We start from the raw sequence: 288358 nt of genomic DNA on the forward strand, positions 1-288358 counted from the left end.
TCCCACCTACTTAGTCTTCAACCTGCTGTGTTCTCAGTGGCTCCTCATGGATTACTTGTTTTAGCAACAATCACTTATGTTGCTGCATGTTAATCAACCTTCAGTCAAAAGTCTTCTGGTGCATGTGTGTCTAGGTGCAGTTAAGTCTCTGAATTACTAGACATTAGTCACTAATCAAGCCATAATGAAAGGAAGTGCAGGCAGACATATGGGGTCTGAGAAGCTTGCTGGGAAAGGGAGAGATCCCATGCTGATGGTTTCCCAACTTCTCCGTCAGGCTTTGTGCTGCCAGGTGCCAGCGGCTACCCAAGGGCGCACCCACCTAGCTGTAGCCGAGGGGGATGTCCCAAGAGCTGTGCTAGGTGATCGCCTGGCACGGTCAGCACTGGCTGTAATACTGGGGACAACAGGGAGTGTTTTTTTTTCAGCCAGACGGGCTCACAGTGCCGGGGAGCCAGGCTGGAGCAGGTATAGGAGGCGAACTGCTAAAGCGAGGCCGGGGAGGAAGCTATGCATGTGAGAGAAGACCCTTGGTCCGGGATCAAGCGGCCCTCGGCTGCCCCTGGGGAAGCGCCTGGGGCTGGGGAGTGCTCTGACCCTCCGGCGACCGGCGGAGCCGCTGCCGTAAGGACCGGCGCAGGCGGCGAGCGGGCCGGCCGCGCTGCCGGGGCCGCTAGGGGGAACCGCCCGCCCGGCAAAAAGGGGCCGCCGCCCGCTCGCCATGCGGCGGCGCTCGCCGTGCCGCGGGGGCCGGCGGCCGCGGGCTGGCCCCGGCGGCTGCGGGCTGGCCCCGGCGTGCTCCGCTGCTGGAGCAGGGGCTCTGCTTCCTCACCTAGATCCTACCACTGCGGCATATCTCCTTCGAAAGGAATGGTCCGGGACAGCCAGAACAGCTTAAAAACCGCTTTCTGTTTTTGCTGTTTCTAAAATCCTGCTTGTATACGATGTGATTTCGTGACTTCAGCGTCACTTAATAAATGTAACTGAGCCTGAACTTTGCTGTGGCTCAGACCAGTCAGAGCAAAGTCACCTCTTGAATAGATGGCTACCACTCTCCTCACCCAATTTGGGCTCCGGTTTTGCCTCTCTTGCTCCAGCGTGCGGGAGGGTGACTGCAAGGAGGACATGGCCCAGTGGAGCTGAAGCTCAGGCAGCTGGCTGCACCCTTCAAGAAATGTCTGGTGGCTGAGGCAAGGTGCTCTAGCCCATGAGAGCTTCCCTCTGAACAGAGGCCAAATTCAGCTCTCTGTGAAAGCCTGTTCTGCTTTGGCTTTTCTGCTCATCTCTGACACGTCTTTCATCGGTGCTGTTTGTCTTTGGCCTCGTTAGTGTGTTATTCATTGCTCTTCATTTTTCCTTGCACAGCTAAGGATGAGCGAAGGCAGAACAGGTTATCACTTAAACAGCCTCCCTCATTCCCCTGAAGGATCTTTAAATGAGCTTTTGTCCAGTAATACAATACCTGCTGCTGCAACAACTCTGACATTCAGGGTATGCATTGTGTTATGAGTAAGAACAGTCAAATCGGGGTGGGGTGAGTAGAAGGGGTGTTTCAAAGCATCATTAATTGTTTTCAGCTGAATCTAGAGTGCTTCCTTTGATTATTTTTCTTTTTTTTTCCGTCATGTCTGCAGGGTGTTTCAGTTGCTTTTTGTTATTCTTCTTCAGCCAAAGAAAAAAAGAGAAGTGATAGAGAAAATTGGTTATGAAGTGCTTAACACCGTGTTCAGTGAGCTGGAGACACAAAGGCCAGGCTGGCAGGGGTTGAGGTGGATTGGCATGCACCAGGGCATTTAACAAGGAGAGGCAGGAAAAGTGGCAGTGTAACTTCGTGTAAGTCATATTTGTGGAAGATAAAGCAAGATAAACAAATATCTCTGACCATGTCTAAAGCAGGGGATTGTCTCAGTTCAACACTCCTCCTATGCTCCAGGTGGCTTTTGAGAGAGCAGTGTTGAAATGTAGATTGTTGCAGCCACTGTTCTAAGGGCAGCTGCTGGACCTGTGCAGAGTGCATGATTCCTTAGATGACCAATTGCATGCTGTGTAGAGCAAAACAGTAACATTCCATAGGTGCCAAGAACAACATCCTCACATTGGCACCCTTTGATTGGAACATGCTGCAGGAGCCACCTCCTTGACCAGTTGGCACCTCTTACTGGGAAAAGATCTTAGCTTATGTATGTGGTTGGATTTTACTGGTCAAGGGATTTATAACAAAGAGTATAAAAACCAGCCACTCTGAGCAATAGGCCATTCTACTTCTACCTCTACCTCTACCTCTACCTCTACCTCTACCTCTACCTCTACTTCTACTTCTACCTCCTACTTCTACTTCTATTTCTACTTCTTCTACTTCTGCTTCCACTTCTACTTCTACTTACTTCTACCTCTGCTTCTGCTTCTGCTTCTGCTTATTTCTGCTAGGGACTCCTGCTTCTGTTAGTTTGCTGCTTCATCTGGCTAGAGCTTCGGTGTATGGATACTGTGAGGGATATGCTTGGGACTTCTGTTAGCTGCTTCATCTGTTAAGGACTTCTGGGACTTCTGTAAGTGGGACTCTGAGGCTCTGTAATGCTGGGGATTCTACAACATGGCAATAGAGGACTTCTGGGAGGACTTCTGAGAGGACTTCTGAGGTTCTTTGCCCTCTGCATTTCTGGAATCTCGTTGCTGTACAGCAACAGTGTTTGTGCCTTCATTCATCACCCAGTGAGGCCTGAACTGGGAAAAAGAAAAATAACAGTAGATAAGATTTTAAAAGATGTGATTTGGTACTACTCAATTATTTTTCTCTGCTGTTTTTAGCCTTTAGAATCTCAGTACTGGCAGTTTCTCGGCCCCACTGCCTATGCATGCCTGGTGCTGACCAGTGGTGTCACGCTAGTCTTCCAGAAGGGTCCTACATATTCAGATATATAGTGCTGCATTGACCCTGTGTGGGATTGAGATCGCAAAACAACCTCCTCTCCCTCTCTCAGCTCCTGGAAGGTGCCAGACAGCTTTGATGTGAACTGGCACTTCTGTTAGTTGGACCTGAGCTGTGATGAGTTTGAACACGTTTATTTCAAAGTTGCCTGCTCCTGTGTCTGTGGAGCAACTATCTTCTAGTGACTGCCAGACTAGAAATGACCGGGGTGCAAGCTGGCTGATTCCTTGTTTCATGGTGGTGGGCTACTTTATACAGCTTCATACTGTGAAATATTGGAAAGCAGGCTTAACCAAAGTTGAGTTCCTTAGCAGATGCTTCCTGTCATACAAATTAGCCACAGCTTTTGCATCTTGGAGTGCGGCCAGCAGAGTGTATTAAATGCATTCAATGTCTACTACCAGTCATGATCTGAACGGAAAGTGAGAAGAGTAACTGCTCTTCTTGCATTATCTTGGCAGTTAGCACTTTTTGTGGTGTTAAACATGTTTTTCATCTTTATACCCAAAGTATAAAATACCCTTCAGAGTTTCAAATCAGTGAGTATAGGGGAGGAACAGGAAAAAGTTTAATTTAGTGAGAGAAAGTATCATGCGTGTATAGCAACTATCTTGCCTTAAAGTGCTTAATGCTGCCCACTTGGTGTGTTACCAATGGACACCTTGAAATCTATAGTTTAAATAAATGTACACCTTTAAGAGTGGATACAATGTGGATTAGAGGGGATACAAGAGTGGATGAGAGCTACTAGTGAGTAAAAAGTAACAGCATTAAATAAGCATATTCCTTGACTTTGCCATAACCAAGATTTGTAATAAATAATTATGCTAACATAGTGTGGCTAATGAAACACAGTACCTTTTCCTTGCCTGAAAATACTTCCCTCTGAAATTTTCCTGAGTTGCAAAGGTCTTACTTAAGAAGTAACTCACTTGAAGTAAACACCTAGAATTTAGAAACCCCATGTACTGGTAAGTTCCTGAGGATATAAGTTTGTTTTCAGTCATTGGTATCTGTTGTGACTGAAGGACTGCACACCAGAAAGGCTGTTTTGAATTCACTTGTTAACCTCAACCATTCAAGCCAACGCTGCTGACTTCTGTTTGTTCTGTTCTCTGTAATCTTTCTTCATAGCCAAGCTCATTATCATCAAGGCTTTCATTTCTTGACTAACTCAACGATGACTGGAAATACTGTATCAAAGAAATGCTTCTTTTTCTTTTAGAGATTTAGCCTTCCTGACTGAAAGGTAAGAAATCTGGTCCAGGGTCCCCCCAAGACAAATGAAAAAATCCTGAAAAAAGTAACTAAATTAATGTTAGGATTTTGCAGGTGAGGAGATACAAAGGTGTTGCTGGTCATTTTTAGCAGTTCTTCTGTTCATAGTACTGTTCTTGTAGTGCAGAAGGCCTTTTTGGAGGGGGAAGAGTCTTCACTGCTTGCTTGCTTGGGTGTTGGGAGTGCTTCTGAGTGCCTGCTCTGACCGGTAGGTGACTGCTCTCCAAGGGCTTCCTTTTGCTTTTCTTGCTGCAGGAGGAGATCAGACTGGGTTGTGGTCAGACGGTGGCGTTGCAGTTAAAAAGGCAAGCAGGACCCTTTGCGCTCCTCTGGTAGGACCACTGGATCTTGTGACTACTAGACTGACATGGGTCTGAGGGAGCAGAGCTAGGGTCCAATGCAGGTTATTTAAATGCAATATTTCCAGCAGCAACTCAGTGATAACCATGTGGGGCTATCCAGGGAGACCTTATAGCTACATTTAAATATCTGAAGGGCACCTATAGGAAGGCTGGGCAAGGACTGTTTAGAAGGGCTTGTAGCAATAGGACAAGGGGCAATTGTTTTAGACTGGATTAGGGTAGATTTAGGTTGGACATAAGGAATAAGTTCATTACAATGAGAGAGGTAAAATACTGGAACAGGCTGCCCAGGGATGTGGTTGAAGCCCTGTCCCTGAAGACATCCAAGATCAGACTCAATGTGGCCCTAGGCAGCCTTATCTAGTTGTAGGTATCTGTGCTCACTGCACAGGGGTTGGAGAAGATGACCTTTGAGGGTCCCTTCCAACCCAATGCAATCTGTGAATCTGTGATTTTGTACCAGTGGTGGTGAGTGCTGTGAGCTGAGATCGGGCTGGGTCAGGCTCAGACGATAGCTTTGCAGTTAAAAAGGTGAGCAAGTCCCTGTATGGTCCTCTGGCAGACCCACCAGATCTGGTGAAAATGGGAGACTGACATGGTACACATGAGGCGGGGCTGGGACCCAGTGTGGGCAATCTGAACGTGACATTTCTGGCAACAATTCAGTCAATGTGTGGGGCTGCCTGGTGTGACCTGTGGACCAGCTGCAGTGAGTACTGTGGGCAGAGATCATGCTAGATTGGAGTGAGTCAGCAGTGAGGTTCTGTGCCTGACTGTGAGGTTCTAATGCCTACAGTGGTGATTGTCTCCTGAGGTTCCGTGCCTGACTGTGAGATTCTAATGGCAACATTGGTGATTTTCTGTTTCCCTTCTGTGCTTGACTGTGAAGTTCTGCACCTGACTCTGAGGTTCTAATGGCTACATTGGTGATTTTCTCTTTCCCTTCTGCACCTTACTATGAGGTTCTCATGGCTACAGTGTTGATTTTGTACTTCCCTTCTGTGTCTGCCTGTGAGGTTCTGTGTCTGCCTGTGAGTTTCTGTACCCACCTGTGAGGTTCTAATAGCTACAGTGGTGATTTTCTCTTTCCCTTCTGTGCCTTACTGTGAGGTTCTGATAGCTATAGTGGTGATTTTGTGTTTCCCTTCTGCACCTTACTGTGAGGTTCTCATGGCTACAGAGGTGATTTTGTGTTCCTCTTCTGCGCCTGCCTGTGAGATTGTGTGCCAGGCTGTTTCCTTTCTGCACCTGACTGTGAGGTTCTAATGGCTGCAGAGGTGAGTTTCTGTTTCTGTTTTGCAAGGGAATCTCACATGCAGTGCCTGGACTTGCCAAAGAATAATGTAAAAGGACAAATAAAAAGAAAACGGCGACACACAGTTATTTCCAGGTACCTCCCTAGAACCAGGAGCAATTAGGCACCAACTGAAGACAGTGACTACCAAAATCACATTTGGATGATGTGGGTGTTTCTGGGTGGCACAGTCACACATTCCTGAGGATGATTGTGTCAGCTAAAAAAAAAGTGTATTTGTTTTCCCAAGCCTTTTGTAGGGATGTGCCATCCTCAGGAGGAAAGTACAACCATAAAGCATCTGGCAGGGAGGAAAGGCACAAAAATGAGTACAGGATAATGAGGTGTATTTAACTCTTTGCTGTTAGCAAAACCTATCCACCTGAACTGGATATAGCATTCATGGCTGCTTCAGGAATCATTCTCTGTGAATGCTGAAGTGGGAGCAGTTCAGCTGCTCCAGATCCAGTTCTCTGTGTGTTAGAAGTCATCTAAACTGATGGGTGGATGGGTGGGCAGCAAACGGGAACAGAAAGGGCAGCTGTTGTAGGAATAAGGATCCAGGAAACTTTGTGCAAACCATCAAGGAGATGTAAGCCCTTTCCCTGCAGTATCCACAGAGTCTTCTGACAGAGACAGGAAATCAGACTTGGTGGTGGTTTTTTTTGTTTGTTTGTTTTCCCTGATTACTGAAACTGAACTCTCACAAGGCACAGAGCTACTTGGAAAACAGCTCCAGTGCATAAAATACTGCTCCCTCTTGCTCCTTGAATCCAGTGCTAAGATTCAGTGGATGCATGTGTACTGCATGGGAGGGAAAAGCAGTATCCCTTATAAATCTTAACCTTTATGCATTTTGAAAGAGGAACTCGGTGTTTTTTTCCTAACATACCACATGAGTGGCTAAATGCTAGAGATTAAATTATGCTGCTTGGAGTGGTGTGCTGAAATTCAACACAGTGGATTGTGTTAGAGAACAAGGGACGAGAAATGATGGTCCACAACCTCCAAGTGCTTTTGATAGGATAACTACCCACTCCTTCTCTTAGACTTCTTGTAGCTGTGTCTTCCATCACTGGGGAGTTGAAGGTGAGCAGATGCAGCTCAGTGAAAGTGATACAAATGAAATCATCTTCAAAAAAGTTTAGCAGCTTAATTAGGTTCAGAATATATACTGTTAACAGTGCATAAATGACAGCTATTTTTGTTTATCTACATAGTCTTCCATTCTTTGAACTTTCTCCATTATTATTTAACTCTGAGTGTTTAAAATGTGTTTTCTTCTCTAAAGCAACACCTTTTTTTTTTAAAAATCCTCTTATGTGTGAGAGGATAAACAATGTACTACACACTGTAGCAATCATAAAGCAAGAGCCAGGGAGATTGGAAAACCTGCCCCTGGATATCCAATGTTATGACTCAGGAAACACATGCGAAACAGAGGTCTTCAACCTTAAATATTTCAATGGGGTTTTCTTTGCTGCCTTCTGCTAATCCTTTTGGAAAGCTGAATGCTATGGTCTTTCTGGAGACAGTACAGCACAGCTGATGCTTAAAGCAGTTTTTCCCTTCAGCATCATGCAGCCATTGTCGAGGATGCGGGGTCTGCAGAGGCTGTGCTCTGACTGCAATGGTAGTAAAATGCACTAGCTGGCACTGAGCGTGAGCCAAATTCCATTCTGTCACATCTTAGTAGCTTCAAAATGTAGCTGTGCTTCTGCTGTGTTAGAGCTGCATGGCATGGCAAGTCAGCATTTCATTAGATGCCTGGCTGTGTTGAAATGAACAGTAAAGCAAATGAACTGTTTCTAGTGCTTCTGAATAGCACCCCATTTGGACCTTGGTGTGAAAAAAGAACACAGTAAGTTGCAAATGACAGAGAAAAATTAGTTCAGTGTCTGAAGTTTCAAAGCTTGTCATCTTGCAAGAAATAGCTCTAACAGCTGTTGTGTCTGCTGGTAGCTAGAGGACAAAATACAAAATTACTAAACTCCCAGGTTCATAATACACGGAGGAGGGTACAGGGGAGAGAAACAGCAGCTGAAAACCTTTCTGGGTTTTCTTGTGTAATGTATACAGCTGAAAGTCTCTTGGGAGAATGAGTGCAGAGACTGGGGATACCTTTTCCAAACTAAGAGTGTGCATAGTGGTCTCATGACTGAGATACTGCCTAAGCTGCTGGCCCATGTGCCAAATTTGAGCACCTTTGCAGGAGACTGCTGTTGCTGACAGTGGAGTTTGTAATTCTTGTATGGAGCCTCAAGTCCCTGCTCCTGCTAGACAGCATTGAATGACTGGCAACGAATTCAGAGCCATGGTCTTAGTGAATCTGTTTGTCTCTGAGTTGTGTTGTGATTCTTGGTGACTCATCTGCACTCGGGGTGCAGGTGACTCATCTGCCCACTGCTCTGCTAGTACCCTTAAGCTGTCAGCAAACTTACACTGCCGGTTTTGAGGCAAGGGTTTTCATTGCACTGGTTAGTGCTGTGTGTTGTGTTTTGGGCATTACAGTTTAAGAGAGACACTGAGGTGGTGGAGTGAGTCCAGAGAAGGGCAACAAAGCAGGTTAAGGGTCTTGAGAACAAGTCTTATGAAGAGTGGCTGAGGGGGCTGTGGTTGTTTAGTCTGAAGAAAAGGAGGCTGAGGGGGGACATTATTGCTCTCTATGACTACCTGAAAGAAGATTACAACCTCCTTTGGTTGTTGGGGGTGTCAGTCTCTTCTCACAAGACACAAATGACAGGACAAGAGGAAATGGCATCAAGTTATGGCAGAGGAGATTTAGGTTAGATATTAGGAAAACCTTACATACTGAAAGCATTATTAAAGCCTGGAACAGGTTGCCTAGGGAAGTGGCTGAATCTCCATCCCTGGATGCATTTAAAAGCTATCTAGATATAGTGCTTAATAATATGGTATATTAGTAACCCTGACAGAGCTAGATAATGGTTGATTTTGATGATCTGAGAGGTCTTTTCTAACCATGGTGATTTTGTGAATAAAGGCTGGACAAAGTGCCATCTTTGGCTTAGCAGCCCACAGAGGGTGTTGTTCATTGTGGTTATCTTTGACTGAACCAGCTGGCCAGTGATGGAGGGAGTGCCTACAAGGTCCTTTTACCTCTGCTGGGACTGAGGACATACACTAGATGCTCTGAGGGAAGAGGATTTAGGGGTTCCAGCCAGTGGGTGTCCCACATGCCTTGGCATGACCTGAGATCACTCTCCTTGCCCTTACTGGAGAAGCTGCTACACAGTGGTTTCCAGAGACCCACACTGGCAACATCAAGGTCAGTGTCTGCTTTCTCACATGCTTTGTTGGAGGCTTCACAGCCCTGTTGCTTGAGGTGGTTGAGAAAAGACTTGAAAGCACTTTGCCTGCTGCTGCAGTACTGTGAGGGTGTAATACAGGGAAGTCCTTCATCTGTGGGAAAAGGCAGGGCTGCATCTGCGCTCAGCTAATCAACATAAGATGATGCTAGATATGTTTCAAGCTACTACCTGTTACTGGGAATGGTTTGGCTCTGTGCTGCAGGCCTGTGCCAAAGTCATGAAATCGTATCTTAATTCCAGCGTTTATTTTCTATCTCCTTATTTGTGACGAGGGTTTCAAACCCGTGTGTTGTTTTACTTAAGATTTCATTGATAACTGAAAGTGATTTTTAAAACATTGTCTTTCTTTGTCTACTTCAAATGTGTATTTCCCTCATATTTAAGGTAATACCTTATGCTTCAAGCTAGACAGCTGTGCAAATCCTGACTGGATTAGAGCCACAATATGCTACCTCTTTTTTCCAGAGCAAAACTGATCCCAGATGATCCATCTCTTTGAAACTTGGGCATTTTATGCTCCCACTACTACTGATAACAACAACAACAACAAAGTCATAATGTAAATGCAGAGTCTTGGTGCTTTTCCTTAAATACAACAAATATCATCTCAGGTATATAAATTTATACAAGTTAAAAACCAATTAATATGTTTGTTCTCCTTATATGAAGATAAGCTCTTAAAGATATTGCCTACAGTGCACTAGCTTCTGGAAGGCTTTCTTGAAATCTTCATTAAAGATTGTGTATATTAGAGGGTTAATAAGGGAATTTATATACCCCAGCCACGCTAGGAAATTAGACATGTCTTCTGAGATGTGACATCTTTCACAGGTGTTAACAACTACTTCTTTCACGAAAAAGGGGAGCCAACAGATCACAAACGCCCCCAGGATCAGACCCAGCGTGGTTGCTGCCTTTCGCTCTCTTGTGCTAGAGATTCTCTGTCTTTTCCAGGACTTCTCGTGTTTAGATTCAGACCTGGGGCTTTTTAGGCTGATATTGACTTTATCGCAGTCCACCAGGGCATCTGATGTTTTCTCTGCAGTGCTGGGCATTGAAGCCGATTTGGTGCTTCTTTCACCCGCATCCAAGAGGACTTGTCCATTTACCTCCTCCCTTACAATCCGGCTGATGCTTCTCCTGTGAAATGTCTTTGCTGCCTTGTATATCTTGTAGTAAAGGATCAGAATCAAGGCCAGAGGGATATAGAAGGCGCCAAATGTGGAGTAAATGGTAGAAACGATGTGGTCGTGTTTGATGATGCATTCGTCATCCCTGCTGGTTGTCTGGTGCCGCCAAAACAAAGGCGGCATGGAGATAAAAATGGATATGATCCATACCACTGCAATCATGATGCCAGCATGCTTAGGTGTCCTTTTCCTTGCATATTCCACAGCATCTGTGATTGCTCTGTACCGATCCAGAGCAATGGCAGAGAGATGCAAGATGGAACACGTGCAGCACGTAATGTCCACGCTCAGCCAAATGTCACACACGACTTGCCCCATGATCCATGTCTCCTTTACAATGTAGACAATGCTGAAGGGCATCACTAGGACTGCCACAAGAAAATCAGTCACTGCAAGGGAGCAGATTAGGTAGTTGGCAGGGTGGTGGAGCTTTCGCGTCACAATTATTGCGGTCATCACTAGAGAGTTGATGGCTGTTGTCATTAGTGCAAGCGCAGATAGCGTAATGGAAATGAGAATCTTGGATGTTACCCATTTGAATAGTTCTTCTGATGTACTGTTTTGTTCAGTTGAGTTGATTAAATCCATGTTCTCTTCTAAAGGTGATCTTCACCAGTAGCAATTACCTGTTGGAAAAGTAAAACACATTCAGAAGGTGTATCCTTAGTCTCCAGGAAGTCTTTATTTTTGTCATCTAAAAAGGCTATGGGCCCCAAACTGACAAGAACCTCAGATTTACCATTAGAAATGATTTTGGCTTATGACAGATTTTCCTGGTTAACACTCTGTGAGGTCCTCTGCCTTCAGAATAGAAACCTCCTCTTTCTCCTTAGTTGTGCTGTTGAGAAGGTTGTGCTTGCGTGGCAAGGGAGAAGACTGTGTGGTGCTTGAGATGGCACGGTGTAGGGGGCGCCAGAGGTGGCTGGGCAAGCAGCTAAAAAGTGACTGATGTCTCAAACGGTGTTCGGGAGGTTTCCTGTTTTGTACCAGAGCTCTCCTGATGGTTGAATTGTGGATGAGCAACTGGCTGACAGGTCTTACAGTTTTCAGTATCTACTGAGCAAGTGTAAAGGTGCTAGGTCATTGATTTTGAGGAGGGTCTTGTGTGATGTGGCCCCTGAAATAGCCCTCCTGGCACACTGACCCCACGCCAAACTGGACTGCATCTACCACCACCTACACCATGCCCCCCATCAAGTGTATGCATGAAGTTTCCTGGAACTGGGTGGAGATGTTGGGATTCAGATTGTTTACAAATCATACCACTGGCAGACAGAAAAGAATCCTCTCTCTGGAACTCTCCCTCCACCAAGTCATCAGCAACTCCTTTTTCCAAGTAACAACAGACAAGGACCTCTCCCCATGGACCCATTTGGAACACCAGGCCCTCAAGACACTGTTAGGCACTGGCCTGCATCAGAAATAGTGTGGCCAGCAGGAGCAGGGAGGTCATTCTGCCCCTGTACTCAGCACTGGTAAAGCCACACCTTGAGTACTGTGTTCAGTTCTGGGCCCCTCAATTGAGACACTTGAACGTGGACATAGTCTCAAGCTGCATTGGGGGAAGTTTAGGCTGGAGGTGAGGAGAAAGTTCTTCCCAGAAAGAGCTGTTTGCCATTGGAATATGTTGCACAGGGAGGTGGTGGAGTCCCCATCCCTGGAGGTGTGCAAGACGGGATTGGATGTGGCACTTGGAGCCATGGTTTAGTTAGTCATAAGGTGTTGGGTGACAGGTTGGACTTAATGATCTCTGAGGTCTTTTCAACCTTATTGATTCTATGATTCTATGATCCTCCATGGTGGTGAATTTTCTTGCAATCTATAAAGTCACCTTCACTTATATTTCTATACCTTTTGTACCATTCTTCCTTTCCTATCATGCACCTATCTTTTGATAATAATAAACTGTTGGACATCATTTGACTTGTTTGTGTTTAAATTTGACTTGTTTGTGTTTAGGGCGAGGCTTGACAGGATGCTTGGTTCCATGGTTTAGTTGATTAGGTGGTGTTGGATGATAGGTTGGACACGATGATCTTGAAGGTCTCTTCCAACCTGGTCTATTCTATTCTATTCTGTTCTATTCTATTCTATTCTATATCTCACTGTGGCTGAAACACAACCAACCCTCCATGCAGATCAGCATGGGAGACACAGCCCTGCAGGGTCTTGCACATCACTACATAAGAGAACCAGCCTTGTTCCTCAAGCAGAGCAGCAGCATCTGTGTGTCTCCTGGAGCGCAGAGCCAGCCCTCCTGCTAAATAGTCTTAAAACTGGTCAGATGTGAAAAACCTCATCTAGCCTTTAGGCTAGCACAGTCTACTCCACTGAGCAATGCAATGACTGTTGAAAACTTCAATCCACAGAAAATGGGCATGCTGCTGCTTTTCTTTCTATAAACTCCTTTCCCCCATCACTATGTGAGTCCTTCCCTGTGTGTTGATAAGTATGGGCTTTCTAAACCAGGACATAGTTTGCAGCAGAAAACAGAAAAGGGAAATGCTACAGCAGAAACAAGAGGAGAAACAACTGCATGATGAAGCTTTCATTTTAGAGCTCCCTGTTACACAGCTCTACAATGAAAGTGCTGCATGTATTAAAAAACTTAAAACAATTGACATTGCCTGGTTGAAACATTACACATGGATTAGAGTCCTGAGAACATCATTATCTTTCCTCAAATTTTGCTATTCTGTGGTTGCTGACAAAGAAAATTGCAGAGAACTTGGATGTTACTTGTTCTGCTAATGAATTTCTCTACAGAAACAGTAGAGCTCCTCTGATGGCTTTGCAGGAAGCAAAAAGCAGTGAAATAGTGATGAAAGATTTTCTTTATGTTCTGGGAATGTGCATCTTACTTTCTTATCAAGAAGAGCTTCTGAGTGCTTTACAGACTGCAACTGAAGCAGGACTTCCCACCTCTTTAGACCAGAATTTTAAGTTCACGGTAAGAGGATCAGATTTCATCCTTTAGTGAGTTCTGTCCTGAAGTTTTTTCTTAGGATAGGATAGGATAGGATAGGATAGGATAGGATAGAATAGAATAGAATAGAATAGAATAGAATAGAATAGAATAGAATAGAATAGAATAGAATTAACCAGGTTGGAAAAGACCTTTGAGGTCATCAAGTCCAACCTATCACCTAACATCATCTAATGAACTAAACCATGGCACCAAGCACCCCATCCAGCCTCTTCTTAAACACCTCCAGTGATGGCAACTCCACCACCTCCCCAGGTAGTCCATTCCAATGGCCAATCTCTCTTTCTATGAAGAATTTCTTCCTAACATCCAGCCTAAACTTCCCCTGGTGCAGCTTGAGACTGTGTCCTCTTGTTCTGGTGCTGGTTGCCTGGGAGAAGAGACCAACCCCCACCTGCCCACAACCTCCCTTCAGGTAGTTGTAGACAGCAAGAAAGTCTCCCCTGAGCCTCCTCTTCTCCAGGCTAAGCAACCCCAGCTCCCTCAGCCTCTCCTCACAGGGCTGTGCTCCAAACCCAGCTTTGTTGCCCTTCTCTGGACACATTCCAGCACGTTCCACACGTTCTTGTGTGTTTAAGGTCTGTCTGATGAAATCCCTAAGTGGGTTTTTTCTGTGAAAAACTTTAGAGTGCAGTGAGTGAGTTGCACTTGTGCTGCACATGTAGGGAAATATGTGAATAATTTTCCTGAGGAAAAATGTGCCTTCCATCACTAAAACTTGCTGATATTTTGAGGGAGTGGCTGAAAAGTGGCTCATCATCCACTGTTTATAACCTTGGACCCAGCTCACTAATTTGTTTTGATATTCTAATGTGGGGAATGATTAGTATGCTGTTGACCTACTCCAAAAGGTTTGTTATCATTAATTTACCAACACTTAATTGTATGGAGGAGCAAGGGAAGGAAATGTGTTTTACGTGGTGATATTTGCAAAATGCTAAGCAGGATTTTGTCCTGTACCTGATGTAATTGCAGCACGCAGCTACTCCCTTTCTCTCCATGCCTCTCTCTCTGAACTTGAGGTGTACTTCACAGCCATAAAAATAGGTCTTTCTTTATGCCAGTGTCACCCCAAAAACCTTCTGAATCCACAGTAATTGCTAGTTTAAGAATATTTTTGTCTGTAGCCAGCTGCCTTCCTGAGAAGGAGTAGGCACATATGGTGTTCTCTGGTGAACGTTCAACCTCTGCTAAAGAAATCTTCATTTCTGAACTTGTATAAATATATAGGAAAAAAAAAAAGTTCTTTGGGAAACCTAAGCCTTGTGTTGATATTCAGCAGCTGATTGTATCTGAGAACAGTTACTCATTATGGTTAATTACCTTATACATTTCTCACTCTTCAGATATTAGTCCTTAATTGCAAGCAAGCAAGAATCAATTTAGAGATAATGAAAGCTGATTAATAGCTTTTGAAAGATTATGCAGTTTCAGGCTGAGTAAGGAAAATACTATGGGCAGGTTTGCAAAACTGCTGTGTAGAAATAAGTAAGTTTCCTTAGCACTGCAGTGATCTGGGGACTCTGTATGAGAAGCACGGTAACAGAAAGATGCTTACTTGCCCTGTGCAGTGATTATGCTTCTCTGTGTGGTTTTGAGATTATCATCTGGTATGCTCAGATTTCATTTAGCAGCATTCAAGACTACCACACCAAGGTCATAGTGTACTACTGTTCCCTAGATAGTTGTGCTAAGGTCTCCTGTTTGTGGGACATAACCTTCTCTTTAGTGGTACCCATCTGAACGTATGTCCTTCAGTTTCTACGTGGAGTATTAAGACCTTCTGCTGTTGCCCTCACAACCCCAGCAGCAGGTGTCCAGGATGGTCCCCACAGGCTGCTGTGCAGACAAAAGTGTATAGCTCCAACTGAGGGAGACATCAGTATTGTGACAGTATCACAGTATCACAGTATAACCAAGGTTGGAAGAGACCCCAAGGATCATCAAGTCCAACCTGTCCCAACAGACCTCACAACTAGACCATGGCACCAAGTGCCATGTCCAATGTGACAAGATCTTCCCACCAAGACAGTGGTTACAGAGCCATTTGGAGAGCTGTGCCTAGGACTTCAAGTCACAAAGTTTGGTGGATTTTTTTTTGGTCCAAGTTGGATGGAGACCCTCCACTGACTGATGTGGGAGTATGAAGGATGATCCTGTAAACAATGGATTAGGATGCAGGAGAGCTGGCATCTGTCCCTCTGCTGTAGGCTTGGCTTCTAAATGTTTGAAGCAAATTCATTAGAGTGCTTCAGTTAATAGAATACATAGAATAAACCAGGTTGGAAGAGACCTTCAAGATCATCACATCCAACCCATCAAACAATCCAACCCACCTAAACAACTAACCCATGGCACCAAGCACCCCATCAAGTCTCCTCCTGAACACCTTCAATGATGGCGACTCCACCACCTCCCCGGGCAGCCCATTCCAATGGGCAATCACTCTCTCTGTATAGAACTTCTTCCTAACATCCAGCCTAAACCTCCCCTGGTGCAGCCTGAGACTGTGTCCTCTTGTTCTGGTGCTGGTTGCCTGGGAGAAGAGACCAACCCCCACCTGGCTACAGCCTCCCTTCAGGGAGTTGGAGACAGCAATGAGGTCTCCCCTGAGCCTCCTCTTCTCCAGGCTAAGCAACCCCAGCTCCCTCAGCCTCTCCTCAGATGGCTGCACATAGCTGCAGGAGTACTTCCCTGCTACCCTACATTGCACATTTGTATTGCCTTCTCTTAGCAGCAGGAATGATCTTCTGCATGCATTTAGTGCAGGGAGGATCCACTCTCAGGTGATACACACAGATGCTGTGGGCATACTGATGCAGTGTACTGCAGCTGTGACTGCCATGTGACTCTGCTGAGCTCTCGCCTCACAAAGCAGACACACCACAGGGCAGAAGAGCTTTGTCTCCTTATGACCCTGTACCTGACATAAGACTTTGAAATGAAGCATGGAAAACTTGGAGCTCTGATCTCTGAGCAATTAATTTACTTTGGTGAATCTTTCAGCTATGCAGCTGTCATAGGAAAGCTTTGGGAAGACTTGAAGCTTCTAGTGCATTATACTATTTATTTAGTTATTTATTTACCTTTTAAAGAATAGAATAGAATTAACCAGGCTGGAAAAGACCTTTGAGATCATCAAGTCCAACCTATCACCCAACACCATCTAATCAACTAAACCATGGCTCCAAGTGCCTCATCCAGTCCCCTCTTAAACACCTCCAGGGATGGTGACTCCACCATCTCCCTGGGCAGCACATATCATAGAATCATAGAATCAATAAGGTTGGAAAAGACCTCAGAGATCATCAAGTCCAACGTGTTGCCCAACACCTCAGGACTACTAAGCTACTAAATGTGCTGCCCAGGGAGGTGGTGGAGTCACCATCCCTGGAGGTGTTCAAAAAAGGATTGGACGTGGCACTTGAAGCCATGGTTTAGTTGGTTGGGTTGGTGTTGGGTGTCAGGTTGGACTTGATGATCTCTGAAGTCTTTTCCAACCTTATTGCTTCTATCACTTTTATGGTTCTATGACTTATGGTTTTGAGCTATCCTGTTTCTATCACTTGTTTCTGTATAGATACTTACTGGAAGTGAAACTAAATCACAGAATGATAAATTAGTTCTTAGTGCTACCCTTGCTTGGGTGCTAAAATTACTTCTGAAACAAGTATTTAAGAGCTTGTAAAAAGTCCTTCTTGATGTGGCTGTGTGTTTTTAGATACCAGCCATGTGACGTGCTAATGGCAACTAACTTATTCATGATCCATCACATTAAATATGAGTAGAGAGAAATAGTACTCTTTGGGGTTATACCATTCTGTCAAAGCAGGGTGAGCTCGTGCTTGGATCTGGTAGAGGATTATATACTTTCAGCCTGAACCTTAGTGTCCCAACAGATGAGCAGATGGGCACTTTCACTTGATTCTTATTGCCCTGTCCTTAGTATTTTTTTCTCCCAATGACTCTTTCTAAGGCTCCTAAAGTAACAGAGCCTCCTCTGAGAGAAGGCAGTGGTGACTGACAGGTTTGTAGGAGAAGCTGCTTGACAGCTGAAAGCAGCTGCTGCAAACCTGCCAGTCCTGGAATACAAAGTAAACGTCTATCAGCAGCTTGAAGTGTGAAGCAGAAATTGCAAAGCTGCTAGCTTTCCAGATCCAGTCTTCATTCCTGCAGGGTGAAAACTTTATTTTTTTTTAATTGTTAAATTTTTTTTTTGTTCTTTATCTGATGCTTAAGTAGGAGGTAGAGTTATTTCCAGTTCTTTGTCTATCAGCAAGTGTTTGTATAGGCTGGAGGTGAGGAAGAAGTTCTTCATAGAAAGAATGATTGGCCATTGGAATGGGCTGCCTAGAGAGGTGGTGGAGTCACCATCACTGGAGGTGTTTAGGAAGAGACTGGATGGGGTGCTTGGTGCCATGGTTTAGTTGATTAGATGGTGGTGGGTGATAGGTTGGACTCGATCTGGAAGGTCTTTTCCAACCTGGTTAATTCTATTCTATTCTATTCTACCCTATTCCATTCTATTCTACCCTATTCCATTCTACCCTATTCCATTCTATTCTATTCCACTCTATTCTATTCCACTCTATTCTATTCCACTCCACTCTATTCTATTCTATTCCACTCCACTTCTATTCTATTCTATTCTATTCTATTCTATTCTATTCTATTCTATTCTATTCTATTCTACTCTATTCTATTCCACTCTATTCTATTCTATTCTATTCTATTCTACTCTACTCTACTCTACTCTACTCTAGTCTACTCTACTCTACTCTACTCTATTCTATTCTATTCTATTCTATTCTATAGGCATGCGGAAGCAATGCGTTGGAGTCCCTGTTTTGGGTAATACTATCTCAGTACATGGGAGTGACCACATTATGGATCTGTGTAAGAGACTAAATCTTGTCTCTCTTGATGTGAATCAACAAAGATAAAATCACCTTTGCTCCTTGCCCAGATGATAGCTGATGTGCATTGGGCAGATGCCACTGGAAAATGACTCTCTGGAATGTGCATAGACGAGACCATCTCTACCCATCAGCTACCCTGGAAAGGGAGGGTGGTGCAAAGGACAATGGATTCACCACCTGGACATACCTAAAAAAATGTATAAAAGACCTGAGCAACTACTGTCTCAAAAGAAGGAAAAGACCTGAGCAGTGTTGCTCTGAAGAAAAATATCAGGAGAGAAATGGACAGACACAGGAAAAAAGACATCACCATATAGTCTGGAGGCAGCAGACCAGGAAGAACTCTCTCTCCGTGTCCTAAGAGCTGAAAAGGCTGCTCAGAGAAGGACCTGGACTTTGGGATCTCTCCGTTCCCTCCTCCAGTGGAGGACAGCACAGCCAACAAGGATGACATCTCCTCCACACCAAAGCAGCAGCAGCCTTCCTCCACAGACCCAAACTGTCTTGGGAGGGGTTGTGGGGGGTGTGGTAATATAAATCCTTTCCACTTCTCTGTTCCTCTTCTCTCTCTCTCTATTTTTTCCCCTCTCTCTCCCTATAGTTTCCCCTCTCTCTCCCCCTCTTTCTGTTCCATCCACATTATTCTGTTCATAAACAGCCTTGCTGTTGATATTTTGGCCTTGTTTGTGCCTCTAAATTTGTAACAGGAATATTCAAAAGAACTGAGTCTCTTTCCCTCTCTGGAATGAGACAACCTGAAAGGTATTAGTCAGCTGGAGGAATATCTCAGAAACTGTTTATGTTTCACTGTTTGAGTCTCTATTAATTGGTGTTATTTACAATTTCCACTTGTAGAAGGTCACAACAGACTAATTTTTAGAAACAACACAAACAACTGTAGAATCACAGAAAAATCAATTGAATGGGTATCAGCTAAAGATAATAGGGGGTACTGATTGACAGCTGGCTGAACATGAGCCAGCAGTGTGCCCAGGTGGCCAAGAAGCCAAATGGCATCCTAGCCTGCATCGGGAATTGTGTGGCCAGCAGGAGCAGGGAAGTCATTTTGCCCCTATATTCAGCAGTGGTTAGGTCACACCTTGAGTACTGTGTCCAGCTCTGGGCCCCTCAGTTTAAGAAGGACATTGAGACACTTGAACGTGTCCAGAGAAGGGCAAAAAGGCTGGGGAGAGGTCTTGAGCACAAGCCCTGTGAGGAGAGGCTGAGGGAGCTGGGATTGTTTAGCCTGGAGAAGAGGAGGCTCAGGGGAGACCTTCTTGCTGTCTACAACTACCTGAAGGGAGGTTATAGCCAGGTGGGGGTTGGTCTCTTCTGCCAGGCACCCAGCCCCAGAACAAGAGGACACAGTCTTAAGCTGCACCAGGGGAAGTTTAGGCTGGAGGCAAGGAGAAAGTTCTTCACAGAGAGAGTTGTTAGCCGTTGGAATGTGCTGCCCAGGGAGGTGGTGGAGTCACCTTCCCTGGAGGTGTTCAAGAGGAGATTGGACATGGCACTTGGTGCCATGGTTTAGTCACGAGGTGTTGGGTGACAGGTTGGACTTGATGGTCTTTGAGGCCTTTTCCAACTTTACTGATTCTATGATTCTAATACAGAATTCTGTCTCCCAAGCACCTCTCAGGAGAAGCATGAGTAAACAGATAGGCTTTGGAGAACGCCCTGAATGTCAGCGTAACATACGAAGGAAGCAAATCTGAGGGTCCTGGAGAGTAGGTGCCTCCAGCGTAGTGATGCACAAAGTACATTTATTGCCTGAGGAAAGGCACTCGGATTTCTTACAGATGGCACAAGAAAAGTCCATTTCTGTGCCTTGAATGCAAGACACAGAAGTTGTGTAGTAAGCCTGCATTTGGTACTTTTATTAGTCATGTTCCGTTTAAAGCGTTCTTGCGTTGGCAGCGTTATATGCCGCAGTATGTTTTGTGTTGGGCACAACAAAGATGATGCTTGCTTTAATTTTCTGGATGGCTCTTTAAATTCTTCCAGCAAACAGAAAGAATCCCAAATGGCTAAAATGACAAAGCCTGACAGACTTTCCCCTGAAAGTTATCACACTCTATTCCTGCTGTGTCATGTTATTGCTCCTGGAGCAAAATCAACAGGAGGTAGGTAGTGCTTCCACTGAAGCGGCTGAAATGCAAAGCCTAAGGGCTTGCTCAAGTTGCCAAGGAAGGTGAACTTGACCTCTTCCTCTGGACCCCAGTAAGAAGGATGGAAGAAGCAACTCCATCAGGACCAGAGCAAAAAAAACCAACCAAACAAACCAACAAATAAACCACAAACAAACAAACACAATAAGGACAGAGTGAAGCACTAAAATAGCTTCTGTCCTCATCTCCCTGGTGTAATTATCTCACTTTCATGTTTTCTACTGAGGCTGTATAAATTGCAGCATGCCTGCTGTGACTCCTGTGACATATCTCCCTCCAAGAGGCTTTGGTCCTTGCTTTGTTGCTTCATGAGCCATACCAGCTGCTCTGTTTTTTCCAGTCTGCAAAATGCCAGACTCTTTGAGCCCAAATATGACAATCCCACAGAATGGGGCTTCCCATACATCTATTACAGGGGGGGGAAGCTCCTTGTCTAGTGCATTTCAAAGGTGTTGCTGCAATTCCTGGGGAGCTCTGCAAAACCTGACTGGGAAGCAGGGTTGCTGCAAAGGTGGGGCAAGCCTGTGATGCGCTCCTTGATGCTTTTGCCACATTCTCTACTTGCATCTGTTGAACTGTGGTGTAGTCCTAATGCTGCTTGTCAAGCCTGCCTGGAGAGTAGTCCCCGTGCCATAGGGCCATTGTATCTGCAGCAACTGCTGCATTTGCTTATATGGAAGAATGAGGTTCAGAAAGTAATTATGCATTCTTTACAGCTTCAAGTGTTGAAGCTGATGGTTTCATTTTTGTCTCCTTTTGGAAAATTAGTCACTTGTCTTTGTTTGCACTTTATTGCATGTCCCTCTGCCATCTGTTTTATTCTAGATGAGGGGGATGGGAAGGAGGGCAAACCAGCTTCTCAGCCAGCCCTCTGGGAGGGGGGAAGGAGGAGCAGCAAGAAAGTCATGGTCCACAGGCTGACAGACTTGCTTATATAAAACAACAAGCATGCCTCCCAAATGCAGCTTTGGTTGTTGGGTGACTGGAGAGTGAGCCTGTTATGAACTTGATCACTGGCTGGAGAAAGGGAAAATTTCAGACCCATATTCCTAATTCTCCAAAGGAAATGGCAATGATTTATGTCTATAATTAGATAAGAGAGTTCTGCATGTACATGTTCATGTGTGATTTTTTTTCTAGGTGATCCTGCTCTAGCATGAGGGTTGGACTGGATCTTCAGAAGTCCCCTTTCAACCCCTACCATTCTGTGAACTGTGATTCAGTTTCTTCTGTTTGAAGCTGGTCTGAATCTCTAGTCCAGACTTTCCAGGATAGTTGCCTCTCACATTCTGTATGGTGTGGAAGATTCCCAGAGCACCAGATCATAGATAATACTGCCTGTGGAAGCTGTCTCCAGCTTCTGCTGCTGATACTCTGAGCTGTGAAAATAAATATCTGTGAGAAATGAGGCATTGTCTGGGCACCCCATCCCACTCTGAGTTCTACATTTAGCATAATGACATCTTCATGATGCAAAGAGTCTGTACAGACAAAGTCCCATGTAACTACATAGTCAACATCTTGTCCTTAGAGGTGCATGGCCCCTTGGATGGTTGGGAGCTGAACTTGCACCTTCCATATTAATGTTTATAAATATGTGAAAGGTGAGTGCTGAAAGGATGGAGCCAGGCTCCTCTCGGTGATGCCCAGTGACAGAACAAGGGGCAGTGGGTGGGAAGTTGAGCCATAGGAGGTTCTATGTAAACATGGGGAAGATGTTTTTCACTGTGAGGGTGATGGAGCACTGGAACAGGCTGCTCAGAGCAGGTTTTGGAGTCTCCCTATGCGGAGATATACAAGACCCACCTGGATGTGCTCCTGTGTGACCTGGTATAGGTGATCCTGCTCTGGCCAGGGGCATTGGACTAGATGATCTTTTAGAATAGAATAGAATAGAATAGAATAAACCAGGTTGGAAGAGACCTTCAAGATCATCGTGTCCAACCCATCATCCAACACCACCTAATCAACTAACCCATGGCACCAAGCATCCTGTCAAGCCTCGCCCTGAACACCCCCAGCGATGGCGACCCCACCACCTCCTCGGGCAGCACATTCCAGTGGGCAATCACTCTCTCTGTGTAAAACTTCCTCCTAACCTCCAGCCTAAACCTCCCCTGGTGCAGCCTGAGACTATGTCCTCTTGTTCTGGTACTGGTTGCCTGGGAGAAGAGACCAACCTCTGCCTGACTACAACCTCCCTTCAGGTAGTTGTAGACAGCAAGAAGGTCACCCCTGCGTCTCCTCTTCTCCAGGCTAAGCAACCCCAGCTCCCTCAGCCTCTCCTCATAGGGCTTGTGCTCCAAGCCCCTCACCAACCTTGTTGCCCTTCTCTGGACAAGCTCTAGCAAGTCAACCTCCTTCCTAAACTGAGGGGCCCAGAACTGGACACAGGACTCAAGGTGCGGCCTAACCAGTGCAGTGTACAGGGGCAGAATGACCTCCCTGCTCCTGCTGGCCACACTGTTCCTGATGCAGTCCAGGATGCCATTGGCCCTCCTGGCTGCCTGGGCACACTGCAGGCTCATGGTCAGCTTACCATCTACCAGCACCCCCAGGTCCCTCTCTGCCTGGCTGCTCTCAGCCACTCTGACCCCAGCCTGTAGCACTGCCTGGGGTTGTTGTGGCCAATGTGCAGAACCTGGCACTTGGATGTGTTCAATCTCATGCCGTTGGACTCTGCCCATCTGTCCAGCCTGTCGAGGTCCCTCTGCAGAGCCTCTCTACCCTCCAGCAGATCAACTCCTGCCCCCAGCTTGGTGTTGTCAGCAAATTTACTGCTGATGGACTCGATGCCCTCATCCAGATCATCAATAAAGATGTTAAAGAGCATTTGAGGTCCCTTCCAGTCTTTAACAGTCTTCTGTGACATCATGAGTGGGCCACTCACTTCCTATCCCCACTCTTTGGCACCTATCCTTACTTTAGTTTGTACCTAACAACCTGAAATGTTCTGTTCAACTGGAAGTGTTCCGGAAATCTTCCGCAGTAAGAAAAGATATTTGAAACTCTTGGTTTAGCTCTGGTTTAGAAAAGCAAGGGGGTTGCTTGTTTGTTTTTATTTCAGGTTTTTCTTTGGATTGGCAGTGAATCAAGGTGGCTGTTCACCCATCCCTGTAATTTGTACAGCTAGTTTCATACGTGCAGGACTGGCTTGCTTTCGTGGTTAGCAACTGAATTTGTACAGCACGGTGAAAATGCAAAACGGCTTTGCTTCTGTTTCCCCTTTCAAGTAACAGTTTGTAACCTGTTGGAATCACAAAGCAAGGAGGTTGAGAGGCAGCTTTACTTCCTTTTAAAGGTAATGAAGCACAGCCTTGTTTCTCTCACTTCCCACTCATCCTTATGCTTTGGGGCCACGTGATTTTTGCCACCCCTCTGAAAACACAGTGTGCACAGTCGTCAGCCACAAACTGATACAACCTACCTTTAAAATTCTATTCCAAGGAGGAGTTCAACTTGAAAAAAAAGAGAAAAAAAAGGGAAAAAAAAAGGATTTAGAATAGAATCATAGAATCAATAAGGTTGGAAAAGACCTCAAAGATCATCAAGTCCAACCTGTCACCCAAGACCTCATGACTAATTAAACCATGGCACCAAGTGCCATGTCCAGTCCCCTCTTGAATACCTCCAGGGAGGGTGACTCCACCACCTCCCCGGGCAGCACATCCCAATGGCCAATCTCTCTTTCTGGGAAGAACTTTCTCCTCACCTCCAGCCTAAACCTCCCCTGGCACAGCATGAGACTGTGTCCTCTTGTTCTGGTGCTGGGTGCCTGGGAGAAGAGACCAACCCCCACCTGGCTATAACCTCCCTTCAGGGAGTTGTAGACAGCAAGAAGGTCTCCCCTGAGCCTCCTCTTCTCCAGGCTAAGCAACCCCAGCTCCCTCAGCCTCTCCTCCCAGGGCTGTGCTCCAAATCCCTCCTCAGTTTTGTTGCCCTTCTCTGGACACGTTCAAGTGTCTCAATGTCCTTCTTAAATTGAGGGCCCCAGAACTGGACACAGGACTCAAGGTGTGGCCTAACCAGTGCTGAGTACAGGGGCACAATGACTTCCCTGTGGAAGTCCCCCGTTTTCTAGTTAACAAGCATTTTTGTGGAATAATTCCTGTACTGCCTGACTTCTAGGGTAATGTGGGCACTTTATGTCTTAGTTCCTCATGAATTTTATCAAATGTGGGTTTTTTTATTGTATAACAACTGTGAAAGCTTTTATCCTGCTGGAAGAAGCTGCTCTGTTTACTCCTGGACAGTGACAAAACAATCAATCTTTTCAAATATGTGTCTGGAAAAGACAGAAGAAAACATCATTTTCAAGCTATGACAGGGGCCAACAGCAGGATCTGTGCTTTTTTTTGCTGTGTACTCACCGGGACAGCTTTGAGGGATAACTGGTCTTGGAAGCTTCTGTTGGAAGAGCAAAGTCGATGCATTGATGTGTTCTTCCTCTGCAGAAGGGGTTCTGCACAACACAAAACAGCACAAGCCTGTGGTTAATCACAGTTTGGAGAGATGGCAAAATTCAGACAGTATGCAAGCCCATCTCTCTCTCTCTTTTGGAGACTGATGCTTTTTAACAAAAGCTGCATACTTCCCAATGTCTTTCCCTGTCCTTCTTTTCACCATGTCATTTGTCCTTATTCTAGTCCTCATGTGATCATCTCAAAGACTGAAAGTCTTTCCCTGTGTTTTGTTAGGCAGGTGTGATTCAATAACCCTATCTGATAGTAAACTCTGCATTGGGTTTGCATTAAAGAACTGTTCTCTAATACTTTCTTTATCAGGACTAACAGACAATTTGGCCTTTTCAGAGAATCATAATATCATGGCATCTATAAGGTTGGAAAAGACCTTGGAGATCATCAAGTCCAACCTTTGGAAAAGACCTCAGAGATCATCAAGTCCAACCTATCACCCAACACCTCATGACGAAATAAACCATGGCTTCAAGTGCCACATCCAGTCCCCTCTTGAACACCTCTAGGGATGGGGACTCCACCATCTCCCTGGGCAGCACATTCCAATGGCCAACAATTCTCTCTGTGAAGAATTTTCTCCTCACCTCCAGCCTAAACTTCCCCTGGCATAGCTTGAGACTGAGGGAGCTGGGATTGTTTAGCCTGGAGAAGAGGAGGCTCAGGGATGACCTCATTGCTTTCCACAACTACCTGAAAGGTGGTTGTAGCCAGGAAGGGGTTGGTCTCTTCCCTCTAGCAACCAGCACCAGAACAAGGGGACACAGTAACCTGTCCAAACACAGAAGTAAGAATTTATCTTCCCTAGGAAGCTTTCTGGATCTGTCAGGTCTCCTGCTGCAGATGCTGTGCTTAGTAAATAAGGTCTTACGCTCTCCAGCGCTCTGTACTCATTTTCATTTCTGGTAGGGAAATAACAGGCTGTCACTCACCACTTATTTCCTTTGCATAATTCTGATGTAGCTGTGCCACTTGACATACAGCACAGATGACAGCAAATGGCTTTTTAAAATGTAAGCAGATGATTCAGAATCATTTTTGGGGAAAAAAAAAACCACCCACCAAGCTAACTTATTGTTGTCCCAGGAATTCAGTGCAGACAGCAACTGTCTAACAAGATTACCCACCCAAAAGTGATCCTCAAAGTTTCACATCGATAAAGCTGCTGAACATTCTTAAGTGATAAGCCTAAAAAACTCCTTCTAAACAAAATCCCAGAGGTGTTTTACTGTTGTTGAATATTTCCCACCCTGCTTCAGAATCTATTTATGTTGGCTTTCTAAGGTCTTTTAAAATGCACTGATTGACAGCTGGCTGAACATGAGCCAGCAGTGTGTCAAGAAGGCCAATGGCATCCTGGCCTGCATCAAGAATAGTGTGGCCAGCAGGAGCAGGGAAGTCATTGTGCCCTGTACTCAGCACTGGTTAGGCCACACCTTGAGTCCTGTGTCCAGTTCTGGACCCCTCAGTTTAAGAAGGACATTGAGACTCTTGAACATGTCCAGAGAAGGGCAACAAAGCTGGGGAGAGGCCTTGAGCACAGCCCTGTGAGGAGAGGCTGAGGGAGCTGGGGTTGCTTAGCTTGGAGAAGAGGAGGCTCAGGGGAGACCTTCTTGCTGTCTCCAACTCCCTGAAGGGAGGTTGTAGCCAGGTGGGGGTTGGTCTCTTCTCCCAGGCACCCTGCACCAGAACAAGAGGACACAGTCTCAAGCTGTGCCAGGGGAGGTTTAGGCTGGAGGTGAGGAGAAAGTTCTTCACAGAGAGAGTTGTTAGCTGTTGGAATGTGCTGCCCAGGGAGGTGGTGGAGTCACCATCCCTGGAGGTGTTCAAGAGGGGATTGGATGTGGCACTTGGTCCTTATTGATTCCTTGGCACTTATTAATTCTATGTTTCTATGATTCTATGATGACTTTGTGATTACCAAATCCTTTAGCACTGTAGAGAAGTTTAGATACTACTTTATCCTGGGGATGCTTGTAGATAGCACAATAACTTTTCTTTTCCTGAGTGAGGAAATAGTATGCAGTTTCAGAAGAGGGTTGAGCAAAGTCATCTTTTAGCTTTAGATTGTAATTCTAACACAAAGCAGCAATGATTCCAGCAGCTCTTTTCTCCTTAAGTTGTATGCTGATAAAATGAAGTTTGTCTTTTAATAGAAGGGTATTTCTTTGTAATCTTGCAAGCTGCTTGCTATATATTTCAAAATATTGAAAGAAGTTGTTTGACAGTGCTTCCACATGACACCATGTAATAGTAACGTGGTGGTGAAGGGAAAGAAGCATTAAACTGACTATCTAATTGCCTAAATCCACAGAAGGCACATCAGTACTACCAGCTGCTTTCAGAGAGCTCAAAAACCTTCAGTGGATTCTCAGCAGCTGTAGCCTCTGGCCTCTGTAGTTTCTGTGCTTTAACATAATACCATGGTCAGAAGTGGGAATAAAGGACAGAGGCAAATGGTTCATGTACTGATCTTCAGAGATGGTAAGAGGCCTGGAAAACTCAAAGACATGCCATTGCTTCTGTATGATCTGGCTTGTTAGGTATGGGAGCAGCATTGTGCTCTGTTGGAAATGCTGAATCCTTCTGCCTGGATTGCTTACAGCCCAACTCTCACACTGCAAAATTGGAGGATTTAACTATGGATTATCACATGAGAAACTTTTTCTCCCAGGAGACTGGAAGAAAACCAAATTAAAACCTTGAAGCTCTTTGCTAAAATGCATTTTTATTTTTACCCTGTGAAGCTGCTGAAATTTGTTGAAAAAGGCTTTTAACAATTTAAAAGCAATATACTGTTGCCAAGTAATGAGAAATACAGTGTAGGGTCTCACATTGCACGCCCTCATGTTGATACACATGTATATTTCCTTGTATTTTTGCCCATAATTTCTATGTTTTCTACTTTGAGAAGTCATTATAAAAAGCTATGTTTCCTTAGTGTTCAAAATGAGTCTTTGCTCTTTGTAGTTGAAGACTATTTCCCTGTTAACTCTTCTGGAAATGAGCAATGAACAGATTCAGGCAAGTCTCCACATCTACATAGTCACTTCCCCTCCTCCCCCCAGTTTCAGTTTTCCCCATTCCCATTAAATAATGGCATTCCATGCTAGCATCCTTTTATCTCTTTGTTCCTTGATTCACAATCCTTAGGATGTAGCTAGGTCATATATATCAAACATTCCCCCTCATCCTAAGATTTGGAATGGAATGGAATGGAATGGAATGGAATGGAATGGAATGGAATAGAATAGAATAGAATAGAATAGAATAGAATAGAATAGAATAGAATAGAATAGAATAGAATAGAATAGAATAGAATGGAATAGAATAGACTAAACTAGACTAGACTAGACTAGACTTAATGGAATGGAATGGAATGGAATGGAATGGAATGGAATGGAACGGAACGGAACAGAATAGAATAGAATAGAATAGAATAGAATAGAATAGAATAGAATAGAATAGAATAGAATAGAAATGAATGGAATGGAATGGAATGGAATGGAATGGAATGGAATGGAATAGAATAGAATGGAATAGAATAGAATGGAATAGAATAGAATGGAATAGAATAGACTAAACTAGACTAGACTAGACTAGACTTAATGGAATGGAATGGAATGGAATGGAATGGAACGGAATAGAATAGAATAGAATAGAATAGAATAGAATAGAATAGAATAGAATAGAATAGAATAGAATAGAATAGAAATGAATGGAATGGAATGGAATGGAATGGAATGGAATGGAATGGAATAGAATAGAATAGAATGGAATAGAATAGATTAAACTAGACTAGACTGGAATGGAATGGAATGGAATGGAATAGAATAGAATAGAATAGAATAGAATAGAATAGAATAGAATAGAATAGAATAGAATAGAATAGAATAGAAATTAATGGAATGGAATGGAATGGAATGGAATAGAATAGAATAGAATGGAATAGAATAGAATGGAATAGAATAGACTAAACTAGACTAGACTAGACTAGACTTAATGGAATGGAATGGAATGGAATGGAATGGAATGGAATGGAATGGAACGGAACGGAACAGAATAGAATAGAATAGAATAGAATAGAATAGAATAGAATAGAATAGAATAGAATAGAATAGAATAGAAATGAATGGAATGGAATGGAATGGAATGGAATGGAATAGAATAGAATAGAATAGAATGGAATAGAATAGAATGGAATAGAATAGACTAAACTAGACTAGACTAGACTAGACTTAATGGAATGGAATGGAATGGAATGGAATGGAATGGAATGGAATGGAATGGAATGGAATGGAATGGAACAGAATAGAATAGAATAGAATAGAATAGAATAGAATAGAATAGAATAGAATAGAATAGAATAGAATAGAATAGAAATGAATGGAATGGAATGGAATGGAATGGAATGGAATGGAATGGAATGGAATAGAATAGAATAGAATGGAATAGAATAGATTAAACTAGACTAGACTGGAATGGAATGGAATGGAATAGAATAGAATAGAATAGAATAGAATAGAATAGAATAGAATAGAATAGAAATTAATGGAATGGAATGGAATGGAATGGAATAGAATAGAATAGAATGGAATAGAATAGAATGGAATAGAATAGACTAAACTAGACTAGACTAGACTAGACTTAATGGAATGGAATGGAATGGAATGGAATGGAATGGAACGGAACAGAACAGAATAGAATAGAATAGAATAGAATAGAATAGAATAGAATAGAATAGAATAGAATAGAATAGAATAGAAATTAATGGAATGGAATGGAATAGAATAGAATAGAATAGAATAGAATAGAATAGAATAGAATGGAATAGAATAGACTAAACTAGACTAGACTAGACTGGAATGGAATGGAATGGAATGGAATGGAATAGATGTGGTGGGCTATGCCCATCCTGGGAAAAAAAACAGGGGGGGAAAGCTCATGAGAGTTTTTTGCTCTCCCTGGAAGGAGTTTTTCTCCCCTGGGAAACTGACTTGGTCTGTTTCACTTCCCCCGCCCCCCCCCAGCCTTGTCCAGCAGGGGTATAAGAGGGAGGAGAATTGCAGCCATTGCTCTCTTTCTTGCTGCTTCCACACTTTGCAAAGGACTGGTTCTGTATCTCATATTGTTTTTTCTCTCATCCATCCTTGTTTCTTACCCTTGTGAACCCTGCCTGTCATTGTTACACAAATATATATATATAAATATATATATATATAAATATATATATACTGTTTAAAGAAAAATTATTTGCCTCTCTGCTTCCAAGCCAAACCCAAATTATTTCTTGGGGGATTTGCTCCCCTCCCTTTTCTCTCTCTATTAGGGAAGAGGAGGAAGGAAATGAGGGAAGGATTCTCAGCCTTACCCCCATCTGAGCTTTTAAGTCCCAGTTAAGGCTCAAACCACCACAATGGAATGGAATGGAATGGAATGGAATGGAATAGAATAGAATGGAATGGAATGGAATGGAATGGAATAGAATAGAATGGAATGGAATGGAATGGAATAGAATAGAATGGAATGGAATGCAATGGAATGGAATGGAATGGAATGGAATGGAATGGAATGGAATAGAATAGAATAGAATGGAATGGAATAGAATGGAATGGAATGGAATGGAATGGAATGGAATAGAATAGAATAGAATAGAATAGAATAGAATAGAATAGAATAGAATAGAATAGAATAGAATAGGATTAAGCAGGTTGAAAAAGATCTTTGAGATCATCGAGTCCAACCTATCACCCAACACTATCTAATCAACTAAACCATAGCATCAAGCACCCTAGAGGCTTTCTTAAAGAGACACAGATCTAGCTAGAGGCAGTTGTATACTCTCTCTAACCGGTAGACCTGAGTATCTATGGCTTCAAGTAAAACTGGCAAGGTTGAGGAGAAATAGCCAAATCACTAGCTGATGATACTAATTTTATATGGCTTGTACAGCAATATCATAGCACCTTTGTCATATAATATATAGTATAGCAAATCCTAAGAAGACCTCTGGGCTCTATACACTGCAGAATGTCAGGACTGTGGTATGGGGGTTCCCTTTCCTATGTTTAAAGTCTAGAATAGAATAGAATAGAATAGAATAGAATAGACCAGGTTGAAAAAGACCTCTGAGATCATCAAGACCAATTATCACCTAACACCATCTAATCAACTAAACCATGGCACCAAGTGCCTCATCCAGTCTCCTCCAGTGATGGTGACTCCACCACCTCCCTGGGCAGCACATTCCAATGGCCAATCTCTCTTGCTGGGAAGAACTTCTTCCTAACATGCAGCCTAAACCTCCCCTGGTGCAGCTTGACACTATGTCCTCTTGTTCTGTTGCTGACTGACTGGGAGAAGAGACCAGCCCCCAGCTGGCTACAGCCTCCCTTCAGGGAGTTGCAGACAGCAATAGGTCTTCCCTGAGCCTCCTCTTCTCCAGGCTAAGCAACCCCAGCTCCCTCAGCCTCTCCTCATAGGACTGTGCTCCAAACCCCTCCCCAGCTTTGTTGCCCTTCTCTGGACACCTTCCAGCAATTCCACATCTTTCCTAAACTGAAGATTAAAATAAATCAAACCACTGCAAAAAGAACAAACCAGGAGAGAGAGTCTGGCAACAGCCAGTGGTTTCTTGGGTAAGGGAGCCAGTGGATTCTCTTCCTTGCTGATGTGGCTGGGAGCTCCTGTAACTTTTTTCTCATTTTACAGAACTAGGGTATGCATCCTGCATAAAAGCAGACTTGATTAATCCAAAAGGCCACATGAATAAAGTCTTGCTTGCTGGGCTCTCCAGAGTTGTGACACGATGGTTGAGAACAGGTGGTGGTAAGTGGGCACTTTGCTGTAGCCACACTGCATGTTTATGTATCCTCATGTTAGGCAAGGCTGTAACCCACTCTGAGTGCCCTGTTCCCTCCCATGAGAAAACTGTTTCTCTGCCTTGTCTGGGTTGGTGTCTGGGAAGGGCTGGGCTGTGGCTGACCTCATTGCTGTTATTGGCTTGTTTCACCTTGCTGGGGTGCAGGACAGAGCTGGCTGGGGAGGGAGGCACCACACCACTTTGGTGGCCCCCAGCCTGGCTGGGGCATACTATACCCAGGCACTGTGAGGGATGGGGAGGAATCTGCCTTCTACCAGTGGCATTAGTCCCTGAAGGATGTGGGTGGATATTTGGCACTTCAGTAAGACTTGCAGCCCCTTCGGGGTGGGAGCCCTGTTGAGTCTGCTGTCGGAGCACAGCAAGGACCTGGACGTGTTGCTGTTTGTGCTTGAGTGATTGCCATTCCACCTACAAGGTACAGCTCCTGCTTAGCAGAGGGCTGACTTACCCCTCAGGGTCTGGTTAGTGACTTGCAATGTTAGGAAAAGCTGTTGGAACAGATGAAATGAATGTGGTTGCCAGCAGCTGAAAAAAAAGTCAAATATGTTGTCTTGGAAGCTCTGTCTGTTTGTAGGTGTGTAACTCCATGCTTTGGGACTGAAAAGTTCCAACACTTACTGCTTGACTGCTACTGCAACATAGATTATCCTTTCTGATAATAAAAATGAACTACTTTAGGCCCAGGCATGTATTCACAATGTTTTCCTTCTACAAGAAGGAAACCAGTGAAGGAGTATCTTCAGCAAGTAGCTTTTGATTCAGGTCACCATCTGGAAGGAGACCCTAAAGCTGCTCTTTGTCTTCTGGATTGGAGGCTGGGTGTTGGTATTCAAATTAGAGACAGATGATGACATCGACAGGGCTTTAAACTAGTTTCGAAGGGGGGAGGGGCTGAAACTAGTCCCCTCAGGCAAGAGTCTGGGGGCAGTAAGCTAGGGTCAGAGGCCAAACCAGCAGCCCAGCTGAGGTGCATGTACACTAATGCACGAAGCATGGGAAACAAACAAGAGGAGCTGGAAGCCTTGTTGCAGCAGGAAAGTTATGACGTAGTTGCCATCACGGAGACGTGGTGGGATAGCTCACATGACTGGAGTGCTGCAATTGATGGCTACAGGCTTTTCAGGAGAGATAGACAAGGAAGAAGGGGTGGAGGGGTGGCCATGTACATCAGGGAGGCACTAGATGCCATTGAGCTAGAGATTAGGGACAATCAGGTTGAATGCTTGTGGGCAAGAATTAGAGGGAAGACCGGTAGGGCAGACATCCTGGTTGGAGTCTGTTATAGACCACCCAACCAGGAGGATGATGTCGATGAAGCATTCTATAGACAGCTTAAGGCTGTCTCAAGATCTCCTGACCTTGTCCTTATGGGCGACTTCAACCTGCCTGACATCTGCTGGGATCTCAACACAGCAGAGAGGAGGCAGTCTAGGAGGTTCTTAGACTGCATGGAGGACAGCTTCTTATCCCAGGTGCTGCGTGAGCCTACCAGGGGCAAGGCTATGCTTGACCTCCTCTTCACCAACAGGGAAGGGCTGGTGGGTGATGTGGTGGTCGGAGGCTGTTTAGGGGCCAGTGACCATGAAATAATAGAATTTTCAGTATTCAGTCAAGCTAAGAGGGCCAGCAAGAAGACCTCCACTCTGGACTTCCGGAGGGCGGACTTCAGGTTGCTCAAGGAAACAATTCAGAGGGTTCCTTGGGAGAAAGCCCTTAAAAATAAAGGGGTCCAGGAGGGCTGGACCTGCTTCAAGAAAGAGCTGATGAAGGCTCAGGAGCAGGCTGTGCCAATGTGCCGGAAGAGGAGCCGCCGGGGCAGACGGCCAGCCTGGCTGTGTAATGAACTTTTAATTGAACTAAGGGAAAAAAAGAGGGTGTATCATCTTTGGAAGAAAGGTGAGGCAACCCATGGAATGTTTAAAGAGGTTGCTAGGGCATGTAGGAGGAAAATTAGGGAGGCAAAAGCATATTTGGAACTTAAACTGGCCTCTGATGTGAAGGACAACAAAAAGTCCTTCTATAAATATATTAATAGCAAGAGGAAGGGCAGGGACAACCTCCACTCCTTGGTTGACATGGAAGGAAATGTTGTAACACAGGATGAGGAAAAGGCAGAGGTACTTAACACCTTCTTTACCTCAGTTTTTACTACCTGGAAAGAACGTCTACCAGACAGCTGGCCTGCAGAACTGGCAGAGGGAGCCAGGGAGCTGCATGGTTTCCCTGTGTTCCATGAGCAAGTGATAGGAGCTCTCCTCAGCAGCTTGGACCCCCACAAGTCCATGGGACCAGATGGGATCCATCCTAAGGTGCTGAGAGAGCTGGCAGATGAGCTGGCCAAACCACTCTCCATTATTTTTCATCAGTCCTGGCTCACTGGAGAGATCCCAGCTGACTGGAAGCTGGCCAACGTGGTACCCATCCACAAGAAGGGCCGGTTGGATGAGCCAGGGAATTACAGGCCTGTCAGCCTGACCTCAGTGCCAGGAAAGATTATGGAGCAGGTCATCCTGAGTGCAATCGCACAACACTTAGAGGATGGCCAAGGGATCAGGCCCAGCCAGCATGGGTTTAGGAAGGGCAGGTCCTGCCTGACCAACCTGATCTCCTTCTATGATCAGGTGACCCGCCTGGTGGATGTGGGCAGGCCTGTGGATGTAGTCTACCTGGACCTCAGCAAGGCCTTTGACACCGTTCCCCATAGCAAACTCCTGGCCAAGCTGTCAGCCCATGGCTTGGATGGGAGCACACTGCGATGGGTTAGGAACTGGCTGGAGGGCCGAGCCCAGAGAGTGGTGGTGAATGGTGCCACATCCAGCTGGCAGCCAGTCACCAGTGGTGTGCCCCAGGGATCAGTACTGGGCCCCATGCTCTTTAACATCTTTATTGATGATCTGGACGAGGGCATCGAGTCCATCATCAGTAAATTTGCTGACGACACCAAGCTGGGGGCAGGAGTTGATCTGCTGGAGGTTAGAGAGGCTCTGCAGAGGGACCTCGACAGGCTGGGCAGTTGGGCAGAGTCCAACGGCATGAGATTTAACACATCCAAGTGCTGGGTTCTGCACATTGGCCACAGCAACCCCATGCAGAGCTACAGGCTGGGGTCAGAGTGGCTGGAGAGCAGTCAGGCTGAGAGGGACCTGGGGGTGCTGGTCGACGGTAGACTGAACATGAGCCTGCAGTGTGCCCAGGCAGCTAAGAGGGCCAATGGCATCCTGGCCTGCATCAGGAACAGTGTGGCCAGCAGGAGCAGGGAGGTCATTCTGCCCCTGTACACTGCACTGGTTAGGCCGCACCTCGAGTACTGTGTCCAGTTCTGGGCCCCTCAGTTTAGGAAGGATGTTGACTTGCTGGAACGAGTCCAGAGAAGAGCAACAAAGTTGGTGAGGGGTTTGGAACATAAGCCCTACGAGGAGAGGCTGAGGGAGCTGGGGTTGCTTAGCCTGGAGAAGAGGAGACTCAGGGGTGACCTTATTGCTCTCTACAACTACCTGAAGGGAGGTTGTAGACAGACAGATGTTGGTCTCTTCTCCCAGGCAAGCAGTACCAGAACAAGAGGACACAGTCTCAGGCTGCGCCAGGGGAGGTTCAGGCTGGATGTTAGAAAAAAGTTCTATACAGAAAGAGTGATTGCACATTGGAATGGGCTGCCTGGGGAGGTGGTGGAGTCGCCATCACTGGAGGTTTTTAGGAGAAGACTTGACAGGGTGCTTGGTGCTGTGGGTTAGTTGCTTGGGCGGTGTTGGATTGGTGATGGGTTGGACGCGATGATCTTGAAGGTCTCTTCCAACCTGGTTTATTCTATGTATTCTATTCTATGACTCCTGCATACTACAGGTGGTGAGGAAGAGTGAAGGGAGGGTCAGGGCAGTGGACACATCTCGTCTTTGGTCTTCCTTTCCTGTTTGCTTGGTCCACCATCAAACATCTGGATGTAAGCTTGGTCCAGCTCCACTCTGGGGCTATAGCTGGGGCTCTTTTAAGACCTTGAGACCTGAGGCCAAGCTGATGTCAAACCATGCAGGAAGGAAGAGATGAGTCCCAGAAAGCCTCTGGCTCCCTTTTCACAGGGAAAAGGGTGTACATACTCTACAGGGCCCTTGCTGATGACCTTTGAGAGTCCCTTCTAACCCAATCCTTCCCAGATGCTTTGTTCTCTCTGTTTCTGATAATGATGAGGGGGCAGGTTGTATGTGGTTTGTTTGTTTGCTTGATTTTTATTTAGTTTTGATTTCCCCCCCCTATTAGAAGCTAGTTTAGGCTATGCAGCTAAACTTGTCCTGAAAGTCTTAGAATCTGTTTTGTTGGATATAGCAGTTTATTAAGATTTCATCTATATGGGTATTGTTGAAAAAAGGCTTTGATTACTTTTGTATGACCTGGTTTGACCACAGTGTGGATGGCCAACACTCTCTCAACTGACTGGAAACTATGCAGCACCACTTGGAAGAGAACCTCATCAACATAATTGAGTCATCAATTAATCCAAATCCAAATGATCATTTTCAAAGGCTGTAACAAACAGCCTAGGAGGCTTGAAAGAGAAATGCAATTTGAAATAGTGCTGTAGGAGGGAAAAAAATGCTCAAATGTACTGAAATCCTTGCTTTCCTATTATTTGCAGCTAGCAGTAGGAAAAAATGCTGCAGATCTTTAAATGCCATGAAGATTTCTTATGTGTCTCAGTTGGAGATGTGGAAAAGAAGTGCAGAACACTGAAGAAATAGGCCAAACAAACCCAACTCTGACAAAACCCCCTGAACAATCAAATGACAAAACCCAAGCAAACAAAGCCCATACCACAACAAACCAACCCCTGGAGTAAAATTTGACTACTTCTAATAACCATCAAAGCCCTACGAGGAGAGCCCAGCACAAGTCCTGTGAGGAGAGGCTGAGGGAGCCGGGGTTGCTTAGCCTGGAGAAGCGGAGGCTCAGGGGAGACCTCATTGCCTGAAGGGAGGTTGTAGCCAGGTGGGGGTTGGTCTCTTCTCCCAGGCAACCAGCACCAGAACAAGAGGACACAGTCTCAAGCTGTGCCAGGGGAGGTTTAGGCTGGATGTTAGGAAGAAATTCTTCCCAGAAAGAGAGATTGGGCATTGGAATGTGCTGCCCAGGGAGGTGGTAGAGTCACCATCCCTGGAGGTGTTTAGGAAGAGCCTGGATGAGGCTCTTGGTGCCATGGCGTAGTTGATGAGGTGGTGTTGGGTGATAGGTTGGACTCGATGGTCTCAAAGGTCTTTTCCAACCTGGTTAACTCTATTCTATTCTATTCTAAATATGGCATGAGATCATTAGATTAACCTTCTGTTATGACAAAACCCATTGCTGTAAGATGTGTTTCAGCTGTATTTAATAGGATCAGTAGGTTTGTGCTCCTTATTACCTTGAAATGGATAGATTTTAATTTAGATAAATGGGTACCTGACATGGCCTGCTGTTTTATTTTTTAAATATGTATTTACATCTGCTTTTATGTTTGTTTCTGACTTTTGTGATGATTAACAGATAATTAAGTTTGCTGTAGTGAGAAATGTTGAGCTTGGATGGGAAGAAGGAAGTCTGGTCTGTGTGCAGAACCAGCCAGCAAGAAAAGCCAGCTGTTGTTCACGTGGGTCATGCATGACAAAAGCAGCTTCCTCTGCCAAACAGAGTGAGCTTGGATGCTTTTTTGGCTGTTTGCCTCTGCCCAGTTTAGAGAGCTGTGGCAATGGGTGCCTCTTCAAGCTTAAGATGCAGATGAGTCAATTTTAACATTGGAGGTAATTATTGAGTTAGAAGTTGATATATGTGACAAAACTCTTTTGGGAAGGTCCCTGCTAGATGCTGTCAAGCAAATGTGCCACTACTTTCATGCCACCTTGAACTCATTTCTCTCTTCTGCACCAGGGCATCTCCCTGCTTCCTTGGCACCCACCCTGCATGCCTAGGATCCCAGGTACCCTGTGATGCCCAGCAGCTGGTGCCGAGCAGCATGGGAAGGTTTCTTCTGTTCCTTTGTTTGCAAAGTTACTAAGAGATCTTGGGGGAATTAATGACTGAAGTGTCTCTGTATGGACATTCCAGTACTTGTCCTTCTTTCTATGATAAAGTGACTATGTCAGTGGACAAGGGGTGACCTATGGATGTGGCCTGCCTGAACTTCTGCAGGGCCATTGACACAGTCCCCCACAACATCCTACTTGGAGAGAGATGGATGTGATGAGCAGACTATTAAGGAATTGGGTGGATGGTCACATCCAAAGGGTAGTGCTCAACAGCTTGAAGTCCAGATGCAGAGCAGTGACAAGTGGTGTCCCTGAGGCATCCGTACTGGGACCTATACTGTTTCATATTTTTATCAGTGATACAGACAGCAGGACTGAGTGCACCAGCAGCAGGTTTGCAGATGACACCAAGCTGAGTGGTGCCAGAGGGACAGGATGCCATCCAGAGGGACCTGGACAAGCTGGTGTGGTGATTCTAGGTGAACCTCATGAGGTTCAACAAGAGCAAATGCGGAGTTGTGCAGCTAGGCTGGAACCATCCTCATTATCAATGCAGACAGGGGGATGAGGTGATAGAAAGCAGCCCTGTGGAAAAGCACATGGGGGTGCTGATGGATGAGAAGCTGGACATGAGCAGGCAGTGTGCACTTGCAGCCCAGAAGGTGAAAGATGCATTGCCAGCAGATCCAGAGGTGATTCTGCCACTTTGCTCTGGTAAGACCTCACCTGCAGTACTGCACCCAGATCTGGAGCCCTCAATACAAGAAGGACATGGACCTGATGGAACAGGTCCAGAGGAGCATCACAAAAATGATCAGGGTGTTGGAACACCTCTGCTATGAAGACAGGCTGAGGCAGCTGGGGTGGTTCAACCTGGAGAAAGGCTCCAAGGAAACCTAATTGCCACCTTCCAGTACCTGAAGGGGGCCTACAAGAAGGATGGAGAGAGACTGTTTACAAAGGGCCAATGGCTTCAAACTAGATTGGATGTTAGGAAACAGTTATTTACCATGAGGGTAGTGGAACACTGGAACAGGTTGCCCAGGAGGTAGTTGAGGCCCCATCTCTGGAGGTATTCAAAGTGAGGCTCGACAGGGCTCTGGGCAACCTGATCTAGTTGAGTATGCCCCTCCTGACTGCAGAGGGGTTTGGACTAGGTGACCTTTGGAGGTCCCTTCCAATCTAGATCACTTTATGATTCTATGATTCTATAAATGCACTGAAAACTGTCAGCTGTATGGATAGTCCTAGGAATGAAGGACTGAAGAAAGAAAGAAAACTTGCTTAGGCTAAAAAGTATCTAGTCTGAATAGTATACTAGAGATTGTCATTGTTCTTCCTTTGGTCTGGCTGTGGGCTAGTTTAATCACAGCAATGGCTTCAGAGGCTGATCAGATGCCATGATGTGGAGTGCCACTGATGATCCCCAGAAGGCTGTTCTGCAGAGCAACTCTGAGGCAATGATGCCCAGTATTTGCAGATCTTAGCATGGTCAAATTCCTGCACATTGCTCAAGGTAACCTTCTGAAGACAAGTGTTTATTACAAGTTTGGGCCTCTGAAACAGACCTGTGGTGAATAGGAGGAGCCCTAGGGAACTGCTATTAGCAGCACCGTATTCAGGGAAGCAGCAGGTCCTTCTCTCTTTTGTGTTCTCCAATTCCCTCCTGGTGGGATAACAAAATACAACAAAAAAGGGGCTTTATTCCTCAGATATACCAGGTGTTTTTGAACACAAGGTGGTTATTTCTCAGTTCTTTTTCCCCAGAGATTTCCTTCCAGCTAGAAAAGTAGATGCAATCCAGCTGGGGCTCCTTGCCCTGTACTGCTGACAGTATCATGACTGTTTTTCCCTGTCTGACTGAACACTTGCCAGACCAAGGCTTAAGGTCTATTAGCCTTAATAGGCTTTAAGAAAAGAACTGCTTGATGTTTTCTTAATAATGCAATTTTGCCCCCCACCCTAATATAATTAAAACTCTTTTGCTGCCATGGTGGTTCTAACTAAATAACCAGAAGGAGGATCTGAGGATATTGATTTGTCTTCAAAGCTGGTGTTTTGATGGATCTTTTGCTAACATGTAAAAGTAAAGAAGAGGTGGTTTTGACCCTTAATTTGGCAGTTGTGAGTGTGCTTGAGCATTGTGTGGCTAAGAAGTATGCCTTAGAAGGAAGATTGGCTGAATCATTGAATGGTGTGGCCAGCAGGAGCAGGGAAGTCATTCTGCTCCGGTACTTAGCACTGCTTAGGCCACACCTTGAGTCCTGTGTCCAGTTCTGGGCCCATCAATTTAAGAAGGACATTGAGACACTTGAATGTGTCCAGAGAAGGGCAACAAAGCTGGGGAGAGGCCTTGAGCACAGCTCTGTGAGGAGAGGCTGAGGGAGCTGGGGTTGTTTAGCCTGGACAAAAGGAAGCTCAGGGGAGACCTTCTTGCTGTCTCCGACTCCCTGAAGGGAGGTTGTAGCCAGGAGGAGGTTGGTCTCTTCTCCCAGGCACCCAGCACCAGAACAAGAGGACACAGTCTCAAGCTGTGCCAGGGGAGGTTTAGGCTGGAGGTGAGGAGAAAGTTCTTCACAGAGAGAGTTGTTTGCCATTGGAATGTGCTGCCCAGGGTGGTGGTGTCACCATCCCTGGAGGTGTTCAAGTGGATTGGATTTGGCACTTGAAGCCATGGTTTAGTCAGTCATGAGGTGTTAGGTGACAAGTTGGACTTGATGATCTCTGAGGTCTTTTCCAACCTTATTGATTCTATGATTCTATGATTGATGGTATTGCACTTAACAAAGTTCTGCAGTATAATTGTAGAGAAGAGAGGTCCTTTTAAGAAATAGGTAGAAGGGGCTTTTTGTTGGCTTGATTCCATGGCATGACCATGATATTTTCCAGTCTAAAACTGAAGCTGAAGTATTTGGGGCTGAATGCAGCTATACATCACTCTTTCGTAGTACAATAATAATAATACTAGCAACAGTTGTTTCTTCAGGCTTCTTTAGCCACATGTGTTGGCTTCATTGCACTTTGATAATAAATATAATATTATAAATTGCAATGACTTATGTATGAGAATTGCTCAGAATCACAGAATCACCAAGGTTGGAAGAGACCTCAAAGATCATCAACTCCAACCTGTCACCACAGACCTCGTGACTTAACCATGGTACCAAGTGCCACGTCCAATCCCCTCTTGAACACCTCCAGGGATGGGGACTCCACCACCTCCCTGGGCAGCACATCCCAATGGCCAATTACTCTTTCTGGGAAGAAATTTCTCCTCACCTCGAGCCTAAACTTCCCCTGGTGCAGCTTGAGACTGTGTCCTCTTGTTCTGGTGCTGGTTGCCTGGGAGAAGAGACCAACCCCCACCTGGCTCCAACCTCCCTTCAGGTAGTTGTAGAGAGCAAGAAGGTTTCCCCTGAGCCTCCTCTTCTCCAGGCTGAACAACCCCAGCTCCCTCAGCCTCTCCTCATAGGGCTTATGCTTGAGGCCTCTCACCAGCTCCTATTAATCTTTTCAGTTTCTCACAGATGATGATTCCTGCACTTGCACTTTAACAGGAGCTATGTAAACCCAGTGAAAGGTGTCTCACAAGAAAGACAATTGCCTTTGAAAAGTTTTCATAAGCTGTATTATGAAGTATTTATATGTGTGGTTTCACAGCAGGCAGACTGAAAAGTAACTGCCTTTAAGAGTGTCACATGTGTTGCTTGGGAACCCTGGGAGAAGCAATATTTGGATCATTTATTCATCAAAAAAGAGACTGTTGAATGCAGGAACTTTCTCCCACAGAAATGTCAGTGTGTGCAATTCTTGCTGTTTCAGGCCTTTGATTTTCATGTGTGGAGTCTACTGCCCTGTAAGACTGTTTTAGCAGAACATTAAAGTCATGTTTGAATCCTGTGTCCTGTTCACTCAGAGTGTTTTTATTTCCATATGTGTGCTACAGGTCCCAGGGAATTGATGATTCTCTACCACTGTTGGTAGGGGGTGAGGAATCCAACTGTCTTGTTGTGCTGGCTTGAGCCTTAACTGGAGTTTAAGAGATCAGATGATAATAGGTTGAGAACTCCTCCCCTGCTCCTGCTTTCTTTCCCTAGTAAGGAAAGGGAAGGAAAAGGGAGAAAAGAACAAAACAGGGTGGGGTAGGGGAAAAGGGAAGGAGGTGAATCTACAAAAGAAATAGTTTGGACTTGGTTTGGAAGTAGGAGAGGTAAATTTTTTAACAAAATTATATATATAGCAACAACAGGGAGGGTAAGGGGCAAGGATGGATAGGAAAATATGCAAAACCAAGCCTGGATGGCCTTGTATTTCCCTGGATGTAAGTGGATTCAGTCCTTTAGAAAGCGTGGATGCAGCATGGAGAGAGGGCCAGGCAGGAAAACCAACAGAAGTTGACCTTCTTTTGAGCAGGCAAGGCAGCAGCAGAGGGCACCAACACCAAATGTCCTGCCTTTTATAGGCTTGCTGGACGGGAAGGGGGAATGGAATAGACCACCTTTGACCCAGGGGACCCCTCCACCTGGGAGGGAGAAACCAAGTCCTTCTCTGCCCACCTGGATCAAGTTTCTTTTGTCCTCATGGGCTGGGCTCTTTCAGTTCTTCTCCTGACCCAGGATGGGTGTACCCCAGCTCATCTGTTCTGGACCTAGTTGTATGCTGTTAAAAACTATGTTTTACACCTATAAAGAAGCTTTTCATGCTATTACTATGGTCATATATAGGAGAGTTGTTTGAAAAGACTGCCTATATTTATTCCTTTGAGCCAAAAGGCATGGAATCAACTGATTGCTTTTCCTGAAGCTCTGTTTGTGACCAAAGCTCACAAAGATTTCCTACTCTCTGTAAAACAGGATAAAGAGCCTCATCTAGCAATTACTTGAGAATGCCTTTGACTTCCTGCATATCTTTAAGGATCATTTAGTCTTGGTTAAATATTTAAAGCAACTGAGTATCAACCTTAGGAAATAAGTTATCCTTAAGTATCTAAAATTGTGGTAATTTAAAAGAATTAAGTATAATTTACCAGTATTTCCCTCATCTGCTCCCTCACTCTGTCAGGGACTGTATTTGTTCAATTGTATATCCAGTACCTAGGCTTAATGGTACCTCTGTTCCTCTAGGCAGTTCTCCTACCTGTACATACAGAGTTAATGAAATAAACCTTCTCTATAAATGAGATGTAGCTCTTCTTTCAGTACATAGACTTAGAATAGTAATAGCAATGAATGGAAATGGAACATTCACATACATGTTGACTTGCTGGAGCGTGTCCAGAAAAGGGCAACAAGGTTGGTGAGGGGCTTGGAGCACAAGCCCTATGAGGAGAGATTGAGGGAGCTGGGATTGCTTAGTCTGGAGAGGAGGAGACTCAGGGGTGACCTTATTGCTCTCTACAACTACCTGAAGGGAGGTTGTAGTCAGGCAGAGGTTGGTCTCTTCTCCCAGGCAACCAGTACCAGAACAAGAGGACACAGTCTCAGGCTGCGCCAGGGGAGGTTTAGGCTGGAGGTTAGGAGGAAGTTTTACACAGAGAGAGTGATTGCCCACTGGAATGGGCTGCCTGAGGAGGTGGTGGGGTCGCCGTTGCTGGGGGTGTTCAGGGCGAGGCTTGACAGGATGCTTGGTTGTATGGTTTAGTTGATTGGGTAATGTTGGATGATAGGTTGGACACGATGATCTCGAAGGTCTCTTCCAACCTGGTTGATTCTATTCTATTCTATTCTATTCTATTCTATTCTATTCTATTCTATTCTATATAGCTTTAATTATCCAGATTTTCTATGTTAAGTTAGACTGGAAGCAGGTACAGCATGGGTTCTTGAAGGGCAGGTCCTGCTTGATGAGCTGGATCTCTTTCTACGACAAGATGACCTGCTGAGTGGATGAGGGAAAGGCTGTGGATGTTGTCTAGGTGGACTTTAGTAAAGCATTTGACACTGTCTCCCACAGCATCCTCCTGGAGAAACTGTCTGCTCCTAGCCTGAATGGGTGGACACGTCACTGGGTAAAAAACTATCTGGATGGCCAGGCCCAAAGACTGGTGGTGAATGGAATTAAATGTAGTTGGCAGCTGCTCACAAGTGGTGTTCCCATGGCTCAGTTTTGGAGCCAATCTTGTTTAATGTCTTTATCAATGGTATGAAAGAGGAATTGAGTGTGCCCTCAGTAAGTCTGCAGGTAACACCAAATTGGGTAGGGGTGTTGATCTGCTCAAAGGTAGGAAGACTCTGCAGAGGGATATGGACAGGCTGAGGACAATTGTATGAGGTTTAACGAGGCCGAGTGGCGGGTCCTGCACTTGGGTCACAACCCTGTGCAGTGCTACAGGCTTGGGGCAGACTGGGAAGCTGCCTGGCGGAAAAGGATCTGGTGGGTGCTGGTTGACAGATGTCTGAACATGAGCCAGCATTGCACAGAGGTGGCCAAGAAGGCCAACAACATCCTGGCTTGTATCAGAACAGTGTGGGCAGCAGCAGTAGGGAACTGGTCGTGCCCCTCTACTAAGCAATCATGAGGCCTCACCCAGAGTATGGTGTTCAGTTTTGAGCCCCTCACTACAAAGACACTGAGTTGTTGGAATGTGTGCAGAGAAGGGCAATGAAGCTGGTGAGAGGCCTGGAGAAGAAGTCTTATGAGACAGATGCAGCTGAGGTTACTGGGGTTGTTTAGTCTGAAAAAGAGGAGGCTGATCGAAGACCTCATTGCTCTCTACAACTACCTAAAAGGGGGCTGTAGTGAGGCGAGGGTCCCAAGTATCAAGTGTTAGAATGAGAAGAAATGGCCTCAAACTGCACCAGGAAAGGTTTAGATTGGATATCAGGAAAGTTTTCTTTACTGAAAGAGTGGTCAGACATTGGAATGGGTTGCCCAAGGAGGTGGTGGAATCACCATCCTTGAGGGTGTTAAAATTGTGTAGATATAGCACTTTGGGACATGGCTTAATGCCCATGGTAGCACTGGGTCAGCAGCTGGACTCGATCTTGAAGGTCTTTTACCATTAAAGCAGTTCTCTGATTCTACCTTTGGACCTTTGGATTGCCAACAGTACATGGCACTTTAATTGGCTGGGATTTTTTATTCACCTTCTAGATGTTTGATAATATTAGCAACAGAGTGTCTATGATCAGGTAGAGAAGTTGAGTGTTTCCCAACTATTTCCTTCCTCATGTGCTAGAGACAAACTAGTAAAGTTACATTTTTATGTTTGTTTGTTTTCACTTGAGCTGCAAAACAATGTGAAAAAAAGAATGACTGTGCTCCAGGAGAGGTAGATTCAGTACCTTTCTCTTGCTCTGATGCCAAAAGTGTCTCGAGGACAAGTTTTGCTAAGTCCTCTGTTTCATGCAGCTTGTCAGTTATCTTTCAGGGCAATTTGACCAAATGTTCCCATTTGTCTGTCTTTCCCTATCCATACCAATAGGCAGCAGTGAGGTGGTTAAATTTCCCCTCTCAGCCTCTGTACAGCCTGAAAGCAGACTGAACAGTGAGCACTGTCAATTAGTTCTGCAGCAGAAAACCCAGCAGCAAATCATTCCTGATACATCTCCCTTGTAGGAGATTTGTTTTTTTCAGGTCCAGTGCTTCTGATCTGTAAGGTAGAAACCCAGCTTAAGTGTACTGAAAAGTTACAGATGGCCTTGTTAGCTCTTGCTTGAAATTCTTGAGGACTTCTTTTGGAGGACAAACTACAGTGAGGAACTTAGGAGTGCAAGGGGGAATACTGAAAACACTGGGCAATATATTAAGCCTGGAGAACTGGATGGAAATATGCAAGTTCAGGATGCTCAAAAGCCCTTTGGGACAAGGAGCTAATCATTAAGAATCTCATGCTATTCTTAGTGGTATTTTGCCTTTTTTAAAGATTTATTTTCATTTTAATTTACATTTTAAAATTTTTATTCTATTTTATTTGGTATTGAAGCAATTTTTGATTTCACCCAGGTGTGGAACTGCAGGTGAACTTCTGAAGGTATAAGCCAAGGTTAGGCTGCAAGCATTTTGCTTCTCAGGCAGTTAGAAGATGCTTGCTCTCTTAAAGCACCTGTGCTTAGGAGCCTTGATGGATGTGCATGGTGAAGAGGAATCAAATGCTGAACCTGCTTATCGATCCATTACAATCATTCTGCCAAAAGGTGTCTCCTCTGGGGGAAGACCATCGAAGTTTAAGTGCCTTAAATGCCTACGGAAATGGGTTTAGATGTGGCAGATCAATGTGTTCATCTTGCCTTGTACAGTAATTTCCTTGGTTGCTAGTGAAATGAGAGAATAGATAGCAAATAAAGACAATTTAGCTGCTCAGCAGCTCTAAACCTCTCTCCAAGTAAAGGCAGTGGTAAAATTCCTTGAATAAGCACTCCTTGTTGTGTTTAAGAATAGTAAGACAGAAGGATGTCCTTGGGTTTTCTTGTGTCCAAAGCAGAGGTACAGGTTGAAGGTCTCTTGTGTAAGAAGGTGTGAGTCAGATGCATCCATGAAGAACAATTTTTGCAAGGTTTCTCCCCAAGCCTTATATTCTCTAGTGAGAAAATTAATCTTCCAGAAACAAGAATGTGTCTGAAAATAAGGGCCACATTCTTCTCCTTCTGTCACTGAATGGATTCCTTTAACTTTCACCTGGCTGCTATGTTTGCCCTGGAGAACCAGACTAGATTTAGTTACAGTGCTAGCATATTTTCCAGTTTGGATCCGAAGTTCCGTCTCAGAGTTTGTTTTCTTCACTGTGGTGGTGGAAAATGGGATCAGATACCGCTTGTGGTTTTGAAATCCATTTCTCAACAACCTTCCAACGATCCTGCCTTGGTTGTAAGGAACTCTGAGTGTGTTTCTATGTGAATTATTGAGAAATAATGACAAGACAACACTGACAAGGAAACTGAGTTGTTAAAATAGAGCTAGTATGATGCAAAATTTCAGGATGCACACATTCAATCCAAACAGAAGTTCCCACAGTGGTTTTAAGTTATAGTATTATTAAGTTATAGTATTATTATAGTATTTGTTCAGGGCGAGGCTTGACAGGATGCTTGGTTGCATGGTTTAGTTGATTGGGTAGTGTTGGATAATAGGCTGGACATGATGATCTCTAAGGTCTCTTCCAACCTGGTCTATTCTATTCTATTCTATTCTATTCTATTCTATTCTATTCTATTCTATTCTATTCTATTTATATAGCATGGTTTAGTTGATTAGGTGGTGTTGGATAATAGGTTGGATGCGATGATCTTGAAGGTCTCTTCCAACCTGGTTTATCCTTTATTCTTTATTATTCTTTATTCTTGAAAAGTTAGCTTAACCGGAAAGTTCATCCTTTCTCCGTTTCAGATGGCTGAAGCTAAGCTGTGACACATACTTGACTTCAGTGCTGTTGGCAAGAGGTATTGTTTGGAAGCAGTGGGAGCAGAGAAAGGCTTTCTTTTTTGCCAAGGATGGCAGATGACCCAGCACTAGATGAGGCATCACCAGTGTTGCTCTGGGGCACATTACCCATGCCACATGCTTGCATATGGGCTGCAGAGGGATCTAACATTACTCTTAGTGTACTTGGCACCTGAGCAAGCAAGCTATGTCGCCGTCGCTGGGGGTGTTCAGGGCAAGGCTTGACAGGATGCTTGGTTGTATGGTTTAGTTGATTGGGTAGTGTTGGATGATAGGTTGGACATGATGATCTTGAAGGTCTCTTCCAACCTGGTTAATTCTATTCTATTCTATTCTATTCTATTCTATTCTATTCTATTCTATTCTATTCTATTCTATTCAGATGAAATTCAAGAAAATACAGTTGGAGCAATCTGTGTATTTGGTAGGCTATCACAAAGCACATCTTATGTGGGCACCTTTCTCTCTAAGGCTGAGCTTTATCCCCATTTTTACACTGAGTAAACTTGTCTTTCTTGGTAGAAGGTGGATGAAGGGTTAAAAGTAGCAGAGAACATCTCTCTCTCTTTTTACTTTTCCCTGTCAGAGAAAGCTATCCCTATGCTTGAGCTCCTGATAGTGGAGAAAAGTCCAAAATTAATATTTCCTCTATGACAATGGTACCTTAATTGAGCTGTATCTGTCTTTTTAGATGGTGTTGGGTGATAGGTTGGACTTGATGATCTTGAAGGTCTTTTCCAACCTGGTTAATTCCATTCCATTCCATTCCATTCCATTCCATTCCATTCCATTCCATTCCATTTATGATACTAAATACAATGGACTTGGGGACTGGAAAAGTCAGCTAGCTCTCAAAGCAACCACTCTGAGTTCCCTCTGCCAAATTCTCATTTAAATGCTTGGGAGAAATGGTCTTATCAGCCACCCACCTTATCAATCCCAAAGGGCCAAGCTTCAGCTGGCACCTTGTCTCCTTGTCTCCACTGGTGTAAAGGATTAAACCTAATCACTCAGGAAGTGGATGGGGATGACAGCTGCTTTGTGTGCCTCTGGCATAGCTGGAGGTGGTGTATGTCCCTCCCATTGCTTCTTCATCCATGAACTGTGGCTTGAGAGTCCCATGGGGGGAGCTCAGAGAAACTCTTCTCGCAGGAGAGCTTTCTGTTGTGCTCAAAATTAAAAATGTACCATGCTGGAGCATTAGAGAGCAAGCTGGAAATGAATGTACACAAATCAATTAGCTACAAGGGCTACTCAGTGAGTGCTTTGGAGTGAAATAGACACATAAGAGCACGAAATGTTCTGTCAAATTATTGAACAGAAGGGTGGAAAATGGAAGAAGTCAATTTTCGTACACATGCTTAGGCACATTAATTGGAGCAGACTGATGATTTCCTTCTGTTGGGAAACCCTGAGTCTGTATTCTCAAAACAAGAGCAGTGTTTTAGAAGGCAAACTCTCTAGCATGCTATCATATTTAGGTTCCCTTTATGACTGTATAAGATTTCAGTATCCATGTGTCACACTTTGTGTTGGAAGTGTGAGGGGGAAAATAATCACAGTATCACAGTATCACTAAGGTTGGAAGAGACCTTGAGGATCATTGAGTCCAACCTGTCACCACAGACCTCATGACTAGACCATGGCACCAAGTGCCACATCCAATCTCCTCTTGAACACCTCCAGGGACGGTGACTCCACCACCTCCCTGGGCAGCACATTCCAATGACGAATGACTCTCCTCACTTAGAGTCTAAACCTCCCCTGGCACAGCTTGAGACTGTGTCCCCTTGTTCTGGTGCTGGTTGCCTGGGAGAAGAGGCCAACCCCTTCCTGGCCACAACCACCTTTCAGGTAGTTGTAGAGGGCTTTAAGACACAGCTGGTGGGATTTATTTGACTAAATACAGCCGTCTAATTCTGAACTGTCACCCTACACAGAGAAGCAGACATCCCTAGGGCATGGTTATTCTCACTCTAAAGAGATGCTTTGGTTGAGTTGGATGAGTTATGCCTGCAGGTGCTTATTTCTCACCACTGATTATGAAGGGAGCCTAGGAAGACTAATATTGATAGAGAAATCTGCAGGGTGGACATCTAGAGCTAGAAGAAGTGAGTCCTGCCCAAGTTACCAATGAAAGAAAACTGGCAGATGGATTTCTAAGCACAACTTCTATCATCTTATGCTGGGGTCCAGGAAGGTTGTAGACGGGCTTAAAAGCTGTGGGGATGTTGGGGGGGCAATAGAATAGAATAGAATAGAATAGAATAGAATAGAATAGAATAGAATAAACCAGGTTGGAAGATACCTTCAAGATCATCGCGTCCAACCCCTCAACCAATCCAACTCACCTAAACAACTAACCCATGGCACCAAGCACCCCATCAAGTCTCCTCCTGAACACCTTCAATGATGGTGACTCCACCACCTCCCCAGGCAGCCCATTCCAATGGGCAATCACGCTCTCTGTATAGAACTTCTTCCTCACATCCAACCTAAACCTCCCCTGGCGCAGCCTGAGACTCTGTCCTCTTGTTCTGGTACTGGCTGCCTGGGAGAAGAGACCATCATCCGTCTGTCTACAGCCTCCCTTCAGGTAGTTGTAGAGAGTGATAAGGTCACCCCTGAGTCTCCTCTTCTCCAGGCTAAGCAACCCCAGCTCCCTCAGTCTCTCCTCACAGGGCTGTGTTCCAAACCCCTCACCAACTTCATTGCCCTTCTCTGGACTCGTTCCAGCAAGTCAACCTCCTTCCTAAACTGAGGGGCCCAGAACTGGACACAGGACTCATGGTTCATTAGTGAAGATAACCAGCAGAGAAAGAGCATGCCAGAAATATTTTTCAGCATGTTTGTAGCAGTGTTAATAGCAAGATCACTTCTCTTGGGACATTTATCCCGTAGGGCTTCACCAGTTACCTTTACACCCTTGTAAAAGGAAACTGAGTGAAGAGGCAGTAGGGAACTGAGGCTTCATATTGTTCCACCCTGCCTAAATCCTTGCTTATGAGGCAGGTGCTTTCCTGTGATCCTTTTGCCATTAAAATCCTCCTTTTCCTTCTGTCTTCTAATTGGAAAATAGTAGATGCTGCCGTGTGAATTTTAGCCTATTTGTTCTGATCTCATAAATGGGAATGTGAAAATCTCAGATGTGAGGAAATGGCTCAGTTTATGGAACTTTTAGTGGGTCTACAACAATCTAATTAAAATCTCAAGGAATTTAAAGCATGCCATCTTAAGCAATATAAAAACATGCCATAGACATTGAGATGTGGTGAGGGCCAGAGCAAGGGCTGACTTTCCCCCCCTACATGAAACTGTACAAGCATTTCTAACTTCAAGGATAAAAGATTTGCAAGCTGTTAAATATATACTTCTTTTCTTTTCTTTACCCAATTTGTGTCTCTATAAAGGCAATGAATTGTGACTGCCTTCTCTTCTTGTGCAGTGAACAAGGAATTTTAGAAGGCAGAGGCTTTAAAGATTGGTGGTTTAATTAGAAGGTGCCCTACGTGAAAAGTCTCAGCATTTTAATAACTTTCCTCTGAGATGAAAGAAGTTTCCCTCAGAGGACACTGCAGCAAATGTGTGAGTTTCAGGAATCACTAGGGAGATCTTGGCTTTTGAAGGCAGGGAACACTAATTGTGAAGTCTTTGCTCCTCGTAGTTTTAAAGCCTGTGCCTACAAAGTATGTTTGGGTATAAAATGGAAGAACATAGAATCATAGAATCAACAAGGTTGGAAAAGACCTCAGAGGTCATCAAGTCCAACCTGTCACCCAACACCTCATGACTAACTAAGCCATGTCTCCAAGTGCCACATCCAATCCCCTCTTGAACACCTCCAGGGATGGGGACTCCACCACCTCCCAGGGCAGCACATTCCAATGGCAAATCACTCTTTCTGGGAAGAACTTTCTCCTCACCTCCAGCCTAAACATCCCCTGGCACAGCTTGAGCTTTGTCCTCTTGTTCTGGTGCTGGTTGCCTGGGAGAAGAGACCAACCCCCACCTGGGTACAACCTCCTTTCAGGTAGTTGTAGACAGCAAGAAGGTCTCCCCTGAGCCTCCTCTTCTCCAGGCTAAACAACCCCAGCTCCCTCAGCCTCTCCTCACAGGGCTGTGCTCCAGACCTCTCCCCAGCCTCATTGCCCTTCTCTGGACATGTTCAAGTGTTTCAATATCCTTCTTAAATTGAGGGGCTACAGAACTGGACACAGGACTCTAGGTGTGGCCTAACCAGTGCTGAGTACAGGGCACAATGACTTCCCTGCTCCTGCTGGCCACACTGTACCTGTATACACACACACACACACACACACACGTGAGTATACTGACATACACATGAAAATAGATGCAAGGAATGGGTGTCTTTTTCAGTAGCACTGGGGGCACTATAGGGTGACAGCAGAAGCTCTTGTAGGAGACAATGAGCAAACAGCATAGCCTAGATGGCACCTCTGCTGCCAAGGCTAAAGCAGCCTGCAGGGAAGTCACCCATTTCTACCTCCTACACTGATGGTGGCACTCTTGAGAGTTTGTTGTATGTCAAGTGCCCTCACCAAAACAGACTGCTAGAGATGGAGAGGAGTGGTGAACCTCTCCACACAGCAGACATTCTCTTGTCATTTCAGACACTAGGCCAGGCAAGCACTTGCTTCTTCTGCACTTCTACCCACCACCATCTGCCCACACTCCTCAGGGCAGCATTTCATTTTGGGAAGGTCTGATGAGGCTGCCTCAGAGCCATCCTCACCGTGTGAGCTTTTGGTTATCTTGCTCTTCTCACACTGATGCTCTTGGGAGTTATGTGTGATAACTCACATCCTTCCTCCTAAGTGATACATGAATAACTTGGAGAAGTTCATCTGGGCCTTTATTTTAAAGTGGCCCTTCTGAATGTTGCTGCTACAGGATCTGCTATGGGAAACTGGTACACATCATCTTTCATTCTTTTTCAGAGCCAGGTGATCTGATATGCTGGTATTTAGAATAGAATAGAATAGAATAGAATAGAATAGAATAGAATAGAATAGAATAGAATAGACCAGGTTGGAAGAGATCTTCAAGATCATTGCATCCAACCCATCATCCAACACCACCTAATCAACTAAACCATACAACCAAGCACCCTATCAAGTCTCCTCTTGAACACCTCCAGTGATGGTGACTCCACCACCTCCCTGGGCAGCACATTCCAATGGGCAATCACTCTCTCTGTGTAGAATTTCCTCCTAACATCCAGTCTGAACCTCCCCTGGTGCAGCATGCACAAACATGACTTCAAATAAATAGAAACTGAGCAGCAAAATCCCTTGAAGCATGTTCTGTTTTTCCCCTCAGTTTAGGAAAGATGTTGACTTGCTGGAAGTTGTCCAGAGAGGGCAACAAAGCTGGGGAGGGGTCTGGAGCACAGCCCTGTGAGGAGAGGCTGAGGGAGCTGGGGTTGCTTAGCCTGGAGAAGAGGAGGCTCAGGGGAGACCTCATTGCTCTCTACAATTCCCTGAAGGGAGGTTGCAGCCACGTGGGGGTTGGTCTCTTCTCCCAGGCAACCAGCACCAGAAAAAGAGGACAGAGTCTCAAGCTGTGGAAGGGGAAGTTCAGGCTGGATGTTAGGAAGAAATTCTTCCCAGAAAGAGGGACTGGCCATTGGAATGTGCTGCCAAGGGAGGTGGTGGAGTCAGCATCACTGGAGATGTTTAGGAAGAGCCTGGATGAGGCACTTGGTGCCATGGTTTAGTTGATGAGATGGTGTTGGGTGATAGGTTGGACTTGATGATCTTTGAGGTCTCTTCCAACCTGGCTAATTCTAATTCTAATTCTAATTCTAATTCTAATTCTAATCCAATTGACTAGTTAAAATTTCTTCCCACATTCAAGATTATATTAAGTATTTTACCAGCACAAGGGGGAATAATTGAAGAAAATCTCTGTTTCCCCTCATCATCAGATTAGTGCTGTGTCCTGCATTCCTTTGTACAATCTTGAAGTGCTGTCTGACAATTAACTGTAATTTTCTGCTCCTTCCTTTGACCTAGAGATTGGGATTTAAAGGTTACAACTACTAGGCTAGCAGGAAGCATAATTTTAGTAGGAGAGACATAAATCCTGCATTGCAGCAGTTTTGGCAATTCTGGTAGGCAAAAGACATTTCTTCAAGTAATAGAATGAATGCTGCAGTCTGAATAAAGAGTCCCTAAATTGCTGCTCCATACATCTTCATTCTTCTTTGCAATGATAGAATTATGTATGTTAAAGAGGGATTTTGGGAATTGCTCTGCAGATATTTTTGGGTTTAGAAAGGATGGCTGGCAGGGATTTCTAAGACATGCACACCTAAAGGCATTGGAAGCTTCATATTTTACAGTATCTTTGCCCACCTGCAGTGTCCCCTGCTTGAGCCTTCCTAAAACTGGTTTGCTCCCTTGTAAATGTTCTCAGAGTTGGCTGTCCTCAGGAGCCAGCAGTTAAGTGGGTGTTCTCAAACCACACTGGCTTCCCTTAATAATTATCCTTGGTTTAACTCTCTATAGAGAAAGATCCTCTCTGGAGTTTCTGGGGGTTGGTCTCTTCTCCTGGGCAACCTGTGACAGAAGGAGAGGACACAGTCTCAAGCTGTGCCAGGGGAGGTTTAGGCTGGATGTTAGGAAGAAGTTCTTCCCAGCAAGAGAGATTGGCCATTGGAATGTGCTGCCCAGGGAGGTGGTGGAGTCCCCATCCCTGGAGGTATCACAGTATCACAGTATAACTAAGGTTGGAAGAGACCCCAAGGATCATCGAGTCCAACCTGTCTCCACAGACCTCATGACTACTTGAACACCTCCAGGGATGGTGACTCCACCATCTCCCTGGGCAACACATTCCAATGACGAACGACTTGCTTGGTGAAGAAATTTCTTCTCACTTTGAGTCTAAACCTCCCCTGGTGCAGCTTGAGACTGTGTCCTCTTGTTCTGGTGCTGGTTGCCTGGGAGAAGACACCAACACCTTCCTGGCTACAACCACCTTTCAGGTAGTTGTAGAGGGCAATGAGGTCTCCCCTGAGCCTTCTCTTCTCCAGGCTAAACAACCCCAGCTCCCTCAGCCTCTCCTCACAGGGTTGTGCTTAAGGCCTCTCCCCATCCTTGTGGCCCTTCTCAGGACACGTTCAAGTGTCTCAATGTCCTTCTTAAACTGAGGGGCCCAGAACTGGACACAGGACTCAAGGTATGGCCTAACCAGTGCAGAGTACAGGGGCACAATGATCTCCCTGTTCCTGCCAGCCACACTATTCCTAATACAGGCCAGGATGCCCTTGGCCCTCTTGGCCACCTGGGCACACTGCTGGCTCATGTTTAGGTGGCTGTCAATCATTACCCCCAGGTCCCTCTCTGTTTGGCAGCTCTCCAGCCTGTAGCTCTGCACGGGGTTGCCGTGGCCAAAGTGCAGGTGTTTAAGAGGGTTCTGGATGAGGCACTTGATGCCATGGTTTAGTTCATTAGATAGTGCTGGGTGATAGGTTGGACTTGATGATCTCAAAGGTCTTTTCCAACCTGGTTAATTCTGCATTCTGTATTCTTTTCACTGGACGCCAGTCCAGGGCTCCATAATCCCATCTGGGTCAGAGCAATGGAGTGTAGATGTGCAAGGATTTCTGCACTAATTGTCAGTTCTGCAATAATTATACTGGTTCACTGAGAGAACATAAATTCTTCAATTACCTTATGCTCTTTGTTTTGAACCCTATAAAACTTGTTGGTACAGAAAGCTGATTACCATAATGCTGTGGCCTGGAGTGGTAAGAGCACAGCAGTTAATACTTTTTAATGCATTTTTGTAATAATGCATCTTTGTACTAAATGTACAGCTGGTTTTAGAGCAGCAATGACATCCCATTCATTTTTGTGAAAGTATTAAAGCATAGACAATGAATATAAGCTTGCATGCATCTAATGGTAAATGATGGGGAAAGAGAGATTGTTGAAAAGACTTTGTGTGTGTGTCTATGAAAGAAGTGATCCTTAAGGACAAATCAGGAGAGAAATTTGCTAAGCAAGCATGTTTGAATGACTCAATGAATTTTTTTTCCAGTTTGCTGGGCTATTGTTTTAGGTAATCCATTAGAATCATAGAATCAGACAGGTTGGAAAAGACCTCAGAGATCATCCACTCAGCCTATTACCTGATACCTAACACCTCCTGCCAACTAAACCATGGCTTCAAGTGCTATGTCCAATCCTTTTTTGAACACCTCCAGGGATGGGGACTCCACCACCTCCCTTGGCAGCACATTCCAATGGCAAACTATTCTTTCTGGGAAGAACTTTCTCTTCTCCTCAAGCCTAAACTTCCCCTGGCACAGCTTGAGACTGTGTCCTCTTGTTCTGGTGCTGGCTGCCTGGCAGAAGAGACCAACCCCCACCTGGCTACAACCTCCCTTCAGGGAGTTGCAGACAGCAAGAAGGTCTCCCCTGAGCCTCCTCTTCTGCAGGCTAAGCAACCCCAGCTCCCTCAGCCTCTCCTCATAGGGCTGTGCTCCAGACCCCTCCCCAGCTTTGTTGCCCTTCTCTGGACACCTTCCAGCAACTCAACATCTTTCCTAAACTGAGTGGCCCAGAACTGGACACAGGACTCCAGGTGTGGAACTCATGTACTTGAGGTATCTGTGGTGGGTTAATGCCCATTCTGAAAAGAAACAAAACAGGGGGGGAGGGCTTGCAGGTACTTTGCCTTCCCTGCAGGGTGTTTTCCCCCCCTGGGAAACTGAGTCTGTTCCACTCCCCCCTCCCTGCCCAGGAGGGTATAAAAACAGGACATTGCAGCTATTAGGTCTCCTTTTGGCTCCTGCCTCTCCTGGATGAGAGCTACTGTGGCTGCCTCCCTGCTCCTCTGCCACATGGTCAGGCCTGATCCTTCTCCCTGCTGCCTCTGTGCCTCTTCAGAGAGAGACTGGTTTTGTATTCTTCTTCTTTGTTCCCCTCCCATCCATCCTTGTTCCTTGCCCTTGTGAACCTTACCTATTATTGTGTTATATATATATATGTATATCTTGTTTAAAGAAAACTCTTTACCTCTCTACTTCCAAGCTGACTCCAAATTATTTCTTGGTGGATTTGCTCCTTCCCTTTCTTTCCCCTCTCTGTTGGGAGGGAGGAGGGGGGAGCAGGGGAGAGATTCTCAGCCTTGCCCCCATCTGAGCTCTTAACTCCCAGTTAAGGCTTCAACCACCACAGTATCTAATGGAAATGTCTTAAATAACTCTTTTTAAATGACAGTTTCAGTAACAAGTCAAGTAAGCAAAGTGCAAGTATGGTATGTAAAGCTGATAATGCAATTCATGTAGTGCACAGCAAATTGTCTGTGGGCACATTCTCTATTTCTAGAGTACATTTGTTGAAAACTGAGAGTTTACATCCTGACTGCAGGGAGTTGTACCAGCTAGACAAGGTACACATTAGGCCTACTTGTATTAGACAAGTGCTAATTCTGTGTCTCAAAATCCAATCTACTTATCACAGTATCACAGTATCACTAAGGTTGGAAGAGACCCCAAGGATCACCGAGTCCAACCTGTCTCCACAGACCTCACAACTAGACCATGGCACCAAGTGCCACATCCAATCCCCTCTTGAACACCTCCAGGGACGGTGACTCCACCACCTCCCTGGGCAGCACATCCCAATGACGAACGACTCGCTCAGTGAAGAACTTTCTCCTCACTTGGAGTCATCTCAGTGATAAAGATTGGTTGGGACGGGGAAGCAAGTGCAGGAAAGCAAACCCCACCCCAGTGCAGGCTTACATTTAAAGCAGGTCAGGGCAGTATTTCTAAGTCTGAGCACATTGGCACTACTGAGAACTTGAACAAAAGAAAATTGAAGTAAGACAGAACTTGCTCGTTCTTTGAAGGAATTGCAGAAGTTCCTTAAGAGAAGAAATTTCCTATTTTGTGTTTTGAACAAAGCATAAAGAGCTGTGGGGGCTGTGACTGACAAGTTTCAGTCTTAGAAATAGTAGAAGTTTGAACATTTTTTTTTTTTTTTCATAAAAAGACCTTGAAAGTTAAAATGGTTGAATCATGCTGTTTGCCTGACTCTTTTATATGACATCCAGTTTGAGGTGCAGAATGAGGGGATGCAGCTGTTTACAGGCCTTTTCAAAGGGGAGTGAAGTGTTAACACAAGATACTTCAAGTACTTTTTCTTTGTCTAGGGATATTGAAGTGGCCACTTTGGGGGGAGGAAGAAAATACCCCAGCAGATTTCCAGATCTTTTCTGACTCCACTGACTCCCTTACTTGTTAAGCATTGGTGTTACATTTCTTCCTCAGAAACTGGAAAATTTGAGTGTCTTGGCCCCAACAACCCCATGCAGAGCTGCAGGCTGGGGTCAGAGTGGCTGGAGAGCTGCCAAACAGAAAGGGGCCTGGGGATGCTGATTGACAGCTGGTTCAACATGAGCCAGCAGTGTGCCCAGGTGGCCAAGAAGGCCAATGGCATCCTGGCAGGAGCAGGGAAGTCATTGTGCCCTTGGACTCAGCACTGGTTAGGCCACGCCTTGAGTCCTGTGTCCAGTTCTGGGCTCCTCAGTTTAAGAAGGACATTGAGACACTTGAAGGTGTCCAGAGAAGGGCAATGAGGCTGGGGAGGGGTCTGGAGCACAGCCCTGTGAGGAGAGGCTGAGGGAGCTGGGGTTGCTTAGCCTGGAGAAGAGGAGGCTCAGGGGAGACCTTCTTGCTGTCTACAACTCCCTGAAGGGAGGCTGTAGCCAGGTGGGGGTTGGTCTCTTCTCCCAGGCAACCAGCACCAGAACAAGAGGACACAGTCTCAAGCTGCACCAGGGGAAGTTTAGGCTCACAGTGAGGAGAACGTTCTTCACTGAGAGAGCTGTTAGCTGTTGGAATGTGCAGCCCAGGGAGGTGGTGGAGTCACCATCCCTGGAGGTGTTCAAGGAGGGACTGGGTGTGGCACTTGAAGCCATGGTTTAGTTAGTCATGAGGTGTTGGGTGACAGGTTGGACTTGATGATCTTTGAGGTGTCTTCTAACCTTGGTGACTCTGTGATTCTAAGTGTTTGGATCATTGCAGACTCAGCAAGCACAGATGCAGATAGGGAAGCCTATAGCATGAAGACCAGTCTCCCTGTTGATGCTATTGTTGTGTAGTTCTTCCCCAAACCTGAAATTTTCACTGCTTCATGCTTGTCAGACTCCAGTTCTCATATAGTAATTTCTTCTGTTTTGTAAGGCGTGCTAAAAAGAAGTGTTTAGAAGAACAGGGCAAACATGAGTGATGCCTTCCTCTAGCCCTTTGGGGTAAAGGCATGATTCAGAAATAGGCAAGCTGCTCATGGCACTACTAAGCTGGCTGATATCTCCTGTGAAGCGTGGGAAACTGTGACTAATTCTACCTCTAGGGTAAAGGGAAGGTGTAGGAGGGAGGAACAGAGCTTGGCTGCCAAGTCAGAGGTCTGATGAGCTGCTTCTATCAGGGCAGGGGTGATGGCAGCAGCTATGCTTGGATGAGCCATGGGCTTCCTTCCTCTGTGCAGCTGGAGGTAGCAGCCAGCCCAGGATAGTGGTGGCTGTGTTTGATTGAAAGGCTTCTGGCAGAGATAAACTGGACATCCTTGACTAACTGAGGTCCTGGTCAAATGAGAATGTTTAGCTGTAGCTGGCTGTGCCTTGCTGTGAGTTTGTAGGAGAAGCAGGAATAATAATGCAGATCTCTTGGCAGCATCATTTCAGAGAGCATTAATCACCAAATGGCCAAGTGGACAACTTTATGCTTAACTGAAAAGTGTTCCCTTTACTGGTTGTAGGAAAGGGTGACTGGAAAGACTTGGGTGGATGGAAAGACAAGATACTACTGAGGAAATGGAAAGCATAGAAGGTGATGTTCATCCATGGTAGTGAAATGTGATGGAACAGTTGCCATAGAAATGCTTTTCTCTACTTGATAGAATGTACACCTGTCCCAGGAAGCTGTTGATGCTTGTCACAAACTGCTTTCCATAAATTTGACTATCTGGGAGGAATGTAAGGGGAAATATGTCCTTGTGTTTTCTTGTAGAAGATGAGAGCCTAGTGGTGACCCCCAGGGATCAGTGCTGGGCCCCATACTGTTTATCATATTTATTAATATTCTGGACAAGGGGATTGAGTCCATCATCAGTAAATTTGGAGATGACACCAAGCTGGGGGCAGAATTTGATGTGTTAGAGGGCAGGAGAGCTCTGCAGATAGAACCTTGCCAGGCTGGGCAGATGGGCAGAGTCCAAGGGCAGGAGATTGAACCCATCCAAGTGCCAGGTTCTACACATTGGCCACAGCAACCCCAGGTAGTGCTACAGGCTGGGGTCAGAGTGGCTGAGAGCAGTCAGGCAGAAAGGGACCTGGTGGGACTGCTTGACAGTAGGCTGAACATGAGCCAGCAGTGTGCCCAGGTGGCCAAGAAGGCCAATGGCATCCTGACCTGCATCAGGAATACTGTGGCCAGCAGGATCAGGGAAGTCATTGTGCCCTGTACTCAACACTGGTTAGGCCACACCTGTAGAAGAGGAGGCTCAGGGGAGACCTTCTTGCTCTCTACAGCTACCTGAAGGGAGGTTGTAGCCAGTGGGGGTTGGTCTCTTCTCCCAGGCAACCAGCACTAGAACAAGAGGACACAGTCTCAATCTGCACCAGGGGAGGTTTAGGCTGGATGTTAGGAAGAAGTTCTTCCCAGCAAGAGAGATTGGCCATTGGAATGTGCTGCCCAGGGAGGTGGTGGAGTCACCATCCCTGGAGGTGTTTAAGAAGAGACTGGATGGGACACTTGGTGCCATGGCTTAGTTGATTAGATGGTGTTGGGTGATAATTGGACTCAATGATCTCAAAGGTCTTTTCCAACCTGTTTAGTTCTCTATTCTGTGTTCTGTAAGATCTGCTTTTACTAGTAGGGGAATATGACTGAGTTGGGCATCAGCTGTTCACTTCAAAGTGAATGTAGCTGTAATTGTTCTTTTTTAGTTTTAAGCTAAGGACAGTACATGTTGTTCAGAAAAAAGCCCCACCAAACAACAACACCACCACCAAATTTCCATCTTTGAAGACAGTTTTGATAGACCAGAATTTTGGTAGACCAGAACTGATTTACTACCAGGCTACACAAATTCATTTGGTTCAGAAGACAAACTTTGGCTGTTTGAAACAATGTAGTTGTGCTGGTTTTAGGCCATGCCTTTAAAATTTAGTGACAGATTTTGAGCAGTAAAGTAGAAAAATATAAATCAATCACTCTTGGGTGTAAAAAAGGAAAACAAAAGATTATTCTAAACAAATTCATTGGGTAAATAGCTGGAATAAGAGGAGCTGTACCATAACATTTCTCCCCTTTTCTCTTTTATCTTCTGATCTTGGCTGGTAAGAGAAGAGAAGGGAAGGGAAGGGAGAAGGGAAGGGAAGGGAAGGGAAGGGAAGGGAAGGGAAGGGAAGGGAAGGGAAGGGAAGGGAAGGGAAGGGAAGGGAAGGGAAGGGAAGGGAAGGGAAGGGAAGGGAAGGGAAGGGAAGGGAAGGGAAGGGAAGGGAAGGGAAGGGAAGGGAAGGGAAGGGAAGGGAAGGGAAGGGAAGGGAAGGGAAGGGAAGGGAAGGGAAGGGAAGGGAAGGGAAGGGAAGGGAAGGGAAGGGAAGGGAAGGGAAGGGAAGGGAAGGGAAGGGAAGGGAAGGGAAGAGAAGAGAAGAGAAGAGAAGAGAAGAGAAGAGAAGAGAAGAGAAGAGAAGAGAAGAGAAGAGAAGAGAAGAGAAGAGAAGAGAAGAGAAGAGAAGAGAAGAGAAGAGAAGAGAAGAGAAGAGACCTTCAAGTTTGTTTTGCTTGGTGTGGTGGTTTGAAAGGAAAGGCTCTGCTTTCCCTCCCCCACTGAGAAAGAGACCACGGCTAAACCCAGTCGGAGAAATGAGAGTATATTTTACAAGGAAACAGATTCTATGTAACACAACAAATGCAGGTATTTTACAATATATACAGGAATATACAGCAAATGAACTCAACAAGAAATCAGACACCCCACAGAGGGGGCTTCGCCCTGTGCCCCCTTCACCCCCCTACCTCCCTTCTCCCCCAAAGAGGTAGAAGACGAGAAGAAAGGGGAGTTAGTACAGCAGACGGAGGCCTATGCACAGGGAGTTAGTTCTTATCTTTTGGCAAGAAGCCCAGAAGCAGATCCAGCCGAAATGGACAGCGAAGAAAGGAAGACTGAGAGAAAGTTCCCAGCTCCCCTGGGTCTAACCTCACCTCCCACAATCCTACCAATGAAATTCGTTTAGAATACTAAAATATTTTACAAACATTTAGCCAGTGTGCCCCTTCCTTAAAGGCACAGCGTCAAACGGTCACACTTGGGAGAGATAACCTGCTTTTGGCTGGTCTTGGCTAAGTCTAACTTCTGTGCTCCTTTCTCTTGGTCCTTTTGGACAGGGGGTTAAAGAGGGTGGGGAGAGAAAAGCTGGTAGCTTCCCCTGGTCCTTGGCCAGGGGGGAGGTCCTTGTGCTGTTTATCAATTGTAAATATCTGTATGCTATTGTAACTCCTGTATATTTTGTACATATCCACTGCATTCCACTGTACAGTGTAGATTTTGCTTGTAAATACAGCTCCATTTGCTTCTAACTGAGCTGGTCTGGCAAAGGTAATGTTGGAGGGGAAACTGCAACCCACCACAGTACTCCATAAGAATAAAGAAATGGTTTCCAGCTGTAAACAGTCTGGGATATTCAAACCTTCATAAATACCACTAGTATGTGTATTATGAAAGGTCAGTTAGGAAGAAAGATGCTTCTTGGGTTGTTTTGTGTCTAATTGTTATTTATCCCAGCTGTGTCCTCTGCCATGGCTGGAGGTATGAGCCTCCTGTCTGCTTTTCTGGTTAGCACCCCATTCTGCAGAGCCCAGCTGAGCACAGACTCCTTTGGGCAGGAGCTATTCATTAGAGCAGTGAAAGTTGAGCTAGCAGAGGGGAGGAAGAATGACCTGTACCAAACAGTCTTTTGAAGCAACAAATAAGAAAATGCAGGCTCTGAAAATATTTAGCAGATGAAAGAGTCAGTTGATAGCTGCATTTAGTAGCTCCGGCTATCTAAAAAATATTTGCATTAGACTTATATGAACCTGTTTCTTTTGTTCTCAGATTGCAAAGACAGGATAATTAAATCTATTTTATGGGAGTAAATCCTCTTACAGACCAGACTGTTCTGCAAATGAAGATAGGGCCAGTCAATTTCCTCCCAGAGCTTTCTGGCCTGAAATGGTATCCTTAGCCCAGAAAGATCATGGAGCAGATCCTCCTGGAGGCACTACTGACTCAAAAGAATAGTGAAGAGGTGATTTGGAACAGTCAGCATGGCTTCACCAAGGGCAAATCCTGACCAACCTGGTGGCCTTCTATGACAAGGTCACAACATTAATAGCTGAGGGGTAAGCAACTGATGTCGTTTTCCTGGAGCTGAGCAAAGCCTTCGACATGTCCCGCACCACAGCCTGGTCTCCAGGCTGGTGACACATGGGTTTGATGGGTGACCACTAGATGGATACACAACTGGCTTGATGGCTGCACCCAGAATGGCTGTCCATGGGTCCATGTCCCAGTGGAGGCCAGGGACAAGCAGAGTCCCTCAGGGATCAGTCCTGGGACCAGTCCTGTTCAACATCTTTGTGGGTGCCATGCACAGTGGCATTGAGTGCACCCTCAGCAAGTTTGCTGATGGCACCAAGCTGTGTGGTGCAGCAGACAGCTGGAGGGAAGGGATCCATCCAGAGGGACCTGGACAGGCTGGAGAGGTGGGCACAAGCCAATCTCATGAGGTTCAACAAGACCAAGTGCAGGGTCCTGCATCTGGGTCAAGGCAATCCCAGGCACAAATGCAGGCTGGGCAGGGACTGGCTGGAAAGCAGCCCTGAGGAGAGAGACTTGGGGGTGCTGGTGGAGGAGAAGCTCAACAGGAATTCTCAGTGTGCACTTACAGCCTGGAAAGCAAATCAGATCCTGGGCTGCAGCAAGAGAAGTGTGGCCAGCAGGGCAAGGAAGGGGATTCTCCCCTCTCCTCTCCTCAGCTCTGGTGAGACCCCACCTGGAGTACTGCCTCCAGTTCTGGAGCCCCTATTCCAAGAGGGATCTGGAGGTGCTGGAAGGTGTCCAGAGAAGGGCCACGAGGATGAGCAGAGGGCTGGAGCACCTCTCCTATGAGGACAGACTGAAGGAGTTGGGGCTGATCAGTCTGGAGAAGAGAAGGCTCCGAGGTGACCTCATTGTGGCCTTCCAGTATCTGAAGGGGGCTACAGGAAGGCTGGGGAGGGACTGCTCAGGATCTCAGGTAGTGATAGGACTAGGGGGAATGGAATGAAGCTGGAGGTGGGGAGATTCAGGCTGGACATGAGGAGGAAGTTCTTCCCCATGAGAGTGGTGAAGCCCTGGAATGGGTTGTCCGGGGAGGTGGTTGGGGCCCCGTCCCTGGAGGTGTTTAAGCCCAGGCTGGATGAGGCTGTGGCCAGGCTGATCTAGTGTGGAGTGTCCCTGCCCATGGCAGGGGGGTTGGAACTAGATGATCCTTGTGGTCCCTTCCAACCCTGACTGATTCTATGATATTCTTCAAGAACTGAGACTGACATAAAGAAAAAACAATAAAGTTGAAGGGCTTGCTGCTTTCCTTTTCCCACAGTTCAATTGTGATTTGTATAAAGGACATGCCAGCAGTAATTCATTACAAAATGTATTTGACCAGTTGAATGTGTTGTGTAACATACAGATGGAGGGCTTACTCAAAAGCTGCACTGAGAGGAGTGCTGGTTTACTTCTCTTGGGCTGCTCTTCTGGTCTAAGAGACCCCTCTGGCCTACCAAGACTTATAAAGTGAAAGTAGGTCAGCTGCAGGTTAGTATATTAATTAATGGAAAGGCTAAGTGCATGCCTGAGTCAGAGATTTAGTGTTCCCTTTTCCTATCCATGAAGTTTGCCAGCCAGTGTAAATTAGCAAAACCTCCAGTGCTACTCTGATGGGAAGGATGAGCTGCTACTCTGATGGGAAGCACGCAAGGCAGCACCCAAACCACCCTCAGGGCACAGCAATTTAGCACTTGACTTGCTTCAGGGCTTCTCTGGATCCAGCAGATGAACATCACAGACTTGGTGCCTCCAAGGTGTCCTGCCTGGCAGGGTTTCGATTCAGTCCTGCTCTGCTTGTGGTTAATTATTATTGTGTGACATGAGTGCAAGGAAAGTCAGCTGAAGTTCCAATGGGCAAAGAGAGGAGTTGATTCCTCTCTGCTGGAACTGAGAGTTGATTCCTCTCTGCTGGAACTGACTGAGCAGGTGTCAGTGTCACTCAGTTGGCAGCAGATGCTGTACTGGGAACCCTGGGAACATGGGGGTCCCAAACTGACTGCCATCATCCGCCATGTAGCATTCAAGGGTCATGGTTTTATTCATCACTGTATTGCAAAACCCTCTTTCCCCATCATAAATAACAATCCTGTTCTTAACTTTTATGCTTTTGATTTGTCATTTTATCATTAATCTTGACAGAACTCAACTGCTCAAAACAATTGTCCATCCTGAAATGGCCTGTGGCAAGGCTTTCAAATGCCCAAGTTAAAGTATGTGATGCTGAGAGCACCTTGAAAACACTAATTTCAGTTACATTACTGCCTCTGCCTCTAAGTTATTGGTATTGAAAGCATCTTTACATTTACAAAGTGTTGCAAGATTTCATATTCCCATCCCATTAAATATTGTTTTATTCTCTGGCCACCTACACCTCCAGTAAGAAATTTCTCCCCCAGGAATACCACAGACTCTGCAGGGCAGAGTCTCTGAAGTGGATGTGTCTAGCTCTCATTTTACAAAGCCTGATACCCTACTTGGAGTGGGTGGTGAGTCTTAAAAAACTCAGCTGAGAAGTAGGTGGAGTATCACTGTGATGTCTTGGTGACAGGTTTGAAAGGCTCTGTTAGCAGCCTGGTTACAGCAAGAGCATCACCAGTCTGAACTAAAATACTTGAGCCCAAACTGAAGATTAGTCCAGATTCAGAACATCTGATTAATAATGGGGCTTGATTATTTTATTCTTTCGTTTTCACCTCTCTCCTCAGCTGATCCACGGTTTGCTTTTTATTTTGCCACAGCTCAGGATCAGTTTGTCCTGCCAGGAGATGGACAAAATTCAATTCTCCTCTTAAAGCCTAGCTTCAGAGCCTTACGAATTGGTGATTTGTCTGATGAACGAATCTCTTCTAAGCTCTTGAGATTTGGCAATAAATACACTTCTAGAAAATAATTTAGAGTAGGAAGAAACACCATGTCTTAGTGCTTCTGAGGAATGCAAACCCTGCACATCTCTGATGCCTCCACCTTTCTGGGTTTTTTTCAGAGCCAGACAGGTTCAGTGTGTTCTACCCTAAAACCCACACCTGTGCCTTGATCTCAAGGTCCAGTGTCAGCCTTCCTCCTTCCACTGATTACATCTGCAGAGAATGAGGGCATTCCCTGGCCTAGGTCTTGAAAACAGAGTGGGCTGGCTTCACCAAATTATGCTTGGAGTATGACAGCTAGGCTGTCATGAACATGAGCCAGCAGTGTACCGAGGTGGCCAAGAAGGCCAATGGCATCCTGGCCTGGATCAGGAACAGTGTGGCCAGCAGGAGCAGGGAAGTCATTGTGCCCTGTGCTCAGCACTGGTTAGGCCACACCTTGAGTCCTGTGTCCAGTTCTGGGCCCCTCAGTTTAGGAAAGATGTTGAGCTGCTGGAAGGTGTCCAGAGAAGGGCAACAAAGCTGGGGAGGGGTTTGGAGCACAGCCCTGTGAGGAGAGGCTGAGGGAGCTGGGGTTGCTTAGCCTGGAGAAGAGGAGGCTCAGGGCAGACCTTCTTGCTCTCTCCAACTCCCTGAAGGGAGGTTGTAGCCAGGTGGGGGTTGGTCTCTTCTTCCAGGCACCCAGCACCAGAACAAGAGGACACAGTCTCAAGCTGTGCCAGGGAGGTTTAGGCTGGATGTTAGGAAGAAATTCTTCATAGAGAGATTGATTGCCCATTGGAATGGGCTGTCTGGGGAGGTGGTGGAGTCACCATCCCTGGAGGTATTTAGGAAGATATTTGATAGGGTGCTTGGTTGCATGGTTTAGTAGATTAGATGGTGTTGGATGATGGGTTGGACACAATGATCTCAAAGGTCTCTTCCTAACTGGTCTATTCTGTTCTATTCTATTCTAATCATGATGCTTTAGTTCAGCTTCATTCTTTTCACTGCTGAAAGGCTTTAGTAGAATTACTGCTTCTTCTAAGAAAAAAAACCTCACCAAAACTCTCTTCCCTAGTAAATTGCTTCCTTTTAAGGACAGAACAGCCTTTTCCCTGGATCAATTTATATGACTGTGTAGTTTTCTAGTTGGATGAAATGGTCAGCGCAATCTTATAAGTCTCCTTCTCCACCATGAGCACTTAAAGATGAGTCAATACAACAAAAGGCATTGCTGCAGGTGCCAACAGGCTGTTTTGCAGCCAGCTCAAAAGAACCTCCTGCAATGAAACTTGTGAAACCCTTAGTCAAATGACAGCAAGCAGTGTGATTGCAGCGGGGCATTGAAGTGGCATAAATCAGCCAAAGAACAAAAATAGACAATATGCAGTTTATGTTTTGGGATTGTTTTGTGCTTTTAACTTTGCTGAGCGGCAGGGGTGTTTGTAGGCAGGGTGGGCAAGAACCACCCAACCCCCTGATGTGTGTGTGGATAGCAATAGCAGATTCTCTCAGGGACAACCTGATGAGGCACTCACAGGAGTCATTCGTTCCTTTTGTGTTCGAACAGTGAGACCCCAAAGGGAGGAAAGAAGTAATTTGCAATGAGAGGAAAAACCATGAAACAAATTAGCTGGAAAGAAACTCATCAGTCCCCTGGGGCGGGGTGTTAAGAAAAAAATTTCCTAGGAATTTTGCCAGGTTTTTAATAATTTAGCCTGAAAGCTCCCAGTGAAGAAGAGAACTGAAGTGGTATAAAGCTGTGAACATTGCCAACTATTGTTTTTTTCTGGCAGTCTGGAGTTTTGGGGAAGTTTGAGTATCCTATGAAGGATCTGGATGCTGTCCCACAGGGACTCAAATGAGCAAATCATCACAGAGAACTCCTCTAGGATAACATTATTAGATAGGTCTTGCATCTGAACTCATGCCTGTAAATCCTAAAAAGCCTTGTAAAAGATGGAAATCTTTCCTGCAGGTATTGCCTTTAGCACTGTTATTGATAATATTTATCACTTTTCCAAGTATTGGTATATAAGGATTATGTGAGTGTTGGACAAGTGTTTATGGTCTGGTATATTCAAGGTTGTAAAGGCATCTCTTTGCATATGTGCCTACATTCTTCTGTATGGGGAAAACCCCCCAGTACATGTGGTGTAGTTATGCTATTCAGAATTTCATGGCATGATTGTAGTTCCTTCTAATTGAGCACATTTTATACCTAAAACATGGACATGTAGTATTGACACATAGGTAGGATGAAGGGAAGAGAAGAGAAGAGAAGAGAAGAGAAGAGAAGAGAAGAGAAGAGAAGAGAAGAGAAGAGAAGAGAAGAGAAGAGAAGAGAAGAGAAGAGAAGAGAAGAGAAGAGAAGAGAAGAGAAGAGAAGAGAAGAGAAGAGAAGAGAAGAGAAAACAGAAGAGAAAACAGAAGAGAAAACAGAAGAGAAGAGAAGAGAAGTAACCAGGTTGGAAAAGACCTTTGAGATCATCAGGTCCAACCTATCACTCAACACCATCTAATCAACTAAACCATGGCACCAAGCAGCCTACCAGTCTCATCCTAAACACCTCCAGTGATGGGGACTCCACCACCTCCCTGGGCAGCACATTCCAATGGCCAGTCTCTCTTTCTGGGAAGAACTTCTTCCTAACATCCAGAGTGAACCTCCCCTGGTGCAGCTTGGGACTGTGTCTTCTTGTTCTAGTGCTGGTTGCCTGGGAGAAGAGACCAACCCCCACCTGGCTACAACCTCCCTTCAAGGAGTTGTAGACAGCAAGAAGGTCTCCCCTGAGCCTCCCCTTCTCCAGGCTAAACAACCCCAGCTCCCTCAGCCTCTCCTCACAGGGCTGTGCTCAAGGCCCCTCCCCAGCCTCGTTGCCCTTCTCTGGACACGTTCAAGTGTCTCAATGTCCTTCTTAAACTGAGGGGTCCAGAACTGGACACAGGACTCAAGGTGTTGCCTAAACAGTGCTGAGTACAGGGACACAATGACTTCCCTGCTCCTGCTGGCCACACTGTTCCTGAAACAGACCAGGATGCCATAGCATTTCCGTCATGCTGTGGGGTAAAATGTAACTGATATTACGTGAAGATGAAAGTCAGTTTCTGATTTTAAGTACTCCTTTATTTCATGTTCCATACAAATGAAACAAACTGCTTTCACAAAACAGTTTACCAGTTTTTTTCCTCTCCTTGGTTTCATTGATGAAACCTCCATCTTTTCTGGAACACCTACAGGCTTAAAAAAGATGCTTTTGTCCTGCTTAAAAATGCTTTTCCCCCTACAAGACCTGACAGTCAATTAAGGAAATGATGAGTGGGAGACTCTAACAGAAGTGAACCAGAGAGTCTTTATCCAAAGGGAACAAAACAGGAGATTCCTTGAAATTAATGTTTGTAAATCTGTTAATCAATAGATCACAGAATCATAGAATCAATAAGGTTGGAAAAGACCTCAGAGATCATCAAGTCCAACCTGTCACCCACCACCTCATGACTAACTAAACTATGGCAGCAAGTGCCACATCCAGTCCTTTTTTGAACACTTCCAGGGATGCTGCCTCCACCACCTCCCTGGGCAGCACATTCCAATGGCAAACTACTCTCTCTGTGAAGAACTTTCTTCATGATACTTATGAAATTCATCATGCTTGTGAGCAATTGCATTTTACCATTGAAGGGACAGGTCAACACCTTGCTCCATGGATTTACTATCTGTGTTGCAAAGGAGAAGCCCCAGAGGGACTACATTTCAGTATGTGTGAGAACAAGGGAAAGAATAGGTAAATGTGCAAGCCTTCTGTATGTTTTTGCTTTCAAGTACAGCTCCCTGGATAAAAGAGCCATGCGACCACAGCGGCTGTTGCAATGAGTCAACCATCTCCTTCCTCTGAGTCGGTAGTGATTGCAAGTGTCTGAAGAGGAAGTATGGGATGCAGAGTTTAGCTCCAGAGTATTGCTTTAGGCTTGAAATACTCCTTTTAAAATAGGGACTTTTGACTTTGTATGGCAATTCTTGCAAAACTGAAGAGCATAACAGCAAAGCTGTGACAAAGTCTGAAAGGTAACAGAATTAAACTGATAAGCAGGCATGTGACATAAAATTGTCACCCTCTCCTTTAGTGTCACAACAAGCCTTTCTTCTACTACTAGTAGAGAAGAGATCATGAAAGACGGGCAGATAGGAGACTTCCAGCTTCCAAAATGTATCTAGAACAAGTTGCAGCTTTACCTAGCTTCATCTAGAACAAGAGGACACAGTCTCAAGCTGCACCAGGGGAAGTTTAGGCTCGAGGTGAGGAGAAAGTTCTTCACAGAGTTGTTAGCTGTTGGAATGTGCTGCCCAGGGAGGTGGTGGAGTCACCAGCCCTGGAGGTGTTCAAGAGGGGATTGGATGTGGCATTTGGTGCCATGGTCTAGTAATGAGGTCTGTGGTGACAGGTTGGACTCGATGATCTTTGAGGTCTCTTCCAGCCTTGGTGATTCTGTGATTCTGTGACCTAGCTGCTGCAAAACCTAGAGGGCCAATTATCAATGGTTAATTCTCGTTTCACAGAGAAGGCACAAGAAGGGACAGTGCCGACCTGAGTTTTTTCATGAGTGACATAAGGTGAAGCCTGAATTCTTCAGGTCATGACAAGAAAGAACCTGGCTTTTGCTAACTAAAATTGTCAATTTGGTCTCACGTGGGACAGCTGGACTGATAGCTCAGTGGTTTATCTATCCTGCATTGGCCTGCCTCATGCTGTGTGTCATTTGCTAACCACTTCTGCTCTTGTACAAAGGTCCAGATTTCTGTGTAATTACTGTCACAGAACATCAATCTGCTGCTCAGGGATACTATGCAGTCAGTAAATTAGTAGCTAGATTGTACAAGTTCTGTTAAGACTTGGTCTTAGCAGTGCCCTTGGTAGTTCACCATTGAGCAGATGTAAAGTCAGGTAATTTCAAAGGCCAATTAAACCTATCAGAAATAACATAAGTAGCAGGACCTATAGAATGGAATAGAATTAACCAGGTTGGAAAAGACCTTCGAGATCATCAAGTCCAACCTATCACCCAGCACCATCTAATCAACTAAATCGTGGATGCCATTGGCCTTCTTGGCCACCTGGGCACACTGCTGGCTCATGTTCAGCATATGGAGAGAGTCATTCGTCATTGGAATGGGCTGCCCAGGGAGGTGGTGGAGTCCCTATCCCTGGAGGTGTTCAAGAGGGGATTGGACATGGCACTTGGTGCCATGGTCTAGTCATGAGGTCTGTGGAGACAGGTTGGACTTGATGATCTTTGAGGTCTCTTCCAACCTTGGTGATGCTGTGATCCTATCAACCAGTACCCCCAGGTCCCTTTCTGCCTGGCTGCTGTCCAGCCACTCTGACCCCAGCCTGTAGCACTGCCTGGGGTTATTGTGGCCAACGTATAGAACCCAGCACTTAGATGTGTTCAATCTCTTCCTGCTGGACTGTGCCCGTATGTCCAGCCTGTCAAGGTCCTTCTGTAGAGCTCTTCTACCTTCTAACAGACCAACACCTGCCCCCAGCTTGGTGTCATCTGCAAATTTCTGCTTAGAATGCATCATCATTCATCATGTGGTACAAAAACTGTGTTTGTGTATATACATAACATCCTGTATATATATATATATATATATATATATATATATATATATATATATATACACACATCCTGTATATACATCCTTGTGTATATATATACATAACATCCTGTTATGGGACACTTTACCTCTGTAGTGAAATGTGTTGGTCATAGCTAGAATTTTATTATCTGCATCAGCACATGTTTCCTAAAGCAGACAAATTATTGGCATATAATGCCTATCACCTCTATGTCAGAGAGAGAAGCATAGCTTATTTCCTTCCTTTTTGGAGTACTTGATGGTCACTAGAAATTCATCTTAGCAGCGTTTCCCCCACTACAGTATTTTCCCCACAAATCTTAACCAAGGTCAGGATTTTATGGCAGCTGTAGATGAGCCACACAGGATTATTTAAAGGTACATCATGGGGTTTTATTTATGATAACATGTATATATGTACATATATATATATATATTGTTATTTGGCAGACATTCCTTCACTATTTATAATGCTTTTCTGCATTGGTTGTATAAGAAATGTTGACGCTGGCTCAGCAGTGAGCCCTTCTGGGTTTGCATGCTGCTGCTTCCCCTGCCGTGCAATGCCTCCAGCAGCGTAGTGCTCTTGTTTCCTTCCCACAGCCTTCCCCAGTAAAAATGTGTGACTTCTCTCTCTCATCTCAGAGCTCTTTCCTCTCCAAAGGGTGCACAACCACATACTTCTCGCTAACGTGTTGCAGACACACCTAGTCACTTCTAATTCCACAAGAAACAGTGCTACTAGGTACTTAACAAGAGGACACAGTCTCAAGCTGCACCAGGGGAAGTTTAGACTCAAGGTGAGGAGAAAGTTCTTCACCGAGAGAGTCATTTGCCATTGGAATGTGCTGCCCAGGGAGGTGGTGGAGTCCCTATCCCTGGAGGTGTTCAAGAGGAGATTGGATGTGGCACTTGGTGCCATGATCTAGTCATGAGGTCTGTGGTGACAGGTTGGACTCGATGATCATTGAGGTCTCTTCCAACCTTGGTGATACTGTGATGCTGTGATTCTACTGGAGATTAATCTTTTGTCTCTTACCCATTGAGTTGCTGCCAGCTGACTGTTTTTTTGTAAAGCAAGCTGGTTTGTGATGATGGCAATAATCTCATAAGTTGCTGTAGGAATCCTGTCGGAATCCTGTCTCCAAATCCTGGATGCAAATCACCTTGTGACTGTATCATGAACTGAGATGTGCCACAACAAAGGATAAAGATTGCCCACCTGACTGCAGCTCTCCTGGAAATAATGGGTAGATGCCACTGCTATCCATACTCTCTGGAATATGCATTATCAAGATCATCTCCAATCACCAGGTACACCAGAAAGGGAGGACAATGATTTCACCACCTGGCCCCTGATGTGTATTATGTGTGTGGGCAGGTAAATGGAGATGGAGGAGGCAGAGCCCTCCTCCCCCCCGCCCGACCCCTGTACAAATGCAAGGAATACACAGGAAGATTTCCTGGGGGAAAATACCTGGACACATACCTAAGGACTAAAAAACTGTATAAAAGATCTGAGCAACTACTGGCTCACAGGAAGGAAAATGCTTGGGCAATGCCACTCTGAAGAAAAACGATGAAAATACCATGAGAGAAAAGGACAGAGACATCACCATGTAGCCTGGAGGCAGCAGACCAGGAGGAACCCTCTCTCTGTGTCCTAGCTTCCACCTGCTGCAACTCATGGAGCTGAAGAGGCTGCTCAGAGGAGGACTTGGACTTTGGGATCTCTCTCTCTCCTCCTCCAGTGAAGGACAGTATAGCCAACAAGAATGCCATCTCCTCCACACCAAAGCAGCAGCAGCCTTTCTCCACAGACCCAAATTGTCTTGGGGGGCATGGGGGATAGGGTAATATAATTCCTTTCCACTTCTCTCTCCCTCTTCTCCCTCTTTCTCTCTAATTTTTCCCTCTCTCTCTCCCTTCTTCTGTTCCATCCACTTTATTCTGTTAATAAATTGCCTCAAGGGCTGTTGATGTTTTGGCCTCATTTGTGCCTCTAATTTCCTAACAAGGGAATATTCAGACGAACTGAGTCTCTTACCCTCTCTGGCAGGAGGCAGTTGCTGCTTAGCTTTTGCACTAATTTACTGAGCCTGCTGGTGTAAATTCAAGCATGTGTGGGTATGCATTTTTAACCTGGTTAACTACAGATTAATGCTATTCATGTCTGACTGCCCATATGGGAATATCAGGCAAGAAGCTAATGCAATTTTTGTTTGGCCCCATACAACTCTACAGATGAAAAATGCAGGGCAGGAGTTACTCTGCTCTGGTCTTCAGCAAGGTTATACAGACATGGTGTCTACCCCGCAGTGCTTAAAAGCAGGAATGCTCCTCCTGCAGTCCTCTCCAGGAGAATGTGCTCTTGAAAGAGAAATGGGCTTTGAATTTCAGAAGTGAAGGCTGATCCTTTTGAAGGTGCTAAAGCTGAGCTTAAACAGTGTTTGCCCGGAATGGCCTTTAATGAATCCTTCCTTTCTTCGCTTCTGAAGCTGTTGCAGTCTGTCTGATAAAAACTTCGTAACACACTGCTCTTAAGAGAGATGTGGAAGCAAGGAAAGGCATATATATTATTTCATCTGTGACTTGCACCATGCTTCAGCTAGTCTCTAGATAAGAGATGGATGGTTAGTGTTGTGTTAATCACAAAGCAGTTCTGTTCAGATAAGCCTTGACAATTTTGGATGTTTACCTGATGAACAGAGTGCAAGTCTCCTGCAAAACTTTCTGAAATAACAAGCTGGCTGTGGGCTGTCAGGTATTGCAATTCCTACTTCAGACTTAGTCATATACCTTGGAAAAAAACAACACACTTTTCTTACTATTTTGCAACATTCCTACTCCTGATGTTATTCAAGAAATGCAAAAGACACGAGTGTGGGAGAGGACTGTGCTGTGTGTTAAAAGAAATCTCTCCCAAAAAACCTTCTTTTGAATTCTGGGCACATATTCAGGTTGCTTTACTACTAAGTATGCAGTTTCCCCCTCCCATGGCAGACTTGCAGTGACAGTTGAAATCCTATCTCATTTAAATAAGACACTCTGTGTTATTGAAAATAAGTTTGAAAAGTAGTGCCAGGGACTTGAGGCCTGCAGTTACCAATCAGGTGATGTACAGATCTGTTGTTATCTGTGCCCCATGCTTGAGTTGTTCCCCAGCCTCCAATAACCAACTTGAAATATGCTGCTTTATTTTACTTTCACCATTATCTTGATTATTGTTGACAGTGTAGCTGATGAGTATCTGTATTCCTTGCCACATTATTTTCAAAGGCTTTCTTTTTCCTGTTGAAGATGTACAGCTGATCCTACAGATGTTTGCTTTGAAGCATTGCCTGTAATATTAATAGGTTGGGTGCAACAGGAAAGTGTGCAGTGAGCTTTTCTTCCTAATTTATACAACCTATGAAAGAGGTTAAAGAGATTTGCAGCTTTGCATTCTCCTGCAAGCTCAAGAAGAGAGGTTCACCCAAATAGTTTGATTCTGTGTGTGGATGTTTGACTTCCTAAATGCATTAATAATGAGGTTCCCGTGGGGAATCACAGAGGCCTTGGTTGGGTGGAACAGCTGGAAGTCATTTTGTTCAGCTGCTTCTTTCTAGCTGAGGGTTTGGTAACATTAAAAACCAGGTCACCCATGGCTTTGTCTGGAGGAGTTTTGAAAATCTCCAATATCTGAGATTCTGCAAGCTCTCTGAACGCCAGTACTGCGCTATCCTCACAGTGAGAAAGTATTTCCTAGTCTCCAGCCTGAACTTCTCAGGACACTGGCTGGAGAGCTCCCAAACAGAGAGGGACCTGGGGGGACTGATTGACAGCCACCTAAACATGAGCCAGCAGTGTGCCCAGGTGGCCAAGAGGGTCAATGGCATCCTGGCCTGTATCAGGAACAGTGTGGCCAGCAGGAGCAGGGAGGTCATTGTGCCCCTGGACTCTGCATTGGTGAGGCCACACCTTGAGTCCTGTGTCCAGTTCTGGGCCTCTCAGTTTAGGAAGGACATTGAGACACTTGAACGTGTCCAGAGAAGGGCAACAAGGCTGGGGAGAGGCCTTGAGCACAGCCCTGTGAGGAGAGGCTGAGGGAGCTGGGGTTGCTTAGCCTGGAGAAGAGGAGGCTCAGGGGTGACCTCATTGCCCTCTACAACTACCTGAAAGGTGGTTGTGGCCAGGAAGGGGTTCATCTCATCTCCCAGGCAGCCAGCACCAGAACAAGGGGACACAGTCTCAAGCTGTGCCAGGGGAGGTTTAGACTCAAAGTGAGGAGAAAGTTCTTCACTGAGAGAGTCATTTGTCATTGGAATGTGCTGCCCAGGGAGGTGGTGGAGTCACTGTCCCTGGAGGTGTTCAAGAGGGGATTGGACGTGGCACTTGGTGCCATGGTCTTAGTCATGAGGTCTGTGGAGACAGGTTGGACTTGATGATCCTTGAGGTCTCTTCCAACCTTAGTTATACTGTGATACTCTTTGTGAATGTTGTCCTTTGTCACATTGCCTGTCATTCTCAAGAACAGTTTGGCTCCATTAAGTTCCCTTCAGGCAGTTGTACTGATTTGTCCCTTCTTTGAAGACTGAATGAACCACGCTCCTCAGCCTCTCCTCACAAGCCTTGAGCCCTGACCATCTCAGCAATTGGACTGTCTCCAAATTCTCCATATCCATCTTGAACTCATCCCTCATTCCAAAAGAGGATGAAGTACTGTAAGTGTGGCCATAGCAATGCTGACGAGAAGGTAGGCAATAATAAACTCTCAGTTCACTGGACATATGTCTCTTAACACAGCCTTATTTGTGATAAGAATGAAATGCTGGTTTGTACTCATCTGACAGCCACTGTAGCCTTGTGACCTTTTCAGCAGGGCTGCTAATCAGCCCATTTGGTTTCCAGTACCTCTTCAGATGCCTGGGGTTGTTCTTCCCTCAGTGAACAGCTTTGCACTTTGCTGTGTTGAACCACATGATGTTTGCTTGCCTGGTCCTCCAATTTATGGCCATGTGACTTCGGATTGAAGTCTGCCCTTTGTCATGTCAGACACTTCTCCTAATGTACTGTCCTAGAGGATAATTCAGAAAATTTACAGGCAAGTTTCTGCTCTGATTTATTCTCCTGAGGCACATTTCTCTATCTATTAACTATAAGGGGAACCATGGAAGAGTTATTCCCTAAGCTAAGGCTGGCTTTTGGGAATCTTCCCTGTACAGAGATCGTGTATGTTGGTTTCAGGTTTTGGAAGTGAGGACAGTGGGGAGGTAGAGAGAGATTATTCCCCTTTTCTTTTTACCCTGCTCTGCAATATCCGAATCTGAATGGATCAAGAGCTTTGATGATCTTCTCCATTCCATCCCTTTCTTCCTACCAAATATTGTGGTTTATCTTTTATGGTTATGGCCCCCATTAAGCAGAGGACAGTCTTATGACCGAACCAGCTCTACAGACTGCAACCTTAATTTAATGTTCAGACTGTTGGTACATTAATAATTGTTCAGCACAAAATGTTGGCTCATCTTCGTTCCTTTTTGCCCTCTGTTCAGATTGTATCATCTGCAAATAGAGTAGCTTCTGGCCAGTTAACTTACATTGTTTTTCTTGTTAACATCACATTAGAGTATCACAGAATCACAGAATCACCAAGGTTGGAAGAGGCCTCAAAGATTATCAAGTCCAACCTGTCACCCAACACCTCATGACTAAACTATGGCACCAAGTGCCAGGTCCAATCCCCTCATGAACACCTCCAGGGATGGTGGCACCACCACCTTCCTGGGCAGCACATTCCAATGGCTAACAACTCTCTCAGTGAGGAACTTTCTCCTCACCTCAAACCTAAACTTCCCCTGGTGCAGCTTGAGACTGTGTCCTCTTGTTCTGGTGCTGGGTGCCTGGCAGAAGAGACCAACCCCCTCCTGGCTACAACCACCCTTCAGGGAGTTGTAGACAGCAAGAAGGTCTCCCCTGAGCCTCCTCTTCTGCAGGCTAAGCAACCCCAGCTCCCTCAGCCTCTCCTCACAGGGCTGTGCTCCAGACCCCTCCCCAGCTTTGTTGCCCTTCTCTGGACACGTTCAAGTGTCTCAATGTCCTTCTTAAACTGAATGGCCCAGAACTGGACACATTGCCCACAGGTACTCCCAATTTTTCACAGATTTTCATCAGACCTTTCACTTAAATATTTTAGCCCTTAAAATCCCAATGAATATATTTCTGTGCACATTATTTCCTTTATTAACATAGCCTCTCTCAATGCATGTGTATTCTGTTACTGGCCATGTAGGCATCACTCGAATGCATTGAACTTCTGCAGTGGTTCTGCACTTCCCCCCCTCCCCCAAATCTCCCCTTAATTAGTAGTAATTCAGGTCCTCATGTGATAACTCTGATGCCCTGCACCAGTAAAGTGCTGGGTTTGTTTTTTGCCACCTTAATTATTTTGGGTGGATCTCTTAGAAGTAGTCCATATGAAGGTTTACAGAACCCAAGATGAAAACAGTTGCTTCATGTCACATGAGGGAAAAATGGAAAAGGACTATTATTAGGCTGTGCTCAGAGTATAGAAAGTAATATGTGCTAAATGCTGGTAAGAGTATGTGATATATTCTCACTAGTGCTCCCTACATTTTTTGACTTGCTTTGTTCACTGAGCAGTAAAGATCTGTTAACCTGTTTTTGAGAAACCACAAAAATCCTTTGGTTATAGCTCTTCCACCAAAGTTTACAACATGAAATAAACATGCCTCATTCTATCCATTCTCCTACCAAGTGAATACATCCTGTTTCAAGCTAGGTAAGGACTAGGCTAATGGGAACATATTTTAATGGGGAAACAGGTGTACAGCCACTGAGAAGGATGGCAGCAAAAAAGGCATTAAGCTGATGAGCCACTGGCTTGCTCTCTCTTGGCAGTAGCAATTTCTCTTTTCAGCCCATAACCATCCTGGATGCAGACATATGAAAAACCCACTGCTGAGGGGGAGTGAGTGTGACATTCTCTTCAGTGGGATTCAGAGTTAAATTAGATCAGTCCTTCTCTTCCATTTTTGCCTTCATGCATCGCTGTGCTGTGGCTGTATTAATGAGGCACTGGTCTTGTACGGTATGTCTTCCTAGTGGTAAAGTTCAGCTGGACTTTGGTAAGGCCATCTGCAGATGTTTATTTTTCTATAATTACAGGTTACAATTTGAAAGTAAAAAGATCACTTCATTCATTCTGCAGTGCATTGCCATTGTTTCTTCCCTTCCTTCATGACAAGCATTAAAAAATGACCCAGTGTTAATAAGGAGATGCCTACCCTTTGAATTCTATTGTCTTCCACCCTGTCCCAGCCATAAGTTTACCCAAGTCAAAAGCCATCTCTGGTGGTGTGAGTGGTAACTAGCTGTCATGGATGTGATGGTTTGCTGTATTCACAGAAAGTGGATTTACAGATAATAAGCTTGAAACTTTCTTGCGTTATTTTGCCCTGCGAAATGTGAGGTCTGGGTGAAAGATGACCCAAACCAATAGTTCACAACATGGCCTCTGGGATGGTGGCTGCTGGAGGGCTGGGCAGCATGCTGCTCTTTAGTGTAAACAAGGAATAGAATAGAATAGAATAGAATAGAATAGAATAGAATAGAATAGAATAGAATAGAATAGAATAGAATAGAACAAACCAGGTTGGAAGAGACCTTCAAGATCATGCATCCCACCTATTATCCAACCCACCTAATCAACTAAACCATGCAGCCAAGCACCCTATCAAGACTTCTCCCAAACACCTCCAATGATTGTGACTCCACCACCTCCCCGGGCAGCCTGTTCCAATACGCAATTTCTTCCTAGCCTCCAGCCTAAACCTCCCCTGGCACAGATTGAGACTGTGTCCTCTTGTTCTGGTGCTGGGTGCCTGGCAGAAGAGACCAACCCCCTCCTGTCCACAACCTCCCTTCAGGGAGTTGTAAAGAGCAAAAAGGTCTCCCCTGAGCCTCCTCTTCTCCAGGCTAAGCAACCCCAGCTCCCTCAGCCTCTCCTCACAGGGCTTGTGTTCCAAACCCCTCACCAACTTTGTTGCCCTTCTCTGGACACCTTCCAGAAACTCAACATCCTTCCTAAACTGAGGGGCCCAGAACTGGACACAGGACTCAAGGTGCGACCTAACCAGTGCTGAGCACAGGGGCAGAATGACCTCCCTGCTCCTGCTGGCCACACTGTTCCTGATGCAGGCCAGGATGCCATTGGGCCTCTTGGCCACCTGGGCACACTGCAGGCTCATGTTCAGCCTACCATCGACCAGCACCCCCAGGTCCCTCTCTGCCTGGCTGCTCTCAGCCACTCTGCTTCACACTCCTTGGTTAAGGAAATTACCTTCAGTTTTATCCTTGTTTTCTTTTTCAGCTCCAAGATCCTGATTTTGTTTGTCACTAGAGCTAGACAATAAGGAGCTGAGTACAAGAAATAGGTGCAGAGAAAATTGTGACAAAGCATGTTGACATAAAGTGCTTGTTTCTAACTGCACAAGCTGCAGTTTGGCTGATGGTTGAAGGATGAATAACTTTTCTGTTTTAAAATGACATACTTTAGAAGGGGTGTGGAGAGTCCTTTTTTTAGATGGTTGCATGTCCTGATCCAGCAATATACTTTAGTTCTTTTTCAACTTGGATGTGATTTTTGAAATAAATAAAATTAGCATGTGCTTCAACACTGGTCTCAAACTCAAGTTCTTCCCAGTGTCCAGGCCCCAACGTTAAAAAAAGCAGCTGCTTCTGCAACAATTTTCATCATTTCAGTATTCCTCTGTGCATTCAGCTGACACGTCTCATGATAGACACTCAAAGCACAGAGTGTGTGTGACGTGGGCCAAGCAGCAAATGATAGCTGAATTCTCAGATTTGTCACATCTGACTCCCAGGCCAGTGGCTGAGCTGAAATACCATCTCCCTGCACTGAAAGTGGAGCATGCACAAGGTAGGAAGTAGAAATTCATGCAGGTTAACCATAAAATAGGATAGGATAGGATAGGATAGGATAGGATAGGATAGGGTAGGATAGGGTAGGATAGGGTAGGGTAGGGTAGGATAGGATAGGCTAGAATAGCATAGAATAGAATAGAATAGAATAAACCAGGTTGGAAGAGACCTTCAAGATCATCGTGTCCAACCTATCATCCAACACCACCTAATCAACTAACCCATGGCACCAAGCATCCTGTCAAGCCTCGTCCTGAACACCCCCAGCGACGGCGACCCCACCACCTCCTCGGGCAGCCCATTCCAATGGGCAATCACTCTCTCTGTGTAAAACTTCCTCCTAACCTCCAGCCTAAACCTCCCCTGGCACAGCCTGAGACTGTGTCCTCTTGTTCTGGTACTGGTTGCCTGGGAGAAGAGACCAACCTCTGCCTGACTACAACCCCACTTCAGGTAGTTGTAGAGAGCAATAAGGTCACCCCTGAGTCTCCATGCTGGTGATTTAAGTGATAAAGATAATAGAAGAGCTGAAGTGTAAGGCTAGCTGCTTTCTGGAGTACAGATCAAGCTGGGTGGTTTCTGGAGTTTCAAGTGTTTTCTCCTCTGATAGGATTAAGCAACTGTGGCAGTTTCAGGCTATGCCTTTAAAAGTTAGCTGCAGAGTTCGAGCAGAGGAATGGAGAAGTACAAACAATTCACAGTTGGGTGTAAAAAGGAAAACAAAAGATAATTCTAAGAGAATTTCATTGGCCAGATGTGTGAAGGGGACCCTTAGCACCCTCACACATTCCACTTCATTCCTTTCTTCCTTCTCTGGCTGCTGCTTTCTGCTCTGCTCGGCTGGGAGAATTTTATTGCTGCTGACCTTGAGATAAGACCACGAAGGACTAACAATGCTTTGAGCTAACAGTACTCCTAACTTCTTTTCTCTTTTCCTTCTAATTAAACAGAGAAGCGGGGAGGCAGGTTAGGGGAGAGTGGAGCAGTTCCCCTGCCCCTTTTTGGGATCCCAGAAAGGAGTTCAGGGGGGTTTCCATGCTGTTTTCTGATCACAAATACCTGTATAATATTGTAAATCCTGTATATTTGTACATATTCATTGCATTCCATTGTAGAGTGTAGTTATTGCTTGCAAGTTTGGAGCACAAGCCCTATGAGGAGAGACTGAGGGAGCTGGGGTTGCTTAGCCTGAGAAGAGGAGGTTCAGGGGAGACCTCCTTGCTGTCTACAACTACCTGAAGGGAGGTTGGAGCCAGGTGGGAGTTGGTCTCTTCTCCCAGGCAACCAGCACCAGAACAAGAGGACACAGTCTCCAAACTGTGCCAGGGGAGGTTTAGGCTGGAGGTTAGGAGAAAATTCTTCACAGAGAGAGTTGTTAGCCATTGGGATGTGCTGCACAGGGAGGTGGTGGAGTCACCGTCCCTGGAGGTGCTCAAGAGGGGATTGGACGTGGCACTTGGTGCCGTGTTTTAGTAGTCATGAGGTCTGTGGTGACAGGTTGGACTTGATGATCTTTGAGGTCCTTTCCAACCTTGTTGATTCTATGATTCTATGGTTGCCCACTGGAATGTGCTGCCCAGGGAGGTGGTGGAGTCACCATCCCTGGAAGTGTTCAAGAGGGGATTGGACATGGCACTTGGTGCCATGGTTTAGTAGTCAAGAGGTCTGTGGTGACAGGTTGGACTTGATGATCTTTGAGGTCTTTTCCAACCTTGTTGATTCTATGATTCTGTGATTCTATGGTTGCCCATTGGAATGTGCTGCCCAGGGAGGTGGTGGAGTCACCATCACTGGAGGTGTTAAGGAAGAGCCTGGACGTGGCACTTGGTGCCATGGTTTAGTTGATTAGATGGTGTTGGGTGATAGGTTGGACTTGATGATCTCAAAGGTCTCTTCCAACCTGGTCTGGTCTATTCTATTCTATTCTATTCCATTCCATTCCATTCCATTCCATTCCATTCCATTCCATTCCATTCCATTCCATTCCATTCCATTCCTGACTGAGTGAACCAAGCTTTTGTTAATGTATTGGTAAAATTCCAAACCTTTACAGCAACTTTGCCTACTTGTACCATGGCTGGTTTTATAAGACACCACACAGAACAATAATACACAAGAAGGGCTTGTCTTGCATGGGGAAAAGGGTTCTAGGACAAGAATTAGCAAGGCTCATTCATAGACCTTTAAACTAGGTTTGAAGGGGATGGGTTTGCAGCTGGGCTTGCAACACTGGGCCAATGTTCCGCTATTCATGAAGACCGTCAGGCCTCCCCTCCGACCTGGGGTGGAGTCAATGTGCCCCGCTGCCTCCCTGAATTGCCTGTACACCAATGCATACAGCATGAGGAGTGAAGGTGAGGAACCTTTATTCTGTCAAGGGGTTATGATCTGGTGGCAGTTACAGAGACACGGTGGGACAGTGCACATGACGGGAATGTGGTCATGGATGGCTATGTCCTTTTTAGAAAGGACAGGTCAACAAGGAGCGGTGGTGGATTTGCTCTTTATGTGAGACCACAGTATCACAGTGTCACAGTATCACTAAGGTTGGAAGAGACCTTGAGGATCATCGAGTCCAACCTGTCGCCACAGACCTCATGACTAGACCATGGCACCAAGTGCCACATCCAATCCCCTCTGGAACACCTCCAGGGACGGTGACTCCACCACCTCCCTGGGCAGCACATTCCAACGACGAATGACTCGCTCGGTGAAGAACTTTCTCCTCACCTTGAGCCTAAACTTCCCCTGGTGCAGCTTGAGACTGTGTCCTCTTGTTCTGGTGCTGGTTGTCTGGGTGAAGAGACCAACCCCGCCTGGCTACAACCACCTTTCATGTAGTTGTAGAGGGCAATGAGGTCCTCCCCTGAGCCTCCTCTTCTCCAGGCTAAACAATCCCAGCTCCCTCAGCCTCTCCTTTCCAGCTCCTAACATTCTGTGATTCCTTGAAGTCCCTTCCAGCCATGCTAGTGCTTTCCTTCCTTCCACTACCCAGAGGACGGTAATGACTAAGTTACTGCCTCCCAAGTGCACAATTATGTTCTCTGAAACCAAGTAACAAGCGCTTAGTCTGAGATGTCCCCTGCTTCCTGCATTAGCATTCTTCTGATGGGGAGGTAGCTTGGCATGCTTTGGGAAACTACAGAAGATGTTTTGCTCTCTAGAAAGATTTCCTGACTCTCAAGTCCTAGGGCATCAAAAAGAAGACATGAAGTAGATTTTAAAAGTGTGAACGTATGCTTGGTAAATATTTTTACAATAAAAGCATATATCAAAGTCTGAATGTTTGTTGAGTTTGCCAAAAAAGAGCAGTGATGGACTTCTGAGGACCACAGCTTTGGCTATTTATTTCTTTCATTTTAAACCCCTCTTTAAAAATAATTGTTCTAAATTGAGGGTGTTGGAAGGCAGGAATCAAAAGAGCTTCTGTGCTGGTGACAAAAAGAAAATTCAAATAATTACCAGCCCTTAAAGCCCCTTGCTTAGAGTAGCCAAACACTTGGTTATGTCAGGCTGAATTTCAAGCTTCTGTGAAGGCAAAAAACTCCTTTTGTGAAAACTGTATGTGCAAACCAGTCATATAATCTGCCTGGAAACAAGTTGTGGATAGGAATAGAACAGAATAGCATAGGATAACATAGCATAGCATAACATAGCATAGCATGGCATGGCCTAGAACAGAATAGAATGGAATGAAATGGAATGGAATGGAATGGAATGGAATGGAATAGAATAGAATAGAATAGAATAGAATAGAATAGAATAGAATAGAATAGAATAGAATAGAATAGAATAGGAATAGGAATAGGAATGAGAATAGAATAGAATAGAATAGAATAGAATAGAATAGAATAGAATAGAATAGAATAGAATAGAATAGAATAGAATTAACCAGGTTGGAAAAGACCAAGTCCAACCTATCACCCAACACCATCTAATCAACTAAACCATGGCACCAAGTGCCTCATCCAGTCTCTTCCTAAACACCTCCAGGGCTGGTGACTCCACCACCTCCCCAGACAGCCCATTCCAATGGGCAATCTCTCTTGCCTAAACGTCCAGCCTAAACCTCCCCTGGTGCAGCTTGAGACTGTGTCCTCTTGTTCTGGTGCTGGTTGCCTGGGAGAAGAGACCAACCCCCGCCCAGCTTCAACCTCCCTTCAGGTAGTTGTAGGCAGTTGTAGGTAGTTGCTGATACAATGTTAATAGGGTAGTTTTGGGCACATAGGGCATGCAGGGTCTATTTCATACTCTCTTAATGGACACATACAGATACAAGCCAGGAAGCCACTTGTCTTCCCAATTAAGCCTAAGAATGTTGCCTTTGCTCCTTATTTGGGAGAATCTTACGGCAAGTTTCAGATAAGTTCAGTGAAAGCAATGAGGCTGATTGCACACCAAGGATTAATGGCAATAACTCAAGGAAGAAAACAAAGTTAACTATGCAAAAAAAATATGGTAACTCAGAAACAAACCTCTTTTTTTTTCTGAGTAGATGATCCTAGTAAGTTGTGACATAAAGTGTCAAATGCAATGGCAGAAACTGTACAATACAACCTTCACTACTTTATGCTCCAAAATAACTTTCATAATCACTGCTGCTGTCTGCCAGTATCTGAGCACAGGCTGATGATGTCTAAACTGTGAGATAACTTTATAAGAGCTACCTTGGAAATATGTAGAAATTCTGCAGTGTTCAGTTCTGACTGTGCACATCTCTCAATAGACCAGGGAGCACTACAATATTCATTTATGACTTCAGTCTGGTTATTCTTTAGTTAATTAAAAGCATCTGGTCTGACTGGCATCCCTATTAGTATGCATACAATAGAATACAGTATCTGTATTCTGCATCCTGTTTGTTTTCATGGGGCTTTCCATTTCCTACAAAATATTTCTGTTAGTGTTGATAATACATAGAATACATACATAGAATAAACCAGGTTGGAAGAGACCTTCAAGATCATCGTGTCCAACCCATCAACCAATTCAACACCACCTAAACAACTAACCCACAGCACCAAGCACCCCATCAAGTCTCCTCCTGAAAACCTCCAATGACAGCGACTGCACCACCTCCCCAGGCAGCCCATTCCAATGGGCAATCACTCTCTCTGTGTAGAACTTCTTCCTAACATCCAACCTGAACTTCCCCTGGTGCAGCCTGAGACTGTGTCCTCTTGTTCTGGTGCTGGCTGCCTGGGAGAAGAGACCAACCCCCACCTGGCTACAACCTCCCTTCAGGGAGTTGTAGACAGCAAGAAGGTCTCCCCTGAGCCTCCTCTTCTCCAGGCTAAGCAACCCCAGCTCCCTCAGCCTCTCCTCACAGGGCTGTGTTCCAAACCCCTCGCCAACTTTGTTGCTCTTCTCTGGACTCGTTCCAGCAAGTCAACCTCCTTCCTAAACTGAGGGGCCCAGAACTGGACACAGTACTCGAGGTGCGGCCTAACCAGTGCAGTGTACAGGGACAGAATGACCTCCCTGCTCCTGCTGGCCACACTGTTCCTGATGCAGGCCAGGATGCCATTTAGCTCCATTTAGCTTGAATGCCCCTGGATGGATGAAAAGAGTCTGCATTTCATAGAATCATAGAATCAATCAGGTTGGAAAAGACCTCAAAGACTATCGAGTCCAACCTGTCACCCAACACCTCATGACCAAAAAACCATGGTTGGTGCCACATCCAATCCCTTCACGAACACCTCCAGGGATGGTGACTCCATCACCTACCTGGGCAGCACATTCCAATGGCTAACAACTCCCTCTATGAAGAACTTTCTCCTCACCTCCAGCCCAAACCTCCCCTGGTGCAGTTTGAGACTGTGTCGTCTTGTTCTGGTGCTGGTTGCCTGGGAGAAGAGACCAACATCTGCCTGGCTACAGCCTCCCTTCAGGGAGTTGCAGAGAGCAAGAAGGTCTCCCCTGAGCCTCCTCTTCCCCAGGCTAAGCAACCCCAGCTCCCTCAGCCTCTCCTTGTAGGGCTTTTGTGCGAGGCCCCTCCCCAGCCTCGTTGCCCTTCTTTGTGGAACAGAAGGTGAATATTTTAAACTGTTGTGGAATATGTCTTGAAAAAAACATCCCCACACCTAAAAATGACAAATGCTCATATAGAGCATATCAGCACTCTCCTGTCATAATGCAGCATGGGGGATGACAGTATTGAATCTCCAGGTTTGCTAGTGAAGAATGAAAAGGAAAAGGGACTTGCTGCTCCATACATTAGAGATGGATTAATCATAATGAAATTCCTTCAGGTGACAATACCCAAACCCATCCATATATTTTCCACCATAAGATGTAATATTTTTTTAACTTCTTGCAGCTTTGTGGAGGGGGAAAAAATGGAAAAAGCTGATTTTATGCCTCAGGGGGGAGCTGTAGTGGGATGAACTAAAATGGCTGCGTTCTTTCAGAGAAGGAGGTTGGGGAAAATGTGTAATTCTGTTATTATTAAAATCCTTACAGTAGTTGGACTGTGAAAATCTTGAAAAATTCAGGAGAAAGAAGATGGGAAATGACTGTGAGAGGGAAGACTCATGGTCATCCCACTAGCTGCCTGTGAAAGTTTTCTGAGCAGACCAGTGTGAAGAGAGAAAATGGTGGAGAGGAGACAGGTTGGTAGGGTACGGTGGTTCATGTTCACTCTCCCCAAGTAGGGGAACAATCCCTGTGCCCACCTTCTCTGCATTTTTCTCCTGTTGGCCAACAGCTGCAACACTCACTGGCAAAATGAGCTCCCATCTTCTGCTAGTAGTCAGCCCAGAGACATTAGCAGCTTAAAGCAGTTTCTTCTGCTCTGTTAGCCGGGTGCAAAAAGCTGGTGATAACCACTCAATGGTATTAACCCCGTGTGTCAAGGTAAGGATACATGATGGGTATTTTAGCTCTTTCTGTCCTAATAACACTTGTGAACTTTCTGAAGCCAGTTAAATAAAGCTATTCTCTCTGCAGTCTTCAGTCCTGGCAATGAAATCCTGTCTCTGATTTGAAGAAGTGATAAGCTGCTTTGAAAAGCTGATATCCATGAGGTGTTCTCTCTAAGTAAAAACAAAGTACTGTGCTTTGCTAAAAGCTCTGATGACTCAGGAATGAACTTTTTAAGCAGGCATCCTGTAATTAGAAGATACTGGTGAGTGTCTTCTTTCTGTCTTCAAGGTGACAACAATGCTGTAGGCCCACAGGTTGGGGAAAAGGCTTTCACTGCGCTTTCAGAAGAGGTCTGCAGTGATGAGTGCCACTGTAAAAGACCACGAGGGAGTGAGCAATTCTAACACATAGTGGGGGGAAAAAAGTGTTAATAATAGGATCTATCTGTTCAGTGGGCATGTTTGCCTTGACCAATAATTATAGCAGGGTTCCATGGGGAAAATAAGAAAGCAAGGTCCTGTGAAAGACTATAGGACAAAGCCAGTGTGTGAAGGAGCTGAGTACAAGTTGCATGAAAATTTTATGCTTGTTTTCCAATTTTTGATGGTTTTAAAGTGAACAATATATTGGAATGGAATGGAATGGAATGGAATGGAATGGAATAGAATAGAATAGAATAGAATAGAATAGAATAGAATAGAATAGAATTGAATTGAATTGAATTGAATTGAATTAACTAGGTTGGAAAAGACCTTCAAGATCATCGAGTCCAACCTATCACCCAACACCATCTAACCAATTAAACCATGGCACCAAGCACCCCATCCAGTCTCTTCTTAAACACCTCCAGTGATGGTGACTCCACCACCTCCCTGGGCAGCACATTCCAATGGCCAATCTCTCTGGGAAGAACGTCTTCCTAACATCCAGCCTGAACCTCCCCTGGCACAGCTTGAGACTGTGTCCTCTTGTTCTGGTGCTGGTTGCCCGGGAGAAGAGACCAACCCCCACCTGGCTACAACCTCCCTTCAGGTAGTTGTAGACAGTTGTAGGTAGTTGCAGATACAATGTTAATAGGGTAGTTTTGGGCACATAGGGCATGCAGGGTCTATTTCATACTCTCTTCATGGACACATACAGATACAAGCCAGGAAGCCACTTGTCTTCCCAATTAAGCCAAAAAATGTGGCCTGTTTAACCAGAGCATTTTTATATTGTGATAATTCTTTTCAGGTACAGCAGCAAAACCCAGTTATGCAAAAAGCTGCTGTCCCAAAATTAGGAAGATTATGATTCACAAGAAATTTCTTCAGTTTCAATGTATTTCCTCCGGCATCTGCACTTCGGGTGTTTATAGCTGTTTATTCTACACTCCTAGGCAACAGAACTCTACTCAGTGTCACAGAATAAATTCAGTTGTCCTCAAATGTGTCGCTTTTAATCTGGAGGGCATTCTGAAGGTATTTTTAATGACTTTGCATTCATAAATATCAGTCTGCTAATTTGTCTAAACTCTTGCATACCATTTCTTACAGGCACACTTCTTTAAGAAATTGTATGGCTTAAATTACACAGAATCACAGAATCACCAAGGTTGGAAGAGACCTCAAAGATCATCGAGTCCAACCTGTCACCACAGATCTCATGACTAAACCATGGCACCAAATGCCACATCCAGTCCCCTCTTGAACAGCTCCAGGCATGGGGACTCCACCACCTCCCTGGGCAGCACATTCCAATGGCTAACGACTCTCTCAGTGAAGAACTTTCTCCTCACCTCCAGCCTAAACTTCCCCTGGTGCAGCTTGAGACTGTGTCCTCTTGTTCTGGTGCTGGCTGCCTGAGAGAGGAGACCAACCCCCTCCTGGATACAACCAGGTCATAGACCTCATAGGTCTTGTGCTCAAGGCCTCTCCCCAGCCTCATTGCCCTTCTCTGGACACGTTCAAGTGTCTCAATGTCCTTCTTAAACTGAGGGGCCCAGAACTGGACACAGGACTCAAGGTGTGGCCTAACCAATGCAGAGCACAGGGCACAATGACTTCCCTGCTCCTGCTGGCCACACTGTTCCTGATGCAGGCCAGGATGCCATTGGCCTTCTTGGCCACCTGGGCACATTGCTGGCTCATGTTCAGGCAGCTGTCAACCAGTCCCCCCAGGTCCCTCTCTACCTGGCTGCTCTCCAGCCTCTCTGTCCCCAGCTTGTAGCGCTGCCTGAGGTTGTTGTGGCCTAAGTGCAGCACCTGGCACTTGGACTTGTTGAAGAATATCTACACCAGCTGGTTTGGTGTCCAGAGTTGGGGTTTTTTGCTGGTGTGCAAAAGAGACAAATTCAGTGTAGCTTTGGGTGCCTGATGTACAACCATTAATATTCTATTTTTCTAGATGAAGATTGCATTCTGTGTATCTACTCTGTAGAAAATGGTGTATACCTCTGTAGGAATATCTTAAACTGGAATGGGAATTCCTGCTTTCACTTAAGCTTCCATTTTAATTTGTGCATTGGTCTCTGCTGGCAGTTTTTAACTACACTTCCTATCCCCTTGGCTTTTTGAATGCTCCTGAATGTTTGCTTTCCATGCCTGCTGTTACACTCGTACTGATGCCTTTGGTTTTGTGAAAGCACAGCCACAGGACAAGCAAGGTCAGAACTGTCACTGCTTCAAATGATAAACAGAATTTCAGATCAAGGGGGAGATTATCTTCATGAGACTATCCTTTGAAAAGCAACACAAGCTGCTCTTCAGCAATAAAAAAACCACCTCTGTATCTGTGAGAAGTAAGAAAACAATCATTACAAAGATTTTAACAAGAACACTTCTGAAATGTGCATGGTTTTGGATGGAGATGTTCAAAATATGTTTCCAATGTATCTTAATGATGGCTCCAAACCTGTAAGATGATGAGAAAGAACATGTCTTCAGTAGGAGTGGGTGGTGTTATCTGTTAACATCATATGAAGTCACACAGTAACATTTAAATCTATTTATAAATGAAAGACTAACAAGCCAATGAGTGAATATAGGTCAGAGAGGGGAATTAAAGATAGTGGAAATAATAACACCTCTGGCTGCAGGGGCTGGGAAGATAGCACTGCTACTGGGTAAAAAGGATCAGAAAAAATAATGTGGTGCCTGAATAACTTGTGAATTTTTGCAGCAGAACAATATACCAAACATTCTGCCTGTGCTTTACAGCACTGTGGACCTCCTAGAAGAGTTGTGTTTCATCCCAGAGGCAGATGTAGGCTACTTATTATTCAAATAGCTACCACTTATCCTTGGTAATGCTTGCAAGACATACCTGACTAAGCTGTAAAAACCCCATCTGGTCAAGTGGTGCTTTAATATGCACAGACACTGGCTTTCAAACCACACAGGTTATAGAATGGAATAGAATTCACCAGGTTGGAAAAGATCTTTGAGATCATCACGTCCAACCTATCACCCAACACCATTTCATCAACCAAACCATGGCACCAAGTGGCCCATCCAGTCTTCCTAAACACCTCCAGGGATGGTGACTCCACCACCTCCCTGGGCAGCACATTCCAACGGCCAGTCTCTCTTGCTGGGAAGAACTTCTTCCTCACCTCCAGTCTAAACCTCCCCTGATGCAGCTTGAGACTGTGTCCCCTTGTTCTGGTGCTGGGTGCCTGGCAGAACAGACCAACCTCCCCCTGGCTCCAACCTCCCTTCAGGGAGTTGCAGAGAGCAATGTGGTCTCCCCTGAGCCTCCTCTTCTGCAGGCTCAGCAACCCCAGCTCCCTCAGCCTCTCCTCACAGGGCTGTGCTCCAGACCCCTCCCCAGCTTTGTTGCCCTTCTCTGGACACCTTCCAGCAGCTCAATATCTTTCCTAAACTGAGAGGCCCAGAACTGGACACAGGGTGTGGCTTAACCAGTGCTGAGTACAGGGCACAATGACTTCCCTGCTGGCCACGCTATTCCTGATGCAGGCCAGGATGCCATTGGCCTTGTTTCTGTAAACTACAGTGCAGCTGTCAGTGTTTAATTAAGGAACACATCAGAGCCTTTGGAATAAAGAGGACAGTCAGGGACATTGGACTGATTTGTACACTGATGCCTTTCCACCAGTGAGCAGTAACAGGATTGCTTACGAAGCGCACCTAACCCCTGAGCATTCACCTTACACGTAATGTACACGATAGTTTTACATTGTTCCTGTTACTGGCAGCATCACTGCATAGCTGGCTTTTGATTTTGTCAACCTGTATGCTGTAGTCTCAAAAATCCTGGGGAAAAAATAATAAAAGGACTTCTTCTATGGCACTATAGAATCATCACTTTCCTGTACACTTTAGAATAGAATAGAATAGAATAGAATAAACCAGGTTGGAAGAGACCTTCAAGATCATCGTGTCCAACCTATCATCCAACACTACCCAATCAACTAACCTATGGCACCAAGCATCCTGTCAAGCCTCACCCTAAACACCCCCAGTGACAGTGACCCCACCACCTCCTCAGGCAGCCCATTCCAATGGGCAATCACTCTCTCTGTGTAAAACTTCCTCCTAACCTCCAGCCTAAACCTCCCCTGACACAGCCTGAGACTGTGTTCTCTTGTTCTGGTACTGGTTGCCTGGGAGAAGAGACCAGCCTCCGCCTCACTACAACCCCCCTTCAGGTAGTTGTAGACAGCAATAAGGTCACCCCTGAGTCTCCTCCTCTCCAGACAAAGCAACCCCAGCTCCCTCAATCTCTCCTTTTCTGCTGTTATACGAAGATTATTACGTTCTCTAAAATGCATCAACTGGTTTAAGCTGAAACAGGATGTGTGGGGTTTTTCCTCTACAATCAAGCAGGAAGCAGGATCTAAAGACAGTGTTTATTTGAAAATTGGTGTGATTGAAAGTGATAGTGGTATATATATGTGCATATGTATGTGTGGTGGGTTGAAGTTTCCCCCCAGCATTAACTTTGCCCGACCAGCTCAGTTAGAAGCAAATGGAGCTGTAATTACAAGCAAAATCCACACTCTACAGTGGAATGCAATGAATGTGTACAAAATATACGGCAGCTACAATTGTATACAGATACTTACAATTAATAAACAGCACAAGGATCCCCAGATCACTCAGCCTCTCCTCACAGGGCTGTGCTCCAAACCCCTCCCCAGCCTCATTAAAATAGAATAGAATAGAATAAACCAGGTTGGAAGAGACCTTCAAGATCATCACCTCCAACCCATCAACCAATCCAACACCACCCAAACAACTAACCCATGGCACCAAGCACCCCATCAAGTCTCCTTCTGAACACCTCCAATGATGGCGACTCCACCACCTCCCCAGGCAGCCCATTCCAATGGGCAATCACTCTCTCTGTATAGAACGTCTTCCACACATCCAGCCTAAACCTCCCCTGGCACAGCCTGAGACTGTGTCCTCTTGCTCTGGTACTGGCTGCCTGGGAGAAGAGATCATCATCCGTCTGTCTACAGCCTCCCTTCAGGTAGTTGTAGAGTGTGATAAGGTCACCCCTGAGTCTCCTTCTCTCCAGGCTAACCCCCGCCTCAGTCTCTCCTCACAGGGCTGTGTTCCAAACCCCTCACCAACTTCATTGCCCTTCTCTGGACTCGTTCCAGCAAGTCAACATCTTTCCTAAACTGAAGGGCCCAGGACTGGACACAGGACTCAAGGTGTGGCCTAACCAGTGCTGAGTACAGGGGCAGATAATATGTGAGGATCATATGTGAGGACTACTATACAATTTTGTCCAAAGGCAATTTGCTAATGACTTGAAAAAGAGCTGCCCCCTTCCTATTCATCCCCTGTACCTCTGGGTGGTCTGTTGTTGCAGTTGGAAGAATCATTTGGAACTAGCAGTGTGGAAAGACAAGGGAAAGATGGAAAGACTGGAAAACTGGTATCACTCTGGGAACTGAAGCCTTGGGGGTCAGAGGTCCGAAGTGAGGTTAAAAGGAGAAGCCACTCATACAGGGATAGAGATTTTGCTTCTGCAATTTCAATCATGCTTATCATACCAGCAAACACTGATGGGTTTTGGCACTGCAGTTTAATGCAGATGCAGGCTGAAATCACAGCGTGCTGTCAGCAAAGAGAGCTGTGCTGGCCTGTCTGCTTTTCAGACTAAAGTGAGTCTGTCCATAGTTATGCTGTTTTCAAAGGTTTTGAGGCCACGCTACTCAACCTGCTTCAAGTCATTATGAATGACCCAGGGACAGCTGGGTGCAGAATATATGCATGTTAGGTATAGAATAAAATGGTTACTTGTGGAAGTATTTCTAGGGATGGAAATTTACAACAGGAGATGTGTTTGATGGAAGGCAGATGTAAACTGTTAAATCCCTATGTATGTGGACTTGCATGTTACCTGGCATAACTTCAGTTTCTGAAGGGCTTGGGCAGAACAAGAGGACACAGTCTCAAGCTGCACCAGGGGAGGTTTAGGCTGGATGTTAGGAAGAAATTCTTCATAGAGAGAAATTGCCCATTGGAATGGGCTGCCTGGGGAGGTGGTAGATTCACCATCATTAGAGGTGTTTAGAAGGACACTTGATAGGGTGCTTGGTTGCATGGTTTAGTTGATTAGGTGGTGTTGGATGATAGGAGGTCTCTTCCAACCTCGTCCCTTCCCTTCCCTTCCCTTCCCTTCCCTTCCCTTCCCTTCCCTTCCCTTCCCTTCCCTTCCCTTCCCTTCCCTTCCCTTCCCTTCCCTTCCCTTCCCTTCCCTTCCCTTCCCTTCCCTTCCCTTCCCTTCCCTTCCCTTCCCTTCCCTTCCCTTCCCTTCCCTTCCCTTCCCTTCCCTTCCCTTCCCTTCCCTTCCCTTCCCTTCCCTTCCCTTCCCTTCCCGTACAATTTCTCTAGCTAGGCAGGACCACAACTATTTTCAAACCCTGCTTTTTGCAAGCCTTCATTTTGCCTATTTATAATGAAAAGCTCTTTAACAAATGGAAGATTTACCACTTACTGTAAGTTTGTGCAGTACACAATGGGTTTCTGTGCACTACTGCAAAAACACAATTATGGACAAATAGCCACTCCAGGATATTTCCACACAGACCTTCATATTCATGTTTTTGTACCTCAGATACTGTTCACAGCTGATGCAGCCCAGCAATTAATTAAGCTACTGGTTACAGTCATTGAGTTCCAGGGGCATGCTGCGGGTGATGCTACGCACAGCATATGTCTGTAGCCTCTGTGTCATGCAACTCTGTTATCCTTTTGAAACATAACTTGCAAATGTCAAAGGTTGGTTGTGTGTGTGTGCCTTAAAAGCAGCAAGGGAGTAAGACAAGAAAAAGGTCCAAGAAACAGCAACATCCCTCTGCTTGTAAACAAGAGCAGCAAAACCCTCAAGTCTTGGCCTTTTCCTCTTATGGGTCAGTTCAAAACCATCTTCCTCAGCAGCATCTGGTCATCAGCGTTGTTGCCAGATGGACAGTTTATGTTATTGTAAATATCTGCCTGCATTCAGCCCAGGTTTCTCAGCTGCTTCTTTGTTTTGTGTAACAGGTCAGTAGAAAAATGGCACTCTAAAAGTCATTTTATGGAGAAAATGACCAAGATAACCAAAGACTCAAAGTAAAAATATGGGTTTGTGGTGGGTTAATGCCCATCCTGAAAACAAATGGGGGGAAGGGCTTGTGAATGCTTTGCCCTCCCTGCAGGGCATTTTCCCCCTGGGAAACTGAGTCTGTTCCAATCCCCCCTCCCTGCCCAGCTAGGGTATAAAAGGGAGGACATTGCAGCCATTAGGTCCTTTTTGGCTCCTGCTTCTCCTGGATGAGAGCTACTGCAGCTGCCTTCCTGCTCCTCTGCCACATGGTTGGGTCTGATCCTTCTCCCTGCTGCCTCCGTGCCTCTTCAGAGAGAGAGTCTGGTTTTGTATTCTTTTTTTTTCCCTGCTCCCATCCATCCTTGTTCCTTGCCCTTGTGAACCTTACCTGTTATTGTTTTTTATATCTATATCTATATCTATATAATCTATATCTATATCTATATCTATATCTATATCTATAACTATATCTATATCATCTATATCATCTATATCTATATCTATATCTATATCTAAATCTATATCTATCTATCTATACATATATATTGTTTAAAGAAAAACTCTTTACCTCTCTGCTTCCAAGCTGACTCCAAATCATTGCTTGGTGGATTTGCTCCTTCCCTTTCCTTTTTTTTTCCCCTCTCTGTTGGGAGGGAGGAGGGGGAAACAGGGGAGAGATTCTCAGCCTTGCCCCCATCTGAGCTCTTAACTCCCAGTTAAGGCTCAAAACACCACAGGGTTTAATGTCTCCTCCTGGTCAAACATAGCATTTTGTTAAATTATTGTTTTAGGGTTGCTTTCTTGTAAGTTAGAGTAACAAGCTGTACATTGCTTAATGACACAATTTGTTTTATTTATATTTGAAAGGCAATTCCTGATTTTAGTTGGGTTTTTTTCCTATCCTGCTGCTAGTGTTTTAGCCAATTAAAGGGATACTAGGTGTGTTTGCCCAGCTTGGCAGTACATGCATTTGGAATTTTAAAGCAAATCCTGTTGCAAAGGGAGGGAAATGCTCACAAATGACCTCAGAGAACTGGACATTTGTTTACCTGGACGAGTAAATAACAAGTCCCTTTGTGACCTTAAAGAGTACAGAATTAAATCTGTATTTCCAGCTTGGTGTAGGGATAGGCAGGCATCCAGTTAACACTGCATAAAAGCTCTCATTCCAAAGCCCCACTTTCATGGCTTTTCTCTCTGCTGTTCTCTGCTCCTGAAGCTAACCGTAACCAGCTGGATGACATTTTCCGTCTGCCTTGGGTTCTTTTATTTAAAAGCAGGAATAGAAGGAAGAAGCATTTCCAGCAAATGTATATTACACAACTTTCCAGGAGTCTTGACAGTGTAAAATGCCTGTGAATACTTTTATTGACTTGAGAAATTCTAGCAGGCTTTCATGCCCATGACATTTGGCATGGAATAACCTTGCTGGTGAAACTCAAGGACTTGACATCTTTGTGAGAGCTGTATTAAATATGATATACTGAAAAAAACCCCAAAAAACAAAAATCACAATGCATGCAGGCTTAATACAGGCTTTATAGATTTCTGACAACTAAATTTTGCAGAGAGCACCAGTGCCAAGTTCTTGTTTACTCACAGGAAAAATACCGGGCAGTGTATTTTAATGCCATTTCCAGACCGCCAACAGCCTCTTAGGTCTTCCATCATCTCTAACATGTCAGCTGTGTGGCTCTGAAGTATCTAGCTTTGTCTGGATGCTCTTTATTAGCAGATTAACCTTTGTGAGGCCCTCTGGGTTGCAACTGCATCAAGCAATTCTGTGTTTAGAATAAGTAATATTTTCACTTGTCTGCCTTGCATTTTTCCTCTCTAGAGATACTGATAGAATAGAATAGAATAGAATAGAATAGAATAGAATAGAATAGAATAGAAAAGAAAAGAAAAGAAAAGAAAAGAAAAGAAAAGAAAAGAATAGAATAGACCAGGTTGGAAGAGACCTTCAAGATCATTGCGTCCAACCCATCAACCAATCCAACACCACCTAAACAACTAACCCATGGCACCAAGCACCCCATCAAGTCTCCTCCTGAACACCTCCCTGGGCAGCACATTCCAATGGGCAATCACTCTCTCTGTGTGGAACTTCTTCCTAACGTCCAACCTAAACCTCCCCTGGCGCAGCCTGAGACTGTGTCCTCTTGTTCTGGTACTGGCTGCCTGGGAGAAGAGACCATCATCCGTCTGTCTACAACCTCCCTTCAGGTAGTTGTAGAGAGCAATAAGGTCACCCCTGAGTCTCCTTTTCTACAAGCTAAGCAACCCCAGCTCCCTCAGCCTCTCCTCACAGGGCTGTGTTCCAAACCCCTCCCCAGCTTTGTTGCCCTTCTCTGGACTCGTTCCAGCAAGTCAACCTCCTTCCTAAACTGATCTTTCTTTCCAAGGATCTGAAAGATCTAGGGAAGAAATTTCTAATGACAGACTCAATTAAAAACCAACTTACTCTTTCAGGGCAACACTTAACTGCAAGCTTCAGTTATTATGGGTTATAGCCCTTAGCTGTCACGAAAGACCTATCTAAGAACTCTGCAGCACTGTGTCCAGTTCTGGGCCCCTCAATTTTATAAGGACATTGAGACTCTTGAACATGTCCAGAGAAGGGCAATGAGGCTGGGGAGAGGCCTCAAGCACAGCCCTGTGAGGAGAGGCTGAGGGAGCTGGGATTGTTTAGCCTGGAGAAGAGGAGGCTCAGGGGAGAACTTACTGCGGTCTACAACTACCTGAAGGGGATTGGATGTGGCACTTGAAGCCATGGTTTAGTAGTCTTGAGGTCTTGGGTGACAGGTTGGACTTGGTGATCTTTGAGGTCTTTTCCAACCTTGTTGATTCTATGATTCTACGGACTCTTAAATCATGCAACAACTATCATCTAGAAGAACCCAAGGAAACTGTCACTTAGTAAAGCAAAGTTTATGATTTTTCTTGAACAATTCATGCTACCTGTTCCCCTGCACTGGAGAGACTGTAAGAGGCTGTGAAAAGCTTATGCTGATTTACTCAATGGCTGTGAAAAGCTTATGCTGATTTACTCGATGATTTTTCTTTTCCTTTTTCTTTGCCATGTTTCTGGTAAACTACAGTTTTCCTGGAGTTACCCATTTCTACTAATTGAGCTGGGCAGGGGTTTGGAGCACAGCCCTGTGAGGAGAGGCTGAGGGAGCTGGGGTTGCTTAGCCTGCAGAAGAGGAGGCTCAGGGGAGGCTTTCTTGCTCTCTCCAACTCCCTGAAGGGAGGTTGTAGCTAGGTGGGGGTTGGTCTCTTCTCCCAGGCAACCAGCCCCAGAACACGAGGACACAGTCTCAAGCTATGCCAGGGGAGGTTTAGGCTGGATGTTAGGAAGAAGTTCTTCCCAGCAAGAGAGATTGGTCATTGGAATATGTTGCCCAGGGAGCTGGTGGAGTCACCATCACTGGAGGTGTTAAGGAAGAGCCTGGACGTGGCACTTGGTGCCGTGATTTAGTTGATTAGATGGTGTTGGGTGAGAGGTTGGACTTGATGATCTCAAAGGTCTTTTCCAACCTGTTTTTTTAATTCTATTCTATTCTATTCTATTCTATTCTATTCTATTCTATTCTATTCTATTCTATTCTGTTCTGTTCTGTTCTGTTCTATTCTACTCTACTTGGATCTTATGGTGAAAGCAAGACAGGAGTGACTGCTTTGGGTACAGGTGTTTGTCTTTGGTGAGACGAATCCTGCCCTAAATTCGCTCTTACTGTTTAAGCATTGACTGAGAGCAATAAGGGATCTATGTTCTGCTGGGAAATTTGTGTCATTGAGATACTCAACAAGAATAGATTCTCATAGAGCATCATCCTGATGCTTTGTGTCCTAAGAATTCCATGTTTTGGAAAGGGAAAAAGGTGTTTCTTCTTTGAAGGAGCTTACAACGATGTAACAGAAAAAGTCTTAATTACTGTGGCTTGGGTGGGTCCTGAACAGAATCCCAAATATGAGTGTTTATCTGCTGAGCCTTTCAAAATGGAATCTCCTGAGCTTTTCTGTGTCTTCCCTACCTGCATTAACAGCCTAGTTTAATTCAGTTAATCATGCTTAGGTCACGACAGCACAGTGCTCAAAATGGGCACGTGGAACTTATGAAGCATCTAGTCATTGCCATAGTCTTTAGAAACACATTTTCAAATCCTGAACAATTTTTTCCCCCAGTTAGTTTAAATGCATGTATTTAACTGAACTATCAGAACCTTCCCTTCCTTTAGCTTTAGTGTTAGTGAGCCTATTCACTTGCAGCTAAAATTCTCCTCCTCCGAGTACTCCGACTTCAGCAGAATTATAACTTGCCTGATTTCAGCCGATAGATTCCACTGCAGCTCTAACCCAGAGAAGGAACACATTTCTTGCAATATGTGATAAAGGAAGCACTTGGCAAAGGTCAGCTTTTCAGATGTCTTTCCAAAATGCTATTAAGTACCATCTTCTGATAGGCCCTGTTCTTCAGTCTCGGTGTCTGTACCAACTGTCTGGAATTTCTGATTCAAGTGAAACATCTCAGTGGTTTTGTTAACTTGAAGTAAGAAGGTTCCAGTACAATTAAAATAACCTCAAAGCCAAAGTTAGCAGGTAGGGATTTTGATAACACTCTTTAAATTAACTTTACTGTATGCAAGTAAAACAATTCTTACATGATCAGTCCTTCTCAGTGTGGCTAAAGTTGCTAACATTTGAGTGAATGTGAGAGAAAGTCCAAAATATTGAAACAAGAAGCCTTGAAAAAGATGTTGTTTTATATTAATGGGGACAAGACTATGCCAAAATGAAACTCCCTGAAGGGAGCTTGTAGCCAGGTAGGGGTTGGTCTCTTCTCCCAGGCAACCAGCACCAGAACAAGAGGACACAGTCTCAAGCTGTGCCAGGGGAGGTTTAGACTGGATGTTAGGAAGAAGTTCTTCCCAGCAAGAGAGATTGGTCATTGGAATGTGCTGCCCAGGGAGGTGGTGGAGTCACCATCTCTGGAGGTGTTTAGGAAGAGACTGGATGGGCCACTTAGTGCCATGGTTTAGTTGATGAGATGGTGTTGGGTGATAGATTGGACTTGATGATCTGGAAGGTCTTTTCCAACCTGGCTAATTCTATCCTATCCTATCCTATCCTATCCTATCCTATCCTATCCTATCCTATCCTATCCTATCCTATCCTATCCTATCCTATCCTATCCTATCCTATCCTATTCTAGATTTTACTAGCACCAGAAACTGGGCCTGATAGTGCTATAAGGAATAATATTGTATTCCACTGATATAAGTATTGATATTAGTGATTTTCCTTCTTCCAATGCAAAACCCCATAGAGTTATTTAATAATAACAAGCACCACTGGTTGAAGAAGGCAATTTAATGTAATCTATATATTCTGCTTTTTAATATCTCACCTGGTCTCTGTTTAGGTTGCAGGTAGTATAACTGTTACCTGTATTTATGTCAGAAATAAGTTGCCTTTATAAAGCCTTTTTTAAAAAGAAATATTTGAAAAGGTGCTGTTTTCATCCATAAAATATTTCTACCTCCCTCAGAATATGAGGAGCTTGCAGAGAGCTTGCTAATGAGACACTTGCCTTTCAACTGCATTCCCTTTTCCTCCTTTGCTTATGTTATTTCTTCTCTTCAGCAAGTCAAGGCAGTATTAAACAAAAAGTGGCAGTAATACCTGTCTGATACTCCCCTGCATCCCTGCCTGTCTGTTGAGCTGTGCTGCTGCTCTTGACAAGCTGTGGGAAGGCAGGAATGCAGGAATACAGGGGAAGCTGACACTCTACAATACAACCACCCAAAGACAAGTTTTATACTTCTGAATACCTATCTGCACTGACTCCTGTGACTATGCAAAGACAAAAGGTCCTGCCTGGGACATGTGGCATCTGGGCAGCCCTTTGCTGCTGGAGCACAGATGGCAAGAAAATGCTTTGTATGACACAAAGAGTTACAAAACTTCAGGTGTACTGAAGAGTGCTGTCAAGACTTGTTTTCTTTAAGCTGCCAGTCTGTCACTGTCTAGCATGCAGTCAGCAAGCCATTTCCAAGAGGATAGAAACAAAGAACAACAGAAAAAGAAGCCCTGTTTACACTTCCCTTCCATTTTCTCCTACCAGGTAAGTTCTTTCTATGTCACCTCAGGTATTGTAATAGAATTAATGAATAGCCCCAATTTCTACTGTACTAGATAAAAACCAATAAATAATAAGCAAGAAAGTAGTTGTTTAGGTTTGTTTAATGGTAAGAGAAAAACAAAGAGAAGCTTTCAAACCAAACAATCCCCACACCTGAATCTGCTGAGCTTCCCAGGTACAGTATAAAATTCATCTTTTTGTCTATTATGGGCACAACTGTGCTGAGAGGCATTATCCCCTGCATGCAGTTGTCTCAGACACTGCCAGTTTCCACAGCTGAACACAGTATGGACTAGAGCATGCATTTCATGCAGTCTAGCACAAAACTCACAGGCTAAAACTCTTGGAAACAAAGCACATCATCCACCTTGCTGGTTTTGTGAAGCTTTGACAGTTATTCTGCCTTACTACTTGGGGCTCATTACAGATACACAATGAATTTCTCCTGATTTACAATCCATTCTTTAATCCTCTCCTTAAAAGCTACATCACTGATCGGAATAGCTCCCATTCAGCACATACCTCCAGGATCAGGTTCATTCATCCTCTAATAGAATAGAATAGAACAGAATTAACCAGGTTGGAAAAGACCTCTGAGATCATTGAGTCCAACCTATCACCCAACACCAACCCAACCATGGCACCAAGGGCCTCATCCAGGCTCTTCCTAAACACCTCCAGTGATGGGGACTCCACCACCTCCCTGGGCAGCACATTCCCATGGCCAATGGAATTCTTCTTGCTGGGAAGAATTTCTTCCTAACATCCAGCCTAAACCTCTCCCTGGTGCAACTTGAGACTGTGTCCTCTTGTTCTGGTGCTGGTTGCCTGGAGAAGAGACCAACCCCTACCTGGCTACAACCTCCCTTCAGGGAGTTGTAGACAGCAAGAAGGTCTCCCCTGAGCCTCCTCTTCTCCAGGCTAAGCAACCCCAGCTCCCTCAGCCTCTCCTCACAGGGCTGTGCTCCAAACCCCTCCCCAGCTTTGTTGCCCTTCTCTGGACACCTTCCAGCAACTCAACATCTTTCCTAACCTTAGGAGCCCAGAACTGGACACAGGTCTCAAGGTGTGGCCTAACCAGTGCTGAGTACAGGGCAGAATAACTCTCCTGCTCCTGCTGGCCACACTCTTCCTGATGCAGGCCAGGATGTCATTGAATTTCTTGGCCCCCAGGGCACACTGCTGGCTCACGTTCAGCTTACTATCAACCAGTACCCCAAGGTCCCTTTCTACCTGGCCACTCCCTAGCCACTCAGATCCCAGCCTGTATCACTGCATGGGGTTGCTGTGGCCAATGTGAAAAGGTCTTGCATTGAGCTGGGCACAGAGAAATTTGGTCAAGACAATCCTGCTTCCAGGATGGGTGTAACCCATCACAGTTTCATAGATTGTCTAGACACTCTTCATTTATAGAGTTGTCCTTCCATCAGCCACTGCCCTCCTTTTCTCAGACTGATTGTCCTTTTTGACATCTCTTCCCTGGCAGGTCTGTAGCTTCCCACTGCACTATGTGTGCTCAGATGGCTTGGATATACCTGCAATAATGCTGTAGGTCACCCTTCAACTGGCTATGTAAGTTTACCTCCTCTGTTACTATAGGCTTCACACAGGGAAGAATTTTCTCTCATCATGTACCACTTGAAGGAAAGGTCAGTGGTGCAAAGCTCAGCAAAACTCTCTACTCAATGTCCTTTGCAGACCAAATTAAATGAATTTGACCATCTTTAATGAGGCATATCCCTCACAAACACACATGTGAAGTCGTTGTGTATGAAGGTAGAAAGCAACTCACCATCTGCCACATTTGGAATAGCCTTGGAAAATCTGACTCTGTGCCAGGAATCCTGGGGATTGGACTGGAAGTATGAATTGAATCACCCCTGGCAACACAGGATACTGCCAAAAACCTATGAGCAAGCAAAAAAACCATCAATATACACTCTGAAAGTGACCGTGGAAACATCTCTACTTCAGGGTAAGGAAAAGTTCTTTCAGAAGGCCTAAACTGTAATTTGCAGGATCTCTTCAGCTAACAGGGGATGGTTCTTTCAAAGCTTAGAGGCCAGTGTTAGATAAAGCCCACAGAGGTCACATAAGAGCACAGCTGTTAATGTCTGAAATTCCTTATAAAGGGCTAATGACCAGGAAAAGCCTTTCAGGATTTGACACTACAGGCATTTGCTCTACTTGAGGAACTCAGGAAACTGGGAAAACTAAACTGGATTTTTCTGAAGATGAATGGTCAGTGAAAGAAAAAGTAGGAGGAAGTTTTGTTCTGTTTAGTGAACCCAGTAGTCTTAATGTAGCTCAGGTATTTAGCACTCAAGTGCATCTGCAGGCAATTCCTACTGACTGCGGTGGGAGCCCAAGGCACTTGGTGTTTTGCAGAGCTACCTCAAAAGGACATGAGCTAAGGACATAAATGTCCCAGACTGTGCTCTCTTTGAACTGCAAGTCCTTGTTTCATGTTTTATCAAAATAGTAGAAATTTTCCCCCCCAGTTAGCACTGTCTCACAGACTTACAGAATGATAGGGGTTGGAAGGGACCTCAGGAAATGCAGAATAGAGTAGAGTAGAGTAGAGTAGAGTAGAGTAGAGTAGAGTAGAGTAGAGTAGAGTAGAGTAGAATAGAATAGAATAGAATAGAATTGAATAGAATAGAATAGAATAAGCCAGGTTGAAAAAGACCTTTGAGATTATCAAGTCCAACCTATCACCCAACACCATCTAATCAACTAAACCATGGCACCAAGCCCACCATCCAGTCTCTTCCTAAACACCTCCAGGGACAGTGACTCCACCACCTCCCTGGGCAGCACATTCCAATGACGAATGACTCTCTCTGGGAAGAACTTTCTCCTCACCTCGAGTCTAAACCTCCCCTGGCACAGCTTGAGACTGTGTCCCCTTGTTCTGGTGCTGGTTGCCTGGGAGAAGACACCAACCCCCTTCTGGCCACAACCACCTTTCAGGGAGTTGTAGAGGGCAATGAGGTCACTCCTGAGCCTCCTCTTGTCCAGGCTAAACAACCCCAGCTCCCTCAGCCTCTCCTCATAGGGCTTGTGCTCGAGGCCTCTCCCCAGCCTTGTTGCCCTTCTCTGGACACATTCAAGTGTCTTGATGTCCTTCTTAAACTGAGGGGCCCAGAACTGGACACAGGACTCAAGGTGTGGCCTTACCAATGCAGAGTACAGGGCACAATGATTTCCCTGCTCCTGCTGGCCACACTCTTCCTGATGCAGGCCAGGATGTCATTGGCCTTCTTGGCCACCTGGGCACACTGCTGGCTCATGTTCGGCCTACTCTCAACCAGTACCCCCAGGTCCCTTTCTGCCTGACTGCTCTCCAGCCACAATGACCCCAGCCTGTGGCACTGCCTGGGGTTGTTGTGGCCAATGTGTAGAACCTGGCACTTGGATGTCCTGCCTTTGGCCTCTGCCCATCTGTCCAGCCTGGCAAGGTCCCTCTGCAGATCTCTCCTGCCCTCTAACAGATCAACTCCTGCCCCCAGCTTGGTGTCATCTGCAAATTTACTGATGATGGACTTAATCCCCTCATCCAGATCATCAAGAAAGATATTGAACAGGATGGGACCCAGCACTGATCCCTGGGGGACGCCACTGGTGCCTGGCTGCCAGCTGGCTGTGGCACCATTCACCACCACTCTCTGGGCTCAGCCTCCAGCCAGTTCCGAACCCAGCTCAGAGTGCTGCTGTCCAAGCCAGGGGCTGACAGCTTGGCCAGGAGTTTGCTGTGGGGGACTGTGTCAAAGGCCTTGCTGAAGTCCAGACAGACTACATCCACAGCCTGCCCCACATCCACCAGGCAGTCACCTGATCATAGAAGGAGATCAGGTTGGTCAGGCAGGACCTGCCCTTCCTAAATCCATGCTGGCTGGGTCTGATCCCTTGGCTATCCTCTAAGTGCTGTGTGATTGCACTCAAGATGACCTGTTCCATAATCTTGCCTGGCACTGAGGTCAGGCTGACAGGCCTATAATTCCCTGGCTCATCCAACCGGCCCTTCTTGTGGATGGGCAGGATGTTGGCCAGCTTCCAGTCCTCTGGGAGTCCAGCCATCTATTCCAGCCCTCCTGCCGCAGTGAGTTCACCTTCAGCAGGCTGCACAGGTTCTGAATAACTCCCCCCGCTCTCTGGGCAGCCTGTTTCAGTGCTGGCACCTCAAACTAAAGAAGTTCCTCCTCATGTTTAGATGGAGCTTCCTATGCTCAAGTTTGTGCCTGTCTCACTGTAAACAACTGCCTAAAAATACTCCCGAAGCAAACACTTTAAAAAAGATTCAGCACTGTGAAAAGCAGAACTACAGCATCCTACCAAGAACAGGCTGACTTAATTTTAAATACATATGTTTTTAAATAGCTGACATCAATAAAATGTAGAAAATCAGGTATCAAAGGCAATTCTCGTTTCGAAGCAGAAGGGCACTCAGTAGGAAAAATGAACAAAACCAAGACAGAACAAAAGAAATTAGGAAAAGTCATTGATTTCCTGGACAAAAGGTTAAAAACAATGTCTTTACACATTATCAAACAACACCATTGCTTAGCCAGAGTAAGTCTACTAACATCTGACTGTGACATGATACCAAATGAGTTCATACAGCTCAAAGCTGTCTGGGGCAGGTTTTGAGGATGGTTACAGATGTATGTGTTGTACCATGATGATAAGTTGGACTCAATGATGTTGAAGGTCTTTTCCAACCTGGTTAATTCTATTCTATTCTATTCTATTCTATTCTATTCTATTCTATTCTATTCTATTCTATTCTATTCTATTCTATTCTATTCTATTCCATTCCATTCCATTCCATTCTATTCCATTCCATTCCACTCCATTCCATTCCATTCCATTCTATTCCACTCCATTCCATTCCATTCTATTCTACTCTATTCTGTTCTATTCCATTCCATTCCATTCCATTCCATTCCATTCCATTCCATTCCATTCCATTCCATTCCATTCCATTCTATGTCCTGGGCTAGTCAGTCAGTGATGTACAAGGAGTGTCCATACTTTCCCTTTCCTGCCTTCCTTTGCAATTCAGATTTCTCTTAACCCTAAGCAAGGTCAGGAAGAGCAAAAGTGACAAGAGTGACCTGCATGACCCACTATGGAAATATGCAGCAATCAAGACATGATTAATGATGTACTTAGCTGTATCTCCTTAAGCATCCAACAGTGTGATCAGTAACAATTGATCAAGGTGGAGGCAGAGTAGCCCTCTTGACTGATTGTGTTTGGAAGTTAACATAACCATTGTCTGTATTCTCTTCCCTCAACGCACTCCATTAGATGTGACAAGACTGCATGAGAGCTGGGATAATTTTAGGGTGATCTTACAATGCTCATTTTCCATCTTAAGGAGTGGAGGGAGGGGAATATGACTTTGGTTCCCATTTGAGTTCTTGTATGCTGTGTTTCATTCCAAGGTTAGAAATTACAAGTATCAGAATGTCTAGGTAGCACCTACATACCTTAGAGCTTTTGTCTGGCTTTTCTAGAAGGATAAAAATGTTCTATTTCTTGTCAGATTCAATTCCCTTTTTTGTACATGCCTTTCCCCTACAGTCTATGCTTTTCCGTTCCCCTTTTGTTCCATCTTCTCCATCTTTCATCCTCTTATCTCACCTGTGCTTTGCAGGCAGATGACTGTTTGTGCTTGGGGCCTTCCTTGTTGCACTCTCTTTTCTTTCCTGGTGCTCTAATGCAAAAAAAAGAGACTATATCTAAAATGTATGCTCTTCCGTAGTCAAGAATTTTCCAGCTGACATGCCATTTAATGACTTCATTCATGTTCAAATAGGGAGAGAGTGTCTTCTGAAGGACACCAAGATGCTGCTTTTTGCGTCTTGTTAACTGGCTTGGGGTGTTGCCAGCCATTCATGCACAGGGAGATTTTCAAAGCTGCCTCCAAGCTCTTGTGAAGACCTTGAGGACACAGAGGACAAGAGGACACTATGTCAAGCTGTGCCAGGGGAGGTTTAGTATGGATATTAGGAAGAAGTTCTTCACAGAAAGAGAGACTGGCCATTAGAATGGGCTGCCCAGGGAGGTGGTGGGAGTCTGTCATTGGAGGTGTTTAAGAGGAGATTGGATGAGGCACTTGGTGCTGTAGTTTAGTTGATAAGATGGTGTTGGGTGAAAGGTTGGACTTGATGATCTCAAAGGTCTCTTCCAACCTGGTTCATTCTATTCTATTCTATTCTATTCTATTCTATTCTATTCTATTCTATTCTATTCTATTCTATTCCATTCCATTCCATTCCATTCCATTCCATTCCATTCCATTCCATTCCACTCTATTCTATTCCATTCCATTCCATTCCATTCCATTCCATTCCATTCCATTCCATTCCATTCCATTCCATTCCATTCCATTCCATTCCATTCCATTCCATTCCATTCCATTCTACTCTATTCTATTCCATTCCATTCTATTCTACTCTATTCTATTCCATTCCATTCCATTCCATTCCATTCCATTCCATTCCATTCCATTCCATTCCATTCCATTCTTGTCTAGATAGGGAGGGAGGACTGATGTGGGAGTCCTCACTGATGACGCAGTAGTACGGATGTAGCTGTTTAGCCTCCCATCGTTGTCAGCTAAAATAAAACCTAGACCTAGAGATTCAGCACAGAAACTGAACAGACATCTCCAAGAAGAATCCAGCATAGCCTGCAGTTCATAGAGAATTGTGCTTTCTTTTAGCTTTCTGAGAGCATCTGGGGAAAATTGTAATGCTAATAATTAGCCAAGGGTGTTTCTAGAGTAGTGTTTCCTTTAAACTGAGAGCAGAATGGAAGACATTACAGAGCCACAAAAATAAGGACTTTTCTAATCATAGATGAATAATTTACAACCAAGGTAGTTTTTGTTTTGGCAGAACATCCCCAGGTTAAGGAAATGCCCCAAATGCCATGAACTCACTATTTTGTTTAATAAACAGAAACCAAGCTTTTAACAGATGAACATGGTTGTCTTGTACATGTCAGGACTTAGGAGAGGCTGAGGGAGCTGGGGTTGTTTAGCCTGGAGAAGAGGAGGCTCAGGGGAGACCTTCTTGCTCTCTCCAACTCCCTGAAGGGAGGTTGTAGCCAGGTGGGGGTTGGTGTCTTCTCCCAGGCAACCAGCACCAGAACAAGAGGACACAGTCTCAAGCTGTGCCAGGGGAGGTTTAGGCTGGCGGTGAGGAGAAAGTTCTACCCAGAAAGAGAGATTGGCCATGGGAATGTGCTGCCCAGGGAGGTGGTGGACTCCCCATCCCTGGAGGTGTTCAAGAGGGGATTGGATGTGACACTTGAAGCCATGGTTTAGTTAGTCATGAGGTGTTGGGTGACAGGTTGGACTTGATGATCTTTGAGGTCTCTTCCAACTTCAGTGATACTGTGATACTACTGTGATACTTAAACCTCCCTTTTCCAACCTTATTGATTCTATGATTTCTAATCATAAGCTACTCTTTTTTATTCAACATTAGATAATTTAATATCTGCTCAAAATTCCAATAATCTCAGTTTATGCATCGTAGCAACTACCTTTAGGAAGGCAGCCCAGCAGAAGTAATTCTCAACCTGCTTCCATCCCTGAAGCATATTCATTGCTTCCTTTGCTTCTCAAACCTCAGAGTTCTCCTGCTTCGAGTCTGAGTATTTATTGTGTCAGGGAAAATTCTGCCAGTAACCAAGAAGCAGAAATAGCACTTCCAGCCCTCCTTTCCTAGGAAGGGCATTGGTATTATGAGGGCTTCAGTCTTGTGAAAAAACAATGGGAAAAAAGTCTTGTGAAATGTGTGGAATAAGAAGCCAAGGGGTTTGGGTGGTTTAAAATAGTATCTGCAATAACTCTGTTACAAGACTAAAAGTGACTTTCTTAGTGTGTGGAGGATGCTAAATAAGACTTTTTAAGTGGTATCTTGTACTAAGATAATTATGGGAACAAAACAGCTCTACATGAATCTGACAGCTGTTTTAAAAGCTCAACAGGCAGCACCATTTGCTGTAATGCAGAAGACCTAGGTTCATAATCACACACAAATTTTTGTCTTCTCAAAAGCCAGCAGGAACTGGAGGTGGCATGAAGAATATGACAGCTTTACTGTGAAGGCAAATAGAAATCAATCTGTGCTCTTGAGCTGAGTTTGTGTTTCCTGTATAAAAGCAGCAAGGACATAGAAGCAGATAAAACTTCCTGCAATGGCTCGATGTCCATAGCTGGACCAGAATCCTCTTTTTGGTTCAAATGACAGTGGCTGCATCAAATGTACTAGAAAATGATGAATCAGTACAGCCCTATGAATCCTGAACAGACCTATAGTATAGCTTTTCAAAAATAGCTTTCAAAACAGCCTTCCAGGAGAAGAAAAATTCCACAGTAATGACAGCACACTGACAGTGCAATAAGGAGGAATTTGTTAGTCTGACTGCAGGGGCTGACAACTACCAGAGGGCAAATACATTACATAGGAAGGAAGAGCCCATGCTCAAATGTCAAAAACTTCCTGCTGCAAAGGAAAGAATACATAGAATAGAATACATAGAATAAACCAGGTTGGAAGAGACCTTCAAGATCATCGCGTCCAACCCATCAACCAATCCAACACCACCTAAACAACTAACCCACGGCACCAAGCACCCCATCAAGTCTCCTCCTGAAAACCTCCAGTGATGGCGACTCCACCACCTCCCCAGGCAGCCCATTCCAATGGGCAATCACTCTTTCTGTATAGAACTTTTTCCTAACATCTAGCCTGAACCTCCCCTGGCGCAGCCTGAGACTGTGTCCTCTTGTTCTGGTACTGGCTGCCTGGGAGAAGAGACCAACATCCGTCTGTCTACAACCTCCCTTCAGGTAGTTGTATAGAGTAATAAGGTCACCCCTGAGTCTCCTCTTCTCCAGGCTAAGCAACCCCAGCTCCCTCAGCCTCTCCTCGTAGGGCTTGTGTTCCAAACCCCTCACCAACTTTGTTGCTCTTCTCTGGACTCGTTCCAGCAAGTCAACATCCTTCCTAAAAGGAAAAAGGAGCATGTTCAAAATGTGTTTACTCTGAATGGGCATAGCAGAAAAAAAAAATCATTTATCTGACCATAATAAATATTTCTGGGATTTAAACTGAGGATGTGGAATTACACTACATGTGTCCAGTTCTGGGCCCCTCAGTTTAGGAAAGATGCTGAGTTGCTGGAAGGCGTCCAGAGAAGGGCAACAAAGCTGGGGAGGGGTCTGGAGCACAGCCCTGGGAGGAGAGGCTGAGGGAGCTGGGGTTGCTTAGCCTGGAGAAGAGGAGGCTCAGGGGAGACCTCATTGCTGTCTCCAACTCTCTGAAGGGAGGTTGTAGCCAGGTGGGGGTTGGTCTCTTCTGCCAGGCAACCAGCACCAGAACAAGAGGACACAGTCTCAAGCTGTGCCAGGGGAGGTTTAGGCAGGATGTTAGGAAGAAGTTCTTCCCAGCAAGAGAGATTGGCCATTGGAATGTGCTGCCCAGGGAGAAGGTGGAGTCACCATCACTGGAGGTGTTTAGGAAGGGCCTGGAAGAGGCACTTGGTGCCATGGTTTAGTTGATGAGATGGTGCTAGATGATAGGTTGGACACGATGATCTCTGAGGTCTCTTCCAACCTGGTCTATTCTATTCTATTCTATTCTATTCTATTCTATTCTATTCTATTCTATTCTATTCTATTCTATTCTATTCTATAATCTGTGTATAAATAAAGGAATCCTTTAAAATGTTCTTTGCCATGAAATTAAAGGAAATCTTTGCTATGTAATTGTGAAGAAGATGGCAGCAAAAATAGAACTGAGAAGTGAAGGGTTAAATATGTGTGATGGTCTTCTTTGTGAGTAGTTTTTCTTTACAATTTTAAAGCTCCTGTTTTTAAATTTTCACAATTTTAAAGCTCCTGTTCAATTCTGGAAAGCAATCTGATTATTAGGATGATTTCTTTTATTACTTTAAGAGGATAATATCTGCTCACAACTGCAACTACTCTGTGAAACAAAGATTGCAGGCATCAATTCCACCCGCAAACAAGATCTCAACCCCACAAAGGAAGAGCAATAAAGTGAAAGCCCAGTCGCTTTCCTGAGGTTATTCTGTTCTAAACAAACCTTCCTATGCTATCTGTATGCTTTTTATTTTTAGTTCTTTCTTCTTTGCTGTTGAATGCTTTGGAAAGAAAGAAGTTTTTTTTGTTCTGAGTTTTATTTCCACTGATATTTCCCATACAAAGTTGCAATCCTCTGATAGCTTGTATGAAGAGGATTAGAACATGTCATCACTAATGGCAGATGAGGATTCAAAGAAGGGATGTGCAGGAGGAGCAGAAAGATGAGGTTCACTGACCTGTGTTGATTCAAACTATGTATTGTTCTGGCAGGTTAGCCTGGCTTCCACATCTGATCTTACCTTGTGGCAAGGGAAAATGGTCACAGAATCACAGAATCACCAAGGTTGGAAGAGACCTCAAGGATCATTGAATCCAACCTGTCACCACAGACCTCATGACTAAACCATGGCACCAAGTGCCACATCCAATCTCCTCTTGAACACCTCCAGGGATGGGGACTCCACCACCTCCCTGGGCAGAACATTCCAATGGCGAATGACTCTCTCTGGGAAGAACTTTCTCCTCACCTCGAGTCTAAACCTCCCCTGGTGCAGTTTGAGACTGTGTCCCCTTGTTCTGGTGCTGGGTGCCTGGGAGAAGAGACCAACCCCCACCTGGCTACAACCTCCCTTCAGGGAGTTGTAGAGAGCAAGAAGGTCTCCCCTGAGCCTCCTCTTCTCCAGGCTAAACAACCCCAGCTCCCCCAGCCTCTCCCCATAGGGCTGTACTCCAGACCCCTCCCCAGCCTCGTTGCACTTCTCTGGACACATTCAAGTGTCTCAATGTCCTTCTTGAGTTGAGGGACACAGAACTGGACACAGGACTCAAGGTGTAGCCTAACCAGTGCTGAGTACAGGGACAGAATGACTTCCCTGCTCCTGCTGGCCGCACTATTCTTGATGCAGGCCAGATGCCCTTGACCTTCTTAGCCACCTGGGCACACTGCTGCCTCATGTTCAGCTGGCCTTCAATCAGCACCCCCAGGTCCCTTCCTGTTTGGCAGCTCTCCAGCCACTCTGTCCTCAGCCTTATTATGGAACAGGATGAAAGACTAACCCTGCTGCTGAAACACTGATTTCTTTGTTGTGCATTCCCAAAGATTCATAGAAGAACCACAGCAAGGGAAGCTGCAAACAGAAATCACTTCTAAACTAAAAAAAACCTCACAGCCTTCCTTTGTGGGATCATATCTTCCTCCTTCATGTTTTTTTTTTCCCCTTTCTGTCTGTCTCTAAACTTCTGTGTACTGTTGCTGTTGTATCTTCATATATACCATAAACATTCTTCGTGCAGCTTTGGAAGTTGTGATGGTAACATATGGAAGCCCTAACCATCTGCAAACGTTACTCTTGCTTAATGTCAACAATGGGTTGCAATTTGACTAATAAGATTAAGGAATTACACAATTCAAGTAGCAATTGAACAAAATCATGTCAGCATGCATTTCCCCCTCTTTTGGCTCGGGATGACTCAATTATGAAACACAAATCACAGTCATGGATGCATATTTATAACAATTTGGGGTCCCAGGCATTGATTAACCACAGCAGAAAGAGCTCTTTGTCATGAAAATAAATGTTACACATTTTACCTGTAAGCACCCATGTGAGGCCATGGGAAGGACACTTCATATTTGCCCTAACATTGTTTGAGACCTTCTTGCTCTCTACAACTCCCTGAAGGGAGGTTGTAGCCGGGTGGGGGTTGATCTCTTCTCCCAGGCAACCAGCACCAGAACAAGAGGACACAGTCTCAAGCTGTGCCAGGGGAGGTTTAGACTGGATGTGAGGAGAAAGTTCTTCCCAGAGAGAGTTGTTAGCTATTGGGATGTGCTGCCCAGGGAGGTGGTGGAGTCACCGTCCCTGGAGGTGTTCAAGAGGGGATTGGACGTGGCACTTGGTGCCATCGGTTAGTCATGAGGTCTGTGGTGACAGGTTGGTCTTGATGATCCTTGAGGTCTCTTCCAACCTTGGTGGAATCATCTTCTATGATTCTGTGATGGGTTGAAGTCTAAAGAGGTAAGTCAAAATAATAAGACTACATTGCACTGCTCTGCTCCATAAGGGTAAGTCCTCAATAAATTATGTAAGTAAAGGAAAGAAGTTAATATCAATGCCCCTTCCATCTGCTTTAAAAAAGATTCTTTTCTTTCAAAGCCAACCTTCTTCTTCAGGCCTTGTAACAAGTCAAAAAACTGGGCTTACCACTTCCAAATTATGATAAAACTGAGAGAGGGAATTTAATTATCTTCAGACATCTAAGGAAAACCACACACCTTTGTCTCAATGTTCAGGACTTATCTGTCAAACCAAGACAGATCAGGAAAGTGAAAAGGACAGCTTCCTGATTAAACCTGAAAACCAGCTTGAACTTCATTTTCAAGGAGAAAAGATATTTTTTAATCAATTCAGAAATATGCAGTGAAACTACTTTGTTTAACCCATCAACAAAGTCGTAACCAGAGTTCCACATTCTGTCTCTCCTATGTGAAATGTTGGGGGGGATGAAAAAATGGTTTTCTGTCATTTGGAAAACAACCTGTGATTTAGTTAAGGAAAGAATGAAATGTCTCAGTTGCTTCAGAATTAAAAGAAAATGATAAGGGGATTGAGATCATCAGTAAGTTTGCAGATGACAACAAGCTGGGAGCAGTTGTTGATCTGTTAGAAGATAGGAGAGCTCTGCAGAGGGATCTTGACAGGCTGGATAGATGGGTAGAGTCTAATGGAATGAGATCTAACACACTTAAGTGCCAGGTTCTACACATTGACCACAACAGCCCCAGGCAGTGCTACAGGCTGGGGTCAGAGTGGCTGGAGAGCAGCCAGGCAGAAAGGGACCTGGGGATACTGTTTGATAGCTGGCTGAACATGAGCCAGCAGTGTGCCCAGGTGGCCAAGAAGGCCAAGGGCATCCTGGCCTGGATCAGGAATAGTGTGGCCAGCAAGAGCAGGGAAGTCCTTGTGCCCTGTGCTCAGCACTGGTTAGGCCACACCTTGAGTCCTGTGTCCAGTTCTGGGCCCCTCAACTCACGAAGGACATTGAGACACTTGAATGTGTCCAGAGAAGGGCAAGAAAGATGGGGAGGGGTTTGGAGCACAGCCCTGTGAGGAGAGGCTGAGGGAGCTGGGGTTGCTTAGCCTGGAGAAGAGGAGGCTCAGGGGAGACCTTCTTGCTGTCTACAACTCCCTGAAGGGAGGTTGTAGCCAGGAAGGGGTTGGTCTCTTCTCCCAGGCACCCAGCACCAGAACAAGAGGACACAGTCTCAAGCTGCGCCAGGGGAAGTTTAGGCTGGAGGTGAGGAGAAAGTTCTTCACAGAGAGAGTCGTTGGCCATTGGAATGTGCTGCCCAGGGAGATGGTGGAGTCCCCATCCCTGGAGGTGTTCAAGAGGGGATTGGATGTGGCACTTGGTGCCATGGTCTAGTCGGTTGGACTTGCTGATCTTTGAGGTCTCTTCCAACCTTGGTGATACTGTGATTCTGTGATATAGCCCTGGCTGATGCAAGACTTAATAGAGACAAAGTTCTGGGAAAAAGGAACCAAATCTTGCTGCCAACTTAATCAGTAGCATGGCAACTGGGTGACAAACTACTTTTCTTCTGGTTCATCATTACTGTCAGAGTCTGGGATACTGGAAACCACTGCAGTTTACAGGCTCTCACTCAGATTATTGAACTCCTTCCTTGCTGATGGAGATACTGCTGTCCAAATAGCTTCTGGGGGAAAAAAAAATCTTTGTGGGGCATAGAATTGGTATTGATATAGCTGGGGCCTGTCAAGGGTACTGATTATGTCTATTTTCCAGGGAAAGCAAATAAACAGCATATAGACCTAGCACAAGATGGTCTGTAGAAGCATTTCTATTCTTTCACTGGATTGGATTGCTTTAAAATATTGTTTGAAGACAAATGGCTTCAGCCAGCCTGGGAGTGGAATTGGTTTTTGATCTGTTTTATTCAGAAATGGCTGGGTTGGTATTAGAACAGATGTCAAAAGCTGCTGTCAGGGAGGCACAGGGAGGAGTACATGAGCAGGATGTCACCAGGATGAAAGCTCCTCCTTGTTGAAAGCCATTTCTCACCTGAGTTTCCTCAAAGTTACAAGGATGTACCTCTGCGCTCATACAGATTGACATAAAATGAGTCAGTAAGTGCAAGTGCCATTGTAAAAGGAAGATAAGGTAAGATTTGGGCAACCTAAGAACATCAACATATACCCAGTATTCTACAAACTGACTGGTGTTTGTGGGGTCCTGATGAATACAGCTCCAAAGATGCCATTTTCAAAGCTACCTTTTGAAACAGATTTCTCTCAGGGTGATCTCCACTCTGCTAATCTATATTACATTCCAGGTCTCCAGCCTAAAGCCATACCCAAGACCTGCATCAGTTTGAGTATTAGACAGCAGCCTGGCAGAGCTTACCTCTCAAGAATATGGTTCTTATATGCAGTGATAAACTACTTTTAAAATGTCTACACAAAGGGTGTTTCCTTGTTGACCTATTTGAGAACATTGTATCAAAGAATCATAGAATCAATGAGGTTGGAAAAGACCTCAGAGATTATCAAGTCCAACCAATCACCCAACAACTCACGACTAACTAAACCATGGCTCCAAGTGCCACGTCCAAACCCTTCTTGAACACCTCCAGGGAGGATGGCTCCACCACCTCCCTGGGCAGCCAATCTCTCTTTCTGTGAAGAACTTTCTCCTCACATCCAGCCTAAACCTCCCCTGGCACAGCTTGAGACTGTGTCCTCTTGTTCTGGTGTTGGTTGCTTGAGAGAAGAGACCAACCTCCACCTGGCTACAACCTCCCTTCAGGGAGCTGTAGACAGCAAGAAGGTCTCCCCTGAGCCTCCTCTTCTGCAGGCTAAGCAACCCCAGCTCCCTCAGCCTCTCCTCACAGGGCTGTGCTCCAGACCTCTCCCCAGCCTCTTTGCCCTTTTCTGGACATGTTTAAGTGTCTCAATGTCCTTCTTAAACTGAGGGGCCCAAAACTGGACACAGGACTCAAGGTGTGGCCTAACCAGTGCAGAGTACAGGGCACAATGACTTCCCTGCTCCTGCTGGACACACTGTTCCTGATGCAGGCCAGGATGCCATTGGCCTTCTTGGCCACCTGGGCACACTGCTGGCTCCTGTTCATCTGGCTGTCAGCCAGTACCCCCAGGTCCCTTTCTGCCTGTAAAGAGTTTTCTTATTAAATAAGGAAAAAAGTAGAACTTCTTTTATGAGGAAATTAGGTTTTAATGCTATTGAAATCAGGGAATATTGAAAATGCTGCACACGGATTACTTTTCCTTTGTTCCTGAAAGCTGCCCAAAAGTAATTGCATTTCTCTCTAGAAGATGGTGAAGTGAGAAACAGTCAGCTTTCTTTTACAGTGAGGACAGAAAGTTTATCAAATAACCCTACAGATTTAGGTAAAGATATCTGGATTTTGCCTGAATTAGAACGTTAAAGGTCGAGCTTTCCAAGGTCTTTCATGTAATCACGTACTAAACACATCTTACTACCCATTTAAAGCCTCTATGCTTCACAGTATGGTTTAGTTTAAAATATCACATGCCATGCAGTTCAGTGTCTAGTGCCAAATATATAAAATGACCTCCTCTTCCTTATCATTCTCCAACCCAGCGTGGCTAACTTAGCATTCTGCCTCTTTTTGATTAAACATGAGGTACAAATCTGATCCAGCATGGCAATTATTATATTCCAGTGTAAATCACAAAGCACTGCTGCCATTATTTATTCTCAGGCAAATCATTCATCCCACCAACCGCCAACTATAGCCTGCAAATTTGTAATGGCTAGGCTTTTCATATAAGTGAAAAGGAGAGGCTGAGGGAGCTGGGATTGTTTAGCCTGGAGAAGAGAAGGATCAGGGGGGACCTCATTGCCCTCTACAACTACCTGAAAGGGGGTTGTAGCCAGGAAGGGGTTGGTCTCTTCTCCCAGGCAACCAGCACCAGATCAAGGGGACACAGTCTCAAGCTGTGCCAGGGGAGGTTTAGACTCGAGGTGAGGAGAAAGTTCTTCACTGAGCGAGTCGTTCGTCATTGGAATGTGCTGCCCAGGGAGGTGGTGGAGTCGCCGTCCCTGGAGGTGTTCAAGGGGAGATTGGACGTGGCACTTGGTGCCATGGTCTAGTCGTGAGGTCTGTGGAGACAGGTTGGACTTCATGATCCTTGGGGTCTCTTCCAACCTTAGTTATACTGTGATACTGTGAAAACCAGCATTCTTTCTCATTCTCTCTAGCTGCTGTGGACCAGCTCACCTGTGACAGCAGAGATATCTCTGCTATCTCTGTGGAAAGATTTGCAGTTTTCCAATGTTCTCTTTCACTGTGGAACAGAAACCAGATAACTTTTCCATATTAAAGGTGGTCACTTGCTCCTCATTCAGTTTCTCTCTGCTTAAATAAATGCACTTACTCACACACTGTTCAGGACAGAGAAATCTTTTTTGCTTGTCAGAATAGCTGCAGGTATCTGCACACATTGGAGCCTCTCTTGGCAAATTCCAAGAGAAAATGGATGGTAGGCCAATGAGTTTATGAAGTGTCTTTTCTGAAGACAGATAGGTCTGCTTCATTTTATACAAACCCAGAGGCTAATGTGGAATGGAAGCCCATACATAAGCATACAGCCCCTAGCCCTCCAACTTTTTCTCCCAGCACTGTTTAATACAGGAAGAAGCTGCCTGTACGAAGCTACTCCATCGTGAGCCAGTGAGTCACTGCTTCCAATCTGCAGTTCTTCATTTCAGGCTGACACATTTGCAGCTGAACTTTTTAGGCTTGCCAGTTCTCTGGACCAGATGTGTATTACAGAAAAGTTGGGATTTTGAGGACATACCTCACCAATTTGCCATATGTAACACCCCTTGAGAAATGAAGCACCTAATAATAAGGTAAGGAGAGGGAGGGAGATACTGATGGGGCTACAAGACCTGCAGAAGTGGTTTCACCATGTTAGAAACTCTAGGGCACAAAACTTAATAACATTTCATTATCTGCCTTGAATAAGCTGCATGCCCTAAGTGGTAACAATGGGTTAAAGTATTTTTTTAAGGAGTAAATCTATTGATTTGTTAATGGAAGAATCCACATAATCTATCACAAAGTGGTAGGTGTTTTTCAAAGCAGACTAATACAACATTAATGGTATGACTTTTCCTGCCATAGCTTACTAATGAATAAACCATGAGGAAAGCAAGGACAGGTCAAAGAAGGGCAAGAGGCTTGGATGAGGGATACGTTTTCTGTGGAGGGGATAGAAGTAGCAAAACTACCATAATTACCCATAACTGAAACAGGATTTTTTTTCCCCCCACTCCTTTCCAGTACATAGAAAACAAATTTTTCACTCCCATCAACATCCCTTGCTATTACACAGGGCAGGAATTTAAAGGCAGCAGGATAATAAATCTTCAAAATCTGAGCATTTCAAAATGGGAAAGATGCAATTGATTTTAAGTACACAGCATTCATGCAGAAGATTAGCTAAAGCAATATTTATACTGAGAAGATGTATGTGCCCACAGAGCATTTTGCTGGGGAGTGAGACAATTGTCTAATGAAAATTATATTAGGCTCACTCCACCATAACTTTTCTACTGTGTTTTACAGACAGCTCAAGAATCCGAAGCCAAGACTTGATACAGCAAAATTTTGGATGAAACTTGTGAGGCATGAAGGCAATATGCAGGATATTGTGAGCCTGTGACTGTGTCCAGTTCTGGAGCCTCTATTACAGGAAGGATCTGGACATGCTGGAGTGTGTCCAGAGTAGGGCCACAAGGATGAGCAGAGGGCTGGAGCACCTCTCCTATGAGGACAGACTAAGGGAGCTGGAGCTGTTCAGTCTGGAGAGGAAAAGGCTCTGAGGAGACCTAATTGTGGCCTTCCAGTACCTGAAGGGGCTACAAGAAAGCTGGAGAGGGACTTTGGAGGGTGTCAGGGAGTGATAGGACTGGGGGGAATGGAACAAAACTAGAAGTGGGTAGATACAGATTGGATGTTAGGAAGAAGTTCTTCCCCATGAGGGTGATGAGACACTGGAACAGATTGCCCAGAGAGGTGGTAGAAGCCTCATGCCTGGAGGTTTTTAATGTCAGGCTGGATGTGGCCATGAGCAAGCTGATCCAGTGTGAGGGGTCCCTGACCATGGCAGGGGGATTGGAACTAGATGAGCCTTGAGGTGCCTTCCACCCCTAACAATTCTATAATTCTATGATTTCAGACTTTCATACTCAGATTCCCACAGAGAAAAAACATCTTGAAGAAAACTGGATCTATAATGAAAAGTCAAAAATATGTTTCATCTCATCATCTGCCTCAGATCTCAGGCTCATACCAATCCCTTTGTCTTCTGAAGGCACAACTGCTTACTTGTCAAGCATGAGCAATACTTCCCTTTCTCAAACACCTTTCCCCCACCTCATAAAACAGTTTCCAGTGTTGGAGCATGGGGCTGCTTAAGCCAGAACAGTAAGGCTTAACCAAGTATTGTGCTATCCTAAGTGGAAAGTTGAGGAAGAAATGTATGCCTGGTTAGTCAGAAGGAAAATGGAAGTCTTACAATAGCACTTTCCCTAAGCAAGGAAATTTAAACAGGAATGATCCTAGGGTTTTAAGACAGGCCCTGTTGTTTGAAGCCTCTTTTAGCCAGCATGGCATCTGTCAAGACTTGGACACCTGGCTGTGTGCTTTCAGCAATGTGCAACCTGATAGTTGCTGTCACTGTATCTCACCTCATGCAATGCAAAGGAGATCTGACACTGGCCTCAGGGTGGTTCCCATGAAGACTGTGACTGCTCTGGGTCTGCTCCTAGCAAATGCTTCCATCTTCATCTCTGACAGCAGAGTGCCAGGACTGTAACACAAAGCAGACTAGTCAAAATGTGCTGGTAGCAGTCTTTATTTGTCTAGGAAAGATTGAGGTGAGCCAGTATCCTCCACCTGCCTTGCTTGGCTTGCTATTCTTGAGCTACTTCACCAGAGCAAGAGGTACAGGGAAGAGAGCAGAGCAATGAAGCAGTGGAAGAGTACTGGACAGAAGGATCCTGCTAGCCCTCAGCTTAACCATAATCTTGAAGCTACAGAGGGTTCTTCAGGACAAAGAGTTTGGATGAGGAACAGTAAAGACGAGAGAGATGGCCATAGACTGTTACATGTGTTTCTGAGGACGTGATTAATGCTGGTATTGGGTTTATGACCTGTGCCTAAGGAGATTGTGGAAGTAGCTTAATTCCAAAATACCAAAGAACCCACATGGATAGATGAAAGTTAGTGCCAGGAAGGCCTCTGCAGTGGTTAGTACTGGAGAAAACAACACCTGAGAGAGAATATGCTCAAGATTTGGCAGTGGTGGAGACAAAGTTGAAATATTTGACAAAGTTGAAAACTTTTTCCCAAGAATGAGGGTCAGGTCTAGCTGAGATATGGGAGAGGGAGACAGAGGGCAAGACTGTGGTAGGGAGAGTCACATTTATTGCTCTGGCTATTGCTGTGTGAAATAGGAGGGAGGATGGTAATTCCCTGCACACTGTGACTCTGCACTGCTGCGGCAGCCAAACAGGGTTTATGGGGCCCCAGCACTGGCAAACTGGGAAGCTGAGCATATAACTTACAATGGCAACTGATTGAATGCCTATAGTTGGCTCTGGTCTGAAGATTTAGGTTTATTACTAGTTGCTGCAGGACCTTTAGTGCTTCTATTGACAAACCCCATTGGCACATGGATACTTTTGCAGACAAGATATCACGGCACTCTGATTTAGGCTGTGCTACAGGCAAAGATCATGGTTGGCAAAAGGGTTCAATAGCTGTGTTTCCTTTTGACTCCAAACAGGCGTCCATGGCAAGCTAAGGAAAGAACTGAAGAGAGAGCAACTGGCTCCAGCAATGCATTAGGGATTGGAAAGAGGATAGGTGCAAGGAGGGGTGAATGCTGGATGCTGCGTGTAAGGAGTGGGGAGAGAAAAAATGAGCGGAAGCAGGAACGGTGCAGGAGTGAAGCATAAGGGAAGAGACAAAAGCCAGATGCAGTTTTCTAGGGCTCCTCATATAATCTCTGTCCTTCCTGTGTTCAGAGAATATGCTGAATTAAAATAGAATAGAATAGAATAGAATAGAATAGAATAGAATAGAATAGAATAGAATAGAATAGAATAGAATAGAATAGAATAGGATTAACCAGGTAGGAAAAGACCTTTGAGATCAAGTCCAACCCATCACCCAGCACCATCTAATCAACTCAACCATGGCACCAAGTGCCTCAGCCAGGCTCTTCCTAAACACCTCCAGTGATGGCGACTCCACCACCTCCCTGGGCAGCACATTCCAATGGCAAATCACTCTTTCTGTGAAGAACTTCTTCCAGCCTAAACCTCCCCTGGTGCAGCTTGAGACTGTCCTCTTGTTCTGGTGCTGGTTGCCTGGGAGAAGAGACCAATCCCCACCTGGCTATAACCTGCCTTCAGGGAGTTGTAGACAGCAATAAGGTCTCCCCTGAGCCACCTCTTCTCCAGGCTAAGCAACCCCAGCTCCCTCATTAAATTAAAGCACATCCTCTCAAAAACTGAGCACACCAAAAGCTACATCTTTCCACTATGTTTAAAGTACATCTGATACCTGCTTAAGTGAGTGCAGCCTTTTGCTCCTGCATTTTTTTAGCAGAAGACATGACACGTGGGGTTTTTGGAGGGAGCTTCCCTTCTGAGTGTTTTAAGTAACTCCTCCTATAGTGTGAGTCCTCAAATCTCTGGATGTAGATCCCAATTGTTCACAAGAACAGGAATAATGTGTTACAGCTACTACAGATCATGAATAAAAAGTTTGAAGGGCTCTTATGTATCTGTATCTTTATACCTCTATCTATGCATATGCTTGTGTGCAAGTGAGGAACAGAAGCACCAAGGATAGCCAGCTCTCAATAAAAGCAGAGTTATTTTTGGCTTGAACAAAAGAAGAAAGCATGTTACTGACTGTGTAGGTGACATGATACAGCAACTTGAAAACTAATTAAGGAAAGAACAGAATGCTAATAACTTTTAGATGGAACAGCAGGAAACACAGGGATCAGATGTTTAACAAGATTTCTTTTCACTGTTTAACCTCTTCATTAATGCCCAGACCCAAACTCTGTCAGACTTTGGCTTTATCTTGCTTCTTTAGATGTGCTTTTGGCTGTTCCAAGCCTCAGAGGATTTCTTCTGCTGCTCATTTGTCTCTAGGGATTGCTGCCTCTGCCTGTAGGAATCTTTAATTGCCAGTGCATGTGTCTCTCTCTCTTCAGAAGTCAATAGGATTATATGGCTGGGAATAAGGCCCAGCATTTGTTACTTGGCTCTGCAGGTTCACTAGTGCCTCTGAAGGAGAGATCCCCTAACAAAACTGAATGAAATTTGTTGCCTAAGACCTATAAACCAGGGAAAGCTTTTCTTTGTGACTGTTGCAAAACATGAACAATAAATCAGTGTTTTTCAATGTTTCAGCTATTGGCATAGTCTGGAAGGATACCTGTTAAGTGCCCTTTTAGCAATGAGCTCTTTCTCTCTAGCATTTTATATTCTGGTTCAATTCTTGAACTTAGCAAGTGGAAAGAAACTAAAGTGGCATCCATTTTACAGTCACCTTTTAACAATTCAAGTGTTTACTCCCATGATGATTTAAAAAAGCTTCTTCCTGGATTTCACTGAAGGGTTCAGGGTTTGAAGAGGAGGAATTATTATAAAACCACGTAAGAACATGCTTTGTTTACAATGGGCTTTTAGGAACTCTGGACAATAGACAGAATCAGTATTTACAACAACCCCAGGCAGTGCTACAGGCTGGGGTCAGAGTGGTTGGAGAGCAGCCAGGCAGAAAGGGACCTGGGGGGACTGACATAGAATAGAATAGAATAGAATAGAATAGAATAGAATAGAATAGAATAGAATAGAATAGAATAGAATAGAATAGATCATCGTGTCCAACCTATCATCCAGCACCACCTAATCAGCTAAACCATGCAACCAAGCACCCTATCAAGTCTCCTCCTAAACACCTCCAATGATGGTGACTCCACCACCTCCCCGGGCAGCACATTCCAATGGGTAATACTGGTTGATAGTAGGCTGAACAGGAGCCAGAAGTGTGCCCAGGTGGCCAAGAAGGCCAAGGGCATCCTGGCCTGCATCAGGAATAGCTGTAGAGAGCAATGAGGTCTCACTTGAGCCTCCTCTTCTCCAGGCTAAACAACTCCAGCTGCCTCAGCCTCTCCTCATAGGGCTGTGCTCAAGGCCTCTCCCCAGCCTTGTTTCCCTTCTCTGGACACATTCAAGTGTCTCGATGTCCTTCTTAAACTGAGGGGCCCAGAACTGGACACAGGACTCAAGGTGTGGCCTAACCAGTGCAGAGTACAGAGGCAGAATAACTTCCTGCTCCTGCTGGCCATACTATTCCTGATGCAGGCCAGGATGCCATTAGGCTTCTTGGCCACCTGGGCACACTGCTGGCTCATGTTCAGCCAGCTGTCAATCAGCACCCCCAGGTGTGGTGGTTTTTGTTTTGTTTTGTTTTGCTTTGTTTTCCTGCACATGCTGTTCCAATGTCCTTAATCATAGTGTCATAGGTTTGGAACCAACCCCTGGTAATTTAACACTCTCCAAATAAATTAATTCATCTTCTACTCCATTCCAACACATGTGCATATGAGAACTGACTATCTCCTGTACCTTGCTGTCTCCTCCCTGACTTGCATTTCTATCCAAAGGAAGGCTAGGCTCACTTTCAGGGCACTGAGTGCATCAGCATGCTCTGCAAAGCCTCACTTTGAGGTATTCATCTGGCTGAACTCAGGGCTGTGACAGTCTCCGTCAGGTCTTTTTCACTTGATGGATGTTAATTACAGGGCTGCTGGTGGCTCAAATTCCTCTAGCAGTTCTGCTTAATTTTCTTCTCTATTGTTACTATTGACTATGATTTCTAGATATTTCATTCTCATTTTCCAAATCCCTCATTTGTTTGGGGTTTTTTTCCCGATGAGAACAAACCAAGAACACACTTGCAGTGTGCAGGAACCATGCCAAGCTCCAGGATATTGAAAGGCTAAAGCACAATTCTGAGCTGAAAGACCCATCACTCGATCCACTCCCAGGTATGCCTAGCACTCTTCCCTCAGAGTATCTATCCTGAACACATTTTGTGATCTCAAGTCAAAAGTGATCCGTGACAGATGGAAACAGGAGATCCCTCAGGTGATATGGTCCAAATCTTTGCATCAGATTTGTTTAAAACCAGTGTTTGGACACCATTGGTAAACCATTGCTAAACTCCTAGGAAGTCTGAAAAACAAGCTGAGTGTATGTGCAGGATACAAAAGACTACCTGTGGATCCTGATGCCTTCCTGCTTGGCAGGATGGCTTTGAGGTGGTTAGATATGGCAGTGATTCAATCCATTAAGCAGACAGATGCTTTATAGACCTGTTGTTACACCATTTCTCCCCCTGGAGAGCTGCTTCCTGTACAACACTTCATCTTTTATCATCTTAATTAATACTAACTGGTCTGTGATTGCCTCCAAAAATACTGTTCTATAGGGAGAACTAATCTCTGATGTTACAGGGATTGGTATCTAAGAGAAATCAGAATGCACCACAGCCCTTTGTAAATTATTGAATCGATCATCCTCTGTTTTGATTTGTGTGCATCTGTCTATAGATTGGTTTCCTGGACAGCTTATATTGTAACTCCTATACCTGGAACTTTCACAACACATTTTAAACTGTTTAAGAAGTAATGCATGGCTAGAGGATAGCACAAGTTTGAAAACTGTAATGAAAAACTATTCAATAATAAGAGAAACAGAGGTTTTTTTCCCTCCCCCTCTCTCTTTTCTTATATATATCTATATATATATATATCTATATATATATCTATATACACACACTATATATATATACATATACATAGATAGATAGATAGATAGAGATATTAGTTTGACATCCACCATCATATCATTCTGCTTTTCACTCCTGTATTTCTATGGCAGGGTGGTTTCATTTTTGGGCTGTTCCTGTTTTGAGAAGGGAACCTCCTTGCATACATCCCCAGATTTGCCTTCTGTCATGGCCTTGAGTTGAATTTATTGAGGAATATATTCAATACCATGCTTCTGCCATGCCAGCTTCAATATGAAAGTGCTGGCTGGAGCAAACTATCATGGGGTTTGAAGTTCAGATTGTAGCACGAGAGGATTCCTGATCTGGTTGCTGCTTTTGGTTTCCAGCAGGTTTGGGTTTTGCTGCTTCTCTGCTGGAGGGCTGTGGGTGTGGGGGCCAGGGCATTGCTGGCTTCTGCTGCTGCTTCTGCATTTTGCTGCATTTCTCTGCAAACAGGCTAAGGCAGTTGTGCATTGTATTATCATCCAGTAAATTCCTTATCTCAACACAGAGGTTTTTGTGTGTGTTACTCTCCCTCCCATCTGTGGGGGAGGAGAGGGGCTTGTGAGAGCAGACTGTGTTGACCCGGGGCACCTTATTTTGTAACAAGTGTTGTGATTGCATAGATCTAAAAGCAGAGATCCTACATCTAAGCTAAGAGAACAAGAGGAATAAATTTATCTTTTAAGTTGGCTATGAAAGTGAACTCCCAATTCATAGCTGGAGCACCTCCAGTGAGCTGGATAGACATGGTGCCTAAGCTTTTCCTAATGTCTAACCTAAATCTCCCGTGGCGTAACGATGTTATTTCATCTTGTCCTGTCACTTGTTACTTGTGAGAGGAGAGCAACACCCACCTCTCTATAGCCTCCTTTCAGATAGTTGTGGAGAGCAATAAGGTCCCCTCTCAGCAGAACAAGGACCCAAATGTACAAATGGCACAATACCAAAAAAAAATGCAGCGAATTGCAGCCATAGGGAAGTATTCAATTGTAAAAATTGGCTATTTCTAACAAAATAAATACCCACAGAAACAAACAAACCAACCAAACAAACAAACAAAAGAAAAAAGGCACCACCATTCTCTGCCCCCAAAGTGACAAATTACAAAGAAATTACAGCCCTTACCTCCCACAAGGAAAATAAACTTGCAGAGCCCAAACACAAATCTCTGCTTTCTCAAGGAATCAAATTGCAAGGGATGCTGAAAAGGTTGTGGGATGGGGGAGAGAGAGCTCAAATAGCATAAAGACCCAACTTCAAAATAGACTTTCAAGACCAAGTACCTGAACAAAGCTATTTGCCAAATTAAGTGCAATTTTAATCTTAAAGTTAACACCTCTCAGTATGCTGAAGAACCCATCTGGATAAATGCTAAGCATATATGACTATGTTACTCAACTTGAACTGCAAGGGATGCTGAAAAGGTTGTGGGATGGGGGAGACAGGGAAGGATGGAGGAAGCACAGATTATATTCTCTCCTTGGTGAGATGCACAAAAGGGAAGTATCCCATTTTACACCAAAACCTACAGAATTTGAAACCACTTCAGAAAAGGATTGTTGTTGCATCTGACTTACAACAGCAAAGCAGAGCTTGCCAAGAAAAGAAGAGGCTCAAACAGAATCTGAATGCAGAGAAATGTGAATTCTAATCATAACCTTGTGCTTCTTCAGAAGCTTTAGGCCATCTACTTCCCTCAGTACTGATGTAGTGAAAGGCACACTCCAGAATCTTACCCAAGCAGTTTCTAAAGAGAGTGCTTGCAGAGTGTTGTGATGATTAAAATGAGAACCAACTAAAGAACCACATTGCTGCTCCTGGGACACATACATGCAGATGCACTGATGACAGGAGGAGGTGGGCAGGTAAGCATAGTAGGAAAACAGAGCCTTGTGCAGAAAAGTTTGTTTGAAAATGTAAGAATTTTGCCAGGGTGTTACAAATTCAGATTCACAGAAAGGCAGAGAATAAACTGCTGCATACAAAATGAATCTCTAAAGTGCTGAAATGAAGTCCTAGCACTGAAAAGAAATGCTGCACAGGGATTGTTAGGTGTCTCAAGACATTCTTGTAGGATTTTTGAAGGGGTAATGCAGCTAAGGACCATATGCTCAAAAACAAGGAAGGGGAGCAATTGAGAGATTAAGTTACTGTAATCTACCCTTTTAAAAGAAGAGATGCAGTTGATATCAAATTCATCACTGTGGTCTAGACTGAGAGACTCATGTAAGTTGCAAAAAGACTCTTAAGATCATCAAGTCCACCTCTTAACTGTCGAGTCCACCACTGAGGCATGTCCCTCAGCATCACATCAACACATCTGTGGTGGTTTGAGCCTTAACTGGGAGTTAAGAGCTCAGATGGGGGCAAGGCTGAGAATCTCTTCCCCCACTCCCCCCTCCTCCCTCCCAACAGAGAAGGAAAAAAGAAAGGAAGGAGCAAATCCACTAAACAATAATTTGGAGTCAGCTTGGAAGTAGAGAGAGGTAAAGAGTTTTCTTTAAACAATATATATATATGACAATAACAGGTAAGCTTTAGAAGGGCAAGGAACAAGGATGGATGGGAGTGGGACAGAAAAAAAGAATAATACAAAACCAGTCTCTCTCTGAAGAGGCACAGAAGCAGCAGGGAGAAGGATCAGGTCTGACTACGTGGCAGAGGAGCAGGAGGGCAGCTGCAGTAGCTCTCATCCAGGAGAGGCAGGAGCCAAAAAGGAGCTAACAGCTGCAATGCCCTGCTTTTTATACTGTAGCTGGGCAGGGAGGGGGCAATGGAACAGACTCAGCTTCCTGGGGTGGGGAAATGCCCTGCAGGGAATGCAAAGCAGAATAGGCGTTAACCCACCACAGCATCTTTTAGATGCCTTCGGGGAAGATGACCCAACCCACCTGGGCAGAATGATACAACATCATAAAAGAAATAGACTTACAGAAAAGATATGGTTGATGAATTAGTAGCTTTAGTATGAATATCTGACTGGCTGAGAATTGGCTGTGATAAATTCAGTGTGCTTTGAACTGGATCACCAATACCACTCAGCATATCTCACCCACTGAGCTAGGGTTTTTTCTACTGAGAATGTGGAGCTTCCATTACAGGAAAGGCAATTCCTTTAGAATGCACTTCAGCATATAGTCCAGAACCCAGCTGGCATTGGAGGTGCTAGCTAACTCGTGGTATTTGCACTTCTCTGGGATACCTGCCTAGTTTAGCATGGGCTGGGAAGGCAGGTTGATCTAGTATCTTCAGGACCAAGGCCATTTACACAGGGGTGGGTCTGGTGAGCAGCTGGGAAGCAAAGAGAGGCCAAGGCTACTCTGGTGCCGACCCCCACAGTCACACAATGACACCCTGGAAATCCGGTTATAGAGTGTTAATGTGACTCAGGTGGAGCTGCCATAAACGAGTGCAAAAAACTCCTGAGTTGTGCCTGCTCAGGGAAGGAAAAACACCAGGGACCACCCTACATGGTGGGACTCATCAAGAATGTCTCTCCCCTCCTCCTGGCTGAAGACATCACAAGCCAAAAAGGACTCGGATCCTCAGACCTCTCCCCTCCTCCTGGCCGAAGACAGAAAAGTGCCCTGGGGTGGTAATATCTCTCCTGCTCTCTCTCTTTCTCCATATTTTCCTCCCCCTCTCTCTCCCTTTTCTTCCTTTCTCTGTTTCACTTACCCTATTCTTTAATAAATAGCCTTGCTTTGATATTTGGCCTCGTTTGTGCCTTCATTTCACACACGGGAATGATTTAAAAGACCGTCATCCCTTTCCTGACTTCTGGACAGAGACACCTAGTGAGAACACACCTGGAATATTATGTCCAGTTTTGGGCTTCCCAATTCAAGAGAGACAGGGATCTGCTGGAGAGAGCCATGAGGATGATTAGGGGATTCGAACACCTCCTCTGTGAAGAAAGACAGAGGAGAGCTGGGGCTGTTTAGTCTTGAGAAGACTGAGAGGGGATCTGATCATTGCCTATAAATATCTGAGGGCTGGGTGTCAAGTGGAGGGGGGCAAGCTGGCTTTGGTGGTGCTCAGTAATAAGTCAAGGAACAATTGATACAAACTTGAACTCAGAAGGTTTCACCTCAACATGAGGAAAAACTTCTTTACAGTGAGGGTGGCTGTTGTCAGTTTAAGACTGGATGTCTTAAGAAAAGGTCCTCCAGAAGCAGCAGAGAAGTACAAGAAGGTGGTCACAGGAAAGTGTAATCTTTGCTATTTCATTCCCATCATCCCACACCCCCCTATGTAAATGAATACTACTGTCTGCTCTTTCCCTTTTCTCTCTCTCTGTTCCCAGCCTCGGATCATTATCTCTTGTGGGGGAGATTTGCAGCCTTCTGTGGCCTTGGCAAAGCTAATTTTTAGCTATGCCATTTTGGCCTAGGTTGGGGGTGCTGGGGTGGGGTGAGTGGGCAGGGAGGAATGGGGGGTGAGGGAGTGCACTGAGGCTGCTTTTTATGGCCTGCTTGGTGGGAAGGCTTTGGAAGGTTTAGACCACATATTGTGGCCTTCCAGTATCTGAAGGGGGCTACAAGAAGGCTGGGGAGGGACTTCTCAGGATCTCAGGTAGTGATAGCACTAGGGGGAATGGAATGAAGCTGGAGGTGGGGAGATTCAGGCTGGAGGTGAGGAGGAAGTTCTTCCCCATGAGAGTGGTGAAGCCCTGGAATGGGTTGTCCAGGGAGGTGGTTGAGGCCCCAGCCCTGGAGGTGTTTAAGCCCAGGCTGGATGAGGCTCTGGCCAGCCTGATGTAGTGTGGGGTGTCCCTGCCCATGGCAGGGGGGTTGGAACTACCTGATTCTTGTGGTCCCTTCCAACCCTGGCTGATGCTATGATACTATGACCTAATGAGCTTTTGGAAAAACCCAGGCAGAGAGCTGGGTCAAGGCTGAATGTGAATTTGTGCATTTTGTATTTTTGTATATTTATGAATAGTATTTCCATTCAAATTTCTGATTCTGTGAGAGCATTTTTTATTTTACTCCTTTGGGGGGATAAAACAGCTCAAACCAAGACAGTGGGAGAGCACTGGAATGTGCTGCCCAGAGAGGTGGTGGAGTCTCCTTCTCTGGAGACTTGCCTGGATGCATTGCTGTGTGGACTAGGTGATCCTGCTTTTGGCAGGGAAGTTGGGCTTGATGATCTCTGGAGGTCCCATCCAACTTCTAACACTCAGTGATTCTGTTTCTGTGATTCTGGATGTGAGTGGGTACAACACAGATGACTTGTAGACAAACTTATAGCAAACTCCTGGCCAAGCTGTCACCCTGTGGCTTGGACAGCAGCACTGTGTGCTGGGTTAGGAGCTGGCTGGAGGCCTGAGCCCAGAGAGTGGTGGTGAATGGTGCCACAGCCAGCTGGCAACCAGGCACAAGTGGTGTCCCCCAGGGATCAGTGCTGGGCCCCAGCCTGGTCAATATCTTTCTTGATGATCTGGAGGAGGGGATGGAGTCCATCAGCAGTAAGTTTGCAGATGACAGCAAGCTGGGGGCAGGAGTTGATCTGTTAGAGGGCAGGAGAGCTCTGCAGAAGGACCTTGCCAGGCTGGGCAGATGGGCAGAGTCCAAGGGCAGGAGATTGAACACATCCAAGTGCCAGGTTCTACACATTGGCCACAACAGCCCCTGGCAGTGCTGCAGGCTGGGGACAGAGTGGCTGAGAGCAGCCAGGCAGAAAGGAACCCGGGGTTACTGGTTGAGAGTAGGCTGAACATGAGCCAGCAGTGTGACCAGGTGGCCAAGAAGGCCAATGGCATCCTGGCCTGCATCAGGAAGAGTGTGGCCAGCAGGAGCAGGGAAGTCCTTGTGCCCTGTGCTCTGCACTGCTTAAGCCACACCTTGAGTCCTGTGGCCAGTTCTGGGCCCCTCAAGTTAGGAAAGATGTTGAGCTGCTGGAAGGTGTCCAGAGAAGGGCAACAAAGCTGGGGAGGGGTCTGGAGCACAGCCCTGGGAGGAGAGGCTGAGGGAGCTGGGGTTGCTTAGCCTGCAGAAGAGGAGGCTCAGGGGAGACCTTCTTGCTCTCTGCAACTCCCTGAAGGGAGGTTGTAGCCAGGTGGGGGTTGGTCTCTTCTCCCAGGCACCCAGCACCAGAACAAGAGGACACAGTCTCAAGCTGTGCCAGGGGAGGTTTAGGCTGGATGTTAGGAAGAAGTTCTTCCCAGCAAGAGAGATTGGCCATGGGAATGTGCTGCCCAGGGAGGTGGTGGAGTCACCATCCCTGGAAGTGTTTAAAAAGAGACTGGATGTGGCACTTGGTGCCATGGTTTAGGTGATGAGATGGTGTTGGGTGATAGGTTGGACTCAATGATTTGGAAGTTCTTTTCCAGCCTGGTTAATTCTGTAGCCTGTATACTGTATATTGGATGTAGCATAGTGGTCTTTCATTAAAGCAGAATTTATGGATTTTTCCTCACTACTAGACCTATTGTGTGTAATATGATTCCATTAATTATTATGAACAACAGCTATCACCACAATAAGAAGAAATAGTGGTTGAAAGTATCATTGGATGTCACTGTGTATGACTAAAGCAAAGTGAGATCAGCTCACTCCTGTTGTCTACTCAAATACTGACATAAGACAGGCAAGGGTTCCCAACCTGTGTTCCACATGAAAATCAACTTCTACTTGGCTCACAAGTTTGGATGAAAGGCAAATGTCATATGGTAGAGTGTGGTTTATAAAATAAAATATTCATGATTTAAGTAGCAGTTATCAGTTTGTTGCATTCCTTTTGAAATAACTCCTTGTTGTATCAGAGAGAGAATGCTCTACCTGTGCTCAGGTGTGGGCACAGTGCATATAAAGCTTTCCAGCTTTCTAAGGCCAAAATAAAGTTAACATAAAATGTACACTATTTCTCAAAGAAAAAGCCCCAAAATAATTGTCTAGTTATCTTTTTCCAAGCCCTGAAATCTTATTTGTCCTGGATTATTTCTTTTTTTCCATGGGATTTGATGATGTGAAGTTTCCACAGATTTATGACACAGGGCAGAATGAAATTATCCCCAAAAAACAGCAGCACTCATAGAATCATAGAATCAATAAGGTTGGAAAAGACCTCAAAGATCATCAAGTCCAACCTGTCACCCAACACCTCATGACTAACTAAACCATGGCACCAAGTGCCACGTCCAATCCCCTCTTGAACACCTCCAGGGATGGTGACTCCACCACCTCCCTGGGCAGCACATTCCAATGGCCAACAACTCTCTCTGTGGAGAACTTTCTCCTCACCTCCAACCTAAACTTCCCCTGGCACAGCTTGAGACTGTGTCCTCTTGTTCTGGTGCTGGTTGCCTGGGAGAAGAGACCAAGATACTCAGTCCCAGATACTTTAAAAGCTGCATTGAGAAGAGGCTTTATCTAACATCTCCTACTGCAATCTAAAATTGCTGCCTACTCGGTATGTTATTTATGTGTATTCAAAGTCATAGCTGCTAGCATGTCTTTAAAGCTTTAAAGTTTTAAATGATGGGTTTGGGTTTTTTGGTGTTTTGTTCTTTTTTTGGAGTGCAAGCCCAGCAGAGAGGTGCTGACTTTTTAGGCCACACCTTGAATCCTGTGTCCAGTTCTTGGCCCCTCAATTTAAGAAGGACATTGAAACACTTGAATGTGTCCAGAGAAGGGCAACAAGGCTGGGGAAAGCCCTCAAGCACAAGGAGAGGCTGAGGGAGCTGGGATTGCTTAGCCTGGAGAAGAGGAGGCTCAGAGGAGACCTTATTGCTGTCTACCTGAAGGGAGGTCATAGCCAGGAGGGGGTTGGTCTCTTCCCCCAGGCAACCAGCAGCAGAGCAAGAGGACACAGCTTCCAGCTTCACCAGGGGAAGTTTAGGGTGGAGGTAGAGAGAAGGTTCTTCACAGAGAGAGTTGTTAGCCATTGGGATGTGCTGCCCAGGGAGGTGGTGGAGTCACCATCCCTGAAGGTGTTCAAGAGGGGATTGGACACTTGGAGCCATGGTTTAGTAGTCACGAGGTGTTGGGTGACAGGTTGGACTTGATGATCCTTGAGGTCGTTTCCAACCTTATTGATTCTATGATTCTATGACAGTAAACCAGGCTAAACAAGTTCTTGTATATCAGTGTTGTTTGTTAAGTTCTGGTCTGCACTGGCTGTGTACAAAATGTTGGCAGGAAACAAAATACACAAGTGTCAGCGAATAAATTTGGCCAGGAAATTCTTCTTTGGAGGTAATTTTGTATGAGAAGAACTTCACTTGATTGTCAGCTTGAGTTTGTAGAACTAGCATTGGGGAAAACAAAACAAATTTAACTTGCAAATAATGTATACTTTACAGGGAAATAACTGACAGACAACTTACAAAGTTCCTGCCTGCTGCATTTATGGTCGCTTTGCAGGCAGAGCTATAACTTATGTGGAGGAAGAAAGCACTGCCACCCTTACCTGAAGATTTCATTGTGATCAAGCTAAACTTCCTTAGAATAGGATAGCTGAGTACAGAATTCCTTTAAAGGCAACATGTGGAAACCTGTTGATAAATAGCCTGACCCTTATGTGAAACAAACATTCAGAATAAACATCTTTAATAGAAGTGTCTGTGAAGTTTAGTGGTTGTGAAGTAGCCACATTGAAGATAGACCATGGCTGGGGTTTTTTGTTTATTTGTTCATTTGTTCATTTGTTTTGGTGTGATCTTTAATTTGTTTGTTTGATGGTTTGGTTAGTTAAAGTAGATACATAGAATAGAATAGAATAGAATAGAATAGAATAGAATAGAATAGAATAGAATAGAATAGAATAGAATAGAATAGAATTAGCCAGGATGGAAAAGACCTCCAAGATCATCAAGTCCAACTCATCACCCAACATCATCTAATCAACTAAACCATGGCACCAAGTGCTTCATCCAGTCTCCTCTTAAACACCTCCAGGGATGGGGACTCCACCACCTCCCTGGGCAGCACATTCCCATGGCCAATCTCTCTTGCTGGGAAGAACTTCTTCCTAACATCCAGCCTAAACCTTCCCTGGCATGGCTAAGCAACCCCAGCTCCCTCAGCCTCTCCTCATAGGGCTTGTTTTCCAAACCCCTTCCCAGCTTTGTTGCCCTTCTCTGGACACCTTCCAGCAACTTCACATCTTTCCTAAACTGAGGAGCCCAGAACAGGACTCAAGGTGTGGCCTAACCAGTGCTGTGTACAGGGCAGAATGACTTCCCAGCTCCTGCTGGCCACAGTATTTCTGATGCAGGCCAGGATACCCTTGGCCTTCTTGGCCACCTGGGCACACTGCTGGCTCATGTTCAGCCTACTCTCAACCTGCACCCCCAGGTCCCTCTCTGCCTGGCTGCTCTCAGCCACTCTGACCCCAGCCTGCAGCACTGCATGGGGTAGTTGTGGCCAATGTGCAGCACCTGGCACTTGGATGTGTTCAATCCCCTGCCGTTGGACTCTGCCCATCTGTCCAGCCTGGCAAGGTCCCTCTGCAGAGCTCTCCTATAGTTTTCATTTTAAAGTTGAACCTTTTTTTTTCCTTTTTTTTTTCTTCCTTTTTTTTTTTTTTTTCAATAAAGGAAAAAAATATTTTGCTTAAGCAGGAAGAACTTCACACAGAGACTGCAAAAGCAAACAAACAAGTACCTCTCTTACTTAAAACCCAGTCTCCAACCCTTCCTGAATGTGGGTTATAAGGGTAATGATGTTCTGGCATCTCTCCAGGCTCCTTCTGTGCTTCTGTGGGGGAAAAGGGGAGTGAATTCTCTGAGCCTTCCCACAATCCCCAGTCCTTGCTCAGCTCTGGTTTGTGGAAGTGCCTCAAATACATCAAACTGATGTTTCCAAGATGAGCAATAAGTTGCCAGCAAATTTCATTTTGAGCTTTGGAAAAAAGTCTGTAATCAAATTGAAAAGCACAACTGGGTGTCAATTGTTATAAAGGCAAAATACATTAAGAAGATTCAACAGAACAAAAACATTGGGTTTAGGAATAAATAAATAAACACAGGTTAGATATGAGATTTCTTTGTTGGGTGTCTAGGACATGGGGTACAACTGAAATGCATATTTGTTGTAGGTTTTTTTTGTGCTTGCAAAAATAACAATTTAGAGTTGACTGGAGGGAGAAATTGTAGAATTTAGATTTTATATATATATATATATATTTGCAATTGCTACTTAATGAGATACATTCAGAAGTAGAGAAGATATAATAGGCACTGAATAGAGTGGACATGGAAGAAAACTGCATCCAAAAAAAATTATTGAAATTGGATTTCAAGCCATTCATTACCCAGTGGAAATGAACTCAGAAGAAGATATGGCTTGTCATGCAAAGTAATTAGTTTGAATGGGTGTATGTATTAAAAGGTTGTGTCAGCGTGCGTGGACAGCTTCAGTGACCTTGTCTGAAGGAGATGGGGAAACTTGCCTTCAGCTTGCTGGAGGCTAATTGCCTCTGCACTCCTATTTTCCATAAATAGAATAGTGAACATTATTCTTCTTTTGCAGACCCTTTTTCTCTTAGGCAATTACAGGGATGTTTAATAAGAAGCCTTAGAGTATAAGTATAATAAGAAGCCTTAGAGTATGTAAGCTGGAGGTGGGGAGGTTCAGGCTGGATGTGAGGAGGAAGTTCTTCACCGTGAGAGTGGCGAAGCCCTGGAATGGGTTGTCCAGGGAGGTGTTTGAGGCCCCATCCCTGGAGGTGTTTAGGAGCAGGCTGGATGAGGCTCTGGCCAGCCTGATGTAGTGTGGGGTGTCCCTGCCCATGGCAGGGGGGTTGGAACTAGATGATCCTTGTGGTCCCTTCCAACCCTGACTGATACTATGATATTTGTGAAATAAGTCAGATATTTTAACTGAGTGTTTTGAAGCAAACATGAAAAAGGTATTTACCAAGGCGATGGGTCACTGGCAAAAAGCTGCATGGAGAGTTCACAAACAAAACACATACTTAAGTTTGACAACATCCATGGAGGGAATATCCCATGCGCTCCAAGCCTGAAAAGCATAAGGGGTTAGGAGCGTATGCTCCTCTCCATTCTTGTATTTTAACTCTGTCAATACTTTGGTTTAGCTTTGACAAACTTTACACAAATTCTGTTAAAGTTTCAAGGTAACAGATTGAGAGGAAATACTTGGTTGCTTTTGCTTAAATGTGTCTCTCATCTGGGCAGCATGGATGTAGTCACTTACATGAAGGCTGGGCGAGCCATCTAGGGATTCCAACAGCTGTTACAGCAGGCAGGGCTTGACTTTTCCATTTCCTTTCTCAGCTCAGGGAACAACTGGCAGAACTAGAAAGCTCTGTGCCATGTCAGTACATCCAACGGAAAACTTTGCCCTGTGAGGGATGCAAGTACCCTGTTTGTTGCTGGAGTGAGAGGTATGCAAGATTGTTTAGCCTGGAGAAGAGGAGGCTCAGCGGAGACCTTCTTGCTGTCTACAACTCCCTGTTGTAGACAGCAAGAAGTCTCTTCTCCCAGGCAACCAGCAACAGAACAAGAGGACACAGTCTCAAGCTGCACCAGGGGAAGTTTAGGCTGGATGTTAGGAAGAAGTTCTATACAGAGAGAGTGATTGGCCATTGGAATGTGCTGCCCAGGAAGGTGGTGGAGTCACCATCCCTGGAGGTGTTTAGGAAGAGACTGGATGGGGTGCTTGGTGCCATGGTTTAGTTGACTAGATGGTGTTGGCTGATAGTTTGGAATCGGTGATCTCAAAGGTCTTTTCAAACCTGGCTTATTCTATTCTATTCTATTCTATTCTATTCTATTCTATTCTATTCTATTCTATTCTATTCTATTCTATTCTATTCTATTCTACCCTGTTTGTTGCTGGAGTGAGAGGTATGCAAGATGAATGATACTTAAGCTGGTTGTAAGAGGTAACAAGGGAAATGATTATTACCGAAGGCTGGAATGTCCTCTAGTCAAATTCTGGGGAACCATGGAGGGTTTACAGAGATTTGAAAACAAAGAAGCTTATGGAAGAAAGAAAATAACTAGGACCAGAAATGGTCTCCTACTTGCCTCAGATGAATAGATCACTAAATCCATTTCCCAGACGGATCAATATCCATTTCTACCTAGTTTTGTGCCAGTTATTCTCACTGAAGATTGTTCCTAAACTTCATTGCATTGGAGGTTAGATGTGTTTTTCTGCTTTTACGATGTGTTTGTTCTCATGTTGACATCACCCTTTAGCTGAAATACTATATTCCCCTTCCTGGCTTTTCCTTCAGTGATATTTTTGTGGACAACCCCCCCCTATCCTCATGCCAGCTGTTATTTTGTCAAGCTCAACCTTTTTCAATCATATAGTCGTTTAAGAATTAACTGACCTGGCAGAATTAGTGGCAATACTACTTTAACAGCTATGTTGCATCTTGCTCTTTCAGGATTATGCTGTAATGGTTATTTGTTCTCAAAAGCCCAAATGAGCTCCTTAGCAATTTCCCTAACCTGAATTCCCTTTAGCCATTCTGCAGTTTTCCCCCCCCATACTGAACATTGTCTCCCCTGACTGAAATGAGGCCGAGTATTTACTTTGATTTTGGACTCTACCTGGATTATCTTTAATCTCTGTTCCATTCCTGCACAGCAACTCCACCTCTCCCCCTTTGTAAAGTCTGATTTTCAAATGGATGTTGCAATTTCTTCATCTCTAATGCTCAGCTTGCTTTGCTGCTCAGTAGTTCCTTGTTGTTCAGCGTGTTATGCGGAACCAGCATCTGTGTTTGTTGCCAATGTACATCCTACTGGGCAAGCCTATTTACACATTTAAAACAGCAATTAAGGATTTCAATGAGAAAAGCACATTTCCTCAATGTGATACTGCACTATGCTTCACAAATTCCATGTCAAGTTACTTACTTTAGCAGCTTGGGTGAGGGTTTTTTTTTTGTGGTTGTTGTTTGTTTGGGGTTTTTTGTGTGTGTGTGTGCGTGCTAAAGGAAACTTTCATTAGACAGATGCAGCCTCCCCTTTGCTTACTTAACATAGTGTGATGGGTTAATGCCCATCCTGAAAACAGGGGCTGGAGGGCTTGCAGGTGCTTTGCCCTCCCTGCAGGGTGTTTTCCCCCTGGGAAACTGAGTCTGTTCCAATCCCCCCTCCCTGCCCAGCTAGGGTATAAGAGGGAGGACATTGCAGCCATTAGCTCTCCTTTGGCTCCTGCCCCTGTACACTGCACTGGTTAGGCCGCACCTCGAGTCCTGTGTCCAGTTCTGGGCTCCTCAGTTTAGGAAGGAGGTTGACTTGCTGGAGCGTGTCCAGAGAAGGATGACAAGGTTGGTGAGGGGCTTGGAGCACAAGCCCTATGAGGAGAGGCTGAGGGAGCTGGGGTTGCTTAGCCTGGAGAGGAGGAGACTCAGGGGTGACCTTATTGCTCTCTACAACTACCTGAGGGGAGGTTGTAGTCAGGCAGAGGTTGGTCTCTTCTCCCAGGCAACCAGTACCAGAACAAGAGGACACAGTCTCAGGCTGCACCAGGGGAGGTTTAGGCTGGAGGTTAGGAGGAGGTTTTACACAGAGAGAGTGATTGCCCATTGGAATGGGCTGCCTGAGGAGGTGGTGGGGTCACTGTTGCTGGGGGTGTTCAGGGCGAGGCTTGACAGGATGCTTGGTTCCGTGGTTTAGTTGATTAGGTGGTGTTGGATGATAGGTTGGACATGATGATCTCTTCCAACCTGGTTTATTCTATTCTATTCTATTCTAAAAGCTACTGCAGCTGCCTTCCTGCTCCTCTGCCACATGGTCGGGCCTGATCCTTCTCCCTGCTGCCTCCATGCCTCTTCAGAGAGACTGGTTCTATATTCTTGGTTTTTTTTGTTGTTGTTCCCTCCCATCCATCCTTGTTCCTTGCCCTTGTGAACCTTATCTGTTATTGTTATATATATAGATATAGATAGTTATATATATATTGTTTTATATATATATATGTGTATATATATTGTTTAAAGAAAACTCTTTATCTCTCTACTTCCAAGCCGACTCCAAATTATTTCTTGGTGGATTTGCTCCTTCCACAGTATCACTAAGGTTGGAAGAGACGTCAAGGATCACCGAGACCAACCTGTCACCACAGACCTCATGACTAACCCATGGCACCAAGTGCCACATCCAATCCCCTCTTGAACACCTCCAGGGACGGGGACTCCACCACCTCCCTGGGCAGCACATTCCAATGGCGAATGACTCTTTCGATGAAGAACTTTCTCCACACCTTGAGCTTAAACTTCCCCTGGTGCAGCTTGAGACTGTGTCCTCTTGTTCTGGTGCTGGTTGCCTGGGAGAAGAGACCAACCCCTTCCTGGCTACAACCACCTTTCAGGTAGTTGTAGAGAGCAATGAGGTCACCCCTGAGCCTCCTCTTTTCTCTTTCTTTTTCCTCTCTGTTGGGAAGGAGGAAGGGGGAGCGGGGGAGTGATTCTCAGCCTTGACCCCATCTGAGCTCTTAAGTCCCAGTTAAGGCTCAAACCACCACACATTGCTAGTATGTACCATTTTGCCTTTACATGTTGGCTTTGAAGTCTGGTTGAAATACTGTTTTGTGGAGCTTTCTGTAGAGTCTTCATTCTCTGATCAAATGAAACTTTTCTATTTACTCCCTGCATTACCTTTATGGACAGAGCAGGAACGGTGTAATGTACTCTCCTTTGTAATTCATAAGGAAAACATGATGGGTATATTGATTTCCTTGTGGCAGACATAATTTTTGATATGGTGCTGTGAAATGAACACTAAACACAATTTTACAGCAAACTTTCCTAAGAATGACAGTAAACAAAGCTTACATCCCTATCTCTAATATCACACAAGTTTTCAGCTCTGCCTTGCACCTGTGCTTTGCTAATTTCATTCTTCACATTCTCTACCTGCTCCCACACTTTTAATAACAACTCCTTATTTAGTGTTGCCTTTTGCTGCCTCCCATCGCTTTTCTCTTTCATTGGCTTGATTTGCCTCTTTTTCATATTGCTGCTTTCAAAGTCATCTCCTGTTTCATCTGACTGCCTTCAGCTGGTTTTGTCCTGAATATTTTGTAATGGACAACTTTTAGCAGTCTAAGTGCCTTCTCAGTGCTAGGGGAGGGGAAGCTGTTCTTTGCAGCATCTGTTGCCTAGCAATCTGTTTCTCAGGTGCCTTTAGCACCAGAGCATTGTGATCGCAACTTAAAAGGCAAGCACAAGGGAAAGTGAAAATGGACTTGAAAAACATTGCAATCAAAGCAGAGCCCTTGCTGCACACTGATGATTTTTACGTGGTGGTGAAGAGTGCCCAGCCACACTCTGTGCTCTATGTGTCATTATGTACACGAGGCAGAAGTCCTTTTGCTCAGTGCACTCTACTTCTTTAAAGAAAGAAAGTGGTTGTCACCTTCCAGCAGCTCTCCACTGCTCAAGATTCAAACTACTATTGATCAGACAATTTCTTTTTTTACATCACCTTGTACATTTTCTCTCACCATCAGGTAGCAGTCATACTGGAAGTCAAGGAATTCAGGTATTGTTCAAAACCCTAGGCATGCCTTTGCAGGTACACAAATCATCACTGTGGTAAGCTTGAGCTGTTTCATGAATAGAATAGAATAGAATAGAATAGAATAGAATAGAATAGAATAGAATAGAATAGAATAGAATAGAATAGAATAGAATAGAATTAACCAGGTTGAAAGAGACCTTTCATAGTATCATAGTATCAGTGAGGGTTGAAAGGGACCACAAGGATCACCTAGTTCCAACCCCCCTGCCATGGGCAGGGACACCCCACACTAGATCAGGCTGGCCAGAGCCTCATCCAGCCTGGGCTTAAACACCTTCAGGGATGGGGCCCCTGCCACCTCCCTGGACAACCCATTCCAGGGCTTCACCACTCTCATGGGGAAGAACTTCCTCCTCACCTCCAGCCTGAATCTCCTCGCCTCCAGCTTCATTCCATTCCCCCTAGTCCTATCACTACCTGAGATCCTGAGCAGTCCCTCCCCAGCCTTCTTGTAGCCTCCTTCAGATACTGGAAGGCCACAATGAGGTCACCTCGGAGCCTTCTCTTCTCCAGACTGAACAGCCCCAACTCCTTCAGTCTGTCCTCATAGGAGAGGTGCTCCAGCCCTCTGCTCATCCTCGTGGCCCTTCTCTGGACACCTTCCAGCACCTCCAGATCCCTCTTGGAATAGGGGCTCCAGAACTGGAGGCAGTACTCCAGGTGGGGTCTCACCAGAGCTGAGCAGAGGGGGAGAATCACCTCCCTTGCCCTGCTGGCCACACTTCTCTTGCTGCAGCCCAGGATCTGATTGGCTTTCCGGGCTGCAAGTGCACACTGAGAGCTCCTGGGGAGCTTCTCCTCCCCCAGCACCCCCAAGTCTCTCTCCTCAGGGCTGCTTTCCAGCTAGTCCCTGCCCAGCCTGGATTTGTGCCTGGGATTGCCTCGACCCATATGTAGGACCTTGCACTTTTGAGATCATCGAGTCCAACCTATCATCCAATACCATTTAATCAATTAAACAGCCAGCAACAATAAAGTCATAAACACCTCCAGCGATGGTGACTCCACCACCTCCCTGGGCAGCACATCCCAATGGCCAGTCTCTCTTTCTGGGAAGAACTTCTTCCTAACATCCAGCCTAAACCTCCCCTGGTGCAGCTTGAGACTGTATCCTCTTGTTCTGGTGCTGGTTGCCTAGAGAAGAGACCAACCTCCTCCTAGCTACAACCACCCCTCAGGTAGTGAGCAATAAGGTCTCTCCTGAGCCTCCTCTTCTCCAGGCTAAGCTGGGGAGGGGTCTAGAGCACAGCCCTGTGAGGAGAGGCTGAGGGAGCTGGGGTTGCTTAGTTTAAACTGATTATTTGTTACTATGATAACCTTTTAATTACAAGCATATAAGAAGAAGTGTTTCTGATGTGGGATACCCGCCTAGCTTGCTGTGGGCCAGGAAGGCAAGTTGATTTAGCACATTTCATGACCAAGGTCATTTGCAATGAGCAGGGGCTTGTGCTAAATGAAGACCCTTGGAGCTGGCCTCCCAACAGCCGAAGGACAGAGTCTTATAAAGACAAGAGCCCTGCTTTGGCTAAAACTAATGAAACAGAGCTCAAATAGCATAAAGACCCAACTTCAAAATAGGCTTTCAAGAGCAAGTACCTGAACAAAGCTATTTGCCAAATTAAGTGCAATTTTAATCTTAAAGTTAACACCTCTCAGTATGCTGAAGAACCCATCTGGATAAATGCTAAGCATATATGACTATGTTACTCAACTTGAACTGCAAGGGATGCTGAAAAGGTTGTGGGATGGGGGAGACAGGGAAGGATGGAGGAAGCACAGATTATATTCTCTCCTTGGTGAGATGCACAAAAGGGAAGTATCCCATTTTACACCAAAACCTACAGAATTTGAAACCACTTCAGAAAAGGATTGTTGTTGCATCTGACTTACAACAGCAAAGCAGAGCTTGCCAAGAAAAGAAGAGGCTCAAACAGAATCTGAATGCAGAGAAATGTGAATTCTAATCATAACCTTGTGCTTCTTCAGAAGCTTTAGGCCATCTACTTTCCTCAGTACGGCTGTAGTGAAAGGCACACTCCAGAATCTTACCCAAGCAGTTTCTAAAGAGAGTGCTTGCAGAGTGTTGTGATGATTAAAATGAGAACCAACTAAAGAACCACATTGCTGCTACTGGGACACATACATGCAGATGCACTGATGACAGGAGGAGGTGGGCAGGTAAGCATAGTAGAAAAACAGAGCCTTGTGCAGAAAAGTTTGAAAGTGCAAGAATTTTGCCAGGGTGTTACAAATTCAGATTCACAGAAAGGCAGAGAATAAATTGCTGCATACAAAATGAATCTCTAAAGTGCTGAAATGAAGTCCTAGCACTAAAAGAAATGCTGCACAGGGATTGTTAGGTGTCTCAAGACATTCTTGTAGGATTTTTGAAGGGGTAGTGCAGCTAAGGACCATATGCTCAAAAACAAGGAAGGGGAGCAATTGAGAGATTAAGTTACTGTAATCTACCCTTTTAAAAGAAGAGATGCAGTTGATATCAAATTCATCACTGTGGTCTAGACTGAGAGACTCATGTAAGTTGCAAAAAGACTCTTAAGATCATCAAGTCCACCTCTTAAGCTAGCACTGCCAAGTCCACCACTGAGGCATGTCCCTCAGCACCACATCTACACATCTTTTAAATACCCATTGGGATGGTGACACAACCATCTTCCTGGGCAGAATGTTCCAGTGCTTTACAACCCTTTCAGTGAAGAACTTCTTCCTGATGCTCAGTTGAAACCTTTCCTGGTGCAGCTTCAGGCCATTTCCTCTTATCCTGTCGCTTCTTTCTTGGGAGAAGAGACCAACACCCACCTCACTACAACCTCTTTTCATGTAGTTGTAAAGAGCAATGAGGTCTGCCCTTGGCCTCCTTTTCTCCAGACTAAACAACTCCAGTTCCCTCATCTACTCCTCATAAGACTTCTACTGTAGACCCTTGAACAACTTCATTGTTCTATTCAGTAGCCCTTAAAGGTGCAGTGCTATACCTCTGAAATTAAACCATCTGAGACAGATGAGGGAACTTGCATTCTTTTTCTCTTTGTTGGCTACAAATTATTATAGAATGCTCAGGCACAAGTTTCTAAGCTACACATGGAAATCCTGTCTCAAGCAGTGGCATTAATTGTTAGAGCATCCTAAATTAAATAGATTTATAGAAAATATGTAGTTGATGAATTAGTAGGTTTTGTATGAATATCTGACTGGCTGAGAATTGGCTATAATATATTCAGTGTGCTTTGAAGTGGATCAGCAATACCACTCAGCATATCTCACCCACTGAGCTAGGGTTTTAGTGTTGGGTTTTTTTTCTACTGAGAATGTGGAGCTTCCTTTACAGGAAAGGCAATTCCTTTAGAATGCACTTCAGCACATAGGCCAGAGCCCAGCTGGCATTGGAGGTGCTAGATAATTCATATTAGAATCATAGAATAGAAGCATAGAATCAAAAAGGTTGGAAAAGACCTCAAGATCATCAAGTCCAACCTGTCACCCAGCACCTCATGACTACTAAACCATGGCACCAAGTGCCACATCCAAACCCCTCTTGAACACCTCCAGGGATGGTGACTCTACCACCTCACTGGGCAGCACATTCCAATGGCTAACAACTCTCTCTGTGAAGAACTTTCTTCTCACCTCCAGCCTAAACTTCCCCTGGTGCAGCTTGAGACTGTGTCCTCTTGTTCTGGTGCTGGTTGCCTGGGAGAAGAGACCGAACCCCTCCTGGCTACAGCCTCCCTTCAGGCAGTTGTAGACAGCAATGAGGTCTCCTCTGAGTCTCCTCTTCTCTATGCTAAGCAACCCCAGCTCCCTCAGCCGTTCCTCATTACTTGTACTTCACTGGGATACCTGCCTAGTTTACCAGGAGAAAGGAAGGCAAATGGATCTAGTAGTTTCAGGACCCAAGTCATTTGCAATAAGCAGGTGTTTGTGTTACATGAAGATCTGTGAAGCTGGCCTGCCAACAGCCAAAGGGCAGAGTCTTGTAAAGATAAGATAGCCTTTCTTTGGCTAATACTGATGAAGCAGGGCTGAAATGACATAAAGACCCAACTTCAAAAGACATTTGCCTAATCAACAGCAATTTTAATATTGAAGTTAACACACCTTGGTGTGCTAAAAGCCAAACTGAGTACATGCCAAATACATATAAATAAGTTACTCAACTCTCCTTCCGAATCATACTAAATATCTCCTAGAAGGCAGGGACAAACAGGGCTAGGGTGTAAAAGCCACAAGAGGAACACCTCTTGGTGTGCAGAGGCACCAGTACCAGTGAGGGTGCAGCAAGGGCCAACAGCAGCAGCAGCATTTGGGAGGGAAAGGCAGAGACAAAGATGCTTGATAGGCTGTGCTCTTTTTCCTCCACCCCATACAGGAACATATTTCAGGGTAAGAATTTCACCTTCAATAAATGGCTTCACTTTTGCTGCATTTCTATTATATCAGACTTGGTGCAAAGATTTACATCTCTGCATATTACCCAGGATTTATTAACTTGAGATCATCTCAGAGTTAGTGCATTTATCACTGGCAGTCCCAAATCTCTACCTGTCACTTAAATGAATTAAACCATTTGATTGTTTTAACTTTCTGAACTTGTGTCAGTGCAAGCCCTCATTGCAGCACTGGGAAAAGAGAGGCAAGCATTAATGTTGACAAATAGTCCCAGTACTCAGCACTGGTTAGGCCACACCTGTAGTCCTGTGTCCAGTTCTGGGCCCCTCAGTTTAGGAAGGAGGTTGAGCTGCTGGAAGGTGTCCAGAGAAGGGCAACAAAGCTGGGGAGTGGTCTGGAGCACAGCCCTGTGAGGAGAGGCTGAGGGAGCTGGGGTTGCTTAGCCTGCAGAAGAGGAGGCTCAGGGGAGACCTTCTTGCTGTCTACAACTCTCTGAAGGGAGGTTGCACCCAGGTGGGGATTAGTCTCTTCTGCCAGGCAACCAGCACCAGAACAAGAGGACACAGTCTCAAGCTGTGCCAGGGGAGTTTTAGACTGGATATTAGGAAGAAGTTCTTCCCAGCAAGAGAGATTGGCCATTGGAATGTGCTGCCCAGGGAGGTGGTGGAGTCACCATCTCTGGAGGTGTTTAGGAAGAGACTGGATGGGCCACTTAGTGCCATGGTTTAGTTGATGAGATGGTGTTGGGTGATAGATTGGACTTGATGATCTCTGAGGTCTTTTCCAACCTGGTCTATTCTATTCTATTCTATTCTATTCTATTCTATTCTATTCTATTCTATTCTATTCTATTCTATTCTATTCTATTCTATTCTATTCTATTCTATCCAGTAAGAGTCCTGGGCCTCTGATGCAGGCAGACATTGGGCTCTCACCTGTAATTGTAACAGTTTCATATCTGGTTATAAGTTTTGTCAAAAAGGTATTTCCTTACCTGATGGAATTAATCTTCCAATTTAACAAACCTAGGACTTTCAAAGGACTGAAAGTGTTTTCCTTTGCAAAAATGGAAGGGGAGAAGTGGAATGAAGATGAGGTGAGATTGGACTGAGTGCTCCAATGAACCTTCTTCCTCTTTTAGAGTTTCTTGAGCTGCTAAGGATTATGCTTTCTAGATCAATAAATGAGTCGAAGACTCTTCCTCATTTTCCAGTGCTTGAAGGGAACACATTTATTTCTCTACTTTTGAAGGCTTGACTACAAGTTATGAGAAATTAGTTTTAATTTGAAACCTTTGCACAGGAATTAATAGCCAAAATTGGTCACTTCTGACCACTCTTAAATCTGTGTAGCAGTGCATCTTTGACACCACAGCACCATTCCAAATGTTCGTCTTGTGATGCTCTCTCCAAAGCTTGGCTAGAAATCATACAATTTCTGTGCTAGGTCTGGAGGTGTAGGAATCATCCCCTGAATGTAAATCACCTTGTGATGGTGGTGGTTACATTAAGAACCGAGAAGTGTCTCAACAAAGATAAGATGTGTCATCTCTGCCCACTGAGACAGCAGCTGCTCAGGGGGGGTGGTAGAAAGACTCCCTGGAATGTGCAACAAAGATAAGTACATCCTGGCCTGAAAGGCCTGGGGTGTGTGGTGTACAGGTGGGGGGCAAAGGGGATGGAGGCCATGCAAGCACACAGAAAGATCCCCTGGAATTGACACCTGGAAAGCACATATGCATTGAGAAGAGCAACAAAGTTGGTGAGGGGTTTGGAACATAAGCCCTACGAGGAGAGGCTGAGGGAGCTGGGGTTGCTTAGCCTGGAGAAGAGGAGACTCAGGGGTGACCTTATTACTCTCTACAACTACCTGAAGGGAGGTTGTAGACAGACGGATGTTGGTCTCTTCTCCCAGGCAAGCAGTACCAGAACAAGAGGACACAGTCTCAGGCTGCGCCAGGGGAGGTTCAGGCTGGATGTTAGGAAAAAGTTCTATACAGAGAGAGTGATTGCCCATTGGAATGGGCTGCCTGGGGAGGTGGTGGAGTCGCCATCACTGGAGGTTTTCAGGAGAAGACTTGATGGGGTGCTTGGTGCCGTGGGTTAGTTGTTTGGGCAGTGTTGGATTGGTTGATGGGTTGGACGCGATGATCTTGAAGGTCTCTTCCAACCTGGTTTATTCTATGTATTCTATGTATTCTATGTATGTATTCATTGTAATGTGACTAGGGTGTGGGCCCAGGTGGAGCTGCATAAATGAACTGTATATAAGTCCCTTGATATGCCTGCTTTGAGAGGGAACTTCTTCACTGAAAACACTACACACTGGAGCCTGCTCAGAAGAGGAAAAACATCATGGACCACACTGAACTCACCAGGACTCTTGGACCTCTCCTCTGGCTGAAGACATCGCAGGATGAAGGGGACTCAGATGAAGACAGAAAAGTACCTTGAGGTGGTAATATCTCTCCTGCTCTCTCTCTTTTTCTCCATTTTCCCCTGCCCCTCTCTCTCCCTTTCCTTCCTTTCTCTGTTTCGTTTAACAGAAAGCTTGGTTTTGACATTTGGCCTCATTTGTGCCTTCATTTCACACATGGAAATGTTTTAAAAGAACTGTGTCTCTTTCCTAACTTCTGGACTGAGACAGGAGGCCAACAAAGACTCAAGAGTAAGCTGTCTCTTTCACATACCTTTTGCAAGCTAGGCCCATTTTCATCAACCAGCAAGGAAGGAAGGAAAGTGGTGCAGGCAAGTTCCCCAAGTCAGCCCAGCAAAGCTGCTGTTGCCTGCATGTGCCACTGCACAGTCAGGTTGCTATGTCATGTTGGACACAGGAGAATACAATCTAAGGGGTAGTTTTGGTGACCTCTGCCTGCACCAAATGAACTTCCAGTTGCTCAGTTTCTGGGCTCAGAAAATCGATACTCATTTTTAGGAAAGAGTGTGATGTAGGATGAGGATATATAACAATGGCATGAGTGGGGATGCCCCTGACCACATTGTAGGTGCTTCTTGCAGCCCACTTTCCCTGCAGCTGGAGGCCAACATTCTGATGGGGAGCAGCCAGGCAGAGGCAGACATTCTTCTGCTTTTCTAGCAGGAACAATTTATGCTCTGCTTAGAGAATCGAAACAAATCAATAGAATAGAATAGGACAGAACAGAATAGGACAGAACAGAATAGGACAGGACAGAACAGACTAGACTAGGATAGAATAGACTAGACTAGGCTAGGCTACACTAGACTAGGCTAGGCTACACTAGACTAGACTAGACTAGACTAGACTAGACTAGACTAGACTAGAATAGAATAGAATAGAATAGAATCAACCAGGTTGGAAAAGAACTTGGAGGTCATTGAGTCCAACATATCACCCAACACCATCTAATCAACTAAACCATGGCACCAAGTGCCTCATCCAGGCTCTTCCTAAACACCTCCAGGGATGGTGACTCCACCACCTCCCTGGGCAGCACATTCCAATGGCCAATCTCTCTTTCTGGGAAGAACTTCTTTCTAACATCCTGCCTAAACCTCCCCTGGCACAGCTTCAGACTGTGTCCTCTTGTTCTGGTGCTGGTTGCCTGGGAGAAGAGACCAACCCCCACCTGGCTGCAACCTCCCTTCCGGGAGTTGTAGACAGCAATAAGATCTTGCCTGACCCTCCTCTTCTCCAGGCTAAGCAAACCCAACTCCCTCAGCCTCTCCTCATAAGGCTGTGAGACCTTTGAGATCACCAAGTCCAACCTATCACCCAGCACCATCTATTCAACTAAACCATGGCACCAAGTGCCTCATCCAGACTCTTCTTAAACACCTCAGCTCCCTCAGCCTCTCCTCATAGGGTTTGTGCTCCAGACCCATTCCCAGCTGTGTTGCCCTTCTCTGGACACCTTCCAGCAACTCAACATCTTTCCTAAACTGAGGGTGTCTTTACCTAGCTGGGCAAATAGTTTCAGTGACTGCAGAGGAATATGGTTTTTGAAGATTGAAAGAACAGAGGTGGTGCTTGTTGCAGGTTTACAGATAGCAGAGGAAGGCTCATTCACTGAGTTTTCACAATGACTGGGGCAGCATAAAATGTTATCAGCGTGTGAGAGATGTGTTTGGAGACACTTTACACGGCGGTTGACGCTGCCTCTAACACCTGCAGTTAATTGTGAAGCCTAGCAGACAGGAAAAGCTTGGTCCTCCTAGTTTTCATCTACAAGCTCACCTGAATCTCTGTTGCAAGTTTTTAATGCTTTTGCAGTGTCTCTGCCAAAGAGCAGAACATGATGTTTACAGTATAGATGATTTTATGGGAAGATACCAAACCCACCTCAACAGCAACTTGTGTACAAGCAGCAGAAGCATTAGGGCACTGAAGCATAAATCCCACCAGAAATGACCCAACTATCTAATTGAATGCAACAATGTGGATGTGGAAAAAAACAGTTTTAAAATAGAGAATTTGTCCCAACTTTTTGCTCTCAGGTGATGTTGTAGTTTCTTCCTAGAAACTTTGCTTTTCCTCTTGGTGCTGAAGAAAAAGGGGAGGCTGTTGCATACAGGATGGCCTCAAGTATTCACTGCTGATCGGTCTACAGCCTGTGCACTGCTCTCCATGAGGGGCAGAGCTTCATTAAGGAAGGGTAGAAAGTAACCATATGGTACCAAAATACTTTCCATTTCTGTCTGGTTCTGAACCACCTCCAAAAGCTGTTTTACCATGTCCCTGCCTCTTACAACCCTTTTCCCTCCCCCCTGTTTTTTCTTTTCTCTCTCTTCCTTCCACAAGACTTTCCCTCAGGTTGTTCATTTTCTCTCCCTTTTCCAGTCCCTAATTCAATGTTCTTATATGCTCTACCATCCTCTTTTCACTTCATTACCCAGGAATCTCTCAGGTGTGCTGGGATGTTGCTGAGACAGAACTGAAGTGGTGCTGGAGTCAGGGAAGGAGTTAAAGCTGAAGGCTGGGAAGCTTTGAAACAGAACACAATAGTTATTGTGCTAATTTTCATTTCCATAGCAACACTAATTCAATGTTTTTCCCTCACTCCTGGGATTCCTATGATCTCCTCCTGGGCTGAGCTGAGCCTTGGGCTGAGCCTGGAGACCAGCATTAGTGCAGGGAGTTTAGAGGGCAACTGTATGTGTTTGTATAGATAGAAGGGCTGCTAGGGATCTCGTGAGAGGCAGAGGAAAAGGTCCTAACCTCCTTTTGCAATGCTGATGGCTATCCTAATGGCAGGGGCAGATGAGATCAGGTTTGCCACAGAGCAACAAGAAAGGTCTTGTTAAAATGGCAATGTCAAGTGGTGCAATAGGCAGCAGTGTTTCTCTTGCAAGGATTCTCACAGCAGTTCTGTGAGGACAAGAGGCCAATACTGTTTGTACAGGTGACCCCTCAGAAAGACACTTGACTTTGAATATATTGCCATTACTTTCAGTTTAGTTTTAAATGCCTGAAGACCTGCACCAAATTGTTTAGCAAAACCAGACTTTTCCCAATAACTTTTCTGAAATCACAGTATCACAGTATCACAGTATCACTAAGCTTGGAAGAGACCTTGAGGATCATCGAGTCCAACCTGTCACCACAGACCTCATGACTAGACCATGGCACCAAGTGCCACATCCAGTCTCCTCTTGAACACCTCCAGGGACGGTGACTCCACCACCTCCCTGGGCAGCACATCCCAATGACGAACGACTCGCTCAGTGAAGAACTTTCTCCTCACCTCAAGCCTAAACCTCCCCTGGTGCAGCTTGAGACTGTGTCCTCTTGTTCTGGTGCTGGTTGCCTGGGAGAAGAGACCAACCCCTTCCTGGCTACAGCCACCTTTCAGGTAGTTGTAGAGGGTAATAAGGTCCCCCCTGAGCCTCCTCTTCTGCAGGCTAAACAACCCCAGCTCCCTCAGCCTCTCCTCACAGGGCTGTGCTCAAGGCCTCTCCCCAGCCTTGTTGCCCTTCTCTGGACACCTTCAAGTGTCTCGATGTCCTTCTTAAACTGAGGGGCCCAGAACTGGACACAGGACTCAAGGTGTGGCCTAACCAATGCAGAGTACAGGGGCACAATGACTTCCCTGCTCCTGCTGGCCACACTCTTCCTGATGCAGGCCAGGATGCCATTGGCCTTCTTGGCCACCTGGGCACACTGCTGGCTCATGTTTAGGCGGGTGTCAATCAGCACCCCCAGGTCCCTCTCTGTTTGGCAGCTCTCCAGCCACTCTGACCCCAGCCTGTAACCCTGCATGGGGTTGCTGTGGCCAAAGTGCAGCACCCAGCACTTGGACTTGTTAAATGCCATGCCATTGGACTCTTTATCAGTGCTGAGAGTGTGATAAGTGCAAAATGAGTCTCTTAAAACCTGTATACATCTTTAAATATCTTACCCTGCATAATATATCTTGTAAAAGGTGAAGGTAGCTGAAAGCTCAGAGCATCAATCGTACTGTAAAGCAAACTACTCTCTCAACTGCATTTTCTCCTATAGCTGCTAATTTGATAACCCTGCTTGCCTTATAATAACCTTATATTCTTTTTTAACCCTTATGATGCCATCATACTGAGAAAGAGAAGGTGGTTAGCTGGAATGAAGGACACCTTTGGATATTCCATAAATGCAAGTACCCCAAGTGTCACTGCTTAACACTGCTGTGCCATTTGGAGAATGCCAGGGGGCAAACTTTGAAAAAGCATAAGAAGCATCAAGAAGGAGAAGAAAATGTTAGAAAATGCTGTTGTGACAGATGGTGAGATGGTAGGCTGTTCTCAGATGGAGACATGTTGAAGAGCTTTACTTATCCTGTCTGGACAGCTTCTTGAGAACAGGCTGTGGGCAAAAACTACATGAAAGACTGGGAAGGCTCTCATCTGCAAACTTCAACTACTGGCAGGAAAAAATCAGCTAGCAGCTCTCTAGGTATCTCTGTTAGAGTTGAACAGCTTCCGCCAGCAGCTTTGGCTGTCCATGAAGATCTGTTGGGAGCTGTGGCTGGAAATTGTCGTTTCTTGGCTGAGAAACATTAGTGCTGGCCACAAAACTTGGGAGCATAACATTGGTCTTCCTAACAAACCACCAGTGAGATTTGAAGCCAAACCAGCATCTGCTGGAGAGTTGGGGTTTTTTTTGTCAACAGACCTTGTCTTAGCTTGCAATAGTAGAGTACCCAGATGCTCCATTCTCAGCTAGTGACTCTTCTGGATTTGTCCCATCCAGTCTGGCACTGTTTAGAAAGCTAGAACTGAGCACAGAAATGGAATCATAGAGTAGAAACATAGAATCAATAAGGTTGGAAAAGACCTGAAAGATCATCAAGTCCAACCTATCACCCAACAGCTCATGACTAAATAAACCATGGCACCAAGTGCCACATCCAATCACCTCTTGAACACCTCCAGGGACAGTGACTCCACCACCTCCCTGGACAGCACATTCCAGTGGTCAATTACTCTTCCTGGGAAGAACTTTCTCCTCATCTTGAGCCTAAACTTCCCCTGGCACAGCTTGAGACTGTGTTCTCTTGTTCTGGTGCTGGTTGCCTGGGAGAAGAGACCAACCCCCACCTGGCTAAAACCTCTCTTCAGGTAGCTGTACAGAGCAAGAAGGTCTCCCCTGAGCCTCCTCCCGACTGAACAACCCCAGCTCCCTCAGCCTCTCCTCACAGGGCTGTGCTCATGGCCTCTCCCCAGCCTCATTGCCCTTCTCTGGACACATTCAAGTGTCTCAATGTCCTTTTTAAACTGAGGAGCCCAGAACTGGACACAGGACTCAAGGTGTAGCCTAACCAGTGCTGAGTACAGGGGCACAATGACTTCCCTGCTCCTGCTGGCCATATAATTTTGGATGCAGGCCAGGATGCCATTGGCCTTCTTGGCCACCTGGGCACACTGCTGGCTCATGTTCAGCTGGCTGTCAATCAGTACCTCTAGGTCCCTTTCTGCCTGGCTGCTCTCCAGCCACTCTGACCCCAGCCTGTAGCACTGCATGGGGTTGTTGTGGCCAAAGTGCAGCACCTGGCACTCACTAAATGTTTCTTTTGTGTAAATCTCTGTTGAGTGCTTGCTCAGGTTTTGTCTAAGATGACTTGAGAAAGGTATGTAGTTCTGCAACTGGAACACCCTCAGCTATGTGGCAGCATTTAAAATGGAAATGGCACCCAGGCACCATGAGCTTCCAGGTAAACTGAGAGTACAATGAGGAAAGCTGCAGGAAAGTCAAACCATAGGACTGCTGACCTTATCACCTGATTCTGAAGATAAATTGATTTCAAACAACTGTTCCATTCCATGAAAAGTGTACAGTAATTGTATAGATGTTCTCCTGCAGACATGAGGCACCTCAATTAAGAGGAAAAAAAGAACTAAACCTAAGCATCTTTCACTTCCTGCACTCACTTCTGTCCATCCCTTCTCCGATCTTTCAGTTACATACCCTTATTACTCAAATTAGAGACATTCCTTTCCCCACATAGCCAAAGCCTATTGCGTACATGTAGATTCCAGAGTGCTGAGTGGGCTTGACATACCATCAGGCTGGAACGTGTTAGGAGCTAATTCTGGGATGTGTGAGTACAGGAATTGTCATGGGAACACAGCTGATAATCAAGAAGGATAAAAATTTCAGAAGGAAAATAGGCTCTGGGAGGCTTCCTTCGTGTTGCTCAAAACAACTCGAAAGAGATAATGATTTTGCAATTATTCCAAAGGAGACACCATGCAGTGAAAATCCCCAACAAATCCCCAGTAATTAATAAAAAGGGGCATTTAGAAAAATAACATAAAGGATATAGAGCTGTCCTTCTTCTAGACCCTATTAATGGAAAAGAAATAATTGAGGAGTTAGTTTCCTTCTTCCTGAAACTCTACCAATAAACATTGTTAAAACAAATAAATAATAATTCTCACATTTGGGGTGGGGGTTTACTGACATAAATGAAAGATTTGATTTAGCCTACCACACAGCCAGATGCTAGTCTCTTAATCCAGTTTCCATGGGAAGTGATGCTTACAAAATTGTGCTGCCCGTTAGTCCCTGTCAGTTACTTTTGAACTCGTTGCCCGGTTTTAACTATACTTGCAAAACAATTAAGAGTCATAGAATCAAAGAATCAATTAGGTTGGAAAAGACCTCAAAGATCACCAAGTCCAACCTGTCACGCAACACCTCATGACTACAAGTGCCACATCCAATACCTTTTTGAACACCTCCAGGGATGGGGACTCCACCACCTCCCTGGGCAGCACATCCCATGGCCAATCTCTCTTGCTGGGAAGAACTTTCTCCTCACCTCCAGCCTAAACCTCCCCTGGCACAGCTTGAGACTGTGTCCTCTTGTTCTGGTGCTGGGTGCCTGGGAGAAGAGCCCAACCCCCACCTGGATACAACCTCCCTTCAGGGAGTTGGAGACAGCAATAAGGTCTCCCCTGAGCCTCCTTTTCTCCAGGCTAAACAACCCCAGCTCCCTCAGCCTCTCCTCACAGGGCTGTGCTCCAGGCCTCTCCCCAGCATTGTTGCCCTTCTCTGGACACGTTCAGGAGTCTCACTGTCCTTCTGTAATTGAGGGTCCCAGAACAGGACACAGGACTCAAGGTGTAGTCTAACCAGTGCTGAGTACCAGGCACAATGACTTCCTTGCTCATGCTGGCCACACCATTTATGGCTGATGAAATCACATTGCCAAATAGACACATGGCAAGCCCTTGTTAATAAAAAGGCTGCAGCATGTGATCAACTTATTACTAGATGTTAGAGAATCTGTGTGATGGGTCAGAAAGAATGAAAACTTTTGTAAGAAAAAGAACTGCAGAAAAGGTAGCTTCAAAAGTTTTGCTGCTCAGATAACTTGTTGGGAATTGCAGTACTCAGCTCCATGATGTTAACACTCTTTAATTGTTTAATTCCACCCTGTGAATGGACTAATTCCATTCCTGGTAAGTGAAGTGTCTAATCTCAGTGATGAAAAGCCCTACTGAAAATAAATGATCAGCTGATATTGCTGCATACAGGGAGGATGGGAAGATCTGGTGCAGGTCTTCAGAAGCAGCTGTGAATGCTTCCTGTCACCTCGCTGGGAGGGAAGCATTCTAAGATTGAGTCACTATTTGCTAATTCTCCTTTTAACCTCTGGCTGGCTATTGATAAAATCAGAGGCACATCTCTTATTTGGAGGCCTCTAGAGGTGCATGCCCTGCTTAAAATGCATTTGCAGGTATTTCTCACATTCCATACCAAGACAGCAGACTGAGTAACCCTGAGCTTGAAACCACAGGGAAGCTCATCACAGGAGATCTGTCAGTCTGAGCAATATATGCATAGTTCATCCCTGCAGAGTTCAAGTATCTCTTGCTCTTCAATGTATTTTTCTTCCTAGTTCTTTGTTAAAAAAGGCAATGATCCCCACATTGCCTTATGACATAGGGAGATTAAATGGTGAGGCCAGGGTCACACGCTTTGGCAGAGGACGAAGTTAGACCCATCTCTTTGAACCAAGGGCCAGCAGCCACTCCAAGAGCCATGCTGTAGGAAAAAGCAGCCTTGGGCTGCCCACAGGATGGTAATCTCTTTCATAGAATCACAGCATCATAGCATCAATAAGGTTGGAAGAGGCCTCTGAGATCACCAAGTCCAACCTGTCACCCAACACCTCATGACTACTAAACCATGGCACCAAGTGCCACGTCCAATCCCCTCTTGAACACCTTCAGGCACGGTGATTCCACCACCTCCCTGGGCAGCCCATTCCGTGATGTGATGTCTGCTCTTCCCTCTTCAAACCAGCTCTGTGATTCCTGTTTGCACAGTTTCTTGCTGTATTTTTCGCATATCAGATGTCTTGGAACTGAGAGTTATGCCATTACTTTTGAAGTGATTTTCATCCCAGTGCAAGAGTCAGTATCATGAACTTGCTTACAAAAAGGGCTTGCTACCCTTCCTGTCAGAATTCATAAACTATATCCAGAAATACTCCAAAGGAGTTGCTAACAACTTAGATGGTGATTCTGACTGCATAAAATGCAAGTAATTTCAAATTATGAAAATGAACTACTTACATACTTTGATTATTTTTGCCTCTGTGAGAGCCTTACCCATAGCTAGTGCCCTGTTACAGCTGAACTGACAATATAGTGTGTGATTCAGAATGGTCTAGTGAGAGCAATAGGTGGCATGAGGGCAAAACATCTAGATGATATATGAGAAGTTCTATTTCAGTCTATTGCTTGTAATTATCCAATCTCTTTCTTGTGGTCCATGTTTTAATCGGTTGCATTTTGAATCAGAAGCCTTTTTGAAACCATGTTTAATAGGTGCATTTACAATTTGGATATTGTTCTTGCTGGTATCCCCAGTTCAGACTTGCTGAAATTTTGAAGTCCATTAATGAATTTTCTGTTTCCATGCTTCAGACAAGCAGGCACTATGCAGGGTCGGGCATTAGGATAGGATAGGATAGGATAGGATAGGATAGGATAGGATAGGATAGGATAGGAGAGAATGGAATGGAATGGAATGGAATGGAATGGAATGGAATGGAATGGAATGGAATAGAATAGAATAGAATAGAATAGATTAGAATAGGATAGAATGGAATGGACTGGAATGGAATGGAATAGAATAGAATAGAATAGAATAGAATAGAATAGAATAGAGTAGAATAGAATAGAATAGAATAGAATAGAATAGAATAGAATAGAATAGAATAGAATAGAATAGGATAGGATAGAATAGGATAGGATAGGATAGGATAGGATAGGATGCAATGGAATGGAATGGAATGGAATGGAATGGAATGGAATGGAATAGAATAGAATAGAATAGAATAGAATAGAATAGAATAGAATAGAATAGAATAGAATAGAATAGAATAGAATAGACCAGGTTGGAAGAGACCTCAGAGATCATCGTGTCCAACCTATCGTCCAACACCATCTAATCAACTAAACCATGGCACCAAGCACCTCATCAAGTCTCCTCCTGAACACCTCTAATGATGGCAACTCCACCACCTCCCTGGACAGCACATTGCAATGGCCAATCACTCGCTCTATAAAGAATTTCTTCCTAACTTCCAGTCTGAACCTCCCCTGGTGCAGCTTGAGGCTGTGTCCTCTTGTTTTGGTGCTGGGTGCCTGGGACAAGAGACCAACCCCCACCTGGCTAGAGCCTCCCTTCAGGGAGTTGGAGAGAGCAAGAAGGTCTCCCCTCAGCCTCCTCTTCTGCAGGTTAAGCAACCCCAGCTCCCTCAGCCTCTCCTCACAGGGCTGTGCTCCAGACCCCTCCCCAGCTTTGTTGTCCTTCTCTGGACACCTTCCAGCATCTCAACATCTTTCCTAACCTGAGGGGCCCAGAAGAGCATGGTGCCCTGCACTGATCCCTGGGGGACACCACTAGTGCCTGGCTGCCAGCTGGCTGTGGCACCATTCACCACCACTCTCTGGGCTCAGCCTCCAGCCAGTTCCGAACTCAGCTCAGAGTGCTGCTGTCCAAGCCAGGGGCTGACAGCTTGGCCAGGAGTTTGCTGTGGGGGACGATGTCAGAGGCCATGCTGAAGTCCAGGCAGACTACATCCACAGCCTGCCTCACATCCACCAGGCAGTCACCTGATCATGGAAGGAGATCAGGTTGGTCAGGCAGGACCTGCCCTTCCTAAACCCATGCTGGCTGTGCCAGATCCCCTGGCCAGCCTGTAAGTGCTGTGTGATTGCACTCAGGATAAGCTGTTCCATAATCTTGCCTGGCACTGAGGTCAGGCTGACAGGCCTGGAATTCCCTGGCTCGTCCAACCGGCCCTTCTTGTGGATGGGCACCACGCTGGCCAGCTTCCAGTCCTCTGGGACCTCTCCAGTGTGCCAGGAGTGTTGAAAAGTGATGGAGAGCAGCTTGGCCAGCTTACCTGCCAGTTCTCTCAGCACCCTAGGGTGGATCCCATCTGGTCCCATGGACTTGTGGGGATCCAAGCAGCTAAGGGTTCAGCCCAGCCCCTGTGTTCTTGCTATGGAAGAACTCAGCAGCTCACTCACAAACGCTGGCATGGACCGTTTCCTCCTGGACAAGGAGACTGCCCATCTTTTACAGGAACCAGTGTGGTGGTTTCTGCCACAACCAGGAAGGGGATGAATCTCCAGAACCAACAGAAACCACACAGCCCACAGTAAGGCTGGAGGTAGCAGCAGCTTTTGTATTTCTGCTAGCCTGATTTCCAGGCCAGCTGTGGTACAAGGGAGAGCACCAGTTTCTCAGACACCGTGGTTCAAACCTTGTTCTCCAAGGCAAGCCTCCTGCCTTCAAAACTCCCTCACAAGCACTGTTGTAGTCAGTGCTGAGCATAATGTAGTGGTGGTGGCTTGTGTGTCTACCTGAGAGGAGGCAAGTTAACAGCAGGGCAGCCTATCCAAATAAGGTTTTGCTTCCATAGTCACTCATGTAGCTCAGTGACACAAGCTGTGGTACAGCCTCTTTCTTACCACAGTGGAGCATCTGAAAAGCAGGAACTACACTAGGAATGTTTTTTAACTTTTAAATGCATTTATTAATGTATTTCCTTAGTTCTGATCAGTTCCCTTTTTCTACATCTCATTGGACTTGCAAACAGAAAAACCTGGGTCTGGGCACTGAGTGCTTGGAAGTAAATGGGAATCTAAACTGCAAAGAAACAAAACCCATAAAGTAGCTAGCTGGATAACCTTTCAGAAACATATCCTGAATTACCTCTTTAGTTCTTCCCTTTAACACATTATCATCACTTTGATCTAAATTGAATTGACTCTAAGCCAGTTGATTGCAATGTATGAGCTGCTCCCCTGTAGATTCTGGAGATGAGGCTCTTGCCTGAAAGCTAGGCATGACACTGCTGAGTCTCAAAGGCACCAAATGAGAGAGGCAAGAACAAATTCTTGTAGTTCCCTGCACTACAGAGACAGAATAAAAATTATTCAGATTTTTAGGATAGGTTTTAGAAGGAGGTGAAGATAAAAAGAAAGGAAGAAATGTGCTTTTTACCCAGACTTTGCCCTCACTCAGCTTCACCCTCTCTTCCCTGGCTGGGAGGTGGCTAGGCATCGAGATCAGTTCTGCTCATAGGGTCTCTCCACACTTCCAGGATATTCTTTGCTGCAGCTTAGCTATCTTGGAGCTAGCAGCTGTTGTAGGCAGCAAGAGCAGAGTCTGAAGAATAGAGATAGGGTGCCAAAGTCTTTCTTAGTGAAAACAAGAGCAATAAATCTTGATCCCTGTTCTTATTGATTTCTATAACTGTTTAAAGGGCAATATGTCCAACAACAGCACTTGTTTGGCAGGTGTTGGTCTAGACGATTTGTAACAGGGAATATGAGAGCTGTGGTCTCCTCTCATCATCACAGAAAGAAGCTTTCTGTTTCAGTCAGGACAAACAACTCTTTTTATTTCCTTTATTCTTTCTTTCTTTAATTACTTCACCAAATATATTAAAATATCTGCTTTTATGTTCTTAATATCCCTGCCATACTTTGTGATCTTAAGCCAATGACTCATACCTACAGCTGTACCAGAGCAAGCCTCTTAGATAAATGGTTTATTTCTCAGATTGACTAGTAAGGTTATCATTCTTCACATGATCTATGCTTCTCCACATCACATGAAAGAGTTTCCAGAAAGTAAATGTGCTTGGGCTCAACAGACAAAGCTTTATGCCAGGTTATTGCCAAAGAAGTCTACCTGATATTGTCTCAATGAAAAATGAGAAAGTAAAAGTCCTTTAGTTACAGTTCCATTGCCTCACATCAGTCATGCAGAAAAGGCATCACCAAATTATGACATTGCAAAAGTAATTCTCTCAGGAATGGTTAAGGGAACAAGCAAGTTGGTCACACCTAGAATAAGCAACAACCTAGAATAAGTAACAACTTTAAGGCTGGAGGTGAGGAGAAAGTTGTTCACAGAGAGAGTTGTTGGCCATTGGAATGGGCTGCCCAGGGAGGTGGTGGAGTCATTGTCCCTGGAGGTGTTCAAGAGGGGACTGGAGGTGGCACTAGGTGCCATGGTTTAGTTAGTCCTGAGGTGTTGGGTGACAGGTTGAACTTGATGTTCTTTGAGGTCTTTTCCAACCTTACTGATTCTATGATTCTAAGTATTGCTTTTATGGTAAGAACTGGCAGTAAAAATGTCAGAATCACATTTCTAAGTGAAGCAAGCTCTGATGAACTCAAGCAGCTCCTGACACAGTGCTCCTTCCTATGTAAATCATGTTTTGGCCTACATGTATTTTCAACACACCTCTCTGTCAATTTGCATTCAGCTTAGGTTATATGCTGCTGCAATGGATTTCAATCTAGATTCCTGTGCCACTTCCACCAAGGTGCCTCAAAAGTTTATGAAACAAATGAAAATGTATGTGCTGCCCCATCTTTTTCTTGACTACATACTTCTTTAATACATGCTGGAAGTCAGATTGCATTAGACAGACCATAGAATCATACAATCATAGACTCAATAAGGTTAGAAGAGACTTCAAAGATGATAAAGTCCAACCTGTCACCCAACATCTCATGAGTACTAAACCACGGCTTCAAGTGTCACGTCCAGCCCCCTCTTGAACACCTCCAGTGATGGTGACTCCACCACTTCCCTGGGCAGCACATTCCAATGGCTAACAACTCTCTGTGAAGAACTTTCTCCTCACCTCCTAGCTTTCACAAATAGGTCTTGAGAAAGAATAATTTAATGGCATTTTCTCTAAACAGGCATTGAAAAGAAAAGAGGAATGTGTCAAAATGAAGTTCTTCTTCACTTGGTCCCTTGATTTTCTTTTTATACGCTTTCATTCCAGCAGAGGTCAGCTCTGCCTGTTCTGGGGAAGGGTGAAGCAGTTAGAACTGTGGGCACCTGTGCAACTAGCAACACAAAGTGCCTGTTTCTTCCTGCTCTCCCCTTACAGTTACTAACCAAAGCCTGTTTCAGACCCTTATCTTAACTAGAGAAAAAGGGGGCTTTGGACCAGGTCGCCTATGCCCTCAAGAGCGCTGTAAAAAGCTGCTCATAGAGCCATTCTTGCTTCTGTTGCGTGGCTCCAAGCCTGATTGTCAACAGCTTGTAAAATGCAGGAGGAGCAGGAGAGCCAGAGAACGTGGTCCTTCATGAGGTTGTAGCTGCTGCAAGATGTGAAACTCCCAAAGAGCAAGAATTCATGTCTAGAATGTGCTTTCTAATTACCGAAGTACTAGGGCAACAGAAACACTGCTGTCTGTGGCAACTATCTCCTTTGCCTGCTTTATCAGAACTGTTAAAGGAGTGAAGGTTGCTATGCTCAATATTTCTCAAAGTTTGTTCTGGAAAAAACCTGTTTGAATGTATCTGTGGCAATGCCAGCGACAAGCGGTGTGAGCAATCTGGCAGTGCAGGCCTAGAGCCTGACATGGTGCTAGGCCATGCTCAGCATCAGTGCAGAGCCAGCTAGCAGTGTACCAAACAGTGCTGTGCCTGCAGCATGTAACTAAAACAAGGCACTGGTAGCTATAAACACAGCAAGTTATCTTGGGACAGCAGGACATGCACCTGCATCAACAAACCTTGCATGTCATCAGTAGTTGGACCAATAATCTATACTAGTGTGATGTGTGGTCACTCATAGGGAACCAATGAGTCCATGCCAACAAGGCACTCTGAGTTTATAGAAGTTGTAGAAGTTCCCTTGCTACGCACTTCTGCCTTTCCTGTCCCTTCTCTTTCTATGCTTTGCTTTACTGTGCTATACTCACACTATAGGCCTGCACCACAGGCCTGCAATACTGGAACAATAAAGGATCAATACTCGATCATATTGGTCAGATGCATTGAGTCCAATCTCCGTTGTCGATAGGGAAGGAATAACAGCAGTCACCAGTACAAGTTAGGGGCTGCCCTGCTGGAAAGCAGCTCTGTGGAGAAAGACCTTAGAGCCCTGGGGGACAGGAAGTTCACCATGAAATAGCAATGTGCCCTTGTGGTCAAGAGGGCCAATGGTATCCTGGGTTGCATCAAGAAAAATGCTTCCAGCAGGTCTAGAGAGGTTCTTGTCCCCCTCTATTCTGCTGTGGTGAGACCACACCTGGTATATTGTGTCCAGATTTGGGCTCCCCAATTAAAGAGAGACAGGGACCTGATAGTGAGAGCCCAATGGAGAGTCACGAGGATGATTAGAGGAATTGGATACCTCCCTTATGAAGAGAGACTGACAGACCTGGGGCTATTTAGTCTGGAGAAGAGAAGACTGAGAGGGGATCTAGAATAGAATAGAATTAACCAGGTTGGAAAAGACCTTTGAGATCAACAAACCTTGCATGTCATTAGTAGTTGGACCAATAATCTATAATAGTGTGATGTGTGGTCACTCACAGGGAACCAGTGAGGCCATGCCAACAAGGCACTCTGAGTTTATATAAGTTGTAGAAGTTCCCTTGCTAGGCACTTCTGCCTTTCCTGTCCCTTCTCTTTCTATGCTTTACTCTACTGTGCTATACCCACACCATGGGCCTGCACCATAGGCCTGCCATACTGGAACAATAAAGGAACAATACTCGATCATATTGGTCAGCTGTATTGACTCCAATCACCGTCGTCAATGTGTATCCACAAACAAATTTACTGGTTAAAATGGCATCCTTTTCTTGACTATATGGTTACAGATGATCTTCAACATCAGCTATTCAGAGTGCAAGACAAGAAACAGTTTTATGCTGAAAGCAGAACACCTTTTCAAAACTATGTAGTAGTAAACTCTTTGGTTTAGTGTCCCTCAGTTAGCATATTTTATTTTGCATGTTTTTCAGTGTCAACATGCATTTCACATTTTGCACCTAAAAAAATTTCTCTTACTTAGTCACTGTTGTTTGAGGGCTGCTCCTGTGAGTGACAGCTCCTCCCACTCCCCTTTCTTCCCCTGCTCTTTGGTTTCACAACCTCGTCTTTTCCTTGGGCCTTCTCCTCTTTTTCCCACTAGCACCCAAGAAGGAAATGGTTTAAATACTTAGAAGTACTGTTCATGGCAGGGTTCTGGATTATATTGCCCTGAAAATGTGCAAGACACATTTATCTTCTTTTCTTTTTAAAGATTAAGTTATTGCTACGTTCAGAGCTTGTGCTCATTGTCACTGATGATAGACAAGCTTTACAGACTCCTGAAGTCAGAAATAAATGGCTGCTTTTAGAGAGACTTAGTAGTTTGAAATGACTGAAATGACTAAAAATTATCTGCTTATTTCATGCATGTAGCTATATATGATAAGAAATGAGTGATATTAGTCTAGCAAACTACCCAAAGAGACAGTATGTATCATAGCATCACAGAATCATAGAATCCATAACGTTGGAAAAGACCTCAGAGATCATCAAGTCCAACCTATCACCCAACACCTCATGACTAACTAAACCATGGCTCCAAGTGCCACATCCAATCCCCTCTTGAACACCTCCAGGGATGGTGACTCCACCTCCTCCCTGGACAGCACATTCCAATGACCAATCTCTGTGAAGAACTTTCTCCTCACATCCAGCCTAAACTTCTCCTGGTGCAGCTTGAGACTGTGTCCTCCTGTTCTGGTGCTGGTTTCCTGGGAGAAGAGACCAGCCCCCACCTGGCTACAACCTCCCTTCAGGGAGTTGGAGAGAGCAAGAAGGTCTCCCCTGAGCCTCCTCTTCTCCAGGCTAAGCAACCCCAGCTCCCTCAGCCTCTCCTCACAGGGCTTGTGCTCAAGTTTGAGTACAGGATCAGTGATGGGGATAATGAACAGCAGACTTGACTTATTACTTGAGAAATGATAGAAGAAACATAAATGCATTAGGAAGAGGTAATTAAGGCATGCCATCATGGATGAACTTGCACTCTATGTGTGGTTGTGTTGGCCCAGCTACAGCACAGCGCTTTGGAGTGCCAGGTGAATGTTAATGAAAGCAAAGAAAGCTATTTCCCATTTTAGCACTTGTTTCTCCTGATGGCGTTATCTGTTATAGGTCAAGCAGCTACAGATCACAGCCTAGCAGGTCATGTTAAAACCAAGATACACACTCTGAGCTGTTGCCACTGATTAAAGATCACTTGCCTAAGTGCAGGTGACACACTTGGCTGACATACGTGGCCACAGCGGATTGAGAATTCCAGAGTGAATATCGAATCGTGTCATGGTATCATATGTACAGGGCTCAATCTGTTGTCCACTAGAAACCAATCAACTGCTTCACTAAAGGGCAAGTCATCCTCTAGAAAACTGACAGCATCTGGAAAGCTCTCATTCTTTATTGTTACTTGGGGTTCTGGATAGCTCACCTCTTAGAGGTACTTGCTACCAGCGCAGTCATATGCAGGCTCCACGCTTAAGCCCTCTTTACTCATCCTTTACTCTTTACATTTACTCATCCTTCCTTAGTAGCTGTACCCAAATAAAGATCTTTTTCTTTAGGTCAAATTTGTCTGTACAGAGAGCTCAAAGCACCACCGACTTTTGTGCCAAAACCTGATGGAGTCATTCTAGGCTGCTCATCTTGCTGTTTCATTTTGTCATCTGTCTGGCGGTAAATGGATTGCCCTGGACTGGAGAGAACCTTTTCTGCTTTCATGGAACCACAGAATGGACCTCTGGAAATCATCTAGTCAAATCACTCTGCTGAAGTAGGTTTGCCTGGAGTGTGTTGCACAGGATTGCATCCAGTCAGGCTCTGAATTATCTCCAGAGAAGGAAACTCCATAGCCTCTCTAGGCAACCTGTTTCATTGTTCAGTCACCCTCAAGTAAAGAAGTTTTTCCTCATGTTCAGATGGAACCTCTTCTGTTTGTGCCCATTGCCCTTTGTCCTGTTGCAGGGCACAAATGGAAAGGGTCTGGCTCCATCCTCTTAACACCTTCCCTTTAGAAAAGCATTGATAAGATCCACTCACATTTTTTTTCTTCTTCAGGCTAAATAGCCCCAAGCATCTCCTTGTAAGAAAGATGCTTCAGTCACCTACTTATCTTTGTACCCTTCTGCTAGATTCTCTCTTGTAGTTCCCAGTCTCTCTTGAGCTGGGGAGCCCAGAATTTGATACAATACTTCAGATGTGGCCTCACTAGGGCAGAATAGAGGGAGAAGAGAACGTCCTTTGACCTGCTGGCCATACCTTTTTAATGTGCCACAGGACACTGTGTGCATTCTTGGCCATGAGGGCACATAGCTCATGGTTAACTTGTTATCTGCCTCATCTCCAACAGAGCTGCTTTGCAGCAGGTCAGCTGCAACCTGTATTGATGCATAGTGTTATTCCTCCCCAGGTGCAGGACTCTACACTTGCCCTTTTTGAACTTCATGAGGTGTGCATCTGTCCAACTCTCCAGCCTGTCCATGTCTCATTGAATGACATCACAGCCTTCTGGTGTGTCAGCCACTCCTCTTAGTTTTGAATCGTCAGCTGCGAGTACTCTCCGTCCCTCCATTCAGGTCATTGATGAATATGCAATACAAGACTGGTCCCAGTACTGACCCCTGGGGAACACCACTAGCTACAGGCTTCCAACTAGACTCTGATCATAACACTCTGAGGTCTGTTATTCATCCAGATCTCATTTCACCTCACTGTCCACACATTTAACTGACACTTCCTAAGCTGACCTATGAGGTTGCTGTTGAAGACAGTGTCAAAACTCTTGCTGAAGTTGAAGCAGGCAACATCCACTGCACTGCTCTCCCCTCACCTACCCAGCTTGTCACTCCATCATAGAAAGCTATCAGACTGGTCAAGTGTGATTTCCCCTTGGTGAATCCATCTTGACCATGCCTGATCACCTTCTTTTCCTCCATGTTCTTAGAGATCACATCCAGAATGAGCTGTTCCATCACCTTTCTGGGGATGGAGGTGAGGCTAACTGGCTTGCAGTTTCCTGGGTCATCAAGGAGAAAACTTAGACAAAATCTGAAATGCAAACAAATCACATAAGCCTGAACCAGGGGTATCTAAAACAAACAGAAAAGATGTATTTACTCCTGAGAGATCCCTGCTCCCTAGCCTGAGTGTGACTGGTGCCAAGAATAGAATGGAATGGAATGGAATGGAATGGAATGGAATGGAATGGAATGGAATGGAATGGAATAGAATAGAATAGAATAGAATAGAATAGAATAGAATAGAATAGAATAGAATAGACCAGTGTAAACAGCAGAACCCACACTGTATGATGTCTAACACAGGTCCCTGTGGCTTAAAGACATTACTGGGTTTTAGAGGGTTTATGGTTCAAGACAGTTGAACTAGTGGAATGTAGTTTGACAGCATAATACCCAGGAGAAGGTAGGTTTCTATGCCATTAACATGGCATGAGGGCTTGTGAGCTCTTAAGGGCAAAAGATCTGCTGGAACAGCACTGAAAAATACTAGATAGGACAGAAAGATTCCAGTCTGGGTATGGTCTCAATTATTGTGCCTATTTGAAAGTATTTCCTCAGCAAATCACCTCCCAATCCATGCCTGGCTTTTGTCTGGGAGGAAATGTTTACTCTGTAACAGGGCCCAAGCAAACTGATACTGATATAGTCTGGATGATCAGAAGACAGGGATTTAACAGCAAATCAGGGAAGTAACAGTGTAGATATACCCACAACTCCTTACTACTATTACAAAATTTAGATAATTATTTATACTAGGAATAAATATCTAAACATTTTAATGAAAATAATTCAAAACCACCATAACCCAAACCCAAACCCAACAATCACCCATGACTTTTGGTCTAGGCGAAAAGAAATGCACACCTCATCATTTCCAAAACAGCAGGGGCCCTTTTTAGAATAGAATAGAATTAACCAGGTTGGAAAAGGCTTTTGAGATCATTAAGTCCAACCTATCAACCAGCACCATCTAATCAACTGAACCATGGCACCAAGTGCCTCATCCAGTGATGGTGACTCCACCACCTCCCTGGGCAGCACATTCCAATGGCCAATCTCTCTTGCTGGGAAGAATTTCTTCCTAACATCCAGCCTAAACCTCCCCTGGCACAGCTTGAGACTGTGTCCTCTTGTTCTCGTGCTGGGTGCCTGGAAGAAGAGACCAACCCCCACCTGGCTACAACAGTATCACAGTGTCACAGTATAACTAAGGTTGGAAGAGACCCCAAGGATCATCAAGTCCAACCTGTCCCAACAGACCTCACAACTAGACCATGGCACCAAGTGCCATGTCCAATCTCCCCTTGAACACCTCCCTTCAGCAGGTCTCCCCTGAGCCTCCTCTTCTCCAGGCTAAGCAACCCCAGCTCCCTCAGCCTCTCCTCACAGGGCTGTGCTCCAGACCCCTCCCCAGCCTTGTTGCCCTTCTCTGGACACCTTCCAGCAGCTCAACATCTTTCCTAACCTGAGGGGCCCAGAACTGGAGTCAGGACTCAAGGTGTGGCCTGACCAGTGCTGAGCACAGGGCACAAGGACTTCCCTGCTCCTGCTGGCCACACTCTTCCTGATGCAGGCCAGGATGCCATTGGCCTTCTTGGCCACCTGGGCACACTGCTGGCTCATGTTCAGCCTACTCTCAACCAGTACCCCCAGGTCCTTCTCTGCCTGGCTGCTCTCAGCCACTCTGTCCCCAGCCTGTTGCACTGCCTGGGGTTGTTGTGACCAATGTGTATAACCTGGCACTTGGATGTGTTCAATCTGATGCCCTTGGACTCTGCCCATCTGTCCAGCCTGGCAAGGTCCCTCTGCAGAGCTCTCCTGCTCTCTAACAGATCAACTCCTGCCCCCAGCTTGGTGTCATCTGCAAATTTACTGACCATGGACTCAATGCCCTCATCCAATGTCAAGGACACATTTTGTTTTCTGCCTGTAGCCTTGGGTTGCCCCTGGTCCTGGTTCATCTCCTCACTCTGCTGGGACTGTTGATGTGTCCCATTACCAGCACTTTGCTCTTCCTGCCTGCACTCATCTGTGTCCCCATTGAGGTTACCTTGGCTCCCACCATGTCACCCATTGCAGAGTGGCCCTGCTCTGTTCCCCACATGCCCAGACACGAGATGTGGATGGCTTGTAGCAGGTTTTCAAAAAGAATCTGCTGGTTATATCATCTGAAGCATATAGGAGTCCAGGAAGGCTGGGCATACTTCAGAAGGGAAGTCTAGTCTTAAAGACACAGGAACAGGCTGTCCCTGTGTGCCAAAAATCAAATCTGAGAGGAAGGAGTCTGGTCTGGCTGGATCTCAAGAACAGAAGAAGGATCTATGGGCTTTGAAAGAAGAGACAGGGTCTCTCATGAGTCCTGTAAAGATGTAGTGAAGTTATGCAGGGAGAAAATTAGAACATCCAGAGCTCAAACTAGCTGGAGCTGTTAAGGATAATGAAAAATGTTTCTATAAATTTATGAACAAGAAAAGGAGGACTAGGGAAAATCTCCATCCTTTATTGGAGGCAGAGTTTAACACTGGCTAAGGATGAGGAAAAGGCAGAGGTGATCAATGCCTACTTTGCCTCAGTCTTTAGGACTGGAACTAGGTGTTCCCTGGGTAGCCAGAATCATGAGCTATGGGACAGGGAGGGGATGCTGAATGAGGTCATCACAATATAGGAGGAAGTGGTCAGTGACCTGGCATGTAACATAGCTGCACACTGTTCTATGGGGCCAGATGGGTTACACCCATCAACAAGCGGCTGAATATGAGACAGCAGTGTGCCCAGGTGGCCAAGAGAACCAATGGCATCCTGGCTTGTATTAGAAATGCTGTGTCCAGCAGAAGTAAGGAGGTGATTGTCCCCCTGTACTCAGCACCAGTGAGGCCACACCTCGAGTGTTGTGTCCAGTTTTGGGCACCTCAATACGGGAGATATATCAAGGTGCTGGAGTGGGTGCAGGGGAGGGCAATGAAGCTGGTGAAGGGCCTAGAGAATGAAATCTTATGAAGAATTACTGAAGGAGTTGTTTAGTTTCAAGAGAAGGTTAAGGGGAGACCTCATCCTTCTCTACAACTACCTGAAAGGATGTTGTAGAGAGCTTGGTGCTGGTCTCTTCTCACAGGTAATTAGCGATAGAACAAGAGAGAATGGCCTCAAACTGCAGTAGGGTAGGTTTTGAGTGGACATTAGGAAACTTTTTTTTTTTCACAGAAATAGTGGCCAGACATTGAAATAGGCTGCCCAGGGAGATGCTTGAGTCACCATCCCTGGATGTGTCTAAAGGTTGCTTAGATGTGGTGCTTGGGGATATGGTTTAAGGGTGAACTTTGTAGAGTAGGGTCAATGGTTGGACTTGACAGTCCCAGGAGTCTTTTCCACCTGAATTATTCTATCTAAACATGAATCCCAGGAGTCTTTTCCACCTGAATTATTCTATCTAAACATGAATCAGCTCTTTGATATTGCTGACATACATTGGGATATACCTCTCTGCTCTTATATTTGCACTCTTGGCTGTTCCTGTCCAAGAGTATCCTTCCTCTTTGTTCTATTGAACTACTTTTCTAGAAACAACTTAAATTATAACTCAGCTGTTCAACTCACTTGCACTCTCCCTCAACCTTGTATCACTTGGGAAGTGTACAAGTTACTCACTCACCTAAACTGTTAATGAATAATTAAATACTAGACTATGCATCAAAACATTACATGATACCCAGGAGAGTCTCCTGGACAACCACAAGTGGTGTAAGCCTCACAACCTGACAGGAGTTGTTACAGTGATTTATTAAGACCTATTTCTGAGTAAAATTTCCCTCCTGGTATTTTCACCCAAGCTACATTTATTGCTTTTGTCTGTGGCAATGTTAGAATCCTGTTCTAGGATTTATTATAACAGGAGTTGGAGGGAAATACTATGACAACTGACTGGGCTGCACCTGCAAACAACACAGATGTGATCCAAATTTGTCTACAGCCTCTGGCAGTTGAGATACCAGTAAACCACAGCCCCCAAACTGTCTTTTGATAATAGACCTCTGCATTCCAGTTGTCTCTTGGTTTCAGAGCACCTCCCTCTCATCAGTGACTCAGTGAACTACAGTCATTACAGTGAGTTAGGAAACTTGTTCTCTGTGGGCTCCATCATCGCCTACTAAAGTGGTTTGTCCAAGCCATGTTGATCTTTCATAATCCAGCACAAATCTAAGGCTAAGAGAACAAGTACTGACAGCTACTTCTTTTTTTCCATATTGAATTTCACAGACAACCTCATACTTAGTACAAATAAACTTGAATAGCTTTAATGTTGTCAAGTCAGAAGCATTTTTCCTAGGTGGAAAGACAGGGCTATGTTCCTTTTCTCCCAGGGATCACTCTTCTTCAGCAAAAGATCCAGTTATGGCCCAGCACTATGCATTGAGAAACTAACACATTTGGGTATGATACAAAGAAACCACCCACACTTACAACTAGAAAATGCTTGGGTTTCACGTATTTCAGCAGTCCTTCAGTTAGTATTATGCACACTGGCTTCTGGACTCAGGGGAAAATAACAGCCTGCTGCCCACACAGGAAGTTTCTCAGACAGGGCACTGTCAGTACATGCATATGAGTGCAATCAGGAACAATCCAGGAAGTCAAAAGACCAGGAATCTCAGACAGATGAGGATGAGAGAGCGTGATTTGCCTGAAGCCTAGCTGTTGTGAGGTGAGATAGATGGTGAGACTGGGAGAAAGAAGGAGGAGAGAGATGCAATGTGATGCTGAAGTCACTGTGCTGCTGACCTTAAGAATGATTCACTAAGCATTGTGTCCTCTGTCAGAAGTAGGAAGCAATAAGCTGAGAACATTTTGCATTCCCATCCATGAAAGGACCCAAGCCAACTGTTCTGCTCTCATCATTCAGCTGCTGTAAGGGACCAACTACAGACAGCTTTAGGAAGAAAGTGTTACTATGGGAAAAAAGAATGAAACTTGATTGAAATGAACTTTTATTCTCACTACAGCAGAAAAGGAGGAAAAAGAATCTGTTGTCTATTTGTTCTCAACTGTTATTGCAGCCTTGACTCTGCAGTAACACTCATAGACATTAAATGCTCATAAATTCTATTTTGAAGGGCAAAAGTTCCTAAAATTGTCATATTTTGGACTGTGACTCACAGTATCACATATCACAGTATAACTAAGGTTGGAAGAGACCCCAAGGATCATCAAGTCCAACCTGTCCCAACAGACCTCACGACTAGACCATGGCACCAAGTGCCACGTCCAATCTCCTCAGAGTAGCAGAGTTCAGAAGTTCTCCTCAAGTCAGGAGAAGCTGCCAAATGCAACCATACCTCAACAGGTACAGAGTGGCCTTTGGAGGAATTCCTGGGTTTAGGTTATCATAAAACATCCATCAGATTCTAACCATCTTTCAGTACTGCACAAAGTTGTAGCTTTTCTTGGTTAGGTAAGCCAGTTACAGTCCTTCTTGCCTAGTCTGTCCATAACTTACATAATGGATCAGACTCTTCTCTGACTCTCAGTTTTCATTTCTGTTGTCCTTTCCTCTCTTGCCAGCAGGTCATCTTCCCAATGATCTGTCATAATTCATTGTAACTTTTTGTTCATTCGTATTTGGGTTATATTGGGCCCACACTGAATCCTGTGCATTTGTATACAAACTCATTTAAGCATGCACAAGTATTTATGTCACAAGAAGGCAACCAGATCACAGAATTATATAATAACAGCATATATTTGCTTGGAAGATCATCCAGTCCAATTCTCAACCCAGCACTGCAAGGTCAACACTAACCATATCCCTAAGCACCAGATCCACACACCACTGAAACACCTCCAGGGATGGTGACAGGGATGGTAGCGAGGCTGGGGAGAGGTCTTGAGCACAAGCCCTATGAGGAGAGGCTGAGGGAGCTGGGGTTGTTTAGCCTGGAGAAGAGGAGGCTCAGGGGAGACCTTCTTGTTCTTTACAATTACCTTAAGGGAGGTTGCGGACAGACGGATGTTGGTCTCTTCTCCCAGGCAGCCAGCACCAGAACAAGAGGACACAGTCTCAGGCTGCACCAGGGGAGGTTTAGGCTGGATGTTAGGAAGAAGTTCTGTACAGAGAGAGTGATTTGCCATTGGAATGGGCTGCCTGAGAAGGTGGTGGAGTCACCATCATTGGAGGTTTTCAGGAGGAGACTTGATGGGGTGCTTGGTGCTATGGTTTAGTTGATTAGGTGGTGTTGGATTAATTGATAGGTTGGATGCAATGATCTTGAAGGTCTCTTCCAACCTGGTCTATTCCATTCCATTCCATTCCATTCCATTCCATTCCATTCCATTCCATTCCATTCCATTCCATTCCATTCTATTCTATTCTATTCTATTCTATTCTATTCTATCCTTGCTCCCCTTTGTACCTCATTGTGACAGTCCTGCTAATAACTTATCTATGCAATCCTGTATTTTTCCTGTGGCAGAGAATGACTTTTTAACCATTTGGCACCTAAGGCATAACTTGCTGTGTTTGCACGTACACCACCTGACTTGCTGATTTCGAGTTATTTCTTTATTTTAAGATGCTTTTGCTGTCAAATCTTTTTTGGTTTTCACCATCAACAAAACCCCATTTCCAGTTAAAGCTTGAAATGCTGACACCATCATTTAACACAGTGGAGTCATGGTTTAGTACAAAACGTAATGACAGCATCACAGTATCACTAAGGCTGGAAGAGACCTCGAGGATCATCAAGTCCAACCTGTCACCACAGACCTCATGACTAGACCATGGCACCAAGTGCCACATCCAATCCCCTCTTGAACACCTCCAGGGATGATGATTCCACCACCTCCCTGGGCAGCACATTCCAATGACGAACGACTCGCTCAGTGAAGAACTTTCTTCTCACCTCGAGCCTTAACTTCCCCTGGCGCAGCTTGAGACTGTGTCCTCTTGTTCTGGTGCTGGTTGCCTGGGAGAAGAGACCAACCCCTTCCTGGCTACAACCACCTTTCAGGTAGTTGTAGAGGGCAATGAGGTCACCCCTCAGCCTCCTCTTCTCCAGGCTAAGCAACCCCAGCTCCCTCAGCCTCTCCTCACAGGGCTGTGCTCAAGGCCTCTCCCCAGCCTTGTTGCCCTTCTCTGGACACATTCAAGTGTCTCGATGTCCTTCTTAAACTGAGGGGCCCAGAACTGGACACAGTACTCAAGGTGTGGCCTAACCAATGCAGAGTACAGGGGCACAATGACCTCCCTGCTCCTGCTGGCCACACTATTCCTAATGCAGGCCAGGATGCCATTGGCCTTCTTGGCCACCAGGGCACACTGCTGGCTCATGTTTAGGCAGGTGTCAATCAGCACCCCCAGGTCCCTCTCTGTTTGGCAGCTCTCCAGCCACACTGACCCCAGCCTGTAGCTCTGCATGGGGTTGCCGTGGCCAAAGTGCAGTACCTGGCACTTGGACTTGTTAAATGCCATCCCGTTGGACTCTGCCCATCTGCCCAGTCGGTCGAGGTCCCTCCGCCGAGCCCTTCAACCTTCTAACTGACCAACATCTGCTCCTAACTTGGTGTCATTTGCAAATTTGCTGATGACTGACTCAATCCTCTCATCCAGATCATCAATGAAGATGTTAAAGAGGATGGGGCCCAGCACTGCTCCCTGGGGCACACCACTGGTGCCTGGCCGCCAGCTGGCTGTGGCACCATTCACCACCACTCTCTGGGCTCAGCCTCCAGCCAGTTCCTAACCCAATGAACTAGACCCAAGATGTTTTCAGGGGGAAAAAAAAAATAACCATTTAAATGGCCTTTTTTTTTCCCCATTTGGATAAGCTTTATTTTCAATTTGGGGCTGCTTTCCACTCAAACCAAAAATGTCAAAATTCAGCTTGCATGTTGAGAAGGAAACACAATGTTCAGGCATATTTAACAAGCCTACTTGCATGTGCCCTGATGTAGTTTTCCAACTAGTGCTTTATAGAGATTCACTCTAGTGAAGCCAGTGATGTGGAAGTCCTTAGATCAGGCTTTTTGTCATGCTGAGCTGCTGATGCCTCATGACAGAGCAAGCCATGTTTGCTATTTAAAACTATTTATCCAGCCTTTAGTCTTGGGCTCTCTGCCTCTCTTCTGCAGAAAATCTGCACATGCACACACAGAGATGTACAGCTCTATGATTCAAATCCAGTTTCATAACTCTTCCAATTCCAAGTAAGCCTCCCAAATTGCAATGTGATATGCTTCTACTGTAGGCAAGAGAAACATCTAAGTGTTTAGTCAGTTCTTAGGGCTAGGGCTGCACAGTTTACTGCACTTGCATGCTCTCTTCTTCCTCCAGGAACTTCCTCTGTGATTCTGTGAGCTGCAGGAAAACTGAGGACAGGAAGAAATGATCACCAACTACCTTCTCTTAGTTTGCACTAATTTGCAAGATGAAACCCCATGAAATTAACACTTGGTGCTCAACATGTATAATACAGATTCCCAACATTCTCTGAGATGTGCCCTGCTTTTAATTTAAATGTGAAGTGTATACACTGAAGAGCTTGCTCCTCTGCCAGGAGCAACTGCCTGGTGCAACTTTCTCACCATGGGCATCAAACATCAAGTGAACAAAAATACTTTGTGTGTTCTTGCATTGAGACTCCTCCAACTTATGTAGTAGTAGAGGGTCACATTGTTTCTGACATACATAATTAGCTTGGGAGAATAATGTAACCAGGGGACATGTTTTTGATAGAGTCACTTCTCCACAGAGTAGTTGAGGAATAATGGATCGCATTGACTGATCCTTCTTGCCAAATGCTTTGACAAAGTAAATCAGCCTTTGTATTAAAATGTCATAACAGTTGAAGCTTGAATTACAGAGTCTGTAACCTTTGTTTGTGATCATAAATTACAGAGAAACCCTGCAGGCAAGAACAAATTAAAGAAAGCCAAGAGATACAACTCATCATATACATAAATGCATCATATTGGGTACTTAATGCTAATTACTTAAGATCCTATAGTACAAATTGCCTCCAGCGGTTTCTAAAGTTATCTCGCAGGTTGTATGGACACCCACAGGTGGAGATTAGTCATTTAAAAAGACAAAGGTATAAAGACTGATTTTTGAGTACTAAAGCTCTCTTCAAGTCAGTTTCTCTTTTATTTTGAAGCTGTGAGTTTTTCTCCCATTTCTGGGTGAGGAACTAATACTAGAGGCAAGCCACTGAATCTGGCAGTCTCTAAGGCTTTTTCAAATGGCAGAATGTAAGGCTTCTACCCAATGAAATTGGGGTTAAAAGGTGTTGCTCTCTCACAACCCATACCTTCAGCTGTAACTTCTAACAGCTGTGCATCAGTAAGTTTTTTAAAAAGGCCTGGATTTTAATCACTTGTGCCCTCTTAAACATTAAAATAGTGGTTTGTCATCCTCAGATGTGGAATTAGCACAAAATGCCAGGAGCACCTGAGAGATGTCATGTGCAGCATGAGCCCTTTTTGCCTGTAACCCCAGCTCAAGAGGAATCTTAGTATTGAAAATCATATTCTACAAGTGCTGAGTGCTTCTTGCCTGTAATGACACTATATTCTGTTAGCCCTTCCATTTGCTGCCTGGATGAAAAAAAACCCGGGTAATTTGGAGCTCACAGCAGGGAAGGATGGAAGGAGAAGGAATTCTTCAAGGAAATATACAAGGAAAGGTTTCATTTTCAGGTTTCACTGCAGACCTGAAGAGTCCAAAATTTCTGGGAAAATATAATAATAATAATAAACCCCCAAAACAACAACAACAAAACCCCACACGCACCAAATCAAACAAACAACAACAGCAAAACCCCAACCCAAACAAAGGCTTTATTACTCTCTCCTGAAGAAAGCAGAATTTCTGACTTAACTAGGAATCAGTTTGAGTTATGATATTAACATTGCACAATGGCTTGGAGTTGATTACTTTGGCAATCTCAAGCGCTGCAGTCTCCACGATCAAAATGAAGACATTTTCAGCTATTTATGCCAAGCTTTGCAGAAACCTGGACTTGGCAGGAATCACACCAAAGAAAGACAGCACCGTCACGCTTTCTGCTGATGAAGGGCAATTTTAAAGAGGCAGCAGCACCAAGATTAGTCTTCTTTTACAGTACCTTAACAGCCTGATGCAAAGGTCACTGCTGTACCACTTGCAGCGTTCAGACAGTACTGTTCCCCAGACTTGCTAATGGTTTGAGCAATGCTGCTGACCAGTCATTTAACACTCCTGTCCTTGGTGCAGAAGAAAGACTGCCCCCTACTTCCACGTTCTCGTTCAGTGCAACACTGAAGAAAGTTTGTGTGCAGTGTCAGCACACACTAGTTATTATTTTCATGAGCAAAGATGATTTTCAGCCCCTAAGCAAAATACTTGGCTCTTGGGCCAACAGACCTCAATACTTTGCAGACTAGCAATAACCAACAAATGCATATTCTATCCCATTTGCAACATTAGCAGGATAAATAGTGGATGAACATAAGTTTTTGGAAGATGAATTCAAATAGGTAATCGCAACTAGGAGCAGTTTAGGGCAGAAGCAGGTGCTGGGCGCTATGAAAGGCATGTGGAGTCCCATCTCTTCTCCAGCTACAAAGACCAGTTTCCAAACTAAGGTCTTTAATATATGTGCCCAAAAGTAAATGTAAATCTCTCATTTTTCTTTTCCCCACCATTGCTTGCTATCCTCTGTGGCTCACAAGCCAGAATCACAAGTCCTGTGCTTGAGCACTACCAGGTTGCTCTGTGTGCCTGTGCTGGTGCATATGCACACATATGTATAGGCAGGTAAGACCAATACATGTACAATTTCTTAGAGAGGAAAGACACAAAGTCAATGAAGAACAACAAAAGAACAACAGAGTCTTTTACTGAGCCAAGTTTTCCCTGGAAAATTTGGAAGTTCAGCTTATATTTTGCAGCAAAGTTCAGGTCAGTCATTTTTGCCAACTATGCAACTGAGACTTTCATTTCCTCTTGTTTTAAAAGGATAAACTTTATTATTATTATTATTATTATTATTTTCAACTGACTTCTAATTTTTCTTCTCAGGTTAACATCTGCTGGGTTAACACTGCCAAGAGGAAGGGCTAAGAGCAGGAAGCATAAATGTCCATGAAATTATACTATCTAATAAAGCAAAGACACATCATCTCCTGAAGTTGTTTTTCACAATGTGCAGAAAGCCAGAGCTTCCCCAGCCTTCTAAAGCATCCAACTAATACAGTGACTACATAAAATGCATGACCTCTCAAACAAAAGCCTACTGGATTGAGAAGCTACACAAATTGTGTAAACTGAAACATGTTTCCATCAGACAAATGGAAACCAAATAATTACAGGGCTGAGAAATACTACTTCATTGGGTTTGGGTGACTTTGCCTGGGCAGGATCCTCAAGTTGAATTAGGTTGAAAACAGAAGGCAAGTTCGCTTGTTAACATCATAAACTAAAGAGATTCAAAGCCTGCTTGGATTCTCAGATGTGAATGCCAGCATGCAAAACCAGTCAGTGTACAAGACTGTAGGTGTGCAGCATAAACACTTCTATGCTACATTAGATAGCACTGGCAAAAATTAAACTAAGGCAAAGCAAACTCCAGGGGATGCTGCCACCTGAAATCTCAGCCACATTCAGATTAATAAGACAAGTAAACATATCTGCATGCTGGTACGAACTAGGAATGTTTTCATTCCTCAGTCCAACTTTAGGATGAAGCAGAGAGTCCTGCTAGGTGCAAACCCCAAATATTTCAACTTCTCCAGCAGCACAAGAGAAGCTCATCAATCAAAACCCGAAAGATGAAGGAACGAAGCCAGATAAGCCATAAATATCTACAGATATAAGCGCACAGCAAGCAAGAGAATGAAAAGTTAGCTAGATTTACCGTTTTAATTATCCAAGTGGGTGGGTTGTTTGGGTTTGGGTTTTTTGGGGGGAAACGTCGGGAGCTGTTTTCGCGAGGACTCTTCCACACACATCCGCACCGCGGTAGGCGCCGGTCCCGGGGCGCGGAGAGCAAAGCGCTTCCCTCCGCAGCCACCGCTCCCTCCACCAAGAATGAAAAATAAGAAGAAAACGCGATGAGGGCAAGGAAGGAAGGAAGGAAGGATGGAGGAAAGGAGGGAGACACCAGCCAGCCGGGAAAACTCCGGCGCCGCCCCGACCGGTCCTCCGCCCTCAGGGCTGCGGTCGAGGCGGCCCGCGTCTCCGCGCTTCGCCGCCGCCGCCGCCTCGCAATTTGCGCGCGTCGCGGGAGCCGCCGGGGCGGAGCTGTAGAGGGCGGCGGGATGTGGCGCGGCGGTGGCTGGCGCAGAGATGCTCCTCCCGCGCTGCCCACGGTTCCCGGGCTGCCGCGGGGATGCGCCGACCAGGCTGATGTGCCTCCCAGCCCCGGCGCGATGTGCCATGGAGGGGGATGCCCGCCCCGCCCGGCCGCGCAGGGAGCAGCAGGGGTCCCTTGCCGGGGTGACCTGCGGTGGTACCACCTTCCCGGCTCCCCCAGCCGGACGCGGACTGGGAGGAGCCGTGCGAGTCCTCGGTGGAGGGGAGGGACGACATAGGGTGTATCCTAAATTGTGCGGAAAGCTTTCTACTGAGGCGTCCTACTGACAGTCTCTGCCTTGGTGGAGGAAGAAGGGGAAAGCGTGTTTCCAGCACCCGACTTCTGTAGGATTTTGGATCCTCAGAAGTGCCAGTTTCAGGGATGAGATTGTTACTCTCCTCCAAAACGTTATGACTGGGCTGTGAAGAAGAGGTGCCAGGCTGCACATAATATGGTGCAAATGTAGACAACATGTACTCAGTTCTTCTGCAAAGGTAAAAGAGCAGCTGATGTGTCATATATTTGGACCAGGAGATTTTGAAGTGATACCTGAATGATATGCTTAGACATGCCTGGGCCGGTCATCTCTGGGTTGAGCCCCAGGCTCTTCAGCCCCTACCAACAGTAGCCTTCTCTCTCCCTCTTCTTGCACTCAGCACCGGGCTTCAACACATCTTGGTGGCTGTTTCTAGCCCATCGACCAAGGAGACTGAATACCAGACAGAGGACCCATTTGCAAGCAGTGTTTTGAGCTCCTTTTTACATGTTGTGTGCAATTCACTTACCTGCTGCACATTCTGCCTTGGTACTAGGTAATCCTGAGTGCTAGTTCATAAATCATATATACCTTTTCCTTCAGCTCATGACATCTGCTGTTTGTTTGGACCTCTATTTACACAAGTCTTTGTTTTGGAGGCAACCCAAAATATGTTTCAGGGAAACCAGCCCCTACATACTGTTGTAAACTCTTATTCCACAAAAGCTTTTTTCAAATGAAAGTGCTTAATTTTTTACCTCTGGTTGTTCAAAAAGGCAGGGAAAACCTTTACAGAGAGCAGCTGTAGCAGCTGCTTACATAAGAAAGCCACATTGTAGATTCATCAGTATAATTAGAGGCAGTGTCCCTGGATCATCTGGTGTCCGTCAAGTTTTCAGGTGGTTGCTTCAGACTGGTCTTCTGCAGGCTTTTTGTATGAGCTAAACACAGGTTTTCCTTTGCAGGCTTTGGCACTAGGTGAACACAATCTTCTCCCCCAGCTAACAGTCATGTGTATGGCCTGCTACTGTTCAAATTAATGAATGAAGTTTTAATTACACCACAAGTGACCTTAGAAATAGCAGAGGTTAAGTAAAACAGTCCTGGTCTGACCACTGTTCCTGATGAGTAAGAGCTGGCTGTTTATGACTAACCTATGCTCACTTTATGATCTGCAGCTGGCTTTGGATTGATGCTGCTGCACTCAGCCTAATAGGAGTGTGAAAGTGCCTCTCTAGAGCTGACAGTTTAGTATATATTTTCCTGTAGTGCCAATAAAACTTTAAAAAAGGTTTTTCTCCTAGGGAACTCTGCTCTTGTGACATTGATGGTGTCAGAAACTTCCTAGTAATTCTCCAAAGAGCATGTAAGGGCATTGCCTGTCACATCCTCAACTACATCAGGTAGCCCAGAGCACTGTTGAGCCTCATCTTGAATATTCCCAGGGACGGGGCTTCAAACACCTCTCTGGGCAACCTGCTCAACCACTCTCATTGTAAAGAACTTTTTCCTAACATCCAATCTAAATCTCCTCTTCTCTAATTTAAAGCCATTGCCCCTTGTCCTAGCACTGCAGTCCTTCATAAACAGTCCCTCTCCAGCCTTCTTGCGGGTCCCCTTTAGATACTGGAAGGTAGTTATTATGTCTCCTTGGAGCCTTCTCTTCTCCAGGCTGAACACCCCCAACTCCCTCAGCCTGTACTCATAGCAGAGGTGCTCCAGCCTCCTGATCGCTTTTGTGGCACTCACCAACTCTATCAGGTCCATGTCCTTGTACTGAGGGCTCCAGAGCTGGATGCAGTACTCCAGGTGCAGTGTTACTAGAGTAAAGTGGCAAAATCACCCTCTCTTTATCTGGTGGCCACGCTTCTTTTGATGTAGCCCAGGATGTGATTGGCCTTTGGGGGTGCAAGTGCACTCTGCCTGCTCATGTCCAGCTTCTGTCCAGCCTGTAGTGACAGAGAGGGTTATTCCAACCCAGGTCCATTATCTTCTTTCTGAAGAGAGCTGGCACTGTGTACTTAAGAAACCAGTATACAACTGAGTCAAATAGAAAGAAAACCTTGTCCTGTCACACTCTTTTATCTTGCTGAAACATATACAAGTCTGAAATGCTAGCTATGCAGTGCTACTGGCTGGGGTCAGAGTGGCTGGAGAGCAACCAGGCAGAAAGGGACCTAGGAGTACTGGTTGATAGTAGGCTGAACATGAGCCAGCAGTGTGAGCGGTTTGGAGCACAAGCCCTGTGAGGAGAGACTGAGGGAGCTGGGGTTGCTTAGCCTAGAGAAGAGGAGGCTCAGGGGAGACCTTCTACAACTACCTGAAGGGAGGTTGCAGCCACGTGGGGGTTGGTCTCTTCTCCCAGGCAACCAGCAACAGAACAAGAGGTCACAGTCTCAAGCTGTGCCAGGGGAGGTTTAGGCTGGATTTTAGGAAGAAATTCTTCCCAGCAAGAGAGATTGGCCATTGGAATGTGCTGCCCAGGGAGGTGGTGGAGTCACCATCACTGGAGGTGTTTAGGAAGAGCCTGGCTGAGGCACTTGGTTCCATGGTTTAGTTGATGAAATAGTACTGGATGATAGGTTTGACTTGATGATCTCAAAGGTCTTTTCCAACCTGGTTAATTCTATTCCATTCCATTCCATTCCATGCCATTCCATGCCATTCTATAAATTGCATGGAGGAAGAAGGCCCACACTTCATATGCACTTAAATCTCAAGTGTTTTGAGACAGTCTTTTTGCTCAGAGTTTCCACCCCACCTACTGCATTACAGTCTTGATCCTGGACTCAGTCAAGACACTCTGACAGTACAAATAATAATAATGGATTTTTTTACATGGTAAATAAAAAGCAAATAAAGAATTGGTGCAGTGGTTGGGCTGTGGCCAGGAGAGCTCCAGGAGGGATTTCTGTCCATTGTACTATAAACTCTCCACAAATTAAATGAGGAAAAATCTAGATCTGAAGACATTAGCAAGGTTATGGAAGGTTGGCATGAATCACAGTCATTCTCCACTTCAAAAGACAGCCTTTCTCAGCTCTTTGCATTTATATCACCTTAGGTGGATTGGGGGCAATATAAAAAGAAGCTCTGTTCTACAGTGTGTTCAGAGCCTCAGAAAGAGATTGGAGTTATGGAGTTACTTATTCCTTGTGTTTTACCAACTAGTGGGTGGTGTCTAAGCTCTCCCTCTCCAGGGCTGGTGTGATAGTTGATAATGAGCTGGTGTGTAAAGCTGGTGTGGGAGAAGAGCTGGGCAGGGAATCATCAGGGAATCATCTGTTTACCAAGATGTTTGAAATCCAGTATCCAGCTATGAAGTCCAGGATGCTTTCCTCTTTCTCTGCCTGCAAACTCTGCCTCACATCAGTGTGGACAAAGGAGGACTTGGAGCTGGTTTATTAGCCACCATCCGTTGAAAATTCTTCTCCCTTCTCAAGACTACAGATTCAATACCCTTGGAAGTCTGGAGGCTTTTTTATTACATATAAATGCCACAATAAATCAAGTGGATAATTTGTATTTCCCATATGGTATTCCTTTGTTTGCAGGCTTTGTTGCTTTCTGGCTTGTTTCTTTCCAGGGCTATTAAGAAGCTTTAATTGTTCCCTGATGCTCCATCTTTTCCCATTCACTAATGTAAATCTGGTGGCTGACGGCCACCTTTCCTCTCTACCTGGATTGTATGGACAGGCTTGGAGGTTAATTAGCTTAGTTTTTCACTTCATATACTTCTTCTTTAACAGGAGAGGACTTGAGAGAAAAAAGGGCTTTTGTTCTGTAAGAGCATAATAGCATGCTGTTCAAGACTCTGGTAAAGCTGCCACTTTTGTGCTGCAGGTAGATCAGGAGGTTAATGGGTAGCTACTATTCCCTTCTTCTCTGTCAGCTCAGGATATGCTTATGCAGACTTACAGAGCCACATCTTTCCTGTAAACAAAGCAGGATCAGAACAAATACTGGAGTGCGAGCATGCCATTGCCTATGCTGTTTAGTCTGAATCACACTCACGGGTGTGCATGGAAGCCTGTGCTGATTAGCACTCTGGGATGATGCCCAAGCATAGTCCAGAAGAGAGCACAGGGCAAGGGATGTTTCTCTTAGAATCACAGAATTGTAGAATCAATAAGGTTGGAAAAGACCTCAGAGATCATCAGTCCAACCTGTCACCCAAGACCACATCACCACTAAACCACGGCTTCAAGTGCCCCATCCAATCCCCTCTTCAACACCTCCAGAGATGGTGACTCCACTACCTCCCTGGGCAGCACATTCCAAAGGACATCAACTCTCTCTGTGAAGAACTTTCTCCTCACCTCAAGCCTAAACATCCCCTGGTTCAGCTTGAGACTGTGTCCTCTTGTTCTGGTGCTGGGTGCCTGGGAGAAGAGACCAACCCCCACCTGGCTACAACCTCCCTTCAGGGAGTTGGAGACAGCAAGGTGGTCTCCCCTGAGCCTCCTCTTCTCCAGGCTAAACAACCCCAGCTCCCTCAGCCTCTCCTCACAGGGCTGTGCTTGAGACCTCTCCCTAGTCTCGTTGCCCTTCTCTGGACATGTCCAAGAGTCTCAATGTCCTTCTTAAACTGAGGGGCCCAGAACTGGACACAGCACTCAAGGCACTGTAGTTATGAGAAACTCTGGTGGGATGGATTCAAGTCAGCTATGTATAGGCATAGTCAGTTGTTTCTTAATTGTATTTTAGCTGTGAGGATCTCAGCTGAGTATTTTGTAGCAGGGAGTAGTAGTATGTGTCAATAATACTCTGGGACCATGTGAAGAGTATTGTACCAGGTAAGAATAATATGGGTTATAACGTTAAGGAGACAAGAGTGTTTTTATCTTTGCAGCAGAAAACACCACCACACAAAAAAAGGCATTCATTTGTAAAAGACTTCTGTGGCTTTCTCCTACATGCTGTCTCCATCTGCTTTTCTGGGGAAGGGATGGTTCTTTTATGGATCCCTGGAATGAAACCAAGAAGGAACCGAGTAGTTGGTTTGGGAAAAACACTTGAATTCGTTTTGCTTACATATGCAGGAGAAAATGTTAGAAATATAGAAAAGGAGGAAGAAAAAAGCAAGGGGTAGCGAAGCAAAAAGGTAATCACCACCGTGGACCTAGCTGACGTTTTGCTGATCCCTGGAGGTCTTGGTCCATGGTAGGGAAGCTTACAGCAGCAAAGTCTGAGATGTTGGAGCTTGGTGAGGCCTTGCTGCTGGATCAGTGTGGAAGCTTCAAACTTTTTCTGTTGCCTCTTGGGTTTTATACCTTTTCCAGTCCCATATGTAGTCACACTGTCCCATTCAGCTGAAGACATTTGACTGGTGTCAGCACCGGCCCTGTGGGTGGGTTACCCGTGCCAGCTCTGGTCTCACAGCAACATTCCTGAGAGAGGAACTTGTGGCCTTGTCCTGGTTACCAGTTGCTATTGTCTCAGAGCTTGTGTAATAGTGTGAAAACACCTTGTGAAACCGCTGTGTCAGTCACCTTTTGAGAGTCCTGTCCATGAGAAGGTCCATGAAGACTTGTCTCAGCATCTGCTGGCTATCAGCACAGAGTTTGTAGTCTTGCAGATGAGAAAATAATCTTCTTGAGAAAATAGTGTGAAGGCAAATGTCAGGATGTGAGTCCTGTTTACAGTGGGATCCAGTGTCAGCACAGTGCTTGTGGTCCTCTGGAACAATGCTGTGAAACATTTTGGGAAGGTAAACAATGCTGAGGTAATTAAAGGGAGACTTAACTCCCTTTGGTGTGGCCAGCAGGAGCAGGGAAGTTATTCTGCCCTGTACTCAGCACTGGTCAGGCTGCACCTTGAGTCCTGTGTCCAGTTCTGGGCTCCTCAGTTTAGGAAAGATGTTGAGCTGCTGGAAGGTGTCCAGAGAAAGGCAACAAAGCTGGGGAGGGTTTGAAACACAAGCCCTATGAAGAGAGGTTGAGGGAGATGGGGTGTTTAAGAAGAGACTGGATGAGGCACTTGATTGCATGGTTTAGTTTATTAGATGGTGTTGGATGATAGGTTGGACTCTATAATCTCTAAGGGCATTTCCAACCTGGTTAATTCTATTCTATTCTATTCTATTCTATTCTATTCTATTCTATTCTAGTCTAGTCTAGTCTAGTCTAGTCTAGTCTAGTCTAGTCTAGTCTAGTCTCCTTACACATGCACTTTGTAGTACTCAGCCTGAGTTGCCAGATTGCCATTCTCAGTGACCTAAGAGTGAAATCTCCAGTGAGGGCTAAGGAAGGTGCTGGTCTCTGAAAGTATGAGAGCTCTGGGAACTGTTTTGCACTGCTGACCATCCTTGCCCCTCTCCAAGCAAACCCTCCTGTGGAAGTTGGTTACATGTGGTAGCAGCCTACTAATGGTTTAGTTGATTAGGTGGTGTTGGATGATAGGTTGGATGCAATGATCTTGAAGGTCTCTTCCAACCTGGTCTATTCTATTCTATTCTATTCTATTCTATTCTATTCTATTCTATTCTATTCTATTCTATTCTATTCTATTCTATTCTATTCTATTCTATTCTATTCTATTCTATTCTATCCAATGGCATCCTGGCCTGCATCAGGAACAGTGTGGCCAGCAGGAACAGGGAGGTCATTCTGCCCCTGTACACTGCACTGGTTAGGTTGCACCTTGAGTACTGTGTTCAGTTCTGGGCCCCTCAGTTTAGGAAGGAGGTTGACTTGCTAGAACGAGTCCAGAGAAGGGCAACAAAGTTGGTGAGGGGCTTGGAGCACAAGCCCTGTGAGGAGAGGCTGAGGGAGCTGGGGTTCCTTAGCCTGGAGAGTGGTGACCTTATTACTCTCTACAACTACCTGAAGGGGGGTTGTAGACAGGCAGAGGTTGGTCTCTTCTCCCAGGCAACCAGTACCAGAACTAGAGGACACAGTCTCAGGCTGCGCCAGGGGAGGTTTAGGCTGGAGGTTAGGAGGAAGTTTTACAGAGAGAGAGTGATTGCCCATTGGAATGGGCTGCCCGAGGAGGTGGTGGGGTCGCCGTCGCTGGGGGTGTTCAGGGTGAGGCTTGACAGGATGCTTGGTGCCATGGTTTAGTTGATTAGGTGGTGTTGGATGATAGGTTGGACACGATGATCTTGAAGGTCTCTTCCAACCTGGTCTAGTCTATTCTATTCTATTCTATTCTATTCTATTCTATTCTAATGTGCTGTAACTTGGTATTTGTTGCTTCGTTTGTTACCTCCACTGTGCTGTCCCACCGCTGCATGCCAGCACTAAGACAGAAGGAAAATCTTTAGTGAGGTTATTATAGTTGTGATGGGGGATGAGCTTCAGCATGCCCTCAGTCAAAGCCACCCCTGGACACAACATGTTGCTTCCTGAGGGTTGGATAAGAGGCTCTGACTGTGTTTGTGCCTGCATAATACATATACATAGAATACATATACATAGAATAAACCAGGTTGGAAGAGACCTTGAAGATCATCGTGTCCAACCCATCAACCAATCCAACACAGCCCAAACAACTAACCCACGGCAAGCACAAGGCAAAACAGCGTAAGCTGATACAAGAAATTAATGTGGCAGATAAAATGTGTTGCCAATAAAAATGTGTTGCCAAAAGAGATTTCTTCCCATTGGGTGTATGCAAGGTGACTATAATAGCTGCTCTTTAGTCTCTTGAGATACACTGACATGAAGAAGGTCTTCCTTGGTGGAGGTATTTATCAGGGCAACAATTCATCATCAGAGAGGATGTGCATGCCTTTTTGATTTTTGCCTCCCTGCTCTTCTTAGAAGAGGTCTAGTTGATCATCTTCCTCCCTTTTAAAATCCCTCTACTTGTTTGCTCTCCTCTCTGAGCTTACTTGCCAGTTGTATGTACCCTGACTAGCTTATATGGTGTCACACAGAGATTTGGAGCGGGCTTAGCTCAAGGACAAAACTCCAGAGCAGCTTGAAAGGACGCAGTGAGTGACTTTGTGGACAGGAGAGTTAAGAAGGAGCTCACTGAACCTGCAGTGCAGCTGGCAGTGCTTGGCATCTGCGCTATCCTAGGAGCTGTTGCTGAGTTCCAAGCTGACGTAGGGACTGATGCCTCACAGTTTTGCCTTTCCTACTTTACTATAAATAATTACACTTTTGGGATAAAATGTGATATGCAGATGCCAAGCTAAGTTCAGTTAGATGACAAGGGTTATGATGTTACTATTTAAATTGTGGTGCCTAGAGAGTAGGGAGTGTAACCTCACTGACTCTGCCTTGCATAGCCGTCATACCAATGTGCCTGACGTGCCCTATACGAGGGTCAAGGCAGCAGTTCAGCAGGGGCAGTGACAGATCATCTGTGGTTGCAACACCAGGTGCTCAGCATCTCTCAAAATCAGACTTATTTGTTTGCATTCTTCAATTAAAGCACTCTCAGTTGTCTTAAAGCCTGGCTATTAAGTGAGAGTGTAGACTGTTGCTTAGGAAAAGAGACGACCAACCGTGCCTCATGAAATGAGTGTGTCGCAGCCCTGCGTATCTAGACAGGGGGAAATGTGAAAATGTTTGTTCCGTAAAGAATGTTTAATCTCCACATATTCAAAGCTGCTCTCATCACTGAGGTCATTGCTTTAAACTGAGGCAGGCTTCACAGCAGATTTAGCTTGGTATAGATGGGGCAGGGCACGATGTGTTACGCTTCTCCAAAATAAAATGGAGATTTCCTCCTGAAAAGAGGAAATGCCACAATCTCATAGAGTCATAGAATCAAGGTCAGAAAAGACCTCAGAGATCATCAAGTCCAACCTATCACCCGTGACCTCATGACTACTAAACCATGGCTTAAAGTGCCACATCCAGTCCCCTCCTGAACACCTCCAGGGACAGTGACTCCACCACCTCCCTGGGCAGCACATTCCAATGGCTAACAGCTTTCTTTGGGAAGAACTTTCTCCTCACCTCAAGCCTAAACTTCCCCTGGTGCAGCTTGAGACTGTGTCCTCTTGTTCTGGTGCTGGTTGCCTCGGAGAAGAGACCAACCCCCACCTGGCTACAACCTCCCTTCAGGTAGTTGTAGAGAGCAGTAAGGTCTCCTCTGAGCCTCATGTTCTCCAGGCTAAGCAACCCCAGCTCCGTCAGCCTCTCCTCATAGGGCTTATGCTCAAGGCCTCTCACCATCCTTTATTTCTATAGACAGAAGGTGGGAAAGGAAAGGTACAGCATTGGGTGACCCAAGAATAAGAAAGAGAGTGGAACTTTAAAAAGCATGGATGTTGCCTCATCACGGACAGAAAAATAAGAATGCAATGCAAACACTCTCAGAACAAAACCACAAAGCTTGCTATTACCAGAAAAACTCATTACAGAGTTTCCAGAACATGAAAACTGAGTATGACAGAAAGATGAGAGAGGACAAGAATGTTTATATCCTTATTTTCAACTAAATTATTTCAGCAAGAACTTTCATATCACTTTCTTCGATTTAATAACTTCCATTTCACTTCTTCACTGGGGTTTTAGTGGCTTTCTTCAAGCCAACATGTATCAATGTGTATATCCATGGAATGAAAAGGACTGTGGAAGCCAGCAAGACCTCTATGCTTCCCTCCTTCCTTCAGAAGAGAAGATGTCCTTCACATTTTATAATTTACTAAAGTTTAGACACTGTGCAATACAATTGTTCACCCAATGTGATAACTTGTTAAGAGATGAGGTAGATATGTCAGCCCTTATTACGTATCAAATCCAATACACAATTTACATATCTACGTGCCGGGTTCTACGCATTGGTCACAACAACCCCAGGCAGTGCTGCAGGCTGGGGTCAGAGTGGCTGAGAGCAGCCAGGCAGAAAAGGACCTGGGGGTACTGGTTGAGAGTAGGCTGAACATGAGCCAGCAGTGTGCCCAGGTGGCCAAGAAGGCAAATGGCATCCTGGCCTGCATCAGGAAGAGTGTGGCCAGCAGGAGCAGGGAAGTCCTTGTGCCCTGTGCTCAGCACTGGTTAGGCCACACCTTGAGTCTTGTGTCCAGTTCTGGGCTCCTCAGGTTAGGAAAGAGGTTGAGTTGCTGGAAGGTGTCCAGAGAAGGGCAACAAAGCTGGGAAGGGGTCTGGAGCACAGCCCTGGGAGGAGAGGCTGAGGGAGCTGGGGTTGCTTAGCCTGGAGAAGAGGAGGCTCAGGGGAGACCTCATTGTTCTCTCCAACTCCCTGAAGGGAGGTTGTATCCAGGTGGGGGTTGGTCTCTTCTCCCAGGCACCCAGCACCAGAAGAAGAGGACACAGTCTCAAGCTGTGCCAAGGGAGGTTTAGGCTGGATGTTAGGAAGAAATTCTTCCCAGCAAGAGAGATTGGCCATTGGAATGTGCTGCCCAGGGAGGTGGTGGAGTCACCATCCCTGGAGGTGTTTAAGAGGGGATTGGATGGGGCACTTGGTGCCATAGTTTAGTTGATTAGATGGTGTTGGATGATAGGTTGGATTTGATGATCTCTGAGGTCTTTTCCAACCTGGTTAATTCTATTTAATTCTATTCTACTTCTTTATTAGAGCAACATAGGTATCTAAGAGAACCTTAAATGAGAGACAGTAGAGAAATCTTGATAATTTTCACTACTAAGTTACTGGATAAATACACTTAAGAGATTACTTCTTTAGGCAGACTCTTGTCTCTGGAAATCCATGGTTTTCTTTTCTGGGAATTGTATTTTCCACTTGGCTGGGTGCTGCTGTTCTGTCAGCTGCTGTGATCATGCTTGCACACAGACATGCAGAGGCAGCATGCAACTGGAATAGGAGGAGTGTGATTAACAGAAAGAAGAAATACTAATTACAGTGCAAATTGTTGTACAGTATGCTGATAGCTACAGGTAATAATGTCCTTCCTCAGCACGACATTAAAATACATCTGATACATCCAGGACTATGTATTTTTTTTCCTAAAGAGAAATGCTTTGCATAAATACTGATCATGAGAGCTATTGATGTCAGCAGTGCTTGTAGAGATGTGCTAATGCTAATAAGAACAGCAGTGTGCCCTGGTGGCCAAGAAGGCCAGTGGTATCCTGGCCTGGATCAGGAACAGTGTGGCCAGCAGGAGCAGGGAAGTCATTGTGCCCTGTGCTCAGCACTGGTTAAGCCACACCTTGACTCCTGCATAGAAAACCTGGAGCTTCATTCCCTTCTAATAGGCTACCCAAATAACAAGTGACTTTTCTCTCTGCCCTAGGCTGTTGTCTCAGTAAGAAGGCTGATATTTTCTGATTCATATTTGTTTCAGAGAGGCTGAGGGAGCTGGGGTTGCTTAGCCTGGAGAAGAGGAGGCTCAGAGGAGACCTTCTTGCTCTCTAAAGCTACCTGAAGAGAAGTTGTAGCCAGGTGGGGGTTGGTCTCTTCTCCCAGACAACCTGTGACAGAATGAGAGGACACAGTCTCAAGCTGTGCCAGGGGAGGTTTTGGCTGGATGTTAGGAAGAAGTTCTTCACGGAAAGAGTAATTGGCCATTGGAATATGGTGCCCAGGGAGGTGGTGGAATCACCATCCCTGGAGGTGTTTAAGAGGAGACTAGATGAGGCACTTGATGCCATGGTTTAGTTGATTACATGGTGTTGGGTGATAGGTTGGACTTGATGATCTCCAAGGTATTTTCCAACCTGGTTTATTCTATTCTATTCTATTCTATTCTATTCTATTCTATTCTATTCTATTCTATTCTATTCTATTCTATCTAGTCTAGTCTAGTCTAGTCTGGTCTGGTCTGGTCTGGTCTGGTCTACTCTCTGTGGCACTCAGTTGTTTCCATTCAGAAAGATAGTCTTTGCCATCTTCAAGCTATTTTCAAAACTAATGACAGCTTTCTTAAGTGAGTAGCTGCCTCTCCCCTGATGCCAAAAAAACCCCACCAAAACCACCAGGTCTAACAATCTAAATCTTATGAGTAGTTAGACTTATTTCCTACAGGAAAGAAAAAGTCATAGAATCATAGAATCAATAAGGTTGGAAAAGACCTCAAAGATCATCAAGTCCAACCTGTCACCCAAGTCACGAGATGAGTGATCAGTAAAGACAGAGGACATATCCACATAATCTTATTCAAAATGCACTTAGGATTCATGTTGCAGAAGCAACAGAAAAAGGGAGCCAAACAGCAGAGGAGCAATAGCTAAAGGAGCTAGCCACCAGCCAAGGTGTTCAAATGCTGTGTAGACATTTGTCTCACTGCTGTCTTGCTCTAATGTTTTTCATGGACATTTGTGCTGTTTCTGACTGAATGAGCCCAACATGAATTTTTCCACAGTTAGATGTGTATTTATGACTGCTTACTTGCACCAAGTTCTGACTTCCACTAAGACTGTAGGGCTCAGAAAAAAAGAATACATTCTCCTCTCCTCCCCTTACCCTTCTTAGTTCATAAAGATATCAATAACTTTCCAAGCCATCATGGCAATAAATAGCTGCTGTTAGTTCTCTTACAGAAATGTTTGTGTGTGGTTCTGACTGACTAAAAAGTAACTAGACTGCTCAAGACTGATAGTGCCTCATTTAAGTTGAATTTATTAGGGTTTACTCAGACACCTCTGAGCCTTTTTCATTTTCTGCTGCTTAGATTAATATTTAGAAAATTCTGCTGGAAAATTAAAGGCTCAGGGACATATTTATTGCAAAGGGTTTGAATCTTCCGTTATTAAACAGCTTGACTGATTGCATTGTTCTCAAGCAGGCTCAGCTCAGGTGAGGCTGTGGAAGAATAGATGAGATAAGTATTCTAAATAGATACATCTCTCCATGACAGCTCTGGCTTTTAGGGATTCCACTCTCTGAAATAGCTGCTTATATCAAGTCCCCCACAGCAAACTCCTGGACAAGCTGTCAGCCCATGGCTTGGACAGGAGTACACTGAGTTGAGTTAGGAAATGACTGGAGGGCCGAGCCCAGACAGTGATAGTGAATGGTGCCACAGCCAGCTGGCAGCCAGTCACCTGTGGTGTGCCCCAGGGATCAGTGCTGGGCCCCATGCTCTTTAATATCTTCATTGATGATCTGGATGAGGGCATTAAGTCCATCATCAGTAAATTTGCAGATGACACCAACCTGGGGGCAGGTGTTGGTCTGCTAGAGGATCAGGAGAGCTCTGCAGAGGGACCTTGCCAGGATGGACAGATGGGCAGAGTCTTGGATGAACACATCCAAGTGCCAGGTTCTGCACATTGGCCACAGCAACCCCATGCAGTGCACCAGGCTGGGGTCTGAGTGACTGGAGAGCAGCCAGGCAGAGAGGGACCTGGGGATACTGGTTGACAGCAGCTGAACATGAGCCAACAGTGTGCCCAGGGGGCCAAGAAGGCCAATGACATCCTGGCCTGTATCAGGAACAGTGTGGCCAGCAGGAGCAGGGAAGTCATTCTGCCCTGGTACACTGCACTGGTTAGGCCACACCTTGAGCCCTGTGTCCAGTTCTGGGCCCCTCAGGTTAGGAAAGATGTTGAGCTGCTGGAAGGTGTCCAGAGAAGGGCAACAAATTTGATGAGGGGTTTGGAACACAAGCCCTATGAAGAGAGGCTGAGGGAGCTGGGGTTGCTTAGCCTGGAGAAGAGGAGGCTCAGGGGAGACCTTCTTGCTCTCTGCAACTCCCTGAAGGGAGGTTGTAGCCGGGGGGGGGGGGTTGGTCTCTTCTCCCAGGCACCCAGCACCAGAAGAAGAGGACACAGTCTCAAGCTGTGCCAGGGGAGGTTTAGGCTGGATGTTAGGAAGAAATTCTTCCCAGAAAGAGAGATTTGCCATTGGAATGTGCTGCCCAGGGAGGTGGTGGAGTCCCCACCCCTGGAGGTGTTTAGGAAGAGCCTGGCTGAGGCACTTGGTGCCATGGTTGAGTTGATTAGATGGTGCTGGGTGATAGGTTGGACTCGATGATCTGGAAGGTCTTTCCCAACCTGGTCTATTCTTTTCTATTCTATTCTATTACAGGGGTGCTCTGTTTAAACTAGATTAAAATGAGTCAGCTAGTTAATGCCTTTACCTCAATAGTATAACTGCCTGAGAACTGTTGGCAATTAATTTGTTTTCTTTCTTAACTCATTAAGGGCAAAAAGAATGATGGCTTCAATACTAATGTTCAGGAGCAGCTTAATTTCAAACTAGCTACACGTAAATGGAATGCTGCACACAATTAATGTACTTATAATTCAATATCTATTTCTGATGCACTAGAGAATATTTTTTTCCCCCAAAAGCATTCTCTGAAGCCTAGAAATAGAAAAGTGACTTCATTTTTTTTTCCCCAGCACAATGGAAGGCTGAACATACTAACTCTACCTCTATAAAACTTTGGCAATCATTTGTTTTTATAACCCAATAAAATAGAATGCAGTTCCCCAGTTGGTTCTGCTTGCACTGTTGCAAAGGGTTTCCCGATTTTTCTCACTCAAGACTGAAAACCAATTCTTTGTCTGTGTTTCTCAGTGAATAAATGGTTAGATATCTTACAACGCTTGCTTTATGCACTTGTCCAAGAATATGCACTGCTAATAGCCTTCACCTAACAAAATCTGAATCAATAAACATTAACTGGGGAATTGGAGACTTCAAGTTATTTGTTTTATTGTGTGTCACTAAACAATTCTTTCAAGTTTGAACAGCCTACCTTCTGAATTTCAAATTGTGTGTAGCTGGATCTATTTTTAACCCATTTCTCAAAATCGCTGGTGTAAATATCGGTGTATCTTTAACTGGCTGGAGGCTGAGCCCAGAGAGTGGTGGTGAATGGTGCCACAGCCAGCTGGCAGCCAGGCACCAGTGGTGTCCCCCAAGGATCAGTGCTGGGCCCCAGCCTGTTCAATATCTTTGATATGGATCAGGGCATTGAGTCAATCAGCAGTAAATTTGCAGATGACAGCAAGCTGGGGGCAGGAGTTGATCTGTTAGAGGGTCAGGAGAGCTCTGCAGAGGGACCTTCACAGGCTGGACAGATGGGCAGAGTCCAAGGGCAGGAGATTGAACACATCCAAGTGTGAGGTTCTACACATTGGCCACAGCAACCCCAGGCAGTGCTACAGGCTGGGGTCAGAGCGGCTGAGAGCAGCCAGGCAGAAAGGGACCTGGGGGGACTGGTTGAGAGGAGGCTGAACATGAGCCAGCAGTGTGCCCAGGTGGCATCCTGGCCTGCATCAGTAAGAGTGTGGCCAGCAGGAGCAGGGAAGTCGTTATGCCCTGGACTTAGCCCTGTTTAGGCCACACCTTGAGTCCTGTGTCCAATTCTGGGCCCCTCAGGTTAGGAAAGATGTTGAGGTGCTGGAAGGTGTCCAGAGAAGGGCAACAAAGCTGGGGAGGGGTCTGGAGCACAGCCCTGTGAGGAGAGGCTGAGGGAGCTGGGGTTGCTTAGCCTGGAGAAGAGGAGGCTCAGGGGAGACCTTCTTGCTGTCTACAACTCCTTGAAGGGAGGTTGCAGCCAGGTGGGGGTTGGTCTCTTCTCCCAGGCACCCAGAAACAGAACAAGAGGACACAGTCTCAAGCTGTGCCAGGGGAGGTTTAGGTTGGATATTAGGATGAATTTCTTCCCAGACCTGCTTTCTTGACACCAGCTTCTGTGGTATTGCCCATTGGAATGTGCTGCCCAGGGAGGTGGTGGAGTCACCATCCCTGGAGGTGTTTAGGAAGAGCCTGGCTGAGGCACTTGGTGCCATGATTTAGTTGATTAGATGGTGCTGGGTGATAGGTTGGACTTGGTGATCTTGAAGGTCCTTTCCAACCTGGTTAATTCTGTATTCTGCAGGATACACTTTTGTTTCCCTCTTGAACATCTGAGATAATATTTTGGAAGCCAATCCTTGCTTTCTGATTTGGAGATTTGAAGGAGTTTTGAGGAAACAGTGAACAACCCCTTTAGACCATGTCAACAGCTGCTTTGTATTTCCGTTTTCTAATACAATACTCTAAATGGACATTATTGATTGCTTTTCCTTTTCCAGTAAGAGCAAGACATTAACAAACAGGGAATGTTCTGGTTTTGCAGATAGCATATGTAATGTAGCTATAAACCAGCAGAATAGGGGGGAACCATTATCCTGGCTCACAGGTATCTTTTCCATGACGTAGTGGCAATGCCTCAGAGGTGAGGGAGGCCACTTTCTTTGGGAGATCACATCTGTTTACAGCTTGGAGCGTGCAGAGGCCTGTCTAGAGCATGAGGTGATCCTGCTGTGCTATCAGTAAAAAGGCAAGAATGGCAATTTTTGGTGCTGCTGTTAGATGAGATGGTCACAGCTTTAGAGCAGATGTCCTGCCTGGAGAGAAACGCTGCAGGATCCAGAGAGGTGATTCTGCTGCTTTACTCTGCTCTGGTGAGACCTCACCTGCAGTACTGCATCCAGCTCTGGAGCCCTCAGTCTAGGAGGGACATGGACCTGATGGAAAGGGTCCAGAGGAGAGCCATGGAAATGATCAGGGGGTTGGAGCACCTCTGCTATGAGAACAGGCTGAGGGATCTGGGGGTGTTCAGCCTGGAGAAGAGGAAGCTCCAGGGGGACCTAATAGAAGCCTTCCCGTACCTGAAGGAGGCCTACAAGAAGGATGGAGAGAGACTGTTTACAAAGGCCTGCAGTAACAGAACCAGGGCCAAAGGCTTCAAACTAGAGAGGAGCAGATTTAGATTGGATGTTAGGAGCAGGTTCTTTAGTATGAGGGTAGTGGAACACTGGAACAGGTTGCCCAGGGAGGAGGTTGAGGCACCATCCCTGGAGATATTTAAAGTGAGGCTCAACAGGGCTCTGGGCAGCCTGATCTACTTGAGGATGCCTCTGCAGAGAGAGTTGGACTGGATGACCTTCAGAGGTCCTTTCCAACCCAGACCATTCTATGATTCTATGATTCTATGATTCTATGACATTGTAATGTGGGAAAAAAATCCTCTGTTTCATGAGAAGATAACAAGCTAAAGGTAAAATTCCTTCAGGAAAAACTAGGTAAAACCCCTGGTTAGTTTGGAAGCAATCAGAACTTTAAGATACCTGTTAATAATTCAAACCTTCAATGCTTTGCTGAGTGAAGGTGCAACCTTGTGTCAGGAAAACAGCTTTGCTGGAACTGCAGTGCCAAGACTGGTCTAAGGGTCTGGGCAGAAGCAGGGAAATGGTTTATCAACCTGGCACTGCATTTTTCTGCTTAGGTAAGTTAATACTCAGAGCATGAGGGATTTTTCACTTGGTTTTTTCCTTCTCTTGGTTTGTTGATTTTTTTTTGTCCTAGATTGGAAAGATTGGCTTAGGTGGAATTATTCTTTGCATGGTATGCCTGTTGTATGAAGGAGAAGAGGGAAGTGAAGCGCATAATGTGGTTGCATGGAAGCAGGTGAAATGCCAGGGTGTGGTGCTGTGAGGCAAGAGCAGTTAAAAGAGTTATTTTTTTAAGAGGTAAGACCACTTTTGTTTTGGTGGTTATGTGGTTTCAGATCTTGCAGATGAAACAAAAGGCAGTTAGCAGATAGCATGCTATTTTTGTTTCAATGATTACTGAGCCGTGGTTTCTAGGACAGAAACCTCAGTGAATCTCAAGCTGTTGTCTGGCACTTTGTCTGCTGCTGTAGCACAGTCCTGAGGAGAGGCATCAAAGGATGCCAGCATCCTGGCCTGTATCAGGAATAGAGTAGCCAGCAGGAGTAGGGAAGTGATCATAGAATCATAGCTTCAATAAGGTTGGAAAAGACCTCAGAGATCATCAAGTCCAACCTGTCACCCAACATCTCATGACTAACTGAACCATGGCACCAAGTGCCACATCCAATCCCCTCTTGAATACCTCCAGTGATGGTGACTCCACCACCTCCCTGGGCAGCACATTCGACCCCATAGTTGGCAGTGGTGAGGCCACATTTCAAGTACTGTGCTCAGTTCTGGGCCACTCATTACAGAAAAAACACTGAGGTGCAGGAGCATGTGCAGAGAAGGGCAACAAAGCTGGTGAAGGGTCTAGACCACAAGCCTTATGAGGAGCATCTGAGGGAGCTGGGATTCTTTAGTCTGCAGAAGAAGAGGCTGACGGGTGACCTTATTGCTCTCTACAGCTACCTGAAAGGAGGTTGTAGTGAGGTGGAGTCCAGACTCTTCTCCCAGTTTACAAGTGATAGGATGAGACAAAATGGACTCAAGTTTCACCAGGGGAGGTTTAGATTGGATATTAGGATATTCTTCACCAGAAGGGTCACTGGGCACTGGAACAGGCTGCCTAGGAAAGTGGTGGTGTCACCATCCGTGGAGGTGTTTAAAAGACACTTGGATGAGGAACTTAGGGACACGATCTAAGAGTTGTGTACAGGGAGATGTTAGTTTATGGTTGGACTGAATGATCTTAAGGTCTTTTCACAGTATCACAGAATCACCAAGGTTGGAAGAGACCTCAAAGATCATCAAGTCCAACCTGTCACCACAGACCTCATGACTAGACCATGGCACCAAGTGCCACGTCCAATCCCCTCTTGAACACCTCCAGGGATGGTGACTCCACCACCTCCCTGGGCAGCACATCCCAATGGCTAACAACTCTCTCAGTGAAGAGCATTTCCAAGCAGGCAATTCTGTGATTCTGTAATTAATTACCACTGTCCTGCTTCAGACAGGGTGGGGCAAGGGGTCTTGGGGAAGTGTATTGGCAAGGAAGATTCCAAAAGAAGGTGTCCTTTTTTAATAGGCTTGTAACTTTCACTGGAGAGGTTTGCATCTGACAGCTCATAGCACTTGAGCGATAAAAGTCTGGTTCAATCTTTGCTCATTCACTGTGTGTTATCCTTCTAGAGCCATGCAGAAGCCTGTAATATCAAGAGTGGTGTTTACAGAAGTAGCAGAATGCTAAAATTCAGTCAACATCTACTGTGAGCAGAATTCTCACTTACAAATGCATGCTATCCCTTTAACTTGTGAACTATCCTGCTTGCTGAATAAGCACTTCTACTGTGTCAACTTTTCAGTCTCTCTGCGAATTACAGCTGGCTGCAATTTGATCATCTGGGGGAAACCTTGGGGAAAGAAATACGTACTGGGATGTTTTTTCCTCTCCTATCATACTCACAAAATATGGCTTGAAGCACATTACATATCTAACTGCTGCAGAAGGAGGGAAAACTTCTTCCCTCAGGGGGATGGATGTCACTTGGTGTAAAGATGTTTGTGATAAAGCAAAGAAGTATTGCACTCTGGGGGAATTTGACCTCTTTTTTTCTCTCCCCCTCCCCCCTCTATTTTAGAATAAGGATATTTCTAGCAAAACCAGCCCTGCCTACCATATGGGAAGGGAAATGACAGCAAGAATTTAACTGCTTCCTCCTTTTGACTTTCAGAAGCTTCTTGAGACAACACAGGCAAGAAAGGTGAAATAAATGCTTGTAGAATGGAGACTTAGATCCTCAAAAGGAAAGAATTTGAACTATAAACAGTGGTTTTGTAGGAATGGAATGGAACGGAATGGAACGGAATGGAACGGAATGGAACGGAATGGAATGGAATGGAATGGAATGGAATAGAATAGAATAGAATAGAATAGAATAGAATAGAATAGAATAGAATAGAATAGAATAGAATGGAGCAGAATGGAGCGGAGCGGAGCGGAGTGGAGCGGAGTGGAGTGGAGCGGAGTGGAGTGGAGTGGAGTGGAGTGGAGTGGAGTGGAGTGGAGTGGAGTGGAATGGAATGGAATAGAATAGAATAGAATAGAATAGAATAGAATAGAATGGAATGGAATGGAATGGAATAGAATGGAGTGGAGTGGAGTGGAATGGAGTGCAGTGGAGTGGAGTGGAATGGAATGGAATGGAATGGAATGGAATAGAACAGAATAGAATGGAATGGAGTGGAGTGGAGTGGAGTGGAGTGGAGTGGAGTGGAGTGGAGTGGAATAGAATAGAATAGAATAGAATAGAATAGAATAGAATAGAATAGAATAGAATAGAATTAACCAGGTTGAAAATGACCTTTGAGATCATCAAGTCCAACCTATCACCCAGCACCATCTAATCAACTAAACCATGGCACCAAGGGCCTCATCCAGGCTCTTCCTAAACACTTCCAGGGATGGGGACTCCACCACCTCCCTGGGCAGCACATCCCAACGGCCATTACCACAGGTGTTCAAGAGGAGACTGGACGTGGCACTTGGTGCCATGGTCTGGTTGTGAGGTCTGTGGAGACAGGTTGGACTTGATGATCCTTGGGGTCTCTTCCAGCCTTAGCTATACTGTGATACTGTGATAGAAGCTGGTGTCAAGAAAGCAGGTTTTCTGCCATGGATGGGAACAGTTTGTAGTTATCTATATATCCATATTTAATTAGTCCCAACAAAATGTGTTTTGGCTTCAGCTGATGCCTAGAGCGTCTATTTACAACAAGTTGTTGTCACTTCTATTCTTTGTCCAGCATCATTCATTTTTCAGTGAATCAGTATCGGTTCTCATTGTCCCAGTAGCACAGGTGAGGATACCACAGAGGTGTCTCAGCATCTTCACTTCCAATCTAACTGTTTTATTATTAAAACTATATCTTATTTGGATTAGCAGTGGAATGAGAACCACAGCTGAAAATGTGTGAAAGAGTGTGAGAGGATAGGGGAAGCTCATGGTGGCTGAAAACAGATTTATCACTGTAATGACATTTTATGGTGTGCTCCTGAATACAAATCAACAGGTTGTAAATAATCCAAAGAGGATTTGCACAAGCTTTGAAAGGCTTTCTGTGTCCCAGCCCAATTTCAAGCTGTGACAAATAAGCATAAATACTGCAGGCAGCATTTTGCTCTTCTCTTTAGCATTCGACCACTTGTAAAATAGACTTGAAAACAGCAATGATGTGAAATCTGGCTTAACACAATAGAATTAACCAGCTTGGAAAAGAACTTTGAAACCATTGAGTCCAACCTATCACCCAAAACCACCTAATGAATTAAACCATGGCACCAAGTGCCTCATTCAGGCTCTTCCTAAACACTTTCAGGGATGGTGACTCTACCACCTCCCTGGGCAGCACATCCCAGTGGCCAATCTCTCTTGCTGGAAAGAACTTCTTCCTGACATCCAGCCTAAACCTCCCCTGGCACAGCTTGAGCCTGTGTCCTCTTGTTCTGCTGCTGGGTGCCTGGCAGAAGAGACCAACCCCCACCTGGCTACAACCTCCCTTCAGGGAGTTGGAGACAGCAAGAAGGTCTCCCCTGAGCCTCCTGTTCTCCAGGCTAAGCAAAACTGACCACTGAGGAGAGTCACAAAAAGGAGTGTTTTATGGAGAACACTTTTTTGTTGTAACAATGAATTATTGCCTGATTCCTAGTGCATGGAAAATATCAGTTATGGAAATGACAGCCCAGTTTTCTGCCCACTGCAGAAACTTGATAAGCAGTGGTAGTATCATAGTTACCCTTTCCTTTTACTGAGGTCTGCTGGCTATGTGAGAATGCTTCAAATTAGTGATAACAGTGAATTTCACAATGGAAATTAGAATAGAATAGAATAGAATAGAATAGAATAGAATAGAATAGAATAGAATAGAATAGAATAAACCAGGTTGGAAGAGACCTTTGAGATCATCATGTCCAACCTATCATCCAACACTACCCAATCAACTAACCCATGGCACCAAGCATCCTGTCAAGCCTTGCCCTGAACACCCCCAGTGACGGCGACCCCACCACCCCCTCAGGCAGCCCATTCCAGTGGGCAATCACTCTCTCTGTGTAAAACTTCCTCCTAACCTCCAGCCTAAACCTCCCCTGACGCAGCCTGAGACTGTGTCCTCTTGTTCTGGTACTGGTTAGAAATTTGCCATTTCAGATGGGACTAAGGGGAAAAAACCCACTCGTGCATCCTGGGTAAAATTTCTAGTCATGGATAGAAAGGTAGAACTACCTGTGATAGGAAATAGTTGGTGCCTGTTGTGGTAAGGCTTTGTTAGGGGTCAGTTAAGCTTGTTGCATGTCCTGCCCTACTACTATGTGTTGGCTAATTCTGCTCAAGTAACGATTGCAGCAGCAGCACTGAGACAGTTGTGTAGACTCCTTCCTCTTCTTTGTTCAACTTAGACCAGTATCTACTCCTGTTTAGAGTATCAGATACAAATATTAGGAACAGAATAGACTGTCCCTGGAGGTGTTCAGGAGGGGACTGGATGTGGCACTTGGTGCCATGGTCTAATCATGAGGTCTGTGGCGACAGGTTGGACTCAATGATCTTTGAGGTCTCTTCCAACCTTGGTGATACTGTGATACTGTGAAGGTTGGAAAAGACCTCAGAGATCATCAAGTCCAACCTGTCACCCAACACCTCATGACTAACTAAACCATGGCACCAAGTGCCACATCCAATCCCTTTTGAACATCCCCAGGGACGGTGACCCCACCACCTCCCTGGGCAGCACATTCCAATGGCTAACAACTCTCTCTAGGAAGAACTTCCTCCTCACCTCAAGCCCAAACCTCCCCTGGTGCAGCTTGAGATGTGTCCTCTTGTTCTGGTGCTGTGTGCATGGGAGAAGAGACCAACACCCACTCGGCTACAAGCTCCCTTAAGGTAGTTGTAGAGAACAAGGTCTCCCCTGAGCCTCCTCTTCTCCAGGTGTGATGGGTTAACGCCCATCCTGAAGACAAATGGAGGAAGGGCTTGTGCATGCTTTGCCCTCCCTGCAGGGTGTTTTCCCCCTGGGAAACTGAGTCTGTTCCACTCCTGCCTCCCTGCCCAGCAGCCATTAGCTCTCCTTTGGCTCCTGCCTTCCAGGATAAGAGCTACTGCAGCTGCCTTCCTGCTCCTCTGCCACGTGGTCAGGCCTGATGCTTCTCCCTGCTGCCTTGGCACCTCTTCGGAGAGACTGGGTTTGTATTCTTGGTTTTTTTTCCCTTCCCATCCATCCTTGTTCCTTGTCCTTGTGAACCTTTCCTGTTATTGTCATATATATATATAGTTTAAAGAAAAACTCTTTACTTCTCTACTTCCAAGCCAACTCCAAATTATTTCCTGGTGAATTTGCTCCTTCCCTTTGTTTTTCCTCTCTGTTGGGAGGAAGGAGGGGAGAGCGGGGGAGGGATACTTAGCCTTGCCCCACCTGAGCTTTTAAGTCCCAGTTAAGGCTCAAACCAATACACCAGGCTAAGCAACCCCAGCTCCCTCAGCCTCTCCTCACAGGGCTGTGCTCCAGACCCCTCCCCAGCCTCGCTGCCCTTCTCTGGATATGTTCAAGTGTCTCAATGTCCTTCTTAAACTGAGGGGCCCAGAAATGGACACAGGACTCAAGGTGTGGCCTAACCAGTGCTGAGCACAGGGCACAATGACCTCCCTGCTCCTGCTGGCCACACTGTTCCTGATGCAGGCCAGGATGCCCTTGGCCTTCTTGTCCACCTGGGCACACTGCTGGCTCATGTTCAGCCTCCTCTCAACCAGTACCCCCAGGTCCCTTTCTGCCTGGCTGTTCTCCAGCCCCTCTGACCCCAGCCTGTAGCACTGCCTGGGGTTGTTGTGGCCAATGTGTAGAACCTGGCACTTGGATGTGTTCAATCTCCTGCCCTTATCCTCTGCCCATCTGTCCATCCTGGCAAGGTCCCTCTGCAGAGCTCTCCTGACCCTCTAACAGATCAACTCCTGCCCCCAGCTTGCTGTCAGCTGCAAACTTACTGCTGATGGATTTATATCCCCCCCAAATTTACTGCTTTTAAGTGTATAGATGGTTAGGTTCACTCAACATTTTTGCTGATTTTTACATGATAGAGTGATTTGAGTGGATTTTTAGGGTGAATTGCAATGGCTGATGCATTCTATATTTGGAAATGCAATGAGATGCTTGCAGAACACTAATGCTATTCTGTGGATAGGGTGAATGCTGAAATGTCACTTATATGAATAAATTAAACCAGACCTTTAAAACAATATGGTTCTTTTCTTGATACTGCCAGATTCTACTCATGGAAAATTTAATGCCTCAGGTCTTTTTTTGAGATCCATTACTGACTTCTATCATGATGTAACCCCAGCTGGCAATTAAGCACCACATAGCTGCTTGCTCACCCGCAACCCCCACAGTGGTCTGGAGGAGACAAGTGGATTAAAAAGGACCCCACAAAACAAACCCAGAAAAAGGGAAAAAAACCCCAAACAAAATCATAGCAGCCCAAATCCTACCAAAATAATTAAAAAAACCCAAAGCCAACAAAGCAAATAAGCCAAGATCAAGGGAAAAAAACCCACAACACTCCATATCATCACAAATGAAAACTGAAACAAAAACTCATGGGTTGAGACAGAGAGTGTTTAATAGGTTAGAAAAGGAAAATGAAATAAGAATAGGAATTTCAGCCCCCCTGCCAGAGCAGGAGCATAGAATCTAGTGCAGGTCACACAGGAATGCATCCAGACAGGGCTGGAAAGTCTCCAGAGAAGGAGACTCCACAACCTCTCTGGGGAGACTGTTTCAGTGCTCAGTGACCCTCACAGTGAAGAAGTTCCTCCTCATGTTGAGGTGGAACCTCCTGTGCGGGAGTTTATATCCATTGCCTATCACAGGGTGCAGCTGAGCAGAGCCTGTCCCCTCGTTCTTGACCCCCAGCCCTCAGATATTTATAAACACTTATTAAATCCCCTCTCAGTCTTCTCTTCTCCAGACTAAAAAGCCCCAGATGTCTCAGCCTCTCCTCACAGGGCACATGCTTCAGTCCCTTAATCAACCTAGCAGCTCTCCATTGGACTCTCTCCAGCAGATCTCTGTCCCTCTTGAACTGAGGAGCCAAAAACTGGATGCAATATTCCAGGTGAGATTTCACTAGGGCAGTCACACTAGGGCCAGGAGAACATCACTTGATCTGCTGGACCCACTCCTCCCTAGTGAGAACATAGTAATCACTGTTTGATGTTGGTAGAGTTTTGTGACTACTGTCTAATTTGGATAAACAATTTTCTGTTTTTTTCAGCTACACATACAAGTGTAGTGAGCTGCAGTCTTGGCCATTTAGCCTGGAGAAAAGGAGGCTCAGGGGAGACCATACTGCTCTCTACAACTCCCTGAAGGGAGGTTGTAGCCAGGATGGGTTTGGTCTCTTCTCCCAGGCAACCACAACCAGAACAAGAGGACACAGTCTCAAGTTGCACCAGGTAAAGTTTAGGCTGGAGGTGAGGAGAAAGTTCTTCCCAGCAAGAGAGATTTGCCATTGGGATGTGCTGCCCAGGGAGGTGGGGGAGTCACCATCCCTGGGGGTGTTCAAGAGGGGACTGGATAAGGCACTTGGTGCCATGGTTTAGTAGGCATGAGGTCTGTGGTGACAGGTTGGACTTGGTGATCTTTGAGGTTTTTTCCAACCTTGTTGATTCTATAAGCAAAAAATGTAATTGAGATACTCTGGAAATCTAGATGCCTAATTCATCTGTACTGTGTTTTTCCTTCTTGTTTCTTATCTGTTGTTATAATTTGTATAACATAATTATATTAATAATATATATTTATATTATGGGGAAGCCCCTGTGGTCAGCAGTGATTAGGCTACACCTTGAGTCCTGTGTCCAGTTCTGGGCCCCTCAGGTTAGGAAAGATGTTGAGCTGCTGGAAGGTGTCCAGAGAAGGGCAACAAAGCTGGGGAGGGGTCTGGAGCACAGCCCTGGGAGGAGAGGCTGAGGGAGCTGGGGTTGCTTAGCCTGCAGAAGAGGAGGCTCAGGGGAGACCTTCTTGCTCTCTGCAACTCCCTGAAGGGAGGTTGTAGCCAGCTGGGGGTTGGTCTCTTCTCCCAGGCAACCAGCCCCAGAACAAGAGGACACAGTCTCAAGCTATGCCAGGGGAAGTTTAGGCTGGATGTTAGGAAGAAGTTCTTCCCAGCAAGAGTGATTGGCCATTGGAATGTGCTGCCCAGAGAGGTGGTGGAGTCCCCATCCCTGGAGGTGTTTAGGAAGGGCCTGGATGAGGCACTTGGTGCCATGGTTGAATTGATCAGATGGTGTTGGGTGATAGGTTGGACTTGATGACCTCCAAGGTATTTTCCAAGCTGGTTAATTCAATTCAATTCAATCCTATCCTATCCTATCCTATCCTATCCTATCCTATCCTATCCTATCCTATCCTATCCTATCCTATCCTATCCTATCCTATTCCCACTGGTGTTCTTTTAAGTGAAACTTCCATTAAGCTGTTATCAAGGACATTACTAAGTCATATCTTATCTTGTTATTATTAGCTCTTGTCATAAACTGCTGCCTCTTCATGAGAGGGACCAAATGTTAAAGCTGTGGCTATCCATTTCCACTTGGCATTTGTTACAAAATAGTTTGGTTCCAGAGCTGGCTTAGATAGAAACCAACAGGAACAAAGTTATGTGGTGAGGGAGTGTTAGCAATGCTATAAAACAAGGGAAAGTAATGCCAGAGCTTGGCTCTTGATAAATTTACACCTTCCTCAAGGGCTCTGGAAGCACTGCATTCACACCTTTCCAATTTTTCATATTTGGCACAGAATGCACTGAGCAAGGCTGCAATAGGATTGGTATAAAACACTTCTGCCTCTCTAAGAAGCACAAGATGTGCTTCTACTCCAGTCTATTACTACAGCACTCCAGTTATAAATTATCTGAATTCTTCACTTTGGGGGAATTTGACTCCTTTTATGCAGAGATGAATAATTTTCCTTTCAATGAGATCTTGCCAAGACCCTGTGCTCTTTCAATTATTTCCAAGTGTTTTAAGTCTCACAGCCTGTAAGCAACTGGTGAGCCATTATTACCTTCCTGATTTTCAGCTGTTGCTTGAGCTCCAGGCATTCCTTTCTCCTTTTTGAGCTTTCACAGCATCCACTGACCCTGATATGTTTAGTTTGCTTTGTGAATTACTTATAACAAGGAACATCTTGCTCACTGCACAGGGAGTAGCCTTTGCTGTGAACTGTGGTGCTCGTCTGCTGCTTGTGGTATTAAGCTTAGCCATGGATACTCCTAGAAGTCTGTGCAGAACAAAAAACCCAGACAACCAAAACCAAACCAAACCAACACAACAACATAAACCAAAAAGAAACCACAAAAACCCACAACCCAAACCCCACCAAACCACCACCAAAACCAAACCCAACCCAACAACAAACCAACCCAACAACCCCCCTCCAAACAAAACCAAACCAGCAAAACCTGGGGAGTAGAATATACCTGAATAATGAAGTGGAATTGAATTGTTCAGAAGTTCAGCAATATGGCAGGTTATTTTGTTTTCTCCTATTCAGTCTTTGGGTTTCACACCTAGAAGTCCCTGGCCCTGGCCTGGCCTGGCCTCTATTGTCTGTGAGACATCAATAAATTACAAACAAGCTTCCTGTTGATTACAGATGCAGTGAAGAATCTTAAGTAGCATTGTCATTAGAATAGAATAGAATAGAATAGAATAGAATAGAATAGAATAGAATAGAATAGAATTAACCAGGTTGGAAAAGACCTTGGAGATCATCAAGTCCAACCTATCACCCAACACCACTCTTGCTGGGAAGAGCTTCTTCCTGACATCCAGCCTAAATCTCCCCTGGCACAGCTTGAGACTGTGTCCTCTTGTTCTGGGGCTGGTTGCCTGGGAGAAGAGACCAACCCCCACCTGGCTACAACCTCCCTGCAGGGAGTTGTAGACAGCAAGAAGGTCTCCCCTGAGCCTCCTCTTCTCCAGGCTAAGCAACCCCAGCTCTCTCAGCCTCTCCTCACAGGGCTGTGCTCCAAACCCCTCACCAATGTCACATATCACAGTGCAGTTATTGCAAAGGTGTCTGCTTCCTCATTAAAAATCTTCATGTTGCTCCTTAATTCTGCACAATTAGCTCTATTATTGATCTTACCCTGCTTCCTTAGATATCTATCCATTAGGGTTTCATCTGTTGGGTTTTGGAGAAATAGAACAGGATTTTTATTAACTGTATTTGGGATTGAAACCTAACACATGTTCATTAGTCCTAATCTTTAGTTTCCCCCTTCATTGCAGTTTGTTTTCATGCAGGGAGCCATCCCATTCGCCTGGGATTCGAAATCAGAGAAGTAATTTGAGTGGTGAGGTGCTTAAGTTATGGTCTATCACAGCTAGGCTGAAGAAAACAGCAACCACAAAAACCAGGGGCTGAATAGGGGTGTTCTAGGAATGATTTAAACATTGCCTTTAAATTTGTGCTTCAGACACCTTTTATGGGCTTTTTCAAACCATGCAAGGTATGCTTTTTCTGTCTCCAGAACAGGTGAGAGCTTCTGTCTTGCTGCCCCTGACCATAGCCATACTACAACGCCCAACAGCTTTGCATTTTTTTAAGTGTGTGTGTGAAAATGCCACTTTGGGAGCTGCTAATGTGAGTGGAGAGATGATAAAATGGTCTCATATCAAGCTGAAATCTGGTTGATAATTAAAATTCCCTCTCTGGAACAGTGACACCAGGTGGGGTTTGGTCTCTTCTCCCAGTCACCCAGCCCCAGAGCAAGAGGACACAGTCTCAAGCTGCACCAGGGGAGGTTTAGGCTGGATGTTAGGAAGAAGTCCTTCCCAGAACAAGAGATTGGCCATTGGAATGTGCTGCCCAGGGAGGTGGTGGAGTCCCCATCCCTGGAGGTGTTTAGGAAGAGCCTGGATGAGGCCCTTGGTGCTATGGTTTAGTTGATGAGATGATGTTGGGTGATAGGTTGGACTTGATGATCTCAAAGGTTGTTTCCAGTCTGGTTAATTCTATTTCTATTTCTATTTCTATTTCTATTTCTATTTCTATTTCTATTTCTATTTCTATTTCTATTTCTATTTCTATTTCTATTTCTATTTCTATTTCTATTTCTATTTCTATGCTATTCTATTCTATTCTATTCTATTCTGTTCTATTCTATTCTATTCTATTCTATTCTATTCTATCTACTGCTATAGCTCTCAACCTGAGGGCTTTTGGATGGAAGCTATTTATCTTTTCAAGGTGTTTTTATTGCGTGTTGCCTTACTTCAGCATCACTCTCCGGTTATGCATCTTTATCCTCTCCTCCCTGCAACTGATGGTCAACAAAACTTCATCTGACTTGAGTGTGGGTCTAAATCCTCACTAATATGATTTCACTGATTGTCTTTTCCACATAACTGTGGATCCTTTTCCTTGTAAAAAGATGTACAGATGGCTGTTCAACATTTTCAGTGTAATAAGATAAATGCCAATAAGGTTTTCCTGGGAAATAAAATAAACTCAGGGCTGCTTTGGTGTTTTTCACGTGGTAAGGAGGAAATAACAGTAAATAACATTCTGAGGATGGAAAGCATATCTAAATAGCATTCTGAGGATAGAAAGCATATCTAAATAACATTCTGAGGATAGAAAGCATACCTAAATAGCATTCTAAGGAGAAAAAGGGTTTCTTGAAGGGTTTCTTGAAATGTGTTTATGCAGATTGAATAACAACATGAATTGTAAGTCTGAAAATCAATTTATATCTCTACATTATGTGATTTGATTTATAATGGGGTTACTGGAAGATCTGAAGGACTTAAGGAAGAACATGGAGGGAGCATGAAGCTGAGGAGTGAGGTAAACGTGTATGAAATGGTCCAGCATGGAGAGCCAGAACCTTCTCTCCATTTGAAGTGGATGGTTTGAAGTCTTTCCCTTTTAATGAGGTCGGCTGTGTCACTGAAATGAAGCAGATGTATTTGCAATGTTTGGATACAAGCCGCAAAGACAATTTGGACTTGGTCATTTCTCCATGCCTCAAACCCCCAAAATGTCTTTTTTCTCCTCTCCTCTCCTCTCCTCTCCTCTCCTCTCCTCTCCTCTCCTCTCCTCTCCTCTCCTCTCCTCTCCTCTCCTCTCCTCTCCTCTCCTCTCCTCTCCTCTCCTCTCCTCTCCTCTCCTCTCCTCTCCTCCTCTCCTCTCCTCTCCTCTCCTCTCCTCTCCTCTCCTCTCCTCTCCTCTCCTCTCCTCTCCTCTCCTCTCCTCTCCTCTCCTCTCCTCTCCTCTCCTCTCCTCTCCTCTCCTCTCCTCTCCTCTCCTCTCCTCTCCTCTCCTCTCCTCTCCTCTCCTCTCCTCTCCTCTCCTCTCCTCTCCTCTCCTCTCCTCTCCTCTCCTCTCCTCTCCTCTCCTCTCCTCTCCTCTCCTCTCCTCTCCTCTCCTCTCCCCTCCCCTCCCCTCCCCTCCTCTCCCCTCCTCTCCTCACCTCTCCAAACCTCTCCTCTCCTCTCCGAACCTCTCCTCTCCTCTCCGAACCTCTCCTCTCCGAACCTCTCCTCTCCTCTCCTCTCCTCTCCGAACCTCTCCTCTCCGAACCTCTCCTCTCCGAACCTCTCCTCTCCGAACCTCTCCTCTCCTCTCCGAACCTCTCTTCTCCTCTCCGAACCTCTCCTCTCCTCTCCTCTCCTGCTATGTTATGTTATGTTACCACAGAATCACCGAATCACCAAGGTTGGAAGAGACCTCAAAGAACATCAAGTCCAACCTGGCACCACAGACCTCATGACTAAACCATGGCACCAAGTGCCACATCCAATCCCCTCTTGAACACCTCCAGTGATGGTGACTCCACCACCTTCCTGGGCAGCACATTCCAATGGCCAGTTTCTCTTTCTGTGAAGAATTTCTTCCTAACATCCAGCCTAAACCTCCCCTGGTGCAGCTTGTGACTGTGTCCTCTTGTTCTGGTGCTGGCTGCTTGAGAGAAGAGACCAACTCCCTCCTGGCTACAACCACCCTTCAGATAGTTGTTGACAGCAAGGTCTCCCCTGAGGAGAGGAGGCTCTTCTCCAGGCTAAACACCCCCAGCTCCCTCAGCCTCTCCTCACAGGGCTGTGCTCAAGGCCTCTCCCCAGCCTCGTTGCCCGTCTCTGGACACGTTCAAGTGTCTCGATGTCCTTCTTAAACTGAGGGGCCCAGAACTGGACACAGTACTCGAGGTTATGTTATGTTATGTTATGTTATGTTATGTTATGTTATGTTATGTTATGTTATGGCATGGCATGGCATGGCATGGCATGGCATGGCATGGCATGGCATGGCATGGCATGGCATGTCACGTTACGTTACGTCACGTCGTGTTGCGTTGTGTTATGTCATGTTGTGTTAGGTTGTGTTATGCTATTTCATGTTATTTCATTTTGTGTTATTTTATTATCTTTTGTTTTATCTTATCTTATTTTATTATTTGTTATGTTATTGTCTTTTATTTTTTAAGGGTTACATTTTCCTTTGACAAGTAATTGGTGCTTGCAAATCTGCTCAGGGAGCTAATCCAGTTGGCATTCCTACCCCTCAAGCTTTTAAGAAAATCGATAGTGCTGCATGACAAGTACACGTGCTCCTCCTGTGGTAGACACGCTCAAAAGGCTCTGGAAGATGATATTTGGATCCAAAATCGCTTTCCAATTTTCATTTAGTTAGTAATAAATGACTAAGCAAAATGTTCATCTCGGTGAATTTTTACGCTAAGCCAACCGAGCTGTCTGATGTGGAGGACATTGGAGAGGTTTGGTGATGTGCCAAAGTGAGTTACATCATGTCTGGGACAACAAATGCTTTACTTACCATCAGTGTATTGTTTCTCCTCATGTTGAGGTGAAACCTTCTATCTTCTAGTTTGTCTCCCTTGTTCCTCGTCTTATCACCATCATTTTCCTCCAGTCCTGGCTCACTGGAGAGCTCCCAGATGACTGAAACTGGCCAGTGTGGTCCCCATCCACAAGAAGGGTCGGATGGAGGAACCTGGAAACTCCAGGCCTGGCAGCCTGACCTCAGTGCCAGGGAAAGTGATGGAGCAGATTATCCTGGGGGCAATAACTGCACCTGAAGGATGGCCAAGGGCTCAGGCCCAGCCAGCATGGATTTAGGAAGGGCAGGTCCTGCCTCTCCAACCTGATCTCCTTCTATGATCAGGTGACTGCCTGGTGGATGTGGGGAGGCTGTGGATGTGGTCTACCTGGACTTCAGCAAGGCCTTTGACACTGTCCCCCACAGCAAACTGGTGGCTAAGCTGTTGGCTCGTGGCTTGGACAGCAGCACTCTGAGCTGGGTTAGGAACTGGCTGGAGGCTGAGCCCAGAGAGTGGTGGTGAATGGTGCCACAGCCAGCTGGCAGCCAGGCACCAGTGGCATCCTCCAGCACCAGTGCCAAGTGTTTAGGAAGAGCCTGGATGAGGCATTTGGAGCCATGGTTTAGTTGATTAGATGGTGTTGGGTGATAGGTTGGACTTGATGATCTTGGAGGTCTTTTCCAACCTGGTTAATTCTATTCTAGTCTATTCTACTCCTATTCTATTCTATTCTATTCTATTCTATTCTATTCTATTCTATTCTATTCTATTCTATTCTATTCTATTCTATTCTATTCTATTCCTGATGATGTTCACTTTGCACAGACTTACCATGCTTTCAGGAAAGGAGAAAATAAACCCCAAAGACAATACTGGGCAGAAATTTCGTGTGATCAACAGAAATGTGGCATGGGTTGTTGCAAGCTGTGGCTCTGATGCAAGTGCTAGAAGAGATGGTATCATCTTCTCTCTTACTTAAGCAACCACAGGAACTGTTTTACAGAAGAGAAGCCTAAATTAAGAGAAGAGGAAATAAAAAGTAATCACTTTGAACCACCCACCAAAGCTCTTCAAAGCATGGACAATTAAAATTGATATTTATTTTCTTGCCTTTTACTTGCTCTCTAGGAAATTATCTGGTCACTTAGTGGCCTGTGTTTGATGATTAAAGTGGTGATATAACCTGATAGTAACTTAGCTTTAACTGGAGAGATACTTTGTTTTTTCTGGTTTTGCTATGCCAAATGCAGCTGTCTCTTTTAGGGGGAAGAATTGAGGAGCTGATGTGTTGATTTCTGCTTACACATCCGGGATACTGCTGTGTTAGAAGACCAAGCAAAGTGAGAAGCAATGCATGTGAATGTTTTAGAGCACTGTGGAAATTCCACCAGAATTATTGGTGTCTTTCTCATGCAGGTCTGCACTTCTTTTCCACATAAAACCCATGACTGAAGCTGGGATTTCACCAATACTATGAATGTACTGTGTGCCTCTCTGATACTGGATGCAGGAATAGTGTGGTGGCTCATTGTGAGCGACTAAAAGCTTGTCTCTCCTGGTGTGACTCAACAAAGATAAAATCACTTGCTGCTTGCCCAGACAATAGCTGATATGTGTTGGGCAGAGCCACTGGAACAGCTCTTGGAAGGTGCAAAGATAACATCAATCACTGGACCACAGCTGGCCTCACAACAATGGACTGAGGCCACCTTCGGGAATATGCATAAAACGAGATAATCTCCACTCATCAAGTACCCTGGATAGGGAGGATGGTGAGACAATGGATTCACCACCTGTTTCCTGATGTGTAATGAGTGTGTGGGCAGGTAGATGGAGAAGGAGGAGATGGAGGCCTCCCCACTCCATCCAGACCCCTGCCCTAACACACAGGAATACACAGAAAGATTTCCTGGGGAACGATACCTGGATACTTACCTAAGGAGGATTTCCTGGCCCCTGAATTCCTGAGAGACAATACTTGGACACATACCTAAGGACTAAAAAACTGTATAAAAGACTTGAGCAACTACTAGCTCAGAAGAAGAAAAACGGAGAACTGAAAACACAGATGAAGAAAAACACAGGAGAAGGACAATGCCGCTGAGAAAGAAAACAGGAGAGAAGGAAAAGCCTAGGACAATGCTGCTCCAAAGAAAAGAGGCCATGGAGCCTGGAAGAAGCAGACTGAACCTTCTCTCCGTGTCCTAAGATCCGCCTGCTGCAACTCATGGAGCTGAAGAGGCTGCCCAGAGGACCACATCTCTTCTCCAGCCAAAGCCTCAGCACCCTTTCGCTACAGACACAACATCTCCTGCAGCACCTTTCCTTCACAGACTCAAACTGTCTTGCGGGAGTGAGGGGTGTGGTAATATAATTCCTCTTCTCTCTCTCTCTCTCCTCTCTCTCTATTTTCTCTCTCTCTCCTTCTGATACATTCACTTCATTTATGTAATCAATAGCCTAGCTGTTGATATTTTGGCTTCGTTTGTGCCTCTCATTTCACAACATGGGAATATTCAAAGAACCTGAGTCTCTTTTCCTCTCCAGACCGAGACACTCATTCACCTTAACAGTTGAAGTTTTGAAAGCTCTTGTGGTGGAGGGGTAAAATACTGCAATTTTGCAACAGTACATGGGGCAGCTTCACCCCATGTACAACCCTCTGATGTGTGATGGTATATTTCTGGGCATAATAGATATCATAACATGACCTGCTGCTCCTCCTAGGTAAGTCTAGCAGCATGGACAGTATAGTCTAGTACTGCTTATTCTCCTAGTATGGACAGTATGATCTGACAGTGGTTTGTTGCCTCAGTCCAGAGAGGGAAAGAATCACAGAATCACAGAGTCACAGAATCAACAAGGTTGGAAGAGACCTCAAAGATCATCAAGAGCCTCAGTTCTGCTGAATATTCCCATGTCATGAAGTTAGAGGCACAAATGAGGCCAAAATATCAACAGCCAGGCTATTTATTACACAAATAAAGTGGATGGATCAGAAAGAGAGAGAGAATAGAAAGTGAGTGAGAGAAGAGGGAGAGATAAGAGGAAAGGAATTATATTACTACACCCCTCACCCCCCAAGACAGTTTGGGTCTGTGAAGGAAGGCTGCTGCAGCTTTGGATGGGTGCTGCAGCTTTGGCGTGGAGGAGATGTTGGGTCTGTAGAGGAAGGGTGCTGCAGCTTTGGCGTGGAGGAGATGTTGGGTATGTAGAGGAAGGGTGCTGCAGCTTTGGCGTGGAGGAGATGTTGGGTCTGTAGAGGAAGGGTGCTGCCGCTTTGGCGTGGAGGAGATGTCATCCTTGTTGGCTGTGCTGTCCTCTGAGCAGCCTCTTCAGCTCCATGAGTTGCAAGAGGTGGAACTTAGGACACGGACAGAGGGTTCCTGTTGGTCTGCTTCTTCCAGGCTCCATAGTGATGTCTCTGTCATTTTTCTCTCTTGGTATCCTCTTTGCTTTTCTTCAGAGCAGCATTGCCCTTCTCTCATGTTTTCCTTCTCAGAGGCATTGTCCAGGTCTTTTTATTCTCCTGCTCAGATCTTTTATATAGCTTTTAGGTATGTGTCTGGGTGGTGACTGTGCATATTCCAGAGAGTATCCATAGCAGTGGCCTCTGCCCATTATTTCAGGGCAGATGCAGTCTGGTGAGCAATCCTTATCTATGCACCTTCCAGAGAGTCCTTCCAGTGGCATCTGCCCAATACCCATCAGCTATTGTCTGGGCAAGCAGCAAAGGTGATTTTATCTTTGTTGAGTCACATCAAGAGAGACAAGATTTAGTCTCTCACATTTGTGCTCTGATCATTCACCAGCTTCTACAAGGGTTAGCTGGAGACCTCTGTGTGAAGAATCACTGAGAACAGTGCAGAGCCAGCAGCTGTTTCTCTTTTATGCTCTCTTGTCACTACCAGGACTCTGTCTTCGTCAGCTTCATCCTGAGACTGTAGAGCAGGCTCTTGATGAAGATAAATGGCTCTCACTTTCCAGTGCAGCCATTCTGCTGTACAGAATTGTGTTCTCTTCTCAGAGAAGCTGATTCTGAGATCTGTGTACTCTGTCAGCGTTCATGCATCCTGACACAGCACCCAGAGCTGCCTAGCTCTACGCTCTTTGTCCCAGAATTTATTACTGATACCAAACCTCCTGAAAACATTGGTTTGCCTCAATTAGTCTGAACTTTTCTTAGTGCATCTTAAAGAGCACACGGCTGGTCATCTTCTAAATGATCATTTGTGCTGCCCTGAGAGAAGCAACATAGGAAATTCCTGAGGGAAAAAGACCTGCCTTCCCCTAGTGAAGGGGGGGGAACCCTCTAGCCAGGTCCCATCTTATGAAACTAACTTAGGGATTCTGTTGAGACTCTACCTGGGTACTGCCTTGCCTTGCCAGGTGGTTAATTTATGTGTGACTTCTAAGTTAATGTAATGATTCTTAGCTTGCGTCTGCATCTGTTGGGCGAGAGGCTTATGTGACACAGCTCAGGCTCATCTCCTCTTTAGCACAGGACATACAGTATATTGTGTGTGTAACATCCAGTATGTGGGAGGGGGGTTACTACTGAATTGGAAGGCTTTGATACATTACAAAATACATCTTGCTTCCTAGAAAAGTGAGATGACAGTTTTCAAGTCTTAACACCATGCCTTTAACCCAAACCTACAACTTGGGGATTTACTGATCCTGTCAAGAAAGCTATGATTAATATATTCAAGCTGTAAAACAAGCTGTCCTCCTTGCCCAGAACTCCCCTTTGTTGCAGGAACTACTTTGCAGGAAGCTGTTGTGCTCTGGAAAATAACTCACTGAGGAGAGGCAAAACCTCAGCACTATTTGTGGAGAATTTACATTCAGAGAACAAGAGCAGAAACGGAGATCATTGATCCACATCATAATGACAGAGCACAGGCAAAGTATGCTGCCTTGGAAAGAAAGGGCTAAAACTCCCAACTGTAGTCCATGCAGAGCTTACCAGAGTGTCTGTATGACTGTTGGAAGGACTGTTATGTTTCTCCCCATGTGCAGTGAATCTACCTTCCTAAATCTTGTTTGCCTCCAAAAGTGAGATCATTCCTCATTCTCCTGAGACCTGGGGGGATGTGGTTTTCTGACAGAATGTTTTGGTACCATCAGCGTTTAACTGGAAAATCAAGTTCCAAACTAAATGGTCTCACCAAAAACTAACACCATGATATCCCAGGGGAGCTGTATATGCTCTGTATTCTCATTTTTTAAAGACTGGATTGTGGCGTATTCACACCTGTAATGCTCAGTTAGGGAGAGAAATGGGGCTCTGGTAACCTCAAAGCTACAAGGTGTTAAACAAGATGGGTTCTATGAGAAGCCTGAGTAAGGAAAAGAATGAAAGAGACTGACATCAACTATAGTTCTTAGGACACTATGGTCAGTCATCTGTATGGAAGGAAATACTCTCAACTCAGGCTAGAAATGCTTTTCATAGAATCATAGAATCAACAAGGGAGGAAAAGACCTCAGAGATCGTCAAGTCCAACCTGTCACCCAAAACCATCTAATCAATTAAACCATGGCTTCAAGCGCCACATCCAATCCTCTCTTGAGCACCTCCAGGGACAGTGACTCCACCACCTCCCTGGGCAGCACATTCAAATGGCTCGTTCTGGGAAGAACTTCTTCCTAACATCCAGCCTAAACCTCAGCTGGCACAGCTTGAGACTGTGTCCTCTTGTTCAACTGGTGCTGGTTGCCTAGGAAAAGAGACTGACTCCCACCTGGCTACAACCTCCCTTCAGGGAGTTGTAGACAGCAAGAAGGTCTCCCCTGAGCCTTCTCTTCTCCAGGCTAAGCAACCCCAGCTCCCTCAGCCTCTCCTCACAGGGCTGTGCTCAAGGCCTCTCCCCAGCCTCATTGCCCTTCTCTGGACACATTCAAGTGTCTCAATGTCCTTCTTAAACTGAGGGGCCCAGAACTGGACACAGGACTCAAGGTGTGGCCTAACTAGTCCTGAGTCCAGGGGCACAAGGACTTCCCTGCTCCTGCTGGCCACACTCTTTCTGATGCAGGCCAGGATGCCCTTGGTCTGCTTGGCCACCTGGGCACACTGCTCTCTGATATTCAACCAGCTGTCAATCAGTACCCCTAGGTCCCTTTGTGCCTGGCTGCTCTCTTTTTTCCCCCTTTAATTATTCTTCTTGTTGGTGGCCTATGATTATTCTTTTTCTAGACTTGCTCCTCCTGAAATCCCAGAATTTTTGCCGTTAGAGAGTTCTGGAAATAGCACAGTTGGAAAGATTTGATCATGCAGGCTAAGTGCTGAAACAGAGCGATTTTGATTTCTAACAGCTTTATTAACACCAACTACTGCACTTTTAAAGAAAATATTAAACTTTTCTCTTTGAAGTTGAAATATGACCTCCACAATTTAGCCTATCTGCATAAGGAAAAATATTATCTGTGACTTTCTCTTCTACTTTTAGCAATGACAGTTTTAGTAACTGCCCTTGTCTGTGTTGCCATGGACAGATAATGTACTGTCACTTGTGTGATCTTATTTTGGGTTCCTTGGTGTAGCAGTGTATTGCTAGGTCTGTGTGTAATCTCATGCTATAACTGCCATTATAGAAAGGCACAAATCAAATAAGGCTTTCTGGATTTTTTCCCACCCCCACCTATACTACAATGCTGGGGAGGGGTCTGGAGGACAGCCCTGTGAGGAGAGGCTGAGGGAGCTGGGGTTGCTTAGCCTGGAGAAGAGGAGGCTCAGGGGAGACCTTCTTGCTCTCTCCAACTGCCTGAAGGGAGGTTGTAGCCAGGTGGGGGTTGGTCTCTTCTGCCAGGCACCCAGCACCAGAACAAGAGGACACAGTCTCAAGCTGTGCCAGGGGAGGTTTAGGCTGGATGTTAGGAAGAAATTCTTCCCAGAAAGAGTAATTTTTCAGACAAATTCTTCCCAGCAAGAGAGATTGGCCATTGGGATGTGCTGCCCAGGGAGGTGGTTGAGTCACCATCCCTGGAGGGGTTTGAGAGGGGATTGGATATGGTGCTTGTCCAACACCATCTAATCAACTAAACCATGGCACCAAGTGCCTCATCCAGTGTCCTCTTAAACTCCTCCAGTGATGGTGACTCCACCACCTCCCTGGGCAGCACATCCCAATGGCCAATCTCTCTTGCTGTGTGTGGTTTGGTTTGGTTTGGTTTGGTTTGGTTTGGTTTGGTTTGGTTTGGTTTGGTGTGGTTTGGTTTGGTGAGGTTTGGTTTGATTTGGTTTGGATTGCTTTGGTTTGGTTTGGTTTGGTTTGGTTTTTGTTCCCCACAGCATCTGGACAGCAGTGCAGCTGTTTTGTTCCTGGTGTTTTTTCAGTTTCCATGGGTTGAGTGCTGCTGGTTTCCCCTGCTGCTGCATACTCCAGTGTTCCTTTCCTGTTTTCTTTCCTGTAATCTCATACCCCTGCAATAGAGTAGTAAATTGTCCTTATTTCAACTAACATCTCTGCCTCCAGGGGCCTTCCCAGCTCCCAAGCCTGTGGGGGGAGAGGGAGGAGGGAATTTGTGAGAGCAGGCTGTGTTAACCCAGGACATGGTTAAACAATGACTTGCTATTTTCCTGTTAACTCATATTGAATTAAAATAAATAATCCTGAAAATATAAGAATTTATTCATAATTTTAATTAGACAGGAACCAGTTTATAGAAGGCAGTTTTCTCTCCTTTCCTCACCTACATTTATTTTATGCCCATACTATGTAAAAGCTGTTTCTCTTTTAGCTGTCCTATTTTGATCCCAACAGGGTGATAGTCAGGAATTTCTGCTTTGTGTGTATTTTCTTTCTTCATCATTAGCTATTACAGCCAAGCTTCTTTTTCTCTCTTTTATTAAAAACTTTATTTATTATTAGCAGTGGGGGAGAAGGGAGAGGAAAAGACAAAGGAAGCTATCTAACCCCTTCCTTCGGGAGATGACAATATGCCCAACCTTCTGAGCAGAATAATTGGGGGATACAAAGAGGCTAAAAATGAACTTGACTCAATGATATCATAGTACAGAGAGTGTTGCTAGGATTAAGTACTTTTATAACAACACTTCTCTATATAAAGAGACAAAATTTATGTAAATTTCACAAAGGTAGGTAGGTCTTTAGCAAATGCAAGAAATAGTAACAGTTCAGAGAACATGGGCCAGCAGTGTGCCCAGGGGGCCAAGAAGGCCAAGGGCATCCTGGCCTGCATCAGGAAGAGTGTGGCCAGCAGGAGCAGGGAAGTCATTGTGCCCTGTACTCAGCACTGGTTAGGCCACACCTGGAGTTCTTTGTCCAGTTCTGGGCCCCTCAGGTTAGGAAAGATGTTGAGCTGCTGGAAGGTGTCCAGAGAAGGGCAACAAAGCTGGGGAGGGGTCTGGAGCACAGCCCTGTGAGGAGAGGCTGAGGGAGCTGGGGTTGCTTAGCCTGCAGAAGAGGAGGCTCAGGGGAGACCTTCTTGCTCTCTGCAACTCCCTGAAGGGAGGCTGTAGCCAGGAGGGGGTTGGTCTCTTTTCCCAGGCAACCAGCACCAGTTGAACAAGAGGACACAGTCTCAAGCTGTGCCAGGGGAGGTTTAGGCTTGAGGTTAGGAGAAAGTTCTTCCCAGAGGGAGCTGTTGGCCATTGGAACGTGCTGCCCAGGGAGCTGGTGGATTCACTGTCCATGGAGATGTTCAAGAGGGGATTGGACATGGCACTTGGTGCCATGGTTTAGTTAGTCATGAGGTCTGTGGTGACAGGTTGGACTTGATGATCTCTGATTCTATAATTCTATGATTCTATGATATTGTAAGTGCTGCAAAAGAAGCCAGCCTCTTGCTGTTCACCAGTCTCTTCTGCACATATCATACAGGTATCAAAACAAAGACTACTTTTACATTAACTGAGAAAGCACTGCAAAACACAGCAATAAAAGAATGATTGATATTTAGCCTTTTATGCTATTAAAAAACACACTAAATAAACCTGGAGATGTTACAATGATAATTCAGCCTTTCAAAACATCCCAACATCATTGAAATATCATTATTTATAAGTTCAGCTTTATTAATCCTTAAGATCTTTTCAAATGCACTGTTTAAAAACAAGTCTATACCATGAAGTTTGCAATACCTCCAATGATTACAAAGATTCGCTTCAGGAGTAATCTTTATATAATGGCCTTGTGACCTGTTTGTTATACAGAATGGAATGGAATGGAGTGGAATGGAATGGAATGGAATGGAATGGAATGGAATGGAATGGAATGGAATGGAATGGAATGGAATGGAATGGAATAGGATAGGATAGGATAGGATAGGATAGGATAGGATAGGATAGAATAGAATAGAATAGAATAGAATAGAATAGAATTAACCAGGTTGGAAAAGACCTTCGAGATCATCAAGTCCAATCTATCACCCAACACCACCTAATCATCTAAACCATGGCACCAAGCGTCTCATCCAGTCTCCTCTTAAACACCTCCAGGGATGGTGATTCCACCTCTTGCTGGGAAGAACTTCTTCCTAACATCCAGCCTAAACCTCCCCTGGCAAAGCTTGAGACTGTGTCCTCTTGTTCACCTGGTGCTGGTTGCCTAGGAAAAGAGCCCAACTCCCACCTGGCTACAACCTCCCTTCAGGGAGTTGTAGACAGCAAGAAGGTCTCCCCCAAGCCTCTTCTTCTCCAGGCTAAGCAACCCCAGCTCCCTCAGCCTCTCCTCCCAGGGCTGTGCTCCAAACCTCTCCCCAGCCTCGTTGCCCTTTTCTGGACACATTCAAGTGTCTCAATGTCCTTCTTAAACTGAGGGGCCCAGAACTGGACACAGGACTCAAGGTGTGGCCTAACCAGTTCTGAGCACAGGGCACAAGGACTTCCCTGCTCCTGCTGGCCATAATCTTTCTGATGCAGGCCAGGATGCCCTTGGCCTTCTTGGCCCCCTGGACACAGTGCAGGCTCCTGTTCAGCCTACTCTCAACCAGTCCCCCCAGGTCCCTCTCTGCCTGGCTGCTCTCAGCCACTCTGACCCCAGCCTGTAGCTCTGCATGGGGTTGTTGCAAGGGGTACTCACGCAATGCTTTTGTTTTGTGCTTCATAAACAATCTTGCAGCATGTAGGTCTTCAGGAAGGTTTTGCAATCTCCTGCCTTCTTCCCTAATCTTAGAAGCTTTTGCTGTTTGCAGAAGAGCAGCTGTCACACAGCTACTTTTCTCCAATCAAGTGGTTGGTACACTGTGTATTGTGGCTGTGACTTTTCTACCAGCTCCAGAGAAACATACATTTCCCAAGCTAGTTCTGGCAAACTCCTAAAGGGGGCATGAAAAAATTTGCTATGAGATTGGGATTTCTCAAGGTCAAGCAGTGTCATAATTGTAGAGATAAGCAAGTAGTAACGGCTTGGGCTTGAAAACACCGCCACATTTTCTCTATTGTTTCAGAAAGTCTTATTTGTAACAGATATAGAATCTAAAACAGTCTCAGCTAAAGGCTCAGTGGAGACCTGTGTTTCTGCAGGCAGATGCTAGCTGCCCTAACATAGAAAATCATTTGAGAATCAACTTCCTAGTATTTTACCAGCTAATGCATGTTGGATGCTCCCAGGCAGTTTGTTTGCTTTCCAGAAGCCTGGCTTGCTGTGCCTCCTTTGCTTTCTGTTGGAGGGTTTATTTTTAATGTGTGGCCAAGGTGCTCACAATGGAACTTGCTCCAGACCTTGGACCTGTGTGTGCTGGTGAGGATGCTTCTTTTACTCCAGCAGTTTTGAGTGTTGCTTATGTCTCTGTATACAGCACTTCTCATGACAGCATTCTGATCGTTCCTTGCAGCTGCGTAATATTTCAGCTAATTGTGTGGCTTTATGGTTTGTTTTCCTTTGTACTTTCTGAATTGCCTTCCAAACTGAAGCTTTTTTGGAGAGAGTGGCTAGTGCTTTAGGTGTCCCTGGTGTATTGCCAGTAATGCTTTTGGAAGGCTTCTGTCATGCTGAAAGAAGAATGAATGGGTTTGCAGTGAACCAGTTAGCCTGTAAAAGGGCAAGCCTCAGATATGCCTCTTCCTGAGGGAGTTACTAAGCTACTTGTTGCCTTTGGGGAAAAAAAGACTCAGAAATAATAGCATGAGCAAACACTTAGAATTGATAGCCAGTATGTCTTTGTGCACCTTGATACAGGGGTTGTACAGCAGGCATCTCTCAGTCTCTGTTATGTTATATATTCAGCAGAACAAGAGGACACAGTCTCAAGCTGCACCAGGGGAGGTTTAGGCTGGAGGTTAGGAAGAAGTTCTACACAGAGGGAGTGATTGCCCATTGGAATGGGCTGCCTGGGGAGGTGGTGGGGTCACCATCATTGGAGGTGCTCAGGAGGAGAGTTGATGGGGTGCTTGGTTGCATGGTTTACTTGATTAGGTGGTGTTGGATGATAGGTTGGACACAATGATCTTGAAGGTCTCTTCCAGCCTGATCTATTCTATTCTATTCTATTCTATTCTATTCTATTCTATTCTATTCTATTCTATTCTATTCTATTCTATTCTCTTTGCTACTTCATACAAATAAAAATTCCTTGGGCCAACTCCCTGGCAGATTTGTCTGTATATGCTGGCAAAAGTGTCCAAGGCTCCAGTTTAACATGGCATCCACACACACACACAATCTGGTTTTCAGCTTCTCCTCTAGAATAAGAGACCTGCAGGAGAAACAACTGGACCCATCCTGTTTCCTTCCTTTTACCAAGCAACTGAATTTCACAGAAGCTGCAAGGAGATGCTTCCCAGCTGTAGAACAGATGCTCTGTGGGTTTATACTCTGGATTTTTTCTTCCTTAGAAATTTGATCTGACTGCTTCTCCTAAAGTGTTTGCTCGTTGCTTCTGCTTTAGGGGAAAAGAGAACTTCATTCTTCCTTGAACTGAGACAAAACCTCCTTCAGCGCTGGTCACAAACAGCGATTTGAGATATTGTGAATGCAGAAAACTTGGAGGAAGTGTCAGTGCAGATGCTAAACTGGATTAAGTAATGTCTGAAGTTATACAAAATTCTGCTCTTCAGATGAGTGAACAATCATTGCAACAAACACATCTCTTGATGTAGTTCAGTGAAATGAAGTAACAAAGAACTGTGTTTCCAGAGTATTTTTCCTTTTGTTCCAATATCTTCTAGCCAGGAGAGGGTTGGTCTGTTCTCCCAGGCAACCAGAACCAGAACAAGAGGACACAGTCTCAAGTTGCACCAGGGGAGATTTAGGCTGGAGGCGAGGAGAAAGTTCTTCACTGAGAGAGTTGTTAGCCATTGGAATGTGCTGCCCAGGGAGGTGGTGGAGTCACCATCACTGGAGGTGTTCAAAAAAGCATTGGATGTGGCACTTGGAGCCATGGTTTAGTTAGTCATGAGGTATTGGGTGACAGGTTGGACTTGATGATCTCTGAGGTCTTTTCCAACTTTGTTGATTCTATGATTCTATGATTCTATGATTGTAGGAAAGCAGAAAGTATCTATGGAAGGTTTCAGGTTCCCTATTTCCAGGTTCCCATACAGAGGTTCACATAATTACTTTGAATGGGCCTGTAAGTATCGTTGATTGTTTCAGGTTCTCTCAAAGCCAAGTTAAACACAAACAAAAACACAAACAAAAGCTTTTTCCCGAGCCACGTACAATTTTCATTTGGTGATCTTCTGACTCATGCTTCACCCCCCACTCACCACTGAGAAGTGAAGCCCTTAGTTGCCCTGGGGGGCATACCCCTCCCCTCACCAAATGGTCTCACAAAGAGAGGAGCAGTGGCCTCAGCCCTCTTTTTAGGCTCAGGCCAGCATTTCACAATGATTTCTAATTGCCTCGTGGGTACCCCATCAACCTAGGGAACCTGAAACCTTCCATAGATACTTTCTGCTTTCCTACATATGATCATAAAGGGATGGGAGGTAAAAAAGGAGACAACTCTTTCCTAGCAGACTATAACTCTCTGCAGCACAGATGAACCCTGGCTTGTATTCTCTTTCTGAAATATAGTCGTCATTGGGGCTTTTATTTGAAGACTGGAAAACTGTTGGAAAAGAGAATCAATGCTGTGTTTGATTGTCCCTACCATAAATCTTTATGCTAGTAGTCATCTGATGTTGTCTGCAATGCTGTGGGGTGAAAAGTAGAACATGTTGCTGTTCATTTGTCTCTCTCTGTCCCTTTCTAGTCTCTACCTCTCTCCGTCTCTCTCTGTCCCTTTCTGTCTCTACCTCTCTCTGTCTCTCTCTAGCCTTTCTCACAGACCTAAGGGTTTGTTGAATGAATTTACAATGGACAGATTGATGGCAATCTTCTTGCAAGGTAACTCAAACCTTACACCCACAGTGCTTTTAATAGCCCAGCTGCAGAAGCCAACCCTCTCTGCTGTACCTGTGGTGTTCAAGTAGGCTTCCGCTTTGGCGTAAGATCTTCCAATTGCAGTAAAGCTTTCCTCTTCTTCCTGTAACACCTGGTTCTAAATTACCTGAACACCTAGTTCTAAATTACCTGCACTACTCTGAATCCTAGACCTCCATCTCATGATAGTCATGTCCAAAGGATGTTTTGTCTTTTCTGATGCTCAGGTGTTGAAAAAAAAATGTTCAAAAGTTTTATGGTCATTTCTTTTTCTGAGGCACTTCAAACTTCAGCTGTTTTAAGGAATGGTCCCAGACTACTTCATTGTCTTTGGGGATTTATTTGTTTGGGTTTTTTTCTTTAAGAATTTTACTCCCTGCCTTCCTCCTGTTTTCAAAGGACCTTCAGTAGAGCTGGAAATATACTTGGCTTCTGCAGCCTGCTAGTTGTGCAACTGAGGCACACGCAAAATTCCTCTGAGTTAAAATTGATTTCTCCCTCTGCCTGTTTCCTGCTGGCTGTTACTTCTGCTTGTTTCTCTTTTAGTAATTACAGTATTTTGCAGCTCTCCCACCTTTGCCTTTTTGTATTCCTTTTCAAGCATTTTCATGCACATTTTTACATTCCTGAGTCATCCTATGGATGTTTTGCCTTAGTTCTTGTTTTCTTTCTTGCAACACCCTCACTGTGCTGCTCTTTTACCTAAATTTGGCACTATGTGTTCTCACACTATTATTGCTAGATAGATGGAACATGCTAGTCTGAGAAATTGGTTTTCTTGGAGACATCTATCTTGGGGCTGGCCAGGCAGATTTCTTACTGCTATTTCTGATCATACTTCCAAGTGATAAAACCTGGAGATTACTACAAAGAGCGGCCAACATCCAACTGTGGGACACCTTGACTCACCTCAATGGTCACCTATTTTACAGAGAGTTTCATTGCTTTCAGCAGTGTAGTCATCTACTGGCTACCTATGCTTGCAGTTGGATGCCATTTGGAGATGAGCTAGTGAATATGATGAAAGCTGTTGATCGAGGACTGATAGAATAGCATAGCATAGCATAGCATAGCATAGCATAGCATAGCATAGCATAGCATAGCATAGCATAGCATAGCATAGAATAGAATAGAATTAACCAGTTTGGAAATGACCTTTGAGATCAAATCCAGCCTATCACCCAACACCATCTAATCAACTAAACCATGGCACCAAGTGCCTCAGCCAGGCTCTTCCTAAACACCTCCAGGGATGGGTACTCCACCACCTCCCTGGCCAATCTCTCTTTCTGGAAAGAACTTTCTCCTCACCTCGAGCCTAAACCTCCCCTGGCTCAGCTTGAGACTGTGTGCTCTTGTTCTGGTGCTGGTTGTCTGGGAGAAGAGACCAATCCCCACCTGGCTACAGCTTCCTTTCAGGTAGTTGCAGAGAGTTGCAGAGCTCCTCTGAGCCTCCTCTTCTCCAGGCTAAGCAACCCCAGCTCCCTCCAAAGGAACTAGATTCAGAGTATGAGTTTGTAGGAGTAAGTATCAGGACTTTGAGCATTGTGAAAGAGGTAGATATCCTTAGAGCTGAATTCTTTCTGCATTCAAACTGAGCTCATAAACTTCACAATGCTTTAGGCTGAAAGATGCCTCCTAGTTTTGCTGGGAGGGAAGCTGTACACACAAATGGGGTGAATTAGCAGACTTGAGCCCTACTGTTCAATTTTACTTTGTGTCTGCCTTCTGGTCACCATCCTCTGAAAAGTGCCAATGAAATATGCCAATGAAACAGGGGGGCCAGGTTCTGAAGGAGTGTAGCAAGCTGTGACAGCAAGAGGACTCCATCATAGGCACAGCAAAGAAACTACTGTGTCCAGTTTCAGACAGTGCATATTTAAGTTAGATTCTTGAGCTATGAGGCATCTTATTTGCTTATTAACAATACAAACACATGCTATACTAAGGAGCCTTGCAGGGATCTGACAAAATAAGGCAAGAGTGTAACACATGGTAGGTCAAATTGAGTGCTGTGTGGAAGTTAATGTATGACAGTAGGAATACTGCATGCTGTTTACATTCTGCTTTGCTAGCCTCAGAATTTACTGCTGTTCCACAAAGAAAGAAATGGTTTGGTGTCATTAAGAAATGAAATTGCAAGCAGGCTGTGGATAGAACAGGGGAAATAATACTTTGTGTCAGTCACCCTGACTGTGGTGTGCAGCCATCTGGAAAGCAGTGTATGCTCTTGGCCTGCTTTTGACAAAACAGCAGAGATGGAGGTGGAAGAAGCAAAAATAATTAGAGGTATGGAAAAAGTCTTGCTAAGAGGAGGCGTGCAAAGACTAGGAGACAAAATGAATAGTAAGAACCACTGAAGAAAGCTTCAAAATGGATTAAGTTGTATGTGAGTGGAACTGCTGGGCAAGAGAAGCATTAATATTCTTCTCTGCTTTCTCATGACTAGAGAACAGCCATCACAGTGACATGGTCAGTTGCCATACATTTATTGAGGAAGTGCTACAGGCAGACATGAGAATCCTGAGCAACAGATGAAGACAGTTGGAGGGGGAGCATGCTCACGGCATGCAGCGTGGAGTTTGAGGCAGCAGTGTGAAAATACATCTACTTATGTTAATGCAATCAAAAAACACAGCATTGAAGCAGCAGTGTTGTCTGTTGGAGCATTGGAGGTTGGAACAATTCTAGTGATTCTATGAAGCATCTGAGATGCTTTCCTAGTGTCTGCAGTTTTGCTGTTTAAACCCTATAATCTTTTTGCAACTTCCAGGTACCAACTGGCTGAATGCCACTCCTCTGGCACTTCACTCTCCTGACCTGGTAGGGACTCAGGGAGCTGCTTAAACCAGGTTGAAAGCTGCAGGTGATTTCTGCCTTTCTTTTTACATTTTTATTTTAACATGTAAACTAAATGTGACAGTTGAGGCTGTGCCTTTAAGCTAGGAGCTCCAGTTGGTGTAAAAAGGAAAACAAGAAAGAGAATTCTAAAGGAATTTCATTGGAGTGGGATGTGGTTTTGCGATCTTACATTCTTCTCTCACTCCGTCCTTTTCTGCTGGCATGCGTGTTGCTCCTGGACAGAGAGACCTCTTATCTTCTAATGACCTCGAGATAAGCAATACTAACTTCTTAATGACACTTTAAGCTAACTAAAAATCCCTCTAACATTTCTTCTTTTCTTCTAATTAACTAGAGGGAAAAGGGAGGGAGAGGCTGGGGGGAGAGGTGAGGTGGAATCCTCCCGCCCAAGGAGGATCTCTGTGCTGTTTGCTTTTTGTAACTACCTGTATAATAATGTAATTACTGTGTAATTTTGTACATGTCGATTGCATTCCATTATTGCTTGTAAAGTACAGCACCTTCATTTGCTTCTCTGACTTCAGCCAAGCTGTTGTTTGATGCGGGTGGATTAAACCATCGCACCAAAGTTCCTTATCTGGCTAAGAGTGTTCTCTACAGCTGAGACTTTTTTCCACATAAAAATATGAAATGTTACATTCTTTTTTTTTTCATAAAGCAGTTGCAAATTTAGTTGTGACAGTAAGTGGCATCAAAAGTGCTCTCTGTGGGAGTTCCTCATCAGCATTTTCAGTCATTACGAGATGATGAAAGATATTCCTACAGGTATGTAAGTAGTCATAGGACAGGTTAGCCTAGGAGTACTTAAGGAATTGCTGACTTTCAACTGGGTTTTAAACCAGAGGAGGCATACATCTTATTTTTTGAATCATTTTTTAATTGTTTTTAATGATAGGAGTGATTTTAGGCACATTTAAATGAAAGATTCACTGTTTTATTCCAAAGACCATAAGGCCTCATGAAAACCTCTGAATGTTGAAACTGCAATTACAGGGTCTCTTGTTCTGCATTTGTTTCCTAGGTATGCAAGAAGGATGTCCATTTACACAACTCTGTTTGTAATGGGTTGGGGCAGATCCCCTCCCCACCACGCACAGAAATAACGACTCAGACAAACTGATTGCAAAAGTAGTGGAGAGTTTAAATAGAGAACAGTGAGTGTGCACAAAAGGAAACATAGTGACAAGAAAGGAACCAAAGTAAACCCAGAAAAGACCCCAAACCCCACCTGAGGGTGCATCCAAAACCCCCAGGGCTCCTCCTTCCCCCCCCTTACTATTAGGCTGGTCTCAGCTGGCCAGATCCGAGCCTGCCCATCCCCCTGTGGCCTTGGGCCCAATCAGTCCCATGGCCGGGAGATCTCTCCCCCAGTTACCAAATCTCGGAGAGGGAAGGAAAGAGGAAGTGCCAGACCCCACCGCAAAATTTATAGTGGTGCAAGGTAGAAATACCTAATTTCCTGTGTCCACCCACTGGGATGGACTTCTGGACACAGGAAACACCCCTGTAGCAAAGGGCACCCAGCCCAAACTACGACACTGTTGCATAACAAAGATAGTTTCCCTTGTTTCAGATACTTATGAGCAATATTCTGGCAGCCTTGGTTTTTGGGGTCTATCAGCCTTGTTTTCAGTGTACCAAAGAGTTAATCAATCGAATTATTTAACAGCATATTAACATTTCTGTCTCATGTTGGCGAATGGTGCCACATCCAGCTGGCAACCTCTCACTAGTGGTGTCCCCCAGGGGTCAGTGCTGGGCCCCAGCCTGTTCAATACTTTTATTGATGATCAGGATGAGGGGGTTGAGTCCATCATCAGTAAATTTGCAGATGACACCAAGTTGGGAGCAGGTGTTGATCTGTTAGAGGGTCAGGGGCCCTGCAGAGGGACCTTGATAGGCTGGACAGATGGGCAGAGTCCAACATGATGGCACTCAACAAGTCCAAGTGCCAGGTGCTGCACTTTGGCCACAGCAACCCCAGACAGTGCTACAGGCTGGGGTCAGAGTGGCTGAGAGCAGCCAGGCAGAAAGGGACCTGGGGGTACTGGTTGCGAGTAGGCTGAACATGAGCCAGCAGTGTGCCCAGGTGGCCAAGAAGGCCAAGGGCATCCTGGCCTGCATCAGGAACAGTGTGGTCAGCAGGAGCAGGGAAGTCATTGTGCCCTGTGCTCAGCACTGGTTAGGCCACACCTTGAGTCCTGTGTCCAGTTCTGGGCCCCTCAATTTAAGAAGGACACCGAGACTCTTGAATATGTCCAGAGAAGGGCAACAAAGCTGGGGAGGGGTCTGGAGCACAGCCCTGTGAGGAGAGGCTGAGGGAGCTGGGATTGTTTAGCCTGGAGAAGAGGAGGCTCAGGGGAGAACATCCCTGGAAGTGTTCAAAAAAGGATTGGACGGGGCACTTGAAACCATGGTTTAGTTAATCATGAGGTGTTGGGTGACAGGTTGGACTTGATGATCTCTGAGGTCTTTTCCAACCTTATTGATTCTATGATTCTATGATTTTGTGGAGGTGATAAAGTTAACTGCCTCTACATGAATAACAACAACATTGTCAGAGCTGCTGCATTAATTCATTTGATCTAGTTTTACCTCTAAAACTACAATAACAACGTTTAATGCTACCACATGAACACTCTGACTTTCTGTATTGAGCTAGTGCTAGCAATTCACTGAAGACATTTCTTCAGCACAAGCTGACAGTATATACTGCAAGACCAAATATCTACTTACAATCACTTGCATTTTATTATTGCTTAATGAAGAGCAGTGTAAAGAAAATCTCAGCATGTGTATGGCTTGGACTGCCTACACAAGGTGTGTTTTTCTAGGCTAAGTATAAGGACAGGGAGCTGCTTGAAAGAGTCCAATGCAGAGCCACAAAGATGATTAAGGGAGTGGAATATCTTCCTTACGAGAAAAGGCTGAGGGAGTTGGGTCCCCTTAGTTTGGAGATGAGCACACAGAGGGGTGACCTCATGAATGTTCATAAATATGTGAAGGGTGAGTGCTGGGAGGACGGAGCCAGGCTCTTCTCAGTGATGCTAAATGACAGGACAAGGGGTATTGGGTGCAAGGTGGAGCGTAGGAGGTTCCACGTGAACATAAGGAAAATCTTTTTCACTGTGATGGTGACAGAACAGAATCACAGAATCACACAGAATCACCAAGGTTGGAAGAGACCTCTAAGATCATCAAGTCCAACCTGTCACCACAGACCTCATGACTAAAGCATGGCTCCAAGTGCCACATCCAATCCCCTCTTGAACACCTCCAGGGATGGGGACTCCACCACCTCCCAGGGCAGCACATTCCAATGACGAACGACTCGCTCTGGGAAGAACTTTCTCCTCACCTCCAGCCTAAACCTCCCCTGGCACAGCTTGAGACTGTGTCCTCTTGTTCTGGTGCACCAGAATGCATGTGCCTTTAGGAACTGTGAAACAGATACTCTTACTGCATAAATTCAGAATGGTAATATAGAGCAAGTTTAGTTGATTAGGTGGTGTTGGCTGATAGGTTGGACTCGATGATCTGGAAGGTATTTTCCAACCTGATTAATTCTATTCTATTCTATTCTATTCTATTCTATTCTATTCTATTCTATTCTGTTCTGTTCTGTTCTAAGGCACAGCTGAGGGAAATGGGACGCTCTGGTCTGGAGAAAAGGAAGTTGAGAGGGGAGACATTGCTGCTTTCTACAACTACCTGAAAGGAGGTCGTAATGAGGAGGGTGTGGGTCTTTTCTCCCAAAGTACAAGCAATAGGACAAATGGCCCCAAGTTGTGCCAGGGAAAGCTTAGATTAGATATTAGTTAAAAATTCTTTACTGGAAGAGTGGTTAGACAACACAAAGAGCTGCCCAAGGAGGTGGTGAAGTCACCATCCCTGGTATTGTACAGTAAATGTGTAGGCATGGCATGGCACTTTTGGACATGGTTTATTGGGCATGGTGGAGTTGATAGTTGGACTTGATGATCTTAGACATCTTTTCCAACCTTAATGAGTCTATCAATATCTGATAAAGAGAGCTATAGAAAGAACTTTTCATCTGAAGGGATAATCTGATTTCTGAGAAGCTTTGAAAACCCTCATCTTTCCCACATTAATGCAGGCAGAGGAGGTGCTTGAGTGGTACTGTGGATGGCTGCCCACTAAGCCGTGTGATTCCTTGCCATGGAAACCTACAGAAACTAAAAGCTGAAGGCATTAATGATAGTGAGGGAGAGAGACTGTCGAGGATTATATGATGAAAAAAATGCCATCAGTTCTTCAGAAGATCTTTGCAGCCAACACCAGAGGTGGGCACAGGCACAGCACTCCTCCCTAAGCAATTGCTCATGGCTGGTAATGCTGACAGGCTATGAGTTCAGGCTCTCAGAATCACAGTATCACCAAGGTTGGAAGAGACCTCAAAGATCATAAATTCCAAACTGTCACCACAGACCTCATGATTAAACCATGGCACCAAGTGCCACGTCCAATCCCCTCTTGAACACCTCCAGGGATGGTGACTCCACCACCTCCCTGGGCAGCACATTCCAACACCTAACAACTCTCTCTGGGAAGAACTTTCTCCTCACCTCGAGTCTAAACTTCCCCTGGCACAGCTTGAGACTGTGTCCTCTTGTTCTGGTGCTGGTTGCCTGGGAGACGAGACCAATCCCCTCCTGGCTACAACCTTCCTTCAGGGAGTTGTAAACAGCAAGAAGGTCTCCCCTGAGCCTCCTCTTCTCCAGGCTAAGCAACCCCAGCTCCCTCAGCCTCTCCTCATAGGGCTTGTGCTTGAGGTCTCTCCCCAGCCTTGTTGCCCTTCTCTGGACATGGTCAAGAGTCTCAATGTCCTTCTTAAACTGAGGGGCCCAGAACTGGACCCAGTACTCAAGTCTCCTTACACTTGATCTGATTTGGTGTGTGTATCTCCCCCAGGTAAGCAAAAACAAGGCATAACAATTCCATATTTCACAATATGTTGTTTAGCTGACCACTTGATAGCAGTTAGTTCTGCAGGTCTTTGAGTGGCTCTGTCATGATAAAAAAGGTGATCATTGCAGTGGTCTATTGAGAGATGAAGTGTGTTATTTAACCTCTGCTCACTGTCTAGATTGACTCTTTTGACTTTGCATTACAAGAACTGAGTTTCATAAGCTGAGGGTATGAAGTGTGAAAGTAGTTCTTGTTAGTTCTTCAGTTCCTTGGCATGCACTGGCAGAATTGATTATTCACAAGGCCCTGTTGCTGTTTTTTCCTGACTCTGGTGGCTGTGGTGTTGCTTTTTCTCACGTGGCAGCAATAAATGATTCTTTTAATTTGACAAACCCCAAATGTTTAATGTCCCATTGTACCAAAAATATCTGCTTTGTGGTCCCTTTGAAGAGTTGCAGTCCTGACTGACAATTGAGTTTGAATTAGGGCAGCTGTCTGAAGATTATGATGCACTGTGTAATGTGTCAATACATATGATCAGGGTTGCCTGCAGCAGCTGTGCTGGATATTGAAATGAGCACTAGGTCTGTGAGAGCTTGGGAAATCTCTTGGTACAAAGGGAACAATGTGGGGTGTTACTTTTTTCTTTGTTTTGGTTTTTTTTTTCTTTTCTCATCTCCCAGTTTTCAAGACAGACAGTGCTAAACAGATGTATTTCCACACTGCTGTATTTCCACTCCTCAAACATTAGGGATGGCTGTCATGTTTATTGGGACAACTAAAACAAGGTTCAATTAAGGGAGCTGTCAAGGGTTAGGCTGGGCTGGCCTCTAAATGACTGACAGGTGTTCTCTATTAAGCCTTCTCCCTTCTTGAAGAGAAAAAGAGAGGGATTAAGGGGGAGAGAGTTATGAATTGGAAAATAAAACTAAAACTACTTTAGTGGAAATAAGAATATGATATTGTCATGGGTTGAACTGAAAATCTGCTGCTGTTATTCAAAATCATCCTGGCATCATGCCTGCTTCAAAATGAAAGTGCTGGCTGGACTAACATATTATGGGGCTTGAAGTTCAGATTATAATGTATGAGATTTCCTACTCCAGTTGCTGCTTTTTGTTTCTGGGTTTAGGGGGTGTTGGTCTCTTAGAATCATAGAATCAACAAGGTTGGGAAAGACCTCAAAGATCATCAAGTCCAACCTGTCACCCAACACCTCATGACTACTAGACCATGGCACCAAGTGCCACATCCAAACCCTTCTTGAACACCTCCAGGGACGGTGACTCCACCACCTCCCCAGACAGCACATTCCAATGATGAACGACTCTCTCAGTGAAGAACTTTCTCCTCACCTTCAGCCTAAACCTCCCCTGGCACAGCTTGAGACTGTGTCCTCTTGTTCTAGGGCTGGGTGCCTGGCAGAAGAGACCAACCCCCACCTGGCTACAACCTCCCTTCAGGGAGTTGGAGAGAGCAAGAAGGTCTCCCCTGAGCCTCCTCTTCTCCAGGCTAAGCAACCCCAGCTCCCTCAGCCTCTCCTCACAGGGCTGTGTTCCAGACCCCTCCCCAGCTTTGTTGCCCTTCTCTGGACACCTTCCAGCAGCTCAACCTCTTTCCTAACCTGAGGGGCCCAGAACTGGAGAGAATGGGCAGTTAAAAAACCAAAACCAAGCAACCCCCAAATTAGAAAAGCGCAGTGAGTGCTTTCTAAATGTTTTTCTATATTATGAATTGTCCCATGCGTGCACACAGAACCAGGGCATCATCAAGTGAAATGGGAAAGACTTCTGAGTCCGATTCTGAAGAATGATTCCATCTATCAACTGGTCTCTAGGGCCTGGATTTATGCTTGACAATTTCCTAATTAACAAAATGATTATTTATTACTTTAGAATGGCAATATCACAATCAGGGTAAGCATTTCTATGCATTTATCTAATCTCTACAACTAAAATTTTGTTTAAACCTGACATCCTGAACTTTGTAACTACTAAAACTGGTCTTGGAGTGCTGGAGTCAAAGGACTGGCTTGGATAATCAACTTGTATTCTGTGCTATCAAAAATCAGCTCAGCTGTTATGACACTGTCTCAGGCTGTGCCAGGAGAGGTTTCGGCTGGATGTTAGGAAGAAGTTCTTCCCAGCAAGAGAGATTGGCCATTGGAATGTGCTGCCCAGGGAGGTGGTGGAGTCACCATCCCTGGAGGTGTGTGAGACTGGAGAAGGGAGCTGGGTGTACTGGTTGAGAGTAGGCTGAACATGAGACAGCAGTGTGCCCAGGGGGCCAAGAAGGCCAAGGGCATCCTGGCCTGCATCAGGAAGAGTGTGGCCAGCAGGAGCAGGGAAGTCCTTGTGCCCTGTGCTCAGCACTGCTCAGGCCACCCCTTGAGTCCTGTGTCCAGTTCTAGGCCCCTCAGGTTAGGAAAGAGGTTGACTTGCTGGAAGGTGTCCAGAGAAGGGCAACAAAGCTGGGGAGGGGTCTGGAGCACAGCCCTGTGAGGAGAGACTGAGGGAGCTGGGGTTGTTTAGCCTGGAGAAGAGGAGGCTCAGGGGAGACCATCAATATTTTGGGGAACACCAGTTCATAGGCTGGGGAGAGAAGGAAGTGTCACTGATGTGGTACAAGCACCTTTTCTCATCAGTTATCATTTCACACTTCTAATGCCAGGGAAATGCTCTTTTGATCCATAGATCAAAGAAATATCAGAAGTCAGGTTTCACGGTGTGTGTGGATGGTACAAAGCAATGTTTTTCAGGACCATTCTTGCTCCTTTAGAAGGAGGTCTCTGGATTTTATTTTTTGAAGTTTTATTTCTTACCCAGGTTAAAGATAGGCCCTTTATCAAGATTCTTCCAGCTCTATCATAAAGATGTTTGGGGCAGTTTGACTCTAGGAGCTTCAGTGGTGATCTGATGGCTGATACAGGAGGACTGGAGGGAAATGCTTTAGTTCTGTGAAACCACTGTTTCCCTTCTCATGGAGGCCTTTTTGCATTTCACCTTTAATTTTGCAGGTGTTTTCATGCAGTAATTTGTTCATCTTCCATTCTTCCTGAGCTATGTTTCTTGCTGTGTGCATAGTGTTATTGCATCACACAGAAGCAGCATACACCTGCTGGGAATGTCACTCCTCAGGGATTTTGGTGTGGCTGTTTGGTACAGAATATTTAGTAGGGCAATTATTATCTTCCTCCTAGATTAAAATTGACAACTGACTGCTGCTGTGAAGGTGGCTTTGAGATATTTTAGCTTAGGATTCATATAGGACTGATCTAAGGATGAGGTTGTCCCAGTGGGTGTCCATGAAAGTCTCATTGTAGATAAAATGTCCTGCAAGAGATACGTGGTACGTCTTTGAACAAGGCACTTCAAGAATTTCTCTCTTAACACCTCCTAATTATTTAGAGGGGAGGGCAGGGGTGAGGGGAAGGGTGGTGTGACAGTTTAGGCTGTGCCTTTAAGAAAAGGATAGCTGCAGAATTCTCTAGCTGACTGTTTGGGTGTAAAAAGGAAAACAAAGATTAATTCTAAACAAATTTCATTGGTCAGATGAGAGATGTACCATAGCAAATCTCTCTCACATTCCTTTCTCTCAGGCACTCTGGCTTCTGTCTTTCTCTTGGCATTCATGCTGCCCTTGGACAAAGAGGGAGGCCTCTCATCTAGTGAAACTTCAGATGAGCAAAATTAACTTCTTAACAAAGCTTTGAACTAACTGAAATTCTCCTAACATCCTTTCTCTACTCTGCTCTTCTCTTCTAATTAACTAGAGGGAAAGGGGAGGGGGAGAGAGGCTGAGGGCAACCTGAGGTGGAATCCTCCTCCCAAGGAAGATTTCTGTGTTGTTTCCTTCTTGTAAATTCTTGTGTAATATTGTCAATACTGCATATTTTGTATGTTCATTGCATTTCATTATTGCTTGTAAAATACACCTTTTAGTTCGCTTCTCCGGCTGAGTTCAGCTGTGCTTTATGTTGGTGGGTGGATTAAACCATCTAAGCCACTAGAGGTGGGAAGCAAGGGAAAACTATTACAGAGGGATTTTCCTTTCATCTTCACAAGAAAATGTTTGAAGGCACTACTCATTGTTAAGAAAACAAGCTTAGGGATAGTTACCTTCATCCAAATGAAAACTGTGAAGGATGTGATTAGGAGAGTCATACTCTGTTTATGTTTTTTGAATAGAATAGAATAGAATAGAATAGACCAGGTTGGAAGAGACCTTCAAGATCATCGTGTCCAACCCATCATCCAACACCACCTAATCAACTAACCCATGGCACCAAGCATCCTGTCAAGCCTCACCCTGAACACCCCCAGCGACGGCGACCCCACCACCTCCCCGGGCAGCCCATTCCAATGGGCAATCACTCTCTCTGTGTAAAACTTCCTCCTTACCTCCAGCCTAAACCTCCCCTGGCGCAGCCTGAGATTGTGTCCTCTTGTTCTGGTACTGGTTGCCTGGGAGAAGAGACCAACCTCTGCCTTACTACAACCCCCTTTCAGGTAGTTGTAGAGAGCAATAAGGTCACCCCTGAGTCTCCTCTTCTCCAGGCTAAGCAACCCCAGCTCCCTCAGCCTCTCCTCACAGGGCTGTGCTCCAAGCCCCTCACCAACTTTGTTGCCCTTCTCTGGACACGCTCCAGCAAGTCAACCTCCTTCCTAAACTGAGGGGCCCAGAACTGGACACAGGACTCGAGGTGCAGCCTAACCAGTGCAGTGTACAGGGGCAGAATGACCTCCCTGCTCCTGCTGGCCACACTGTTCCTGATGCAGGCCAGGATGCCATTGGCCCTCCTGGCTGCCTGGGCACACTGCAGGCTCATGTTCAGCTTACCATCAACCAGCACCCCCAGGTAATTCCTGATTCACTGTCACTTAACAGACACAGTGGTTGCCTCCGGTATGAAATTTCCTTAAGTCCATATGTCACCAAAAAGGTGAACACTGAATATAGAATAGAATAGAATAGAATAGAATAGAATAGAATAGAATAGAATAGAATAGAATAGAGTAGAATAGAATAGAGTAGAATAGCATAGAATAGACCAGACCAGGTTGGAAGAGACCCTCAAGATCATTGTGTCCAACCTATCATCCAACACCACCCAACCAACTAAACCATGCAACCAAGCACCCTGTCAAGTCTCCTGCTGAACACCCCCAGTGATGGTGACTCCAGTTGGACTCAGTGGGAGGCTTTAAATATAGGTATGTTTAAGGAAAATACATTCTGCATACTCATTTCCCCCCTTCCTCTTCTCTTACTTAAAAATCTCGTTAATTCAAATTGTCTTGAAGTGCAACATCAAGTCTGTTTCACTGCCGGGGCATCCTGGGACTGTGAACCAGGAGCAGAGGAAGATTTTATGGCACTGAAATACAGATATTGCAGGATGTCATCTTGTATGGACTTAAAAGCCTGAACTAAACTCACTTTTAAGGCTGGTGAGAGGTCTGGAGCACAAACCCTATGAGGAGAGGCTAAGGGACCTGGGATTGTTTAGCCTGGAGAAGAGGAGGCTCAGGGCAGACCTTATTGCTCTCTGCAACTACCTGAAGGGAGGTGGTAGCTGGGTGGGGGTTGGTCTCTTCTGCCAGGCACCCAGCACCAGAACAAGAGGACACAGTTTCATACTGCACCAGGGGATGTTCAGGCTTGAGGTGAGGAGAAAGTTCTTCCCAGCAAGAGAGATTGGCCATTGGAATGTGCTGCCCAGAGAGGTGGTGGAGTCACCATCCCTAGAGGTGTTCAAAACGGGATTGGACGTGGCACTTGAAGCCATGATTTAGTTAGTCAGGAGGTGTTGGGTGACAGGTTGGACTTGATGATCTCTGAGGTCTTTTCCAACCTTATTGATTCTGATTCTATGATTGTTCTGAATCATACTCAACAGCAGAGGAAGTTTGCCTTGTTACATTGCTTGGTTGTGTCCCTTTACTTCAGTCGAGAGATGGTGTGTGGTTTGGACATCTCTGAACTTGCAAGATTTGCTGCTGGGTTCTGCACTGGAGTCTGTGGGAGGCAAAAATCTTTGCTCATCTTCCTTAAGTATTTCAGATGTTCACATTTTATGTATCTTGCAGTACAGCATGGTGAAGGTGGGAATTTTCCCCACAGTAACTGAACTGGATGATTACAATCTCTGATCTCATATCCGAGATGAAAATTGAACTCAAAGATGTTTGCAGTCCCCAAATAGCTGCTGAGGGATAGATAAAAAATCATTTAAAATCTAACTCAATTTTTGTATCTTTGTTGCTGCAACACTAAATCAGGAGATTAATAAACCCCTGTGTCCACGTGGCACTGCTTTCTCCTTCCTACCACACTCAGCTACTCCTGTGAAGGAGTATAACTACAACTGCTTCAGAATACATGCTGTAGAAGCCTGAATTTCTAGCTAGCAAGCATTACTAGACCAGAAGGAAAATGATACTATTCTTGACATCTGGGTAGAATGCTAGTTTTGTCAGGAGAAATAACCTTATGGCTCTGCACTTTTCTGCAATATCTCCAGTGGGTGTTTTGTCATCACTTGGAAATAAAAATGAATGCTCAGGTCTGCAACTGACTCTGGAGAGGCTGAGCAAATAGATATGAATGATAGATATGGATCAAACAGTTTGTGCTTTTGAAACTACACTGGCCACAGCAACCCCAGGCAGTGCTACAGGCTGGGGTCAGAGTAGCTGGAGAGCAGCCAGGCAGAAAGGGACCTGGGGGTACTGGTTGAGAGTAGGCTGAACATGAGACAGCAGTGTGCCCAGGGGGCCAAAAAGGCCAAGGGCATCCTGGCCTGCATCAGGAAGAGTGTGGCCAGCAGGAGCACGGAGGTCATTCTGCCCTGTACTCAGCACTGGTTAGGCCGCACCTTGAGTCCTGTGTCCAGTTCTGGGCCCCTCAGGTCAGGAAAGATGTTGAGCTGCTGGAAGGTGTCCAGAGAAGGGCAACAAGGCTTGGGAGGGGTCTGGAGCACAGCCCTGTGAGGAGAGGCTGAGGGAGCTGGGGTTGCTTAACCTGCAGAAGAGGAGGCTCAGGGGAGACCTTCTTGCTCTCTACAACTATCTGAAGGGAGGTTGTAGCCAGGTGGGGGTTGGTCTCTTCTGCCAGGCACCCAGCCCCAGAACAAGAGGACACAGTCTCAAGCTGTGCCAGGGGAGGTTCAGGCTGGATGTTAGGAAGAAATTATTCCCAGATAGAGAGACTGCCCATTGGAATGTGCTGCCCAGGGAGGTGATGGAGCCACCATCACTGGTGGTGTTTAAGAAGAGCCTGAATGAGGCACTTGGTGCCATGGTTTAATTGATTATATGGTGTTGGGTGATAGGTTGGACTCGATGATCTCAAAGGTCTTTTTGAACCTGGTTAATTCCATTTCATTCTATTCTATTCTATTCTATTCTATTCTATTCTATTCTATTCTATTCTATTCTAAATGTAGACTTTTTAAGGGACCTTGGTAGTGAGATATACTTTTAGTGCCATTGCATTGAGGGAAGACCACCAGTAAGTAAAACAAGGTACAGATATGTACATTTCTCTGGTAAGGTGCTTCAGAGTGAGACATGCAAACTCTTACATCAACAAATGAAGCATCCCTTGAACTTGGAACTTACAAGAATGCTTAATGGTGTGTGACTTACTCTAGGTGATCTTTTCCCTGGCAGGAAGGTTAGACAAGATGACCTTCTGAGTTCCCTTCCAAACCCTAACACTCTGTGACCCTCTGTGATTGTGGGTGTTTTAATGACTGTGGTGATGTGGGGTGTATGCTTAATTCACTGTAACTACCTTATTTAACAAAACTAGGCTAATCCTACTGGTACAGCTCAGCAGCTTGTGGTGCCTGCAGTCAAGTGTATACTCTGTGGAATGATAGCTGTGCTTTGTTCTTTGTCAGGGTCCTGCAGTAACTGTGTGTGTGGCTGTGTCATGTTTTAGCTTTGTAGCTTAAAGAATTGCTGATCGTGTACATCCCTAAAACTAAATCTGGCTTTGAAGTCTGAGGGTTGTTTACAATCCCTGGTACTTGAATGCCTGGTTTCCTGTCTGTTCTGCCAAGGAGGGAGGTGGGAGGAAGGGGGAGAGTGGTAGGGAGGGTTGTTTTGATTTTCCCTTGATGTATTAATGCAGATTGCTGTCGAATCGACTTCTTGAACCTTTTAGGCAAAATGCGATGGGCTTGCTTCGTATTCAGCTTGAGTCAGAAACAACTTCTGCAAGATGGAGATTATTCCGTAACGCTGGGTGGCTGTGTTTCTCCTGCAAGTCTTGGGGAATGCTTGTGCTTGAGGCAGATGCTAAATCAAGCCACACTTGCTCAACATCATGTACTTATGGACTTTAAATCTGCCAGGTGTCTGTCCTCCAGAGACTGCATGCTTTTGTGAGCTGGGCAGAGAGCCAGCAGCTCTCAAGCGGTATTCCCGCCTGTATTCGGTTTAGTATTGTTTTGCCCTTTTGCAAGACTTTATTTTTGCTGTCATCTTACACTTTTCTTTCACTTTCCCCTCCCTCACAACTAGGATAGAAAATAGAAATAGAAATAAAATAGAAATAGAATAAACCAGGTTGGAAGAGACCTTCAAGATCATCACGTCCAACCTATAATCCAACACCTCCTAATCAACTAAACCATGCAACCAAGCACCCCATCAAGTCTCCTCCTGAACACCTCCAGTGATGGTGACTCCACCACCTCCCCAGGCAGCCCATTCCAATGGCCAGTCACTCCCTCTGTGTAGAACTTCTTTCTAACCTCCAGCCTAAACCTCCCCTGATGCAGCTTGATACTGTGTCCTCTTGTTCTGGTGATGGTTGCCTGGGAGAAGAGACCAACCCCCACCTGGCTACAACCTCCCTTCAAGGAGTTGTAGAGAGCAGTAAGGTCTCCACTGAGCCTCATCTTCTCCAGGCTAAGCAACCCCAGCTCCCTCAGCCTCTCCTCACAGGGCTGTGTTCCAAACCCCTCACCAACTTTGTCGCCCTTCTCTGGACACGTTCCAGCAACTCAACATCCTTCCTAAACTGAGGGATATCACCTAATCTTGCCAGTAGGGAGGTGGTGGAGTCACCATCCCTGGAGGTGCTCAAAAAAGATTTGGATGTGGCACTTGAAACCATGGGTTAGTTGTCATGAGGTGTTAGGTCTTAGGTAATAGGTTGGACTTGATGATCTCTGAGGTCTTTTCCATCCTGGTAGATTCTGTGTGTGATTCTGATGTAAGCATATTATTGCCCTGTTGATATTTCGTGGTTGGTTCAAATCCACAACATTGTCAGTGCTACCATGCTGCTAAGTACAGCCACCTTCCTCCAGTGCTTTCATTCTCTTCCTAGAGTGGGACATTATCTATCTTGTGCTCTGGTGCTAATGCTTGGACTTCATATGGAAATCGCTGGGCAAGTCAGGTGGTTTCTCCTTAATCAGCTTCTTTTTATAAAATGCAAGCTGATTTTAGCAGTGAGCTTGCAGTCAAATAGAAAGGAAAAACAACCCACAGATATTCATTAACTCATTTGAAAAGAGCTACTAGGAAGGGAAAGAAACAGTTAATTGGGAGAATGCCACAGCTCACAAAACCAAACCTGGCAAATGCATCTGACAGCCTTATTATGGAAGTCCCTTAGACATGGGTATAGGTGCTCTGAATGGCACTGACTATTTGGATAGTGATTTCTATTGGCACACCAAAATTTCACTGCTGAGTCATCTGAGATTTGTGACAATTACAGAATGTTCTTATGGAGTAGAGTGTACATGTTCCTTTAGCAGGCTATGGGGTAATTTGGCATAGCCTTGACCTTGATGAAAGAGAGCTATGCTTCCAGTAAGACCTCAGAGGTGAGGATCCAGGCATTACTTGCAAAGTTGTTGTGCTCTAAAATGCTAGATTATTTTCCATGATAAGCTGATGGTGGTGTGTTTAAACAGCAAACATGAGAAAAAGTAGCTGTAGTCTTGCCCCAGTTTGGAGGCCAGGCAGATCCTCTCTTGCCTCTCACCAGGGCAGAAAAAATGAGACTCATCAGACAAATGGATTGCAGAAGTGATGGAAAGCTTAAATGGAAAACCAGAGAGTGTTTTACAAAAGCTACAAGCACAGAGACAAAAGAGATCCCAAAGCATACAAAGTCCCTTATGGCATCCTCAGAAGCCTCCCAACACTCCCCTTCTCCCTATCTGAGGGTATACCCAAAACCCCCAGGGCTCTTTCTTCCCCCACTGTTGGGCTAATCTCAGCTGGCCAGATCTGATATTGCCCTTCCCCCTTCTCCTCCTGGCATTAGGCCTAGTGTGACAGGTTAGGCTGTGCCTTTAAGAAAAGGATAGCTGCAGAATTCTCTTGCTGAATGTTTGGGTGTGAAAAGGAAAACAAAGATTAATTCTAAATGAATTTCACTGGTTAGATGTGAGATGTACCACAGCAAATATCACTAACATTCTCTCACTCACTCCAGCTTCAGTCTGTTCTGACTTTCATTCTTGGCCAGCCTGCCTGCATGTTGACCCTGAACTGTAAACTGAGAAGATAAAAATAACTAACTTTCTTAACAACAGCTTTGAGCTAACAAATTTCCCTTAATATCCTTTTCTCTCTCTTTCTCCTTTTTCACCTAATTAATTTCTAGGGGAAAGGGAAGGAGGGGGAGAGAGGTTTGGAGGGAACCCAAGGGGGAATTCTCCTCAGGAGGCTCTGTGTTTGTGTTCTTTCCTGCAAGTTTTTGTATGTTATTGTAAATGCTGGATATTTTGTACATACTCTTTGCTTTATTGCTTGTAAAATACAGCTTTCCATTCGCTTCTCCAGCTGAGTTTAGCTGTGCTTTGTTTGTCAGTGCATGTGGGCTAAAGCATCACACCTCTACACCTAGCCAAGCCTAAGAGGCCTTGAGATAGCTCCCCTTCCATTACCAGATAGGGAGCATCTCCCGCAGGAGCAGAGAGGGAAGAAAGAGGAAGAGAAAGACTTTGCAGCTGGATTTATAGGGTGCAGGATGTTATGGGTATGAAATACACAGCTTCCTGTGTCCACCTACTGGGCTGCACCCTTGGGACACCGGAGGTGTAGCTTGTGTGGCAGGAACAGGAGGCACCCAGCTTAAACTTCCACAAGTCTTTAAGAGGGATGTTTTGGGGGAAGCTTCAGCAATGTCCACTTTGGGTGCTGGAACTTCAGACAGTAGTCTTTAGGTGTTTGGAAAAAAATAATGAAGTGAATCTCATCTTTGAACAACAGAAAGAGTATTGCTTTGTTGAGCAGCCCCAAGAACAGCTGATGATGTCATATGGGGGAGAAAACTCTTTGCTTAGTTTTAGTTAAAGGGGAACATTGAAGATAGAAACACCTGGGTTGTTTTCATGATAAAATCTTCATAGGTTTCTTCATAGGCTTTTGGGGTTTGGGTGGTTTGGGTGGTGGTTGTTTTGTTTGATTTTGTTTTCTTTGTTTGTTTGGAAGGGGGTTGGTGGTTTTATTTGTTTTCTTTTGGTTTTTCTTCCATTTACTGTAGATACTTAAACAATATGGTTGGTTTTCTGCCTTCAATAAGCTGTAGACACTTCTCAGGCAATTCCTGCAATAGGCTCACCTTCTAGAGGGTGTCTAATGTTGGCTTACAATTGTTACACAGTGAAAACTCTGTCCCTAAACCAGATGTCTTGTTAATTACCTTCACTTTTTAAGGGAAGCACCTTCACTGTAATATTAACTGGTTGGCCTTGGTTTCTAGCCTTTGGAAAGTAGATTAATGAATCCTTTTTTGAAGAGAATTCTTTCCCTTAGGTGGACAGGCCAAGCAATAAAACCTACTGCTTTCCTCCATCATTTGGTTAAACTGCAATAAAACCTACTGCTTTCCTCCATCATTTGGTTACACTGTACCTATTATTTTGCTAATGACTCACCTCCTCTCTATTTTGAATCCCAAGGTATAGGCAAAAGAATTCGGTTTCCTTCTTAATTATAGAGGGTTTCTGTCCAGTTTCTTTTCCATTTGCTTGCTCATACACACTTCAACGAGGGTAAAACACCAGGATGAAAAGCTGTAATTGCTGTAAGAATTCAAAAAAGGGCAATATAATCCAAATTATCTCAAATTATCTTCCTCCCCCCCCCAGTGCCTTGATGTTGAGACGCACCTTGAAGCCTGGAAGAGGTAATGTTAGTGTCACGAAAGCTGATAGGTGAGGTATAGTTCCAAGGCTTTAGGTAGAAGTTGCTGCTCCTGTTGATCATGCCAACAAGTCTGGCATTCCCAGAGTACAGCTTGTACAAAAACTTCCCCAAGCATAAAGATGAAAGGCATGATAGTTGTAAACTTTCAATAGTCCCCTTTCCACAAGCCTGGAAAAGGCAAAGGAAGTGGACAGCTTGAGAATATGGAGCGTGGCAAAAGCATTTAACTAGAAGACAAGGGGGCTTTCTGAGCTTAACAGTATGATGTTCTCACGCTCATGGAATGGAAGGCAGGCGTGTGGTAAGCTAGTGAATGTCTTACTGACCACAATTAACATCCATTCTGTTTGTACCAGGCCTGAATTTAGTTCTTCAAGCCTGCTAGGTGAATGCTAGATGCATACTATGTGAATAGCAGGCAACTGTAAATGACCTCATTTTGTCACTTGGAATGGCATGAATACACATTAAATGCTTTTGCCACGCTCCATATTCTCAAGCTGTCCATTTCCTTTGCCTTTTCCAGGCTTGTGGAAAGGTTTCAGCCTGAGTCCTCCCACCTTTTTTCTTGGGAAAGTTTAGAGAGACTTAATTCATGAGATGTTCTGCCTTTTTGCTCCTTGCCTGATAAGTTTGGGGTTTTTTTTACCTGATATGTATCAGCTTGTGACTTTAAAATATCATCTGTGGTGGTCCACATTTCTGGTTAAATATAGAATCATAGAATCATAGAATCAATTATGTTGGAAAAGACCTCAAGGATCATCAAGTCCAACGTGTCACCCAACACCTCATGGCTACTAGACCATGGCACCAAGTGCCACGTCCAATCCCCTCTTGAACACCTCCAGGAACAGCGACTCCATCACCTCCCTGGGCAGCACATTCCAATGGCCAACAACTTTCTCTGTGAAGAACTTTCTCCTCACCTTCAGCCTAAACTTCCCCTGGCAGAGCTTGAGACTGTGTCCTCTTGTTCTGGTGCTGGCTGCCTGGGAGAAGAGACCAACCCCCACCTGGCTACAACCTCCCTTCAGGGAGTTGGAGAGAGCAAGAAGGTCTCCCCTGAGCCTCCTCTTCTGCAGGCTAAGCAACCCCAGCTCCCTCAGCCTCTCCTCATAGAGCTTGTGCCTATACACTATGATATGAAAAGACCATCTTTGACAATAATTAAGAGTTAATGCAAATGCAAAGAAGGACTTGAATCAACCCTTAATCTGCTTCTGTCTGGGTAAAACCTCTAGCTGAAATACCAAGTGTTTCAAAGTATTGCTGAAGAGTGCTCACAGACCTCTTAGCCTAAGGTCTGCTGTAGGTCTCCTTCAGATGTGGAGGGCCACAGCTCTAGGCTGCTTCTACACCCTGCTTACACACCAGCTGGAAGGATGCCTTAGGTGCCAGGTGTGTTGTGGTGTGTCTTGATTTTTGCACAGCACCGGTGTCTGTCTGCAAAGGACTGGCGTCTGTTATCTCTGCAGGGATTTTCAGAGATGGAAATGTTTAACATGGAAACTAGTTCAGTTTTGATTTTTGGAAAAAGTTGGAAAAAAATATGACCATGAGCCAAACCTCAGTAATATTTATGATATCAATGGTAGTACAAAGTGTGTGAAGAGTTCTAAAACCCCTGGCCAAGCTGTCAGCCCCTGGCTTGGGCAGCAGCACTCTGAGCTGGGCTAGGAACTGGCTGGAGGCTGAGCCCAGAGTGGAGGTGAATGGTGCCACAGCCAGCTGGCAGCCAGGCACCAGTGGTGTGCCCCAGGGATCAGTGCTGGGCCCCAGCCTGGTCAATATCTTGATTGATGATCTGGAGGAGGGGATGGAGTCCATCATGAGTAAATTTGCAGATGACACCAAGCTGGGGGCAGGAGTTCCTCTGTTAGAGGGTTGGAGGGCTCTGCTTGGTGCCATGGATTAGTTGATTAGATAGTGTTGGGTGACAGATTGGACTCAAAGATCTGGAAGATTTTTCCAACCTGGTTAATTCCATTCCATTCTATTCTATTCCATTCCATTCCATTCCATTCCATTCCATTCTATTCTATTCCATTCCATTCTATTGTATTGTATTGTATTCTATTCTATTCTATTCTATTCTATTCTATTCTATTCTATTCTAAAAGGTCATACAAAACAGAAACCATTTGAAGGGTATTATCTAGTATGCATGCTAATAGAGAGTAACAGTTCTTTTTGTTGTTTGGGGTTTTTCAAGCATATATATATATGCAATGGATAAGCAGTAAACAAAGACACAAGATTGTTTATCTCCCTCTGTGGAAAACTGCATTCAGAATACCTTTAAAGACCTTGGCATTCTGCTTAATGAATAAAAGGAGTATTCAACCATATCTGGTAATGAAAATTAGGCATGCTTAATTGACTTAGCACCCAACTAATCAGCAGTTAATGCAGTCCTGAAAATTGCTAAGTTAATTCATCTTGGGTTAGTACACACGTGTAGAGAAGGAACAATCAGGCTTTACATCTTAAGCATGAAGCCATTATAAGTGGCAACCAGTAAATGATGTGACCCAGAAGTTTCAGTCAGAAGCATGGCCTTGATCCATGCACCCCTCAGACATCTGCACAATGTTTAAAACTCTAGTATGAAACTTTGTTAGAATAGAATAGAATAGAATAGAATAGAATAGAATAGAATAGAATAGAATAGAATAGAATAGAATAGAATAGAATTAACCAGGTTGGAAAAGACCTCAAAGATCATCAAGTCCAGCCTATCACCCAACACCATCTAATCAACTAAACCAAGGCACCAAGAGCCTCATCCAGGCTCTTCCTAAACACCTCCAGGGATGGTGACTCCACCTCCTCCCTGGGCAGCACATTCCAATGGCCAATTTCTCTTGCTGGGAAGTATTTCTTCATGACATCCAGCCTGAACCTCCCCTGGCACAGCTTGAGACTGTGTCCTCTTGTTCAGGGGCTGGTTGCCTGGGATTAGAGACCAATCCCCTCCTGGCTACAATCTTCCTTCAGGGAGTTGTAGACAGCAAGAAGGTCTCCCCTGAGCCTCCTCTTCTCCAGGCTAAGCAACCCCAGCTCCCTCAGCCTCTCCTCACAGGGCTGTGCTCATGGCCTCTCCCCAGCCTCATTGCCCTTCTCTGGACACATTCAAGTGTCTCAATGTCCATCTTAAATTGAGGAGCCCAGAACTGGACACAGGACTCAAGTTGTGGCCTAACCAGTGCTGAGTACAGGGGCACAATGACTTCCCTGCTCCTGCTGGCCATATAATTTCGGATGCAGGCCAGGATGCCACTGGCCTTCTTGGCTCCCTGGGCACACTGATGCTCATATTCAGCAGGCTGTCAACCAGCACCCCCAGGTCCCTCTCTGCCTGGCTGCTCTCAGCCACTCTGACCCCAGCCTGCAGCACTGCATGGGGTTGTTGTGGCCAATGTGCAGAACCTGGCACTTGGATGTGTTCAATCTCCTGCTCTTGGCCTCTGCCCATCTGTCCAGCCTGGCAAGGTCCCTCTGCAGAGCTCTCCTGCCCTCTAACAGATCAACTCCTACCCCCAGCTTGGTGTTATCTGCAAATTTACTGTTAGTTGATATCCCACAGACAATTGCACTAGAGGATCTCTTAGATTGTGAGCAAACCAGCACTGCCATAGTTGAACTAGCAAGTTGGACTAGGGAAAGTTTCATATTTTTTTAAGGAAAGAAAAAACAAAAGGAAAGACCAAAAAAAAAATCTTGCTTTTTTAGTCACCACTGTGTGAAGAATATCCCAGAATAACCTACTGGGATTTTACTCAAAGTACATATTGAGTTACAGTGCCTGACTTGACACCTGCAAATATCTCGGCCCCGATTTTGCTTGGCTGCAGACATTGATTCAAAACTGCATGAGATCATTTCCCTGTCAGCAGGGAGCTTGCTATTGCTCACAGGAATGACTTAGTATTCAGACTCAAAAGAGTGACACCTGAGGAAGAGGCCATCAATTTTGTCCCCTGCAGAAGGCATAATCACTGCTGTGATTCACTATTGTTTTCATGGTTTGTGTTCCAAATTCCCAGGTAAACCAAGGGCTTAACACAGCAGGGATGCTCTTGCTCTTCTTTTTGTGGGTTTTCTTTGCATGTTCTTTGAACTGGCCTTTTCTTAATTGAAAAGACAGTAAATGGTTTCCATAAAACATCTTCACCAGGAAGAAGTGACTATGAAGAATTCTTTTTTCTTCATTTACTCAGAAGAGATGGTTGAAAACTGTGTAAGCATTCCAATAAAGTAAAGTGGTTTAGTTGATCAGATGGTGTGGGGAGAGAGGTTGGACTCGATGATCTCGAAGGTCTTTTCCAACCTGATTAATTCTATATTCTGAAGAGCAGGGCTTTAATGGTGGTAAATGAAAAAGGTATATGCCCTGAGTTAACAGAAATGCCAGGAGCATCTGGATGTTCATCCCGCACTCTTTGTGGTGCTGCTTCTCCCTGATTTTAGCATCAGGTGTCTTTAGAGGCTGCAGGATTTACCATACTTCCAAGCAGCCCTTGGTCATTGCAGAGCTGAATCATAGAACCATAGAATCAATAAGGTTGGAAAAGACCTCAAGGATCCTCAAGTCTAACCTGTCAACTTTGCAGAGGACACCAAACTGGGGACAGGAGTTGATGTGTTAGAGGTTAGGAGAGCTCTGCAGAGGGACCTTTGCAGGCTGGACAGATGGTCAGAGTCCAGGGGCATGAGACTGAACAGATCTAAGCACCAGATTCTACACATTGGCCACAGCAGCCCCAGGCAGTGCTGCAGGCTGGGGTCAGAGTAGCTGGAGAGCAACCAGGCAGAGAGGGACCTAGGGGTACTGATTGACAGCCAGCTTAACAGGAGTCAGCAGTGTGCCCAGATGGCCAAGAAGGCCAAGGGCTTCCTGGTCTGCATCAGGAAGAGTGTGGCCAGCAGGAGCAGGGAAGTCATTGTGCCCTGTACTCAGCACTGGTTAGGCCACAACCTGAGTCCTGTGTCCACTTCTGGGCTCCTCAATTTAAGAAGGACATTGAGACACTTGAATGTGTCCAGAGAAGGGCAACAAAGCTGGGGAGGGGTCTGGAGCACAGCCCTGTGAGGAGAGGCTGAGGGAGCTGGGGTTGCTTAGCCTGGAGAAGAGGAGGCTCAGGGGACACCTTGCTCTCTCCAACTCCTCGAAGTGAGATTGTAGCCAGGAGGGGATTGGTCTCTAACCCCAGGGAAGCAGCACCAAAACAAGAGGACACAGTCTCAAGCTCTGTCAGGTGAAGCTTAGACTCAAGGTGAGGAGAAAGTTCTTCCCTGAGAGAGTTGTTAGCCATTGGAATGTGCTGCCCAGGGAGGTGGTAGAGTCACCATCCCTGGAGGTGTTTAGGAAGAGCCTGGATGAGGCTCTTAGTGCCTTGGTTTAGTTGATTAGATGGTGTTGGGTGATAGGTTGGACTTGATGATCTCCAAAGTCTTTTCCAACCTGGTCTATTCTATTCTATTCTATTCTATTCTATTCTATTCTATTCTATTCTATTCTATTCTATTCTATTCTAACAAAGTTTCATACTAGAGTTTTAAACATTGTGCAGATGTCTGAGGGGTGCATGGATCAAGGCCATGCTTCTGACTGAAACTTCTGGGTCACATCATTTACTGGTTGCCAGTTATAATGGCTTGATGCTTAAGATGTAAAGCCTGATTGTTCCTTCTCTACACGTGTGTACTAACCCAAGATGAATTAACTTAGCAATTTTCAGGACTGCATCCTGGCCTGCATCAGGAAGAGTGTGGCCAGCAGGAGCAGGGAAGTCGTTCTGCCCCTGGACTCAGCACTGGTTAGGCCACACCTTGAGTCCTGTGTCCAGTTCTGGGCCCCTCAGGTTAGGAAAGATGTTGAGCTGCTGGAAGGTGTCCAGAGAAGGGTAACAAATTTGATGAGGGGTCTGGAGCACAGCCCTGTGAGGAGAGGCTGAAGGAGCTGGGGTTGCTTAGCCTGGAGAAGAGGAGGCTCAGGGGAGACCTTCTTGCTCTCTCCAACTCCTTGAAGTGAGATTGTAGCCAGGAGGGGATTGGTCTCTAACCCCAGGGAAGCAGCACCAGAACAAGAGGACACAGTCTCAAGCTCTGCCAGGTGAAGCTTAGACTCAAGGTGAGGAGAAAGTTCTTCCCTGAGAGAGTTGTTAGCCATTGGAATGTGCTGCCCAGGGAGGTGGTGGAGTCACCATCACTGGCGGTCTTCAGGAGGGGACTGGATGTGCCACTTGGTGCCACGGTCTGGTAGGCATGAGGTGTTGGGTGACAGGTTGGACTTGATGATCTCTGAGGTCTTGTCCAACCTTATTGATTCTATGATTCTATTTTTTTTTTAATGGATGTTCCAGAATACTGCCTTCGGCTTTTGACTTATTTGAGTGTCAATTTTCAGACGCTAAATGATTTGTGAGCTGGGGCTTTGCAAACCTACCCTCAATGTATTCTGAGCAGATTGTTCAGAATCCAAACCCTCAATCTGGTGTCAGCAGACTTCATTCAAACTGATTTTTAAACCTGATCTCTGTGTTTAATCCCATGCATCAGCTGTTAGGTGTCAGCGTGTCAGTTGTGGTGAATCTTTGCAAACTTCAGGAGTTTTGGAACTTGTTTGTGGAACAAAGGGAAAGCCTTGCCAAACTACCACTGCAGAGGGTTTCATAGCCTCTGAAATAACACATTTTACTTGGCAGTGTCAGATTTCAGTGCAATCAAGAATGTACCCCAAAGGTACTTCTTGTCCACTAAGACATATGGTTTTTATAATGGTGCCAAAGGATATTTCAGCTCTTTCTTGGTCAGACCAAGTGTACACAGACACTAAATGAACTGTTAGCAGGGCTTGCAAAGAATGCTAATAGGGGTACTATAATGGTGGTGATCTAAGAATAAAAGTGAGGTGAAGTTCACATGCAGGCCAGTTGTGGGCTCCTCGGTTTAGGAAAGATGTTGAGCTGCTGGAAGGTGTTCAGAGAAGGGCAACAAAGCTGGGGAGGGGTCTGGAGCACAGCCCTGGGAGGAGAGGCTGAGGGAGCTGGGGTTGCTTAGCCTGGAGAACAGGAGGCTCAGGGGAGACCTTCTTGCTCTCTGCAACTCCCTGAAGGGAGGCTGTAGCCAGGTGGGGGTTGGTCTCTTCTCCCAGAAAACCTGTGACAGAACAAGAGGACACAGTCTCAAGCTGTGCCAGGGGAGGTTTAGGCTGGATGTCAGGAAGAAGTTCTTCCCATCAAGAGAGATTGGCCATTTGAATGTGCTGCCTGGGGAGGCGGTGGAGTCACCATCACTGGAGGTGTTTAGGAAGAGCCTGGCTGTGGCACTTGGTGCCATGGTTTAGTTGATTAGATGGTGTTGGGTGATAGGTTGGACTGGATGATCTCAAAGGTCTTTTCCAACCTGGTTAATTCTGTGTTCCGTAAATAATGTTCTTCAACTTGCTGATAACTGGCTATGTCCTGTAAGGCATTTTGGTAATTGCAATAATTTGGAGCCAGGGCTGCAAGCATCTGCAAATATGAAACTAGCTTTTTGACACATTTGGGAAGGAATCCAAATGTGGCTTTTATGTTTCAGTTCGTATTCTGTACCTACTCCACATTGCCAGCCATGGTCTTAAGTGACTCAGTTTATTTGTGGGAAGTAAGTGCTGGACATTTAATCCTCTGCATGGTGTTGTACTGGGTTAAACAACCTGCTTTGTGAAGGCAAGCACAGAGGAAGACGTGGATTTTATGGTTTTCTTAGATATCTCTAAGTGTTCCTTTTGTCTTAGATATTTCTAAGTGTTCCATTTATTTTAGTGTTCTGCAGTGAATACTGGGTATATGCACAGCCTGGTTGAGATGATGACCTCTTATACAGCTGTGATGCTTCACCAGAACAAGAGGAAACAGTCTCAGCTGTGCCAGGGGAGGTTTAGGCTCGATGTTAGAATAGAATAGAATCTAGATCATGGCGTCCAACCTATCATCCAACACCAACTAATCAACTAAACCATGCAACCAAGCACCCCATCAAGTTTCTTCTTAAACACCTCCAATGATGGTGACTCCACCTCCCCAGGCAGCCCATTCCAATGGGTAATCACTCTCTCTATGAATAATTTCTTCCTGACATCCAGCCTAAACCTTCCTTGGCACAGCTTGAGACTGTGTCTTCTTGTTCAGGTCCTGGTTGCCTGGGAGAAGAGACTAACCTCTGCCTGTCTACAACCTCCCTTCAGGTGGTTGTAGAGAGCAATAAGGTCTCCCCTGAGCCTCTACTTCTTCAGGAAGAAGTTCTTCACAGAAAGAGAGATTGGCCATTGGAATGTGCTGCCCAGGGAGGTGGTGGAGTCACCATCCCTGGAGGTGTTTAGGAAGAGACTGGATGAAACACTTGTTGCCATGGTTTAGTTGATTAGATGGTGTTGGGTGATAGGTTGGACTCAATGATCTTGAAGGTTAATTCCATTCCAGTCTAGTCTAGTCTAGTCTATTCTTTCTAGTCCTTGTTGTCCTTATTGATGTCATTAAGTGTTTTGCCACTCTCTCATGACCCCCTCTCAGTGGGCAGTAATTTTGGTCCTTATGATTGAAACAGATGATAAAGGAGGCATACTTCACCTGAATGTTACTTATTGGGTATTTATCGCTGCGCACAGCCTGGAAATGATGTTAACTTGGTACAATATTTCACAGTCAGAATGTAGGTTTAAAGAAAACAGAAGGGCTGTTGCTGGAAACAATCAGGAAGGAGGATGGCTTCCCTCAGCTGCATCCTTCTGAAACTATCAGGAGGCAGCAGTGCACTGGGCTGGGATGGAATTGGGTGTGAAACTGCTGTTGGGCACTGTGATGGGTTACGCCCATCCTGAAAGCAGGGGAGGGAGGGCTTGTGAGAGCCTTGCTGTCCCCCAGAGGGGGTTTTCCCCCTGGGAAACTTAGCTAGTCTGTTCCACTCCCCCTCCCTGTCCAGCAAGCCTACAAAAAAGAAGGCACTGCAGCCATTTGCTCTCTCTTTTACTTCTGCCTTGCAGGGACTAAGAGAGTTGCTGCTGGCTTCCTGGTTCTACGTGGTCAGGCCTGGTCCTCCTCCTCCCTGCTACATCCACACCCCTTCAAAGGACTTCAGAGGACTGGTCTTGTATATTTTCCCCATCCATCCTTGTTCCTTACCCTTGTGAACCCTTCCTGTTACTGATGTATACACACACACACACACATATATATATATTGTTTAAAGAAAATTTTTACCTCTCTAGTTCCAAACCAACTCCAAATTATTTCTGGGTGGATTTGCTCCTTCCCTTTTTTTTTCTCTCAATCAGGAAAGGGGAGGAGAGGAGTAGGGAGTGGGGGGGGTGGGGATTCTCAGCCTTGCCCCCCCATCTGAGCTCTTAAATCCCAGTTAAGGCTCAAACCACCACAGGCACACTTGGGATTACTATGCTATGCTTCAGGTTTTTTGGCTCCCTGTGTGGCTTTAATTGAAACTCCATGCTGGAGAAGAGCAAAGGAGGATGTCAAGAGAACTGTGCTTCCTCTAGGGAGCAAGAATTTAGAGAGTAAAATCTTTTCCATGCCTTCAGCATGCTGTGGTCTTCTGTAGCAGTGGTTGATTTGAGATCACAAGTCAGCTCTTTAACAGGAAAAATCACAATATGAGAATAGTTGTTCTTGTCTCTATGAGGACTTCCTCCTATGCAGCTGAGGGGAAAACCCCAAATAGGCAGCAGCTACAAAATAGGAAGGAGGGGTGGGTGGCTCTTTGCATTAGCATGTCAGCAAACCTTAGGTGAGCACCTACTCCTGAAATGAGACAGCTCAGTGGCCACAGAGGTCTGATAAGAACTGAGTTATAATATAAGTCTGAATGTTTTGTGTGTGATTTGAGAGCACATATTCTGCCCTGATGTCCTGTATGTTTTGCTTCTGGTATGTGGTATGCTCCTGGTATGCTTTGCATGTTTACTTCACACAGCTAAATGAGCAAGTCATAGCCTTGCAGCACAAACCATCTGAACTCTTCAGAGGCAGCACAATTGCAGAGAGAAAACTGTTATTCTCTGTAGATCAGGGATGGAATCTCACTTGGAACAACTCTCCTACACTCAGTATAGATATATATAGCACATATATATATATACCCTCTTGTTCTCATAATACCATTTCCATAATAAAGGGGTGATTCCCCTGTGTCTGCTCCTTTCTGAGCTAATTCAAACTGAACATCAGTGACTAAGGAGTGTAATTTCAAAGAGATCTCTTCAGTGCTTAGTACCACAGAGAGCAGTCTTTCTGATTGCCTGATGTGGTTTTGAGACATGCCTTTCCTAGGTCTGATCACAACAATTCCACGACTGCACTCTTATTCTGATCCTATTCAGTCACTTTTGGCTGATGAGGATTGCAACCTGAAGACCTGATTCTGGTTTGTAAATGCTGCAGTTAGGATTTTGTGGGGGGTGTGAGTGGTATTTAGTTGATTGGAAGGGTGAGGCAGAGAAGAAATTCTTTTCTGCTTAATATTTCTCATTAGCTTGTTGCCTCAAAGATAAATTTTTGGCATAACACACAGGAATTTGCCTACAGAATGTGTCCTGGTAATGCAGAGGAACTAAATATGCAAGAGACTCCCACTTCCATTGTCTCTTCTATTCTGAAGCTGAACTTCTAATGAATTATTTCCTCCAGCTGTCAAGAAAGTTTATACTATGGCCCTAACTTTTTGTTTCCTAGAAACTCTGCATCCTCCATGTTTAGCCTGGAGAAGAAGAGGCTCAGGGGAGACCTTCTTGCTGTCTACAACTCCCTGAAGGGAGGTTGTAGCCAGGTGGGGGCTGGTCTTTTCTCCCAGGCACCCAGCCCCAGAACCAGAGGACACAGTCTCAAGCTCTGCCAGGGGAGGTTTAGGCTGGAAGTGAGAAATAAGTTCTTCATAGAAAGAGTTATTTGCCATTGGAATGTGCTGCCCAGGGAGGTGGTGGAGTCACCATCACTGGAGGTGCTTAGGAAGAGCCTGGCTGAGGCACTTGGTGCCATCATTTAGTTGATCAGATGGTGTTGGGTGTTGGTGTTGGACTTGATGATCTCAAAGTTCTATGATCTCAAAGTTCTTTTCCAACCTGGTTTCTATCCTATCCTATCCTATCCTATCCTATCCTATCCTATCCTATCCTATCCTATCCTATCCTATCCTATCCCATTCTGTTCTATTCTATTCTATTCTACTCTACTCTACTCTACTCTACTCTACTCTATTCTACTCTACAAGGTTTACCATCACTAATGAATCCATTTTCAAGGCACTCTGTGATGAAAAGTGATATCTTCCTATTTTACTTAAGGAAAATGAAGAGGCAGAACTGTTAGGGTGAAAAAAAACACTCATTTGAAGTGCTTAAAGCACTAAAGGCTTGATCTTTCTGTATCTACAACACAGAGCACTGCAGAAATCTAAAGCACATACTGAGTTCAGAGCTTGATTCCCTTTAGCTGCAGCTGCTGCAGAGCTTCTACTTGAAAGATGACTTCTGTTATATGATTCTGCTCCATCCCTGAGCAGCCCCATCCTGTGCATTGCCTCATCCCTCACAAAAATTCAGAGGATTAACAGAAACTGCTGATCCCTCTCTCAAGTCTTCTTCAGTGGAAGTGAATAAAGCTAACCTGCAGTAGCATTAATTAGGGTGGACACACACCTTGCCAGGGTGTTTCACCAGGGATGGTACACTGTAGAAGCTGGGGGCTGCAGTTAATGCCATGGGGAGAAACATAGGCTTGCTACAGCACAGCTGCCTTGGTAATAGCAGAGTCTAAACCACTCACAACTAACACATTTGTCTATGCAAAACCTGGATAAAGAAAGGCTGTTATTTCAGCTGTGCAGGTAGGGATGTCAGCTGGAGAAATGCAGCAGTTGTTTACAGCTGTGTAACAAATCTGCCACGGGACAGAGAAGTGGTATGAGCTCCAGAATAGTATCTTAATTGCAATTGCTAGAGTGTCCCTTTGTTTCTGGTAGCCATGGCTTTTCCAACCTGGTCGCTTCTCTTTTCTCTTCTCTTCTCTTCTCTTCTCTTCTCTTCTCTTCTCTTCTCTTCTCTTCTCTTCTCTTCTCTTCTCTTCTCTTCTCTTCTCTTCTCTTCTCTTCTCTTCTCTTCTCTTCTCTTCTCTTCTCTTCTCTTCTCTTCTCTTCTCTTCTCTTCCCTTCTCTTCCCTTCTCTTCCCTTCTCTTCCCTTCTCTTCCCTTCTCTTCTCCTTTCCACCCTTCTCTTCTTCCTCCCTCTGCCCCAACTCTGTCCTTCAATTCCCTTCATCATTGCCCTTTCTCCTGTCCTAGCTCAGTCTCCCCAGGCTGTGTGCTGGCTCCCTCTCGCTTCTGGCTCCAAATTGGCATGAGTTCAACCTTCCCCATGTGCTGCAGTTCCCTGCCTTTAACTGGTTGCTGTGGTGCACACCATAGTTCCAATGTTTAGCTTTCTTCAGCGTGTTTCTGATGTAAAGTAGCACTTTCACTCACCATTCAAATGTTTTTACCTTAATGTTTCATCTCCTGAAGACACAGGAAGACTTGGTCTTGTGCCTACTATCATTCTGCCCTTTGTGTTACTGGTATTTTATAGGCAGGATAGGGCCATAAAGGGAAGCTCACTTCTGTGCAGCACTTAATCATATGCACAGCCATGAGAGGTAGGCTTGTTGAAACTCCATGTGTTAAACTATAATGTTTGAAGACAAGAGGATTACAATTTCTCTCCAAAGTATGGAAGTCTTCATGTTTCTGGCTATATTTTGCTGCAATATCTTCCCCACCTCCTTTGGCTGAATGAAGTTTTAAAACATGACTGCTCATCGAAATGTTAACAAGATAATATTGTAGGGAAATAAAAAGGGATAATATCACTGCAACTGCTGTTCTTAAGATGATGAAAGACAAGCTTTTAGAAACTCCTTAAATAGGTTATGTAGGCATTTCTCCTGTCACTTTCATTCTGCTGTGTGGAAAGTTGGATGCAAATATCCCCATAACCCCCGTGCCTCTCTTATAACCTTACACATTATTGCTCTAACACAGAGCTAAAGACATTGAACCATCCCACAGTTCCTGAAGCTTTTGAAAGTGGACAATTTATAGGGTAATATCAGCTTTACTACTGTCTCAGTGCTTGAGACTTCCCAATTACATGAACTTTCACAATCCCTTACAACAGATCTGCCTGTTTATATTTGCTTTCTGCCTCAAATGCCTTGCAAGACTTCTGAGCTAATGAGAAATAAGATGGCATGTTCCAAAAAGGGCTTTGAAAGCTCCTTCAAAATGTTCTCAGGAACTGGAATAGAATAGAGTGGACTAGACTAGACTACACTAGGATAGGATAGAAGAGAATGGAAGAGAAGGGAAGAGAAGGGAAGAGAAGGGAAGAGAAGGGAAGAGAAGGGAAGAGAAGGGAAGAGAAGAGAAGAGAAGAGAAGAGAAGAGAAGAGAAGAGAAGAGAAGAGAAGAGAAGAGAAGAGAAGAGAAGAGAAGAGAAGAGAATTAACCAGGTTGGAAAAGACCTCAGAGATCATCAAGTCCAACCTATGACCCAACACCATCTCATCAACTAAACCATGAAAACAAGGGTGGATGGCTTGCAAATGCTTTGCCCTCCCTGCAGGGTATTCCCCCTGAGAAGCTGAGTCTGTTCCACACCCCGCTCCCTGCCCAGCTAGGGTATACAAAGGAGGACATTGCAGCCATTAGCTCTCTTGTTGGCTCCTGCCTCTCCTGGACAAGAGCTACTGCAGCTGCCTTCCTGCTCCTCTGCCACATGGTCAGTGCTAATCCTGCTCCCTGCTGCCTCTGTGCCTCTTCAGAGAGAGACTCCGGTTTTGTATTCTTGGGGTTTCCTTTTCCTCCCATCCATCCTTGTTCCTTGCCCTTGTGAACCTTACCTGTTATTGTTATATATATATATATTGATTAAAGAAAACTCTTTACCTCTCTACTTCCAAGCCAACTCCAAATTATTGCTTGGTGGATATGCTCCTTCCTTTTTTTTCCCCTCTCTGTTGGGAGGAAGGAGGGGGGAGCGAGGGAGGGATTCTCATCCTTAACCCCATCTGAGCCCTTAAGTCACAGTTAAGGCTCAAACCACCACACCACAGAATCATAGTATCATAGAATCAGTCAGGGTTGGAAGGGACCACAAGGATCATCTAGTTCCAATGCCCCTGCCACGGGCAGGGACACCTCACACTAGATCAGCCTGGCCACAGCCTCATCCAGCCTGGGCTTAAACACCTCCAGGGATGGGGCCTCAACCACCTCCCTGGACAACCCATTCCAGGGCTTCACCACTCTCATGGGGAAGAACTTCCTCCTCACATTGTTGAGGGGGTCTATAAAAGGATATTTTATGTTCAATAAGTGGGGCGATTAATTAAAATATTAATAATTTATTAATCATAAAAATCCCACCAAAAAAAAAAAAAGAAACAACTAATTAAAACCTATTTACAGTTTCGAGGTGTTGCATCCAATTTCCTTGCAGCCAGTACCTTCTGTTGTTGTACTCTTCCTTCTCCTGCTGTATTGCTTTTGCTGTGTCCCGCACCCGGGATTTAATCAGCCACGTTGACCATCTCTTCACCTCGTCTTCAGGAAAACCAAGAAAAACGACACGGCGCATCCAGTTCTCGCGCCATGAAATCCCGGTGTTCCGGGTGCCGCATGGCTTCCGTTCCGGGTTGGAACTCTGGTCTGAAGTAGCTGTGCTAGTCGGGGAGGCCTTTGTGTGGTGAGCTTCCTGCACCTTGCTGCGTGGTGCTGCCATGAGGTCCCGTCGCTGGGACCGGTAATGGCGGCATTCACTGGAATTACAGTCAGCGTGGCCACGGTCGGCAGGATGTCTCTCCGAGCTGAAATTCGCGGCTTTTTCCTGAGCTCTGTCGCTCGGGTTGCTCTTTCGCGGTTTATTTGCTCTGTTGCTGTACGCTCCTGGGCTCAACCCGCGGCGGGCCGGGGTCTGTCTCGTTGCTGGCTGCCCCGCCGACGGCGCGCACAGTGAAGCTGACTCATAGCTTGCTCATCACATTGAAGCCGTAAGTTTGAAAGGATTCTCGGTGATCTGTTTGTACCGGGCTGCGGGACTTTGCGAGCGATTCCGAGCACGGTCGTGTAAGAGTCTAAACTCCTGGTGTGACTCAACAAAGATAAAATCACTTGCTGCTTGCCCAGACAGTACCAATCCTGGATGCAAATCACCTTGCGATTGCATTGTGATAACACTGGACTGCAGCTGGCCTACAACAATGGCCCAAGGACCCAGCCATCACGCCTTCAGGACAAGATCATTTCCAGGAAGGGAGGACGGCGAGACAATGGGTGTAATGGGTGTGTGGGCAGGTTAGATGGAGAAGGGGAAGGTGGAGGCCCTCCCCCACCTCCGTCTAGACCCCTGCCTAAACACACAGGATTACACAGAAAGATTTCCTGGGGAACGATACCTGGATATTTACCTAAGGAGGACTTTCCTGGCTCCTGAATTCCTGAGGGACAATGCTCGGACACATACCTAAGGACTAAAAACTGTATAAAAGGCTTGACCGCTACTGGCTTAGAAGGAAGAAAAACACAGAAGAAAGACCATGCCTCTGAGGAGGAAGGAAAAGCCCGGGACAATGCTGCTCTGGAGAAAAGAGGCTGTGGAGCCTGGGAGAAGGAGACTGAACCCTCTCTCCGTGTCCTAAGTCCTGCTTGCTGCCACTCATGGAGCTGAAGAAGCTGCCCAGAGGGACCTCATCTATTCTCCAGCCAAAGCCTCAGCACTCTTTCTCTACAGACCCAGGCTGCCCAGAGGGATCACATCGCATCTCCAGCCAAAGCCTCAGCACCCTTTCTCTACAAACCCAGCACCTCCTGCAGCACCTTTCCTCCACAGACTCTAACTGCCTTGGGGAGGGGTGAGGGGTGTGGTAATATAACTCCTTTCATAGAATACATAGAATACATAGAATAAACCAGGTTGGAAGAGACCTTCAAGATCATCGCGTCCAACCCATCAACCAATCCAACACCGCCCAAGCAACTAACCCACAGCACCAAGTACCTCTTCTCTCTCTCTCTTCTCTCTCTCCCTCTCTATCTTCTCCCTCTCCCCTTCTTATTTCCATTTTATTTATGTAATAAATCGTCTAGCTGTTGATATTTTGGCCTCGTTTGTGCCTATTAATTTCACAACACGGAAATAATAAAAAGAACTTAGTCTCCTTCCCTCTCCGGACCGAGACAGGTCAGTAGCCTCTTCTTCCTGCGGCTCAGACGGGTCCCATGCTGTGATGGGAGAAGTGGCACCTTTCTCCACAGCTACCGGCAATTCACAGTCTTTTGTCCCGGTAAAGCTTTTGCGCAAACGTGATTCAGAAATAAGCCGCGGTGGGGATGTGGTCCCTGTCAATCGGGATTCTCTGGGAACCCCCCCCCAGGACTGCATGGTCTGGGGCTTTTTTTGCAAACTGGGGGCAGAGAACTTTTCTGCTTGCACAAATGCTCTTAAAGAGACATTTCACTCCATATGCAGTATGAATAAATTGTAAAGCATCAGGTTCTGTGCCTTTGAACTTTCTAGTTCTTTTTCCAAATACAAAATCTTTTCTTTCAAGAACTGAATATTTTCTGATTTACTTTTCAGCTCTTCCAGTGCCTGCACAATGCAGAACCCCATAATCACTGCGGGTTCGCTGTTAGGTTTTGCAGCACTCTCTGCCAGTTTCTCAATAAAATGATCTGGATTTTTGCAGTTTTCTTTTGCCCATTGCAAACCTGCTTGGTACAAGTTCCACTGTCAAACCCTGCTCGCTGCGCCAAATGTTGAGGGGGGGTCTATAAAAGGATATTTTAATGTTCAATAAGCGGGGCGATTAATTAAAATATCACTAATTTATTAATCATTAAAATCCCACCAAAAAAAAAAAAACAAACAACTAATTAAAACCTATTTACAGGTTCGAGGTGTTTGGTTGTGGAACAGATCCCTCACCAGCAGGAACAAGTAACAATTAAAACAATATGTACAAAAATCCAGAAACAACAAACAGCACTTTAAACTATAAAGAAAAGGAACCTCGGCAATGCAGCCGGCGATTGCCCACAATGGGTGGGGGGGAACTCCAGAATTCCCTAGGGCAACAGACCTTCAATAGATGCTTATAAAAATCAGATATTGTAATTCCTCACTGATCCTGATACCTCGTGGTGCACGTTAAGATCTAGACAAACCAAAACGGCGTCGACCACATGGAAGCTACAGGAGCACCGTTTCACTTTCTGTTGGTGTCTGCAGCTTATTGCTGAGGCAGGCTTTATTCCCAAAAGATTTGTAGCGGAGAGCTTTGTAGAGAGGAGGTTTCTCGGCTGTAATCCTTTTGTAGCAGCGCTCGCTCCTTGCTCCAGTCAAACGAAACTGTCCCGGGGACTCGGCTCCACTGGGGTTTCGCCTCTCAGCCTGGCAAGACGCGTGTTTGTCCTCTGGGCTTTACAACGCTAAAGCAGCGAGGGGTCTTTGTTTTCTTGTCTGGGTAAACTGAAACACAGTTCAGCTTCCAAGCGTAGTCTGTGCCTCCTTCCAGAGGGTGGACAACTGCAAGACAACCCTCTGGCTCTTTGGGCTGGGACTTATAGATTTCCCAAGGCAATAATGGCCAGTAGCAACACAGATCTAGGGGTGAAACCCTGGTATTGCAACCTATAGAAACCCACCTTTTCAAAGATGGCCAAAGGCACGCCCACCTGGCTCATTGTCTGACTCAGAGCCATCTTGAGGCTTTTTTGTCCATTCAGGACATACATCCAGCCTGAATCTCCCCACCTCCAGCTTCATTCCATTCCTCCTAGTCCTATCACTACCTGAGATCCTGAGAAGTCCCTCCCCAGCCTTCAGATACTGGAAGGCCACAATGAGGCCACCTCAGAGCCTTCTCTTCTCCAGACTGAACAGCCCCAACTCCTTCAGTCTGTCCTCATAGCAGAGCAGCTCCAGCCCTCTGCTCATCCTCCTGGCCCTTCTCTGGACACCTTCCAGCACCTCCATATCCCTCTTGGAATAGGGGCTCCAGAACTGGAGGCAGTACTCCAGGTGGGTTCTCACCAGAGCTGAGTAGAGGGGGAGAATCACCTCCCTTGACCTGCTGGCCACACTTCTCTTGCTGCAGCCCAGGATCTGATTGGCTTTCCGGGCTGCAAGTGCACACTGAGAGATTCTGTTGAGCTTCTCGTCCACCAGCACCCCCAAGCCTCTCTCCTCAGGGCTGCTTACCAGCCAGCCACTGCCCAGCAGGCTCTTCCTAAACACCTCCAGTGATGAAGAATCCAGCACCTCCCTAGGCAGTACATTCTAATGGCCTATCTCTCTTGCTGGGAAGTTCTTCCTAAAATCCAGCCTAAACCTCCCCTGGCACAGCTTGAAACTGTATCCTCTTGTTCTGGTGCTGGTTGCCTGGGAGAAGACAAAAATCCCCACCTGGCTATAACCTCCCTTCAGGGAGTTGGAGAGAGCAAGAAGGTCTCCCCTGAGCCTCCTCTTCTCCAGGCTAAGCAACCTCTGCTCCCTCAGCCTCTCCTCCCAGGGCTGTGCTCCAGACCCCTCCCCAGCTTTCTTGCCCTTCTCTGGACACCTTTCAGCAACTCAACATCTTTCCTAAACTGAGGGGCCCAGAACTGGAGTCAGGACTCAAGGTGTGGCCTAACCAGTGCTGAGCACAGGGCAGAAGGACTTCCCTGCTACTGTTGGCCACACTGTTCCTGATGCAGGCCAGGATGCCCTTGGCCTTCTTGGCTTTCTTGAGTATACTGCTGGCTCATGTTCAGCCTACAATCAACCAGTCCCCCCAGGTTCCTTTCTGCCTGGCTGCTCTCCAGCCACTCTGACCCCAGCCTGTAGCACTGCCTGGGGTTGTTGTGGCCAATGTGCAGAACCTGGCACTTGGATGTGTTCAGTCTTCTGCCCTTGGCCTCTGCCCATCTGTCCAGCCTGGCAAGGTCCCTCTGCAGAGCTCTCCTACCCTCTAACAGATCAACACCTGCCCCCAAACACCTGCCTTCTTCCTTCACTGCTCATCCTTTGGGTGACATATCTGAGTCTAAATGATTGCACACTCTGTCTCTTTGGACATCAAACTGAGAAGCTGTAAATAAATAAATAAATAAGATTATTACAACAAGTGCTGTACACTTTCTGGGAAAAGAAGAAAAAAAAAAGCAGGCCCAGAAATATTTGCTAGATTTAGTAGTCACAAAATCAGAAGCACCGGAAAGTGTATAATGTTTTTAAACCTCTGGCTACAAAGATGAACAAATACAGCACAAATGTAACAAAAGTACTTGGAATGTTCTGGCACTGAAAAAAAACAACATAAAAGGCAGAAAGGACATTTATCCATCTGTCTGCCTACTTCAAATTGAGATGGTGATGGGGATATAGCATTTAGGCAGAATATTTCATCTTTGATTAAATGCTGTCTGCCTTGAGTTGCTGGAAGGTGTCCAGAGAAGGGCAAGAAAGCTGGGGAGGGGTCTGGAGCACAGCCCTGTGAGGAGAGGCTGAGGGAGCTGGGGTTGCTTAGCCTGGAGAAGAGGAGGCTCACGGGAGACCTTCTTGCTCTCTCCAACTCCCTGAAGGGAGGTTATAGCCAGGTGGGGGTTGGTCTCTTCTCCCAGGCACCAGCACCAGAACAAGAGGACACAGTCTCAAGCTGAGCCAGGGGAGGTTCAGGCTGGATGTTAGGAAGAAATTCTTCCCAGCAAGAGAGATTGGCCATTGGAATGTGCTGCCCAGGGAGGTGGTGGAGTCACCATCCCTGGAGGTGTTTAGGAAGAGCCTGGATGAGGCACTTGGTGCCATGGTTTAATTGATTAGATGGTGTTGGGTGATAGGCTGGACTTGATGATCTTTGAGGTCTTTTCCAACCTGGTTAATTCTATTCTATTCTATTCTTTTCTATTCTATTCTATTCTATTCTATTCTATTCTATTCTATTCTATTCTATGAGGTCTGTGTGAATAACACCAGGGTAATAGTCCTACCTGTAGCTGTGCTTCAGTCACAAAGGGCAGGATCCATACCACTGTGTGGATAGCTAGGGGTCAGCGACCGGAAGATCACGTGCTGTACGGAAAGATAAGGTTTTTCTAATAGCCTATGGTACCCAGGCCATGATATAAGCAGCCGGATGTGACATTGTAACCCCGGGTTTCGGCACCACTTGTTGCCTTTTACAACCTAATTGCTTATGGTAGGCATGACGACCTGGTCCGAGGGGGGTATGGCAGCCAGACCCAGGCTGCTCGGACCATCAGCACGCTAACACCAATGTGATGGATGGCAAATGGCATTTATTACTGGTTGTTATCACCTTTTATAACCCTGGGGTTACAATGTCACATCCGTCTGCTTACATCATGGCCTGGGTACCATAGGCTATTAGAAAAACCTTATCTTTCCCTACAGCGCGTGATCTTCCGGTCGCTGGCCCCTAGGAACAGTATCACAGTATCACTAAGGTTGGAAGAGACCTCAAAGATCATCAAGTCCAACCTGTCACCCAACACCTCATGACTAGACCGTGGCACCAAGTGCCACGTCCAATCCCCTCTTGAACACCTCCAGGGACGGTGACTCCACCACCTCCCTGGGCAGCACATTCCAATGATGAATAACTCTCTCCGTGAAGAATTTTCTCCTCACCTCAAGCCTAAACTTCCCCTGGTGCAGCTTGAGACTGTGTGTCCTTGTTCTGGTGCTGGTTGCTAGAGAGAAGAGACCAACCCCTTCCTGGCTACAACCTCCCTTCATTCTCCTCTGTTGAGGGACAGAGGCCAAGGTTAAGCTGAATCACATTGTGCTTAATTACATTTGTGGAGCCCCATTGTCTTTGTGGCAAGTATGGAGTAGTGGGAGGAAGGTACAGTCACCCCTAAGGACAGAGTTCATCTTTTGATGTTGGTGACTGGGCAGGCAGCTATTTAGCAGAGGCTTTGTGTGCCTTTTCTTACAGTCACTAGCTATCCACATTCAACACCATTGACCATTATATTTCCACTTCACTGATATCTTTATCTGAGCTCTAGCCAATGGAGAGACTGAACAGTTGGGGAAGAGGCACAGGTGTTTTTAGGTCATGATTTTTTTTTTCTGGCTTATTTTAGCTGTTGTAGATGCCAGGAGGAGATGACTCATGCCTTGTGAATGCCCTTTTTCCTCCACTGACTGGAAAGGGAACCTGAGGTCGCTGCTGTACCTGGAGCCATTAGAATTTGTTCTGATTCTTCCCAAATCCCTGTAAGATAGTCCTTGTTAATTCAGCAGCATTTTTCTTCTGAAAAAAAAAAACCAAAAAGCAACATCCTCCATCACTGCATGTTGTGACACATTTCTTCCTCTCCACAAAAGCATGGGCAGAAAAAGTTTGTGATTTGTGGCATTCACAGGAAAACGAAAAAGGGAACTAAAACATTGTGATGAACTAAGCAAACGTGGAACAATTTTCCTCTCTTCAGTTCCTGCCTAACTGAGACATCCTTCCAGTGTGCCATGCATACTCCTACTGCTGTGGGTTGTTTTTTTTTCTTCACTGGAGGTGATTGAATGTGTTTGCTTCACCCAAAAGTAATTTGAGAGATCCAGCAAGTTCTTTCACACTTCTTGTTTAGAAATTAAATTCAGGAGATCAAGTAAAACAGAGAGGCATGGGAGGAAGTGAGGGGTATTACAGGTTGCTGCAGAAACAGATCTTTGTTTCCTGCTGTATTTTCTTGTCTGTTTACTGGGTGTTGAGAAAAATACTTATAGTCTGGTGAGAAATCTGTTTCTGTAGGTGGAATGGGAACCATAGGTGGCTGAAAAGGGGATTTTGTTTTTCATCCTCTTAAGAATGTAGGAGAATATCAGAGGGAGAGGGTTTAAAAAATCCTGAGTAAAAATGGGTATGAGAAGATTAAAGAAGGCAAAGGAGTTGATTCTTAATGTATTTCAGCCAAGAGACAATGCTCTGCAGTAACAAAAACTGTTAATGAATATGAAAGGGGAACAAAAGAAGACTGAGTGGAATGGAATAATTTGTGGAGATAATGTTTGACACTGGCAAAGTTTCACACAAAACAAGCAAACAAATAAACCCACAAATGAACAAGCAAATAAAAAACCCCCAAAGAACACTCCCACAAAAAATAAAAGTGAATAAAAAATCCAAACCTCAAACCACCACAAAAAAAAAAAAACAGCAAAATCCAAACAACACAAAAAACCTCCCAAAAAAACCCCTGACCTGCTGCTTAGCCACTTTAAGAAGATTAGTTATAGAGTCACCCATCACTAAGGCAGCTGCTTCCCTTTCTTTCACTTGAGGCATCAAGTGGAGCACAGGTTTTAAAGTGAATTACTTCATGTAGCTTCAGCTGTGGTTTTTAGGGGTTCCATTGAGGTTTCTCCCTCAAGAGGTAAGAAACAGAATTTCTGTTCCTTTGTTCTGAAAGCCCTCGTTCCTTTTTGTGTCTCTGAAACTCAAGGACCGTTGCCAAGAATGCTGAGCAGTTCTGCCAGCGCTTCTGTAATGCAAGGTAGAAGTTCAAAAGGTGTGGGATAAATGCCCAGCTTCCTGTGTGATAGGAATGCAGGCTAACTTAATGTGCTTCAGGTCAAAGTTTAAAATGCTTGCAGTCAAGTGACACAGGCCATCTCTTAGTGGTGGGATTCTACTGAGCTGGCCTGTCAAAAAGGTGAAGGAGGGACTCTTTTGAAGATAAGATCCTGTTCAATATGTTTATTGATTATCTGGATGAGGGGGTTGAGTCCATCATCAGTAAATTTGCAGATGACACCAAGCTGGGGGCAGGAGTTGATCTGTTAGAGGATAGGAGAGCTCTGCAGAGGGACCTTGCCAGGCTAGGCAGATGGGCAGAGGCCAAGGGCAGGAGATTGAACACATCCAATTGCCAGGGGCTGCACTTTGGCCACAACAACCCCAGGCAGTGCTACAGGCTGGGGTCAGAGTGGCTGAGAGCAGCCAGGCAGAAAGGGACCTGGGAGAACTGCTTGAGAGTAGGCTGAACATGAGCCAGCAGTATACCCAAGAAAGCCAAGAAGGCCAAGGGCACCCTGGCCTGCATCAGGAACAGTGTGGCCAGCAGGAGCAGGGAAGTCCTTCTGCCCTGTGCTCAGCACTGGTTAGGTCACACCTTGAGTCCTGTGTCCAGTTCTGGGCCCCTCAGTTTAGGAAAGATGTTGAGCTGCTGGAAGGTGTCCAGAGAAGGGAAACAAAGCTGGGGAGGGGTCTGGAGCACAGCCCTGGGAGGAGAGGCTGAGGGAGCTGGGGTTGCTTAGCCTGGAGAAGTTGAGGCTCAGGGGAGACCTTCTTGCTCTCTCTGTGAATTAAAGTAGAGTTTTTCATGACTATGACAATAACATGGAGTGGTAGAGTGCATTGCTGGTTGTATGCTAATGTTTCTGAGCAGACAAATTTGTATGGCTTGCCATTCATGTGTCCTTGTTTTTAGCAATGTTGAGGAAACCTACCTTTTCCAGACCCCTTAAATTCACCGAAATATTGCCCAGAGCACGGACTTGTAAGATAACCTTTTCAAACTCTAAACTGATTATTCATTTGTATTCATTTTGCATTTATAGGTACAAATTGTTTCCAAAGAATCCAAAACTGAGGGGACTAATATAAATAAATGCTCTATGAAGAGTCTCAATTTTATTATGAATGGTTTTTTATATATACAATCCCATCCAACTCCATCTAATGCACAGCTATTGAGGTCTCAAATGTTCTGACCTGTCTGCTGTAGCCCACAGTATTGTAGTAATGATGAAACAACAGCAACAAAAAAAACTCAACAAACAAACAAAACCCATAGTGTGGCAGTTTCAGGCTATGCCTTTAGAAGCTAACTGCAGATTTCGAGCAGAAAAGTGGGAAAATAAAAACAATTCACAATTGGGAGTAAAAAGGAAAAAGAAGAGAGTATTCTGAATGAATTTCCTTGGCCAGAATGTGTGAGAGGTATTCTAACAATCTTACATGTCTAGATGTGTGAGGTGGGAGTTCATGGCTCAACAGGTGTTTCAAATAATAGCTTGGAGGGGTTTATGTGACACAGTTTTGGAGCAGTGGAAATGCAGGAAACACCTGGTGAAACATCACACCCCCCTGACCAGGTTTTGTTGTTTCTCTGTTTGGTTTTGGTCACAGGGGTTAAGGGAAGAGTGAGCATCGTGGCGGTCTCTAGGAGCTTTTGTGAAAGCATACTCCCTCCTGTTCACAGCCTGAGGACTGGTTTGCATGACTAAACTTGACTCTTATTTACTCTTGCCAATATTTTTGGGGACAGATCTGGCTGTGTGCTGGGTTGTGAAAACCACCCAGACACTGAGGCCACCTGCTGAGAGAATAATGGGACAGATGTCCCTGTCACTTTGGAATGCCCAGGCCACCACAGGTTCTGATCTGTGCTCACCAAGAGACAGAAGGCCTTTCACAGACAATTACTCTCAGCTTTTATTTTAGCCAGCAAACTGGACATGGATGGTAGGCTTGATCTCACTCTCAGTTTTAGCCTCTTCTTTTTTGGACTGACTCAGGGGTCCGGCTGTGGGTGAAAGCATACATTCTGAGGTAAGCTTAAGCAGGGATGAACAGAATAGAATTAACCAGGTTGAAAAAGACCTTTGAGATCGAGTCCAACACCATCTAATCAACTAAACTATGGCACCAAGTGCCTCATCCAGTCTCCTCTTAAACTCCTCCAGTGATGGTGGCTCCACCACCTCCCTGGGCAGCACATTCCAATGGCCAATCACTCTTTCTATGAAGAACTTCTTCCTGACATCCAGCTTAAACCTCCCCTGTGATCTGCCTCTTTTACTCTGATGAGCCATGCAGACAGTTAAAACTTGTCACATACTTCTATGCATTTCATGATCAGAAAACCTGGCAGGTTGGTCACATAGCTAAGGGGGCACCCCTGGGTGGATACCACCAGTCCAACTTCTTTTAACTTTGTCTTTGAAGATGGCAGTGCAATATCTAGGTAAGAAGTGATTGAAGTCTGAGGCTAACCTCAGCTTTGATTTTGAAAAACTGCAATTAGAGTCTTCTGTGGGTTGCTGTTCAAAGTTTTTTAGGTGGAAAAGTGAACTCTTTTATAAGACACATCTTACAAATGATGTAGCAATGTTAGAATCATAGAAGCAATAAGGTTGGAAAAGACTTCAAAGATCAACAAGTCCAACCTGTCACCCAACACCTCATGACTACTAAACCATGGCACCAAGTGCCACATCCAATCTTTCCTTGAACACCTCCAGGAATGGGGACTCCACCACCTCCCTGGGCAGCACATTCCAATGGCTAACAACTCTCTCTGTGAAAAACTTTCTCCTCACCTCCAGTCTAAACCTCCCCTGGCACAGCTTGAGACTGTGTCCTCTTGTTCTGGTGCTGGTGCCTGGGAGAAGAGACCAACCCCCACCTGGATAAAACCTCCCTTCAGGGAGTTGCAGAGAGCAAGAAGGTCTCCCTTGAGCCTCCTCTTCTCCAGGCTAAGCAACCCCAGCTCCCTCAGCCTCTCCTCACAGGGCTGTGCTCCAGACCCCTCCCCAGCTTTGTTGCCCTTCTCTGGACACCTTCCAGCAGCTCAACATCTTTCCTAAACTGAGGGGCCCAGAACTGGACACAGGACTCCAGGGGTGGCCTGAGCAGTGCTGAGCACAGGGCACAAGGACTTGCCTGCTCCTGCTGGCCACACTCTTCCTGATGCAGGCCAGGATGCCCTTGGCCTTCTTGGCCACCTGGGCACACTGCTGGCTCCTGTTCAGCCTACTATCAACCGGTCCCCCAGGTCCCTTTCTGCCTGGCTGCTCTCAGCCACTCTGCCCCCAGCCTGTAGCACTGCCTGGGGTTGTTGTGGCCAATGTGCACCACCCAGCACTTGGATGTGTTCAATCTCCTGCCCTTGGCCTCTGCCCATCTGTCCAGCCTGGCAAGGTCCCTCTGCAGAGCTCTCCTGCCCTCTAACAGATCAAATCCATCATCTCCATCCCAGATAGACCTAGTGCAATTAAGTGGTCTAATGGTGTCTTTGTTTTACTGTCTGTTCATTACAGCCTTACCTGGTAGTCAGGCTGTTCTGCACTTCCTTGGTATTCAAAGCTCTAACACTCTTTCATGTGCCTGAAGACTACTTCTCTGTTGTCTTGCAACCTGTCAGTTAACGTGGGGTTCTTCATGCCTGTTGCTGCTTGTCTGATTACGCCACACCCGCTAAGTAAAGGGAGGATGTCTGATAACTCTGGACAGATGGAGTGGTCTCGCCACAGAAGCTATGGAGTGGCAACTAAACAGATTCAATTTGATGAAGACATTGACAAGGTTGCATAATTAACATACTGATGCATATCTTTCTTGCTCCTATCTGTCAGCAAGGGTAATTCACTTCACTACGTGAGACTCACTTGACATTTGGGGCTGATTCCTAGAGTAATTCCCCTGTCGTGCTGCTTGCACTCTTCTGGAAACAAACCTTTGGAATCAAAGCTATTTGAGTAGTGTGCTGTGATCCTTTCATCCCTACAAGTGGTTTTGCAGGTCTTAGTACTGCAGCAGCAATGAACTCAAAATTAGAGTAGAATAGAGTAGAATAGAATTAACCAGGTTGGAGGAGACCTTTGAGATCATCCAGTCCAACCCATCACCCAACACCATCTAATCAACAAGTTCCTCATCCAATCTCTTCTTAAACCCCTCCAGTGATAGTAACTCCACCACCTCCCTGGGCAGCACATTCCAGTGGCCAGTCTCTCTTGCTGGGAAGAACTTCTGCCTAACATCCAGCCTAAACCTCCCCTGGCACAGCTTGAGACTGTGTCCTCTTGTTCTGGGGCTGGTTGCCTGGGAGAAGAGACCAACCCCCACCTGGCTCCAACCTCCCTTCAGGGAGTTGCAGAGAGCAAGAAGGTCTCCCCTGAGCCTCCTCTTCTGCAGGCTAAGCAACCCCAGCTCCCTCAGCCTCTCCACCCAGGGCTCTGCTCCAGACCCCTCCCCAGCTTTGTTGCCCTTCTCTGGACACCTTCCAGCAGCTCAACATCTTTCCTAACCTGAGGGGCCCAGAACTGGACACAGGACTCCAGGTGTGGCCTGAGCAGTGCTGAGCACAGGGCACAATGACCTCCCTGCTCCTGCTGGCCTCACTATTCCTGATGCAAGCCAGGATGCCATTGGCCTTCTTGGCCACCTGGGCACACTGCTGGCTCCTGTTCAGCCTCCTCTCAACCAGTGCCCCCAGGTCCCTTTCTGCCTGGCTGCTCTCAGCTACTCTGACCCCAGCCCAGTCAGTGACTTAAAGGTACTTAAGTCCTGTCAGGTATTCGTCTTTTTAAATGTGGCTATTATTCTTACAGCTGACTCTAAGGTCTTTCATCTGTTGGTTTTGAAACCATGCAAGCAACAGCACTGTGAGGGCTGACCCTGCTTGTGGAACACTGACTGCTGGAAGAATCCTCTGAGAAGGGTACTGCGAACACCAAACTACGAAGCAGCCCTGTAGCAACGTCTTACTCATATACAGGGTGAATCAGGGTCACAGTTGCTCAGAGGACCTTTCATGAATTCTGAAGTTATTCCTGTGCACCAAGTGCAGGGAAATCCAGAAGTGCAGTAACTCAAAGTAAATTGCTTTATTGAACAGGGTTTGGTTTTGATTGTGCGAAAAAATACTTCCAGCTGCTAGCTGTGGTGGTTTGGGAATGGAAATGTTTAGGGCTTAGAGGTCCACATCCCTGTTCTGATGTTGTTGACTAATTAAATATGAACACATGTGGATTCAGCTGTAAACTTGTAGGCACTGTAATTTGTTTTGCTTGAACAGATTAGCTTTCTGCAGACTACTTTTGTGGTCCTGGTGTTGTCTGAAGAGGACAAATTCAGAAATTTGGGGCTGAGCCTCCTACAGCCAGGAGCTACTATGATAATATCTAGCCTGAAATTAGGTCCAATTTTTTTACTCCCCACCTCCCCCAATGCTAGAGTTTATGGAAATTGTGCTAAACCAACCATGAACATTTATAGCTTTACATGCTGGTGGTTTTAGAATAGAATAGAATAGAATAGAATAGAATAGAATAGAATAGAATAGAATAGAATAGACCAGGTTGGAAGAGACCTTCAAGGTCATCATGTCCAACTCATCAACCAATCCAACCCACCTAATCAACTAACCCATGGCACCAAGCACCCCATCAAGTCTCCTCCTGAACACCTTCAATGATGGTGACTCCACCACCTCCCCAGGCAGCCCATTCCAATGGGCAATCACTCTCTCTGTAAATGAATGATAAACTTCTTTTGAATGATAAACTTCTGCTTTGTACATATCACAGCACATCTGCTTAAAATGTCATGATGAGCGCATAAGAATAAAATATTCAAGTAGTTAGTGTCTAGGTACATGAAAATAAAGAAGATGGTGATATGGCTCTGTAGAGGTTTACAAGAGCCCTTTGAACTGTCTAGTTTTGCTATAAAGTATTGCTCTCTCTGACCCTACTTCTGTTTCTGACCCTTCTTCTAAGATGTTTAGCACATCAAAGTGCCACACATTGGGCACAACAAGCCCAGGCAGTGCTACAGGCTGGGTCAGAGTGGCTGGAGAGCAGCCAGGCAGAAAGGGACCTGGGGATACTGGTTGAGAGTAGGCTGAACAGGAGACAGCAGTGTGCCCAGGTGGCCAAGAAGCCCAATGGCATCCTGGCCTGCATCAGGAAGAGTGTGGCCAGCAGGAGCAGGGAAGTCCTTGTGCCCTGTGCTCAGCACTCCTTAGGCCACACCTTGAGTCCTGTGTCCAGTTCTGGGCCCCTCAGTTCAGGAAAGATGTTGAGCTGCTGGAAGGTGTCCAGAGAAGGGCAACAAAGCTGGGGAGGGGTCTGGAGCACAGCCCTGTGAGGAGAGGCTGAGGGAGCTGGCGTTGCTTAGCCTGGAGAAGAGGAGGCTCAGGGGAGACCTTCTTGCTCTCTACAACTATCTGAAGGGAGGTTGTAACCAGGTGGGGGTTGGTCTCTTCTCCCAGGCACCCAGCCCCAGAACAAGAAGACACAGTCTCAAGCTGTGCCAGGGGAGGTTTAGGCTGGATGTTAGGCAGAAGTTCTTCCCAGCAAGAGAGATTGGCCATTGGGATGTGCTGCCCAGGGAGGTGGTGGAGTCACCATCCCTGGAGGTGTTTAGGAAGAGAATTGATGGGGTGCTTGGTGTCGTGGTTTAGTTGATGAGATGGTGTTGTGTGATAGGTTGGACTTGATGATCTCAAAGGTCTTGGTTAATTCTGTTCTATTCTATTCTATTCTATTCTATTCCGTTCTGCCCTTCAGAGCTGCCTTTACTCCACATGAATACACACATATAGAATATTAATAAATGTGGACTTATTAAAAAACCAAAGTCTTGAGGTGATTGCCATAAATAATTCTTAGATAATTTCACTTTTTTAGGCTCCAGACAGAACATGTAGAATAGCTAGCTATCTTGTTACTCAACATGCCAATCCCTGCAGAAGCTGCATAAAGCTGTATATAGGAAGAGAAAAATGACAGAAGACTTAGCCCAGATGGTGAATAAGACAAGAGTATTATAGCTTGCATAATCTTAGTATCTCTTATGTCTTGCCTTTCAATTCACAACCAGGGGACATTCAGGCCAGCCTATGTGTTAGATGCATTCCTATTGAGAAGCAAGAGCATCATTTGGAGGCTGTTGAAGCAATTAATACTGTCTTATTGCTTTCTACTGTACAGGATAGTTGGATGACAGGACTCAAAAGGTACACTTATACAGCATGAAACTGAGCACCTATAATGTATTTAAAAGTCCTTTCAAATATGCATCATCATTAGCAAGCTGGTTTTCACTTTGGTTTGTAGGCTCATAAACTCTCTCACAGATGTGCCAAGGTGGTAGGTTGAACTCTCTTCTTACCAGCAGTCTCATGCAGAAAGCCAAGTGCTGACCTTCCCCTGCCTAAACACAGAGACAGAGGGTAACTCCTTCTGAGTGGTCACTAAACAGACTTGAAGAAAAGACTATGAGAAGATTAGTTGTTAGAACTGTTTCACTTATATTCATGCTCCTTATATTTGAGGAAAGAAAAAAACCATCATAGTTTGATCAAGATAAACATTTCGTTGCCAAGATTTTGGGAGTCCTAATGTTCTTCCAAATCACAGGATGGGAACAGTTCCTCTTCTTTTAGCACTGGTTGCCTTTTGAAATATTTTAGTTCCTAATATCCTGGCAGGAGATCGGGTTTGAATGATTTCAAGTCTTTGAAGGTTGATTGCATAAGTAGAGGCACATGGAGAAAGATGGAATTAAAAGTAAAACTCAAGCCTTACACTCACCTTCTCTATGCTATCCAAAGGATCTGCTTGAATTTTAACTTGCTTTATCTTCATAGAGAGAGAGACTGGCCATTGGAATGGGCTGAGTGAGGAGGTGGTGGAGTGGCCATCATTCGAGGTGTTTAGGAAGAGACTTGATGTGATGCTTGGTGCCATGGTTTAGTTGATTAGATGATTTTAGATGATGAGTTGGACGCGATGATCTTGAAGGTCTCTTCTCTTCTCTTCTCTTCTCTTCTCTTCTCTTCTCTTCTCTTCTCTTCTCTTCTCTTCTCTTCTCTTCTCTTCTCTTCTCTTCTCTTCTCTTCTCTTCTCTTCTCTTCTCTTCTCTTCTCTTCTCTTCTCTTCTCTTCTCTTCTCTTCTCTTCTCTTCTCTTCTCTTCTCTTCTCTTCTCTTCTCTTCTCTTCTCTTCTCTTCTCTTCTCTTCTCTTCTCTTCTCTTCTCTTCTCTTCTCTTCTCTTCTCTTCTCTTCTCTTCTCTTCTCTTCTCTTCTCTTCTCTCTGTATAACTTCCAGTGATGGTGACTCCACGACCTCCCTGGGCAGCACATTCCCATGGCCAATCTCTCTTGCTGGGAAGAACTTCTGCCCAACATCCAACCTAAGCCTCCCCTGGCACAGCTTGAGACTGTGTCCTCTTGTTCTGGTGCTTGCTGCCTGGCAGAAGACACCAACCCCCACCTGGCTACAACCTCCCTTCAGGCAGTTGGAGAGTGCAAGATGGTCTCCCCTGAGCCTCCTCTTCTGCAGGCTAAGCAACCCCAGCTCCCTCAGCCTCTCCTCACAGGGCTGTGCTCAAGACCTCTCCCCAGCTTTGTTGCCCTTCTCTGGACATCTTCAAGAGTCTCAATGTCCTTCTTAAATTGAAGGGCCCAGAACTGGACATAGGATTCAAGGTGTGGCCTAACCAGTGCTGAGTACAGGGTAGAATGACCTCCCTGCTCCTGCTGGCCACACTCTTCCTGATGCAGGCCAGGATGCCATTGGGCTTCTTGGCCACCTGGGCACACTGCAGGCTCATGTTCAGCCTACTATCAACCAGTACCCCCAGGTCCCTTTCTGCCTGGCTGCTCTCCAGCCACTCTGACCTCAGCTCAGTCAGTGACTTAAAGGCGGCCAGTCCCTCTTGCTGGAAAGAACTTCTTCCTAACCCCCAGCCTAAACCTCCCCTGGTGCAGCCAGAGCCGAAATCCACTTGGCAAATATTAGAAGGTAAAACATTAAGAAACTATTTCTAAACACACACCATCACATTTTGTCTGTTAACACTTACTCAAAGCAAATTTGAATAAGACACTAATAGCTTAGAAGCTTTACAGTCTTCAAATTGAAAGATAAAGAGATGCCATGTATTATGTTAGATTAGATAAGTCTCTGAGAAACAGTCATGCTAACAGAATGAAAGCAAAACACAGCTGCTAATGATATCACCAATTTCATTCATCAAAAGCTTTCTCGTGTCCTAATGTTAATGCTCCTTATCAGCTGAATTACTTCTGCTGCATCATCTCTCTCTCTGTTCTGAACTGAAAGTTAACAATATTACTACATTAGAATTTCTTTTTTATAGCTGCTCTCCAACACCCAAAAAAAGCAAGCCTTTGGGGATATTTATAGGAGTACAGGCTAATGAAGCATTCTCTTCTCTCCAGTAAACACTGCTTAGGATTCCATCTAATCTGAGGGACGAAACGTTTCCAAGGCTTCTCTCTGAACATTTGACCTGGGTGACTGCAGCAGTTCTGTTTAATTTTTGTTGTTGTTTTGAATTATCCCTCCCTGCTCATCCATTGGATGTTGCCACACGCTCAGCTTTGACGCCTTGCACCCCAAGATCAGGCTGGAAAACCAAACCCCAGGGTCTTTACTCAGAAGAAATCCTACAGACTTCAAGATGATGTAGCCTTTGGAAAAACTGCAAGACTTGGCTTGTCAGTTGTAATGGGTTTGGAATTTACCACCACAACAAAAAAAAAAGCCTGGCTCACTCTGTTGGGAAAGCAAATGGAAGCTCTATTTACAAGCAATAGCTACACTCTACAAAGGAATGCAATGAATGTGTACAAATATACAGGAGTTACACTATTATACGGGTATTTCCAATCAGAAAACAGCAATGAAACACCCCTGAACCCTCACTGGGATTCCAAAAGGAGCAGGGGTAACTGCTCCAGCTCTCCTTAAACCTCCCCCCCACCCCACCCCCACCCCCCCTTCCTTTTCTATGTTTAATTAGAAGGAAAGAGAAAGAAGTTAGAAGTGCTGTCAGCTCAAAGCATCGTTAGTGTTCTTATCGCAAGGTCAGTGGTGATAAGATTCTTCCAGCTGAGCACAGCAGAAGCAGCCAGCAGCAAGGAAGACTAGACTAGACTAGAATCAAATCGAATAGACTAGAATCGAATAGACTAGAATCGCATAGACTAGACTAGACTAGAATAGAATAGAATAGAATAGAGCAGGTTGGAAGAGATCTTCAAGATCATTGTGTCCAACCTATCATCTAACTCCACCCAACCAACTAAACCATGCAACCCAGCACCTTGTCAAGTCTCCTCCTGAATACCTCCAGGGATGGTGACTCCACCACCTCCTCGGGAAGCCCACTCCAATGGGCAATCACTCTCTCTGTGTAAAACTTCCTCCTAACCTCCAGCCTAAACCTCCCCTGGTGCAACCTGAGACTGTGTCCTCTTGTTCTGGTGGTGGGTGCCCAGGAGAAGAGACTAATCTCTGCCTGTCTACAACCCCCCTTCAGGTAGTTGTAGACAGTAAGAAGGTCTCCCCTGAGCCTCCTCTTCTCCAGGCTAAGCAACCCCAGCTCCCTCAGTCTCTCCTCACAGGGCTGTGCTCCAAGCCCGTCACCAACTTTGTTGTCCTTCTCTGGACACTTTCCAGCAAGTCAACATCCTTCCTAAACTGAGGAGCCCAGAACTGGACACAGTACTTGAGGTGTGGTCTAACCAGTGCAGGGGCAGAATGACCTCCCTGCTCCTGCTGGCCACACCGTTCCTGATGCAGGCCAGGATGCCCTTGGCCCTCCTGGCTGCCTGGGCACACTGCAGGCTCATGTTCATCCTACCATCAACCAGCACCCCCAGGTCCCTTCCTGTCTGGCTGCTCTCAGCCACTCTGACCCCAGCCTGCAGCACTGCCTGGGGTTGCTGTGACCAATGTGCAGAATCTGGCACTTGGATGTGTTCAATCTCATGCCGTTGGACTCAGCCTGTCGAGGTCCCTCTGCAGAGCCTCTCTACCCTCCAGCAGATCAACTCCTGCCCCCAGCTTGGTGGCATCTGCAAATTTACTGATGATGGACTCAATGCCCTCATCCACATCATCAATAAAGATGAATGTGGGAAACAAGACTGCTAAGGGTCCCCTTTCACACATCTGGCCAATGAAATTCATTTAGAACAATCTTCTGTTTTCCTTTTTACACCCAACTGAATTGCTTATGCTTCTTCACTTGTCTGCTTGAACACTGCAGCTAACTTTTAAAGGAATAGCCTGAAACTGTCACATCAGTGTAGATGCTGCTGCGTTGACAATCGTGGGAAGAGTTAAAGAACCTATAACTAAGGTGAACAAGGGTTGTATGAGGGAGTCTGAACCTATGTTGAGCTAAATTCGTCCCTAGGCAGCTTGAATTGATGTGGTTTTATAACCACTTAGTCAGAAATGACTGCATAATGCACTGGCACAAAAAATGCCTACCTCAGCACTCTTGGGCCACACCTTGAGTCCTGTGTCCAGTTCTGGGCCCCTCAGGTTAGGAAAGATGTTGAGCTGCTGGAAGGTGTCCAGAGAAGGGCAACAAAGCTGGGGAGGGGTCTGGAGCACAGCCCTGTGAGGAGAGGCTGAGGGAGCTGGGGTTGTTCAGCCTGGAGAAGAGAAGGATCAGGGATGACCTCATTGCCCTCTACAACTACCTGAAAGGTGGTTGTAGCCAGGAAGGGGTTGGTCTCTTCTCCCAGGCAACCAGCACCAGAACAAGGGGACACAGTCTCAAGCTGTGTCAGGGGATGTTTAGACTCGAGGTGAGGAGAAAGTTCTTCACTGAGCGAGTCGTTCGTCATTGGAATGTGCTGCCCAGGGAGGTGGTGGAGTCCCCATCCCTGCAGGTGTTCAAGAGGGGATTGGATGTGGCGTGTGAAGCCATGGTCTAGTCACGAGGTCTGTGGAGACAGGTTGGACTCGATGATCCTCAAGGTCTCTTCCAACCTTGGTGATACTGTGATACTGTGAAGCTCCACTAGGGGAGGTTTGGGCTGGATGTTAGGAAGAAATTCTTCCCAGCAAAAGAGATTGGCCATGGGGATGTGCTGCCCAGGGAGGTGGTGGAGTCACCACCACTGGAGGTGTTTAGGAAGAGACTGGATGGGGTGTTTGGTGCCATGGTTTAGTTGATTAGATGGTGTTGGGTGCTAGGTTGGACTTGATGATCTCAAAGGTTTTTGCCAACTTGGTTAATTCTATATTCTATATTCTTTATTCTTTATTCTTTATTCTTTATTCTTTATTCTTTATTCTTTATTCTTTATTCTTTATTCTTTATTCTTTATTCTTTATTCTTTATTCTATATTCCATCCCTGTGTTTTGAGGTAATCATTTCTTTTTAAGATCTGTCTGCCTAACTTTGAGTTGAAATGAAAGGAATGGTTTCATGGTCTCCTTGTGAAAGGAATGGGTTTATGGTCTCCTTTAAAAGTTTTTGTAAGGTGACTGCCTGCTCCTCAGCATCACAAAACCCACGTTTGGGGGCTGTAGTGGGAACTCTTTTTATGGGCTGAGGGTTTAGCAGGTTTGACGTTTTCCTTTTGATGCTCTCCAAAAAGATGCACAGCCCACCTGTCCCCTGCTTGCCCACCTCTGGGGTGGCTTCACCACCCACTCTGTCCTGCACAAAACTTCTTTGGTTTCTCCATGGGTAATGTCAAGTTCCTGGATGCATTCCTGTGTGGAGTACCCTAGCTGATCCTGCTTTGGCCAGGGGGTTGGACCTGATGATCTCTGGAGGTCACTTCCACCCTCTAATGCCCTGTGATACTGTGATATTTTGAGGAAAGCCTAAGGCTAGGGTTCCTACATGCAACCTTTATTTTTGGGTTGGTTTTTTTTTGTTGTGGCTTTCTAATAGTCATTCCACTTGCAATGATTATCAGTTGTTTAAACAGGACTAGGCATAATGGCTCTATAAATATCGTGGATCATGTCTTGAATCCTACAGAGCAGCTGTTTGTGGCTGCATGAATAATTTACTACTTAATTACACATAGTCCCTGAAACTACTAATTCCTATCAGTTTGTTGTACAGCTTAAGATTCTAATACCACATGATACTGACTCAGAGATCATAGGACTTTCTAAGGCTGCTTTCCCCCCTTTTTCTTTTGTTGTTGTGGTGGGTTTTTTGTTGTTGTTGCTGGTGTCCTTATTTAGGAAAAAGTGACCCAGGTTTTATTTTCAACCTTTCAGTAACCCTGAGACCTGACTTATATGCCACTGCAATGTGCTACCCAGGGAGGTGGTGGAGAGTCCCCATCCCTGGAGGTGTTCAAGAGGGGACTGGATGTGGCACTTGGAGCCATGGCTTAATTAGTCATGAGGTGTTGGGTGACAGGTTGGACTTGATGATCTCTGAGGTCTTTTCCAACCTTATTGATTATGTGACTCCTTCCTATCTTTTTTTTTCTCCAGCTGGGACCTACTGAAAATATTTATAACCCCAGAATAACAAACTGAGATAGAAATGCTGGCAGCTGAGGTGGAGTCACCTGAGGGCTATTGTTGTTGTTGCTATTTCATAGACTCAACAAGGTTGGAAAAGACCTCAAAGATCAGTAAGTCCAACCTGTCACCCAACACCTCATGACTAACTAAGCCATGGCTTCAAGTGCCACATCCAAGCCCCTTTTGAAGACCTCCAGGGATGGTGACTCCACCACCTCCCTGGGCATCACATTCCCATGGCCAATCGCTCTTTCTGGGAAGATCTTTCTCCTCACCTCCAGCCTAAACCTCCCCTGGCGCAAAACAAGGACCACACTCAGCTGCAGGAGAAGGAGCAGCTGCAGGCAGCTCCACAGTCCTGTGAGTTAAGCTCCATGAGATTCAGATCACCTCCTGTGCTCCGCCGGGACCACCTGTGAGTGTCTCGGTCATTTCCGACCTGAGCCAGGGGAAAAGCTGCGCCACTCTGCACCACTGCCATGCTCTCAAGCAGCTTCAGAAGAGCAACTACCTCTCCCCAGTGTCCTGCTGACTCCAAAGGACCACAGCACCAAGCGAGTCACTTGAGAGAGCCCATCCAGTTGAACCTGCCTGATTGGCAGAAGGCTATGCAGCACTCCCACAGCCGCAGGAGAAAGCTGCCTCCAAGTGTCCAGAAGGGGCCACTCCTGCTGAACAGTGTGGCCAGCAGGAGCAAGGAGGTCATTCTGCCCCTGCACACTGCACTGGTTAGCCCACACCTCGAGTACTGTGTCCAGTTCTGGGCTCCTCATTTTAGGAAGGAGGTTGACTTGCTGGAACGAGTCCAGAGAAGGGCAACAAAGTTGGTGAGGGGCTTGGAACACAGCCCTGTGAGGAGAGGCTGAGGGAGCTGGGGTTGCTTAGCCTGGAGAAGAGGAGACTCAGGGGTGACCTTATTGCTGTCTACAACTACCTGAAGGGAGGTTGTAGACAGGCAGAGGTTGGTCTCTTCTCCCAGGCAACCAGTACCAGAAGAAGAGGACACAGTCTCAGGCTGCACCAGGGGAGGTTTAGGCTGGAAGTAAGGAGGAAGTTTTACACAGAGAGAGTGATAGCCCACTGGAATGGGCTGCCCAAGGAGGTGGTGGGGTCGCCATCTCTGGGGATGTTCAGGAGGAGACTTGACAGGATGCTTGGTGCCATGGTTTAGTTGATTAGGTGATGTTGGATGATGGGTTGGACACGATGATCTTGAAGGTCTCTTCCAACCTGGTCTATTCTATTCTATTCTATTCTATTCTATTCTATTCTATTCTATTCTATTCTATTCTATTCTATTCCATTCCATTCCATTCCATTCCATTCTATTCTATTCTATTCTAGGAGCCAGTGCTGGGTCACCACAAGCCCCTGAGACTCAGCAGTGACAAGTTATGGTGCCGTCAGATCCCCATGAGCCTCAGAGCCAGCAACAGCCCCACTGGCTCCTCATGAGTCCCTTAGCCACAGCAGCCACCTCGGTAGCAGAAACCTGCTTGGCAACGTGCTTAATACCAGATTTAGCTCTATTTAAAATCCCTGTGCTTTAGCCCATGTGGTATTGCAACCTATGGTTTATAAGCAGCCCTCCCCAGCTGTGTCTGGAGCCGGAATTCGTGATTATAAATTGGTTTAAGTCTCTGAAAGGTTCCTTTAAAATTGCACGTGCCTGACATCCCCTATCTTCTAGCTATTTAGCAGCTACAAGCATCTTGTCGAGTCGCCACCTGGTGGACAAGCAGCAGAAATGCAGCCTTGGTTCTATGGCATAACTTTCTGTGTTTTTCTAATTTGGTTCAACATTGTTATACTGCACTAGTTTAGGGGATATATTCCACAACCACGCACTAGAATCTGAATATAAATATTGACCAAAAGGTCCATGGTTTAGCTGATTAGATAGTGTTGGATGATGGTTTGGACTCGATGGTCTCAGAGGTCTTTTCCAACCTGGTTAATTCTATTCTATTCTAATAAAAATTAAATTCTGTACTTAATATTGTCATAAATAAGAATTAATAACTGAATAGGCTAGACTAGACTAGACTAGAATAGAATAGAATTAACCAGGTTGGAAAAGACCTTCGAGATCATTGAGTCCAACCTATCACCCAACACCATCTGATCCACATTGCCATATTACACTCACACAATGTTAAAAGCTGGAGGGTTTTTCTGAGATGGACAAATTGGTTTGCATGGAGATTTGTTGAAGTGAAAAGAGTTGTGCTCACGTCTACCACTACATCACTTTTTGTGCCAGGAAAATAACTGGGAAGGAGTTTTACTCATGAGGAAGACAAAAGCCTGAGAAACTGTCTTTCCAATAGCCTTCTTGCAATCCCAGTGACATCAAACAAATTTAATCTCTACTCTTACAGAAAATTTCCCAAAAGGAAAGCAAAATTAGAAAACTATAGACTCATAGAATTGTAGAATCAATAAGGTTGGAAAACACCTCAGAGATCACCAAGTCCAACTTATCACCCAACACCTCATGACTACTAAACCATGGCTCCAAGTGCCATGTCCAATCCCCTCTTGAACACCTCCAGGGATGGGGACTCCACCACCTCCCTGGGCAGCACATTCCCATGGCCAATCTCTCTTGATGGGAAGGACTTTCTACTCACCTTGAGCCTAAAAGTTCTCCTGGCACAGCTTGAGACTGTGTCCTCTTGTTCTGGTGCTGGCTGCCTGGGAGAACAGACCAACCTCCTCCTGGCTACAACCTCCCTTCAGGGAGTTGCAGAGAGCAAGAAGGTCTCCCCTGAGCCTCCTCTTCTCCAGGCTAAGCAACCCCAGCTCCCTCAGCCTCTCCTCACAGGGCTGTGCTCCAGACCCCTTCCCAGCTTTTTTGCCCTTCTCTGGACATGTTCAAGTGTCTCAATGTCTTTCTTAAATTGAGGGGCCCAGAACTGGACACAGGACTCCAGGTATGGCCTAACCAGTGCTGAGCACAGGGCACAATGACTTCCCAGCTCCTGCTGGCCACAGTATTCCTGATCCAAGCCAGGATGCCATTGGCCTTCTTGGCCACCTGCGTACACTACTGGCTCACGTTCAGCTGGCTATCATCCAGTACCCTCAGGTGCCTTTCTGCCTGGTTGCTTTCCAGACACTCTAACCCCAACCTGTAGCACTGCCTGGGGTTGTTGTGGCCAAAGTGCAGCCCCCAGAACTTGGACTTGTTGAATGCTATCATGCCTGCAATACTTTCCGTGCCACAGAATGGGACTCTCACCTTTTTACTGTGATATTCATATTCAAAATCTGAGGAATATGTTTTACTGGAAAGCAATATTATATTCAACTTTGTCATTCATGGCTTGTAATAGGGTTTAGTTTCCAAAATTGGTTGTTGCTCTCAGGGGTTTGGGCTTTAAAAGCACAATTGTGAAATGAGATATGAACCCACTTCGTTTTCTATTTGGAAGTGAAAATAAAAAGGTTAATTCCTTGCTGAAACTCTTGCAGGTGCTCACATTTTTGTCTCAATGCCCATGAAGTTTTTTTATTGCTGTGCCAACTTGGCAATGCCTCTAGTCAGTTCATGTAAAATACAACAGCTCCCACAGGTGCACAAAGAAATGAGTAGATTTGTTAAAATGGTGAATAATGATATGATACAATGGGTTATGGCAGTCTGGATCTATCTCTGTATGTGTGTCTCCTCCCATTTTCTTTCCATTTACTCCTGTCCAATAATTGTGACAGATCTTGCCTGAAGGCTGTAGCAATAGAATAGAATAAACCAGACTGGAAGCGACCTTCAAGATCATCGTGTCCAACCTATCATCCAACACCACCTAATCAATTAAACCATGGCACCAAGCACCCCATCAAGTCTCCTCCTGAACACCTCCAGGGATGGTGACTCCACCACTTCCCCAGGCAGCCCATTCCAATGTGCAATCACTCTCTCTGTGTAAAACTTCCTCCTAACCTCCAGCCTAAACCTCCCCTGGTGCAGCCTGAGACTGTGTCCTCTTCTTCTGGTACTGGTTGCCTGGGAGAAGAGACCAACCTCGGCCTGTCTACAACCTGCCTTCAGGGAGTTGTAGACAGCAATAAGGTCACCCCTGAGTCTCCTCCTCTCCAGGCTAAGCAACCCCAGCTCCCTCAGTCTCTCCTCACAGGGCTGTGTTCCCAGCCCCTCAACCAACCTTGTTGCCCTTCTCTGGACACGCTCCAGCAAGTCAACCTCCTTCCTAAACTGAGGGGCCCAGAACTGGACACAGGACTCGAGGTGCAGCCTAACCAGTGCAGTGTACAGGGCAGAATGACCTCGCTGCTCCTGCTGGCCACACTGTTCCTGATGCAGGCCAGGATGCCATTGGCCCTCTTGGCTGCCTGGACACACTGCAGGCTCATGTTCAGCCTTCCATCAACCAGCACCCCCAGGTCCCTCTCTACCTAGCTGCTCTCCAGCCACTCTGACCCCAGCCTGTAGCACTGCCTGGGGTTGCTGTGGCCAATGTGCAGAACCTGGCACTTGGATGTGTTCAATCTCCTGCCCTTGGACTCTGCCCATCTGTCTAGCCTGTCAAGGTCCCTCTGCAGAGCCTCTCTACCCTCCAGCAGATCAACTCCTGCCCCCAGCTTGGTGTCGTCAGCAAATTTACTGATGATGGACTCAATGCCCTCATCCAGATCATCAATAAAGATGTTAAAGAGCATGGGACCCAGCACTGATCCCTGGGGCACATCACTAGTGACTGGCTGCCAGCAGGATGTGGCACCATTCACCACCACTCTCTGGGCTCGGCCCTCCAGCCAGTTCCTAACCCATTGCAGTGTGCTCCCATCCAAGCCACGGACATAGTCTACAGCACTGCTTGATGTGCATGCCTAGTTTTCTGTAATCAAAGCCACAAACCACAAAGTCACAAGATGGAAGCTCCACTGTTTGAAATCCTTTCCTTCTCAAACTGAAATTAAAAACCTCACCTTTACCAGGTGGAAATGTCAATTGCTTTCTTCTTACAGAAAAGACAACAAACTTTGGTTTCCTGAAGTTGAATCAAAATGCTTTAAGTATGGTTTCCTTTGAGTTCACTGTGGCTCTGGTGCGATGGGTTGAAGGGCTGATCCTCCCACCGCCGGCAAAAAATGAGACTCAGACAAACGGACTGCAGAAGCGGTGGAAAGTTGAAATGGAAAAGCAGTGAATGTTTTACAGAGAACCACAAGCACAGTGACAAAAGGAGATCCCAAAGCATACCCAAAAACATCCCAACACTTCCCTGTCCCCACCTGAGGGTGCACCCAAAATGCTCTAGGCCCTTTCTTCCCACTCTGTTCCACACACACACACCCCCACACCCCACACCCACCAGTCTCAGCTGGCTAGATCTGAGATTGCCCTTCCCACCAGCCTTGGGACCAGCCAGGCCCAAGAGGCTGTGAGATGGCTCACCCCATCACCAGGTAGTGGTGAGGGAAGAAAGAGGAAGTGCAGGACCCCCGCTGATCATTTCATAAGGGAGCAGGGCATTATGGGGTGAAATACATAGCTTCCCGTGTCCACCCACTGGGCTGGACCCTTTGGGACACCACAGGTGTGGCTTCTGTGCTGGCAACAGCAGGCACTCAGCCTGAACTACTACAACTGGTTAGGCCACACCTGGAGCCCTGTGTCCAGTTCTGGGCCCCTCAGGTTAGGAAAGATGTTGAGTTGTTGGAAGGTGTCCAGAGAAGGGCAACAAAGCTGGGGAGGGGTCTGGAGCACAGCCCTGTGAGGAGAGGCTGAGGGAGCTGGGGTTGCTTAGCCTGGAGAAGAGAAGGCTCAGGGGAGACCTTCTTGCTCTCTCCAACTCCCTGAAGGGAGGTTGTATACAGGAGGGAGTGGTCTCTCCTCCCAGACAACCAGCACCAGAACAAGAGGACACAGTCTCAAACTGCACCAGGGGAGGTTTAGGCTTGAGCTGAAGAGAAAGTTCTTCACAGAGGGAGTTGTTAGCTGTTGGAATGTGCTGCCCTGGGAGGTGTTGGAGTCACTGTCCCTGGAAGTGTTCAAAAAAGGATTCAACTTGGCACTTGGTGCCATGGTTTAGTCATCATGAGGTGTTGGATGACAGGTTGATTCTGTGATTCTATGATACTTTGCATACAACTTCCTGGTACCTCCTGTGCACTGCAGGTACTGCACACTGGTTTTCTATTGTTTTATTCCCTCATTTTCCCTCTTGCTGCATTCTGGGTGACTTTCTACCAGTGTGCTTTGATTGTGTGCTTATTGACACACACTGATATTCAGTTTAAAAGGATGCTATGCAAGAACTACCATTTTGGGGAAGACTGCAGTTTCTCTGGACTGCCCAACTGCTCCTGTTGTCTGGCAGCAAGTACCATTTGGTTTGGATGACCCAACCAAATGACCAAAGCTTTGTCTTGGAGATGCATTCAGGACAAATCCTTCCTCTATCAGAGTAGATAGCTGTGGAACAGCTCATCATTTTTCAAGGATAAATACAGGACTCATTAGGAAGTTAGAAAAAAATGTGGTCAGAGTGATTTCTAAGCCTCAAAACTTCCTCCTTTGAAGATACAGCAGAAATGGAGAAAGGCCTAAAACCTTCATTTCTTTACTAAAGCCCTTTCTAAGTCACTGATTCATCAAAATCTATTATGGAAGGCTTGAGCCAATGAATGTCTAATTTGTCACTTAAATGTTACTTCCATGTGATTTCAGTTGGATTTTAATCCACATCTCTCTTGCTGGCTCCTTGAGATAAACCCATGAGAAGAGTGTCTTACTAATCTGAAACTTGAGAACAGAACTTTCCATCAGTCACAGGAGATGGCAATTCTTATAGGGATCAAAAGCTGAGCAATATAAGCACAGTAAATCTGGCAAAGCTGTCCTTAAGCAGCATTTTCAAAAGTGAACAGAACTAGATTATAGAAAGAGTGATCTGCCATTGGAATGTGCTGCCCAGGGAAGTGGTGGAGTCACCATCACTGGAGGTGTTTAGGAAGGGACTGGCTGAGGCACTTGGTGCCATGGTTTAGTTGATTAGATGGTGTTGGGTGGGGTGATAGGTTGGACTTGATGATCTCAAAGGTCTCTTCCAACCTATTCTATTCCATTCCATTCCATTCCATTCCATTCCATTCCATTCCATTCCATTCCATTCCATTCCATCCTATCCTATCCTATCCTATCCTATCCTATCCTATCCTATCCTATCCTATCCTATCCTATTCCATTCCATTCCATTCCATTCCATTCCATTCCATTCCATCCTATCCTATTCTATTCTATTCTATTCCATTGTATTCCATTCCATTCCATTCCATTCCATTCCATTCCATTCCATTCTATTCTATTCTATTCTATTCTATTCTATTCTATTCTATTCTATTCTATTCTATTCTATTCCATTGTATTCCATTCCATTCCATTCCATTCCATTCTATTCTATCCTATTCTATTCTATTCTATCCTATCCTATCCTATCCTATTCCATTCCATTCCATTCCATTCCATTCCATTCCATTCCATCCTATCCTATTCTATTCTATTCTATTCCATTGTATTCCATTCCATTCCATTCCATTCCATTCCATTCCATTCCATTCTATTCTATTCTATTCTATTCTATTCTATTCTATTCTATTCTATTCTATTCTATCCTATTCCATTCTATTCTATTCCATTCCATTCCATTCCATTCCATTCCATTCCATTCCATTCCATTCCATTCCATTCTATTCTATTGTATTCTATTCCATTGCATTGCATTGCATTGCATTGTATTCCATTCTATTCTATTCTATTCTATTCTATTCTATTCTATTCTATTCTATTCTATTCTATTCCATTCCATTCCACTCCATTCCATTCTATCCTATCCTATTCTATTCTATTCTATTCCATTCCATTCCATTCTATTCTATTCTATTCCATTCCATTCCATTCCATTCCATTCTATCCTATCCTATCCTATCCTATCCTATCCTATCCTATCCTATCCTATCCTATTCTATTCCATTCCATTCCATTCCATTCTATCCTATCCTATCCTATTCCATTCCATTCCATTCCATTCCATTCCATTCCATTCCATTCCATTCTATAGTGTGGTAATATACACAGTAAAATAGAGAAAATATGTAGCATATTTTGAAACAAAGGAATTCACTTTGATTTTGAGGTAGGATGTAGCTGAAAAAATATTCTCATAAAAGTTTTATTTCAGTTTTTCATTCTTCAGACTCAATGGCTACTTCTAACACCCTGTAGTACTCATAGACTTTACTCCGAGGTCTTTTTGGGTTTGGTGCTATTAAGAAACTTTCTGAATATGTGCTGGTGGTTTTCTGTGGTTTACAACCAGACTTTTAAAGTTGTTTTTATGTTCCTCATGACTTATATAGAATGGAATAGGATAGGATAGGATAGGATAGGATAGGATAGGATAGGAGAGGATAGGATAGGATAGGATAGGATAGAATTTACCAGGTTGGAAGAGACCTTCGAGATCATCAAGTCCAACCTATCATCCAACACCATCTAATCAACTAAACCATGGCACCAAGGGCCTCATCCAGGCTCTTCCTAAACACCTCCAGGGATGGGGACTCCACCACCTCCCTGGGCAGCACATTCCCATGGACAATCTCTCTTGCTGGGAAGAACTTCTTCCTAACATCCAGCCTGAACCTCCCCTGGCACAGCTTGAGACTGTGTCCTCTTGTTCTGGGGCTGGGTGCCTGGCAGAAGAGACCAAACCCCACCTGACTACAACCTCCCTTCAGGGAGTTGGAGAGAACAATGAGGTCTCCCCTGAGCCTCCTCTTCTCCAGGCTAAGCAACCCCAGCTCCCTCAGCCTCTCCTCACAGGGCTGTGCTCCAGACCACTCCCCAGCCTTGTTGCCCTTCTCTGCAACTCAACATCTTTCCCAAACTGAGGGGCCCAGAACTGGATGCAGGACTCCAGGAGTGGCCTAATCAGTGCTACAACATTAGTGGAATTTCTCAATCCATCCTGATTACTTGTGCTCAAAAAAGAAATTGCTTTTGTAAAGAAATCCTTGTGAAGAAGTACTTTTGAGGATGCTTATGTGATATTAATGAAATCCATATGAAAGGCATTTGGGAACTGAGCATTTCAATTCAAGTCCAAGGAATTTAGGCTTACAAGATATTTAGCTATTTTTAGCTGCAATGAAATGGGCTGGAAGTTCTGTATTTTTAAAGTTCTCAGAGGATGTTCAGGTCACTCTTTATTAAGGAGTTAATTACACAGGGTAAGAGAATGCTAAGGGGTCAGAACGGATCTCTGGAGATAACGGAGTCCACCCCTCCTTTCAAAGAAGCTTGCTAGATCAGGTTGTACAGGACCATGTTCAGGTGGGGGTTAAAAGTCTCCAGAGGAGACACCACAGCTTCTCTGGCCAGCCTGTTTCAGTGCTCCATCAACTTTACAGGATGTAAGTTTCTCCTCATTTCTAGGTAGAACTTCCTTTGTTCCTGTTTTCTGTCCATT

At 45.3% G+C, this 288358-nt stretch overlaps 1 protein-coding gene across 1 annotated transcript; it reads right to left on the minus strand.

Moving 5' to 3' along the window:
• Nucleotides 1–9088: 9088 nt before the first annotated feature.
• On the minus strand, nucleotides 9089–177572 carry HTR1F (5-hydroxytryptamine receptor 1F). The gene is made up of 4 exons (XM_054166060.1): nucleotides 177275–177572; nucleotides 102353–102467; nucleotides 24829–24920; nucleotides 9089–11011 (listed from the first exon to the last, which is right to left on the minus strand). The coding sequence occupies exon 4, from the start codon at nucleotides 10971–10973 to the stop codon at nucleotides 9873–9875; it is 1101 nt and encodes a 366-aa protein (XP_054022035.1). The 5' UTR covers nucleotides 10974–11011; nucleotides 24829–24920; nucleotides 102353–102467; nucleotides 177275–177572; the 3' UTR covers nucleotides 9089–9872.
• Nucleotides 177573–288358: the final 110786 nt, after the last annotated feature.

This window comes from Dryobates pubescens, chromosome 12, assembly GCF_014839835.1.
Source record: "Dryobates pubescens isolate bDryPub1 chromosome 12, bDryPub1.pri, whole genome shotgun sequence".
NCBI lineage: Eukaryota > Metazoa > Chordata > Aves > Piciformes > Picidae > Dryobates > Dryobates pubescens.

Bases quoted from the DNA above. Each gene is read 5' to 3' on its own strand.
- HTR1F (XM_054166060.1), bottom strand. From the start codon at position 10,973: ATGGATTTAATCAACTCAACTGAACAAAACAGTACATCAGAAGAACTA.